A 288,358-nucleotide genomic window follows, 5' to 3' on the forward strand; every position below is an offset into this window, starting at 1 on the left:
GCTTCCCTCTCCTCACCAGTCCATAAGAACCAGGATTGTCCCCTTTCTGGGCTACTTGTGTTCTTCTACTGTGGCAGGGTTGCTCCCACTGCAAGTATCCAGGGAGTCTGAGCTTTCTTTCCCTGGCCAGCTGTTTGTAAATCCGGTTTGGAGGGGCCTCAGCACTTTTGGCTACAAAGTCTATTAGCACACTCTTATTGCAAGTGTCCTCTTAATTGGGTTGGTACCCAGTGTAGCTGGTTGCTAGGCTCAGGGGCATACAGTTGTGATAGGCCTGAGGCCAACAAGGCTGATGTCAGTTCTCTTAGGAGTGCAGCTGAGTGGGGCGAGCCCTTGGCATGGAGGCACTCAGTTGTTTCAGGCTTTGGAACGTGGGGCTGATCCTTTTTATGGCTATTTGTGAAGCACAAGTCTTCTGCCGCTGATAAGCCTCACCCCCCTCTGGACCACATACACTGTCAGCACAGTCCTGGTCCATGCACACTTCTCAACCCCCTGGAGCGTACCCCACCACCACACTGCAGAGGCCCCCACCTCTGCCCCAATGCCCCCCACAGTTCACCTGGTCCTCACACAAGCCCTGCCTCACAGAGGCAGACACCCTTGCCTGCCTGTAGAGGATCAAGGCACTCAGTCAATGCAGGCCGAAAAGTAGTCTGAGGGCTTGCTGTTAGGTGGGGCCGGTCCCTAGGTTGCCTGCCCTGGCTGAGCTGGATTAAATCTGTGCTCTAGTGGGTGTGGCAGACCCCTGGGCTAACAGCCCATTGGACGCACCTCAATGGCCCCCACCGGTGTCCGTATCAGCAGGCCTGGACCAGCTCAGAACAACCGCCCCCACCAATGTCTCAGTGTCCGGAGAGTCTCCTCCTCTCACCAAGATGCCCCCAGAGCCCACCAGGTGAGTCTCGTTTCACCAAAGGACAGTCAGCCTTCTCTCTGGTGATTTTAGGTTGCTGCAATGAGTGAGTTTGTGTGTGGGCCCTTTAAGACCTGGATCTTTTCGGCTTTCGGCTGATAGCTTTTCTGGGGTGTCCTCGCTGCAGTTATTAGCCTGCAATGCCAGACAGTAAGACTCCCGTCTCAGCTGGGCTGAGTCCGAAGGATGGTTATAGTAGTATTGTCCCCGCTCCGGACCTCACTCCTCCAGGGAGGGCTCGTACCTTAGGGTGGCTCCTGCCTGGCCAGCTGAGAAGCTCCGCTGCTCCCAAAGGTGGCTTTTTCCTCTCCGGCCAGAGTTACTTCCTCTTCTGCTTCCGTCAGGACTGTCCCTTGTCGTGGGGGTTCTTTTTATCCAGTTTTCAGTTTTCAATCCAGGGTGATTCTTCCAAAAATTATGGTAACCTGGTTGTGTTCGTGGGAGGAGGCGAGTTCAACGTCTGCTCACAGCGCCATCTTGACGAGAACTCTCCAATCCTGGAACATTTATAAAGGGTTTCAGAAGTGCTCGCCCATACCCCTGTGAAAAAATTAAATGTCCCAACTGGAGTACAGTATTTGTACAGAATTCTTCTTGTCTTTAGCTGAGTAAGGACTACGTGCTGCTTTCCAAAGCCACTTGGCTTAGCTCCTTTCTTCCACTCCCCTCTGGTGTACTTCCGTTATTAATTTGTTGTACAGTTGGGTTCGTGTTTATTATTCGTGTTCCTTTGGGGATGTCCTCACATCCTGGTTGATTTGAACTTTTTAAATTTATTTGGGGAAATGCTAAACATACCTAAGAGTCACAGCTGTATATTAAAGAATATGCTCGAGAAGCGTCGCGCCCCCATCCCTGCTGCTCCTTTCCTGCTGCCCTTTCTTTCCATCCTGCTCCATCCACCCCTCTCACCAGCTCATTCCATTAGTGTCTAGTTTTGCCTTTCTGTGGCTCTGCTGGACGGGATGAGCAGACACCTATATATTTTCTTGTATTTCCCTCTTTCTTCCGTGAAGAGTAACATGCTATAAATACTCTTTACACTTTTCGTGTTTTCATTCGACAGCATATCCCAGAAATGACTCCAACTCTTTTTTTCACAGTTACACAGCACTCCATTGAGCGAATGTGCCGTGGTTTACCCAACCACTCTCCTACATGTGAGCATTTAAGTTCTGTCTAATACTTTGCAATTGCAATCAACGCTGAAATGAATAACCCTGTGTACATGTATTCACATATGTTAGACGTATATCTTCAAGATAGATTCCTAGCAGTGAAATTGCTGGGTCAAAAAGTATGTAGATTTGTTAGGCATTGCCAAGTTATCCTCAAGAATGGTGGCATTCCCATCAGCAGGGTATAAGAAAGCTCGTTTCTCCATAGTCTTGTCAAAGAATGAATATCTGCTGGTTAATTTTCAGCAATCTAATAGATGAGAAAAGGAATGTAAGTTGAGTGTTGGTTTAATTTGCATTTCTTTAAAAATGGAGCATTTGAACAATTTTTTGTATGGTTAAGGACCATTTTCTGTCTTTTTTGTGAATTGTCTGTTCATGTCTTTTTTTCATTTTTTTTTATCATACTTTGGTCCTTTATCCCTCAATATTTTTTTGTTTATTTTTTTGGTGAGGAAGAGTAGCCCTGAGATAAAATCTATGCCTATCTTCTTCTGTTTTATATGTGGGATGTCTGCCACAGCATGGCTTGACAAGTGGTGTGTAGGTCCACACCTGGGATCCGAACCCGAGAACCCTGGGCCGCTGAAGTGAAGCAGAGCGCACGAACTTACCCACTATGCCACTGGGCAGGCCCCATGCCTCAATTTTTTCAGACTTCTTTGTGTTCTTAAATGGATTAGTCTTTTTGGGCATATGTTGCTACTTTTTTTTCCAAGTTGTGGGTTATTTTTTGACCTTTATAAAAAGTGTTTCTTGCCCTGCAAAATGTTTAAATTTTATGTAGTCAAATTTATCAATCTTTACTTTTTGCCTCTAAACTTTAGTACTGTATATATTTTTAAACATCTGCCTGCCCCATACCTGAACGACTTAGGCACTGCTTCAGCGCGAAGGAAAGTAAGAACTTCCCCTGGGATATCTGAACCCGAGAGAGAGCCGGGAAGTGGAAAACGCCGGGCTCTGTAGTCAGGTGGATTCTGACCCTGTCTGGTTCACATCACCTTTTTAGCTGTGAGACTGTTGGCAAAGTAACCTCCCGGAGCCTGGATTTCTCATCTGTAAAATGGGACAGCACAACCCGCATGTGCTGCTATGCGGACTTGACATGCTTATTCCACTGCTTGGCACTGAGGATACATTATTATGATCATATTCATAATACATCTAATTCTAAGCGATAATTTATGAAAACCTCAAAGATGTTTCTGATGTTTTGTTCTCAATATTATTTCATCAAGATTCCACCACTTCTACAAGAGCGAAGCATCTAAGAGATTTCACCCATTCACCTGTATGTGCATCAAAGTTGCACCCTCTTTGCCTTCTGAAATGCTTTATTTTCTGAAATGCTGTCACGGCTCTCTTCTACAACGAGATCAGAGGAACGTCATGAGGACGAAGGGGTTCACGTCTGTAAGGCACGAGGAGCTGGCAGATAGAAGCATCAAAATGAGTTTCAGAAAGGACTCTAATTAACCCAATTTATTATTACCTTATCTCTCCAAAGCCCTTTCTTGCCCCCCAGCCCCAAGTTCAAAGTTTTGTGGTCATTCCTGAAGGATGCACATTCGTAGAGCCAGGAATCTCCACCTGACGCTGGTTCTCGTCAGCCCCACAAAGGTCCTGGAATTCCTGTTGTCAAATGCGCTCCTCTCTTAACAGGCAATTCCCTCTCAGTTTTCCTGTGAAACGAAGCAGATGCCCATGGGGAAGTCTCACGTCGCCTTTGTTTTCAATACCTTTCAAAGCAAACACAACCAAGACTATTCCCCTAATCCTTTGGCAGCTGCCTCTAAATTATTTGAACATGATGAAGTTCCCATCTACCAATAAGTTAATTAGGTGGATGTGTGTCCTTACAGAGTGCAGATGTCTCACAGAGCAAAAGAACGTCTAAGGGCCCCGTGGGCAGGAATGGGTTCTCTTTTAGTTACCTGTTTATTTTTCTCGCTGCTGCATCCCTCACGGGGTGATTGGGACGTGGTTGTCCTCCAGCCCTTCGCAACTCCTCAGTGCCTCAGGGCACACGCAACTATGGGACAGGGACAGCAGACGGAAGTGACAAATGGAAGGCACCTCCCTGGGACTGTCCCTCTAATGTGGGCACTGCACCAGCTACTTAGAGATAGATTATTTCAGCGGTTCTTAATCAAGGGGATGCACGCCCACGTGCATTTGGAAAACCTGTGCAGCCACTTTTTGTTGTCATAATAATTGAAGAGCACTAGCGACATTTATGGGGCGGGGTGGTATAATAAAAAATAAAGATTTGTTCTTTGTCCGAGTTTCCAGGCACAGAGCACCTGAGACCCCTGGAATCTCCTGAGTGACAGGAGTGTCCTTTGTTCTGAAGAGGTCACTCCTAGGCAGGGAGTCAGGGAGGAAATGGGGGTGTGGAGACCCCAGATAGCTTCAGGAGGCGGGTGGTCTCTAGAAAGACTGGCGATGATTAGACGGTTGGAACTTTCAGCCCCAACCCCACCCCACCCCCACCTCTGGGGAGGGCAGAGGGGCTGGAGATTGAGGTCAGTCACCAATGGCCAATGATTAAATTAATGTAATGGAACCTCCATAAAAACCACTCAGCGATGGGGTTTGGAGAGCTTCGGCGTGGGTGAACACATCTCCAGCCTAGAGGGTGGCATACCTGGAGAGGGCATGGGGACTCTGTGCCTCCCGGACCCCAGACCTTGTCCCATGCATCTCCTCCATTTGGCTGCTCCTAAGTTTCATCCTTTATAAGAAATCTATAGTAGTAAGTATAGCACTTTCCTGAGTTCTGGGAGTCATTCTAGTAAATTATGGAACCTGAGGTGGGGAGATGGTGGCAACTCCCAAATCTGTAGTCCAGTAGGGCAGAAGCTTAGATGGTTCGGGCACTCCATGTGCGACTGTCATCTGAAGAGGGGGCAGTCTCGTGGGACTGAGCCCTTAACCTGCGGGATCTGCACTAACCCTGGATAGTTAGTGTCAGAATGGAACTGAATTGTTGGACACCCCGTTGGTGCTGCAGAATTGGTTGTTGGGTGCTGGAAAAAACAACACAGGTGGGGACAAGATGCATTGAGCTAGATGTCCTGCAATGCATGGGACAGTCCTGCAGAAGGAAGAATTGTACCGCATGCCACACGACTTTCAGAGGGCTCGCTAGTGAAAGCCTGCTCATCATTAGCTGAGCCGAGGACCTGACTTCATTTTATTGACGGCATACGTTCTGCGTAGTTCTTAGATGCACACAACTTTCCAGAAAGGCAGTGGTTATGTACACTGAGGGAAGAGTGCACTTTATTTTGTGCTCTGTGGTACCCGAGTTGCTAACACAACATGCCTGTATGGTCTCCATTTGTACCTGTCACATACATGGGGAAAAATGTAGGCGCAAACATCGGACCACTTCGTGATGATGTCTGACGTCACTCTGCCATTTGCAGCATTTGTCCTAGGAGGATTGAGACCCACTCTAGCATTTCACCAACTCCTCGCAAGGATTTTGAGAGGATCTCTTATTAGCTCCATCTTATAGATGCAGGAATTGGAGACCAGAGTGGTTAAGCCTCTTGCCCAAAGTCGCACAGCCAGGATTCAAATCGTTTCTGTCTGGTTCCGAAGCCCCGGATTTATTGGAAATCAGAGGACAGAGGTCAGAAGGCTAGATTAAGAAAGAAGGATAGGGAAAGCGAAAAAGAGAAAACAAAAAGTATGGAGGAGAAAAAAGATGCAAATCAATTTTCATTTCAATTGTCAAACTCTGTTGAGTAAATATATGTCAGAGGTTCTCATTGATAAATATTGCTTGATGTCTGCTATCCATAATGTATATGAAAAAACGCTGAGAATACAAAAGGAATTCTTTAAGTGTGTGACACAACTCTGTCCCTGGGAAGCTTATAGTTGAGAAGATAGAATGTGTTCATGTGGAATAAGCCAGCAAACGGCACAGTCCAGCGTCTGGCAGGTGCCTAAGAGAGACAGCAGCATCCACTCCTGTCAGTGAGGGCCTGGCTCCCGGCAGCCTCTCCTTTCTCAGGCCACCCAAGGAACCCGAGGCTGGGGGTGAGTGCTGGGTGAAAAGGTCAAGCAAATATTCCTCGTAAAGAAAGCTGACTCGGATCTCAGCATGATCCTGGCTCACCGTTCCTCCAGTTTTCCCTTCTCATAGCTCACACCTTAGGGCTATGCGGATTTCTACTGGAAGAAAACAGCACAGCCCCAAAAGCGAAGATCAGTGGGGTTGCCCGTAACTGCTTCAAGCTTTGTCCCACGTCCAGAAGCCCCAGCCACGACAGGGTGGATGATGGCCCACCTCCTGATCCTGTCTGACGCTCTGGTTTTCGGCCGTCCCACTCCCCTCTGGGCCCTGGGACCCATCTTATGGGAAGCATTGTGTCCCAGCCGCGTCCTTTCCCTCTGAGGACTCACAGGCAGAGGCAGACTTCTGTGAGGCTCACGAAACTTAAGACTGAGGTCCTGACTTGCACAGGCCCCTCCTATGACCTCGGGCGGGCCGACAATATGTTCACATGGTTATGAATTTTAGGAACATTAGCAAAAGCAAGATGCTGTAACTGCAGTTGGTCAAGGCTGCCGTGTCTTCCCTTTGGCGCTCCCCTCCCTCCAGGCCCCTGCGGGTCAGGGGCGCTGGCCAGGCTGCAGGTATTTCCAGCTCCAGCTCAGGAGAACTCGGGATGGGGACACATTTAGTTTGGGTTTGGTGGGATATATTTCTGTGGTTCGCACTCACTTTTGCACGCAGTTAATTACGGCAAGCTGTCCTGAGATAAATACTCCTTTCCCGGACCGTGTGGGCTCACCCATCATCGAGCATGTCATGAAGATGCAGGGCAGGGGCTGGGTGGCACTATCAAATTGTCACACAGTGCCTGGCATAGATGTTTATAGGTATGGAGAGAAGCAAGGTGTGAAATGTTTACAGCCAGCAGTTGGTCTGTGGAAAATTCCTCCAAATCTTAGACCTCAAATATAAAAGAACCTTATGGAGGCTTTCCCCAATTTGACCATAATTCTAAAACTTTATTGATGTTACTCGTCACAACTGGTGTAGCTAAAGAAAACTTTTCTAATCTATCAAAAATAAATGACAAATTTTGATGATAAAGGAAAGATTGGATTTATCTTTCTCCTCTTCCCTCAGAACATATTACAAAATCCTTGTCAAATAAAGAGTTATTCAGAATACTGACCAAAAAAAAGTGTAAGAAATGAGAAAGTATTAGAGAGATGTGTTGGGCAATCAATTAATAAAGCTATGTTCTTTTTCTGGGTTTTGTGACGTTTGGATCATTGTCAGCTTTTTAAAAATGTGAAATTTGTTGTGATTCATTTTCTTATTCAGAATAAATATTTACTTGTATACCTACCTCTGTATTAGCAACATTGTATCATTTTCCTCTAAGAGGGCCTCTCACTGGAGAACCCAGGTCTCACGGACTCCGACTCCTCTGGCGGCCGGGTCAGCTGTGCTCAAAGTGCTGTTCTGCAGAGATGGTTTGTGTCACACGGTGCACAGGCTGGAGCCGGAATTAATGGTGGCAGTGATGGGAGGGCACATGTCAGGTCAATTTAAGAAAAATATTTTAACATTCAGAGCCTTCCAAAGATGGAGAGGGAAGCTAGGAGGAGCAGTGAGTTGCATGGCACTGGAGCTATTTAAGTAAAACCTGCCTGGCCTCTGTCATGGGCCCACGCCTGGAGGGCTGGTTGGGCGTCATAGGTCAGATACACGTTGACGCCAGGAGCCTCTGCTTCTCCTGTCTGCGGTGCCCTCAGACCCCTCCTTGGGTCCCCAACGCTGCTCTCACGGAAGAATCTCAGGAGGGGCTGAGCCAGGCTGGAGGAGCGAGGGCACAAGCGAGGAACACGGCCGGCTGCCAGGAAGAGGGGCTGCGGGTTCAGCGGCGAGGTTCACGGCGTGGCACGTTTGGGAGCCGAGAGGGAATCTGCAGCAGCACTTTCTAGAAACACCTTCTACCAGCTTCCAAAGACCTCAGCAGTCCTAAGGGAAAGGCCCAGCTTCTCAGGACCCTGGAGGCAGCTGCTTCTCCATTAACCTTTTCAAGGGTCCCTTCCGCACCCCAGCCCAGCACGCCACCCGGAACGTCAGCTTGCATTTCCTCTTGCTTAACTGTCTCAAACGTCTTGAACTGCATTTCTCCGCCAGGCTTAATTTTATGGATTGTGGACCACATTTACTGCTCAGCACTTCTCACCAAGCCCCGGACAACGGCAGACCTGCCGAGTCGTTAACCCACACGGTCAGCACTCGTGTCTGAGACTAGTTATACCAAACGACCGTGGCGGAGCGCCCTTAACCCCCGGCCCGGGAGCATCCGTGAAATCAGCACTTCGGCTGTTCTCTTCACCCAGCAAAAGCCCGGGGCGAAGGCCCCGTGATGACTCGGCTTAACTGCGCTTGTCTCCCAAAGGGTTCGAATTCCTACCCCAGTCTTATGAGCTGTCTTATCTTGGAAAAGTGCGTTTGAAAGCTGTGGCGTGGCTGCTTTTCCCCTCTCCCAGGCGAGTTACAGAACGCCAGAGGAAAGCTGTGCCTTCTTCATGGTCACACACAAGTCACGAGGCTGTCCCCGCTCCGTCTTTTTCTCCACTAGCCCAAGTCACTTGGTTAGGAGAAACCCAAAAAGTTGCTGTGGAAGCTACAAAAAGCTTTAAAATCATAGAATCTTAACATTGAAAGGGACTTATAAAGTGTTTTGTTATTTGCACCCACGCCTCAAACGTCTTCTCAAAGAAACGTGACGAGAAGCTGCCGTGTGTCTGACCCCGGGCCGAAGCTGCCTTCTCTGCTGACCAGGATGAAAACACTATCGCTGTGGGAGGAGTGACCCCAGGAGGGTGAAGCCTGTGAGTGTGACTGGTCTCCCAAGGGCCCTCGAGATCATTCCTGAAGGGTTCCCAGTTCAGTGCTGGTGACTCTGTCCTCGTTCCAGGTCCTTTCTCACCTTGTCAGCCCCATCGGTGCAGACTGTTGTGTGGCAGGCTGACACGCGGCAGGGGCTCGGGTGAAGAGCGTCAGCAATTCTGTTGTGGAGGATGGTCTGCGGCTGGTGGGAGTGGGGGAAATGCTCAAAAGGCCCCTCCACTGCTCCTCCCACCGCTCCCGTGGAAGGGAAGTTGACAAATTCCCGACATCAAAACCAGCTGTCAGAACAACACAGGGTAATAGCTGTCCTTGTCAAATGCACCGATTAATTCACCTGACTGTCGATGCCCGGATAATTGATAGACTCCTAAATCCGGCTGAGTAATGAGAGTCGAAGCCATCTCCAAGTCCATTTCACCTCCTAACGGGTCTGGTCATGGAAGTGGGGCTGTCAGAGCTGGACAATGTCAATACACCTCTGCAGAAATTAAAGCTTGATCTTTAAAAGTATGTGTGTAGGTGGGCGGCAGGGGGAGGCTCCCGAATCAACTGTCACTGTTGCTGTGTGACCAGTTCCCAAGAAAAGTACCAGAAAATGCTCAAAGAGCATGTCGGAGTAGTGACATGCTACTGGTGCACGCTGAGGTTCAGTTGCACGTAGACACCTCACTCCCTGGGGACGCCACGGAAGATGGCGGCAGCCTGGACCTTTCTGCACGGCTTACTCCCTCGGCCAGAAGCAGAAAGTAGAGATCTGGAACAACAGAAGGCTGGCCAAAAGATCTGGGAGGAAATCTTCCTTATTCCCATGACAGGATAATCCAGTGACGACCACACACTGAGAACCCCCTCGTGGCCACGATGATGCAAGGGAAACGCGGTGGAGTTCTAGGTGACAGGCACAATCAGATAGCTCTGGCAGGGGAGCCAGGGAGTTAAAGGTCTGGCAGACTCCCTAGGAAAACAAACGGTCGTTTCCGGGGAGGTCCGCTAAGAACAGGCAGGTCCAGGCGGGCGAGATGTTGGATATTGAGGTCATATATCCGGAACAAGGTTGAACTCTGGTCTGGGCATTCTAACTTCGCTACGTGTTTCTGACACTAATTTATACCATTTGTGGGACTTGTACCATCCTCAGCCCAAAGATGACAGTAATAACAGTGATGCAACTTATTGAGCACTCACTGTGTCCAGACACTTTGCTTAGATTTTATATACATTATCTCATTTAATCCTCACAACAGCCTCATGAGGTAGAGCTAAGAAAGCAGCCGTTTTTAATGCTCACAGACTTCTAGCCCAACAGAAAGACACCTGCGATCTCCATCTCAATTTCCCCCGAATCCGCCCTCCCACAGAGGAAGGATTCTGCCTTGCTGGTAGAGGGCTCCCCACTGATCTGATTAATAAGATCTAACTAACAGGGGGGGTGGGGGGGGCGAGCGCCTTGTTGATGGTGACGGGGTGGGGTTCCGTTTACAGGAGTGTTGGAGGGGAGAGGCTTGGCACAGCTGGAGGGAGTAAATTCAGTGGCTGGGAGAGGATGAAGATGCAATTGATATTGCTGTGAACCAGGTATTTCAATCCTCCATGACGTCCTTTGAGTGAGGCCAGCAAAACCTGGAATATCTGTCCACCTATTTTTGGGCTGTTGAAATTAGTGCTTATTACACGTGACATTACTCAGAGTTAGAAGTACGTGATCTCTGAGTTCACGAGGATTAGGATGGAAATATCACCCATTGAAAGACAAGGATACTGGAACTCAGAGAAATTACAGAATTCATCCCAAGCTGTCAGTACTTTTGAGAAACTGTGATTTAGCGGCACAGATGGAACTCCTCCTCTTTGCAAGCCTACCTACATCGTGTGGAACGGTCCCATGTTCAAGGACTCTCCTTGGCCAATTACAACAACTTCCCTCAAAGCCTCAACTCAGAATTTACTGCTTTTCTCTCAGTAGGAATAAAACTTTCAAACGTGGAGTGCTTACTGCGTGACGGGCTATACCAAGCACTTGGCGTGCCTCTCTCGGCTTGTCCCCCCATAGTCCCCGGAGTCAGGCAGCATAGGCTCCAGCACACAGGAAACTGAGGCTTCAGAAGAGAACTTGAAAACACAAAGGCATAAAGATACCTGCACCCCTATGCTCATTGCAACATTATTCACAATAGCCAAGACATGGAAGCAACCTAGGTGCCCATCAAGGGACGAATGGATAAAGATGTGGTATTTATACATCATGGACTACTACTCAGCCATAAGAAATGATAGAATCCGGCCATTTGTGACAACATGGATGGACCTTGAGGGTATTACGCTGAGTGAAATAAGTCAGAGGGAGAAAGTCAAATATCGTATGATCTCACTCATAAGTAGAAGATAAAAATGACGACAAACACATAGCAACGGAGATTGGATCGGTGGTTACCATGGGGGAAGGCGGGGGCAAAAGGGGTGATTAGGCACACATGTGAGGGGATGGACTATAATTAGTTTTTGGGTCGTGAACATGATGTAATCTACACAGAATTCGAAATATATTACGATGTACATCTGAAAGCTATATAATGTTATAATCCAATGTTGCTGCAATGAAAAAAAAGAAAACGGAGGCTTCAGAGAGGAAGCAGCAGGGCAAGGCTGCACAGCGACCGTCTAGCCGAGTCCGAAGCTGCACCCAGCTGAGCCCAACCACAAACCCCTGCCCGCTCTGTTTCTTCAGGACCCCTCGACGCTCCAGGTGAAAGCAGATTGTTACCACTGGCAGCTGGAGGGTCTTGGGTATTGCTCAGAAACACTCAGGCATCCTTCTCACCTTGGCCTGTTTTCTGTCTGTTTGGGCTGCCTGTTGGTTGAAAAGGGCCACACCATGTGAAGAACCTGTGTGCTCAGAGGAGAGAGATGTCAGGCGAGTGAGCGGTGCTGCTGGCAGCCCGGGGCGCAGGGGCCGCCCGGGGTTGGCCTCCTAGGAACAGCCTGATCGATTAGTGGGGATTTGTCCAGGCGGGCGGGCTTCAATTTGGATTTGCCAGGATCAGGAGATTCGTTTTCTTCTGTAGTAGCGTGAGGCTGGGGTGAGTCCAGAGAAATGTGTGCTCCCCTTGACTATGACCTTTAGAATCACGACTGTGTTCCCCAAGCCACCCACCTAAGTAAACACGGGCATAGGTTTGTGTAGTGTCTTCCAAGGGAAGGAGTTTCTCTTGAAAAGTAAAACATGTTCCTTCCTTTCTATACTTCATCCTGAGTGAAGTTATTTAATGAAAAAAAAAAAAATTACAAAGAAAGGAAGAAAAGGAAGAAAAAGGAAGGTTGGTCATGTCCTGAGTTTTGCCCCAAGGATCATGGTATGAGCTCTCCTAACTGGACCATGGTCCTGTGTCAGTGAAAATAGCATTTGGTGCCCAGGAAAGTCACCCCTCCTCTTCTCCCCCGTCACCCCAATTCGGGAGACTTTCCTTTCCTTTCATTTTTACGTCGGCCAACTGAAGCTGTCATGTTCAGGCCGCAGTGTGCTGTCCTGCGTGGGCATCGCATCCATCAACGGCCATTTCTGCCTTCTGTGCTGAAGGAATTATCTCTGAGTTCATCGTGGTGAACTTTCCTCTCCACCTCATCACCCAGCAAGAGACAACAGAGACTTTTCACGCGACCATCTCACACGTCTGGTTCTCATGAATGCACACATGCCTATTTATAGAGGCCCGTGAACATCCCATTGACTATTTCTGCCTTAAAAACACTTGAATTACAACAGCCATACAAATCCCTTATAAAATAAAGTCAAACATTATAGAAGTGTTTTTTAAAAAGAGAAAGCCCTTGAGTAGAATTTCTTTTCAATGCACAATCGAGTCAAATCACACTCTATGTATACATTTCTGAGATTTGATCTTTTCGCTTTTTTCCCAATCTGAATACATCATAAGATGGGCACTAAAACTGACGGTTTTCTTTATACCTTTATTACTAATAAAATTCTCACATGTTTAGAGCGCATTTAACTTTTATAGCACATTTACCTTTAATTCCTTAATTGCTCCTCAGATGGACCCATGACGTTTTATTAGGAGAGACCCTCAGTCGCTGAGATTCCTGGGGCAAATTCCTTATATATTTCTCTGTTTATTTGCTTGTCTTCTGGCTTTTTGGGTGGGATTAAGACTTCCTGAGGGCGAGGGGCCTGTCTGTTTACGTCATCCAGTTTCTCCCAGTATACAGCAGGTAGTCCATAAATATTTGTGTACAAATAAACAATAACTTATTCCAAATAGTTCTATTTTTGGGTAATTGACAGTTTGGAGTTTTAAAAATCTAAGCAAATTTATTGCTGAGATGTATAAAAGCGTATTAAAATAAAGAACATTGCCCATAATCTAGCTATTTTCTTGGGGTTGCGAGGTCATCATTGAGTCATCGCCAATGACTTTGTTGTGTACTTGACCACCAGGATTTTAGGGCTCCAGGTATATCAGGCTCTTTGCCTCTGCCCCAACTGACTGACACATTTATTTAATTCTGTTTGAATCCTTGAGCTGACTTAAAAAAAAAAATCAGTGACAACTGATAGTATCAATTTTATTTCAGCAAGTGTCCAGATTGAATGCGTATTATATGCTAGATTTCATGATTATGAAGAATAAAGATACACTCCTAATGCTCAGAGACCATATTTCCCTGATGTCAGTGCCCAGGAATCCTTCTCATTCTGGATCCGCTTCTGGTCTGTATGATATTTACATAGTGAGTTTAGGAATCAAGAACCAAGTGTCTTAACCATGTGTATAAAGTATGAGAAAGCAGGTACAGAAAAAAAGATGTCTCCTGTTTGTACTATTAGGAAATTTTATATGTGGTTTGGATAATATCTAGCCTGGTGTTTAGGGAAGATTTTTAAAAAATTGCTTCTGATTCTCAGCCATGTTTGGGAGACCCAAGTCCTTTTCAGAGGAGGTATTTCTCGAGACCCCTCTGATAGAAATGAAACTGAGACCTGAAAGAATAAAGACCTGGTCTCAGTTTGTATTGCTGTCAGAGGCAGAGCTGGAACCAAGTGTCACCCTTCTTGATTGCTGAGTCTGTGTGCTTCCTACCAGACCACAGACTCACAGGGATTTGTCAGGGACTGACGAGGCACGCAGGTCAGCCTCGGCTCACCTGTGCAATGCTTCCAGTAGTTTTCCGAAATAGGAGATGAGAGCCACCTACCTTTTTCCCTAGTAAGCTGGTATCTTGTGTGAATCTGTTCATACCAAATCATATAAGAGTAAAGAGGTGAGGCAAAGTTTTGCAATGTGTGTGTAAAGGATGGGGACTTAGGGAAAACAGCAACAGACATGGCAGCCATTTCAAAAGACAGTCAGATACTACTCTCACATCTTCAGTTTTCACAGTTGCCCGGCTCTTGGTTTAGGGGGAGCAAGAGGGCCGAACCGGAGAGAAGGCAACGTCGGCACAGCGTCCCCTCGTGAACTTGTCCTCCACGCACGCTTTTCCTGGGCTGTTTATGTCAGCCTCCAGCCTGGGTCTTTTGTGGCTCAGGCCTCCCATTGTCCGGGCTTTCTGGGTTTTCGAGACAGGTGGCGGCATCTGTGTTGACTGACGCTGTGATGGCTCTTCCCGCAGGCGCACTGTTACTGAACACGCAGCGGGAGGACCGCCCCCACACAGAAATCAGATCACGTCCCTCGACTACGTAAAGCCTCCCACCTTCTTCCTATGGCAATTAGAAGGAAATTCTAAATGGAAATTTGCTGAGAGCAGAACTTAAGTGTGCTCACCAGTATAGACAGACAGAAATATGTGAGGTGACGGATGTGTTTATCAACTAGACGGTGGGAACCTTTCACAGTGTAAACGTGTATCAAATCATCACAACATATGCTTTAAATATCTTACAATTTTATTCATCAATTATACCTCAATAAAGCTGGAAAAAAAAAAAGAAAGGACGTCCCAGCTCTTACCAGGGCCTGCAGGGACCCTGGTGACTTGGCACCCGCCCCCCTCCTCCGCTGTCCTCACGCACGGTGCTCCGTCCGGCCACACAGGCCTTGCTTTCTGCTCTCTCTTCACAGGTTCTGCGCTTGCTGTGTCCTCTGCCTGAACGCCTCCCTCCCACATCCTTGTCCTCATTACTTAGGTCTTCACGCACATGTTTTCTCACCATCAGGCACCTCTTCTCGTCTGACTGAGGGCTAGATTTTGAGTCGGGCATTCTGCCCACACTCAGTCCAGCAGGATCATTACAGGGGCCGCACTAACAGAGGGGTTTACAGCTCACGCACGATGACAGCAAGGGCAATAATAATACCAACAACAACACTGAGCGAGCACGTGCTGGACATGGGACGCTCCCCTCCTCTCACGTGTGTTTCTAACCCTCCGCACTCCTGCAGGGTAAGTGATGGAGTCCACGTCTGCAGAGTGGGAGGACAAGGCCACACGCTCACCACGTCTCAAACATATCCGCAGACTCCCGTATTCCTCTCCGCATGCTTATCAGTGCTTATTAATAAACGCCTACTCGGAGCAGATTTTCTGCCAGGGACTGAGGACAAAAGAGGCTCTCAGAGAGGGACAGGAAATGAGGGTGGCCTCAGTGCTGCTGACCACACGGGGCTGGAGAGACAGTCCCCAGGCTCTGCTCCAGCCAGCAAAGGGACTGAACAATGGGACGGGGGCGGGGGTGGGAACAACCCCAAGACAACCAAGGGTTAACTAACTTCCTGTTTGGGGAAAACACCCAGGAGCTTGCTGAGCACATTAGCTTCTTTGGGAATCTGGGAGCACAGTCCTCTCCCCTTTCCTGTTGATAGTGAGCGGCTCAGCTGAGCCCATGTGCAACAGAAATTTCCACGGTGCCCCTGCCATTCTCGACAGCCCTCCACGCCACTGCACCTCACCCCGTGGCAGCGACAGTGACGGCCCTAATAGCAAGTAAACACCCAGACCCGGCCCTTTCAGAGTTCAGAGGTGGGGACCAGCGGGGGGAGGGCAGCCCAGTGGGTCCTTGGCAGATGCAGACATGGAAGGGGAGGGCTGTGTGGGAGGAAGGTGGGAGCTGGGGTGTGCCCAGCTGGAAGCCGCCGCAATTTAACACTCGCAGATGGGGACGGAGGGTGATACGATAGCCCCAGCTGTCTGCCACTGCGCCTCCGAGGCCCCCCTCGGCTGCCTGGGACTCAGGATGCCTTGGGAAGGGCCCCGTGCGGGTGGGGGCGGCCTCATGAAGCAGCTGGTCTATTAGAAGATAAGCTTTGTGGAGAATCACACAATCGTTCCGAATCCCCTAATCCCAAACTTTATTGCCCTAGATAATAAGCTTTGGTGGCGACGCTCCATTGAAATATGGAATTGTCTGCAGGCTGGAGGCACCTGCTGTGTCACTCAGCTCTCGGCCAGCAACTGCCGCGCAGGATTCAGAGGCAGGTGCACCGCCGCCCTGGCTCCCGGAGGGAAGGGGGAGCCGAGGGGCCGTCCACGCTCCCACGGACGCCTCCACATGCTCTGTGCCCAGGGGGCCCAGCTTAGGCCTGAGAATGTTCTCCCTGTGGCCTGTGCAGTAAGCTGTTGTGGGGACTTGGGGAAGAAGGAGCAGGAGGGAGCATTTGTCTGTTGGGGACGTGAGGCTTAGAGAACGGACCAGCTCTGCCTGCCGACCTCGGTGGTCAGCGGCAGATCGGTCTCTCCTTTCTGCCTGCAACTCCTCCTTACAGCTGCCCAGGCCCCCTTGGCACAGGCGGCTTCTTCTTCCGGCAGAGTCCTCCCCTGCTCCTTACCTGCATGTCTGCCTGGGAGCTTCCCGGTCCCCTCTTCCAGGATGCCTTCTGTGCCCCCACCTAGCAGATTTGTGTGTCTTTCTAGTTCCTGGTTCATGTCAGGATGGCAGCCCCCACAACATGAATCAATCAAGTCACCAATCCATTGCTGCTACGCCTGGCCCCCCCCACTAGACTCGCAAGTCTTTGAGGACACACCTGAGTCATCTTTTTGTCCGCGGTATCTCAGAGATGCTCAAAAGATTTACCAAAAAAACAGAGACTAGAAGCAACCTGAACGCACATAAAATGGAATCCACGTGGCAGATCTACACAGCCTCAGAAGGACTGAGGGCCAAGCACGCTGTTGAGTGAAAACGACGCGAGATGCCAAACTGTCAAGACTGTCGTCTCATGTTAAAAAAACGGACAGCGCTGGTCATGGCTGGAAAGGGTCCTGAGGGGGGAAGGGAGGCTTGGTCCACACTGTAAAGCCCTTTAGAACTGAAATCCTTAGCCTGTGTGAACACTACCTTCTGAGAAGGTGGAGACTATGAGAAAGAGCTCTGTAGATGCAGGAATAAACACGGCGCACTCTCAGGTTGGCGCTCCTGTTCTTTTTCACGGCCCACACATGATCTGGAACAACGGAGGTGTCCGCCCGGAGGTCTTTGCAGCAGATGAAGGGGGGATGTTTTGGGCTGGAACGGGGACTCCTCAGTCGCCGTCAGTGACAGACGCTGTGGGTGGAAGCTTGGAAGGTGCAGTGTAGGATCAGCCCGGCCCCAGAGTCTTTGGGAAGGCCTGAAGCTGCCTGCTCCAGAAGGCACAACCGGGGGGAAGAAACCAAAGCAGCGTTTAATGAGCCTCTGTGTGAGGAATAAGAAATCTGGCCAGAAAAGTCTTTAAAGAAAAATGTTGGCTTTTCCTCATTGTTCTGATTAGTACAAACAGGTTCAAATCCCCCTTATTAGCATATTCTTTCTCCCTTCCTCCTCCCTCCCTCCACCACATTATAGACGCCCTTTCTAGAAGGTCTGCCCTCGCACAGATGAACGTGACCTAAGTTATTGGGCGCCCTCCCTGATGGCGTATCGATTACCTCCCCACTCCCATAAACAACCCCTCGCGCCTCTCCAGGGCACGGGCTGCACTCGATTAAATTAAGAGCGATCTTGGCTTGTAACAGGGCCCCTCCACCAGGCAGTGGCCTTGCAGGAGGCACTCATGGGTTTGGTTTATGGTCCTCTCGGCCTGCAGGAGGCTGACCCCTTCCTCCAACACAGCCTTTTCGCTTCAGAGACTGGATTTGAGGAAGCTTGGTTATGATTGGGTTTATTCCCCAGTACCGGAGACAGAGCAAGACAAGGACAGACGGTGCGGGGTCGACCACAGAACCACTGAGCGACCCCCTCAGGCTGAACGGCTCATCCTCGCCCTTGACAATGGCATCCTAAGGACCGTCTATTCTCTGGGGTGAATGTGGCAATGAGAGTGCTCTGCGGCCCCTGCTAAGTGCTCCACCAACTTTTGCTTCTGTTTTCACGAAATGAGGGCTGTGGTCATGACTCAACAGGCAGAAATGCGGGCACTCCCTGCTTCCTCTCCTCGGATGGGATGTAGGTTTAACTCAGTCCTCAGTTAGATAAGAATTCCATAACCCTTAATGGCTTTATTCATGTACCCCGTCCAGCATTGTGCCCCCACAGCCCTGTTTCTCTAGAAAACACCCCATTGCCATTCAGGGGCCTCTGCTGACTTGAGTCGCCGTGACCTGCCTCGAGCAGCCGCAGGAAGGCTGAGGCAGAGGTGCCTTTTCAGTGCCTGAGCTGGTCGATGGGAACTCACAGCTAGTGTCCGGTGAACACTGCTTCAGTTAGTCTGTGCTGGGGAACAAACCACCCCAAGATGTGGCTTCAAACGATGACTTATGATTCCATGGATGGGCCCCAACTCCTCTGCCAGTTCTGCTGGGTCCACTCAGGCAGCTGCCTTCAGCGGGAAGGCCGGCTGGGCTCAAAGGTCTAGATGGTGGCCCTTCGAGTGTGGGGTAGTGGGTGCTGGCTGCTGGCTGGGGTGCCCCGCTCTGTCCTACCTGACCTCTCACCTCCTGGAGGCTGCTCCGCTTCTTGTATGGTGCCTCAGGGCAGCACTCCAAGAGGGTGGAAGTGGACTGGTCAGAGCAAGTCATGGCACCAGCCCAGATGCAAGGGGGTGGAGAAGCAGACTCTGCCCATGGTGGGGAGGGCGCAAAGCTATAGTGCCCCGGGCCCTGGAAGGGAAGGAATCCAACATCACACCATTACAGCACACCCCAGCCACGCCACAGGCGGACTGCAGGTCCCAGAGGCAAGGGAAAGGGACCATCTAGAACCTTCTGAGAAGCTGGGGCACTGGGTCTAAAGGCATGCCTGTGGCTTCGGGCCCCACTCCCTTTCTAAGGCGGCTTTCCTTCAGAGGGCAGCTGAGCAGGAGGGCATGAGAGACAACGGCTGAAGAGGCACGTGCCTCCCACACGGTCGCTGCGTCCTTCTCGGGCACCGCTCGTCCCCTCTGTAGTGCAGCTGCAGGTCAGCCCCTGGCCTCCTGGCCGGGGAATCTGGGGCACTGCTCAGCTTTCTCCGTCAAGGAGGAAAGAAAAGTCGCAGGCAGGGAACGAAACAGCAGCGAGAGCAGGCTCTCGAATAGTACACCTGGCTCTGAATCCAGCTGTGCCACACGCTGGCTGCCACATGCGAACTGGAGACACAGACTCTCTGAGCCCCAACTTGCAACTCTGTTAAATGGGGCGATTACCGTGTGTTCTCAAATGTCTCGTCTGTGTGTGTGTGTTGTGTACGTATTCGATGAGATTAATGTCATTTTGCTCCAATATCTGGCATTGTTAGGTCTTAAATATTAGTTCTCATTATTTTCCAAAGACACAGAAGTCAAACTGAAAAGAGTCGTCTGAGATGAATATCGTAATACAGATTTATAGAATCTAGTAGCAACATAAGGAGAATAAAGAAAAATGCAACCTCACAGTTACCCTGACATTTGAAGCCGCATGGTATGCTTCCCCGTGGGCTGGGCAGTCGGGTGACGAGTCCGCCGTTGTGGTCAAACCGACCTGTGTTCTAATCCCGGCTCTGCCAGGTACTGACTGTGGAACCCAGAGCAAGATACGGCCTTTTGAGTTTCCGTTTCCTCATCTGCGAAGTACAGGTGGTAACAGCCCACAGACACGGGCAAGGAGTCAATGTGGGAACGGAGGTCACTCGTGTGAAACACCTGGCGCACAGTAGGTATTAAAACATACTACTCTCTGCCCTCTGCTTCTTGAATTTCTAATTTCCTACTTGGGTTCAAATAACAAATCTATCGATATCCTTTGAGCACTGGGGAGAAGATGAGAACTCACTCGATCTAACAGTTTTTGGTTTGTTTGATTTGGGGCCAGAAACCACAAAAATAGACCTCCCCCTCCTGAAATGTAAAGGATGTGTTTTGTCCCCCTTGACTGCTCCCATTGTTCTGTCTTTTTAAGGAAAAGACCCTGACCAGGCTGCTCCCCCCATTAATGCTAAAGGCTTCAAGTTCTTCAGCTCTGCTGAACTCTGCATGACCCCGCAGACAATAATTGCTTTAACATAGGGTTAGGCAACAGCCACGAGCTTGTCTGAAAGTAAGCCAGGGCTTAAAATACAACTTAACCTGGGAGATTTAAGCAGGTAAAGAAGATGGCTTCTCTCCGGAATTGCTTCTTGATTAATCACCCCATCTGAGGCTGCTGGAAAAATGACAGTTTTCAAACAGGGCTTTAAACGTCTTCTGCTTGCCTTTTCCTCCCTGGCAGGAAGCCAGTTGTTGCAGCCCCTGGCTCTTAAAGGGGACGGGTTCCCCGGGAGTCTCCTGAGCTGCCCTCGGAAGGGTGGGGGACAGAAACAGACGCACTGATGGGAGGGAGTTTTCACGCCCCGCACTCAAGGTTTGCCCATCTTCAAGACAAACTCAGGGAGCAGCCACTGAGTCTGGAGACAAGAGGCAGGATCTGGGGAAAAGTGTGTGTTTCCAGCTCTGCTCAGGGCTTCGGGCAAACAGGCTTCAACATGTCCACTAGCTTCTTTCCGGGCAGGCTGTCCAACACCTTGCCATCAACCCGTGGGTCTCAGCATTTTATTGACTTGGCCTCAGTCTGCCGTCTGTCCTTCCTGCTGGCCTCTGTCAACCCTCGGGTTCTTCTCTGAACGCCCGTGCCCTGCGTGTGGGAACCTTCCATTTGTGAGCGACCTGGACACCACCTCCCGTTTACAGTTGCTTCTCCTTCTCAAATCAATGATCAGCAGTCTGGGCTCGAGGCTTGCCTTGCTGCTGCCCTGCTGGGCACCCACAGCATCACCGAAGATACCAGCGGCCAGTCTCCTCCCCCAGGTGTCCCTGCCAATGGACAAGCTGATTTCTGCTCTCCCCACATCCTTGGTCTCTGGTCTTCAGGTCCTAGGCCTAAAGCACGCCTCCAATGGATGGGATTTTTAGACGAGAATTCCATCCTGGCCTTGGGTAAGAGATTTTTCTTACCCAAGAGAGGTTTTTTTCTTGACCTCAGACCAAACAAGTTCTGTACGAGATGGGTTGGCTTAGCGGTTTTCACATCGTGTTCCTCATCCACACCCTAGGCTTCTGGAAGGGTTCTCTGGGGATCTTCCATGTGGTCTCAATGAGGGTGGTCCCCTCCGACCAGTCTTGCGTCCTGTAGTGGAGTTCCATCGAAGCTCGTGCCTTCTGTCCGCAGCATCCATCCCCAAGATATGTGCTCAGTGTGCTCCTTCCCTTCCTTTGTGTCTGTTTCAGCTGTTCTCCACAACCACCCTACACAAGACGACAACACTACTCCCCCAGTCCCTAGTCCCCCTACCATAGTATTTACTCCACCCCATGCGCTAAGTTATCATTCATGGTGAGCCAAGCTTCCAGAGGTTTTCTCATGCTTAGTACTTCAGTCCCTACACCCAAGCAACGTGGACACACAGGAAGTACTCAATAAACACTGTGCAACAGATGAGCAAATGGTACTTACAGAAAGAGTCCTAGAGTTCCAGGGTGTTATATCTTGTTTATCTTAAGTCAGAATGATTCTTGGTGGAATCGTTTTCTTTTTATTTTATTCTATTTAAAAAATTAACATACAATTTGACTTTTTTTGGCATGTGGTTCTGTGAGTTCTAACACGTGTATGGATTTGTGTAACCACCACCACCACAGTCAGGGCACAAAACAGTCCCGTCATCCCCAAAAAATCTCCCCCATGCTGCCCCTTTGGAGTCACATATTCCCCCAACCCCTAAACCCCGGCAATCACTGGTCACTGTCGTGCTGTCTTTTGGAGAATGTCAGACAAATGGAATCATACTGAATGTGACCATTGAGACTATCTTCTTTCACTCAGTATAATTCCCTGGAGATCCATCCAAGCTTTGTGTGTATTAACAGTTTGTTCCTTTTTATTGCCAAGTGGTATTCCATTGTATGGATGTACCACAGTGAGGTTATCCATTCCCTTGCTGAAGGATATTTGACTTGTTTCCAGTTTTTGGTGATTATGAAAAGAGATGCTATAAACATTTGTGTATGGGTTTTCATGTAACTGGTTATCACTGGTCTAGGGTAAATCCAAGGACTGGGATTGCTGGGCATATGGTAAACATATGTTTAAGTTCCCAAGAAACAACCTGTTTTCCAGGTGGCTGTACCATTTTGCATTCCTATCAGTAATGCAAAAGAGTTCTAGTTGCTCTGCATCCTTGTCAGCACTTGGTATTGTCGGATTTTTTTTTTTTTGGCTTTTGTTTTGGTTTTTAGCCATTCTAATAGCCATGTGTAGTATCTCATTGTGGTTTTAACTTGCTGCATTTCCCTAGGGGCTAATGATGTTGAACATCTTTTCTCGTGGTTATTAGTATCCATATATCCTCTCTGGTAAAGTGTCTATTCAAATCTTTTACTCATTTTTAATTTGACTGAATTTTAAGACTTTTAAAAAATATATTCTAGCTATAAGACACAATATGACTTAAATATTTTCTCCTAGTTTGTACCTTGTCTTTTCACTTTCCAAATAGTGTCTTTGCCAGAGCCAAAGTTTTTAATTTCAATCAAGTCCAACTTACCAATTTTTTCTTTCATAGGTTGTGCTTTCGGTGTCATATCTAAGAACTCTTTCCCTAATTCCAGGTTATAAATATTTTCATTTGAAAGTTTTATAGATTTATGTTTAACATTTAGATCAATGACCCGTTTTGAATTCACTTTTGTGTAAGGTATGAGGTCTAGGTCAAAGTTTATTTCTGTTTTTGCATTTGAAGTCTAATTGTTCCAACACCACTGGGTGAAAAGACTGGCCCGTTTTCACTGAATCACGGCTGGACCTTTTAAAAAAATCAATTGGTCATACTTGTGTGCATCTATTTCTGGACATTCCATTTGAGTCCCCTGAAGTATGTATCTATCTCTTCACCAATACCACCCTCTTGAGTACTGTACCTTTATACTAATTGTTAAAATCAAATAGTGTGAGTCCTCCAGCTTTGTCCTGGAATAATTTTTTAACCGTTGTCATCCTGTGCTATAAAAGGAGAAAGTAAAGAGAAAAAACTTTATTGAGCACCATCTATGTGGTAGGCAGTAGACCATGGGAATTCATAGTATTGTTTGATTTTTTTGTTTTTGGTGAGGAAGATAGGCCCTAAGCTAACATCTGTTGCCAATCTTCCTCTTTTTGCTTGAGAAAGAATGTTGCTAACATCTGTGCCAGTCTTCCTCTATTTTCTATGTGGGATGCTGCTACAGCATGGCTGAGGAGTGGTGTAGGTCTGTGCCTGGGATCCAAACCGCAAACCCTGGGCTGCTGAAGTGTAGCGTGCAAACTTAACCCCTATGCAACTGGGCTGGCCCCCAGTATTGTTTAATTTTTAAAACAAATGCATTCCATATGGGTATTATTTTCCCATTTCTGAAGATAAGAGAACGGAACCTCCGAGAGTTTTAGTAACAGCCCCAAGGCCATACAGTTAATAGGAGGCAGAATGGGGACTTAACCCCAGGTCAGACTGCCCCTCAAGCTCACGCCCTTTCTATCGCACAATAGTTCACGTCACCTCCTCGGGATTCTGGAGGCACGGAACATGCCTGAGAACATCTTGGACGCTCTGCTGGATTTAACTTTTTAAAAATCATTTATGATGACAAAAGAAAAACCCTCTTTGGTTTCCCAAAAGTTATTTTGTTCCTACAGTTGAGATGCAAACGGTCCTATTTGTACAGTCTGAACAGAAGGTTTCGTTTGGCCTCTTGAACAACAGTGCCAGGTTAATAATCTAAGAGTAGATTGCCACACTGTCTACAGGAAGATAAGTAATCAGGGATTATAAGTCTTTAATTTAATATAACTTATTCCCATTAATTAAATGCCAATTACCTGCATGTCTTTCCTGGGAACTGGCCTTTGCAATCAATCTTTTCAGAAACGTTGTGCACACATGCTCACAGAGGTATTAATATCACTCTCAAGATTTACAGGCACTGGGCTCTCTGGCTTAAACCATCCTCAAACACTCCACGCTGTAACCGCAGATAATCGCCGTAAATTTCCTGATCTTTGCCCTAACTGGTTCTTAAATTTCCATCCCCTAACGGGCTTGAGGAGTTGGTATTTATCATATGGAGACGCTTACTTCTGAGGATCAACACGTCCCAGGAAGGCTCTAGGTTTCACATCTATGACCCATCTTCCTGCTTCGGGTTTTTGCTATCACAACAGATGAGAATCCTTGGGGACAAAGACAGTACTCTGTCCTCTGGCTCCCCTGTGCAGAGCATTCATTCACGGACAACATAACCCTGCGAAGTACCTGGAGCAACCTGACCCCTTGGAAACCTTTTGAACACCCCACCTGCACCGATTTAAGCATCAATGGCAAGGCTCATCCACTGCTGAAAATATTCCCATTCCAGCCCTTAGCAGCTGGCTGTGTGGATCTGCAATTTTTATTAAATTTCTTATCTTCTAGACTGCTTATTCCTTATGCTTGTATATAACTATATGTTTTATAGGTGCTATAAATTTAAATCTTGCAAGTGCCTGGTGGTTTGCTTTGCAGAACTGGTCTGGACTATGTGCCTTCTAATTTTGTATTTCAGCTCAACAAAACAAGGAGACAGAGGAGGAAAACAAATTTATTGAAGGAATCCCCAGGTTTACTTGCAAGCTTGGAGTCACAGCTTCCTACATCTGACCGGTTTCCACTCTTTGTTAACATTTTGACTTGAATGCCCAGAATAGAATGATTTCCATCTCAATCATTAGTAGAATGTTCTTTTTTGTCTGCTTATTTATAAACTTAAAACAGTTATGCATGCACATGCAAAGTAGAACTGAAAGAGTGCAGAAAAGTACAAAAGAGGTAAGTCATAAAACCATCACTTGCATGTATAAAAGGTCTATATAAATGGTTTGATAATGGGGGCGCACATGTGCCAGGCACCATGCGAAGCTCTCTGCATCCACTTTCTCCCTGACTTCTCTCAACCGTCCAACGGGATCAGAACTGTTATTGCTCTCAATTTAATGATGAGGGAACTGAGGCTCAAAGACATTAAGGAATTGGGTCAAAATCTCACAGCTAGCAAGTGGCAGAAGCCTGTCCTGAACCAAGTCTGTCTGACTCCAAATCCCATATTCCAAACATGACACTAAGAATGTGAGCTATTCACCAGCATTATCATCTCAGATCCACCTTTTCAACCATACACCTTGTGACCTAACTTAACCATGTAACCCCAAGTCAGTCTATTATGGGTCTTTAACGTGGGCAGGACCAAACATCTCACAAGAGATGCTTCATAGCTTAGCTTGACCAATTCATTCTTTGAGTTTGACCAATTCATTTCTCCAATTTGTAGGAAACAAAGACAAGTGGGCTGGGGATGTCTTAATGGGTCATTATCCTTACAGGTAAGCATGGTGCTACTGATTCCTATCGGTACACCAGGGGTGATGATTACTGCTGCTTTTTCCCCGTAGTAGCAGAGACAGTTGCCTCAATTCTCCAACCAATTTCCAGGGTCACACACACAGCATGAGTTATTAGTATGGGGTAGGGTTGAAACTGTCTAGGGCCTTGGACAAGAACAATGAGTAATACTTGTCCTAAACACATTGTTCTGACCTAAACTCGTCCTATTCTATTCATTCCCAAAGCGGGTAGCTCTATGTCGTACTTGACCTTGGTTACTGCTGATCAGATCAGGAGTGGACACAGGACCTAGGGTACCACATCAGTGACTAGGAAGCAGCTGATCAGATGATATTCCTGAGCATCAGCTAGAAGATCCACGAATGACTACTCCTGAGGAGCCTGGAATTCTTGGTTCCTTGCCTCCCGAGGTTTGCTGGTTTCTTGCTATTTATTAAGTCTGTATCCTATACCAAACCTGTTTTTTTGGAGAGAATTGGAATGGCTTCCGGTTCCTTGCAACCAAACATCACCTGGATAAGAAAGATGTTTCACACTTTCTTTAATATCAGAAAGAACTCTTTGGAAGTACAAATGGGTAAAGGTCCACGGGCTGAAGAGCATGAAACGATACGTGTCAGACTCGAAAGAGTTCACTTGCCCACGAAGAACTCAGGGGTGACTTCCTTCTCTTCAGTTGGGCCCAGATTAATTTTGGTTGGTTTTAAACGGTGTTTTTATTTAGGGGGCATGGGACATGTGTGATAAACGTGAGGACTATCATATGTCTTATAAAGGGCTAATTGTTTGTGAAAGACGCTCTGCTAGTGACACACACAAGTCTGATGCACAGATGCACACTGGCTACTGGCTCTTCTAGAACAATTTCATTAAACCATCAGCCCTTAAACCAGAACATAATGCGACCAAGCAGAGATTGTCTCCTTTGACCTTGGCAGGATCTGGAAACATTAAAAAAAGATCAAATACTCTTTTTTTAATAAACAACTTTATGACCTCATCAGCCTGCACAGTCAGTTCACGCACAGGACTTACAAGCCAACCACGTTCTCATTAACACTGCTGTTAATGTTTCATGCTCTATCCAATTTTCTCCATGTCTCAGACTAACCACTTACTCTAATTTATTAGCTTAAGGATTGCTGAATTACAATGGTAAGAAAAAATTTTGTTTCGCCTTTCCTCCAGCATTAGACTCGCATCCCAAGGAACTGGAATTCTTCACTCGAGGAATCAGTTCTTCCCACCCTTTACACTGGTATTTCATCAAATCTCTGGCCTCTGGACCGTCGGCAGGCATTATCCAGAGTAGAATGTAATGTACTGTTTCGTGTCTTTGTAAAAGTCACTTTGCATTTATCTTCAGAATTATTTTATCATTTTATGAACAGTTTAACATATTTACTCATGTGTAAATGGACAAAAGGTGAAGATTCGACAGGCTTCATTTGCAGGGAAGATCTCAACAGAGTCTCGAAAAAAACGATTGAACTTCCAGCTAAAGATTGTAAATTGTGGATATCAAATTATGGCCATTATCTCTAAACTTTAAGACATTGCTTTTAAACCGAATAGACAGAAAACTTCTGAAAAAAATGAATATATATATATTAAACAGGTATCTATATATTAACCAGATTTTTGAGATGTCATATCTATCTACCTATATCTATATCTACATCCATATCTCAACTTGACAAATAGAGTTCTGAAACTCAGTAGCGTACTGGAGAAATATTTAAAGACTTTGTAGCTAACGCTTTAACTGTAATTAGAGAGACATTTTTGTGGAGAGAAGCTTTTTGACTGACTGACATAGTTGGAAGAAAAGGGAGATGCCCTAAAACTGTAGGAAAGTTCAAGAGCTGCCCAAAAGCTGTAAGAGTCAAGGCACGGGCCCAGGGGAGCTATATTTCACTCTTCATTATTTGGGTGTCCATTTCAAGATCACTTTGCCGAGTCAATGTTAATATTAGCCAGAGAAGTTCTAACTCCTTCAAGAATCGAGAGTGCTCTCATTAGCCTCTTTTAAGACATATCATCCAAACAACGAAAGTTTAAAAGGCCTAAAACTTTAATTTCTGAGATTTAACATTAGCCAGACCTCTCTGGCTTATAGTCATGTACTCCCAGCTACACAGTCCAAAGGTCAATTACTTTGTATTCATCTCTTTTTCCAAGAAAACATATTTATCATCAAACATTCTTAAATAAACTTATTGATACCTTTTCCTGTTTATACATACCATGGTCAAAAAATAAGTTATGAAATAGAAACCGTGGTTGGCAAAAGTCACTTTGAAGATGGCACCTGTGTGTTACAGGACAGCAGGTGGGGCATATGGAGTAGCATCACTGATGCCACACACTCGCTTGGAGGAAAACAGGCTCATTTGCTCCGATGCAGTTGGGCTGCTGTGTTAAGACTTTGGCTGCAGCCTCTCTTTGGCTCGCTCTGGACTGAATCTCATGCTAAATCAAGCGCCTGATGCGGGGTGGCCACACAATAAACATTCCTTACCTGGTGCACGGCTGTAGGGTACAGCTTTGCACCCCTGACCTCAATCTAACAACCCCCAGGGACGTGTTTCTAGCCACCAAAAACACCTGAAAAGCTATCTGTTGGGTGTGCCATCCCACTTCCAAACCTCGTTCCTAGAATGAGACTCAAACAGAATCTCTATGACTTCAGGTGAGGAGGAGAAACATTTTCTAACAAACTAAAAGAACCATACATAGATTCAACTGAAGAATGACAATTATAATTTTACAAAACCTTCAGGTGAAAGAGAACTACAAAAGAGAAAAAAAATGGCCAATATACAGCTCCCTCCAGAATGCCCATAGGTCAGCAATAATTACTTAGGGGGCTATGAAAGGACAATGCCTCTATTGAATTGCTTTTAACTTTGGTCCAAAGTGGTGGTGATGAAGGGGTGCTTTAAACAGCTTTGAGAATGCTGAGCTTTAAAAACAGTAGGTGACGTCCTCAGCATCCCAGCCAAGCTATTCACTGCAAACACCACCCCCAACCGCAGCACTCCTGGCATGGCTATGAACGTTCCCATCAATAACTGGGATACTGCTGAATCCACAAGAGTAGCTGGAATAGCCCGCCTATTGTCACTTCACTGGAGATCCGTAATTTACTTCTTGGGAAAAGTCTTCTCTACGAGTGACATCCTCGCGAAACAGTCCCCCATGTGCATTGACTGTGCTGGAAAAACACATCACATAGATTGTGATGAGGGGTCCAGCTCTCCTGGTCCCCCATAAAAGCCAGCGGATAGCAAAGGAAGGAAACAACTGGGCTACTCACTTGCCCCCTTTGTTCAGGGGTGTCTGGCCCTTAAAGAAGATAAATCCATCAATTCACAGTTTAGAGAAAGAAAGTGACGAAAAGATACACACAAGCGACACCTATTGGCCTGGGATATCAAAAGTTCATTCAGTTTTGGGCCTGACCTCTTGCTTTCTCTTCTTCCTAGTCACCCCCACCCCCAACTCACCTTTGTGTTGAGTCAATAAATTTCTCTGCATAAACTCTAAACTCAAATATATTTTATTGCTCTTCCTGGATGCTGTACCCACAGACCTCACCCTTCTTTGGGAAGATGATCTGTTAAGTACAAATGCAAGAGAAATGCAGTGCCCATCTACCATAGCTTCTGAATCTTCTCACAACAGATTCATAAGACGTAAAGCAACACACTGCTCCCACTGCGACTAGTGGTCTTACGGTGAGCTCCAGATTTTTTATTTTGGGTATTCAGCCCTTTAGAAAACAATGCAAGGAAAGTTCTTATCCTTCTGTACACTTTATTTCAATTCCATTGATACCCAGGAACATAGCCAGTCAAGGAAAAGAGTTAATTTGTTATATTCTGGACTAGTATTGTGGAAGCAGATACACACACACACACACACACACACTCTCTCACCAGAGACACTTTAATGCTGAAACAAAGTGTGATGAATATCATTATTTTCCTTATCTCTATAAAATTGATTTCATCAAATTTTCTTGAGTGAAACCCTCCAAGTTGTGTTTTTCAACTTTCCGGGATAAGAACCAAGAAGGTGAACATGGTACTTCAAATCTGGCCACAATCCGTTAATGCTACAGACAGGAGCAAGGTGCTTACACCCTAGGATCTCTGTACTATCTGATGCTTCACACCATTCGTCTCTACTCACCATCATCTAATAAGATAAGAACTTCGTGGAGCGGCCCCTTCTGGCGTCTGAGTCAGCATCAGACCTTCCTTAGAGAATTCCATGTTCTACCTTCTCTCAAGGAGCCTTCAACAGACAAGAATTTATCTCAATGTTCCTATTGATCTTCCATTTTTCATCTCCTGATCTATGCAAAACCTCAGAGGGGGCAGGGGCCCGACATCCTCAGCATGGGGAGATGGGGTTCAAGGAAGGAGAGAAATTGAACAAAGGAAGGGAACTGTGCTCATGGCGAGTGTGAGCCCAAGAGCTCATGGGGGAATCTCCATGCTTGTTCAAATGCCCACACACAGCAGTGAAGGCCATAGCCCTGACTTCCACACCCCGTAATCCAAGCCTCATGGTCAGACCCACAGGAATACAAGCTCTTTTATCTGAGGGTTACAGACCACAGTGGACACCTGGACCAGATCCCCAGCAATCACTGGTCAGGAGCTATGGGTGCAGCCCAGGCCAAAGTCACCCTTCAATACAAGTTCAGAGCAGCACAAAGAAACAGGTCTCAGGGCAGTATTTCTCCAGAGAGCGATTTCAGGTTCCACATAAGAGTAAGTGGTGGCCTTGGATAAATCATTCCTCTCATTTATGTGCTGAGTGGAGAAAACAAGTCAACAACTGATGCATGCAAAAGCATTTGGAGGTGAAGGATGGAGACATTATGGTGCATTTCGTCAATGGCAAGCCATTAGAGAAAACCATTTCACAGAGTAAATTAAGAAAACAAACCGGCTACGTGACCCACTTGGAATTGCCACTGGCCAGACCGGTTTTTCTGCTCCAGCAATGAAGCTGCTTGGGATGGACGTTATCATTAGCCCTTGGAAGGAGGAGGGTAGCTGCCTATGCTTGTCTGAGACTCACACCCCCAGCTCGCACTTCTGCAGCATCGCAGACCCCGATTTTGCTGCTGTCTTGAACTATTCTTTAAATCTCCTATTGCTATTTAGCGTCATGTGTCTATATCTCGTTTTCCTCACCAAGTTGTAAGGCCCTTCCTTTCTGGGCAAGAACTGAGTCTCACAAATGAGGCTTCCTAGGGCAGCGTGGGGCTGAGGGTGTTCAGTAAACATCTGTTGATTTCACCTGTGATTACTCTCGCCCCTGTTCCTCACACACCTGGCCCTTGTCTGCCAAGCACTGATTAATTCATTAAGCAAGCATTTCTTCAGACTTGGAAGCTGAGAAAGCAGAGATGGAAGACCTGGTGGCTGACCCTGGGAGCTCCTGGGCAGACAAGCAACAATCAGACCGTGGTGCAGGCAGAGGCCGGTGTGGTAGCACCACGCGAGGGTGTTCTGGGTACAGGTATGGGGCTCAGGGCAGGCGAACAGGACGTATGACTCCCTTAGACGATGAAGCAGCCGTCACCTGAGCTTACAGCCGGAGTGTAAGGGCATGTAGCACAGTCCAGGCAGGGAGCATTTGGGTTCCAAGTCATTTGCTATTTCAGGAGCTTCTACTGAAGAGCTCAACCTAATCTCAAGGTCATCCACTAAGGTTGGGGCAGAAGCGGGCTAGGAAGCCACAGGCCCTCTTCCTTGGTGAGCAGGCTGAGAGCCTGCGGATGCGCCTCGTGGTAACTGTGGCTTCATAAAATTCAGAGCTGACTGACGGGGGCCGGCTCCGCCTCCAAGCGCTCAGTCTGCCGTGCTTTCAGTACCTCTGTGGGTCTGCGGGCTAACGGAAACGCTCTTCTCCTCTCCCATTAGTTACCCAGACACAGATGCTGGGGCCTTTCACCTCAAGGCCATTGTCTTGTGATGCATCCCTAATTCAGGAAGGAAATGAGGAGTCCGAGGAACCCACCACAAAGGCCTTGGCAGGCAGTTCGCAGAGACAGGAGCTTAACGAGCTCCATTTAGTACAGTCTGGGCTTGTGGCTCCAACACCCTGACTAGGTCCAGCTCAAGAAATTCACCTCCTCTCACGAAGGGCTCTGATTAACACAGAAAAATAAGCTCAATGTTGCTTTTTTGTTTTTTGTTTTTTTTGCTTTAAGAAATTATGATTGACAGCCTAATAAAACCTTCCGTATTATAATAGCTCACTGGGCCCAGGCCCCTACTGATGTCCTCACGTCAACTCTGACAAATGCACGGTGAGGGAGGGCTTGTCCCCACTATACAGGCGTGGGGTCCGAGGCCGACAGAAGTGACGCAGGAGGTCGGAGGCTCCCAGATGGTAAATGGCGTGGCTGAGACGTGAGAACAAGCGTGTCTGATTCCATGGGCGGCGGCTCTTACGGACACCCAATGTCTCCCAGACCAACACACACACGTGTGTCAAAACGCACGACAAAGAGGTCAAAGTTCAGAGGGAGATAAGGCAGAAGCTGCGCCCTCATCTCTCAGAGGAGGAGGAAGTGGGTGCTCACCAGAGTTGTGGGTGGCCGGTCGCTGAAGGGAAAGAAAGTGAACCCTCAGGGGCACACTAGCAGGGCAGGTTCTGAGGTTTCTTTCCATAATCAGGTTTAACAATAACAAGCCAGATAAGCAGCTCGTTCTATGCTACAAAACCACAGTACGTCTGCCCAAACTGATCTACCCATCTTCTATTATTCCTGAATGTCAAGCTGAAAAAGCAGTTCGTGTTCAAAATTAAGAGTCCAGATGCCAAAGTGAAGCTATCTCTCACTGCTGTGTGACCACGGGCGTGCCACTCACCCTCTCTGAACTTCTCAGGAGCAGCACGGGCTGACTTTACATGGGCCGCAGGGACGACAGAGGCTTCTCAGAGAAGATTCTGAATCACTGTGGTTTTCTCTTCCAGGCAAAGGCAGGACAGGAGCAGCAAGGTAGGATTGACATCTTGAAAAGGCAGCTCTGAACTTCTGGGAGGCCACGCTGGAGAGCGGGCTGCCCATGGCAATCCTGCGGCTTCATCGAAAAGTAGGAGAACCAACGCTTGGCACTGAGAAGCCACCTCCGGAAGGGGGCCTGGAGCCTTAGGTGAGGCCACCTGTCAAGCCTGCCCAGTCCTGGACCGCCACATCCTCCTGCCCCGCGCCCAGCACGGTTTCCAGATGCCCCAGCTCACAGCCAAATTCTCAAAACAAAGCAGACCTTAATTCACTTCGGTTTAATAATTAAACAGAAAACACCTTAAAACTTTTAGGGAAGTGGGAACAGGGCATGAACAGATACCGGGAAACCAAAATAATGCATGCATGTCGACCCTGCCATAGGAGCAAGCCCTTGCTGGGTGAGGGCTGGGGCAGGGGCGTTGCTCTGGGTGCAGCAGGTGCTTCATCTGCAGTCGACAAACCCCAAGCCCAGCTCCTGCTTCTCCCGACTTGAGACCTGGGTCACGGGGTTTATTCACTTAAGTGATGGAGATGAAGGCAGGCTTAAGGCTGGCCACCCGTCCAAGTAACAGTGACCTGCCTCTGAAGGAGATTTCAGCAACTCCCAACATCTTTACGAGACCAAAGGGGATTGGGAGGAAATGCAGAGAAAACAATCCACTAGCTGAGCCTGAAGAGACAGTGAGATGGACTGCAAAGACTCCAAGGGGAGAGAGATGCTGAGATCCTCGGGCGCCCTTTGAAGCAGGCTGGAAGAGTGCAGACCCTTCCTATTCTGAGGTTAGAAGGGACTTCACAAAATATGACACCCAGCCTGAAAAGTCAGGCCCCTTATCTGCCTCTCGCGAATGCCCTTGGGGTTCTTCACATTCTTATGAACAGAGGTTCCTTATGTTTCCAAGCAATGAAAACAAACACACTTTCCTGGACATAAAGCCACTGGTGCTCTGAGCCCACAGACAGGTCCTGCCTGGAGCGTCTCGGGCAGCAGGGGAATCTCAGTCAACAAACACCGTGCGCCACTGACTGGGCGCGAGGCCGTGATCTCTGCATGACATGACACATCACATAACAACCATGACACCTTCCTCATCGTCATGGCCCCATCTCACAGCGACGGCGAGCGCCCAGACAGAGGCACCTGTGCCGGTCGGTGCGACCGGGATGTGGGCAGGCCGCTGGCTCCAGGCTCTGTGCTCTCATCCACCCCTCCATGTGCGGGGCCTCAGGCAGAGGGGAGGGGTCCAACTTGATGCTGTCGTAAGGCCACGCTGCAGGGCCTCCAGCGGGGGGACAGGAGACGCCCCAGGCGGGCATGGTGTCTTATCAGCCCCTGACCATCAGCATTTCTCATCCAGAGGCAGTGCGATGGGCATGGCTGTGGCATCAGACCTGGCTTTGAACCTTCTGTCTTCCTGGGAAAGTTATTTAACTTTGGGAGCCCTGGTCTCTGATCTATCAAGAGGGGCTTATGTGACGTCCCCGAGGGTTTGGTGAGGATGAGAAACAAAACCTGAGACCTGCTAGCAATAGCCAGAGATGGAGGGGAGATGCGCCCCACCTGTGAGCGCCGTCTCAGATGCTTCCCTGCCCCTTGTCCTCCGCTGGGCAAAGCTGCAGGCCTCCAGACAGTCATCGGCCCCCGGGGGCAGTTCCTGCACACACAACGGAGAACAGGACCTGCGAAGGAAGCTCTGTGCATGAGCCAGCCCACCCTGCGGAGTCTGCAGGCTGCACCCTCTTGCCTCCGCACGTGGAGCCATGCTGGTAAGCGCTTGGCTTGATTACTTTGCATCCAGATGTGCTCTCGAGGGCCGCGCACACCCACCTGTCAGCAGGAGGATCCCACCCGTCTCTGGAAAGCCTGCTTTTCCGGAAGTCTGAGCCTAGCTCCTTGCAGAGTAACCAGAGGAAATTTCCAATCAGCCCTCCTCTCCCTAGGAAAGACTCTGGGGCCAACACCCGCTTCTACCACGCAGCAGGCCAGAGGAGGGCTATTAAGCTCTCACCGCACCTCCTCTGGCCTGTCTTAGCTGCTGGGCTCACGGACCACCTCTGGCACGGAAGCTCGAGCATCTGCTCGGTGAGCTCAGACCAAAGTGGCCACTGCAGGCTCAGGGCGGCAGCAGAGACCCTCAACGACTATCAGCAACTATGATGGCCCAAGACGATCACACGTGAGTCTGAGCTGGAATTCTTGCCTAGAATATTCTCTCTACTCTGCTGGTACGAAATCAAGAATTCTTTTTAGGAATTAGACCAAAGAATCCACAATGGGTAGGAAGGAAGGGAGACGTGTCAGAATACAGTCCAGTGGGCAATGGGATGCAGACCCGGGACACACCGCAGATTCACGACCATGCTGCTTTTCCTCGCCAGCTCTTCCACAGCAAAGAGAACACAGCTTCCCCATCCTACCACCTGCCGCCGCATTGCAGCGCTGGACATCGTGAGAACAGCAGTGAGGGGAGATAGCAACTGCTCCTGGGGACAACTGAGAGCGTGTGGCGGGTACTCCATCCCCCATGGGCCCGCCCTTTCACGTCCAAACACGTCCACACGCATGTGCACACCAGCGTCTCCAGCCCCACTGCACGCTTGCTCTGTTCCTGTGGAAACTACAAGAGCCAAAGACAAAGTCTCCCCCTCTGAAATCTACGGCAGGTTAGATGACACTGCGATGGACAGAAGGGAACGTACACCCAGTGCCTCCTCAATCTACCTGCTGGCCCCTGAAGGGTGGGTGATAAAAATTTATTGAAAATTAGAAAAAAAAAAGTCACTTATTCTGATTCTTCTGAAGGGGAGCCTGACGTTGCGTAGGAATAAATGCCTCCTCCCCAGGACCGAGCCGCCAGCCTCCCACTAGCCACCCCCCAAAGAGCACAGGTTTAAAAATCTTGCAAGTTTATTTGCATATAAAGGCCGCTAGATATAGAATATCACAATAAATTTAAAGAAACGACTGCTTTCCTAAATTTCATTAGCAAGATAACATAAAATAGAATAAAGCTCAACAGCATTTACAACGGGAGAACAGAAATGACTATTAGCGACAATATGTTGTGCTAGCGAAGATTGCATCGACACACAGTGCAAAATGGGGAGGAGGAAGCAAGAAGACAATCCGGGGTATTTAAATATAGAGGACAACTAAGCCTTACTTTCCTTCGCTTCCGCTGAGTCCATTCACGTCTATACACGCCTGTACTGTACCTAGATTTGACTCAAGCTCTTTAAGACCTTGAGTTCTGAGGAAACGTCAGCTCCTTGGGACCTCCGATGCCCCGCTACACAGCGTCCCTTACAGTTGTACTGTCCTTGGCAATATTCAACTCCTAACTTAGTCATAATACACAAAAAATATTTATATATATAAACCCCTATTGAAAAGGAGTCTGCACGCTCATTTTTTTTTCTTACTGCGTAAAATATCTGCTCTTGACAGATTCCATTTCCATATTTTTAAAGCTAAAATAATTTAAAAGAAACAAACAAACAATGAAGCTAACGACAGCGTGGATCTCACTAGTTAAGCATCCTTTCAGCGAGGGCCATTTCCTCCCTTGACACAGCCTTCCTTACAGGGAGTGTGGAGATGGCTCTCCCACGTCTGCTTTTGTTGCAAAGATTGCTATGAATCCGGGCCACGTCTGCAAAAAAGAAGCATTACCAAGAAAACAACAACAAAACATCAAAACATAAAATACTTCAAACAACACTCTCTAACAGCTGTGCAAATCTGGGTGGTTTTTAAAACACTGCCTACCTGTTTCTTCTTTTCGTTTTCTTCCAGCTTAAAGCGTATTAAAATTAGACTTTTGTCACCTTTTAAAAAGAAAGCTTGGCTGTCCTTTGGCGAACACTAACAATTTACAACGGCATGGCCTTTGAGAAAACAGAAGTCACTTTACAAATTCACAACGCTCCTTTGATTTCAAATGGATGCCCCATTTTAAAAAAAAAACAAGGAAGAAGCACAACCTCTAGCATCATTTGTGTTCCAGCAACTTACAAAAAGAACTCACAGGATTTGGAAATAAACGAGTAAGAGAATGTAAGTTTATAATTAGAAAAACGGCAGTTTGTAGATCTTCCCTCACATTCCAATGGGGCACGTAGAGCTTCAGGAGCCCTGCGGGTTTGGAAGGTCAAATATAATTGGAGGGTTGGTCGGCTGGAAGCTGACTGTACACGTGGAGGCATTGATGTATGTGGTGTACCCGTCGGTCATGATGCCGTAACCTGCGGAGAGACAGAGCCGCACTTACTGTCACGTATACCCATGGCGGTGACTCAGTGCAGGGCCGCCGGGCAAGGAAAACCAAGAAACCCCTGCTTGGGGGGGGGGGGGGGGGCGGATGAAACGACGCAGAGGAGCTTCCCCAGATATAACAGCTTCCAGATGCTGCCTCCCCATTTTATTCTATTTTCTTTAAAGAGAGAACCCTTTCCTTCAAATAAAACGGATTCTTTTTTCCTTATTTAAATACTAGATTTGTCAGGGAAAGGCTGCGATTTTTTCCTAGTGAGAATACAAAAGAAACTTTTTTCCCTTTTGTTAAAATCTGATTTTCGTTTCAGAGCCCTGTGTTAACCATTGAGTTCCAGGCAACAAGAGGGGTGACAGAAGACATTCCCCCAGGGCACGCCATCCGAGCCCCACGTGGGCTTCTGACAGGAGGGGCGGACGCCCTGCCCTGGGAGAGGGGAGAGGCCTGTGCAGCCTCCTTAGCTACAGAATGATCACCAAACTGCCTGGATGAGGGTTAACAACCGAGGATCCAATCTGAAGAATTGTGTGCCTTCCATGCTGAGACCATGTCATTCAAGAGCCAAGTCTTCACAGGTCCCGGCGAGGTGGAGAAACATCACCAGAGGACGCTGCCTCCTAAGCTACCTGGACTCTGGACCAAGCAAAAATGCCCCCCATGTGCCACGCAAATCTCTGTGACCTATTGGAAAAAAGCTACGAACGTTTCCCTGGGTCTCTGGGATGTATGTTCCTTTCATAATTTTTAATTTGTTGAAATTTTCAGCATGTTTGCAAATCTGCACAACATCTCTCTGGACATCTTATATTTGCCTTATAGTCTCAGCAATTAAGTCGGTCATTCTACATGGTTATCTTGCTCTTACGGCATAGAGAAATACGTCTGTGAAAAAACAAAATCACCAGGACTTACAGAAACAACTGATGAGGGCCGGGTTTTTTTCCATTTGCTAAAATTTCTCTGAGTAAGCCTGTGGAAAGCTTAATGAGGGTCAATGGAAAAATCTCTTAAGAAAAGAAAAGAGACATTTAAAACGTGCACTGTTTAGTTCTGGGGTCATAAAGTCTTGTTATCTCTCTCCATCAAGAGGCTGGTATTTGCCCTCTCTCTGCCCTCTTCAGCTGTCTGAAGCGAATAAAAGCGAGACAAGTTTATTTGAATATGATCTCCTCCCTTTTAAGCAAGTTTATTATTTTGGGACTTCAGTGGAATTCCCCAATTGTCTGGCTAGTTTAAAGCTAATTAATGATTGGAAAAAAAAAGGAAGAAATGCAAACTGAGAGGCATGTTGCAGGAACCCACCCTGAGACCTGCCCCAGAAATGCTGTGTGGATGTGAGCTCTGATCCCCCGGGGGCATCATGCCTTAGAGACGAACCCTCCTTGTCAGGGGGTACAGCTCAAGTCAGGGCAGGACGACACCCCTGTTGGGGGCTGCACCCGGCTCCCACCCCCTCAGCGTGCCTGCCCTGGGAGCGAGCTGAGTCTTCTCTGGACTAGGGGAGATTTCAGTGAGCTTTTCATTCCACACCTGAGCAGGAGGCCAGTGGGGGTGCAGGCTTTGAAAAGCAAATTTTGTTTTTTGCTCCATCAGGCACAGAGGCCCACACCCCTCACCTGCAGATTCACGGGAGTGACTCCAGAGAGGGGGGAAGTCAGCCCACTGTGCCCAGGCCTGTGCCGTGGGCGGAGCAGGTCCTGGTCACCCCCGGTCTGAAGGAGGATGGCCATGAAACCCAGCGCCCCAGGGCTCCTGCGAGGCTCCCGGCCCTGGCACTCGACGCCAGCTTAGCCCGAAAGGCAGTCACAGTGCAGGGTTAGTCACTTTCCCCCTCAGTGCGGCCAACAGGCCGGTGGCCTCTGAGAAGCCGCACGTTTCCCGAGGTCGGTAAGGACGGCCCACTGGCAGATGTGCAGGCTCCCGCCAGTTCTCCTCTCGGTCTTTCCCCACGTGCAAGTTATTTTGCAGACGATGTCCTGTCTGCCTCCTGGGGCCTGAGTGCATCCCGCACGAGGCAGCATCTACAGGCGGGAGGAGGCCGCAGAAGCTATTCAGTTCACTCTCCAGGCCACCTCTCTTAACGCCCTTAAAGGGACAATCTGCCAGCCCTACCTCAGGGTTGCTCTGTGAGGCGGTTACCAAGACCCCTCCTCAGAGTCTGAGCTTCCAGAGCTGCCCGGGGGCCTGCGGGGCTCCCCCGCAATGTGGGCCCCACCTGGCTCCCGCTCGGCCGCTCAGCAGAGAGCAGCGGCCACACCACGCATGGGATGCTCCTCCCAAGTCACCCTGTGCTGGGGCCACCGGCAAAGCAGTCGGAGCGCCATGCTCCCTTGTTCCCAGCTCAGCCAAGGCCCCCGGGGGAGACCATAGGCAGGTCCACGCCGCGGGCGCCCCCCTTCTGGTCTTACCTTCGTGGATGCCGCCGAACACGTGGAGCTTGGGCCGGACGCGCCGCTGCACGGTGTTCAAGAGCTCCACGCAGCCCACCCTCTGCAGCTCCTTCGGCACCCAGTCTCGAAAACCTAAGGGCAATGCAATCAATACTCTTAATTCCCCTCTTCAGGTAAGCCTTCATTGAGACTTTCCGGAAGCCGTAACTCACACGAGGTTTATTACGTTATCTGTAATCCCAGCCTCGCCATTAAAGCTCACGATGGCTTTTAAGGGACTTTTCACTTGTCACTTTGTCTTCTTCAGGTTCTTGAAATTTTTTTTTTTGGTTTCCATTTTTTTTCTTCCTGTTAATTAACATTTTTTTTTTCTTTTTTCTGTAAGGGATTTGATTTATTCAGCCATGGGTTTCAAATCTTCTTCATGGGCCCAATGACATTTATTCCCAGCAGTTCCCTAATATCTCTTTCTCTCTCAACTCAGTCACTTTCTCTTTTTTAATTATATCTTTCTTATAGCAGTTTCCTTGCAAGGTGGTTCAAAGAAGAAGGGTGCGGAGGGGCTGCCCGTAAACTGGCCACAGGATCCCTCGCTCTCCTGAGGTGCATCAGCCCTCACTGGGGTGGTTCGTGAGGACCACAGCAGGGGAACACCAGGTTCCTGCCCCAGGCTGCTCCCTAGCGACGTGCAAGAATGTGACCTCGTGGTGGCATCCAGCAAGCCGGGACTAATTGACTACCTTTAAAGTAAAAGCCACTTAGTTCTACGCTTAATGCAGAAAATCCATAAAAACTGACATGAATTATAGCAAAATTCAGCTATCTGGATGATTATGGTCCGAAATGGAATCCCTACGCCTCCCAGGATGGGATGGAAAGAGGCAGGTGAGACGAAAGGCTAAACCGTGGTCAGTGGGAATCCGTCCCATGGCTCCGTCAGATGATTCTGCTATTTAGGAACGAGATTGGGCAGAAAGGGACAGACAAGCTTCTTCCACTCTCTCTGCGAAACTGGAGAAATGAAGATTTAGCATCTCTGTAAAGACATGTGAGCTGGGGTGTGGGGAGTGGCCAGAAAGTCTGGAAGAACAGCAGAGGAAAGAGAGGGCCCTATAAAAAATCCAACCAGTGGTTTTAAAACTCTGTTAATTAGAGGAAAAAATGGTTAATCCACGGGTGACTGGCATATTCTCTCATGAACGTGTTTTCCTGGAAGGGGGAAATATTTCACATACAGTCACCTAAGAAAGCATCTCCCTCATACCATCACAGCAAAGTCCCACGTGGGGGGGGGGGGGCTTCCCTTCCCAGTAGGAGAGACTCCCCACGCCCCCAACCCCCGCCCCTCCCCCCAGCACTGTTACAAGAATCCCAACATCTTCGCAGACTAAGGTCCAGCTGGGCCTTGGGAACACGGTGCCTGCCCTCACTCTGGAACTCCACGATGTGGTCCTTGCTCTGCCTTGTGCACAGCCATTCTCTGGGCTGCCCCATCTCTCCTGCGCAGCCTCCCTATTAAGAGCCCCTGGAATGTCTGATTTCTTTGGAGGCTAGAATTCAGACTTCCTATTACTGCCACTTGCCTCTGTACCAAAATTAATGACTTGACAAGTCTGTGCATCAGCTGTTCTGTTCAAAGTTACATCCAAGCAACGCTTGAGTCCTGTCAATGCTTCCGTGCTGGGGACGTCCAGGTCCCACAGTGAGCAGCCTCAGGGGACTCATGCGTGCACCTGTGAGGCTGCGCAGGGAGGACCAAGCTGGCCAGGATGCTGTCTGCAGGGTCCTGCTGGGTGACGCCTGCTGATCAGAATGTTCAGCTAGCAATTAATGACTCAGTTAGTCTCTAATGATTGTGAAACAGGGAAATTAACTAATTGTGACCTGATAAAGGTTGTTGATAAGTATAGTCTTTTGAAACATGGGATGGGGTGGGATGGAGTTGGGAAAAAAGCTGGAGGTGCTGACTTCGAAGTGTTGGAAAAACCAGGAAGTGCTGATCTTGTGCAAATGTGTATAATTTCCATGTCTGCAACAGAACTGGTCCTCCTTCTCCGGCTTCCTCCATCACTAAAATGTGCCACCGCAGCTCAGCCCCGGCTCTCCCCTCCGCTGTTTCCATGAGCACACAGAGCACGCCACTCATTGGGGATGGAGAGCAGCCCTGAGTGGCTTGGAGGGAAAATATCTACAAAGACTACATTCATATTAGGGATGCAAGCTAGATTTTGCATTTTTCAGGCTGACAGAGGAGGGAAGTGACAAGGATAACAACCCCAACCCAGGAAAACACCATGACAATCATTTATTTTTGTATTAAGCATCTCCTCTGTCTCCAAACCAAGAGGCTCCAAAACTCTTTGCTAGTGCTGTACATTCAAAATTTTCTTAAGAGTAGATTTTGGGTTGTGTGCTTTTTCCTGCATTAAAAAAAAAGAGAAAATTCTCCTGCTAAGAGTGAGGCGTCTGAATTTCCTGTGTGCACCTTCGCTGGACAGGAAGGGCCGTGGCACCAGGAATTCCCAGGGGACGGGCGTCCAGGCGCAGTCCTGCTGAAAAACGTTCCGTGGCCAAGCCAGACAGACAGCAAGCCCGTGGAAAATCAGGAGATAATCATGTAAGTCAAACAGTCACCATGGGGCAGCCCGGCAGTGCACGGGCCATCTAACCCCGCACGCAGGCCCAGCGCGTCTGTGGGATGAGTGTCTGTGACTTTACGTCCTTACCTAACGCTTTAGCTTAAAAAAAAGAAAAAGGGTTTCTTCTCCTATAATCAGCTCAAACGTTAAACTTTAAAGATCTCCCAGGTCTCACCACTATATAGGCAGGAAAATGAGCTCCTTTGAACAAGAGTTTCCATCGTCTCATTGCCATTCGAAAGCCCCAGGCCTGGGGGGTCTACGCGTCCCTCCCATTCCCCACCCCCACCCCACACCCAAGTGAACACAGTTCTTAATATAAATTATCAAGCTCAAAAGACTGGGGCGCTCCACACTCATTTGATTTTCCCTGACTCAACTAAATCAAAAAATTTAATTTCAAGAACACCTGTAAGCCCAGCAGAACTGCTGAGTTTAATTATCATACTGGTTTCTTTAAAGACATTGACTTCTCTTTTTGTATTCGCTTTTTTTTTGGAGGGAAATGATGATGTCCCTGAAGCATTACTCATTATCTCATTAAGCTTCGGAGGAAAGGGTTCTCTGTGACCTAGGACCCCTCTGCTCACTTACCTAGCGGAGGCCCGTGCGTCATGAGGATGTCGACGCCCTCTGGGATGAGGTTCCACTTGTCCAGCAGAGACTGCCCTCTGGGGAGGTTGAAGCCCCATCCATTGAACCACGGGGTCCTTCAGGGGAGACAAGGCACACGGAGTCAGGCCCGCAGAGCCACACGTCCGCTCTGCAATATCTCTCTCGCGTGCATTCCCCCACAGTTTGCGATGCTCTCTCTTCCCTTTGTGACAGTTGGCCCTGGCAGCAGGATGCTTTTTTATTGACTGCTTCAAAACCAAAGCGTCTGAAAGCAAGCGTGCAGCCTGCAAACTGTTCAGCTAGAAAGGGGCAGGAGAGCCTGGACGGCGGAGGCCTCCCCAGCAGAGCTCTGTCAAATCCTAACAATGCTTTCTCTTCCCCAAATCTCAGTGCTTCCTAAGACGCCCAGCCCAGATCCAGGCCATCTCTACCCTTCCTGCAGTGCCTCAGAGCTAAGAAGCCCCTCAGCCTCCTTCCTTCCCTCTGTCACCGGGGAACCGCTTGCCCAGGGGGAGTCTCACTCAAGTCCTTGGAGAGAAGGATGAGGGCTCCGTAGGCAGAAACCTCTGCCCTTGGGGATGCTCTGAGACCCTGGACTGAGAAGGCCGCAAAAATCCAGGGGTTCCGAGAGAGGTGGAGGGGCACAGGGAATGGAGAGCAAATGCGGGCTTCTCCTCCCGTCACCAAAGGGACGACCAGGGGTGGCCCTGGTCACTCTGGAGCCCACTCTCCTGACAGTGAACCTGAGCATTCCTCTCTCACTGCAGCTTCTACTCCAGGAACGGGTTTCTGAGCTCCGTGCAGCATGTAGAAGGAATGGGGTCTTCGTCCAAGCAACAATTAGAGCGTTTCTAATTGGAGCTGAAAATGTCCCTACTATTTATGATAAGGGGAGAATGATCAATTTTTCTCTGCAAATACCACAGGGTAAGTCATATCAGAACAAAGCAGTTCCCAGAGCCGTCCTACTCCCAAACATCTAGATACAACCATTATTTTTTTGCGACTGACTCTCTTTTGTTCTGTAGAAAAATTCCAATTTGCTGGGCACACAGGTCAAGAACAAGGTGGTCAACTCCCCCTTGAACTGCAGCTGCCCCTCCCCAAGCCCACTGACCAAGGTCGCTGACGGGCGCAGCTAACGAGCGGGTGTGCTGTCACTTACAGCCCAGCTCTCAAGTCTCTGGCCTCAGGAACAGCGACCCCATGTTTCCTTGGGGGTGGACACGTACGTCGAGGCCAGAGGTGAGAGGATGTCCACTGAAAACCCCATGAAAAATCCACCTTACAGGTGAGAACCTCAGGTCCCACTGAGGTGGCTGAGAGAGAACGTTCCAGAGATAAGAGACGGCGTGCCCCCAGCTAGAAAAAGACACAAATGAAAGTACTGACTGGTTCCCAACCACCTTCCAGGTCCCTGAGCCATCCTCTGGGGCTTCCTTAGCGACACCAACCATCGTCAAAGCGATCAGGCAGTGAGTGCTCAGTCGGCATTGAGGACCATCCTACACTTTATTTGTATCAACACAACAAACACACGAGGTGGGGACTGCTGCCAACCCCATTTTACAGAGGAGGAAACTGAGGCACAGAGAGGTCAAGTAAACACCACCAACAACCTGGATATGACTCGAGCAGTCTGGTTCACACACCCATGCTCCCGACCACCACGCAGCCCCTCTTCTCAGAGACAGGCTTCCTGAGTTGTCTGACCATCTGCTCTGGCTGAGCCTCTCCTGTTCTCTTTCAAGTCTGAGTGTCTCGTTGCCTGAAGCCAAATGAGCTCTGAACAGGATAACGTATCAGCTGCGTGGTTCTGAAATCCAGCAACAAGAGGGTGGGGTGGACCCCAGGGGTTTGGCTGGCCTGGCTCCTCCCCCTTCTGAATTTCCTCTGGAGAGCCTCTCCCTCCCCACTCGGTGCACAGGGCTCTGCGAAGGCCGACTCCTCCTGTTCTAGTATCTCCCTGAACAGGGACTGGTCCAGGGATGTGCATGCGACCCAAGCAATGCTCAGGATTTTGCTGGTGCTCTCCAAAAAGACGTCATGGATCCCTCTCTGGGATCCTGGGTCTGGAGGACTCTGTAAGCGTCGAGTGCCTGGGAGCTGTCCCAGCCACCGTGCAGACAGCCGGTGCCTGGGAACCAAACCAGCACAAAGAAAGCTGAGCAGAGAAACGGAGGGCCCTGATGACCTTGTCGGACACCTGGATCCAGCTCTGCCTGAAGCCAACTGCACTTTTCTTTCCAAGTATATAAGCCAATAAAATCCTTTTCTTTTTATTAGCTTGAGTTAGACCCTGTTTCTGCAACTGAGTCAAAATTATTTAGTGTGAAAATGACCTCTGTATTTATGATAGACAATAATGTGTCCCCTCCCCCAAAGATGTCCCTGTCCTAATCCTGGAACATATATTATCTTATGTGGCAAAGGGGAACCAAGGATGCAGACATAGCTCAGGAGGTAACCAGCTGACCTTAAAACAGGGAGATTATCCTGGATTATCCAGGTGGGCCCAACATAATCACATGGGTCCCCAGGAGGCGGGGGGGGGGGGCAGAAGAGGAGATGGCCGTGACGCCATGTGGGAAGGACTCAATCTGCTGTTGCCGGCTTTGAAAGTGAAGGAAGAGGAGCACGAGCCAAGGAATGCGGGCTGCCTTGAGCAGCTGGAAAAGGGAAGGAGAGAAAGTGAAATCTCTCATGGACCCTCCAGAAAGGAATGCGGCCCTGCCAACACCTGGATCTTAGCCAGGTGAGACCAAGTTGGGCTTCTGACCAACACGTTGTAAGGTAATAAAGATGTGTTGTTTTAAGCCACTAAATTTGTGGTGTTCGGTTACAGCAGCAATAGAAATTAATTCAGCAGCTAAGACGTCTGTGCTGGCTATAAAACTCAGGGCCTGTGAGTGGCCTGGGCCTTGCTTGGTACACGGCACCCGTGCCATCGACACAGCCCTTCCACGGCCACACAGCTGGCTTCTCAGCAGCCTGTGGGGGGCACCAGGCATGGCAGGCCTGGGAAAATGCCAGGCAGACTCCCGCAGACTCCTTCGTCCCTCCTCCTCATTCCTGCCCACTCCAGGACTCCCTGCCTTCAGGTTCTTAGACATTTTCATTCGAGTCTAAAATAGGGCTTTCCTAGTCTGGGATGCCCGTCCTGCCCCCTCATTTTACAATGACTATTTTTCCAAGACTTGTCTTAAAAGTAAAAAGAAAAAAAAAAATTGGCTCAGAACCCATGAAAAGTCAGTGAGCTTTCTGGCGTGAGGGAGAGAAAAATAAGCAAAAACATCTGTTTTCCTAGATTTTGAAAACAAGCTTCTGGGCCTATGGTTTCTGTCTGAACGTCGAATAAAGGACGGTTTGAGAGTCGGAGCACACCCAGGGAGCCGGGACAATGAGGGGTCTGACTGCACTGCCAGAGTCTGTCCGGGCCGTCGTCTCCCAAGGCCCAGGACATCCCAGGGGCTTCCAGAGTCAAAGCCACAGGACTTAATTCTTTCAGCCTGTCCAGTTCCCCTCACAGAGTTTTCTCTGGGAACCCACAGTCCTATTCCCCCAGGAAATGCTCAGTTTTATAAGTGCTCTGCGAAAGATTAAGACAGGCCCATGGTCTACAGGCATCACGAATTTAATTTGGTTAATGTTAAGCTTGTGACGAAATCCAGAAGTTTGCAAGCTATGGGTAAACTTTAAAAATGTTTGGTTTCTTATTTTGACTCAAACCTGCATGTGTATGAGAGCAAGAGAGAGGTTGAGTTATAGGAAAAGGGACCTTTGTCAAGTCCTTGATAAGCTTTACATAGGGTTCTACACAGACTATAACACTTAATTCCTCAAGACAGTCTTGCATTAGATACCATCAGCTCTATTTTCAGATAAAAAGCCTGAAGTCAGTGCTATTGACCAGCTTGTTCATGCTCCCAGGACTGGTAAGTGGTGGAACCAAGATCTGAACCCAGATCGGCCGGCTTCAAAGCCTGTGTTCTTCCTCTGCATGACGCTGAACTAAAGCCTCTGGCCCAGTTTTGGTTTTGGCTTTCATACACCTAAGTGGAAACCAGGGCTACAGTCTCTCAGGCTGTGCACTGCACAGCTTCAGAGGGGGCTGCGGCATTGCGTAATCAAGCTGGCCCTTGGTAAAAACGGAGAGTGACCTCGACAATGCTGTTAGGGCTTTTCTGGGATGCTTTCTGCCCCTCTCGATCCTCCAGGTCAATCCTTTTCCATGAGACAGTGGCCAGGCAAGGGGAAAGGCAGCCCACTGATGGGTTCCAGAATCATCCCAGCATGTGTAATAAATGGGGCACAGGGAAGTGGGGAGACCCGTGTGCTAACTCACCCTGGCATCAACTCACTGACTCACATGGACCTTAGATAAGAGAAGGACCCTCAGTGGGGCAGTTTCTTCACCCGATAAACGAATGAGGGGATGGACTCCATCACTGGATTTCCAGATTGCTTTTGGGGTCACAGAAATCTCACGCAGAGGCTCCATGCCCAAAGCAGGAGCACGCAGGGGCGCTCTCACCCGGGGACGGGGAGGAGGGCTCGGAACCAGCTTGCTCGCTCAGCTGCTCCTTCTTTCTGACCCACGCTTCTGAGCACAGCTGGCAAAACCTGGCCCTTGATGATGTCTCTGTGATCTGGAAATCCTAGCATTCTGCAATTCCGCACAGACTATCAATGTGCTGAGTAAATGCTGTGAATTGCTCTCGATGAATTACCTAAATGGCCTGTAAGGGACCCGGTCCAGTGTGGGAGAGGGAAGTGCACAGAGCAGAGACCGAGCATGTCAGCATCAACGAATAACGCTTTATCCAGTTGAGTTTCAGCCCGAAACACGAAACCCCAGCACTGAGCCCATCAGGGGTTCCCTGGAAAATTTGTGTTCAGCCAACCCCCAGCGCCCACAATGGGTTCTGTTCTGTAGCCGTGGGGGGTGAGGGGAAGAAAGAAGGCAGGATCCAAGGGAACAATGTCTGCTGCCACCACCAAGGACTTAATAATTAGCTGTGACCAACAAACACCACATGGGAACCAACTTGGCAGAAACTGTTCCGCAAAGCACCCTATCACACACAGTGGGCTGGTTGGGGCCGTGACCCACCCCTCAACGGGGGAGTAGAGACCCAGGAAGGTGGGGGGACTTGAGCCGCCTGGAGCCACAGCTGGGTGGAAGCGGGGCTGCTTTCAAGAGCCTGCCCGTGGTGTAGGGATGACAGGCCCTCGGCCTCTCTGGGAAGAAGGTCCGGGGGCAGGCGTTCTGGGAGCCAACACAGGCAGGATGTGTTCCAGACAGTTGGTGCAAACAGGTTGTCTCCGTGGAAGCAGGCTGAGACGGAATGGCTGCAAAGGTCACCTGTGTTTGCAGCACACGGCACCGGGCACAGGCAGAAGGGAGCTGCCGGCCCTGAATCGAGGGCTGGGCAGGGCAAGGCTGTGCCCCTGCCGACCACAGCGGGGGCTGGGCATGCCCCAGGGAGGCGGGATCTGAAAAGCGAAGTTGGCACTTGTTCTCTTCCGGTGGCTCCTCAGGTCCATGGCCTAGCGCTGGTCAGGGTCCACACTCTCCTGGGACACACGGTCCTGGGCAGGCCGCACCGCGAAGACTCAGGATTCTTATGGATGGTCTTCTGGGCACCTCCTGCGAAGAGGAAGGCTGGGAAGCAAGTGGGCTCCCCTGGGATTCCGCACGGGCGCTGAGAAGGGGCTGGGCGAAGGGCTCAGAGCCGGGGTGGCCACTAGGCCACTCAGAGCAGTGAGACCCTGGGGCTGTGTGTGTAAATGCTGGCCAGTCTTGTTCTGGAGGCAGTCGCGCCAGCATGGGTGAGAGAGTCAAACAGACCCATGTTGGTTCCAGCCCCAGGTCTGCTAGTCACTCACAAGCTTCTCCGACCCTCAGTTTCCTCATCTCTCAAGCAGAAACAGAGTATCTGCCTGTGTGGATACAGCGCGATCATTGATGTAAAACTTCGGCAGAGTACTGGTACAGTGAACGTGTAGCTTTTTCTTTTTTTTGAGGAAGATCAGCCCTGAGCTAACATCTGTGCCCATCTTCCTCTACTTTATATGTGGGACACCTGTCACAGCATGGCTTGTCAAGCGGTGCCATGTCCGCTCCTGGGATCCAAACCGGCGAACCCCGGGCTGCCAAAGTGGAACGTGCGCACTTAAGCACTGCGCCACCACGCAGGCCCCAACGTGTAGCTTTTAAATGATATATCTTAGCATATATACATGTATGTATCATAGACGCTCCTGCTCCAGACCCTGGAAAAGTTTCCAGAGAACAGGCAGCATCAAGAGATGGCTAGGTGGAGCCTGACGTCCTCGGCTGATCACTGATCAAACGGCACCTCCCCCACTCACTCCTGAGTGGAAGTTTTTCAGGAAGGACTGTGTGTGCCAACTCCGGGAAGGAGGGACACAGGACCTCACGGGAGTCAGGGCCACTCAGCAGCCAGCACAGGTGCTTGGACTCAGACAGGCTCTTTACTGGAAGGAGGTCAACGGAGGAGGGTACTTTGGGTCCTGGGAATATTGATAATACAGGGCTCAGAGAGGCTCACGGGAGGGATGGACAAGCTGCTAATCAACGCCATCCCAGCCGCGGGTACCTTCATTAAACAAAACTCAGAAACTGGGCCCCTTCCACAGGCGCTGTCTCTTCTCAGTGGTGATGCATCAGAAGGGCACCCTTGCTCCCAGCCAGCAAGGCCCTCACCTCTCTGCCCACGTCACCCTGGGTCCACGAGGGGCTAACTTACCCACGGCTGGGGAAAGCCACCCACCCTTCACAGCGTGTCCCTGTGCCATGAAGCTGCCACGATGCCTGCTTCTCAGCTCCCCTGATAGCTCGGCCCTCCCCTTACCGCACCAGCTCCCCTGCAGCAGCCTTGTCATCCTCAGCACCCAGACGGAAGGCAGACACCTGCCCGCTCCCCTCCTCGCCTCCCCGCCTCTTCTTAGCTCTGGAGTTTGCTGAAGATGCCTTCTGCCCCAGGACCCTCCGCCGGGCAGCCTGGAAGTCACTCTTGCGCACAATTAAAAGACGTCTTGCGTTAGCCCACGGAGGAACATCACAGCTCGGGCAGCGAAGTGACACTCACACCAACTGACCTCATGAGTAGAGGGAGGGATAGTTTAACTTCAGGGCAGCATGTGCCCGGTGCAGCCGCGGGGGAGCCGCCCGGCGAGCCAGCCCCGCTGCCCGGAAGGGCGAGCCGGCTGCTCGGTGCAGCTGCCCAAGCCTGACTCTCACCGTGACTCTGGTCTGGGTCTCCTGTGACGAGGTCCTCGGGGTGAAGAGAGACCCTGTTCCGATGAAGGGCACGTCTGGGTGAATCATGTGGTCTGGGTGCAGTGGACAGGACACGAACCAGTCAGACCGAGGTGGTCACCCGAGGCCAGGAGCTGTGAACGGGGCTGCGTGCGAGGGCAGCAGACCCTGCCGTCTGTACAAACTCGCCAACCGCGGCCCTTTTTGTCACTACTTAGGAAGGCGCGTCAGAACGAAGCCTCTCCTACCCATTTTCCTTTCCCCTGATAGAAAGGACGTGGTGGAAGCGGAGTCTGCTTTACGGACTGAGGGAAAAAATCACTACGCCCTGTTTTTGAGCTTTATGTGCCCTGTATTATTACAAATAAGTGTCTGCCTCGCCCTCCCAAGCACACCTGCCTTTAATCTCAACAATTTCACAGCAGGAGGAGGGCGAGCTCCACCCCGTTCCCTTCCCGTGGGGGCTGTGAGGGGGATGATGCCCATCCATCACGTGGGCAGCATGACGGGCGGAGGAAAGACCGTGGTGGGACTTCTGCCTTGGAAGGCAGGTGACGCACCTTTGGGACACGCCCTGGTGCTCCTGAAGCCGCCCTTTGTTTTGTGGCCGAGGAAATCAGAGGACTGGGTAGCAGGGAGCCCTGACCAGAGTACGAGGCCTGCACTGACGTGAACCCCAGCAGGGAGAACTCCTCAGGGAGGGGCACCACAGCACCTCGTCCGGGGGGACAGGAACAGGAGGCCCAGTGGACAGAGAGAAGCAGAAAAGAAAAGCAGCGTCCATCCTTTTGTCCTTGGCGGTATTTTTTATTGTGGTAAACGATCTCGTTGTTAGCGCAGTTGAGTGGATTCCGACTACTAGCGCCCCGTGCACAGCACAGGAACCCTGCCCAGTCCCTCTGCTCCATCCTCTCGCCTCCCGGAGCTGTATCAGACAACGCTCCGCTGCTATTCATATGGTTTTTGTGGCCAATTTTTCCAAAGTTGGGCCAGGTCCTTCTTCCTAGTCTGTCTTAGTCTAGAAGCTCTGCTGAAACCTGTCCACCATGAGTGGGAAACCATATACAACATGAAATTTACCATTTTAGCCATTTCTAAAGGGTATAATTCAGTGGCATTAAGTACAGTCACAATGTCGTGCAAACATCACCACTTTCCAGCCCCAGAACTTGTTCATAAGCCCAAACAGAAGCTCTGCACCCACTAAACAACAGCTCCCACCCCCCGCCCCCTGTCACCACCATTCTACCGTCTATTTCTATGGCCGTGACTGCTCCAGGTGACTCGCTAAGTGGACTCACGCCGTACACGTTGTTTTTGGGCTGGCTTATTTCATTTAGCATAATGTGTTCAAGGTTCATGCGTACTGTACATGTGTCAGAAATCCATTCCTTTTTATGGCTGAATAATAGTCCATCGTATGGGTGTACAGCACTCATCTTTTCATCAAGGTTTCCGAAAGTCTAGGATGTGCCAAGAGCTAAGCCTGGTCACAGGGAGACGTGGATGATAAGTCTGAGCACAGTTACTGGCTTGAGAGCCCCGTGCGGACAGGCTCAGTGTGTACTTCTGGGCATTTACTCATTCAACAGACGACCTGGATGCCTGTTATGAGCCAAGTTCTGGCAAGGCAGGTGCTGGGAAAGCAAGCCTGAACACAGTTTCCAGGGTGAACCCACAGCTCACCATTTCATAGGGAAAGCTTAAACTCTGGCCTCTAACTAACCTAATTCTGAGGAACTTGGGGAACATCAGGATGATCTGAGAATTAATCCAGCAATTCCAGGGGAAGCCCGACCCTCAGGCCAGGAGGTGAGCTGGGGTGTTCCTGGCAGGACTTTTAGGGGGAGGTGTCCTTCTATTTCCTCCTGCATGCTCCTTAATAGGGCTCTGCAGCTAAAACCAGGCACGCAAAACACAAAACCACATCCTCCCAGAGATGGAGCCTGCGACGGCCGCGTGCGTCACATGCCTGGCTGGCTCCAGCATAGGACCAACAGGACGGGGTGGGGGTGGGGCAGGAAGGGTGCCAAGTTGTCAGGCAGCCCCACAGAGCACCTGCACGGCCCTCGCCCCCTCCTGCCCTGCAGACACGGCACAGAAACTCAGCACTGGAGAGTGTCTTTCCAACTCGGATTTCCCAAAGGTGCAGGAAAAAGGGGGAAAGTGGGCGCAGAATCAGCTAGATTTTGTTTTGTTACATAGTGAACTCTTAAGAATTGATGTTACCCAGGGATGGACCGACGAAATCTCCACCCCCAAAGAGAGGATAATCCAATATTTTATTATGTTTAGTTTGGAATGCGTCCGTGTGAGTGTCCTGTTGCACATTTACGTTGCTAATGTCGGTTTCCTTTTCTACTATTTCATGTTCTAGGGCGTCAGAGGGACAGAACTGGGAGGACGGGGCTGGTCAAAGAGGTGCCACCCGAAAAATTGACCCAAAGTGGACAAGAAAATACCCCGCAGCCATTCGCGAAACATAGCAAGGAAGAGTGGGAGCTCGATGACCTCAGGCTCATTCACCACTGTGTCCGCAGTGCCTGGCACAGAGCAGACGCTTAAGTATTTGTCAACTGAGTCAAGAATGAGTCTGTAACTTCATGAGAACATGCGTATTCCCTGATGGTCAGTGGAAGGCAAAGTATTAGTTTGCAGATCAGTATGAATTCAAGCGGGTAAAACATGCTGAGGAAAAAGAGACAGACCAAGACGCTGAGTGGTTATCTCGGGGGGTGGGGGGGAAGAAGATTGGGGATGATTTTTTTTCCTTCTTTCTATTTGTCTATTATTTTCTACTTTTTCTATACTGCCTGTATATCATTTGGGAAGAAAAAGTTCTCCAGTGTAAACACCTCCATACAGCCACATGCCAGCTGAGGGCAGATGGAGAGAGGCGGGAATCCGGGATCTGCTGACACTGCTGTGTGCCTGTAGGGCAGCTCCTGCCAGGGGCTGCAGACCCCGGTTCTGCGGCACTTGGGCTCAGGAAGCTGATGGAGAGCTTGCCTTCTCTCTCTCCTCTCCCATCACCATTCGTGCGGATGGAAAGGCGTCTTCAGCAGCAGGAGTCTTTAATCAGTGGAGGAACACGACATTCACTGTGCCTTCCACACGCGTTCGCTGAAGCATCTACTGTGTGCCGGGCGCGAGCGCCGTGGTGGCGGCTCAGCTTCCGTTTCACGGGATAATTTCAGTTTGTGTAGATAATGTTATCTAACTGCGGAGTACTCTCCTTATTACAGATCATTCTCATGTTTATTCGCTCATAATACCCCGAGTAGGGGGCAAGGTACTAATTTTAGAGAAAACGCTGTACAAAAATAGGAATTTTAATAACTTCCCCAAAGTCCCACAGCTGAGGGGGCATGGACCCAACTTCCTAGTCCAGCGGTTAGGTACACAGGGTTAAAACTTAGGTTTGGGTTCAAATTCCCACTGCTCTCCACTCAGCAATGGGACCTTGGGCGAGTCCATCTTCTGATCTCAGTTTTCTCATCTATAAATTGCAGATAACGACACCAACCACCCAGGTTTGCTGTGAGGACTGAAGGGGAGCAGGAGAGCGTCTGCCTTGTATTAAGAAGTTATTAAGAATTAGATGTCACTCTTGTCATCGTCATCATGGATGTTAATATCATTTTAAATATCAACATCACCAACCCATTGGTTTTTGTTCCCTAATTTATCTTCTTTGCATCCCCACAAAGTGCACTTCTCTCCGTTTCTCAGATTTAGAAGGTAGATACAAAGAACCGAGCAGATCTCTCTTGAAGCAATGAGCAATGGCTTAAGATCCAGGTGGACCAGCTTCGGAAACAGGAAGGCCTGACTGGGAGTCAGAAGACCCGACGCCCACTGACATGCTACATAACCTGGGCAAGTAAGCTCTCGGCTCTCCTGCTCCCTTAGCTGTGCGGCCGGGACGGCAACGCCCATGAAGCTCGAAGGCTGCCAACCAGATGCCCGTCTGAGTGAGTGGAAACCAAAGGGAAGCGCCCTCTGACCAAGTGTCTTCTCATCCCCATGTCACCGGCCTGCTGGTGCTGTTTGAAAAGCTCAGAGGAACTGGAATAAGTGAGGAATAGGTCAGATCTAAGTTAAAGTGTTGGTCCCCGTTTATCTACCATTTTGGCTCTACACGGCTAGTTTCTGTCCAGACCGATTTAGTAAAGAGAGAAAACTGAGACTTCACACTGGCAGTGCACACAATCCAAGGAAGGAGGGAACAGTTAAGCTGCCCCTTCCACGCAGAGGCTGGAGCGAGCACAGACCCTGGGGTCTCCCTCACTGTGGGCCAGCCAACCACATGTTAGCGATTGGGATCCAGGGCAAGGCCCACCAGCCCGCCCGCCGTCTGCCTGGGACAACGAGACGGTCACAGGCAAACTGTTCTCTCCTCTCTCTCTGCCCACTAAAAGTGCTCCGGGCTCTGAAGGCTCAACCCACATATTCCCCAAGAAGCCGCCCCCATCCCCTGAGCACGGCATTTAACTGTCACTTGTGGCATTTCCCACACTCCGCACTGTCACTGGATTGTATGTGTTTTTACTTATTTCCCACCTCATCCCAACAAGCATGTGAGTCAAACCTGTGTTATGGGAATGTCTGTTTCCCCCAGCTGACTGTGAGCCACGTCCTATTTATACTGGGGTCCCCAAGATCTAGCACAGTGCCTGATACATAACAGATGTCAAGAAAACATTCTTAACAATGAAAACAGTGGGAGAGTCTAGAGTGAGTGCCCCGGGGGGCAATCCAGGTGGTGCGTGAGCCTAGGGGTTAGAGCGGCCCAGACAGGCCAAGGTGTGGGTTTTTACACAGCAAAGCCCACTTAAAACACTGGAGTGAGTGCCTCACAGGCCTGTGCTGCCAAATAGGAATCACTGCGTGGTCTGGAGCACCCGACACCTGGCTGCCTGCGCTGAGACACATCAACAACCTGGAACACACACCGTATTTTGGATACTTCCTACAAAAAAAGAACGTGAAAATATCTTCATTTTTATATTGATTACATGTTTGAATGATAGTGTTTTGGACGTATTGGGTTAAATAAAATATATTATTAAAATGAATTTTAAGTTTTTTCACCTTTTAATGAGGCACACTTAAAATCACAATGCAGTTCACGTTACACTCAGATGGATGAACCGTCGCAGGCAGACAAGTGTTTGGCCCGTATTCAGAAATCCCTCTGTAGGGATTCTGTCCTAATGAAATAATCCACAAGTAAGTAAAAATGCCACCCATAAAGTTGTTCACTCCAGTGTTATTTATAAGAGCAACATATTGGAAACAAGTATCTCCTAAACTCTGCATAAAAATAAGAATGGTTAAGAAAATCACCATTATTGGAATATCCAATCAAATGTGCATCATGCAAGTACTACTTATCAAGACTAGGCAGCAACACACAAAATCCTTAAGACACAACATTGCCTGAAAGAGTCGGCTCACAGCGCACAGAGTCTGAGCAGGGGCATTCTCTCATCCACTCATTACACTCCTGCTGAAAGACTATACACAGCAGGGTCTGTATTACAGGGAGATCAGAACTGGAAATGAAAAGAGATGGAGAGACAGCCAGCTGTGTGTGCAAATGGAAATCTACGCCAGGTGAGAGGGCCATCTGACGGAGGTCACACCTAAGCTTTTCTGGGATGAGCAATGACTGGGAAAAACGTGACAAAAACCAAGAAAGTTATTCTTTTGGTCAGGGGCCATATGGGCTTTTCCTTGGATTCCCAAGCTTTCTTGGAATTTTACTGTAAAAAGCAGAGTGGAGGCCAGCAGCTGACTCCAGGGCTCACGGCAAGCCTCTGGCACTGAGCAGGTGTGCGCTGTCGGCTCAGAGAGCACTGGGCGTTTTAACAGCCGACTCTGGAATGAGGCCTGTGTCTGGACCAGCGCTAACAGCTCCTGCTGCACCTCTCGGTCTCGGTGTGCCCATCAGTCAAACGGGGATAATCACAGCAGCCACTCCATCGGGACATTGTTGAGAAAATTAAATGAAATAATCCACGCAAAGTTCTTGGCAGGGTTCTTTGCACTTTATAAGCCTTAAATAAATGTTGACTTTATTATTACGATTGTGAAGATTAGAGAAACAGTATTATATCTAATTGATCAGGAAGACACAGCAGAGGGGGGACCCCCCTGCTCCCAACACCACATTCTAGATGTGCTGGTTCACCCGCTTCGGTTTCTAGATCTATCCCAGCCACTGAACTTACTCAACCAAGGTTTCTTCTTCGTTTTTATTGCCTTGAAGAATGATGAAATAATAAATGTGCTGAAATTATAAGTGTTCTGTATAACATGATAGTGAAGGAATTTAACCAGAGAAGTATTTAGGTCTGCTGTCTCTCACTCAGCAGCATAATTCCTATAAAAGCCAGACTCTGCTCTCTTCCACTTCCACTGCCCGCCCCCCCCCAGCAGGTTACACATTTGGTTCCAATCTACTCAGTGAGAATATTAAGCACAATTTATCAATCTCCAGGTGACCTTTCATTAGTCAAAAGCAAAAGCAGGTCAATTGTTTTGTTGTTTCTTAAAGAGTTGCTGATGAATTCAAGAAATTTTGAGAAAGAAACATTTTATTTTTCTGATACTCAGTCCTGTTCTTTCTCTAACAGGAGACTAAGCAAGTTTGCCTGAAAACAGACTCTTTGTTCTATAAATAGAACATTATTCAAGGTTTTTTAGAGGTGTCTGCTAAAAATAGAGAGGCTTACAGTTTACTTCTTTATAGCTTTCAAAACAAAACAAAACGGCCAGAGCTCAACTAAACGTGTTATATTTCTATTTTCAAAGGTATCTTTGTGTGAGCCAGAAATGAAATTCCCCAGAAATTAGGTTTTCTCTGTTTAGACAAGGTGTGCCTACATAATGACACCATCACTGGGTTTTTTTGACACTGGAGTGTTTTATTTTGTTTTTTCAAACACATGCCCCAGAATGAACTGGATTTTCTCCTTCCCTCCCGCAAAGCACTCACACAGCCCCTCTTGGCAAACCGCTGACGCTGAGGAAGGCAACAACCATTTCGATGCAGAAGTGCTGGCTGTTTGCTCACAAATTAACAGCATTACTTTGAAGCTGAATTCACTGGTCCCCGAATTGTGACCTGTCTGTTCCAAACCGTTCCTGATTGGCACCCGTCAAGTGTCGCGGTGTAGAAACAGTGCCAGGTTCCCAGGGAAGTCCCCACAGCCAGGCAGATTCATGTGACGACTAACACACGACGACAACGACGGCACCAGAGCGCCACACCGCCCAGAACAACAGGAACTTGGAAACAGGCCTGGTTTTCAGCTCGGGACGCCGGGGACCCATTGCTCTCTGCCTCAGTGGGATGGAGGCCCCCGGCCTCCAGGTCAGTGGTGGTTCTGGGGCCACGGGCGGAGACTGCGAGTTGGACAGGAGTGAAGGAAGGCTCCTGTGTGACTCGGCAGGGCCGTGTTTCCCCTCCTGTGTCCAACCGTCGATCTGCTGAGACCAGATCACAACGGGCTCCACAGTTACATGAGTCTGAGAGACGCTACTCCACCTCCCCCCACACTGGGGGGTCAGTGAACACCACCACTGATGTCAAGGCCCTGAGCAGCCCCCAGAAGAGAAGTGTTTCAGCTGATACAGCTGAACAGGCTCCCAACGCGAGGCCCCCAGGCACCTGCCACTTTCCTCTGCAAAGCCCGCTGGCCACAGCTCACGCGGGGCGGGCACTGTTCTGAGTACTTTCCACACATGAAATCATTTAACGCCCACACCTCCCTCTGAGGTGGAGGCTGAGATGAACCTTGATTTATGGGTGTGGAAACTGAGGCAGAGAGCAATGAGAGGTTTGCAAAGTCACACGGAGACCCGTGTTTACGCATGAACCCTGCAAACCCATCCCTGGAAAGTCCTGCAGGAAGCTGTTCTGTGGTCCAGCAGGAGGCCCAGGCCCGGAGGGCCCTGCCCTGCCTCGCGGTAGTCCCACTCCCGCGTCCCAGCCCGGGTCTGCAGTAGCTGGATCCGGATATTTGCTAGGGTTACAAGTCTCCCTCTCTCGCAGCAAAGACAAGGTCTAATGCTGGGTCTTCACTCAGACACCTGAGGACAGAGCCCTCCGCTCGCAGAGGGCCCAGCTCACACCGTCCCAGTGCACCCATCTCCTCCAGCACTCTAACGGGTTATGGCAAACGCAGCACCTTAAAACAATGTGGATTTATTCTCCTGCAGTTCTGGAAGCCAGAAGTCCACATCCGTCTCCTGTGATGGGAGTCAAGGTATCGGCAGGGCCGAGCTCTTTCGGAAACTCTAGGGGGAATCCATCTCTTCGCCTTCTCCAGCTTCTGGTGGCCGCCCACAGCCCTTGGCTGCTGGCCCTTCATCCCTCTGCGTCTTCTTTCAGCTCGAGCTCCTGCCCCTTTCTCCTTAGGACCCTGTGATTACACTGGGCCCACAGGGAAGATCCAGGATAACCTCCCCACCTCAAGGGCCTCAGTATAATCACACCTGCAAAATCAGTTCTGCTGTGGAAGGTAACCCCACAGGCTCTGATGAGGGGTTGTGACGAGGACATCTCTGGGGGCCATTATTCTGCTGACCACAGCGGTGCTGCGCTGATGGAGGCCTGAAGAGTAAATCGGGGGCCTGCAGTCAGCAGGGATGGGAGCGGGGAGATGGAGATTCCCGGGGGCCCCCAGCTCCACCGCCGGGGAGGGGAAGAGACAAGGTCCTGAGGCTTTTCCCTGCCCCGTCAGCCCCCTTGATCATTGCCAGCTCAGCAACAGGGCCCTGGCTAGGGGAGACGAACGCAGAAGGCAGGGCTGTATTCTCGAACGGGTGTGTGCTCGTCCCCGGGGACATGTCCTACGCTGGGAACACCCGAATCCACAGATCATCCTGATTTATCACTCCTGAGCAACAATTTTCCTTAAAGATGCTGAGATTTTTTTTAAAACTGAAAACAGGATTTTCGTAATATCACAAGCCCAGGTATATTTCTCGTTCTGCTTAAAAACAATACTTTCTAAGTCTTCCTGTTGTCAGGGTGTATGGAGATTACAAAACCCACCTGTATCGCTGACAGCGACATGTAAATAAATAAAGCCTGAGAGACGCGAGGTCCAGGCCTGGCCCACAGGCAGTGTTCAGTGAGTGTTAGAATTCGATTGGGTTGTCGTTTCTCCACCATGACCAGAACAATTACAGGGTCACATGCCAGGTGCTTTCCATACACCAGCCCGTCAGCCTCCCAACCACCCTGTGAGGTGGAGCCGGTGTTCCTCCGTTTACAGGTGATGGAGTGAGGGCTACAGCGTTTAGCCACTGGATCAGGGTCATGCATCAGACTGTCAAAGTCGGGACCCAGACTGTTGGCCTCCAGAACCCCAGCTTCAGTATCTCCACTTCTCCTTCGGGGCTGCTGCCTGGGCCTCTGTGGGCCAGCAACACGTCACACCACAGGTTAGTCAGCTGGCAGAACTTCAGGGCGAGTTTCAAGGGGCTCTTGTTGAAAGGCTTTCTGAGCTTCCAATTCTGCAAAGAACAGTTTTCTGCTTACTTCCTGGTTGGTGCTGGCGTTTCAGAGAGTGAGGGAACCAGAACCTGCGTCCCCCACTTGCCTGCAGCCACCTCCCTCTCTGTCTGATGACACACCGTCTCCTGTGTGGACTGGCCACCGCCTGTAGCCAATCCTTTACCTTCTTCTCAAAGCCTTTTAAGGAACAGAATCAAAAGTGGCACTGTGTGGCTTTTTCAACAATTGGAAATTTCTGGGAGTCAGATTTTTGCTGGTCTCTCCCTAAAACAGAAAACTCTGAACCAGCAGAACAGTGACATCCAATGACAATGACTCTGCATTTGGAAGAAGACCTAATGTTGCACATGAACTTTGTGGCGCTTCTGAGGATTCTGGCTCAGTGCGCCACACAGAAAGACAGGACACAGGTGCTGAAACCTCATGAGGGTGGAGGCCAGAAGCTCTGCGCATCCCATGAGGTTGGGGGCCCACCCTCCTCTCTTCCCTGGACTGCCTCCCTCGGGTCTGCGAGCTGGGAGTAGCTGGGGTGGATTTCCACCTCCGCCTCCACCAACGACTTGTCAGCCCCCGCGTGCACCCACGCAAGATCCACTGAGAGCGAGAGCAGGGACTGGGGCTCAGGCCGCTGTGTAGAAACCCCACGGTTTCCCCCGACAAGACAGAACAAAGGGCTCAGGAACGTGTGCCCAGCAGCACATGGGACAAAGACACAGTGGTCAGGCACCATGAGGCTGGCTTGTAAGCCTGCTTGGAATGACCACAGTTGTGTCCCCTACAGTAGGTCCCAGGCCCCTTTATCGGTGTCCCTTCCTCTGCCATCAGCAGGCCTAGGGCTGAGGCTCCACACGTCTGTTGCTACCTGACGCCATCATCCGCTGACCGAAATAATGTGCAAGTCCACTTACGAGTCCCTGAACTCCAGCGTCTGTCTTGCTCTCCAAGCTTGAGCTCCTCGAGGGGTGGCGTTCTCGTTGTGGCTGGATCTCCAATGCCTGCCTGATCAGACACTTGGTAAGTATTTGTGGAATGCAAGGACGATTCTGGGACAGCGCAGTGGTCCTCAGACTTTGCAGGGCAACAGCATCATCCGCAGGGCCCCCTCCACAGTCTGGCAGGTCCAGGGTGGGGCCTGAGAATGTGCATTTTCTAAGCAGGTCCCTGGTGCTGCTGGTGGGGCAGGTCCTGGGACCAGAGTTTGAGGAGCCGGACGGTGCTGGCTCCGATTCCGGTTGTCAGCTCACGTCACCTCTCTGGGCACCACTTTCCTCGTCTGTAAAAGTGTAGATCCACGGAAACCTGCCTCACAGATTCCTGTACGTGAAACGCATCCGACAGGGCCTGGGCCGTCCTGAATCATGGGGCTGCTACTATTATTGAGAGATTTTCAGTCTGTCTGTATGAGTTCTTTCAACGACAAAATGAGTCTGTATGATCTGGAAATCCTGCATCTCACCTCGAGAGTTACTCTCACGCTGGGCTCACGTTTTCCTCATTAAGGTCCGTGTGGGTTTCGGCCTCTGCTGAGAAACTGAGAGAGATCTCTCACTTCATAAGTCAATGCACCTTTAGACTTTTAAGGTGAGCACTGTATTTTCCAAATCAGGCAACATCTGGGTTCCAGCGATAAATAAAGATGTCACATCCTGCCTAGAGATGGGCCATGACGGTCATCTCTGGATGGTCAAGGCTGTGATGGATGTCACCTCTCTGTGACTGCCCGGGGCCGGCCGTGAGAGGTACAGGGAGCTTCCTCTATTTAAGCAGAAGGAAATTAGCAGTGAAACAAATGAAAACAACCACCAGATGAAGTGGCCTCTATCAGGAAATTAACTTTACTGGATACTGTCATCCGCAGGCCCACCTCAGAGTCGCTGGGCTCCCAGCATCGGGATGCAGGAAACATGAGGGCCAAGGCACGGAGTCGCCGCCCACGACGAGAAGCGATTTTCTGTTTACCGCCTCGTGTCTGCTTTGCTTTGGTCCTCTCCCTGCTCATCAAGCTTTTCTGAGACTCCACCAACCTGATCGCACACCTTCGCAGACGATTACGCTCCTTACTCACCCGAGACAGACGCTCAAACGAGGCCTGGGAAATGCAGTCCCATTTTGTCACTTTCTCTTATGTGACATCCGAAAGCTTCTCTTTTCTCCATCAAATTCCAACCCTAGAACGGCGAGTGGCCTGGGAAGGGTCTGCCCTGCTTCCGAGGAAGTCCCTTCATCGCAGGAGAATAAGGAGCTGCCTTGTTACCCGCGCGTGGACACACGATCGGCGGCTCCTCTGCATCAGTGCTCACTTGAACTCTGCACTGAGTCTAGTCTCCAGCTGACCTGGGAGCCACTTCCTTCTTCATTCAGAACAACTCTGAGAGCCTGCACTCAGTTCACGCCTGGGGCTCAGCCGCCATCTGGACCTGCACCTCAGGACCAAGAGGTCAACAGCAGTGCAAGGGAGGCAGGGAGAGGGAACCTGACCTCGTGGGGGGATCCTCTGACTTGTTCACGAAAGGACCCTCTGGGCCAAGCAGCAGGAATCTTGGGGAAAACAGAGCTGGTGGGCCTGGCCACTCAGTCCACCTGATAAGGAAGAGCATAGACTCTGGAGCCAGACAACTGGGCTCGAATCCTTGTTCCACCACTTACCAGCTAGCCAAACTCTGGGAAACTCCCCTGTGCCTCAGTTTCCCCACCTGTATAATTGGAATAATAGTTTTTCTACTTCAAGGGTCTATCATGGAGCTTAGGTAAAGTATGTAAAACACAGAATGGTGCCTGACACACTTGAAGGGCGAGGTGTTTGTTAAATGAATAAAGATACTGGGCCCTGCCGTGGGTCAGAGACAAACAAGAACGGCTGATGCTCAAGAGGTTGTGGTCTCGAAGGAGACAGACTGGAGAAGCAGGCAGTTGTGAGTGTGTGTGGAGTGAGCTCTAGCTAGACGATAATTATAGCAGCTTCCACCTACTAAACACCTGGGAGGTACTTTCCACGTTTGTCCTCTATTTGATCCCTGTGAGAGTCTGCAAGGAGGGGACTACACTCAAGTTCCCCCGTGAAGGAGACGACTAGGAAAGGTTAAATTCCTGACCTGAGTCACAGCCAAGAGCTGGGATGTGGAGGCATAGCCGCCCGACTTCCGAGTTCACGTTCCTTTTCCTGACAGGATTAAAGGCGGGGACGCTTCGGAAACCACGTGCTGTGCGTCCAGTACACACAGCTGGGGCCAGAGGGCAGGCGCTGGACGGTTTTGGCCACAGACAACGGCTCCAGCTCCAGCCCCCAGAGCACAAGAGCCTGAACTCAACGATCTGCGCCCCATCTTCTGAGCATCACCCTGCGGTCCCGTCTCCTCACCCAGACTGGAAGCTCCGGGGCACAGGGACAACAGCCCCATCCCCTCGGCTCGTCCTCCTGCAGCCTCGTGCCAGTATTAGACACAGAGGGGGAGCACACCAAACGGCTTTCTCCCAAAAGGGAGAAAGACGCAAGCAGAAAATGACAAAATGTGTCTGAGGAAGTCACAGAAGGACACGAGGTTTGTAGAAGAAATGCGGTGGGCCTGAATGAATGAGACGGGATGGAACGCGGTCTGGCTTGAGATGCCGCAGGTCCAGATAAACTCAGGTTAGGCCCTTGTTCTTCCGGATTCAGAAGAGAGAGAACCCTCGAAACCTCTGAAGGTTTGCCAATCGCTAATTATATGGCAATTATTCTATTTTGGGCTTTGCTAATGAGATCTGGGAAGTGCCTTAATTACCCAAAATTATGAAAATAATTTCCAACTTGACTCTAGGGCTAGTCTTACTCCACTTAGGAAGAGAGACATAAATGAATGTACACGGGGTTATTTTTTATTAAGAAACAGTCTGGAAGCCTGGGCCGCCACCCCCTATCGACGGCACCCCGGCACTCTCACATCTGGGGTTACAGGCTCATCTGCAGTGTCACCTTCATGTTTGATGGACTGTGGGCGGATTTTGGTCATTTCCAGAAAAAGCTGATCTCTTGGACTGTGCTGCCCTAGAAATTCTAGTCATTGCCGAAGGAGGAGAGGTGGGTAGCACTCTGCTCCAGGCGCGGCGGGAGGCGGTGCATAAGCGCAGGTGGAGGGGCAGGGGAGGATGGAAGCTGAGTATATAATGCGTGCTTTTCCTCCTGAACCGCCCCCTGCAGCCCAAGAAAGAGGGAGGCTCCTCAGGTAACACTCATCCTGCCTGTGTCTGCCCTTGTCACTGATGACCTGTTTTTGCAGTGTCATAGGGAAGGGAGTTTGGGATGGTGGTTACAGCACTATTCTCCGTCCTCCTTATTGACCAGACTGCCCTAAGCAAGCTGCTCAGCATCTCTGTGCCTCGGTTTCCTCAGGTAGAAATCGAGGTGTTACCTGCACTGCCCACGGGGTTAAACAGAGGTGAAACACGTAAAGCCCTCAACAAACCCAAGACCAGGGGTCAGCACACGGTGGCCTGTGGGCCCAGTCGGGCTTGGTGACTGTTTTTGCAAGAAAAACGTCTGGGGGACACGGCCCACCTATTCACTGACATGTGGCCTGTGGCTGCCTCGGTGCTGCAGTGGCAGAGATCTCACAGCCGGGAAAGCCTGAGACGTTAAGCCAGCGGCCCTTACAGAAGACGTGTGCCCACCTGTTCCGGACCCCAGACCGCAGGTGGGTGGGGCCGTCACGGCACTCAGAGACCCAAGGGCCCCACCTTGGGACAATCCCCATGAGCAGCAGCAGCTAGGGCGTGGCGCGCCAGGACCAGGCCCCGCCACCTGGCTTGAAGTCCCGTGTTTTTCTCATTCTTCTCCTCTGACACACTCTTTTCACTCAACAGTCAGTGCCGAGCTGGCGCCTTGATTTCTGTGCAAGGTACACCTGCTTGTAAGGCCAGTCAGCTCAGAGTCCCCACAAGGATATATCCACAGATGCTGAGAAATCCCGCCACAGCGGCATTTTCCGAGGGGTGTTCTGTGGGATGGTAACGTGGCACCGCGAGTCACACACTTTGTGAAAAGCTGAGTTAGAGATTTCTCTACTGCGGGACTTCTCAGGGCCTTGAGTGTGTCAGCACACATGGCGAATCTCCAAGAGGACAGAGCTGGCAGCACTTGCCGATCGACCCCTCCCTCCCCACCATCCCACGAGCTACCCAGCAGGACCGGTGGTCTTCAGAAATACTTTGAGAAATACTGCTTTTTCGTCTCAGAAATAGTGTTTTCCCGTTTCCAGGGAGGGACTATACCTCCCCAGACCCAGATGACATATTTTTTAATTAATTAAAAGAAATTAAAACCAAGGAAATGCCCTTTTAATTACAACTGAAGCATTTACTGACCAAATAGTTCCCAGGAGTTATTACTAGAAACACATGCACTCCACCACTGCCGGGAGAAGATGTAAGTAGCACTTTGCGCTCCTTCTCATCTTCCCAGACCTTCGTAATGCTGAGCCGACCGTGAGACACTCGAGGTCATCTGTTCCACGTGCAAAATCAGAAATGGAACAAGGGGGAGATGGTATTTTTATACATTCGCCACAGTCCCCGCCTATGAGGCCAATCGCTCCAGAAACGTCTCTAAGGTCTGAAATACCACCAACTACAATCTTGTGGTAATGGCTTAATGATGCCTCCAAAAATGCCCGCTCACCCTGGGAGCCTGGCAGCAGATCTCTGATTCCGTGGTCCAGACTTGAATTTCTCCCCCACTTTGTTCTCTAATTCAATCCCAGCTGTGACAGAGGGAACACTTCTGAGGCTGAGCCCACAGGCTGTCCCAGCACCCTGCTGCATCTCCTCGGTCCTGCTCCTCTTGGGCATGTGGGTCCCGACTGGGAGGCCGGACAGGACAAGTGTTGGGCCCCCAATCTCAGAGCCCACCCTCGAGCAGGCTACCCCAGGCTCCCATCCCCACTGACCCCCGGAACAGTCACCATCCCCGAACCGATCCTCTCCTGGAGCCTGAGTCCCAGGGGGCAGGACTGGCTTCCCGGTGGACCCTCGCGCCCAGCCCAGCGCTGGCACCTCCTTGGTGTGAAATAAACAGTGCTCCTTGTTGCTCTCTGGTGCCCTGGAATAAGTGGTTCAAAGAGGGCAAGAGGGGAGCATTTCATCGATGTTCAAGATGCCCGGTCTAAGGAGAAAGGTAAGAACTGGGCAAAGTTGTGGAAGGAGACGGGAACAATCTGGAGAAGAGCAGAGAAGATCCCTCAAGCACGGCCGTTCGAGAAGGAAATCCTGAGGCTTGGGAAGGAGAAAAAGAGAGCAGAGTGGTCTCCAGACAGAAATACTGAAGGAGTGTTTGAGAGAAGAGAGACGGAGCCCAGCTCATCCAGATCTGTGATGTGGGTCCTCAGTCCAACAGAAGCCGTGTCTGGAGAATTGTCTCTGACAGGAAAAGAGTCTACAAACCCACAGAGAAACACTGCTGACTGCTCACTACGCAAAGACTCATGTCAGGGCCGCAGGATGGGGAAGAGACTCGGCTTGGGATCCCGCCCACTTTACGGGCTGATAAGGGAACCAGATGTGAAAATATTCAGAAAATGTGCTGTCATCCATTCAGACACACAATGAAAGTTACTGAGTGCTCACTCTGGGCAGAGTGACCTGGGAAAGTTCTGGAACATCACATGCAAGCTGACATTTCAGCTGACTATCCACTGGGCCTCCTTTTTTTTTTTTTAGTTATCACTGTGAAGCTTTGATTCTAGTCTTCTTGGGATCCATCACACAAGAAGTTCCTCAGATGCAGTATTAATATCTCTCTCTGCTCACAGAGGCACGGACTCCTGAGCCTGATCCTGCTCCCCAGTCACCCTGCCCAGGACCTGGTAGGAAATGACACACTTAAAAAAAAAGTCATAAAGGGGCCGGCCCCGGGGCCAAGCGGTTAAGTTCCCAGGCTCCCCATCAGCGGCCCAGGGTTTCGCCGGTTTGGATCCTGGGCACAGACATGGCACCGCTCATCAGGCCACGCTGAGGCGGCATCCCACATGGAAGAAGTAGAAGGACCCGCAACCAGAATATACAACTATCTACTGGAGGGCTTTGGAGAGAAGAAAGAGGAAAAAAAAATAAGATTGGTAACAGATGTTAGCTCAGGTGCCAATCTTTAAAAAATAAATAAAAAAGTCATAAAATAGGAACAGCATTTATGATGAGAAGATGGTAAAAATAATAACAGCTACAGCAAGAGCAGCCTCCCCCGTGTCAGACACTAGGCAGAGCGCTTTATACGCTGGGGCTCACGTTACTACAGAAGTATCAGCATTGTCTCTGCTGTCAGCTGTGAAGCTGAGACTTAGGCAAGTCAAATAACTTGTCCAAGGTCACCCAAGGTCACCCAGCACAGGCTGCAGTCTGCCTGACTTCAGGGTCAGCGTCCTTTCTCACTGAGCTCCTCTCACTGGTGGGAGGGGAGGTCGGGGGGAGAGAATGAAAGCACGGTGAGAGAGGGGATGAACACATCCTTGTTGGTGCATCGAGTGGATTCCGACTCCTGCCACCCTGGGACAGCAGAGTGGAACCCTGCAGGTCCTCCCACGCCATCCTCTCGCCTTAGGGTGCTGCGACAGGGCTCCACTGCCATACTGGTGGCACGGGTTTCAGCATCAAGGCAACACGCACCTGCCACAGGGTGATAACCTACAGACCAGTCACGTGGTGCCCTAACAGGTCAACCAACCCGGGCCATGGATGTGACAGCACCAGATCTTAACCACCGGGGCACCAGGGCGGGCTAAAGGCCATGTGGTCAAGTGGAAAGCACCCAGACTCGGCAGTCAGCCAGATCCAGGTTCAACCTTGGGCCTGCAGAACAAGCCCAGGCAAGGCTTGGGGCGCAGCTGGCGTAAGAGATAGCAGCCAGTTCCTCCAGCACCTTCTGCCTCAAGAGAATGACCAGTAACTAGTGTTCTGGAGTTCTGTCTACCCGACACAGTGTGACCCAGTGGCACTTCTCACCAAAAGCAAGGCTGCCTAAGGAAACCGACCTCCAGTCAGCAGGGAGGAGCTCCCTGAGGCGTCTGGCCGCCCCGCAGAGCTCTCAAGCTGCACTTGGTAAATGCAGGAATGCAGATTGCTAAGGGACACAAGATGTTCTGGAAAAGCACTACTTTCAAAGCAGAATAAATGTCTTTTTGTGTTCTTGCATCTCGTGAGAGTTAAAGCAAAAGCAATTATTTTGAAAGGAAGTGGATTAAAGCTTTTTGTAATGAGTTCGATAACAAGTAAAAAAAACAAACGGCTATGCACTGGGAGAGGCACAGAGACCAAACAGGATGGAGTCCTGGAGTTCAGGGAAAAGTCTGCCCTCAAGGCACAGGAAGGTGGAAGAGGGGAACTGGGCGAGGCAGGATTTGCATTCCACCTGCAAGTGAAGTGACGAAAATAAACCCTGAGCTTGGGGCAGGGCTGTCACTTTCAATTGCTCCCAGCTGCTTCGCTTGTCTCACAAAGTGCTTCAGACACATGGAAGGCACCCGCCTTTCTGACGATGCAGTCCATAACAAGACTAGGATTAACATGGTTTCTGAACTACTCTCAAACACACAGAACGTCTTTTTTTATTTTTAGACGGGACACATTTTTCCAAAATGATCTAACGCCATGATGGCTAATTCCATTTAAAATAAACATGCCAGATAAACTCACCTTGGGCTGAAACAAGAAATAAAATGCACACCTACTGTGATCCCAAATAACGTTACAAGTGAAGAGTTTTAAAAAAGAAGAAATAAATTGACTTACTATTAAAAAAAGACATTTACTGTAATCTTGCTCCATTCTACTTTTCTTTTGGTTTTATATCCGTACTTTCTGGCTGTGCTAGTTTGTTGGGGTTTTCCCCACTTGCTTAATTTATTCTAGTTAAGAAATGTTAAATCATTCAGTAATGCACCAAAACATTAAAAAAATCTTAGATGCACTCATAACAGCATTCATTTCTTGAACGCCCATGACTCTGGGGTGACATGGGACCAGCCCCTGCACTGCCTTAATTAAATAAATCACAGCATGTCCTCCGACTTTATTTGTCAGGATTTCTGGGAGTCGGTGATCACTCACACGGGGTTGGAAGAACAGGACCCACAGCAATTTCTTAACAGCAACCCCATTAATGTTTTTCCTCTTTGGGAATTGTGAAATTAAGTTTGGGGGAGATGAACGGTCCCTTTAAAGCTTCGGTCTTCTCGTTCTCTCTTCTTCCCCGACAATGCCTAGTCTAGGCATGCAGTCAGTGCCTCAACGACCTGTGACGGGGGGAAAGTGCAGAGAGCAGAAACCAGGTTGCCTCCTACACGGTCCAGTGGGAGGACCGGGCAGAGGAGCGAGGGCTCTGCTGGAAGGAGACTCAACCCGCCCGACCACAGGGAGGACTCAAGGCTCAAAGGGCTGATGTGATTTGTTAGAAGACCCTGGATTTATATGTAAGGGAGCGGAATTTGCTACCTCAAGGTGTGCCTCTTTGGCATGAGGATGACTTGGGGCTGGTTACTTTTAAGAACTGCAAACACAGGAGAAGCTCTGAAAAGTAGAAGTTACTCTTCATAAAAGACATTTCCATTTGTCAGGGAAATCTCCATCTGTAAAGGTGTCTCCCTCTCTGCACCAGGAAGAAGGGGGATGACCTTATTTCTAGAAACTCATCAGTGCAGGAGGCAAGGACTTAGATCTGCAGAATAACCTTACTCTTGTTTACTGTGCTTTTCTGGTAATCTCCCATAACTGACTCCCCCACCCCCAACACCCTCCTTTGTCTTTAGCTGAAGATGGAATTTAAGGTGGCGACCTCAGCCATTCTGGTGAGTTTCTGTTTTCCTCGGTTTCTCCCATGTATATGTGTTATAAAGCTTTGTTTGATTTTCTCCTGTTATTCCGTCTCATGTCGATTTAATTCTTAGCCCAGCCAGAAGGACCCAGAGGGCAGAGGAACTGTCTTCCTCTCCTAGAAATACATGGACTTAGATTTCACACTCTCTGACTCCTGGACCAAAGATCTTTCCATTCCAGTACTGGACTGGCACTCAAGGGACCTGAGTTCCAGTCCAATCTGTCACTAGTTAATGTAACCTTTTTAAATTGTGGTATAATATACCTAACATACAATTTACCATTTTTAAGCATACAGTTGGGTGGTATTAAGTACACTGACACTCTTGTGCAACCATTACCACCTTCCATCTCCAGAACTTCTTCCTCTTCTTTTTCATCTTCCCAATGGAAGCTTTGTCCCCATTAGACACTACTCCCCAACCCCCCTCCCCCAGCCCCTGCAACCACCATTCTACTTTCCTTCTCTATGAATTTGACTACTGTCGGTTCTTTGTATAAACAGAATCGTACAATCTCTGTCCTTTTGTGTCTGGCTTGTTTCACTTAGCATAATGTTTTCCAAGTTCGTCTATGCTGTAGCATGTGTCAGAATGTCCTTCCTTTCTAAGGCTGGATAACATTCCACTGTGTGGACATAGAGTTTGTTTATCCATTCCTCTGTTGATCGACACGGCTGCTTGCACCTTTTGGCTCTTGTGAACAATGCTGCTATGAACATGGTGTACGGATATCTGCCTGAGTTAGTGTACCCCTTAATCAAGCAGTTTCTCCCTTCCCAGCGCCACTGTTATCATCTCTAAAATGATAACAGTGGGCGTGTAACTTCTTGAGGATCCCATTTTCCACTGGTGCCATCATTACTCCATGGACTGTCCAGTACTTCAGTAAGCTGCTAACCCAGCCCACATTGAGACTGATACAAAACGAAGAGCTTTGCACTCAAGGTCAAAGGTTGCGAGTTCCTTCCTGGCCCTGAGCATTCCAACTGTGTACAGACAACAGCATGCGCTCAAGGAGACCGGCAAGTTCCCTCTCCGCCTCTCTCCTCCTGGAGTTTCACCTGGTGGGAATTCACCCCGTGAATCAGAAAACCATGGACTGAGCACGGAGCAAGCACTGGGCTCTGTGCTCGGTACTCACTGGCTTGATCTCAGCATCGCTAAGACTATTTCTCTTTGGAAGATCAGTGATGGAATGGCACATTTCTAAAAGGGCTGGCCGTTACACGGTGTGCTTTAAAAGAGTAAACTAACTTACTGCAAAGGAAAAAAAGCCAGTGTAAGTAAGCAGAAGAGACACGGATCTTCCAGCTCCTGGCACCTCTGTCCCTGTTTGCTGGCCTGCTGCAGCCCCCACACTGCCAGGCTGTTCCCTTCTTCCTTGTAGGCAGCATCTCAAATATCTACGGAGCCTGCTCGGCCAAGCAATTAGAGAGCCCTGTATACTCCAATCTGGCTAATGGCTTCCCGAGCCAGCCCTCCCAAAGCCACGCTGGAAGCAAGAGGCAGCCCTCGCCCCACGCCCCACTGCAATGGAAAGCAAGCAGCCCCAGCCGTTTGCCAAGAGTGCGGGAGCCCCCGGACGCCGAGTTCCAACCCAAAATGGCTTTTTTTATGTCCAAGTTACTGATTTCCCTGTAAATAGCGACTGATAATGGAAATGCAGACATTTAACTTAGTGCTGTTTGCAATGCTTTTGCACAAGTGTTCTGAGGGCAGAACAGCCACAAAGTTAACAGATCGTGCTTTCTGATAACATTAAAAGAGCATTAGATTTGCCCTGGATGGACTGGGCTGCACCAGCTACAGGTCATTCCGGGCAGCTGGGCCATGGTTTGTCAGGTGGGATCTCCCTGCCTGGGAGCACCTGGCATCAAGTCCTTTCTGAATATGACAGAGCCCAGAAGCCGTCCCCCTGGGCTGCCACACGCCATGGAATTTCATATAAGTTCGGAACTTCTGACAGTCTGATTTGATAAAAATCCCAGGCCCACAGTAGCCCATTATGTGGGCAAACTATTCATTTTATATTCACCTTCTTGTCGTGTTAGTGCAGAGGTCATCTAAAGAGGACGCCTAATTAATCAAACTGTCAGAGGCAATGAGGAGGAGCATGTTAATAGGACTTTTATTTCACCCAGGAAGGCGGCGGCCTGACAGCGACCAGAAAATATGGCCTTGGTGTTGCTGTTTATTAGCGATGCTGAGATCAGTGGTAATAGGAGCCAAGCAGTGTGTGGTTGATAAAGTGTGGGGTGTCAAGAAGCAGCGGCAACTCGAAATTAGACTGACAAGAGCCAGCCCTCGGCGGATATTGATCGCTGATGAATAGGAAGCCCGGAGCACAGGAGCACATCAAAGAGGGTGGCATGGCCCAGAGGGGTGTGTGTAGCTAGGCGGGGCAAGCGAGGGAGGAGGCAGGCTTCGTTTCTGTCCTGTGCTGAGAGCTGAAACGGTTTGCTTCAAAATGAGTCTCCGCTTCATGCAACCAGTCTTTCTGCAAAGGCTCCTCTGCCCGGTCCCCAGACTAGGTGCTGGGACACAAAGATGCTCGAAAGGCCACCCCTACCAGCGAGGGCTGCGCTTACCATTCTGGGGAGCAGGCTCCCTCAAGAATGAGAAGAAGGCTATCAAAAGAGAAAGTTCACACTTATGCCAAAGACAGGAAATTAACAGAAGATTTCAGGGGGTCACAGAATTGAAGCCCAGTGGGGAACACTTTCAGAGGGGACCCTGGCTAAGAGCGCCTCATCCGGCGGTCGCCATCGGCTCCTGAGGGGTGTTTTTCAGAGGTGAATGAGCATCATTTTGCAGGAGAATGAGACAAATTGCACAGGCACCGTTTTCATAACAGGATTTCCACACAGGACCCGAGGATGTCATCACGTCACTCACACTGAACCCCGTATTATGCTTGAAGCAGCGACCTCCCCGAGGAGGGTGCCATGATGTTCAGAGGATGCAGCCAGCAAAGCGGTCACCGGCACCTGGAGGGAGTGGGGCGCCCAGACCTGAGGGCGCAGCAGGAGCAGAGACGAGCCTCACAGATCCAGCCCGAGGCCAGGTGCCCAAGGTGGCAGAGCCTCCTTCTCTACCTCCAGGCTGAGGCCCCACTCCTGGCTGTTCCATGGACGCCACCGAAGATGACCACGTGCACTAAAGTTTCACAGCTTCGTCACACGGAGTCTTACCACAGCCTGTCCGGGGCTACGGCCGTGTGTCCACGCTGATTCACGAGGAAATGGACTGAGCCACTTGAGACGACTTTCGTCCAGCAGGACGACATGCACAGCTGACTCTGTGTTCAAAGGCACTCCCTGACAGCCCAGAGCAGCACCTCCCTGCTTTTCTAACCCGCCTCTCTGTTGCCTTCACAGCAGTTATTCTAAATCGTACCTGGATTTATTTGTTTCGCTTGCATTTCTTCAGTCTCCCTACTAGATTTTAAGGTTACACAGCAGGAGCTGTGTCTGCTTCATGCCTAACATCCATCTATTGCCCAGTACAGAGCCTGGCACATAGGGTGCTCAATAAACGTTTGTGGAATGAATGAATGAGTGAATGTCCCTAAGTACAGCTGAAAATGAAATTAATCAGAATACCATGAATCGTAAAGTTCTGCCGTGTTTGAATATGATTTCATTACTTCACGCTAACATATTAATTAAGCATCTATTACTGCCAGGCCTCATCAGACCTGGGGATTCAGTTAACAAAAGAGCCCTGACCTGCCCTCACGGGGTCCTGCGGTCTCACTCCTTGTCTAGATCAGAATAAATAACGAATATAATGACTGAAACAACATTAGTGATCACAGGCGTGTTAAACTGTTCCCATATTTCATGCTGCACAAAGTAATCTGCACGCATTACTTCTTGATGCTCCAACTATCTTCTAACTTAAATGCCGCCACTGGTCCCATTTTACAGATGAGGGTCTGAGCTGGGGGAGGTGAGGTGACCTGCCGATGCCAGCAGGGGGCAGCTGGGGGAGCGGGGACGTCACCAAAGCCGGGTCTGAGTGCGAAGCCTGGACTCGTGGGGTCAGCAGGAAGGTCACACCAGGTGTTCCTAAAACGCCCAAAACACAGACACAGAAAACTAACAGCTACATATGTGAGCTTCCTTAGACCCTATTCTGCACCCAGGCCTTGCAGCCAACAGTTTAACAGCACGTGTCCCAGTGGGGTTTCTCAATCTGCAAAGAATTTCCACATAAAATGGCACATTTCACCCTCAGAGAAACTGCCAGAGGGAAGGGTGGGTGTCAGCCCCCTTTTTGAGAGGCGACAGGCTCAGAGAAGGCCTGGCTCAGGGCCACACGGCTGGCAGGCAGCAGAGATGAGTCCTGACCCTGGTCTTGCAGGCCCCCTGGCTTCCCAGATCATTTTAATTTCTGCACGTAAAGGATCCATCACTGTCCCAGCGTATCCCTGGTAAACGACGTGTGGGCGGCACAGCAGGCCCAGCAAACAGGGGCGCTGCAGCCCGGCCTGGCTTCTCCGTCCCAGCCTCGCCTCTAAGGAGCTGTGGGGTCTGAGCCCTCCCCTTTCCCTTCCCCGGATGCTCCTCCTCCGGGAAAGATGGGGAGGGGACCTCGTCTGCACAGCTATGCGCGACTTTCCAGCTCTGAACCACAGAGAGCAGCTGCGTCTCACCCCATGTCCTCCTCCTTTTTGGCTTCCTTTCTTCACCTTTTGGCTGCTGTGCTGACATTCGGGAACGAGATGTGACAAAGCTCGGCCCCTCATGACGAAGGACCTTGCTGTCAGGTCCCAGAAACACAGCTCCGGCTGCTGACTGACCACGTGTGGCATGGAGCGGGGTCGGGGCACTGGAGTGGCCTCTGCCGGCGGGCAGCGCTCCTGCGACGGACGATGGATGGAGATGCCCAAGGCCTGGTGTCCTCGGATTTGTCATTTAAACCGGCCCATTCAGGGGCTTTGCTGCTGAGGCATCTCTACGGCAGGGCCACAGATTGGGTCTACATAGAATCTTATCAGGAACCACCCCCTCCCCCAATCGCACAGTGGGAGATGCTATTTTAACGTTAAAAGAAGCCTGTTTCCATAAAGGTCCACTTCACTTTCACCATTTTCCTGTGCGTTCCAACAAAGTTAGAGGAACTTTCGGAAAAATACAAAGCTTTGGGCATGGGCCTCATTATGGCAGAGTTTAAAGGGGCAGGGGTGGGGTATTTTCTGCATCTCCCTGACCAACAGGCTGCAGGGCGATCACGGGGGACGCGGAGGCAGCCTGTGCCCCGGGCCTCACTCTCCACGTGACCGGACGCAGTCATGGCCAAGACACTGAACCCTGATTTCTTAAACTGAGAATCACACCAACTGAGCCCGTCTCAGGATGTGCGGAGGAGGGAGCGTGGCCGCGGTCCCTGGTTCCCGCCTCTCCTCATCTGCCCTCTGCCCCTTTAACGCTGCCTACAGCCACGACTGACTGGGCACCAGAGAATAAGAGCAGAAATCTGATCACTTCACTTCTCTGTTTAAACATCTGCATGGCTTTCCACTGCCTAAGAATGGCCTCCGTTTCTGAGCTGCTACAGGTCCCCGCCTGCACTGCGCCTCTGCGCCCTGTAACCTCTGCCTCAGTCTCCCGATCGATCCTGAACTTCCTGTTCTGCAGGCCTTCCCGCTCTAGCACTGCCACGAGGCCACGGCCAGGTCATCCTTCGAGACCTGGACCTGCCCTGGGCCGTGCTCCCAAAGGAAGAGCTCCTGCTCCTCCAGCCCTCCACGCCACCTCCACGCCCGCGCTGCCCACAGTACCGAAACCAAGGGGCGTCTGCGTCCTCCCCTCACCACGTCGGTATTTCTCCCACGGTCCCTGCATCAGAATCACCTGCGGTGCTGGAGAGAAAGGAAGACTCTCGGGTCCCCTCCAACTCACCGATGGCCCGGTCTGGAGGTGGGGGCGTTTGCCCCTGGGAGTCCCCAGGCTGGGGAGGCCCTGACGCATGGGAATCGCGCTGGCTCCTCTGAGCTCTCCGGGGCCTCCTTAGCACAGAGCCAGGCACAGAGCAGCACCACCAGACCTTCGGACGAACACACAGCCTACGCCCTCAGGACACAGGCGAGTGGAGCGCTTGTCTCGAGGGTGACTGGAAGACAGTGCCCCCAAGATGTCTGCAGAAACACATTTTGTCTACAGTGGGGCGACACGGCCGGCTGAGGGGAGGAAAGAGCCGGGAGAGCCTGCTTTGTTTCTTTGCCCACTTTATTCTACATGGCTCTGTACAAAGGACGGTGGGACCTACGACAGGCATGGGGTGTGGGCAGGAAGGGCCTTGGGGGGTAGAAGATGGAGACGTGGCAGGAGAGGCCGTCCTGGCTGAGGACGCCCAGCAGCGCGGCACCTGATCCAAACAGGGGTCCAGGGAAAGTCAGAGGTGCTCCCTGAAGGAGGCGCAGTCCCTGAAGGAGCTGTGGGCACTGAAGGGAAACGCTGCCCTTTCAACCTTTTTTCTACTCAGACCTTTAAATAAATATAAAAGGCGAAACCACCAGCAGCAAAAATCAAGCCTCTGGGGACCACCAAACTAGAAGCAATGGATTCCCCAGGACCATTCCACTGAGAAGGGAATCTGGGGCTTGAGCCGGGAGGGGTGAGCTGCTACGGCAAGCTGCAGCCCCACACCCTCAGGCCCCCAGGAGCCGAAGGGCCAGCGCACCTGCCGGGGGACGCGCTGCCCCGTGCTGTCTGCCGGCCTGAGGCATCCTTGAAGGTTAGTCTTCCTCAGTACCATCTCTTTGAATTGGGGCTTTGCAGGGGCCTCAGCAAAATGAAGATGGAGATCACTTTATTTTATTTCTGAGACAATCAAATTTCTCCCCAATAGGGCAATTTCAAGACTGGCTATTTCTGTAAATAGAGCAGTGCAGCCCCCAGAGCAACACGGCACCCCACACACCCACTCCTGGCGGCGGATGGTGCCATTCTCACTGCATCCGTCTCCTTAGACATTAAGAAAATAACCGATTTTCCCTTCCCATGGGGAAAATTGAGTGCACCAAAATTTCTGGTCATTTTCTACAGTTTGTGCTGTGATTTCAAAATGGCAGATTTCATCGGGCACTGATAAGAAAGACCAAGCAAAGACGGCTTCTGTTCCTCTGAGCTTCCCCACGCGGCTGCATGGGGCACCTGCCCTCCCGCTGGGTCTGACTTGCTTACTCCCTTGACAGGCCGGCCAGGGATCTGAGACGTGGTCCTTCTGGGGCCGGCTCTGCCCTCCCTGAGAGGGACTGGGACAGCACTGGAATCGCACCTGCACGCTGTGGGGTCAACAAGGAAACTTCTGGTGCTCTCCTGCTGCTTTATACACAAGACAAGCCAGGGAGTGTCTGCTTTCCCAGAGGTCACCTCCATGCTCCCTCGGTGCCACACACCTTGGCTTCACGCATTCTTTTGAGCAAGAAATAACTTCTTCAAAAAATTCCTTTAAAAGGGAAGGGGGGCTTCTTTTTATCTTGGCAAGGAGACTGTTGTTGCTTGAAAACAAAAGGGACCTGCACCTTCATCTTGATGACATTGCTATAGGAACCTTATTTACAGTATGACAAAGGCCCGTTCCATTCTTAGAGCCTCATTAAATCTAAGCCTCATTTAACTAGTAGGACATTTTTACAATGGGTTTACTGGCGTACCGTGATAAATGGCTGTCTAACATCCTCCAACAATGGCCGGGCTGCAGCCATAACCATGATGTGTATAAACACAGCCCCGGTTTAACAATGCGCAGTGCTGAATGGCAGGAAGTGAGGGAAACATTCTCCCTGAGCATTTTTGTGTGTGTGGGGAAAAAAAAAGGAAAAACTCACCAGAGGGGAAATTTATAAACATTTTTTACAAGTTTAATGTTTCTGCTGAGGACAGTAAAGTTGACCTTTGAAACTCATGACCTAGTTAAAGAGAAAAAGTTTTCCTGAAACTTGATAATTTGATCCCTGAAAGATCAAAAGGGTTGGCAAGAGGATGAAAATGACCCTGTTCTCCCTCCTTTTTAAAAACCCTGTATCTGAAAAATAAAATAAAGAGAGTGTCTTGTAAGTCTACGCAGGGCACCCTTCTACAAGCTGACGTCTTGCTTCCCCGAGAACATGGGTCAGGGTGTCGGGCAAATCACGGCAGGGCCAGGCTGGATTCTGAAGCCTTGTGTTTTTAACCAGAGGGTCTACAAGTCTGCATTTTTCTCTGTGACGGACCATCTCAGCATCATTGATCCTGTTCAGGATGGCTGGGGCCTCTTCCAGGCACCTGTGGGTGCCAAACGGGTAGAAGCACAAGGCTTCTGGAACGAGGGAGAAACTTCAGCGGACTCAGCACACGAGATCCGACCCGGATTTTCACCAGCCTCTGGCTTCACTTCACTCCGAATGCTGTTGCGTAACTGGACAGAGCAAAGCCGCTGGTATTTACTCTGGAGACGACGGCCTGACACTCTGTCTAAACGAGCTTTCCCAGTTGTCCCAGGCAGTTTTTACCTTGTTTCCATTCTGGCAGTCAGCAGTGTCACTACGTACGTATTGCTGCAACGACAGGTGAGCAAAAGCTGGGCCGGCGCCCAGTGCACACGGGCCTGGAACCCACCCAGTGCCCTCGGCCTGGTCTCGGGGTGCAGGCCCAGCTCTCTCCCCCTGAGCAGCACCGCCACTGGGGCCCAAAAGCCCCGCCACAACCCTCTCAGAAGGCTAATGAGGAGGGGCTGTGGACAGCCAGCACTGGAAAGACAGCACACTCTCTGCCTCCCTCTCTCCACGCTTTAAGAATAAAAGACTGCCTTCTGGAGCGAGTTTGGGCATAGCTCAATTTTTATTATTAGAATACACATTTAAAATAAAAAACCGCTTTTCCATAAAACTAGTTTTCACAGTGTTAAAAAAATTAAAAAGCTAAGGATATATCCTTAGGTTACCCCAGTCTTGCTTTTCCTTCTTCTTTTTAATACCAAAAGGCAGGTTGACTAGCCCACGCCTTCTTCCCCACATGGGATGGGAGGCCATCAGAAGGTGGGCTGTGCTTCATCAATGCTGTTAGTCAATCCATTAAGCATCGCCTTCCCCCAGGAAGCCCTCCCCGCACATCAGCCTGGCTCCACGCTATGAGATACGGGAGCTCCCCGCTCACAAAGGTAAAGATGCCCCAGCTGGACGGTCCTGCTGAGATAAGAAGGGCCTATGGGCATACCCAGAACTCGGTAACCTGTCCGCCATTTCTGCTCTCCGGGAGACTGACATACTGATGCTCCACCCAAGGGGCTCTGTGACTCAGTTTCCCCACTCTGACAACACACTGGCCTGGGTGACGTTTCATCACATCCTGAATTCAAAGCCCGTGTGTCTTACTTTTGAGGGGAGCATAATTTGTAAGAATTTAAAACCCTGCCAAGACACGACTTTAGTGGTTCTCTAGAAACACCGTTTCTCTAGAGAAAGCCTGAACTGGTCTGAATAACAGGGGAAAACTTTACGTTGCTGGTCATTCCCCATAATGAGGGGCAAATGCAGACTCTGGGGAAAATTCTCCTGGGGAAGGGACAACTAAGGAAAACACCGGATTCCCTCCGAATCCCTGAGGAGCTGTCTGACATGTGACCGAGGCTCTGATGGCCGTGGGGTCAACCTGAGGCGGCCCAGGAGAATGGGAACGGTCCTCAGCTGAGAGGAACAAAGGCACAGCAGAGCCAGAGGAAGGGATGCTAACCAGCACCCAACCAGCAAATCAGTGCCGATCAACCCTGCCATGCGGGGTAGCAGTGTCCCGGCCACACGCCACGTGGGCGGTCAAGCTGAGGGTGGAGGGAGTCGCTCACTCTCAGTCTCTCTCTGGTGTGTGTGAATGCACATGCATGTGTGTGCGTGTGTGTGCAGGAAAGGACTGTTGCTGAGGTGCTGGATGGCTAGATACACTTGAAGGAATGCTGCCACCTGGAGAGCCTATAATCCTAAAACTCAAATAGAGGAATGAGAAGAAATGGCCTAGCCTCCGCTTTTTTTTTCTTGCCCACTTTTTCTCATAGGCACAGTGTATTTATTTGGGGTCTTTCCAATCTCTGAAACACTGCCATAACGATTCATGTCTAAGACTCTGGACCCAGAGCTTCGGCTCTTAAGGCTCCAGGTGAGAACCAGCCATTCGTGCAGCCGCACAGCCAGTCACATGAGCACAAGTGTTCAGACTGACACGGACGCAGCGACAGGAACTAACGCACGTGGGGAGAAGCATCCGCACCCTGTAAAGCCTAATGCCTCACTGAGAGGAGTAAGCTGTGGAGAGAAAACTCAGGTCCTGGCGGGGGGGGTCAGTCTCCTTCCTAGTCTTTGATAAATTTTGTTCTGTGTCCTGCCACTCACATGGTTTCCGTCTGTCTGTGAAAGAGGCTCACCAGCGTTTGTGGGCTCGACCGCAGCGTCCTGACAGCACCTCCAGCACTGCACCCGGCCGTGCTCTGGAGGGATGCGGGGACAAGGAAACAGGGCAGTTTTCCAGCCCGGTCTGGGATGGGGTTCTCATAGGCCCACAACCCGAATGACGACATGGACCCACAAAAGGAAGCTCCGAGGAGTTGCTCATTCATATGTGAGTCTGGCATTGGGACCTTCTAATCTGTCTGAGTCCTTTCTATTCCAGTTGCTGAAAGCTGACAGCCTCCTCAAGTCACATGAGAATGACTTCAAATTGTTGACAAGTGCCCCAAGTTTGTCAAGTTTTAGACTCCAGTAACGCCAAAAAGTAAATAAAGGTACATGAAAGGAAGGTGGCACAGACCCAGCACCCACCAAACTCCAGGAACCTTTATAGACGTGATCGCATTCACTCCGCAAACCAGCTGTTTCACAACCTTCACGTTGATGAGGCTGAGAGAGGTAACATCACTTGCTCAGGGTCCCACAATTAGCAAACACTGAACCAGCGTTGAGGTCAAACACAGCCGTGCATCCAAATCCATGCTCCTTCCAATACACCAGAGGATTGCGATCAAGTGACGTGCTGCATAATGACGTTGTGGTCAGCGAGGAACCAAACACACAACGTGGTCACAGAAGATTATAATGGAGCTGAAAATTCCTGTCACCTAGTGCATCTGGAAGAAGACACTCAAGAGGTTCGTCCATGACTTCACAGGATTTGCGGAGGATGAGAACGTTGCAAAAATCAACGAGTCTGTGGTTGAGACAGCAAACAACTCTACCCTGGGTGTGGGTGAGGACGACACTGAGGGGCTCCCAGAGGTGGTTCCCAAGGAACTGACTCATGAGGAGTTGTTGCAACTGGAACAAGAACGCAAAGCTGAAGAAGAGGCAAGAGAAACGGAAACTGCAGGAGAAGAAGAAGATGAACCCCCAAGGAATTCACAGTGGGGGGTTGAGCAGAAGCTTTTCAGACCTCAACAAGCTCCTTAAAAAGCTTGAAAACATGCATCCCAACACCAAAAGGTTTTCATTAACAGAGAGGAGTGTTCATGGTCCATTATCTGCTTATAAGCAAATCTATAATGAAAAAAGAAACAAACCAAGCAAACCACCATGGACATATTTCTGAAGAGTGACACCTCCTCCAGAAGAGCCTCGGGCAGGTCCTTCAGGAGGTGTTCCAGAAGAAGGCATTGTTTTCCTAGGAGATGACAGCTCCTTGTGTGTTATTGCCCATGAAGACCTTCCAGTGGGATGAAATGTGGAGGGGAAGACAGTGATATTGATGATCCTGAGCCTGTGTAGGCCTAGGCTGATGTGTGTGTTTGTGTCTTAGTTTTTAACAAAAAAGTTTGAAAAGTAAAACATTTTAAAAATAGAAAAAAGCTTACAGATAAGGACATAAGAAAATATTTTCGAACAGCTGATAATGTGTGTTTCAAGCTGTTACTACAAAAAGAGTCAAAAAGTTAAAAAAATTAAAAAGTTTATAAAGTAAGAAAGTTACTGTAAGCCGAGGTTAATTTATTATTGAAGAAAGAAAAATCTGTTTGTATAAATTTCGCGTATCCTAAGCGTGCAGTCTTTAAAAGTCTGCCGCAGTGCACAGTGACGTCCCAGGCCTTCACGGTCACTCACCGCTCGCTCACTGACTCACCCAGGGCAACTTCCGTCCTGCAGCCCCATCATGGTAAGTGCCCTCTGCAGGCGCACCATCTCTTATCTTTTATACCGTATTATACTGTACCTCTTCTAAGTTTGGCTATGTTTAGATACACAGATACCGTGTGTTACAGTTGCCTACAGTGGTCAGCACATTACCATGCCGTGCAGGTTTGCAGCCCAGGAGCAACAGGCTCTCCCACCCAGCCCGATGCGCCATAGGCTTGCACCAGCTAGGTTTACGATGTTCGCACAATGACGACATCGCCTAACAATGCGTTTCTCAGAACGTGTCCCCTCGCCATGCAACACAAGGCTTTATATGCCCTCCTGGTAATCGAGAGTCAGTGACAAGAGTCAACCGGGGTTTACCTGTGGACTGCCATTCATATTTGGGTCTCAATTCATTTTTGAGTCTTCCTAGGATCTATGTTCTCAGAGTGAAGATATGGTTTGATGACACAAATGAACTAATCTGCATTAAATTCCTAATTTCCAACTGTCCAGGGCAACCTCCGATCCTGCAGCCCCTCATGCATGTGGGGTATCCCTGGAACACAAGAAGCGGGGCCCTCCCCGGGACATGCAGCTCAGGGCACAGTGGGAGGAGCCCTAACGCGAGGGCTGTGGCCGGGCTCTCGTTCTGGCTCTGCTAAAGCCGCTCCTCCCGTCTGCTTCTCGGTCTGTTTTCTCCAGGGCTAATGCGAGAGGAAGACTGAACCATCTCAAAGGGCCTCTCCAGCTCCACCCACGAGAAAATGTTTTGACGTTGGGAGAGAAAAAGTTAAAATATAAAGTAAGGAACCAGGAAACATTGGAGATGGAAAGAAACTCAGAGATCAATTATTACAACACTTTCATTTGATACACAAAGAAAGTGAGGGCCAAAGGGACAAGGTGACACCCAAAATTGCACGAGGAGGAGGTGAACCATGTGTGTAACTGCCAGCCCTCCTCTACACCACTGAGCAGAATGAGCTTGAAATGAAACTCATAATTAAGGGGGAAATAATAAAAATCAGTAAAAATCACAGTTATCCATATCCCCACCAGCCCAGATCCTGAATTAACTGGCTTTTTATTTATTCAGCCCTCCTTTCGCAAGAAAAAGGCAGAAGGATGTCTCGTCAGGAATCAATTTACAAGGAGCAATTCTAGGAATAAGTACACAGCCAACTCTGACACCTATAACTTCAAAGCCAGCTGCTCTCAGATTTTAGTGGGCATGGAAATCACCCTGGGCGCTAAACTACACACTTCCTGTGCCACCGCTGAGGCTCCGATTCACGTCCAGGCAGGCCCAGCAAGGATTAACAAGGCCTGAGGTCAGAGACCTGTGTTCCGGAGCCACGCGTTCTAAAGCTGGACGAGTGGGGCTAGTAAGATTTTGCTAATTATAGTCCCCTTGAGACACTAGGAGACACACCCGCCCCCCCTTAAAATTCCAAGGGCAATTTTGAACAGTAATTAAAATAAGAATTTTTGTTTAATTATCAGAAACTTAAACTTACCCCCAAACCTCATCTACCAAAGATGCCCGTTTATCAGTGTTGTGCCACCTATTTACTGTGCACAATGAAAGTACATTCATACATAAACCCCATTTCCTACAGCAGACTTTCATAGGCCCATGGAACATACCTGGTGTGAAACAAAGCCACTATGACAACTCTGATTGTAGGATAAGAAAACCCACAGACATCCCAGCAGAGAAAGTGAACGCTAAACTCTAGCTCTTGAAAGGCTGCATCTCTTGAGGTTCCTCTGCAGGGGGATGTTCAAGCCTTCCTAAGAAAGAAGTTGTCCCAGCACCTTCGACTCACATTATAAACGAGCAGGGGCCTTGACCAGATCACGGAATATTCAGGATGGCAGTTTCAGATCCACGACGGTTCACGTGGCAGTGCATTCTTGGGGTCGTGTTATTCCAGGATGCACGGGGGTTAACAGTCGTATGAGGTCGGGAGTCAGGTTCTGCCGCCCCGCCTCGTCACCAAATCTGCCATCCGTGCAGTCAGCCTGGATTCACACAGACCAGCAGCAAACAGTTTTCTCTTTGGAAATCCCGAGCAGAACACGTGTATTGTGACAACAAATTTGCCCAAGGCTGGCAACTGTCTTCAGACAGCCAAACTGACACTGTCTTTTTCCAGAAATGAAAGGATGTGGTGTGAACTCTGGAGCAACAGCAGCAAGGAATCCTTCCTCAAGAGTCGCCTGGCGTCTGTCCCATGTTATAGCCACACGGACACCTGCACGGGAGCAGCAAGTCCACAGAGCGCTGTGTACTTGGCACAAGCAAGGCCAGGTGGCCCTAAAAGAAAGCAGCGACTGACAGCCGAGAGACTCACGTCCTGCTTACGGCACCTTCTGTCTAATCCCAGAGGGTCCCGTGTGCTCTGTGGAAGCTGGCTTTTCTTCTCTGCATTTGTTACGTCACAGCTTTGGCTATTTCTTCTTCTCTTTTTTTATACATTTCTGCTTCCCTGGGCCACCATAGAAATGTGGAACCCCTCCCCAAAAATGGAGGAAAGCCTTTCCCGACAAGAACAGGAGACCACCAGTCCCATATTTTGGGGGGCAGGGTGGGGTGGGAATGGTGTCTGCTAAAAAGAACCTGAGAGATTGCCAGCAGAAATGTAAACTGACACAGGTGCCGTGGAATGGTGTGGTAATTCCTCAAAAACTAAACACAGAATTACCGTATAGTGCAGCAATGCCACCTCTAGCTACACACCCCAGAGAAGTGAAAGCAGGGACTCAAGGAGATATCTGTACACCCACGTTCACAGCAGCATTACTCACAGCAGTTGACAGGTGGGAGCAACCCGAGTGTCCACGGACGGATGACTGGATAAACAAAATATGCATATCTAGATGACGGAATGATATTCAGCCTTAAAAGGAAAGAAAATTCTGACACACACCAGAACGTGGATGAACCTTGAGGATACTGTCATGTGAAATAAGCCAGTCATGAAAGGACACATAGTGCATGATTCCACTTACGTGAGGTCCCTAGAGTGGTCAGATTCATAGAGACAGAAGGTAGAATGGGGGTCGCCAGGGGCTGGTGGGAGGGGGGAAGCGGGAGCTGTTATTTTGTGGATATGAGGAGAAAGTTCTGGAGATAGTGGTGCTGATGGTTATACAACAACACAAATGGAGTTAATGCCACTGAATTGTACACTTAAAAATGGTTAAAATGGTAAATTTTATGTTATGTATATTTTACCACAATAAAAAAAAAATCTGATGGGAAAATGATGATGTTGCCCTAGAGATGACACTGACGGGGACCCGGTTAGCATTTCATCTGTGCCGCAGCAAAGGTGAGAGCCAGCGAGTCTGTCCCTGCAGGAGTGGACAGGATGCTCGACCTTCTGGACTCACACCAACATCCGGATCATGAAAGAAGCCCCAAAGACTGGCAGGGTTGCTACAGGATAAAGAGATGGATACACGTGGCCCTAAAGGATGAAGTCCAGCCCCATGAGGCCAGCAGATGATGAAAAGGACCTTAGAGAAGAGAAAATGTTCCCTGGAAGCTGACGACAATGGCTAAATCTTCTTTATGAAGAGTAAAGGTTCTTTTGGCCTTTCTGTTTTCAAGCGAAAATCATCTTGACAATTTAATCTCTAGAATTTTTTCCCATGTCTTATTTCAGATTCTGAAGGTAAGCACCATATATTTCCCATCACAAATGGAAAGCTTGCTATGCTTCGGGAGATCATCCCGTGTAAACATTCAGGCAGAGAGGCTGCACACTCGCTGTCTTACAAAAATTCATCCGACCCACTCATCAGTTGTAACTCAACAAGTCCGTACGTCTCATCCAGTCCTGCGGGCGCTGAGGGAGACCGGGGACACACCGCAGTTTCCAGCACAGCCATCAGCACGAAAGGACCCGGCGCGCTTTGTGCTGGCGCTGGGCACGATTTGAGAACATAACTGGAAGCTCACCTTCAATACCTGCTCCTCGTTACCCACTGCTTTCCGGGTAAAGAGGTCCTCCTTACTAGGGAGCAATCCAAGATAGAAACATCCCTCTACCTCAACAAGAAACCGAAAACAGCAAAAAGCAGAACGTAAACAAAAACTCGACCAGCAGTGACCCCCAGTGTGAACTCGTCATGTGATTCTGCGACCCGTCTGCCAAGAGGAAGGTCACCCACAGCCTGCAGACTCCACTTGGGCATCAAGGAAGAACACGACCTCAATATACGCTCCGCACAGAGATTGCTGCATAAACAAGGCAAGTAATTTAAAATAATGGAAAGACACCAAGAGTCTTTTAAAAAGTATGTTCAGAAATAGTCTTAAAAAAGAGACAGGAAATTAGCTTCTTTTAAGTATTATTTTAAACAATGACTTCCTTCATTTAGGGAAAAAAAAAAAAAAACCACCCTGTTTCTATTTCTGGCCCTCAATCTATTTTCCTGGACTGGCTCTCCAAGAGAAGTTTACTGAGGTCCAAGGGCCTGCAGACGAGGAGTCCATCATGCCAGTTCCCATCCACTCTAATTTCCACACAACTGATTAAATAAAAAGCCACTGTAGGATGCTTAATTGATGGAAACTGAAATAAATAGATGTATTTATTACCCACATGGCGAAAAGTATGGAAAAGGGCACAGTCCCTATCATCTGGTATTTATTTGATGGATGGAAAGTTTAATAAGAAATCCAAAAAGGCACATATGAAGAGATTTTAAATTTGGAAAGAAAAGGGTTGTACAGAAGGGGAGCCGGTTGGGGAAAAGAGTTTTAACTGTTGGAGGGAAGAAAGAAGGACTTCCCTAAGGAAACTGTGGCTTACAAAAATAAGGAAATATAGTAGCTAAAACTAGTTTAGTGACTTTGGAACTGAATCTGTCAATTTTTACCCTAATAGAAGAGGTAAAACATCCCTAACACCTTTTCTTGGTACACACTTATGTCACTCAGAAGGGTTTCTCTGCCATCTATTCAGGCCAATTCTGAGTTTTCTTTCCGTTTTTTTTGCATGAGGAAGATTGGCCCTGAGCTAACATCTGTTGCAGTCTTCCTCTTTTTGCTTGAGGAATATTGTCACTGAGCTAACATCTGTGCCAATCTTCCTCTATTTTGTGTGTAGGACACTGCCACAGTGTGGCTGATGAGCAGTATGTAGGTCCACGCCCGGGATCTGAATCTGTGAACCCCAGGCCACTGAAACAGAGTGAATGAACTTAACCACTATGCAACCAGGCCAGTCCCCAGGCCAATTCTGAAATATCAGTTACAAGATCATACCGAGAACCAGTGAAGAAAATAAACACCAAATAATTGTGATCACGTAAAGGAAACGAGCTTCAAGGGGGAGCTGTCTGCTCCCTGCCCCCAGTGAACAGCCCAGAGTGGACATTTGTCAGTCACTCTCCCAGGCTCATTCCTCCTTTTCTTCCCCCACAGCCTGACTTCTGTCTGGCGTCCATAGTGAGCTGACCGCACTACAGGCCTGGTGAGGCGAGCTGGCAGCCCAGGCCAAGGCCATGAGTGCATTCCACCCCTTCAGCTCTGGCAACTGGGCACAGGACCCAAGTCAGCCAGCAGGATCCACTTCAGGATGTTACTGCATCTGCCTTGCCCTACATACAGGCTCTTCCTCCACTGAGCCCCCCAAAGACACTGGCAGCCTCTTGGAAACATGAGACAGTAGGCCTGAGAATGGAGCCAACCCACAAGAAATGGAAAGGGAGAAACAGTGTCCCGATGCCATGTTTGAGGCCGCTTTAAAAGCCATGTCTACCTTTGAGTTTTTCAAATACGTGAGCCAATACATTCCAGTTGTTCAAGCCAGTTTGGATAGTCTTCTGTCGGTTGCAACATAACATTCCTCACTGATCCAATGTTACGCCTAGACTGTTACAAAATATCTTTTTTTGTTCTTTTTTTTGGTGAGGAAGATTCACCCTGAGCTGACAATCTCCATGTGTTTTTCTTTTTGCTTGAGGAAGACCAGCCCTGAGCTAACATCTGTGCCAATCCTCCCCTATTTTGTACGTGGGACGCTGCCACAGCATGGCTGACGGACGAGTGGAGCAGGTCCACGCCTGGGATCCGAACCTGCCAACCCAGGCCACTGATTCGGCAGACAGCACAGAGTTTTAGCCATTCAGCCATGAGGCTGTCCCCCTACAAAATATTTTTAACACAGTAAAACACCATTCATTTGAACCCCATACCAGTGAATTTTAGACAAGGTAGGTCAGGGAAGGGCTACACTGAAACTTGGCCACCCAGTGTCTAAAGAAACAAGATTCAGAGGACAAGCAACCTGTTGGACCATAAGCAGTATACAGTGAGCATTCAAAGAACTTGATGAATTATATTGATATATACTTAAGATATCTTAACAAGCATGCAAACAACTTATACAAATGAGTGAAATGATATACACACTAGCCTCTTTGATTTGATCTTTTTTTTTTTTTTTTTTTTTTTTTTTTTTTTAAAGATTTTATTTTTTCCTTTTTCTCCCCAAAGCCCCCCGGTACATAGTTGTATCTTCTTCGTTGTGGGTCCTAGTTGTGGCATGTGGGACGCCGCGTCAGCGTGGTCTGATGAGCAGTGCCATGTCCGCGCCCAGGATTCGAACCAACGAAACACTGGGCCGCCTGCAGCGGAGCGCGCGAACTTAACCACTCGGCCACGGGGCCAGCCCCTGATTTGATCTTTTATCAGAGCCAGAGCAGACCAGCCTTTCGGAACTCAGGGACTAGGAAAATTTCAAGGAATGTTTCAAATGCTCACAAGTGGTTACTTTTTATTCTACCATGAAAGGATGTGTAAACACAAACACACACACCACACTTGGCTACCATCTATGACACTCGTTAAAAAAAATTTAAAGCCAAAAATTTAAGATTAACATAATTTCAGAATAAAGGACAGTTCTTCCCAAGAAAAGATGTTGGTAACATACAATGAAACCACAACACACACCCCCAGACCCACCCTCCCCCACACACAGTCTTTCTTTCTCACGTCATCATGACAACAAGGTCAAAATTTACCTCCAGTTTCTTGATCTGCTTCACTGTAATAAACCACTTTGAAATTTAGGCTTCTCGCTAATTCAGACTGGCTATTTCTCAATCACCTGGACAAACAATTAGCATATCACGTGTCTGTTTTGTGCCACTGGGCAGAAACGTGCTAATTCGAGGCTATTTTGCCTATAAGAAGAGTGTCTGATCAAGCTCAGAGAAAAATCTAGAAATAGTCAAAGCTGTGGTTTGTTGCTCATCTTCAATCAATTCAATTTATGGTTTATAATTGTATAAGATTTTAATTTTCTAATTTACTTTATGTCTTAGTTTCTACTGTGCGGGTGCAAGGATTTAGATGGGGAACCGTGTGGAACTTGTGGGGTTGGGAATCCAGTGCTAACACGGGGGACGCCTGACTGCCCCAGGTGCTCTGGTCCGGTCCAGCTCAGCTAAGAGCTCAGCTTTCTACAGAGCAGACTGAGTCTGAACTCCTGTTTCCACCACTCACCAGCCGTACGATTTTAGGCACATCACCTGTGGGCCCCGGTCCGGGGTGTGTCAAGGAGGGTTAGTAATACTTCCTCCCAAGGTGGTGAAGATGAAGTAAAGTTCTCAGTCAAGCAGGGAGAGTGACACTGTGCAAATCAGAAGGTTCTCGGTGGCTCAGGAGGAAGTGCCTTTAGAGTCGGTGCAGGTATGTTAACAGGTGAAGCGGGAGTGTTGAAGCGACTGGAAACACGGATGGGTCTGGCACAGGGGAGCACGTACGACCTGTGAGCTCATCTGTTTATTACTTACTTGTTTAAACAACATACTGTACATGGAAAACCACACATTTGGGGTCCAAATGTGGCCCTAATTCCTCGTTTAGGGCCTTTGGCAGAAGGTTCCGGGGAATGGGGCACCCTTGAAGCTGCACCCAAACTGGCGGTCATGTTAACACCTTCCCCAAAGCAGCCGCTGGCTGACGCGTCACTATTTCATTCCCGTCGCACAGCACTCATCGCTGCCGGGCAGTCTGCTTTTACATCATTTTTATTTCTGCTCTGCCCATTTCTTGCCAGAATGGAAACTCCATGAGAGCGCAGACTTTGTTCCCAGGCCTGGCAGAAGAAGGGGTTCCATAAATGCTTGCTGAGTGACTGAATGGAACGTGTTAGGATTTGCTCCTCAGGATTTCTGAAGGGAATCTCTCCTTTCGAACCAGGAATTTTAGATTCTGAAATGTAACAGATTTCTCTCCCCCTGGAATGCGGACCCATCTAGGGGAGCAATGTGTGACAGCCAGGTGATTCAACAGAGGGATTAATATCAACGTGGAGAATTCCTTTCAAAGGCGTCGAAGAGGAGCTTGGATTTCACAAGTGCAGGACGCCAGTGCCCATCATGGGGCGGAAGTGAAAGAGGGAGTGGGTGCCTTGCTGGAGGCCAGGACCACTCGGAGGTCTGGGACCATATCGGCCTGCCGAGCAGAAGCTGGGCTCACCAAGGAAAGGGGAGTTGGCCGCATCCCCGAGATGCAGAGAGGAGCGGGCAGGGTGGGAACGGGTAAAGCCAGCCCGAGTTCTGAGGCATTAACACGGGAGGGGCAACTCTGTGGGGATGGAGCCAGAGGCCCGGGCTGGGGGCTCTCTGCTACCCTCGCCACTTTCAGTGCTTCAGGAATTCAACTGACACAGTGCTTTTTGGCCCCAAATACCTATTGAACGTTTGGATAAAACACATTTAAAAGAGATCATTAAAGCCTACACACCCGTGACATTCTGATTTTTACTCCTGAGCTGCTGGATTTGTTAAGAATGGGAAACGAGGTCTAACACTATCCCTATTTGAACACACTTCTGTGCCTCTGACTCAAAAGCATGCAATATTCTAACAAATACTTTAAACATCCACACACATTTCAAAGGTTTACTTTCACACGCAGGACAGAACAGTTAACAGGAATATTAATCTCTGTTTTCCTCTGCTTTTTCCAAGAAGGTCTCCGTGTTCCTTTGCCTCAGGGGTGTTTGGATATCATGGTTTAAGCAGAAGTTGCCAGAAACACCCCTGACCCCGCCCTTCCTGGCTTTTGTTTTCACTGAGGGCAAGAAGCTAGGTCAAGGCTCTCGGAGGGGAGGGCTGAGTGCCCTGGGGACGGGCTGGGGGAGGCTAGATAAACAGAGGGACTTCCTCTAAGTGAAGCAGGGCTGTCTGGGTGGTGAGGACTCAGCTGGAATTGCTGGCACGGGGCAGGGTAGGGGGTGATGGGTCCTCGGCTGGACAGCTGGGTGATGCCCCTCAGGAGGCTGGTCGTGCCCTCACTCCAGCTTGGGCAGAGACCCCAGCCTATGTCAGAGAAAACAGAGCCTGTTTCAAGAGACCGTGCACTGGACCAAAGGCCAGAGGGCCCTTCAGAACAGGCTGGATCTCTCGAGGGCCCCAGGTCGGGAGCCTCGGTCATGAGGGAGATGTAATTTCTTCTGTGCTGAGGAATAAGGGCCCCGATGTAGGTTATTTCAACTCCAAAAGCAAACAAACAAACGAGATGACGTGAAATTTCTTGCATCTGTGGATCATCGTGGAAGGACATGCACACCTGCTAGACATGTTTCTGTGTTTCAGACTCAAGTTGCTGGTGCAGAGTTAGGGCTCACGCCTCCGGCTTTCATCAGCAGATGCAGCTGTGGAACTGCTGAGGGAGGTTGTTGGTTCTGTGCAGAATCCTCACCCCAGAGACAGACTCACTGACAGCATGACAGACCCACTGTAGGACGGCATGATGTCCCTTAGAGATCGCTTGGGGTGGGCCAATCCCACATTCTACAGAACGGGCAAGAGAGCTCCTCAGAGGCCCCAGAGTCCAATAAAAGAAGCCAGAAGTTACCCAGGTGGTGCCCAGCTTCAGCCCTAGTGCACTAGGGCCACGATTCACTGGCCACAATTCATTGGCCACATCTGCCTACCACCTGTACTAATATTTACCAAATATTTCTCTACATACAGACTCATTTTATTACTTAAATAAATTAATCCTCACCCTAAACAACAATATCCATGAAATCACGGTGCTGCAGATATACTCACACACACACACTTTCAGCATGCATGCAGTAAATACAGAACAATGACAGACACCGTGCTCCTCTGTGCACTGCCTGGGAGGATGGCACACTTCATTAAGTGGTATAACTTAGGCCCACACACATTTCTGTAAGAACCACGGTGGTTCTGACGGCATTGTCTCTTCCCTTGATCCCAGTGTCCAGACTTTGATAACCTCTGATGGGATGGTCTGAATATAAAATGGTACTGGGAGAGGGTGAGGGGTGGAGGGAAGAATGGAGGGGCGGAGGAGGAGGAAGAGATGAAACAATAATGGGAGAAGCAGAAAGAAGAAAGCAGAGGGAAGGAGGAGAAAGAAGAGATGCCTGGACAGGTGATCCAAACTATCCGCTATCAGCCATGACCAGCACAGGCAGCTCTGACGTGCGTACGGGTGTGAGTGACAGGATCGTGCAGGAAGTGTGTTTATCACAACCACGCTTACTCGTGAAGGGGCAGTACTGTCCTAAACACCCACAGCGCTGGTCCCAAGCATGAACCTGAAGACAGGACGCATTTGTGCGCCAATCCTGCGGGTTCCTCAGTGCCCCTGGAGGTCCCCCGGTAAGGAGCCTCAGGCTGCACAGCCAGCCCCCTCTGCACCTTCCGCATGCACCTTCCTTATCAATCAGCTCAGGAAGAAATTTCTGCACAACTCTTCCTCTGGTCACTGACATCCCTGGGAACCAAATCCATTAAGATATTTTTGATCCTTACTCATGCTATTTTGAATGTCTGGTGCACAGGAAGGAACCGATAAAAATAGAATTACAATGCCCTTACCGCCAAAGCAGCCGAGGGGCTGATGAAGATTGATGTCTGAATAAATACACAACAGCAGGCCCTACATTTTAATAGCCTCTGACGGGAGCAGAAAAGGAGCGCATTTTCATGGAGTGTGTGCACATTTCTCCTCCCTCACCATGGACTTTTTTCTTAACGTATGGCCCCTCTTTTCTTAAAATTATTAAAAGTCACAGAGAATTATTGATAATATATAAAATAATGGCTAATATCCATTGAGCACTCACTGGATGGCAGGCACGGTTCTAGGAAGTTTCCATGAACAACCTCGTCCCATCCCCACCACAAACGACAACCTCACCAGGATGCATAGATACTGTTACCCTTTTATAGATGAGGAAACTCTGAAGCAGAGATGTTGCAAGAGCACAGCAGGGGGATCCCAGCCTAGTCGTGCTTCTCCAGGTAAGTGTATCAGCCGGGCAGTGAGTTACAATCTCCTCATCCCAGCCTCTGCTGGAGTCAGGTGCCTAGGATGCAGGTTGCTATGAGGACTAAGCGGGAGGTATGTAAAGTCCCTCAGAGGGGGCCAGCCACAGACTAAGCCCTCACACACAATGCATCTTTATCACCATCTTCATCATCATCATCACTATCACCATCAATCTTCCTTCCATCGCCTCCACTGATTAGGAGGAAAATTCTCTCCCTTTCCCTCTTTCCCTCTCTGTACCTGTGAATCTGACGATATAAAATAAGTAAATTTCATGGAAGGCACATGGCGCAATCCCCACAAACTCTCCAAGGAAAGGAGTAAGGGCTGGCTGTCCCTGTGTCCTGGAAGATACCCAGTGGACTCCATGGGGATTGCCTTCAGCCCGACCTGAACACACTCAGCTCATGGTCTGCAGTTCCTTCGACTCAGAGAGCCTGGCTTGTGAGTGGTTATGGTTGGTGCACAGTGACTGAACTCTAGCTGTCCGTTACAATTATTCTTCCACTTTTAGTTTAGCATGTTCTTTTACGTAGTTTTATTATTTAATTTCATTTAACATTTTACTTTTCAGGTATAAATAGGATGGTCCATCAGGAAGTGGACAGCTGGGTGGACAGTTCATGACTCAAATACTAGACGGTTTGACAATGTCACTTATGCTCTGCCTGACTGGTCCAGCACGGGCCCTTGAGCACACAGGCCCCACAAGCAGCAGCAGACACTGCTGAAAAGCAGACTGACCACATCTTCACATCGCCGATGGGCTGGTTTAAAGCATCTGTGCCCTGAGCTACTTGCATCTGTACTCCTAAGGGCCCCCACTCCTGCTGAGGACCTGGTGGCTTATTTCTACTTAAAGACTCATCTGCTACCCTTTAGCCCAACCCTTGTGCCCAATGTCGGCTTCAGTGGCTGCTTCTCTCCTTGCTGCTTCTCCCCTCATCTGCCCCAGGACATCTTCTACGAGTTTCCAGCCTCTAAGACTCTGCAAGAACATGGCTCCAAGGATAACGAAAGAAGGAAGCTCGTGGGATGTGCTCTGTAGGAAGGGTGCCCGACTATCTCCCAGGCACAGAATCAAACATCTCTCATTTGGAGGACTCCTTGGAAGGAGCTCCTTGGAAAAGACTCCGTTACTGTTAAGGGCCCATTGTCAGGTTACTGGAACTATTCAATACTAGTCAGCAAGCTAGAAATCAACTCTTGACTCCCCCATTACCCTGAGCCCATCAGTACTAAATCTTTCAATTCCCTCTTCTCAACATATCTTGAGTCTTTCTCCCCTCTTCATCTCCCCTGACAATGTTTTAAGAAAGGCTCTCAACATCTTGTAACTGGACAATTACCACAACATTTCTGATTACAGTTCCTTCCCCACTCTCCCAAACCCTTCATTTTGGTCTACATTGTGGCTGGAGTTCTTTCCAAGAGATAAATATAGCCAGATAATCCTCCTGCTTCAAACCTTTCCATGGCTCACCAAAACCAGAGGATAAAGTCTCAGCTCTAACCTGGCACCTCGGGTCCTTACGGCCGCCTCATCCTTCCCCACCCTGCATTCCAGGGCAGCAGAACCACCTGCAGATCCTAAATCCCTGATTGCTTCCATTCCTTGTACTTGTGGCTCTTTCGGCCTGAGACGTCCTCCTCCAGATTCTCCTGGGCCTTCCCGAAGCTTTCCTTATCCACCCAAGCGGACTGCGGAGCTCGCCATGTCTGTCTCAAAGTAATCTTACAAAATTAGCTGTAGCACTTGCGACAAGCTGTTGAATGACCTGCTTGTCCTCTCTTTAGTAAGAGACCTGGGAGGTCCTGTAGCGTCAGTATTTCTTTCATTCACCGTGACGTTCCCAGCACCCCACTAGTTGGAGACAGCCTTTTCATATTTTGCATACAGCTTTTTGGCTCCGCCACTAAATTGGGATCTTGACTTTTTTCATTAAGCATTAAAAGAATAGTTTTTTTTCCAACTGAGGACGGCACCTCATTAGCAGGTCATGAAAGGAATTTAGTGACCAGCATTTAGAAAATGAAATACACGATGAAATACTACTTCACATTTGTCTGGATGGTTATCATGAAAAAAACAAGTGTTGGCAAGAATATGGAGAAACTGGAATTCTTGGACTTGTCAGTGGGAATGTAAAATGGTGAAGCCGCTGTGGAAAATGGTAAGGCAATTCCTCAAAAAACTGAACAAAGCATAATCCTGCAGTTCCAATTCTGGCTGCATCCTGAGAAGATGTGAAAGCAGGGACTTCAACAGACATCTGTACACCTGTGCTCACAGCAGCATTACTCACAGCAGCCCAAAGCTGGAAGCAACCCACACGTCCTGTGACCGATGAACAGAACAGATAAACCAAATGTGGTATATATCTACAAAGGAATATTACTCAGCCTTAAAAAGGAAGGGATTCTGACACACGCTACAATACTGAACCTTGAAGATATTATACTGAGATAAGCCGGTCACAAAAGGACAAATATTGTATGTATTGTACGATTCCATTTATAGGAGGTACCAGAAACAGTAAAGTTCATAGAGACATAAGTAGAATGGTGGATGCCAGAGCTGAGAAAAGCGGAAATGGGAGTTAATGTCTAATGGACACAGAGTTTCAACTGAGAAAGACGTTCTGGAGATGGATAGAAGTGATGATTGCACAAAAATCTGAATGTACTCAATGCCACTCAACTGTACATTAAAAAAGGTTAAAATGGTAAACTGTGTGTTACGTAGATTTTAGCACAATTTTAAAAAATGAAATAGAGTAAAAAATATCAAAGTGCTTCTTATGTACAAAGGATAAGAACACTCTACGAAATTTTTATTTCAATTATAAGTTTGTGTATACTTATTTTTGGTGTAAAACAGATTTCTTACTGTGAGTTATGGTAAAAAAAATTTAAAAACCACTGTTCCAAAAATTTATTTTTAATAGCTATATAATATCCTACCATAATTTTCTATCAATAAATGTATATACTGCAAATTTTACGCTAGTTTTCAGACATTCAAATCATTTTCTTTTTTCTTTCATTCTTTCTTTTTTTTTTTGCCAGTTCTCTGTAATGATTATTCTAAAATAAAACTCTTTGGATGTATCTGTTTCACCTCTTGTTATGTGACTATTTTTTCAGCTTGTGGCTGTTAATGATTTTTTTTGGTGAAGAAGATTGGCCCTCAGCTAACATCTGTTGCCAATCCTCCTCTCTTTCCTTCAGCAAGATTGTCGCCGAGCTAACATCTGTGCCAATCTTCCTCCACCTAGTATGTGGGATGCGGCCACAGCATGGCTTGATGAGCTGTGTGTAGGTCCGTGCCCGGGATCTGAACCCATGAACCCCAGGCCACTGAAGCAGAGCATACAAACTTAACCATTACGCCACTGGGCCTGCCCCAGGGTAACGGTTTTTTGTACAGCACAGTCCAACTCTCCAACAGTTTCAGCTTGGCCTTCTTATCTGATTTGCATTTCTAACCATGACCCTACAGCCCCCTCCTGCCACAGCTCTCACAGGACTGCTGGAACTCCCTCCATCTGCTTCATGCACCAGGCCACCATCGACGCTCCCAACAGAAAACTTCAATGCAAGGGCGATGGGCAAATTCTTTCCCCTGCAGACCCTGCCACTGTCACAGCAATGCACAGCTTCTGAGATGCTCCCAACCAGCCTGGCACCCATGCCCATGGGTCATCCTGCCCCCTTGGGTGAGGGTAGGGGGCTGGCCCATGACTTGTTTCGAACAACAAGAACATGGCAAAAGTGACAGGATGTCACTTCTGAGATTAGGTTACCAATGAGCCTGGCTTCCATCCTGCGGGCTCTCTTTTGTTCTCTCACTTGCTCACTCTGGTTCCAACCAGTTGCCATGTTGTGAGTTGCCCTGTGGAGAGGCCCACATGGCAAGGAACTGAGGAAGGCCACTGACTGACAGGCAACAAGAAACTGTGAGAAGTTGAGGCTCTCGGTCCAACCACCTGCAAGGAACTGAACCTACCGACAACCACCTGCATGACCGTGGAGGCGGCTTCCACCCAAGCAGACGCCACAGCTCTGGACGACACCCGGACCCTGCAGTCGCATCCGAACCCTCAGCCAGAGGACGCAGCTAAGCTGTGCCCCCCGATCCCTCACCCACAGAAACTGTAAGATAACAAAGGTTTCTTGGTTTAGCAGCTGCATGTCGTGGTGATTCTCTACACAGCCGTGATGTCAGAATCTCCGCCCGCCGGGCCTAACAAAAACAAAGGTATTTACCACCCCAGAATTTTCAAACCTTCGTCACCACTGCCCAGTGCTGAGTGTTTCTAGCTTCCAGGGCCAGAGGCAAAGATAGTGGGATGAACAAACAACCGTGGTTGTTGAAAAGAGAGGCTGGAAGATGAGTGACACCAGAAGCTTAAAACATTTTACCAGTGGCGAGAGTCCTCTTCTTACCCACATCCCGTGTCTTAAGCGTCCACGGTCGGAGGAGGGGACAACTATTCCTGTCGTCTGTGGAACCTCAATCCACCTTCTTCTGGAAACAGCACCGCAATCTTCCTTTGAAAACTCACCTCTCGGCCGCTGTTGACTCAAGTGGCCCGGGTGGGGCCGACGAGCCCTGCCTGCCCCAGGAAGGAGCGGACGACCAGGCCCAGCCAATGCGAGCGCTTCATGTGCCTTCCCACACTGACGGGTTCTGGGCAGGACGTGTAAATCACGCTGAGGTGATCACTCTCCCAACTGGATGTAAAGCTGAAACTGCCAGCAGCCACCACGAGGGGCGAGTCTGTCTACAGATGAAGCAACACCTAGAGACCAGCCAAGAGAGACCGACTCTGCCGATAACGTACGGGTGTGCCTATCAAGCCACAGGCGAGTCCACTATCCCCTAAGTTACAGGAGCCAGTAATTCCCATTTTCGCCTGAGTCATTTTGAATGGATTTAACTAGGACCCCCATCCTGCTTTGCTGCTCCAATATTTAAAAAAAAAAAAAAGCGACGTAACTTGACAAAGAATGTTGCTGATAGAAATTGAAATTTTTCCCGATTGCTAAAAGCAATAATAGCCTTGAACTGTGGGTAATGGTAAGCTTGTTTCTAGAAAGGTCACTCTCTTATATCTAAGAGGATAGATACGAAATCTAGAATTTGGATTGCTTTGTTTAGGAAGACTTGAAGTCCTTTCCATCTTTTTTTTCTCTCCTATGAAAAAAACGACTGAGAAATATACCTCATTAACTCCTCCTTCTTCCCTTCTTTCCCCTCATTTGATTAAACACACCGATAAATGTGGAATAAAATAAGAAAGCCCCAGAAGACTACATTCAGCCTAACATCCTTTTAAAAGTCGAATTTATTGGGATAAAATTTACGTACACTAAGCTGTGTCCAATTCAAGCGTGCAACGGGAGGGAACTTCTCAGATGTGCACACACCCGTAATAGGAAACACGGCCGCAATCAGGACACAAGCATTTCCACCCCAAATACTCCTCATTCTCTTCCAGTGAGCCCTCCCCTCTGCCCAGTCCAAGCAACACTGGTCTTCTTTCTGTCAACTTAGACGAGGCTGTGTTTTCTGGGATTTCATACAAATGGAATCATATTTCATGTGCTCGTTCACGTCTGGCTCCCTTCACTCCATACAGTGACTGAGATTCCTCCATGGCGCTGCACGTATCAATAGTTTATTCCCTTTTTTGTTGCTGAGTAGTATTCCAATGTACAGATGCATCATGCTTGTATATCCAGTCATCTGTTGATGGATATCTGGGTTGTTTCCTGGTTTCAGTCATTGGGCAAAAAGCTGCTATGAACATCCGTGTACAAATCTTTGTGTGGACATATATTTTCACTTATTTGGGGTAAATATCTAGGAGCAGAATGGCCAGGTCGTGTGGTAAGTGTGGGTTAACTTGTTAAGAAACAGCTAAAAAGTTTTCCCAAAGGGTTGTACCGTCTGATGTTCACACCCGCAGTATGTAAGAACTCCATCTGTCCCTCCATGCTTGTAGCTCCTGCTATCATTAGTTTTTCAAGTTCTAGTCCTTCTAAAGGGTGGGTAATGGCATCTCACTGTGGCTTTAGTTTGCACGCAGGACGTGATTAATTATGTAGAACATCTTTCTGTACGCTTAACGGCCATTCGTTTATATCCCTTTATGAACAGTCAATTCAAACTTCCAACCATTTTTTATTGTGTTCGTCTTCTTCTTATTGATTGTAAGTCCTTTGGATATTCTGGACAGACATTTACATAACGGTCAGATGCAGATATCAAGAATTTGTTCTCCTGGATTGCAGACAGCCTTTTTATTTTTGTAACGGTGTCTTCTGATGAGGAAAAGTTTTTAATTTAGATAAAGTCCAATTTGTCATTGTTTTCCTGCTATGGTTCACACTTTTTGTGCATCCTATCTAAGAAATCTTTGCCTATGCCAAGATGGCAAAGATTTTTCTCCTAAGTTTTCTTCTAGAAGTTCTATAGAATTAGTTTTATATTTCCGTGTAAGATCCATTTTGTATTTATTTTTGTAGATGGTGTGAGGTGCGGATCAAGGTTTTCCATACTAACATTTATTTGTCCAAGACCCATTTATGGAAGATACTGTCTCCCCTTTAAAATGCCGTGGCCCTGCGTCAGAATTCATTGACCGCATACGTGTGGGTTTGCCTCTGGATGTGGCCTTCTCTTCCATTGATCTACACGTCTGCCTTTCACAACCACCACACTGTTTTGATGACCGAAAGCTTTATAGGAAATCCGGAAGCCAGAAAAAGTAAGTCCACCAACTTTTATTTTCTAAGTTGCTTTTAGCTACTCTAGATCTTTTTCATTTTCAAATAACTCTTACAATCAGCTTGTTTATTTCCAAATACCAAAAGTGTACTGAGATTCTGACTCAGTCCACAGACTAAGTTGAATCTACACATCAATTTGGGGAGAACTGAACAGTCTACAAACATATATGTCTTCCTTTGTTTAAATCACCTTTAGTTTCTTTCAGCAATATTGTTAAATTTTCAGTGAAGAGATACTCCATATTTTTTGTTATATTTACCCTTAGGATTTTATATTTTTGGTGCTACTGTAATTAACATTCAAAAACTTCATTTTCAATTTTATGCTGCTTGTATGCAAATACACAGTTGATTTCTGTACATTAGCCCTGTACCCAGTAACCTTGCTAAATTCTCTTCTTAATTCTAGATTCTTAGAGGATTCCTTACAATTTTGCTGTTTTGTAGATTCCCTAGAATTTTCTAAATTAACAACCATGTCACACACAAAGAGAGACTATTTTATTTTTTTCCTTGACAATCTTCATTTCCAATATTTCTTTTTGTGTGTGTTTTAGGCCTCCAAAAAATTGTGAATAGAAGTGTGAGCCCAGGAATCCTGACGTTGCTCTGATCTTGGTGTGAAAGCACTCAATCGTGACCATTAACTAGGATGCTAACTGTAGGCTATGGCCCTGTGTCAGACTGATGGGTTTCCCATCTGCTCCTAGTTGCTGAGAGTTTGTATTATGAATGAGTGTTGAATTCATTCAAATGCTCTTTCTGTATCTACTGAAAGAATCACACAGTTTTCCTCCTTTATTCTGTTATTAGGGTGAATTACATTGATTTTTTTTATGTTAAACCCATCTTGAATTCTTGGGATAAATCCAAATTGGCTATAATATAGTGACCTTTCTAATTGTTGTTGGGTTTGATTTGCTAAACTTTGTCATATGTTTTTGTGCCTGTTCATGAGGCATATTTTCATGTAATTTTTGTTTTTTGGTAATGTCTTTGTTAGATTTTGGCACTAATGTTATGATGGCCATAACACGAGTTGGGAAGTATTCCTTCTTCTAACTTCAGAATGAGTTTGTGCAAGAGTTTGATATTTCTTCTTTGAATGTTAGATAAAATTCATAAGTAAAGCCATCTGGGCCTGGAGTTTACTTGTTGAGAAGGTTTTGGAAAATAAATTCAATTTCATTGTTGTATATAGGACTATTCAAATTTTATGTTTTATCTTGTGTCTTTTTTAGTAAATTGTATTTATTTTAACTTGTCCATTTCATTTACGTTTATTGGTGTAAAGTTGCTCATCATATTCGCTTATTATGTTTATGTTTCTATAAGATCTGTAGTGATAGCTCCTAGTTCACTCTTGATATTGGTGATTTATATCTTCTCTCTTCTCGATCATTAGGGAGAGGTTTATGAATTTTGCTGATCTTTCCAAAGAATGAGTTTTAGCTTTGTTACCTTGTTTTCTAGCCCACTGATTTCTGCTCTTAACTTTGGGAACTCCTTCATCCTACTCAGGCTGGAGTTGTTTCTGCTGTCTTTTCCTAGGCTCCTGAGATGGAGCCTGCAGTAACTGGCTGGAGGTCTTTATTCTTTTCTAATATAAACATTAAAGCTAGAAATTCCCTCGACCCCATGCTTTATCTGTATTCTAAAAGTTGCAACACGTTGTATTTTCATTACTATTCAATTGGAAATCATTTCTAAATTTGGGGAGCTCTTCTTTGACTCATGTGAAACTTGTTGCTTAATTTCCAAATATTTGGAGTTTTCAAATACATCTTCTTGTTAACTTCTAACTAAATTCCATTGTGTTGAGGGAATATACTCTGTAATTTCAATCCTTTTAGATTAACTGAAATTTGGGGTTTGGTCCGGCATACGGTCCACCTTGGTGCAAGTACCATGTGCACTTGAAAAGAATGTACCTCCCGTCACTGTTGGGTGAAGTGCTTGCTCCAGAATAACAACTGGGTCTAGGTAGGTAGCAATGCTGTTCAGATCCTCTGTGCTTTACTGATTTTTTTTTGGTCTAGTTTTACAATTAATTAAGGAGAGAGATGTGTTAATATCTATTATGATCATGGAATTGTCTATTTTTTCCCTTTAACACTATTAATATTTGCTTCACATATTTCCAAGGTCCAAAGCTAAGCACATACACATTTGTGACTGTTACTGATGAACTGATCCTTTTATCATTAGGAATGTCCTTCTTTATTTATGGTAATTCTGTTCTTAAAGTCTATTTTATCTGATATTAATAGAGTGTTCCAGCCTTCCTGTGCCTTCCATTTGCCTGCTACATTCCTTCCCATCCATTTACATCAACTTATTTGTTTATATTTAAAGTGAGTCCTTCTATTTAAAGTGTGTCTTTCTATTTAAAAGGTATTTTGTAAACAGCACACAGCTGTTTTCTCATCTGGTCAGATAAGCTCTGCCTTTTAAGTTCATTTAATGTAATTATTCACATGAGTAGATGCAGGTCACCTCTTATTTGTTTTCTGTCTGTCCTCTTTGTTTTTTGTTCCTTTGTTCACCCTTCCTGGCTTCTTTGATATTATTTAACATTGTCTTTAGAATTCCATCTGATAGGTGGCTTTTAAGCTACACCTCTGTATATTATGTGTTCCGGGGTTGTTCTGGGATTCCATTCTACAGCCCACTCAGAGTCAACATGCACCTCTTCACATAAAATGTAGACGTCTTGCAGCCGTGGCTCTCCTCACCGTGCTGTGACATAGGTGTCACATGTGTTACATCTATAAATGTTATAAGCACAAGATATCTAACGTTTGCTTTAAACAGCCACGGTGTTTTTGAAAAAAATCAGTGGGGAAAGATATGTTTTTACGCTCACTGAGATATGAGCCATTTCTGATGCTCTTCATTCCTTCTTGAAGATGCACGTTCCCCTCCAGTATCACTTCCCTTCAGCCTAAGAACCTCCTTTAGTGTTTCTCGTGTTGTGGGTTTGGTGGCAATAAATTTTCTTTGATTTCCTTTACCTGAAAAATGCTGCTATTTTGCTTTTATTCTTGAAGGATGTTTTCCTTGGCTGTAGAATTCTGGGTTCACGTTTTTTTTCTTTCAGCTTTTTAAAGAAGTTCTTCTCATGTTTTCTGACCTTGACCGTTTCTCATGAGAAACCTGATGCCTTTTAAATCCTTGTTCTCCTATATGTAATATGTTGTTTTTCATCTCAGCCTTAACAGTTTTCTCATTTTCTTCAGTTTTCAGCAATCTATGATATTTCTAGGCACCGCATGCTTGATATTTTCCCTGTTTGGGGAAATCTTCCTAATCCGTAAGTTTACGTCTTTCACCAAATTTGAGTACTTTGGAGCATTATTCTTCAGATAACATTTTGTCTCTCTTCTCTGGAATCCTCTCCTACAGGTCTCAAATTACGTGCATATTAGATCTTTGATACTGTCCTACAGATGCCTGAGGCTGTTAACTTTTTCCATAATTTTTCATGCTTTTCTTTAGACTGTATAATTTCTATTAATCTACCATCAGGTCCACTCACTCTTTTCTCTGTCAGTCCATCTGCTTTAAGCCCACGTAGTGAACGATGAATTTAGGCATTACATTTTTTCAGTTCCAAAATTTCTATCTGGTTCATTATTTTTCATTTCACTTCTGAGGTTTCCTAACTTTTCATTCATTTTCCTTTCAGAATAATTATAACAGTTGTTTTCAAATCCTTGTCGGATCCTTCTGATAGCAGAGTCATCTCAAGGTGGGCCTCTGTGACTGCTTCTCCCTAGACAACAGGTCACCTTACGCTGGCTCTTCACACGTCAAGCAATAGCAGAGATTTTGAATGTTATATGGTGGAGACTCTGGATTCCGTTAGATTTCTCAGAAGAGTGTTGGTGATTTCTTGGAGCAGGCAATTAACTTGGTTAGACTCCAACTCTAAACTGTCACGCTTGTGGTCGGCAGTAGCTCAGACCTCAGTGCAGGCTGCCTACAGTCTGCCCACGACGCCCGGCTCCGGAATCGGCCAGAGACTCAGGCAGAGGTTAGACGCAAAATTTGCTGTTCCTCTTAATTGACTCTATTTTTTCCAGGATTTCCCCCTCACTCTCTGTGGTTCTAATTACTCTGAACTCCTCCACATGGCTCCTCCTGCCAGGAGAACGCTGGCTCTCTGCTGGAGTTTCAGCCACCCCCCTATGCCATAACTTGACCCACCTGTGGCTGCCCTCAGGGCAAAACCACAGAAATGGAAAATTCATGCTATGCCAGTCGCTTCCGCCAAGTTTCAACTCCTCTCCAAAAACCTATCTGTTTGTGTTTATTCTCCAAAGCCCTTAGGTAGTTATTTTTTGCTTTTGCAGAGTTTACAGGTATTTGTGGGAGTTTCAATCTGTTAGGAGCTTATTTCTCCATAACGAAAGCAGAAACCCATAATATCTTTCCTATAAAGTTTAAAACCAATAACCATATATTGTTTAGATGTGTGTGTGTGTATGTGTGTGAAGACAAATCTTTTAAGTAAGCAAAAGAATGATAAAGACAAAATTCAAATTAACGTATCCCCAGAAAAGGATGGCAGAGCGATAAGAGAGGGGACATCACAGAGACAAATACAGATTTTTGTCAGTGTTCTAGTTCTCTGGCTGTGGAGTGGGTTAATGGATGCTCACTACATTACTCATAAGTGGACAAATAACATGATAATAAGGGCTATGCACAGACCAGTGATGACAGTGTGTCATGAACCAAGGACTCTGAGTAATTTAATTCTGTCCATCAAAAAACAAATGTTCACAGAGTCCTCATCTTGTCCGTAGACTCCTGAGAAGTCTCAATCCCGACAAGACTCTGAGAAGCTCTCGTCACAGGGTCTATGAAATGACAGTGGGTTTATGAGATTCATTTATAGGTAAAATTTATGGACCATTCAAATTTAGGCACCTCTTAGACACACGGTTAATAATGAGAAAACCCCCTAAATAATGTCGTTTTGAATGAGAAGGATAAAAAACAAAATCACACATGTGTGTATTGTTTCTCAGTTGACAATACGCACAAGCTGTTTGACGGAGACAGGAAAAGTTCCTGAGGGTTTAGAAGCAAGGACTAAGGAGAAAAGAGACTGAACTGAGAAGCTGCAGTACTCTTGGAGGAGGAGGAAACCTCAGCTCGAATGCCTAGAAGCATTTCCACACGGCAAGGACCGTGGGACGTTTTCCCAGAGGGGCCTGGACAAGAAGCCTCTCTGGTCTTGGTATCCTTAAACGAGGCTGAATGGAACTCCAGGGAACATGCTCGAGGGATGGACATGACACTGGCCCAAGGGGTGGAAAAAGTGACGCAGTCAGAGAGCTCTTTCCCATCTCTAATTTTATGAGTCTCTGAAAAAAGGAAGAACTCAAACCCCTTCAAAATAAGATCACTGGAGGCCTGGCTTGGAAGATCGGACCAATGAAAAAGAAGTTCAGAAAGATTTACTTTCCTGGCTGATAATCACACACCGAGGCAGAAGACAGGGCCACCTGACCACTGCTTCAGAGCAAAGATGGGGGATGTTACAACCAACGCAGAGTAATTCCCCTGGGAACTGAGAACAGTAGAGGGAGAAGCTACAAACAAGATCACTGGAAAAAAAAGGCTTTCCTTCCCCACAGCCAAAAGCTTGACAAATCAAGCCAGCGTTTTTGTTCTCAGGATATTTAACAGAGCACGAGCAAGCTCCCTTCCACCTGCCCACCGTCTGGCTGACTCCCAAAGACGAACCCCCAGAGCGAAAAATACCGTTAGATTCTTTTTTTCTTATTTGACACTGTCAATAATAAATTGTGTGTATCTTCCTTTCCCACGTCAAGGAAAAAAACCCTTTTCGTTGCTTTCACTGAACCAGACAGAAAAACACATTTTAAAAGCTATGCCTTACAAAAGGACATTTTAAAAAAAAAAAGGGACAGAGAAATTTGCTAATTGCTCTAAAATTCCAATCTCCAATCAAGGGAACACGCCTATGGGTGTGAGGAAAGAGGGCCTCTCTGGGGACGGTAATCCTAATAATGCAGCCTGCTAGAGAGGCACCCAAGTTTCTATCAGCAGCAGACTCTGATAAGATACGCACCAAAGGAGTCAGGTCTGGACCCTTCCAACCGGGAGGGTGTTGGTGTAATATTGATATTTAGCTGTGATCCAGGGGCCAGCAAAGGTCGGGCTGGACAAAGCAGAGTCTAATGAAGCTGCCAGTGTCTGGGGTAAAAGAGCCACAAAGCCTTTCAAATTAGCAGCTGAATCCTGACACTCATTAGCGGTTATCTACGCGGGGGCTGCAACCTTCGCCCCATCCAGGAAAACAGCCTAGCTGCTCAGGCACACACAAAGGGAAGGAAGGATATGCAGAAAGAAAGAGCTAGAACCATTAAATGTCTTCCCTTTCACACTGTGACATTTTTCTTTCTTTATACATTAATGACAGGACTGCAGTGTGCTTACCTTCCAATTTAGTACTAAAATAATTACCACCCAACTAAAGTGAGACTTCATTTTTTTTTAATCAAGGAAGGTCTAGTCAGAAATTGCTTCTGTTAAGTTCTGCACGAGACATAATATACTCTTGTTAACAAAACCAATAAATCAAGCTGAAGCACTTAGTAAAGTATCTTACAACACTAAATTTATCACTGACGACAAATTTAATTTGGGACTCTGACAGTTTGCTCCTTGCACAGTCTTCAACAGATTTTTGGGGGGGGGGCGGGGTGGTGAGGTTTTCACAAGTAATGAATGCTGAAATTTACTAGAGAATTTTAGAGATGCAAAGGACAACTTCCGATAGAAAACTGTTTTTCCCACCGTGTCGCTGTCACTGGGAAAAGTTATGTGTTAAAATTCTTTTCCAGCCATTCTCTCCTTGGCACATTAGAGTTAGCAGAAGTTTTGAAACGGTGATAATGAGCATTTTCCGAAGCAATTTATAATCATCAGTCAGTTAACCCACGCTCTGTCTCCACAGTTAGGTCAGGGCTGGTCCCCGGAAAACAAAGATAAGAAAATTGAGATTCAGAGTCTTCCCAACCTCACAGGTGGAATAATTTTAATCTCGGGCAGGTGAAATGTAAGGAAATTCACAAAATTGTGTTGTCTTCTTAGAATTACTCAATACTGTAGCTAAAAGGATGACATTGCCACTTTAAGTATCAAAAGAGAATCACATTTCAAACACACGGGAAATTATTGTTAACAGGCAGCCTGTGCTTGACACCACACTCCCAGACCCTGTCATGCGAACACTGCCTTCTCTTCTGGTCCCTACACTACGCAGTTTACTGTGCAACTCATCCAGGCGACACGAGTGATATTTTCTATAAACTTTTCCTCCTTCCTAAACACAGCTCTACAAGCTGACATTAGCATTTCCTTGTTGTCTTTTCAAACGGCATTTTCTTTCTAGACAATGCAGTCAGCATATAAAAACCGAATTCCACCCTCCACCCTCCTCCCCCCACCATCCCGGTTCAGGCAAAGGAGCAGCCCTCGGCAGCCTGGTGAGGAGAGGAGAGGGCGTTGAGCGATGCACAAAGGCGACCACGTCGACCTGTTCTGCAGACTGATTAGCAGAAATGAGCTGCGAGGGCTAATCACAAATTGAGCCCTGTTTTGCAGATTAACAGAACAAAGACCCAGGAGAGGAGGGGAGGGTACCGCACTGGAATACGAATAAGCGAAGGTAGCCGCCAGGCTTCCCGAAGGCCAGACCCACAGCCCCGGCCCAGGAAGCCACATGGGGTGAGTCACGATACAGCACCAGAGGCTGGGGCACCCTCAGTCAGCCCAGAGCCCAAACAAGCTTCAAGGTCCCACCTTCTTAGGAGATGCTGATTTCAAGGAGGAAATGAAATTTTCAGCAGAACGACACAGGGCTCCAGGGCTCACTCTCAGGGAACCTCCATCTTGGCAGGGCAAACCTCAGCACTTGTGGATGAGGACAGACACCCCCCTGCCATATTCTGCAGTGGCCTGTCACACGGGGGCCCTGAGAAGTGTGTGCACATGTGCAGGTCCACAAATACACAAGGACCTCACACACAACGACAGCCAGCAGTTAGAAAGAGAGGGCCAATGTCCACTCACCCATTCCCATTTTACAACTAGAGAATGGGGCCTTTCTCCTCCACCATAAAAATAAGGTTTACCCACTGTAAGAACATAGCAAACCCCAGGAAACTAGAGTGAGAAAGAAAGAGCATTCCTAAGTGAAAATCGCTGCCATACGTGGCGTGTTACCTCTCAGTTTTCATTTTCTCTGTGCACTTATATACTTTTTTTTATTATGTTATGATCTCTCTGTACATTTTTGGTGGGGATATGGCTTTTGAAATGCTTGCTGCAAAATATAAGAAGAAAAACATACCATTGCTGTCTGACGACCAATGCTGCTTTTGAATGCCTAAAACCAGGTGAAGGCGTGAATTTTCACTGGAATCGTAAAATCCGCATCTACGTGAGCACCTGGGTGACTGAGGAGAGTCCACACAGCCTGGCAAACAGACTCTCTAGGAACTGAGAAGTCTACCTTTTGCACGACTTCTATACTTGATGATTTTCTGCAGTAACTATTTTCCTTTTTTTTTTTTTGTACTCTTACTTGTAGAAACCCAGGAAAACAAAGCTCCTCGTCTCATTCAGAAGAAGAGAATTTGATTCAAAAGACAAAGAGAATGGATCTTCTCTGGCATATCTGTACTCTGCCTTAGCAATAATCTGTTTATTCTGTTTATTGCAACAATCAACAAGTAAAAACAAACTTATAACGGAAATCACAAATAGCACAGTTACAAAATCTCACAGAGACGTCAGGGCACAGTTAAGACGGAGGTTCACAGGCCAGCCAAACTTCAACATTTCCATGGAAGTGACCTTTCTTCTCGGCAGCTGTCAGAGTGGAGTTCAAGCTCCACATAAGCTAAGTCCTATGGCAACAACCTTAAAAACTGATACCTCTTGGTCTGTGACTTCCCTTTACTAGCAATCCTGAAGGGCACACTCCGCCTGTCTGAATGCAGGAAGGCGCTCAGTACCTGATAAGGCCCTGGCCCCTCCGTGTGCGTCTGGAGCTGCAGCCGCCAGCACAGGAACGGCCCCTGGGGAGGGCTGTTCACAAGCTCGGAGTCAGGGCCAGCACTGCGCACACGTTTAGGATTCTCCCAGTTCCCACTCATCCTGCTGGTCCTACAGGTTAAGTACTTCTCCTTACAGGATTAGAGCTGCTTAAGGGAGACGCTGAATTTGGATAAAAGAAGGAACTAATCTTTGCCATTTCATCTGAAAAAGCAGGAAGCACTAAAGAATATTTAGTAACAGAGACAGAAGCCTAAAATCCTCATTCTCAAACGCTTGCAACGTATTTTTATTTAAATAATATGACCCACAAACTGAGTTTCTTAAATTTCTTTTCCACAACTTTTTTTCTTAAGCCCTAACACCAAAGGAGAAGAAAAAGGACGGGGAGGCGGCTAATGATTCCCAACAGCATCCATCCGGTGAGTTTTGCCATCAGCAATTTCTCATTAGGTTTTACAGCAGCATCTTGTATTTTGTTCTGGGGAGATCAAAGCAAGAAGGTTTTTTCTGTTGGTTCCTGATTCACAATAAAAGTAGAGGCCCACGGATGCCTAGTCATTTGAGGGTTGGACTTCTAAATCATTAAAACAATAAAAACCATGTTTTTCTAGCTTCTGTCTTCGATAATCGTCTCTCTAGAAACACAGCACTCCAATTCACTTTCCATTGCTCTCGAGCCTTGTGCGGCACGGAGAGTCAGGACCGCTCACGGGATTCAGTGGGAAAATTGACAGGTCCCATAATTCCAATACATACGGCAGCTCGAAAGGTCGTGAGAAAAACGGGAATCCCCACGTATGGAGCCAGGCAGCATCAGAGGCGCTCAGTTTTATGTGCAGTCATTTTGTACATAATATGTAAAAGAAGGGCATAGGCAATTTTAGGAAAGAGTGGAAAATCAGCGTGTCGACTGTGACCTTTCTGTTCTTTTACAAACACAGCGCTGGTTTTACTTGGTCCCCGATGTTGATTTGCTGAAGGTTCATATGAAACGTTAACCCCACTTTTTATTGAATGAGATCCATCCCAAACCCACCAGGCCCGACATGAGGCCAGCAAGCGTCCAAATTACCCAGGAATACCACCGGCACCTTCAGACGCTGTCTTGGGGAATTTCACCCTGGGAAGAGTCTTAGTCGGGCCTGTCCTTCCCCCTTCCTCTAACGCCCTTTAGTAGATGAGGTGCTTCTCTTTGTTGCCTTTTCCTTTTTTGCTGCAAACTTCATACCTGAACAGTATTAGTCATAGCGACTGTATTTGTGCTTTCAAGAAGCCGATCTCTGCTAATACTTGAGGAAACCGTCCTTCTATATCCTCTCTTGCATTAATGCAGACTTGCTCCCATCTTTTCTGTCCTTCGCAGAACGCAGACACACTCTGCCAACCCAGAGGATTTCAGATTTCCCACCAGCTTCCCGTCTGAGCAGCCCTCGCGAACATTCCATACCCAGTTTACAGTCCCCATCCAAGGTACCTTCCTTCTCCTGGGTGAAAACACTACCAAGCGCTACCCACACATTTAAAATGATGCTCCACGTTAAAGTGACCTTAACGTCTCCGTTTAACAGACATCTATTCACTCCTCCACATCTCTGGACCACACGCAGCCCGCAGATGGGCTCCCTTCCTAAGCGGTTTCCGTGCATCCAGATCATAAGCACCTTGCCAGTGCAAAGACACTGTACAATATTTGCTTTGGAAAATTCCCTCTCTCACACACACACACGCAGACACACAGACGTGCACAGACACACACGCACACAGGGTTGACCATTTCCCTAGGCCAAGTTTCCTCTTCACCTCATTTCAGCCCCTTTTAGCTTCTCTTCCACTCTGGTATATACACCATCGTCAAAAAAAAAAAAAAACCCAAAAAATAATAGCCATTACAAAGCCACGCAATTGCTACCTTTTGGGGAAGACAATAACATTTACTGAGCATTTACTAAGTGCCAGGACCTTAACGTACCTGATGATCACATTTTGATCCCATGAAGCACGTGGAGGTCTCCCCCACTCTCCAAAAGTTCGCTTTACACAGCTTGGCTTTCATGCAAGACCCACGTGAGCACCCGGTTTCACTAACTGGAGGATTTTCACTCGTGTGGAAAGCACCTCAGTGTCCAGCCACCACAGCTCTGAACTGCGTCCGTGCTTTCTCTCAGCTTATTCTGCCAGGTTAATTTTTTGAGCCTGGGAACGCTCAAAACTTTCTCCCGTATACGTGAATGGCAGTTGCCTCTTTTTTTTTTTTTTTTTTTTTTCCTTTTTCTCCCCAAAGCCCCCCGGTACATAGTTGTGTATTCTTCGTTGTGGGTTCTTCTAGTTGTGGCATGTGGGACGCTGCCTCAGCGTGGTTTGATGAGCAGTGCCATGTCCGCGCCCAGGATTCGAACTAACGAAACACTGGGCCGCCTGCAGCGGAGCGCGCGAACTTAACCACTCGGCCACGGGGCCAGCCCCGGCAGTTGCCTCTTTACACCATTTCAGCTACAGAAGGTTTCACAGGAATGCCCTACTTTTGGATACGGGGGCAACCTGTACTGAGCAGTGAAAAACAGAAAGGCTTTGCGTTGACCTCCAGGTCCTCTAGTCAGGAAAAGAGTGTCCTCGCACCCAAGTTATTTAACTTCTCCAACCTTCAATTTTACCATCTCCCAAATGAGGGTAATATTACTTTCTTTGTAGGGTTGTCGTGAGGCTTAAGAACACATTACACGATGCACCTATATTAGGGCGACGCTCAATAAATAGCACCTATTACCACTTGAAACCCATTTGACAGATGAAATGCATCTCAGAGAGATGAAATCATCGTTAACGAGGTAAATGAGTTCTAAGTGATACGAGCTGAGGCTCAAGCTCGCTGGGGACGGCTGTTTCCGAAGGCCCGAGCCTGGGGCCGCTACACCCCACAGCCTCCCGTGGTCAGCGGGCAGGCTGGGGGGCAACTGCGTGCGCCATGTCCAGCCTGGGAGTCACAGCCTTCAGGGCATCTTCCTGCTGGGGGTCCTGCCATGCGTCTGTCAACCTGAGCAACTGATAGCTTAGGGAAAGGAATCGGCGCTCAGTCAGTCTCAACAAGGCCTTCACTGTCGCAGGAACGTCCCCGAGCTCACGGGGGCTCAGCCTGTCCCCAACAAGCCTCCCATGGGCTCAGAGGCGAATTCTGGAGAGGGCAAGGGCGGTGAGGAAAGGACAATAAAGAGCCTAAAAGTACAGTGGGAGCTTCTTTGACAACTCTCTCCACCTTCGAGTCAGGGGTGAACCACCACCCCCACCCCTCACTCTACTAACCACCACCTCTGTGTCGAGTGTTGGGGAGGGACGGGGACAGGTCCACGATGCACTCGGACACAGTTCAGGGCTGCGTTTGGGTCCGTTTGGCTTTGCCATCTTGAGTCCTGCTGCAGACTCATGGCTACACCTGACCTTGATTAGAGACATTTTCTTTCCTTTTACAACCCGGGGTCGGTGGTGGGGTCTCATCTGTGCAGACCTTCAGTTCATCAGCCACGGACACATCTCTGCCACCACCACCCTTGTTCATTCATTCAGCAGATACGGACTGAGCCCCCACCATATGCCAGGCTCTGGGCTCGCCCAGGGTCTGCACAGAGAACAAGGACAACAGGGTCCCCGCCCTCACGGAGCTGACACACACTTAGAATCTCCTTCCACCCACCAGCAGCAACGTCAAGTTGAAAGGAAGGAGTGTCAGTGTAACGTGAGACAAGGAGAGAACACCCGGCCTGGAGCGGCCTAGCGGCTGGGTCTTGATGTGAAGGCTGGGAGCTTCTCTGGAGCACGTGGGCCCGCGCCAGGCCTGACGTCAGAGGGGTGCACCGCCAGCACTTCCTCCCTGGTGCTCATGCCCTGGGCTGCTGTCTCCCAGCTGCTGCTCGGTGCGTCGGAGGGAAGAGCCACATGCAAGGGACACCTGCCCCCTGACGTGTGAACAAAGGAAGGGGACATCATCTCCAGGGAGCAGAACAGGAGCTGATGCCTGGTTATGACACCCCGAGGGGTAGATTGTTCCTTTTTAAAACCCTAGGCTCTGGAGCACACCTGCCAAAGATCCTGGATCATTGTTTGTTCTGTCCACTAGACATTCCTGCTTTTCCCCTACAGGCACCTTCGCACAGAGGCCAACAGCCCCGGGGGTGCTGGCCTGGATTTCTGCCTCTTTTGCAACCAGATGGAAACAGCCAAGTCTTCAAGTGGCCACTTCCTGAGTTGCCTCAGGTCAAGGAGTAGAGGGACACCGGAGGTCACCAGGATATCCTGTTTTAGTGTAAAGAAGTCGGCAAAGGAACTCTGGATTGTAGGCCTGGTTCTCCTCCAGACCAGCTCTGTGACTCTGGGCAAGTCACCTTCTCTGCCAGAAATTCCATCTTGGCCTCCTCTGTCTACCTGGAGCAGCACATGATACCCAAGCCCTTGCAAACCTGGCTATTACTAATTCTTATTGATACATGCTCTGCCTATTCTAATTGCTTAGAATTGTTTCTTTAATTTAAGTTTTAACTATTTTAGTTTAACTTAAATTTTATTTATTTAGAGTTGCTGTGAAGCCCAAATGAGATAAGGGAGGTGACAGCTCTCTGAGGGGGACACAGCATCCAAATGGGATTCTCACTGTTGTCTGCTAGCTGAGTCTGTCCCTCAGAATGTGGAGGAGAATTTAAACTATGCCCACGGCTGACGGGAAGGCTCAGGGACACCTCGACATGCCCGTCCATGTCCTTCTGCACAGCCTGCCCCAGCACACCAGAGAGAGGCACCCGGACAGGCGTGGGGACGGAGCTGGAGGAGGTCCAGCCGCGTGAGCTCTGCAGACGCTGCTGTGGAAGCGGGGTTTGCTGATGCGGCTATCGATGGCAGGGGGAAAGCAAAGCCATCGGTTTTGCTTTCTCCTTTTTCAAATAAACAGGGCAGTTGTTAAACCAGAAGTGAATCTGATCCCGTGCGGCTTTAAGGGCAGTCAGCTGCATTATGAAACAGGCAAAAACGTAAACACAGCCCGAAACTCGAGAGCCGCGGAGCAGCCGCCCGTCTCAGAACGGGGGAGCCGAGGCGGGCCCCGCGCCAAGAAAAATGAAACGCCAGCCCGGCAGCAGGGCGCATGTTTGCTTAACACACACACAACACCTTTTCCTGGGCCAGTACCTTCCTGAACCCTAAAAGCCGAGATCCCCGAAAATGTGGTGCAGAACCAGGACTGTCGGTGCAGCCTGGTTCTGCAGCGTGAAAGGACTTCCCTGCTGAACGCGGAGATGCTTCCTTCCTTCTTTCTTTTTTTTCTCCCAAGTTAATTACCAAGTATGACTGTGAAAATAAAATAAAGGAACCCATTCTGCCCACCCCCAAATCTGAGTTCTGTTGCATGAGCTGCCAATTGGTTTTCTCATCCTCTCTTCCATATCTGCTGGTAATTCATTCGCTATTTCAAGAACTTAAGACTGTCAGCAAAATGCAGGATGCATTACAAAACTTCTAATTGGAAACAAAAACATCTGAAGCTTCCCTCACGGCATAAACTCGAAGCACCATCGCACTGAGAACAAGGAGGCGTGAGCAACCTCATAGCGACGTGCATGCAAACACAATTATAAATGCTGCGGGAGACCAGAATCAACACTTAGCTCCCACTTTGAAAAGCGCTGAGAAAATTACATCTAAACGAATGAATGAACTCAACGTGTTTATGATGGAAATGAGGGGAAGGAAGGAGGGAAAACATACCAGGCTCACGCTTCCCTTGAAAACACAGCTCCACGGGCTTCCTCTTGCTGTTTCTGCCATCTTAGCATCGTGCTGCCCAGGCCCGAGCTAACGCTGCTGCTGAAGTTGAGGCCGCTCCTGCACAGCTACTAAATCTGCTGAATTACACCTGGATCTGCTCTAACGTGCAGACGTGCGCTCTCTGTTCCTGGCCCCTTAGTCAGCGTGGAGATCGAATTCCTGGACATCAGAAAAGCCCCATTCACATTCACTGAAAGCCGTGGAAGCCCAGCTCTGCGTGTCTATCCCAGAGGGAAGAATGCAGGCCTCGGCTGAACCACACGACCGCTCTGCTCAGGCCAAGTAAGGTGGACTTCTGACCTCGTACAGCTGAGCCCTTCCTTACTACCTGCATGTTTTTCGACACAGCACCTTAGTATCAAAAGAGCAACTGATATCAGAAAAGAGAACGGGCCAGTAGACTTTAAATGCCAAGGCCCACGAGTGAGTTTACCGAAACCCACTCGCACTGAAGTGCTGGCTACAGACGCAGTAACCAAAAATGCAAAGACGATTTCAAACCCCCAGCCCCGCCTCCACCCGCCAGACAAGCAGTCAGCACAGCGGCTAAGATCTGACAGAGCAGAGTTCTGTCTCTCTCTAACGGCACTCAGCCTTTGGAAACGACATTGTAGAGCCAAGAGTGATCACAAGAGGAAATCAGGCAGCATCTCGGTGGCAGACAATCCAAGCAAGGGATGTCAAAAATGCACGAGCTTTCCTGTTGTGACAGCGAAGTCCTGGGCAGACCCAGCTGCCTGACAACACAAGACTCTCTTCTCCTGTCCCCAAAGAGGGAGAAAAACAGAAGGAGTTAAGACAAAGTTGTGACTGAACTGTGACTCCGAAGATGACAACATGTCATGCCTGATTCCTTTCTTCAAGATTCTTGGAAGAATGAGATGGTGAAGGAATGTATACAGAAGCCACAGAATCTGCCATGGGCCTCCTGGGTGGGGGCCCCCAGGACGTCGTCAGTTCCTGTCCCCTTCCAAGGGAGCACCTTTCTCCCAGGACAAGGCACCCCACTTTCAACTCTTTCAGTGGAGACCGCTGAGTTTTCTGAGACCCATCACCCCACACCCCAGTCCCCTTCCTTGGCGATCTTGTGTACCCCGCATCGCACTCCAGCTGCAAACACGCTAGTGCGCAGGAGGACTGGAAGTTATTCTCCACACACAAATTCCTGCTAAGTTGTAAATTAGGAGACACGGCTGGAATTCTCCCTGGTCTTTAGGAAGCCTTCAGCTGTGCTACGAGTTTTAAATGCGTGCTGAATATGGACTAATATTCCTCTTCGAGAGCGAAACCAAGTCACAGTCTGCCTTTTTTAAGGACCTGAGTTAGAGTTCTCTTCCTGGTCGGACAGCAATTACTTTTGAGAAACCTACGACAGGACGGAAATCCTTAGCATCAAGGTTCTCATTCTGATTTCTGTTTTTAAATTAAAACCAGTAGCAATCTCAGCAAATCAGAACTTAATATTTCCTCCAGAAAAGTCATTGGAAGAGCATGGAAATCACGTTAAATCAGTTCACATTATTTGGGGCTGGAGTATCTCATGGGTTCCCAGGCAGGTTCACCTGTGGGTGAAACACAGGGAGGGAGAAACCTGACTCCTAAAGAGAGGAAAGTGGGAATTCTGGAAGAAATCTCCCAAACTTTGCTTGTAAGTCAAATTCTCAATAGGGAAAGAGGTTAAAAATTGTACGAGATACCAAAATAATCAAGCATGCCAGCAAACAGGTGTACTCTGAAGATTCTGACTGTGACCATTTAAGTGGGTGGCCTACGAGAGAGGCGAGGGCAGGCCTCATGGCCTATGTTTAGGCACAGGGACACTAAGTGACTTGCCCAATGTCCCACAGTCAGCGGAGGCTGAACGCAGGCTGGAACCACCGCATCGACCCTCCTCCCCGTGCACAGTCTTCTCGTGAGGGTGGACAAAAGTTTAAAGTGGATTGAACCCCAGCCCCACCACATCCGAAAGAGCGGACACTGTCAAGTGCTGGCTCCGCGTACCACAGATGCTCTGACTCATTTGTCCCCATCACGAGCACGAGAGGGAAGAAACGTCGCTGTCTCCCCCTCTAGAGACGAGAAGACAGCGGGGCGGAGGGAGATGTCGAGAAACCTGCCCGAGGCTCCAGGGCTGAGCAAGCGGTGAAGCTGGCAGAACTTGCCCTCCCAGCCAGAAATGCGCACGTGGGCATTCCTGAGTCTGCTCTGGTTATCAGCAGTCTGGGAATATTAATTTTCACAACATATCTTCCCAGTGCGATCCCAACTACTGATGCCTCCAAAATATATCATGAAACTGGAAGTTCCTCGTCATCAACTTCTATCTTCTTGGTCAAAAGACAACCACCACCAAGGCCTAGGGATGAGCCAAAAATCCCTTTCAAGACCTCCCTCATTGCAGAGAGGGGCTGGCGGGAAAGAGTTCAAATTTTGCGGAAGTCCCAACAAATTATGCGTAAAGACAACTTCAGGATAACATTTCGGAAGACTAATGCTGCCTATTTTTCTTAACATAAAATACTAAATATTAAAATAGGAAATTTTTGAATGGTATCAATTCAGCTCAGACATAAAGTTTGTACCACCACCAAAAACAGGTTAGCCCCGTCCCATCACATATTTGAATTACTACGTCTTTTTATTTCTTGAGATGCTGCAAGATCTGCCTCAGGACCCAAAATCGCCCCCTCACGCATCACGGCCGTCTTCTGGTTTAGCTAAACCCTGTCCTAAGCAGAGCTGACCCTGAGCAGAGAAGGGAAGAGGCTGGTTGCTGTCAGCGTCTCAGCAAGCATCCGACCATCTCTGACCGTCCTGCCCGTTCAGGAAGGGCCCGAAATGTGCTGTGCCCTTCAAGGATTTTTCAAAAATCATCTTAAGTTACTAACAAAGTAACCTTGACTCCACGTGGAGCTTCTCTGCCCATCAGAGTCATCCTCAACTAGCGCACCGTCATTATGAAGTGAGCTGTGACGCTGGAAAAGCTCTCTCTCCCATCCTTTACAGAAAAGCTGACACAGTCTCCCCTCTCATCCGCGGTTTCAGTTACGCGTGGTCAACCGTGGTCTGCAAACAACGCTCGTCACAAGGCCTGGGTCCTTCACTCACTCCACCCCATCGTGTCGTACAATGAGAGGACAGTACAGGAGGGGGGCAGTGCGGGAAGATCGAGAGAGAGAGAGTCACAGAACTTCTACACGGCATATTGGTATAATTTTTGTTTTATTATTAGAGACGTTGTTAACCTCTTACTGCCTAGTTTATAAATTAGACTTCATCAGAGGTACGTATGTGTAGGAGAAACGCAGTCTCTGTAGGGTTCCGTGCTATCCGTGGTTCCAGGCGTGCACGGGGAGTCGTGGAACATGCCCCCCGTGGTTAAGGGGGGACGACTGTATCGACATCCTACATTACCCCGGGATCAGTTCTCAGACTCCTGTTTGACAGGACTGATTTCTGCTGTTTATTCCCCTGCCCTGACCACCATCTCACATATAAAAGAATGAGTTGAGGAACATTAATAAAGTGGATTAACCACTGCAGACTGTAGCCACCACCACCTGTCAACCCCACCAGGTCCCCTGCACTCAACTCCAATTAGGACGCCACCACTTAGCCTCTGTGTGACTCCCGAGCAGTGACTTAACCTTTCTGTGCCTTAGTTTTCTCATCTGCCAAGTGGGAATCATAAGAGTGCCCATCTCTTAAAGGTATTTTGAAGAAAATGAGATAGATAGAAAGGACTTAGAACAGTGCCTGGCATATATTAAGCACTCAAGAGTTCATAATTGTTGCCAGGTTGATTTTAAACAGAAATATACTTCCTGGACAACTCATCAGTCCTTCTGGATACTAACCAGTGAAGATGAAAAAAAGTTATAGAAAATATCTCAACTTTCTATTCTACAGAGGACAAGCCACACTGCTGGGTGGGCTGGCCAGGCTGCACTCCCTGTCTGTCCTCTGCCAGCAATTCCTGGGGCAGGTCTGGGACCCTTTCCCAGGGTGGGTGAGCAAAGGCTGGCTCTGCTCTATATACACAGAGCCCTCGAAAAGTCAATCAATCAACCCATCCAAGACTCCTCTGCTATTGATCTTCTCCTCTAACACTCCCACGCTAAAGATGGGAAAACTGGCCTGGGGGCTAAGGGACTCGTCATGTTCACAGAAACCCTGAGCGGCAGAGCCAGGGCCAAAGACAAGAGTCCCGGTCCTCAGCAAACCGCCAGCCCTCTCCTCAGTCCACTGCAAACGTCACTAGTTGAACCCTCCACATTTACTAGCCCTCTAAAGTAGGGATTACTTTCGTCATCTTAGGCAGAAACCGAAGCTCATCCTCTTCAAAACCAGACAACCAACAACTGGTAGAGCCAAGAGCAAAAAGCTGCCTGTCTGGCCCCAAAGAATAGGCACCTGCCTCAACTCTCCCAGAACTCAGCACGGAGAATCCTCCCGAGCTCTCGCCCGCTGACTTCCACACGGTCTGCACCTCAGGCTCGTCTGAATGAATGAAAGTTACCATTACAAACACGCAGCGCTGGCCTCCACCCCAGAAGCAGAGCCACAGTCTCAGGGAGTATGGCTTCAAACTCTGTGTCCCCTCAGGGCTGGTCAAGCAGTTCTGATGCGTAACAATATTTGAGGAACCCTAATCGAAGCAAGATACGTCATCACTGCTGCCATGGAAATGGGAGGGAACCGAGTGACCAGGGCCAATGCGATGTTCAGAGCAGCCGAGTCTGCATGAGGGTAACGTGGTGACCTGCCCCAAATCCTTCTGTGTCCCAGGCACGCTTGCAGCCGTGTCACATGAACAGCCTCCCCACCACAGCCCTGCTCCCGCTGAGCTCCCCTCAAGAAATCAGCATCTCAACGAACACAGCACACCCCCGTGCTTTTCAGCCGGGCCAGATGTGGGTTATGTTGGAAATACAGCAACCAGGCTCCTCCCACCCTTCTCCTTTCACTGCAAACCCCCCAGTCTGCTCAGCCTTCTTAGTGCTGAGCTAGAAAGAGGAGGGAAGCGGTGGGACGAGCACTTACCATGGAGCACCGTATATCCTGAACCCCTTCACCGTCACCTCCGAGTCTTGTAGGTAAATACTGTTTGTCAGGAGGGACTGCACGTTGTCAAAGTCCTCTGGTTTCAACTTGGATACGGAGGGGAACCGGTAGTAGTCCTGTTTCACGAGGTCCGCCATGAATTCCTTATCAAACGTCAGTTCATGATTCCCAGCAATCACTATTTTATATTCATACGGCAGGTTTCCTGAAATAGGAAAAAAGAGCACCAATTAGCATGCTCATTTCCCATCATGAACTCCCGCCTCGGATCCCGTGTGATGAGCAGACAGAGCACCAAACGGGACAGCAAGTGCATCCCTCCGTATTTCCATGGGAACCAAAATGTACGACTACTCCTTTATGCTCACAAAAATGAGGATAAACAGGACATAGGAAGCTGCTAAGAAGCTAAAAAGCTACTCATACATTGTTTTCTTTATCCATTTCCCTCATCAGACTCACTGTGATGAATCCATACTTTATAATTATCCAGCAAAAAGCACTTTAATCATAATGCCCAAAAAAGATCGGGACTTGGTGTGGTCCAAAAAAATAAGCCCACCAACTATTCTTAACAACTCAGATAACGGAGACATTTTTAGTAAATCCTTCGTACAAAAGAAGTAGCAGAGCCAACGTTCCACAATTTACATGCAGTAAATGAAAGGAGTGACATGGTACAATTTCACACCGCAAGTTCAAGTTTACCTTTTGGCTTGCGAATAAAAAGCACATTAATAATGGCCCTCTGATTAGAAGGCTAGCTTTCCTCCCGTTGGGATGCGAGAAGAAACTGTAAAGCTTAACCCCCTTTTAATATTTATGGTATGGAAATGTGAGTTCTCCGTGTGTGCTTTTTATGCAAAAGTTTCCCGATCAAAATGAGATAATTCTGGAAAGAAGAATGAAAGCGATAAAGGAAAACCCAAACACCAGACTTCTGCATAGATTTATAATGTTTGAATAAAGTACAGATCATACATATTAATAACTCACCGTGATGCTGGAGGAACCCAAATCCAAAGGGAGACAGTGCAGGGCAGCTGTCCCCATCCTGAAATTAATGCCCTTTCTCTTGTTTGTCATTACCCACCCCTCAAGCCTCACCACTGGGCTGCTGCTCATTTCATTTCATTTTATTTTGAGGGGGAAAAGGGTGGGATGATGGTGCCTATAATTCCAGCTCCCTGAGACTCCTGGGTCCAATGCAAAATTAATGTTTCCTGCTATTCCAGGAAGAATGAAAGTTACCATTAGCAGGAAATCAGAGACACTTGTAAAAATTGGTCCTTACCAGCAAGCCAGAGTCAATGATTTAATTAATGAAGCTGAGTGGGGAAGAGAATTACATCTAACTTGGCGGGGGTGGCAAATTTGGTCATAGGTCCACCTGGATTTCAGCAATGCAAGCTGCAGAGATTACACTGTGAGCCCACAACCCCAGAAGCACCCTGAAACATATCTGCTGATACTGAAGCGATATTTTTTTTTTTAAGATTTTATTTTTCCTTTTTCTCCCAAAGCACCCAGTACATAGTTGCATACTTTTAGTTGTGGGTCCTTCTAGCTGTGGCACGTGGGACGCTGCCTCAGTGTGGCCTGATGAGCGGTGCCACGTCTGTACCCAGGATTCGAACCGGTGAAACCCTGGGCCTCCCAAGCAGAGAGCGCGAACTTAACCACTCAGCCACGGGGCCAGCCCCTGAAGTGATTTTTAAGATCACCAGAATATGCTTTGTAATGCCACTGATTTTTCTTTAGCTTTCAATCTTTAGGTTTCTAACAGTAATGAAACTGCATATTTAGCACGAGGGTTAATGCGGAGGCTTAGGAGAGAGATGAAAGCAGTCAGAAAAGAACACTTGGGGAAGATAAAACCAAGAACACTGTGGGCAAGCATCAATGGCCATCCTTGGCTACTGGCCCACAATGCTGCGTGACAAGCCTCTGGCCTCGGTTATTCACAAGGCTGGGGAAAGAGCTCACAGCAAACAGGAGGCTTCTCTCGAATGCATGTTTATGTGAGTTTATAATCTGCTCCAGCATAAAGCAATAAGGAGTATGATGTATGTTGCAAGCTACTTGGATAGAATGATGATATTTAAGGAGTGATGAGATTTCCTGCACTTACAACACAGATGACAGATGTAATAGGCTGAAAATTCCCAGCACTGCAGACGCTGGAAATCTGCAAGACACCCCACAACTCTGACATCACGGCCCTGTGGCCCCCGTGGCCTGACGCCGCACCCCCAGAATCTGCTGTGCCCCCAGGGGTGGAATGTTTTCCCAGACGGCAGGGTGACCCACAGCAGGTCTCACCTACATGGAGCTCAGAGCACGCTGCCTGCACAAGCCACGCGGTAGCTGCTGGGCTCCCCATCATTCATGACGATGCACCCCAGCTCCTGCGTGAGGACTCGGCACCCCACTTTTTCCATTTAGAGCTTTGGTTTGGGGTGGCCTGGGTGAGACTGGGAAATAGGGGAAAGGAGGCACATTTCCCCTTCAGATCGCTCTTTAAAAAAAAAAGGTACAACTGCTTCCAGGTCAATCCTCCTCAGGAAGACAGGCCTTTCGGTGGCTTGTCAATCAAATTTTGGAGACACAGCACAAAGCAGCAGCCACAGAAATGCGATGATATTTGCACTTTGCCACCCAGCGCCTCTCCTTCCAGGGCTCCGAGAGGCATCTCCAACTTCCATCCTCCGTTCCCATGTCCCGAGACTGTCGGGCATGTTTTCTTTTCTGCTGAACTGACCTTTCATGTATAATCTGCACACCTTTATGCTTTATATGAACAGTGCGAGCAGGGCAGCTGACACATCTCCTGTTCCTTGCCAGTGTTTTAGTTGTTTTCCAGACTAGATTAATTTGGAAGGCTCTGCAGTCAAGCTCCAAACTTCTTGGTATTCCAATAGCATCACTTTAAAATTGTCAGACAAAGAGGTGCCTGCCTTTATCCATTTTATTCAGGATCAGGCCACCAAAGCTGACCTGTTTGAGTAAAAGACCAAGGCCATGCAGAATTATTCCAACATGGAAAAATTCTTGCTTTGAATGACCTGAAGAACTCTACCAAGTAACCAGCTCCATCTTTCCCAACACATGGTGTATGCTCCACTGGTGACAGACAAGATTACTGTAGGTGGAATGGAGATGAACTTTTAACAAAATGTCAAACAAGTTTTGTATGTTTTAAAAGTGCACATTTGGGGGCCGGCTCCATGGCCGAGTGGTTGAGTTCGCGTGCTCCGCTGCGGCGGCCCAGGGTTCGGATCCTGGGCGCGGACATGGCACCGCTCGTCAGGCCACGTTGAAGCGGCGTCCCACATCCCACAACTGGAAGGACTTGCGACTAAGATATACAACTATGTATGGGGGGTGGAGATAAAGCAGAAAAAAAAAAGATTGGCAACAGTTGTTAGCTCAGGTGCCAATCTTTAAAAAAAAATGCATATTTGGAAAAATAAAATATAACAGTACAAGGAATGATATATGGCTTCATTCTTCTATCTTTCATTTGTTTTCCTATTTTTATATATAAAATAAGAGATGGTTAAAAAGAACTATTGAGCTAATAATACTACAGATAATCCACAGATGCGGCAAAGTGACGAGTGTAGCAAGTAAATGAATTAAATGTGGGAAACGAGCCCACCAGCTCAGGTTAGAGCCAGAGACCACAGCGAGACCATGGGCCCTTGGAGGCAGCAGCTGAGTCTTATTCTAATCCGTGTTTTCTAGTGCATTTGCGTCACCTGGTCATATCACAAACACAGATGCTCCCTTGATAAGTGAAGGATAAGGAAAGTCAGCTGGGTGCTGCTGGTCCTCCACAGTTCTAATCACCCCACACTCTTGCCACTGCCCTAAGAAGCCATCACAAAACTTTTCCAGGTCCCTCTCTGGCTCCCAGGCTCCTTTTGACACCCCACTTGGCAGACAGCATGTCCTCGAACCTGAAGGTGGGCTCCCTTCACGCCTTCCCTTCACTGTCCTATCACTCCATCTGTTTGCATCTTCTCTTCTTTCTATAATCGGCCTCTTTATCCCATTCTTCCCACTCTCGCTGGCACTGTCCTTTGCCAGATAGCTCTCTGATATTTTCGGCCTCTCTCTCTCTCTCTCTCCAGTGAATCCTCCTCCTTAGTGAGTTTGTTACAATCCCAAACATCCCAACCCTGCTGCTTCTTTGAGATGCTTCTCATTTCACACCTGACCTTCTGGAAAGAGGATTCCAGAACATCCTAGCTAGTAGGCCCAAGTCAGCGCACAGATGTGCGAGAGTTAGCCCTCAACTGTATTTTATTAAAAAAAAAAATTGAACTAATATTTAGAGATCAGGAGACATCACACAGAGAATTCTGAATTTCTAGCTTCTTTTGGAAAATCAGAGGACCAGGCAACACTGGCCTCCAGCCTGCCACAGACCTCCCCACGCCCTGCTGCTTCTCACACCTGGCCCCCTCAGCATGCCTGTGCTGCCTGACGGGCCACTCTGTTATTAGAATTCGCAACCTCAAGACAAATGGTTACTCAGAATTTACCTGGTGCAGTCTGGCTTCTGCTTGTGTTCTCTTCCGAAAACTTCCCTGGAATGTTGATAGCCTCCTAAGAGCCAAAGCTTTTCTGAATTCTCATCCCCACTGACCACGTGCAGTGACATCCTGGTCCCTGGGCACGTCTGGTCCCCTGATCACTGATGCTGCGCTCTCTGCTCTCCGCCCCCCGTCTGACGGTTCCTCCCTCTCCCTCCGCCGCAGCTCCTTCTCACTCTCAGCCGACTCCGTCACACTCTGCCTCTGCTCCTTCTAGGCACACGAGTTACTGTCTTCTTACTGTGCATCTCACATTCCTGTTCTTCAGGATTCAGTCTTTAAGCTGCTGCAATTTAAACAGTGGATGCGGCGTGGGGTTGAGAGTGGGGACTCCGTGGCTTTGCCGCGTGTCAGCTGCGACCTGGGACAGAGTCCTCACGTCTCTAAAGTACGCTGGCAAATGGGGACGATTCCCGCACCTGTCTCAGAGGCCGTGGCCGAGCCACGGTGAGACGGAGCTGCTGCGGGCCGGGCAGCGGGTGGAGGAAACGAGGAAGCGTTCTCACCCGTCTAGTCCTGCTTTTTGCGTGTGACTTTTCCTCCGGACTGTGAGGCCCCTGGAGGCAGAGACCCAGGCTTGTGGTTTCTTGTTTCACCCCAAGTGCCCAGGTTGGTACCTTCCAAATGGCAGGCACACAGCCAGGATTTACCGAACCCGAGGAGGAACAGACGACCCTCACAAGATGCACCAGGAGCGTCTTCAGGGGAATTCCAGGAACGGAGCAGCTGTCTTGGGCTCTGAGGAGCTTTAACCAGGGTCACATGTCCCTCCAAGGACGCCCCCCGGAGGTGTCCCGTTCTCTGGCCCCCATCTGGTCCAGAAATATAGTCTACACAAACTGGTTTTAAACTGCAGTTTCCTCAAGTACAAGAGGGGGAAAATACTACCACCACCCCCACGGTCTGGTGGGCACTAAACGAGACGGCTTGTGTAAAGAAGCCCCATGATCTAACCCTCATGCTCACCCCACAGCACTAGCTGTGTTCTGATAATCATTACAGTGATTACCCTTGGCAGTCGTCATCCAAGAAAATATTAATTTATCCACAAACTGGATCACTCCCTGGTCACAACGGCACAATGGCACTACTCTCAAAGGAAAGCATGTGAAGATGGAAAAGAAACTTCGATTTTCCAAAGGCAGAAACCGGCGTGGTCCAAGGTGCCCTTCAAGGTCACAAAAGTGTCAATACGGCGCCTGGATGTAGAGCAATGGTGGGCGGGCCCTCGAGCCTTCAGCCTGACACACCGCAACCCAGCGCGTCTGCTGAGGGGATTCCAACCCTGCAAATGTGTGAATCGAACACGTCACTTCTTTCCTCCACCCATTGTCCAGTGACCCATCTCTTCTACCATTTACTCAACACGAAATAATGCGCCAGGACCAGCCTCTCATTCACGAATGCGCAGAGTAACCTGTGATGGACAACGTCCAGATTCCACCTCTCTCAGGAGTGACTGCTCACTTGGAATATCCCCAATATCTTGGTAGAATCAGATGGGGCACTCTTCTATGAGAGTGTAGAGAGGAACAGAGTATCTAGAAAAGTGCAAGATCTTCAGCCATGCCCACGTCTGATAAACCCGTAACAACTCTGAAGCAGATGCAGTGGGCTGTGTCAAGGTCAGCCTCCCTTCCTTACCAAACTCTGGACATTTAATGTGTCACTTAAAGAGACGCCCATGAATCAGAGCACAGGAACCCAGCAGGATCCTGAGAGATGGCAGCCTGATCTGGGATTTGAAAGCCGTGCTCCGGAGCCTCCCCGGGGCTGGCGCAGGGCACAGAGGCCAGAGGAAGGGCCGAGGGGAAGGACCTACTCCCACCTTCACACCCAGCACTCCTGGCCGTTATTTTACAAATTGGGGAAAAATTTCGTTTAAAGGAAGTTACCCTTGGCTTAAAAATATTAAAAAGAAACGACTGGTCTATCTAATCACATTTTGCTGATGAAGAAACTGGGTGCCGGTGAGTGGCTGCCACCTGCCAGGCAAAGTCACAGCCCACGCTGGTGGCACGAGTGGGACAAGAACAGCTCTTCTGCCTCTCGGATGAGAGGTGAGCCGGCATCTCTAACAGCCTCACAAAGTCTGGCTCCAGACCCACCTCTCCCCTGAGTGCTCCTCACCCCTCTCTCCATCTACGCTGATCTTCTCTCTAGTCGAGGTGGCCACGGCCCTTTGTGTTTGTGTCACGAAACAGAACTCCCTGTTTCGACGCTTTTTGGGCTACATCATGGACTTCTCCTCCAGGGGTCACGAAGCAGGGTCAGCCTCACTCTGTGACAACACACATCCTGGCTCAGTGAAGGCATTCCCCAAATGCTACTGCAGCGGTGGGTGCAATTTCTTCGCCACCAGCTCCCAGAAGAACGTGGGAGCCTACCCAAGAAACGGAAGGTCACAGACTTGGGGAGAAGAAGGAAAAAATCTCCTCCACCCAACTTTCTGCAGAATCTCAGAATTTAAAGACATGTTGTCGATACTACGAGAACCAAGAAGAGACTTTGACAGGAGAACACAAGTTGAAGGTAACAAACCCAAACGCCTACAGGGACCAGAGAGGTAAAACAAAGATGTGAGCTGGAGTAGGCAGGAGCGATGGAGAGCAGGCGGGACACAGGTGCACCACCACCGAAAACACACCGAGAGGCTGTGCCCTGGACAAACAGCATTCCTTGCCAGCTTGCTCCCCCAGCAATAAAAGTTAATGTACCTCTAAATTAAGTATCAGACAACCATAACTTCTATTTCTGCTACAAATCATGGTAGAATGTATTCGTATTCCTCTGGAAAACTCAAGTTCAGATCAAATCAAAATCCAAGGTCAATTCCAGAATAGTCACTTTTCTGGGAAATCTGCCTGCCACCTGCTGGAAGATGGCTTCTGCCCCATTCTCTTCACTCCCCACCAATGGGGCAACCAAAACGCCATGGGGTTGGGGCTAATGTCAAATGCCGCCTTCCCCACGCTCCGTCTTTACCAAGGATGTGATAGGCAAGGCTACTTGACTGCTATCTCCTATTTGTTTCTGCCAAAACTAAGGGAAAAAACCTAGAGAGCAGCAGTAGTCCTTTGTGAAGGAGAGCACCCAAAAGCAAACACGGCTTTCTGGGTTTCCTGGGTAAGAGAAAACCTAGTTACATAACGGTGACAGATCTTAAGATCTCCCACCCCTATGCTCATTTCCCTCCATCCTCCTAAATTATAGACTTTGAAAATATATGAGGAAACCTAGAGTGTTTATGGCATCACACTCATATAAAATAAAGCTCACTGTGGATCAAGAAGGAAACAACACAGAAGGAGAACCTGCTATGGCTGCCAGGTGCCCAGAAATCAAACACACGCACACCTCCAGGCTTGCTCTCCCTTGCCAACATGAGAGAAAAAACTAGCTTTCTGAGATTGAAAGGAACAAAACAGATATACAGTCAGACTTGCTATCATGGGACTGTTTCTAAGCAAAAGAGATCTGTTCAATTCCACCTCATTTCTGAAACCCTCGGCCTGCGTGGGCAGTGCCAGGGGCCGGTTTGGAAACACTGCTCCCCGATGCCGTGTGATAAAGGGACCTGGTTATACCCCCAAGGTGGATAAAAGAAGGCGATTTTTTTCTGCTTAAAATTATTATGATATTTTTAATATCATGACTCCAGCAGAGAGGGAAAATGTTCGAACTCTGGAAGTCTCTCTTATTCCACTGAGGACTGAATAAGAATAACTTGGGCTTGAAAATTGGCCACGCAGAAAATTCTGCAGGAGGATGAAAGGAAAAAAAATCCTACCAATGGCGGCAAGAGTAGAAGAACTATGAGCCTTTGGGACGGACTAAGGAGCCGTGTCATCTAAAGTCCTTCCCTGAGGATTACCGGGAGCTAATGGCAGAGAAGGGCTGCATCCAGCTTGAGGCAGGGAGAGGGCGTTGGCCTGAGCGGCAGGCTCACCTCCCCTGCTGCACAGCCAGCACTACAGAGATGCCTGGCACTTGGTGGTGCCCACCGCCCACCCTTTAAATGGAGGGAACAGACCTCCGGTGAGACCTCTGGGCACTATGGTTCACACTCACTTGCTTTGGCTGCAAAGCCACCAAAACATTCAACGGGGCAAGCTCGGTCTCTGACCTCAGTCTGTCCCCCATCAGGCTCCATTAATTTCCACAAGTCCTGACAGCTCTAACGTTAATACTCACACTGGCTGACGGTACTCACAGCAGGTTCAGACTGCTGCCTTCTCCTCTGAAACTCATGCATTAGGGTTTCTTCCATGCTTGCAATGGGAAACCAAGTCTAAGAAATATTAAACACAGAAAACTATATTACAATAAAGTCAGGGCTGAGCCAGAAACCCAGGAGAAGGTAAGGAACGCTGAGGGAAACCCGGTGGTCCACCACAGAAGTGAGGCGAGCCTCAGAAGCCACAGCTGAAACGCCCCCTGCTCTTCTTCAGCCTCCTCCGTAAAAAGAATCCCAAGGCACCTGGAGCTGTTATAAGCCTTAATCCACACAAAGGAGACAAAAGTCTATCCCCCACTCAGGAAAGCAGACCCCCTCTGGACCTGAGCAGCCACCAGTATGTGACACTGATGGCAGGTGACATAAAGGGACATGTAGCTTAGAAGGGAGCATGCCGATGGCACCGTAATTATCAGGGACCTGAAAAGAGCTCAGGGATGGGGTTGCAGCTCCTCGTGGTTATACGCATTCCTGTCTCAACCACAACCTTATTCCAACCTAACTCTTTGTGACTTACACACACGCACACACACATATGCTCACACACTCATTCACACTCACACATTTTAAAAGGCAACCACAACGTGGTAAAAAAGAATGACAATATCCTCTTTGCTTCCCAACTGAGTATCTCTCCACTGCCACCCAGACCCACACGCACGTTCCACAGGTGAAGCCGTGGTGGTAACTGGCCACCGAAGCGCGGCTCCAGTCTTACTGGGGCGTTGCCATCTGGCTGGACAACTGGAACCACAGGCAGCCTCTTCCCTATTCATTTCGTCCAACCTCTTCCTTGCAAATGAGGGCCTCGGCTCGCCAAGAAAGATTTATACCCCATAAAACAAATTCGATCTGAGCAACAGGACTGTCTCCTCAAGACCCTTCGATCTACTTCCTCGAGCTTCAGAAAACTGGATCCAAATCAGGCCTCCACCGAGAGCCACAAGAATCGGCAAAGACGCTGCCAGGCCTCATCTCGACCAGCTGCGCGCATGTTTCCATCACTGGACGCGCTGGGGTGCAGGGTGTACGGCCTGACGGAGATCACAGGCTTTGCAGTAAGACGATTTGGGACCAAGTTTCCAGTTCTGTCACTTATTACCTGTGAAACTCAAACTCAAAGTTAACTGCATGTTACTCATCAGAAAAATGAGGGTAGCTGGACCACCACACTGCAGGGTGGATGTGGAGACGGGGTGAGATCAATAAAGGACCTCGTACAGACCCAGCACAGAAGGCTGATGAGGATCATCATCATTTTTATCCTGCCCTCTGTCTTGCATTGTACTCATTCAGGACACGGGGCTCACCGCCTACTTCCTACCACCTCAAAAGAGTATCCAGTAAATACTTCTAATAAACTAGTTGTGCTGACTGACAAAGTCTATGTGAGCTGAAGAATAATATGTTACTGTTTTTTCCCCACGAAGCCTTTAAAAAGCAACTGAGAAAAAGGTGTTCCTTCCAGCAATAATTATAGAACAAGTGGCAATTATTCTACTGAATAATTAGAGGAACAAATGCAAATCCTATGTGTTTGCATTTTACACCATTAAGTACGGTGAAAATCAAATTAAATAAAAGCAACACAGGCATAAAGGCCAGATTCTGTAAAAGAAATAATTTTAGAGGCTTTTTAGATTCCCTCCCCACCTTAACCCCATAACTAGTAATAAAAAACCTTTTTGTAATCACTACTATTATTTTTGCAAGCTGAAATAATGTCCGAGCAGACGAATGCAGGATTTCAGCGTGTGGTGATTCCAAGGGGCTGGTCCACAGAAGCCAGAACAGAGGGTTGACAGTGGAAATAAAATCTCTGCCTTAACAGTGCCACTGGGGCTGGATGAAAATGGTCTTCTAGAACTTGATTAAAACTAAATTGAAAAAGAACATATTTGGCTAATATTACATTAGACTAAAATATAGAAATGAACCCTAATACTCTCGAAATCTAATAAGAAAAAGCCATCTCAATTTCCAAACTTTCAAAGCATCTTCTTTAAATGCATCACAGATCAATTTACATGGTACTTTTGCCAATAAGCAAAACCAAATCACAGGTTCCAATTGGCTTATATTGGAAAGTGTGAGAGCAAATGCTGGAAAATGCAATTACTGCAAACAAACTCCATTTTCTCCCCTCTGAAGGGAATTTCAGAGAATATTTTATTGCCATCAAATAATATTTCTGAAGGCATCAATACACAATTCTATTTTCTTCTCAGAGGCCCCACTCACTGTATAATCTAATCCACTCTACAGAATATCTTGAAATTTAGAGAAGAGCCTACGACACGGGATATTACCTTGCACACACATCCTGCGTCAATTCTAGTAATTTGCACTCCGGACTGGAAGCCACACAGAGCAAAGTTTAGGATCCAATAAAATTGACTTTTCCCATTTTATAACTCAAAATTCTAATGAAGCATTTCAAGGATAAAATTTTAAAAGACCTCTCTCAGGGAAGGTTATTTTGATCCGTAGTGACAGCAACGAGACAGAGGGAATGGAGACCACATTCATTTCCTCTTCCATTTTTGCTTCTCCTTCAGCCCTCAACTGGCAAAACTTTCTATTAATAAGAACCCCAGATAATCAGAAGCTACAGAGGAGACTTCCTGGGGTGTGAAATCACGAGGTCCCCTCCTGATATGGCTCGGGTTTCAGTGAAACCCCAGTTCTACCAGTCCCGGACCCCTTTCCTTAGGAACAGCTTTGTCATCGCCTAATGCCACAGCCTCCGCTCTGGGGTGAAGTGGTACAAGGTATGCAGGATAATTCCTCAGGAAGAAAGGATTTCTGGAAAGTCCATCATGGCCACGGGGGCCCGAGGTTCCAGGAAGTGGAGATGGACTTTCTCCATTTCTACTCCTTACCCATATGTTATTGTCTGAATGCTCGTGTCCCCTCCAAGTTCATATGTTGAAATCCTAGTCCCCACTGGGATGGTACTTGGAGGCAGGGCCTTTGGGAGGTGATTAGGTCGTGAGGGTGGAGCCCCCACGGATGGGATTAGTGTCCTTTAAATGAGACCCCACAGAGCTCCCCAGCCCCTTCCACCACGTGAGGACACAGTGAGAAGACACCATCTACGAAGCAGGAAGAGGGTCCCCACCAGGACGGCACCATGCTGGCTCCTTGATCTTGGGCTTCCCAGCCTCCCAAGCTGGGAGCAGCACATTTCTGTTGTGTACAAGACGCTCGGCCTGTGGTACTTTGTTACATCAACCTGAATGGACCAGGACATCACAGTTTTCTGGATTCTGGAGCCCTAGCGTCCAGCATCTTACAGCCACATTTCAAGAGACAGACTTTCACTGTGTCTTCCTAAATCCAGGTTTTCTCTAAGCATTATTCTTAAAGCATAAGGTGTCCTTTAAAGCTCTCCATTAAATAATTCAAGTAAATATTTTAAGGAATCTGGGTCATCAGGCCACAGTCGGAGGGCACTGCTGTCTGCCGAACACTCTTCCCAGCAAATAGGGAAACGATAAAAAGAGTGGAGGTGGTCTTGTCTGTGAGGGTCCCCGTGCCTGAACATCTTAAGTCAGGGGAATACACGTGGCGTTAGCCTTAAATTGTCCGCTAAAATCCAGGTCCAGTTCTCTCCCTCCTCATACACATCCCTGCCGTCTGACAAGCGTGGATTTCCTCTACCTGTGGGTTCGCTGCTTTTAGGGGCTGAATCGCATCCTCCTAAAATCCACGTGTTGAAGTCCTCACCCCAGTACCTCAAGAACATGACCGTATTTGGAGACAGGGCCTTTAGGGAGGTAAGTTAAAATGAGGCCATAAGGATGGGTCCTAAACCAGCCTAAATGGTGTCCTCCTAAGAAGAAAAACTATGGACTCACAGAGACACCAGGAGGAAAGACTGTGTGACGACACAGGGAGAAGGCGGCCATCGGCAAGCCAAGGAGAGAGGCCTCAGGAGAAACCAAACCTGCTGACACCCTGACCTTGGCCTTTCAGCTTCCAGAGCTGTGAGAAAATGAATTCCATTGTTCCAGCCCCCCAGTCGTGGTATTTTGTCGTGTTAGCCCAAGATGTCTAGCACACCTTCCTACAAGGCAGACGGTGCTTAGTCATCCTTCACACTAAAGCTGAGGCAAAATGAGGAGAATTCAGATCTGACGGTGTTTACTCCCTGCAGACACTCACACGCGCCCCCACTTTAAGATCCTCCTGGATCCCTCTTAGTGCCTACAGACCACAGAGCAGACCCCGGGTGGTGTGCACAGCTCTGCGGCCTGGCCGGGGGCAGCCACTCCTCCACTCGATCTTGGCTCCCAGCTCACCAAGTGCCCGCAGTTCACAGAGGAGTGTGTCTGCAGGGCCTTCTCCCACTGACTGTGGACCTCAGCAAGCTCACACTAGATTCTGCTCACGTTTGCAGGCTTCAGGAATTACTTATCAAGTGAATGAATGAATGAATGGAGAAATCATTTTACCCTGGCTAAGACTCATGCGGAGATGAGGACTTAGTACTCTCATTCTGGCTTCCACATGGCCTTCAAGAGTTACAGATCCTATTTTTATTTTATCCTTGGAGATCGCCAATTATACACATCACAAGGTATACTATTCATTTGTAATTGAGAAACTAAATCTGATTTAAAAACTCTGTTACACCAGGGACCTTTTTGCTGGGGAAGCAGAGGGGGGCAAAGAGATTGGCCAGCACACAAGAAGGACTCAATTTCGCTGAATGAGCGAAGAAATGAATGGACAAGAAATGAATGAATCAGCTATACACATCAAACAAATAATGTGACGCAATTTCGAGAGAAGGGAATTACTATGGTTGTACCATTAATATTACTCATTTAAAGACTTTCCAGCCTTTGTTCCCAGGGTCCCGTGGCTCAGAGGAGATAATCAATAGAGAAGTGAATGGAATAGCCATTCGTTATCTGCATCTCTTCTTCGTTGTGTCCCTTCACCTGAAAGTTTTCACGCCTAGGCTGCTCAGGCAAATCGCTCTGTTTTGACAGCTGGCTCCACAGAGGCCACTCTGCACAAATGTGCCTGCAGCCCAGCCGACAGGACATTCGCGCGCATCTTCTCAGGCCCCAAGGCACCGGGTCAAAGGAAAGAACGCACGCTAGCACATGTGCAGGCCCAGCTTCTTCCTGTGCGTCCAGCAGAAGACCCAGACGCAGCTGGTGCTGCTGACCGCTCCTCCTCTGATCCCAGGCTCGCTGAAGTTCCAGCCTGGGAGAGTTCTCAGAGACTGGGATCACTCCTTCCGTGGAACCGCAAGCTGAGACGCGGCAGGGCTAAATGGCTGCTCTGGGGTCCCCCAGGAGCCGGCTGTGAGGTGGACGCCTGCTTTTGCAGACCAGTCCCTGGCCCTCTCCAACAGTCTGCCACACAATCAGAGTCAGTTTTCCAGTCGGAGGTAGTTTACGTGATTTGCTTTACAGACCAGGAAATTTAGGTTTGCAGAAACGGAGGGGCTTTTCCAAGACTGTGCCTACGAGCATTAATCCTGACTCCCAAAATCAATCTGTCACTACCTTCAGGAGCCATCCAACAACACCCGGGGCACATGGCCACCGTCTTCTCACCTCACAGACCCTCAAGACCGCTCCAAGTGCACTGGCGGGATAGTCTTCCCTCTTCCTTTTCAAACCTTTACCATTTTCGTTTAACACCATTTTCTTTCACGTGACCCTTGGAAGGCATCTGTTTAGCCACCTTAGCTGTGAGCTTAAGTCAGAGAGTAACTTAAGATGATAGGAACACACTCTGGATCTCTCCGCTGTCCTTTCAAACTTTTCTTCTGCCTCTGACACTGTTACTGAGGCGCCTTTGAGGAAACCCAATGGTAAAGCTCCTCTATGGGGCCAACATCCCAATTTTCACTTATTTTTTTCCATCAGTAGCAAAGGGACCACATTCGCTCCTCTCAGCCAACATGGCACCCCTTTTTCATAGCAAACGCCAAGGTGGCTTCTCAAGGGTCCAAGCCAGAGATTTTCTAGACCGGTATCTTCTTAGAATACATCTTGACCACATGGTATTTCATTTCTGCACATCTCTGAAATACCAGCGTTCATTTTTTGCTAGGATTATTCTCCTCAGAGTAGGAGGTAAGGCCAGGATCACTGATTCCTTTTTTTCTTTTTAATCTATTTTTTATTGAGTTAATGATAGGTTACAATCTTGTGAAATTTCAGTTGTACATTATTGTCTGTCAGTCGTGTTGTAGGTGCACCCCTTCACCCTTTGTGCCCACCCCCCACCCCACCTTTCCCCTGGTAGCCACTAATCTGTTCTCTTTGTCCACATTTTTAAATTCCTCATATGAGTGGAGTCATACAGAGATTGTCCTTCTCTATCTGGCTTATTTCACTTAACATAATTCCCTCAGGGTCCATCCATGTTCTTGCAAATGGGATGATTTTGTTCTGTTTTACGGCTGAGTAGTATTCCATTGTATATACATACCATATCTTCTTTATCCAATCATCTGTTGACGGGCACTTAGGTTGCTTCCATGTCTTGGCTATTGTAAATAATGCTGCAGTGAACATTGGGGTGCATGGGACTTTTGGAATTGCTGACTTCAAGCTCTCTGGATAGATACCCAGTAGTGGAATGGCTGGATCGTATGGTAGTTCTATTTTTAATTTTTTGAAGAATCTCCATGCTGTTTTCCATAGTGGCTGCACCAGTTTGCATTCCCACCAGCGGTGTATGAGGGCTCCTTTTTCTCCACAACCTCTCCAACATTTGTTACTATTTGTTTTAGTTATTTTTGTCATTCTAATGGGTATAAGGTGATATCTTAGTGTAGTTTTGATTTGCATTTCCCTGATGATCAGTGATAATGAGGTTCTTTTCATGTGCCTATTGGCCATCCGTATATCTTCTTTGGAGAAATGTCTGTTCATGTCTCCTGCCCATTTTTTGATCGGGTTGTTTGATTTTTCTTGTTGAGTTGTGTGAGTTCTTTATCTATTATGGATATTAAACCTTTGTCTGCTATATGACTTGCAAATATTTTTTCCCAGTTAGTGGGTTGTTTTTTTGTTTCAATCCTGTTTTCCCTTGCCTTGAAGAAGCTCTTTAGTCTGATGAAGTCCCATTTGTTTATTCTTTCTATTGTTTCCCTTCTCTGAGAAGACACGGTGTCCCAAAAGATCCTTTTGATACTGACGTCGAAGAGTGTACTGCCTATATTTTCTTCTAGAAGCGTTATGGTTTCAGGTCTTACCCTTTAGGTCTTTGATCCATTTTATTTTGGTGAATGGTGAAAAAGAATGGTCAATTTTCATTCTTCTACACGTGGCTTTCCAGTTTGCCCAGCACCATTTGTTGAAAAGACTTTCTTTTCTCCATTGTAAGCCCTCAGCTCCTCTCTCGAAGATGAGCTGTCCATAGCAGAATTACTGATTCTTAAACGCTGAAAATGGAGGTCAAACTTTTATGAAAAAGGCTTCTTTTATTTATTTATTTTTAAAATAAATTCCTTTGGAATGTTCTGGCCAGAAACTGGAGATGAGACACACTCGAAGGAAAAGAAGGTATTTCTGCAGGGTCTAACAATTTTCCATGACTGAGAACTCCAACCACCTCTACCCAAACCCGCCCAGAGCTTGCTCAGCTGACTCCCTGCAGGAGGGTCCGGCGGGGGCTCAGTGCTCTGGGTTACACGGTTCTAACCTTACCACCCTCACGCAACATTTCACTTTCCACGCCACACTCTCAGATGCACCCTCTTTGTGGTTTCCTGTCCCTTCTGGCTCATTTCAAAGCTCTTACAAAGTTGGGTCACAACCTAACTTTCTAATCCAGCAGCCTCGGGGAAAAGAAATCCTATTAGATCCTCATTAAATCTCATTAGATTCCTGACCCTCTCAAAAGTCAGGGTGAGATCTGCTAACAAAATAGGGTCTCAGAATGCCCGTGGAATGGTCACAGTCTTCCTACAACATCTAACAGCTACCCCTGGGGTCCCAGGGTGATGGGCAGTATGTTTGGTGCTGGCTGGGAATACAATGGTGCACAAAACCCTTATGGAGCTATACTCAGCTGGGAGCAACAGACAAGAAAGAAGTAGGTACCTGCCGACATAGCTCAGAGTATGGTGAGTGCTGGGAAGGGAGTCAGCAGGTGCTACGGAAGAGAGCAGCAGAGGAAATCCACTGAGACATGGCAATCGAGGAAGGTGTCTTTGAGGGGGAATCAGTTAACACTGTCAGTCTCCCCAGCCCTTTATCAATAATCAGTTAAGATACACGAGAAACAGACGTCCCTGATGGTGTGTAACATAACGCAAGGAGGCAGTAAGCAAATCCGTGTGTGTGCGTGCACACACGCACACACACACGCACCCCAGAGATGCTGAGAACGGCACAGCCAGCGCACAGCTCCTTTCAAGTCTCAGTTCTCATGAGAACACTCAGATACTGTCATCTTCTATTGCTGATTAGCTGAAAATTAACTAGAGAATGTTTTTCCAAAACCTACCCTTGTGACTGAACATCTTTCTAAAATGTGCTTGTTCACCTTCCTGCCTCAGCCAGACTAACACACTAAGGGTCTCACGGTGAAGCAGCCGTGCAGGAGGCAAAAATGCGGAGATGGGGCTGCAAGCGTGCACGCCCTGAGAGCTGCTGCTGTCTGGAGCAGGTCAACAGAGCTGAGGTAGCTGCTTATTTTCTTAATTTCTTAAAAATCTTCCTTATTATAGGGAACTAGGGACTGGGCTGTTGGGTTTGCCCTAGCACAATGGTGTCACTGAGGGGATGTCAAACAGGAGGTGACAGAAGTGCTGTGAGGGGACCCTGGGGACCGAGGGGAGAGGATGACCTCAGGACGGGCTCTGCTCCTGGCTCCAGGGTTCCCTCCATGGTCACTCCACTCGGCACTACTGACTTTCCACGTTCCGTTCACAGAACCTCAGACATTCAGGGGCCTTCACAGGGCTTCCCTCAGCTCTCCAAAGATGGCACGGATGACAACTTACAGGAAGTCATGCTACCCTGCTTCTCGGCCCAGAAGCAGATGGTTGGTTTGTGTGGCGGGGCAAGCAGAGTGAAGGGAAACTTGTTCAAAGAAAATCTCATGGAGAGGCTTTTATTAAAGAAAAAGACTGAACGTGTGTCTGCTGTGGTTGAAGAGAGGTTGGGGTGGGGGCGAGGGGGGAGCTCTGCCCCTTGGTGCCCCTTTCCTCACCCCTCAGGGCCCTTGCATCACAGTGGAAAATCACCGCCCTAGAGGTTAGCGGGTACAAAGCCCTGAATTATTATACGGCCTGAGACAGTGCCCCGGGCCAGTGGTTCTCGCACCTGTCTGATCTTCTGAATTACATAGGGAGTTAAAAAACAGTCATATTCAAGCTCCATCCTGGGAGATTCTAGGTCTGAGTATGTCGTGTGTTAAGGGAAAAAATTCTCTTTTGCACTTCCACTATTTCTTTGCATCTTCTAGCAATTAGGCAAGATCTCAGTGGCCAACATCATCTTAGCAAGAAGGGGCAGTGTGGCCTCTTGCCCACGTCCATTCTATCCAGGGGTAGGGGGGTCCTCAGTCCACCACTGTTCAGGCAAATTCATCTATGAAGGGAGTTAGGCTCAAAACCACTAGAATTGCACACGGTGTCCTTTATTTTCACTCGTTCTTGTTCTGTTCTTGTTCTTGGCAGCCCTGCCCACTGTGCCTGTCTCTTTTGGAGGGTTTAGGAGGAGATCCTCGCTGCCCTTCATCAGGGGGTCAAGTTCTCACTAAGTATCTTTCCATCTCTTGATGACCCACTGACGGAGACAACTAATTAATCTGGATTGTGAGTAGGATACCTCCTATGCTCTTGCAGAATCTCGACATGCCAACTCTAGATGGAAGAGAGAAAGAAGACGAAGCCACTCTGAAGAGACAGCCTACAAACAGAATACAGAATCATGGGGTCAGCCTCGCATGGTTTTGGAATCTGACTGCATGACAGAAATCTGTAAGCTTCTCTCTTGACATCATTTCTGCTGGAAAGGGACATAAGTGAGTAGTGGATCCTGTCTAACATATGGGGCCTGGTGGTTGCTCTATGGGAAGGGCAAGAGACGAAACAGAAGAAAGAAAGAAAAGGGAAAAAGGATCAAAGGAAGAGAGACAAGCGAAAAATTACAAGATGAAAACAGGAAGCAGGCGATGAGCACAGTATCTGGAAGTGCCACCCACGGCCATCTCAGTCCCTGGCCAAGCCACGGCACAGCAGCCATCTCCTGAGCTGCACAGGTCACACCAAATGAACTCCACTGGGGGAAACAGCAGGCTGCTCTAAGGTGCCACCAAAGATGCCTCGTCCCCAGACTCACACAGCAGACACCGTTGAGGGCCCACTCGAATCTTCACCCCAGCTTCCAAGACAGCAGAGCCCCCAGGTAATTCCTTATGCATCCCCCTGGGAAGCTGTGTGCTCAAGAAAGGTAGGCCGACTCTCAGAGCCAGGTGACAGGGTCGTGATGAGTAATTCTATTTCCCCTGCCAGTGACAAAGAGGTGCATGTCACCCAGTCCTGGACAATGGGACACGAGCGGCAGTCTGCTGAGCAGCTTCTGGGAAACGGTCGCCACGTACACAAAGGGACAATACAACCAGGGAATGGCCCCCTTTTCCGCTGAACACTATTGTGCCTTCACGCTATGCCTGGAACTTCAACGTCACACTCCAACCCTGGTGGCAAGGCTAATGACATGTGAGAGTAGGAGAAGGGGCAGCGACAGAACCAGGGCCCCGAAGGACAGACCCTGAGAAAGGCTTGACCCCCAGCTTTCCTGTTACAGGAAATAATAAACCCCTTGTCATCTAAGCCACTTTGTCTTCTGCAGCCAACCTGCTAGCCGATTTGCCTCGCTCTGTTCATACATCCACACGCTCCATCAGTAATGCTTCTCCAAACAAGGCAGTGTGTCCACCCTGTGCTCCTCCTCACCCAGCCGGTTGGAGCTCCTGATCCCTGATTGGGGCCTCTGACAAGGAGACTCAGAGACCCTGCAAACAGAATCAAACCATGATGACAACTACGAGGTTCAGAACCAACACGCGTACCCCTGAGCCTCTGCTGGGCTCCGTCCTGCAAAACTTGACCTGCTCACCGACTTCGTCCTCACAACAACCACACGAAGTAAGAACGGCTGTCGCCTTTTACAGACGAGCAACTGAAACACGCAGAGCTCACAACGGAGAAGAAGGGCCTGCTGTGAAGGGTGACGCAAGCCTGCAGAGTCCACCCCTGAACTGGACAGTCGATACCATCACAAGCAAGCATGGTGGCAGGGCACCGGCAGGAGAGCCACAGAAGAGCTCGTCCAAGCCCCCGTGTGAGGATTCCCCAGCAGGGAATCTGACTCAACAGGCCTGAGCCCGACTCCAGGAATCTGAATTGGTAACCACCTGCCCGGGGCCTTCGGACAAGCAGTCAGTTCTAGGAAAGACACAGGAAGCTGAAAGCAGAGAAAACTGAGCTGTCCATGACTCGGGGGACGTGACAGGGTAAACTGAGTCGATCTATTAACGCCTCTTCAGGAAGCTATGCAAAGAGCTTCAAAAGGTAAAAGGGTGGTGAGACAGCCCTAATTCTTTATAGACCAGGGTCATAAATCAAAGTTAATTCGCTTCCTAAACCTTACCGGACACAAACGGCGGTGTGTGTTTTCTCGTCTTCTTGATTGCCTGATTCACATAGTGGACCCAACTTGCCTCCCAGATACACCAAGAGCCTCCGGGGACAGACATGGAATGGCCCTCAACCTGAAGGGAACAGAAATCCCACAGAGGCCAGGCCACAGCGTTTCAGGAACTTTCTGGAGCACACACCTGACAGTCTGGACTGCCTATAAGGAGTTCAAATCCAGCAGGCCTACATGTCCACTGTGGCAGTCTGCTGTCTACCACGGTCAGAGAGCACCAACGTGACCGACAACGAGTGACATGGAAGCAGGAACTGCAAACGCAGGGAATGTGTGTGACCACCTCCCCATCCGGCAACATGGCAGACCCTGCTGACCAATGAGTGTGGACGCAGTGTGAAGATCCTCCTCAACAAAGCACTTCATGGGGAAGCTCCCCAAGAACAGGGATAAAGATTAGGATCTCTCACTACGAGAGGACAAAAAAAAAAAAAGGGAAAACAGTTTGTGCTCACGTCCCAGACATTGTTCTGGTGCATCTAATCTCATTATTATTATTTCTACAGCTCCTTGTTTCTTGTTCATCAAGAGCACTTGGATAAATGCTTCCTGAATTTGATTTGGTTTCTTTCTACTACTCTGGCCAGAGGATTCAGCATTTCCCTAACATGAATATTAATCTCAGCAGAGCCCATAAAGGACTGGAACCAAAACAGTTAATTAGCAAGTCACCAACACGGGAGCAAGAAGCAGGGGGCACGGCTGAGGAGCTGCCCATCTTTCTTGTAATAAAGAAAATAAAGACAGCAATTCTAAGAACATTTATTAACCCCCCAGTATGGGTAATTGCCATCAGATGTGGGTCTGTCACTCTTGCATTAACACAAGCTACTGCCTCTTGGTTTTCAACGGCACGGTAATGCCCGGGACGCTGCAGAGAAGTGCTAACGCTGGAGTTTTGAGAACCAAGCCCTGAGTCTGGCAAAGGCTTGTAAAGAATTTCACCCTCAATGGTTGCTTGCCCAGAAGAAATTCATTTTATGTTAAAAAAAAAAAGGAGAAAGAAAGAAAATAAGGAGGCATTCAATTGAGCAAGCATTTTCTTAACTCATTTTCAGATAATCTCTCGCATTCGCCAACAATTCCTCCACTGGGTGGGAGCTCAGACAGAGACCTTGTGCGATCTGGCTGCATGCTCCACTCGATATGGGTGCACCAACTAAAATAATAGAACAGCGATAAAACAAAAAAGAAAGGCTTTATAACAGTCAGGACACGCCGACCAATTTTAAATTGAATTACACAGCCTGCTAATCTTTATGATGGGATAAAATTTATTTCAACATTATGCATTACACTAAAATTTGTGCACTTCCCCCCCCCCAATTCCTGAGCTGAGAGCCCCCCTACACCACCTCCCCCCAGATAAAGCTCCTCTTAGACCCCCAAAGCATTGTCCCTGCTGACGGGGAAGCAGGGCACAGCTTGTGCAGGACGCCCTCACTGTTGTTGGCTGGTGTGCATCTGTATTTCACACCAGGGATACACAAACACCGGGCATATTTTCCTCACCCCACCAGCACACGTTTTTAAAAAGGAGAGATTCAAACGTACACATATGGCAAAAGAGATTTTTAATACCGACAATATTGAGCAGCTTTGTTCAATTTTACAAACAGCTGTGTGGAACACGCACCCCGCCTGTGTGACAAGGCAGACACGCTTCAGAAACCACACCATCCGGGTCGAGAAGAGTCGAGACCCCGCAGAGCCCGCGCCGCCCGTCTGGGTGTGGGAGGGGGTTCCCACGTTTGCCTCCTGAGCCCACGTCTGCAACAGTCTAGGAGACAGGAGCCCCCCGAGAACACGCTCCTTGCAGGCACCTTACAGAATCTCACCCTGTGATGCATTTCGGCTTATTCATAATGAAAATGAAAGACACACCCGCAGACACTGATTGTGAACTAATTCCTGTTTCCTATCTGAGCAATATCTATGACTGTTTTTTGACATTTGCCAGGCAGGCAGAGGGACCATGCACCAGAATAAAACCTTCCGTCTGAGAACCACTGAAGGAGCTACAGACCATCTACCCAAAACCACATCGTTTCTGTTTTAGATCTTTCTAGAAACCCTAGATGCTCCAACTGACACTCTCTGGTCCCTCTGAGATGAACACTGACTGCTGTCCACAGTGCACTGACTGTCACAGTGACTCCTGGTGACACCATGCACGTCTGCCCCCAGGTACGGTGTCCCAGGGCCACTGGCCTTTATGCCCAAACTAGTTTATGCCAGTTGTTCCTTTCACCAGAATTATCTAACGTAAGTATACACTACTTAAAATGACTAAATATGAGCGTTGAAAGACTGCATATTTTGCTGTTTCATAAGGAGTAAATGACACCACTTGAAAAAGTCAACGAAAGAGAATCCTAAAAATCTAGAACTCTGCACTCAGACTGTTTCAAGCATCTTTACGTACTTACTCGCCAATAAATAAACTAAAACGAAAACATGAAAACGATAGATTTTAGATGAAGACGATAAACTACACGTGCATTTACCCAAGAAAGGCCGTGCTGATCTGTAATCACTGTGTCCACGTTCCCAGAGGGGCTTGGCCGCTCTCTCAGGTGACTGGCCAACATCTGCGCGCTTCCAGTGAAACACAAATACGCGGCTACAGCTGACGGGTGCTGGCGACTCTGGTTACCTGGACACGCTCGGGTCCCTGTTGCGCTGGACCAGAGGGAGCGGGAGCTGCGTGCGCAGGCACACACGGAGGCGGAGGACACGGCTCTCCCCACCCAACCCTCACGGGCCTTTTCAAAGAATGAAACATCCAGAAGCAAAAGCTACATCTGACCACAAAAGGCACCCCCAGATTTGACAGGAGAATCCCAAGTTTCCTCACTTTCTCTGTGCTGAATACACAAGTTTAAAGGTTCATCTGTCAATTCAACTATGAGCCGTTTTTAGGCTTTGCGGTTACATTGCTTTCTGAATCCACGCTTTCAATGAAGAAATGAGTCACAGAAAATGACGAATATGAAAATATCAGTTTGGTTTGCTAAATCCTCAAGAAACACACAAATCACAGCTACTGATCCAGCGTTGCGGCTAGTGGCACCAGTCCTGTCACCCCCACTCAGACTAGTCCTAGATGTTCCTGTTGGTTGTCAATGCGAAACCCAGGTGACACAGGGAGATGATGCATAGGGGTCGGGTCTGCTGCCAGCACTGAATGGCAGACGGCTATGTAAAGCGAAATAACTGAGAGGCCACCGACCTCATTCTCAACACTCACAGAGAAGCAGAGGCTCGGAGTGTGTGCTGAACGGCCAGACATCCTCGCAGGCAGGTGGAGTCCCCTCAAAATAAGAAGAGAGCGTGCCCCCAACCTCGTCTCAACGAAAAGGGAAGACGACGGAGCAGAGGGTCAGCGAGACGCACACAGACGGCGGCGAGGAGAGAGACGACAGCCGAACTGTGCAACTCTACCCCGAGATCAGAATTAAAAATGTGCTACTCTTTCCTGCTCCCGAAATTTCAACGAAATTTAAGAAACATGGTGGAAAAAAGTCTCTCTCAGTTCCCTAATGCACACATAACGCAATACCATCTGCATTTGGCAGACCAGTAGCGCATGCTACAGTTAGCTGCTTAATTCTTCATTTTGGATGTACCAAATAGGGCTTTAAAACAAATTCCAGATGCGAAAAAAGCCAGGAAACACAGGAAGTGTAATCAAAAATAAAAGTCACTTTTTCCCACAATGTAGTTCTTTTCTGGAACATCATAAAAATCTCCTCCAGTTTTCAAAATTAGATTTGATTAAGAACTTTATTATTTTACAATTACACGTGTTTTATGGACTATTATAAATGCTAAAATCAATGCCCTAAACATTCCATTTCAAAATACTGTACATACAAGTGGCATATTCCACAAAATCAAAAAGTCACAAGGTGACAAAGAGAAGTAAATCCTAGCATAAGAACGTTAACGAAAGATACATAGGAAAAAAATGAAAAAAGCAAACAAAAAGAATGTTCATTTGGGGGAGAAATCAAAACAGAAGACTAACTGAAGTTTGCTGTATATGGTTGCAAAGGTTGTTGACTGCACAAGAGCAGCAGCCAAAGGGATGAGTGAGAGTTGAGTGCCTTTCAACAAGCATGTACCCACCGGCTCCAGGGGAAACCTCTTTACACTCTCTATAAAAGCAACTTACAGACAGGCAGGAGCCCTGATGAGGAATAACATCCAGGCCCGCCTCAGAGACACTGCAGGTTCGGGTCCAGATCACCACTCGTAAAGCGAGTCACACGAATTTATGGGTTTCGCAGTGCGTATAAAAGTCATGTTTACACTATACTGTAGTCTATTAAGTGTGAAATACCATTATATCTAAAGAAACAATGTATATACTTTCATTAGAAAATACTTTATTGCTAGTAATGCTGACCATCATCTGAGCCTTCAGCGAGTGGTCATAATCTTTTCGCAGGTGGAGGGTCTTGTAAAAAACGCAACATCTTCGAAGTGCAACAAAACGAGTATGTCTGTATTGGAGAAACTGAAAAGGTTTTAAAGGAAAATGCAAAACCTCTCCCATTTCCTTCCCCAAGTAATAAAACAGAAAAATGACAAGAAGCAGCAGCAGCATAAATAAAACCAAGTGGAGGGACCAGACTGAGTTTCTAAATGAACCCCGCTTCTGGGCTCAATTATGGACGCCTCCTAAGTGCCTGTCTTTGCAGGAGCCCTTCCATCCACAGCTCCGGAAAGTGCCAGCCAGTCTCCGTGAGGACGGACTCGGCCGGGCCAGGAACTCGCGGAGAGTCTGAGTGGGCCAGTGCCCAGAGCTGCCGGCAGGGCAGCCAGGCTCTCTGACCTCGCTACTAGGCACGTGCTGGCCAGCAGCCTAGCAGCCTTCCATCAAACAAACCTAGTTTAGGTGACATTCATTAATAATTTCCCTAATTTTTAAAACTAATTAAAATACCAAGCAGTACCTCTTGTAGCAAAACAATGGTTAATTCTCCAAGGCAAATATATTTTTTGGTCTTTGTCAGTACCATGAAAAAACTAGAAAGGAAAGAAACATACCATCACTCAAGCCCCCATCGCCACAAGTCTCTAGGACCCTGAGTCCCAGCCTTGCTGTGTGCCACGGAGCACGCAGGGCACAGAGCACACACACAGCCTGTGGGGACATGTGCCATGGAGCACGCAGGGCACAGAGCACACACACTGCCTGTGGGGACATGTGCCACGGAGCACGCAGGGCACAGAGCACACACACAGCCTGTGGGGACGTGCGCCATGGAGCACGCAGGGCACAGAGCACACACACTGCCTGTGGGGACATGTGCCATGGAGCACGCAGGGCACAGAGCACACACACTGCCTGTGGGGACATGTGCCATGGAGCACGCAGGGCACAGAGCACACACACTGCCTGTGGGGACACGTGCCACGGAGCACGCAGGGCACAGAGCACACACAGCCTGTGGGGACGTGCGCCATGGAGCACGCAGGGCACAGAGCACACACACTGCCTGTGGGGACGTGCGCCACGGAGCACGCAGGATGCAGAGCACACACACTGCCTGTGGGGACGTGCGCCATGGGAGCACGCAGGGCACAGAGCACACACACTGCCTGTGGGGACACGTGCCACGGAGCACGCAGGGCACAGAGCACACACAGCCTGTGGGGACATGCGCCAATGGAGCACGCAGGGCACAGAGCACACACACAGCCTGTGGGGACGTGCGCCATGGAGCACGCAGGGCACAGAGCACACACACTGCCTGTGGGGACATGTGACTTGGGCCACGGTCGGGCAGCGTCCCAGCTTCAGATCAGGAATCACCCCTTTGTGTGCTGGCTCGAAGGACTGAAGGAGCTAATAAACGTGTTCGCAAAGCACCATGGAGTACCTTGTCACTTGACACACAGCTCTTCTCTTAATTATAACTTAGAAATGTAGGTATAAATACCCTAACTTTACAGGATTACGTTTCCATTACAAGCCCTCACTCCTTAAGGGTAAGAAAAGGAGAAACAGTATTTTAATTTAGCTTGATTTGGTGTGATTTTAAAACTGACTGCAACCCATGATTCTGGATTGGATTCTAGAATATAAAAAAAACTGCACTAAAGGACATTATTAGGTCAATTCTCAAAATCTGAAAAAAGTCTGTAGATTAAATAATAGAACTGTATAATTTACATGTGATTTTGAAGATTGTAGTGGGTTAATGTAAACGAATATCCATGTTATTAGGAAAGAGACATTGAAATATTCACGGTAAAGGGGCATGATGGCCGTGGCTTACTCTCAAATGCTTCAGAAAAAAAATATAGACAGATGGACAGACAGATAAAGAGGAGGGGAGAGAGAGAATGATAAAGCAAAACATTCAGGACTGAGGAATCTGCACACAGGGTATATGGGGATACACAGTATTCTTGCAACTTTTCTGAAACCTGAAATTAGACTCAAAATAAGGAGCATAGAAATGTTAATGAGAAATGGTTAGCAGAGGGGCCGCCTCGGGCACAGGAGTTGCTCCCCACACGTCCACAGCCCCCCTCTGCCTGCCTCGGCCCCTGCGCCGCCCGGCAGCCCGGCGAGCGCTGCCCAGCTGTGGGAACGGCCGTCCTGGGGGCGAGGACAGCGCTGTAATCATGTCCTCTTCTCTCTCACCCTCCTCACGACCCCAGTGAGCATGTGCAGGGGGAGCTAACGCTCTGCCCGCATCTGTAGTGAGCACTGCATTACTTGCATCATAATATTTTCACTTCCTCCCCCTGCACATAATGCCACGCTGACAGCAAGGTCAGTTAAGTTACTATAAGGGATTTTCAATAAAAACAATTATAAATTCAAAATAACTGTGTTTAAAGCATGTAACAGTCACTCGGGTCAAGTGATTACAGCAGTTACAAGCCCCCTGGGACGTGTTCACACCAAACAAAGTGAATAAATTACCTCGCGGGTGCCCGTAATCACTGAGTGACCACAGGGGTCAGGCAGAGCAGACCCTGAAGACGTTCACACAAAACCAATAATGAAAATTTATCAGTCCAGGGGGGAGGGGAACGTCCAGAATTAGCAAGTCCCGCAGCAGACCGGAAGCAGGACTGACTCTCCACGAGCTTGAAGGGCCAGGAAAATGACACTCACAAACCCAGGGGACAGCCGGAAAAAGGCTGCAGGGAACAGTATGCAGGCGGGTGACGGGGACGGGGAGCGAACACGGCAGTGTCTATGCGGTCCAGCAGGTTCGCAGCCAAGCCCAGGGCCACTCTGATACAAGGAAACCTGTGGGGGGTTCTGGAAACGCCTTGGGAGGTCGCAGGTGTGAGAGGACGGGGGAGGTGACGTCCACAATAAAATGCTCGTGTCTAACATTACATGGTACCTAACATCTCCTGAGGCTCTGCCTCAAACCTCACTCTGGTGACCTGTGACTACGAGTCCCTGTTGCAGAGAGGAGGGGTCGAGGGCCAGGGAAGCCACACATTTTGTTCATGGAAGTGCAAGCAGGAGGGGAAGGAAACCCAACATTTATTCAAGTCCCTATTTGCTGGACACTCCGCTGGCAGCGCGCTCTCAGGAGACTCATAATTGAAAGGGGAGACAGAAGCCCTGCAAGTAACCCATGCTAAGGGTCTGGACACAGGACGCATGGAGGAAGGGGTGCCAATCAACTAAAAGACAGGGCCCCTTCCTCCACAGGGGTAACCTTTGAATGGGGCCTTAAAGGATGAATGAAAGTGCACAGAAGAAAGAGAACAAGATTGGCAGGCAGGCAGTGACCCCAGCAGGAGCAAATACCACTTATTCAGGAAAAACTGATTCAGTGCTTAGTACCCAACAGCACTGTGCTTGTGCCTTCATCGTGAGAGGGAGCAGGAGAGACACCCCTGTTCTCCTGGAGCCTGCTTCCATGCTCCATACACTCATTCACCCCTGTTCTCCTGGAGCCTGCTTCCATGCTCCATACACTCATTCACCCCTGTTCTCCTGGAGCCTGCTTCCATGCTCCATACACTCACTCACCCCTGTTCTCCTGGAGCCTGCTTCCATCCATCTACACACTCACTCACCCCTGTTCTCCTGGAGCCTGCCTCCATCCATCTACACACTCACTCACCCCTGTTCTCCTGGAGCCTGCTTCCATCCATCTACCCATTCACTCACCCCTGTTCTGGCAGAGCCTACTTCCATTCATGTATCCACTCGCTGGGTGTACATGTTTTGAGCAGTTCCTGTGCATCAGGCAATGTTGCAGGCAGAGGGGATACATGGTAAGCAGGACCAGTCCACACCCCCATGGAGCTTGCTTTCAGTAGACGGAACTGACAATAAATAAGAAGATACACAAGTAGGAAAAATAAGATCTCACCAAGGAGGCAGCGGTTAAGGAGAGACCAACAGACCAAGGAAACGGATAAGTACAAAGGTTCAAGGTGGGACAACCTTGGAGCAGAATGTTCTGTAGTTGGAGGAGAAGGAACAAGGGGGAAAACGGTAAGACGTGAGCCCAGAGAGCTAAGGACGGGAGTATGGTGGGGATGAAGCTGGACAGACAGGCTGGACCAGCTCATGAGGAGCCCTGAATGCCACAGCAGAGTATTCCATCAGTAAATGGTTCCTAAAAGGTATTGCACACAATCAGTCCAACAGGATGCTCCGTGGACACAGAGCCCTCGCCTCCTTCCTGCGTCTGTGAAAATGGCGACCGCGTGAGGCTGCCCTGACGGTGGAGAACATCGAGGAGTCAGTTCTCGTGAAGGGCCAGGCAGCAGGAAGTGACAGGCTCAGGAAGTGACAATTTTTACTAAAGGATTCCAGGAAAGGCAACAGCTGGCTGGGTGGTGGCAGTTTCTTTAGGTGCAACAGAGGCCTAAAGACAGCCTGGAAGTAAAACTGATGGATCACAGTCATAGTCAGACAAGGAGGTTTAGGTGCTGGGGTTCAAGGTCATGTGGAGCAGAAGGGGAGCTCGGGAGAACGAGCAGTATGTGGGAGTGATATTAATTCAGCCTGAGGTACATTGGTTTTATCTACCATCTATGGCGAAATGCCTAGTCTACAGGTACTGGCAAGCACCCGGAGAGACAGAGATTAAGATAAAATCAGTACTCCATTCTACAAACAAAACCTCAAAGAATGAGAATAATCTCCCAGGTTTTGCTATGCAGAATTAGCACAGGGTGAGAAATGGCATCCCCCTCAGGCAGAAGATACAGCCCTCCCTCCCGGCCCCGCACTAGCAAATCTGTGCAAAATGGGCCCGACCTTCCAACTGTCTGAGCTCTAGTTGCCTAATTTATAAAACGGGGGAAATGACAGAGTTGTGCCCCACCTAACAACGTTCCAGTTAAAGATGTGCCACGTATATGACAGAGGTCCCATAAGATTAGTTCCATGTGGCCCAGGTGTGCACCGCGCTGTGCCTCGCAGGTTGTGGAAGTACACACAGTCTACGATGTTTGCACAATGACAAAACCCCCTAATGACCATCTTTCAGAACGTTTTCCGTCGTTAAGCGACGCGGGGCTGTACTGACACTCGGAGGCTGGATGCTAGACGCAGTGATATGCTCTCTCATTCCTTCTGCACTCCCAGTGTCCACCACAAAGCAGGACCTGGCCCTTAGAAGACACTGAGATCACGTGCAAATAATCTCATGCGGATGAAGTCCCTATGTGCTCTGGGATACAAAGATCCTGCTCCAGGATTTAGGATTATATAGTTTGGGAGCAACGATTTTTCCTCTTGGGCCAGATAGTTTGGAAGAGTTGGGAACTCTTCTGTTTCCAAAGAACTCCTTTATTATTTTATTTATCCACTTGTAATAGTGATACAATTTTCGTAGAATAAAATGCAAAAAGATCCACCCTTTTCAGGAAAGGGTTGGCCTGGCTTTTCCTGTCCAGCTGAAGTCCGGGGTCTTGCCCATGTCTATTTTGCCTCAGGAGATGGGGATATCCAGCAAACAAGAAGGCAAGAAGCTTTAGAATTGGAGGATGGAAGAGTGAAGACAATGTCCAGTGACTTTAGCTCCTGTCCTAGCTCTTGTGCTGGCTCACAATATGACCCCCGTCTGTCCTTCCACTTCCTGGACCTCCATCCATCCATCAGCAAGACAGGCATAATGCTGTCTGCCCACATCAACTTCCTGGACCATTATAAGCACTAATGATCTAATATCCGCAAAGGTACTGTGAGTCCTTTGGAGGAAAGATGTCCTATAAATTAGAGGCATTATAATTAATGTAATTTAAGAAAATGGCTGGCCATCACAAAGAGTATTAGGTTCAGAGGGATCACCAACGACCTAGTCACCATGTCCTCAGGTCACTAGCGATTCTTTCTAACAAAAGCCAATCTTACTTATTTGAGCATATTCAACTATTCTGTATTTGGGTTTTTTTTTTTTCCAAGTACTTAATTCTATATCAAAATTGAACTATACTTTAAAGTTAATTTTGCGCTCATTGGGAAAATGTATTTATATGTGAATTAGACTGTGAAATAATTCTCTTTAGGATAAAAGATTCTTCAGTGTAAAGAAGGACAAGCAGGGGCCGGCCCCATGGGGGAGTGGTTAAGTTCACGTGCTCCACTTCAGCAGCCCAGGGTTTCACTGATTCGGATCCCGGGAGCAGACATGGAACCGCTCATCAGACCATGCTGAGGTGGCGTCCCGCACAGCACAACCAGAGGCACTCACCGCTAAAATATATAGCTATAAACTGGGGGGCTCTGGGGAGAAGAAGAAGGAAAAGAAAGAAGACTGGTCACAGATGTTAGCTCAGGTGCCAATCTTTAAAGAAAAAAAAAAAGGACAAGAAAATAATAAGCATGAGCCAAGTGTTCCTGGGATTAAGCAAATACTCGTCCTATACCATTACAGACAAGAGAAGATGTTTGTATCCACATGACAGAATATATAGGCAACTCATAGGCACTTTTTGAAATTCTAGGATCTCATACTAAGAAAAAAAACCCTAAGTAAATTGCTTGAAAGAGAAGCTATTAAATAAATTATAACTCTAGGATGGTAACTGGGAAAATCAAACTACGAACCCCAAACTGAAAAGTACAGCATGTCAGATACTGTTTTTGTGAGCAAGCTAAAGACAAAGACGGTCCTTTGATGTGATACCCTAGTAATAGGAACCAGAGCATCTAGGCTCGAAGGAACTCTGGCACAGTCCCTCTGGGAGTCACAGGAAAGCCCTCTCGTCTGCCCTTCTTAAAGGCTCCCACCTTGGCCCCTCTCTTAGATACGACTGCTAAGTGGTCGTAAAGTTAGGTCACCATGAGCATTCCCAGGAGGAGCCCCTGCTCATATCATTTCTGAAACTTTTCTCTGGGAACCACAGGGCACCCCACAGGAGAGTAGCTGCCACTATGTCACATCACTGCTTTTTATCCAAAATGGTACATCTCCACTTGCCCACTTCACAAACTCCAGTTCCTAATGATTTTGCACTGTTCCAAAAAATCAGAAGCCTTAACCCTGTAAGCCGTGCCTGGAAAGCAGTCTGTGGGTGAGGGTTTAAAACAATAAACTGAAATCTGGCTAAAGCCTGGGGTGCCGAAGTTCGTACAGCAGCTAGTCAGCAAGGATGGTTTCCAGCAGGAGAGGCGGTGACACTGGAGGGGAGAGCGAGTGGGCCACACAAAAGATTGGGGACAGGGGGAGATGACAAGAGGCTGAAGAGGGGGACCTGAGGGGGTGGGCCGGCCCCCTCAGGTGTGTGCTTCGGAGGCTTATTATAATCCAAGGCGATGTCTAGGGCGTTGAGTCTGGGATGCCTGGAAAGGGGACAGCGCCAGGCGACTGACGGCAGGGCCATGGTGCTCACACTTCCCTCTGCTCCACAGGCAGAGTGGGCCATGGGGTCACTGTGGCACAAAAGACTGTAAGGCCACATTCCCTAAAGTTGTACCCTCCCAGGGAGTAAGAGAAACTCACTAAGGTAGGAAGGACGAGTCCTGGCCGCTGGGATAACGCAACAGCACCAGGGAGCACTGACTGCCCATCCACCACCTGTGCACACTGGGTACCAGATCTTATCTGGCCTCACAACAGTCTTTGTAGGTTACATGGGCTGAGCGTTAATAATTCTCCTTTTACAGCGGAATAAAGTACAGATCCCAGAATTAACAATGTTGAAACAAGGACTTAAACATAAAATCCAGTACTCATGCTCTTGACCTTATACAACACTGTTTTATTCATGCGCATGCACAGGTGCATTTACACACACACAACAGGATGCATACCAGCTGCTAACAGTCATTATCTGTGAATTGTAGGATATACTGGTGATCTTAATTATTTTTTCTGTACCATTCTTTACATTTTTTCCACAAAGAGCATGTAAGCTTTCACAATTAGAAAAAGAGTTTCTAGTCGTTTTTAAGAAGTCCTTACAGGGCTTCTGAAGATTTTCTGCCACTGAGGACATTGAAAACTATGTAACACAAAGTCTCAAATATTACTGAGACTATTAGGGAGAAATTACAATCTTTATGGGGGAAATTTGACAATACATAATAAAACGTTTCTTTAAAAAGCAGATATCATTTGGAGCAACAATTCTACTTCTAGGAAGACACCCTGGGAACAGATCTAAAAATGTTTGCAAAGCGAGAGCAAGAGGGATGTTCATCACCCCAGCGCAGATAATAGTAAAAGCATGAAAACACCTTAGGTGTCCAGTAACAGAGGTCTGGGAGGTAAACCAGATGTACCTTACAGCAGAACACTGTGCTGACACAAGGCGCGGCGTGTCAGGTTCTTTAAAATTACAGAATAGGCACAGCTCTATTAATTTTTAAAAATTGGTATTAAAAATCCCTTAAGGGGTGAAGATCGCTATTGAGGATACTCAAAATAGAAGCGGAAAGGAGAAAAGTTTCCTAAATGCTATATATACACCAAACAGTAATTACTCTGGAAATAGGAATATAGAGGAATGTATATTTTCTACTTTGTCCATGTCAAACACTTGAATTTTTCTAATGTATGTGTACCTTATTTATATTGAAAATATTCTTTTCAGGGAAAAAGTGTTTTAGCCATATTTATTGATGTAGAAAGTTGTTCACAGTATACCGTTAAGTCAAAAGCAGACTATAAAATGGTCTTAAGATCTGAATTTTGGTAAAATGCGTGTGAGCGTACATACGCATCAACAGACGACACTCTATAAAGATTCACACTAAAAAGCTGACGGTGGTTACCTCTGGCCGTGGGTAGTTTTGTTTTCTTCTGTCACTTAGCTCTCCTTTCTAAGTTCTCAGGAATGAACATGCATTGCACCTATTATAAGAATAAAATAAACAGCTCAGGCTGTGAATGCTTTCCCTAAAGCCCAGCTCCAAAACTTTGGGCCACTAGCAAGATCGATGGGAAGAACTTGGCCTCCTGATGCGATGATTCTGAAAGGGGCAGAACGGATTTGCAGTGTACGACCTGGCGTGTTGTTACCGTCACACTCCGTTACAGCCACGCCTGACATGACGCTCCTCCACACAGGAAGAACTCTTTTCCCGAGATGTCCTTGGAAGCATTTTCATTCTTTCTTCTAGGCTTGGAGAAACTGAAGCTCAGGGCTATTCAACAACTGAGACCACAGAAAAGCCACAGTGAAAAGGGTGCTATGTTAAAAGGGACTTCGACTGACGGGATTGTTAGAAATAAACCCTCAGCTGAAAGATCAGGCACCCAAGATTTAATATGAATTATAACGTAGGAAACAAAACAACCACCACCACAATAAACTCCATTTAAGTTTTTTTGCACAGTGCACAGGAATTACAAACAAGAGCCAACTGGATACAACAAACACTGAGGAGAAAAGCAATGGAAGGAGGATAGGAGATTTTAGATACGGTCCTACATGATCTTAAAGTTGGGGCCAAAAGTGTAGCCAGAAAAAAGCCCCGTACCTCTGTATCCACGCACTCATTCACGATTTGACAGCGCACTGTGCACACTGACTCCGGCCAGGCCGGGCCACACTCAGGACCGGGTGCATGCAGGCGCCTGCGAGGCACACGTGCTGTCAGTGACAAGTGAACGATCACGCCACAACCAGCCTCTCTGACAGAGTCAGTCACGGAGGACGAGCGAGCTCTCCTGGACGAGGGGGCATTCCAAGAAGTGGGAGCAGGGTTTGCGAAGAAGAGAGGGCATGGGCATTTGGGGAGCGGGAAGAAATGTGCTGTGGAAAGAAGGTGGACGTGTGATCAAATGAGAGGGTTTCCTCCTGCTCGTCCGTGCAGCCCCCGTGCCCACATGCAGTATTCAAGAAGAATGCTTCGAGAAATATGCCAAGATGAGAGAGCAGGATGAGAAGGAGCGAACAGAACACACTACCAGGAGGCAGAGGTCACAAGAACACAGGGGTAAAGTGAGGGAGACCGCACCGGGCCCAGGGCCTGCCACGACATACCGCAGGCACATCAGTGGGGCCAGGAAGCACCCATGCTCAGAATTTACTAAAAAAGCAATAAAAATAATCACATTTTAACTGGCAAGTACTCTATAGTGGCTAAGTTTATTTTTAAGCCAAGTCTGATTGGGATGCATTTTCGCCAAGATAAAAACGAAAATATTGTCACCGTTCAGGTGTTAGGAACCCAGCTCAGTTCCCCAACGCCCGTTCGATACATACTTGTAGCATACCGGAGCCAACAAATTAACAGGGCCATGGGATTTAACTACCACTCCAAAAAGTGCTTCTTTGGGGAAGATTCTTCTGTGCCTCTTTCCCACAACCCTGCAGTCTCTGGCCATAAGAGGCCGTGGGTCTCTCTGGCCCCAGGCTGGTTCCTTTGAAGACCGTGGAGAGGTGAAAAAAACAAGAATTCCGGGGGCTCCCCCAGGGTGGCAGAGATGGAGATTTAAAGGTTCATTCCCCAACCCAAGGCAGACATTTCGGAGGAAAGGGGCCACTGAGGGCCCTAGCACAGCGGCTGGAATAGACTGGCTATTAGCAATTCAAGGGCTCTACGTGGGAGAGACCTGCCTCCGGAAGACCAGACGTTCAGCCTCCGTCAGCGGCTCTTCATTTCAAGGGTTGAACTGAGTGCAGAAACGCCCGCCTCACAGGGTAACTTACACGGCCCCTCGCAGCTTCTGGGACTGGCTCTGTTTTCAGCGTTCTTTGCGGATACGTCCTTTGGTAATTCATTGCCATTGGGGTGGCCCACACCAAATGGTAAGATGGCTTCCCCACCTTAGGACGCCCTCCCGTGGGCCAACTCACAGGTGGAGGCAGTGCCGCAAAACAGCTTTAGCACGAGGCGAACCACCCTCAGGCCTGAGCGCACGAACGAGTGTCGGCGTGTGTCAGGGACGCTGTTACTCAAAGAACCACTGTCTTACCTGGAATGTGGCCCCCGCCTGGCAGGGATCCCAGGCCCCAGACTGAAACTAGAGAAAGACAGGAGAACACACTTAGGAAGTGGAGTCTGATGGACCCAAGTTCAAATCCCGGGGTCACCTCCCAGTTGTGTGATCTTGGTGACTTATCATCACTGAGGCTCCATCTCCTCAGAAGCAAAAGAGAAGGTAGTACCTCCTTCACCAGGTACTGAGGACCGCAGGAAACGATCCAGGCAACGGGGGTGGGGAAGGGGTGCAATGTCTACACGCTACTACCCAAAGATGATACACGTCACTTCAACCCCCTCCCCATCCAAGGTCCAGCCCAACACGGCTGTCATCTGAGGAGCCCTGGGCAAGTCATTCAGTCTCCCCAGGCTTAGTTTCCCCTTCTATCAAGGCAGGAGGTGGCACTCCACGGCCCCTTGGAGCCCCATTCTGTCAGCCAGTATAACTGCTAAGGGGCGGCTTGCCTTCAGCCTCACTCTCACACCTGCTCCCTCTCACGCGCTGTCTCTCTTTAAACTCACAGCGCAGCCCCTCCCTGTTCTCCCTGTTGGATTCTGAGATGCTGGCTCATCCTCTCCTCCACTATTTGTGGAAAGCAGCCTACATGCCAGGGCTGTGTTAACAAGGGTACAAGCTTTATCACGGAGTAATCCTCACAACCACTGTGGGGGCTTTATTATTATCACGCCCGTTTTACAAATGAGGAAATCAAGGCTCAGGTTAAGCAACTCAGCAAAGATAGGAAACTGAAGCTGCCCTTCCAGCTGCTGGCAATCATTACAGGCTGCACCACCAGGCCAGGCTCTGACTGTGTCTAGTTGGAGCTCTCTCTTCTTACGACCTGGGGCTGTGCTGCCTCATCTCATAAATGACTTTGCATTAATAACTTGATGTGTCACACCTGCCAGAGGGCACATGCACGCATTAACCAGAACCCATCACCTCTGAACCAACAGGCAACTCACGGTGGGATTTGCAGGCCCTGCAGCTGGTGGGTGAGGGTGAGATTGAGGACGGGCAGGGCTTACACATCTCTTTCAAATAACAGCACGTGGTCAAACAGCTACTCAACCTCCACAGGAAGCTGCCAGAAGCCGCTGCATTTGAGTTCAGGCCTAAAACCTGCGTGCTTCCCAGCTGCCATCAGCCCACTCAGAACACCACAGAACGGTTAGGACAAGGGCTCACACTGTGGGCAGGACAGCCCAGGTGAACCAGTCCAGTGAGCTCGGGTGGATTACTCAGGACAGCCCAGGTTAACTAGTCCAGTGAACCCGGGTGGATTACTTAAGACAACCCAGGTACTAGTTCAGTGAACCCAGGTGGACTACTTAAGACAAGCCAGGTTTATTAGTCCAGTGAATTCAGGTGGACTTCTTGGCCTCTTTGAGCTTCTCCTCTGCTAAATGACCTTGGGTAAGTTAACCCAACCAGCTTCAGGTCCCTCACCTGGCAAAGGGGATAACACAAGCACCCTCAAAGGGCCGGCACAGGGCTGGGAGTGCCTGGCGTGTAGCAGAAACAGATGAGCCCACTGGGAGGGCAGAGGAGCTTGGGGGATGGTCAGGCGATTTCCCATCATCAGCACAGCCTGGACCAGAGGAGAAAGATGGAACTGAAGCAGAGGTTCACCAGAATCGAAGGGCCTGCCAACCCGTGGGGACCCATGCCAGTGAGAGCTGGACACCCTATTATGGAAAAACCCTAGACTGATCTGACCCCAGACTCCACTCTGCCCGGCCAGCTGGAAGCTGCTGCTGGAAGCACCTCTGTCAGGTGAGAGGCCTGGACTGTGTCACGGGGTCCAGTGTGGCCACCCACCTGTCACCCTCAGGGCGCCAGGAGGTTGCCGGGGTAACGGAGCTATTCTGGGCACTCCTGAGGGATCCTGACTCCTCTGTCCACGTCCCTCAGGCTCCCTTCAGCCTCTCATTCTGCATGCCTGCTGAGACCTCGTCCTCCTGCCTCACGAGAGCAGGGGGAAATGGGAAGAGAAATGGGAACTGACCGTGCAACTGGACCCGAGCATTTTATTTCCTTATCATTTATTTCCTTAGTTACGGCACATTTCCATTCATGGAGGCCCTTCCCTTATAAAGGCTCTCAGTGTTTACTTCCAATCCGCTAAATAATTCCTCTGACCTCTTCTTGTCTTTACCCTTTAAATATCTGTTGATGGTTCATTCACCACATTCCCCATTCAGTTATTAATGGCCCACAAAAACATACTAGCAGTAATCATTTACTGATTAATCTCACAACAGCCCAGAAAGGCAGGTAGGATTAATCCTTGGTTCTGCAGAGGGAAGCCAAGGGGAAAAGAGAGGTTAACTCAGCCGGCCAAGGTCAGTGGCTAAACAAGATTACAACCAGGACCCATCCTGGCTTGTGTCTGTGTAAACGCCTGCCACAGGGTTATTCCCTTTCCTTGCAAATCAAGATTGTCAGCGCAGCTGGAGGACTTCTGTGTAGAGATTCAGCCATCACAGAACAGTTTCAAACTGTCAAAATTCAACCCAAAATAATTTGGCCTGCTAATAGTTCATAAAGAAAAGCTGCTAAAATGAAGAGATAATAGTACTTGAAGGTAAATTTACAGACGCCAAAGAGAAATGAAAAGATCTGGATTACAGACCCGGCTCTACCACAAGGAGACTCTGAGAAAGGCACTTAGTTTCTCTGCTTCTCTGAGTCATCTGTAAAAATGAGATGACGCTGAACAAGATTTCAGAAATTTAAGACATCTTGCTGTTTGAAATGAGATACTGAATACCTTCTAAAACAGCCCCAATACAAAGCTGCAGGGTCCAGCGCTGCAAAATCAGCATACGCACGTGCCGTCCCGGCCACACGGCCACGGTCCCCTCGGAAAGCGAGATGCCAACGCCCAGCAAGAACCATAAAGCTTTCCATCTCCTTTGACTCAGCACTTTAACTCACAGTATTTTACCCTAAGAAACAAGTCAACGGAAGCAAAAAGACATATACAAAGGAAAACGCACATTTCAGGGCTAAAGATCAGAGGAAAAACTGTTATCCATTTAAACGTTCATTTTTAGAAGGATGTCTCATTAAATACAAGCATAGAACAGTATGAATGTCATGTTGTTATTAAAAAGGATAAATATGAAAATTAGGCAAAATCATTTAAAATCTTACCAACGCTATTAAACAAAAATAGCCAAAAGTAAAAGAGCAGATACGGACTCTGACGTCAACTATGTAAAATAGATGGGCAAGGTCACAGGAAAACACAAAACCGTTATGCTATTAGTTAGGCTTATTGTTTATTTTTTTTATATATTTTAACTGTTTTCAGTGAATACTGTTTTTCCATTAACACATACATCTTATCATCTAACCAATTATGTAAAAATTTCTCAACTTGGTTTGATGCAACTCAATTTTAGTTTGCTGGAAAATGAATTTTAAAGTTTCTGCCTAAACCTCCTGAGAATTTTTGTTGGCTGACACACTATTCATGACATTCCTCTTCCGGAGTGATCTCTGCTCTTCACTATGCAATTCTTCAGTGTCTAGAGACTCTGAAATCTCGGAACCTTGCACTTCTTTCCCTCACCTACGAGGACTCTTAAAGATCTGTCACCTCGTCTAGTTAGGAATAACCCCATCATTGCCTTGTCATGCTAATATCTGGCAACTGCCTGACCCAGGAGCCAACATTTTTCCCATAACTGGACCTGTGTGTCCATCTACAGTGACCATAAAGCTGTCACTACCCTTTTCTCAGTATGGAGGGTGGTTTCATATTCCAAGTTCTGGGGGCTTCACAGCACGACATCTTATCTTTCCAGAGGCCTTAGGCCCCCCCACCCCAGGTTCACTGAGGAAAGCGGCTCCCGCAGCATCGTGCTGGGCCATCCCTTCACACAAGGACTCTTACGTCCTCCTTCATTTCTTAGAAATGTTCTCTTACTGGTAGGTCATTTGTACATTTTGCTCATAATATCTGGGAAAGACTGCAGAGCCAATGAATTAAAAATATGATTCTAGGTCTCATGTGTGCCAATGAATGCCCTCATTAAAGCAGAATGAGTGAGATGAGACCGGTTTCAAAGCTTTCCATCCCTTTGCCCCAGAGCCGCCGAGGCCAGGCACTAAAAGGATGCACAGTAAAATTAAATATCTAAAAATTCATCTTTAATTAACAGAATTGGATTAAAGCTGGACACACCGCACATCACAGGAGAAGTGGCTGAGCTGGCTTCCAAGCGCTCTAATTCAATTAGGACGCAGTGAGTGACACCCGGACAGGAAGGTTAATTGGGGGCGCCAGAACGCAATCATTCCTTACCTAACCAGTCATTAAACTTCTTAACCTCTGAGGGCAGTCCCAGCTCGGTGAAATCGCCTGTGTGGAGAAGGATGTCCCCATAAGGCATCTGGATACCATCTGTTCTGGAGTGTGTGTCTGAGATGCAGACAAACCGCGTGTGGCCCGCTGGTTTTGGAGTGTCATATGGGATGGGGTCGACCCTAAAGTAGACATAACAGATCCCATAACAGTGAAATACGTTAGAACCCTCATAATTGTCATCACACATACATATCGATATTTATCCGTGAACGCACCCAGACAAACTGACGCAAAGCCAGAGGGGCCCACTGTAACAAGGGACACTTCTGGGTGCACAGGAGGCAGCCCCGCCCATCTACAACCCCACTGGGCCAATTCAACAAGTCTTACTTACCTGGCAGGAAAATTAAAAGCAAAGAATATCTTACATGTAGAGTCGGAAATAACCCAGGAAACTGATAGAGTGATTAATGGTGAAGTTGAGGGATACTGAGCCCCAACTGGGGAAGCAAAATTATGCTATTTTCTCTCTCATCATGCTCCAATTGATCCCACTACTCATTAGGAAACGGATAACTAATTTATTCCTTCTTAAACATGCATAACTTAAGCAATGAGCTAATTTACAGAGAACATTCTGCACATGCTCTGCCACTGAGAGGTAGAGAGACAGACAGAGCATTTCTATTTAATTTCTTTCCACAATCATTCAACACTCTTATCTTCTTGTTTTTGCTAAGAGATTCACAGATCCAGCTGTGGGGGGGGAAGGTGACGCCAAAATAACAGGACTTCAACAAAAACATCAGATGTTAAAAGAACTTGTTCCAGCTCCTTCCTCACCACAGTGAGTTGCCCGCAGTCCCAGTGACACCTCAGGTTGCTTGGGGTGTTCGAATGCTCTGGGCAGAGGCTACTCAGCACAGTGAGCCTGCTAATGGGATGTGCGGATCCACACGTGCATTAATATATGTGTAGTTTCAGAGACCTAAGCACTGTGAAATTACACTAGGGCATAAGAATCAAAATGATCAACCCGAAGCAAAGAAAATGAAACAGAACATTCTCATTTAATTGAGTGTAACAAAGTGTGCTAAATAAACTTGGTAAAGAAATGCAAATCTGACTCTCCCAGCATACAGCTTTAATTATTTAGGAGGTGTGCAGCCGAGTTAAGGATGCTTTCACCATATTAACTCTACACTGACAGCTTCCTTTAATTTCTCTGTAGGAATGGACACTTATTTTGGATTCTCGGTGAAAAGCAGCAGCTATAAATGCAAAGAGAGGGTCACAGAGACACAAACATGGAATGCAGAGAGCAAAGCACCAAACAAGGCGGCTCCCCACCACAGTCCTCGAGGGGCCACGAGCACAGACACTCCGACTCCGCGTGCTGCCTCCTCCGGCTTTGTTCAATTTCTCTTTCTTTTTTACACCTTCTTAAAAAAAACAATGTGTTTTAACAATGGCAATTTCAGTGAGGGAAATAAGACATGGTATACAGCTTGGATAGTCTTGCATTTCTTTAATGGTTACTCTTTTCATTTCATCTTTGTCAGAGAAGGAGGAAGGAAAGCAACAAGAGAGGAGAGATAGAAAAAGGGAGAAAGGAGGTCGAGGGAGGGAGGGACTGCACACTGGTGGGTCTAATTGGAAACCCAAAAAGAAAGTTTAACTTCTGCAAAAAATTAATGGATTTTTCCTGTAAAGGTTAGAAATACCGCTGTTACCATGGAGAAAATTCACTAATCCACTGAGCTCTCCTGAGTAACCTGGAAACCCTCCTGGTTATATCCAATGATGATTTTTTTTTTAAATATATATTGTTGCACATGTATTCAAGCAGTTCTATAGTATAAAGTCCAAGATGTGGAGTTTGGGGAGCAAAGGATATGGACACATTTTTAAATGCACAAGGGGGTACAATTTACTTTTTTAAAATTATTTATTTATCTTTTTGCAGGGGAAGATTTGCCCTAAGGTAACATGTGTTGCCAATCTTCCTCCTTTTTTCTTTTTCATTTTCCCTTCCCCTTGCCCCCATAAAGCCCCAGTCCATAGTTGTGGACAGCGGTAAGTCCCCCTGGTTCTCCTATGTGAGCCACCACAGCACGGCTACTGACCGACGAGGGGCGTGGTTCCACGCCTGGGAACCAAACCCAGGCCGCCAAAGGGGAGCGCGCCCAACTTTAACAGCTAGGCCATCAGGGCTGGCTCCCAATGTTGATTTTTTTTTTAATATAAAAATGTTTGGTGTCCTCCTTTCCATTCCTGAGACTATTACACTCGGCCTCAGTGGTTCTAACCTTGTCAATGTCTTCTGTCTTCTAAAAGTGGTTATCCCAGAAGACGAAGGCCTGTTCCCTGCTGCGGCAGGCTGTGGGAACGATGGGTTATGTTCTGTCTACACCTAAAGTCAAGACGCTCACCAGAACGGGACCATGCACAGTTATACGGAATCCACCAACATGTGGATCAGCCACTGGACTTTAAATTCTTGAACAAATTCAGTCATGTATATCTATATATCTCTATCTTCCAGTTCTCATGTCGATGGCAATGTACAGACACAGGCCCCGTTTCTTCCTCTCTTTAACTCAGATAAGCTACGGGCACAAGCACTGCATCAAAGTCCTTTACGAGTCCATCGAAAGTATCAGAGGAACATCATGGTCATTTTTGTTTTTTTACTAAATTTACTAAAGAGAAAGTAGCAGAGATATGAACCTCTCTCTGTGAATAGGCCCCTATTCCACTAACCTACTCAGCCTAGAGAAGGGACCATCACATGGTACAGAATCTGCTCCCCGTCTTAGCTGGAGACTGGGCAATAACTTTCTAAGACTATTGGAACAGCAGTCAATTTCTGAATGGTTTCGACTCTTTTCTCACCCTCCCTCCTCCTCCAGAGAAACGGTTAAATGTCCAACCAAAGAAACAGTGAAATAAAGGCCAAGGAATAGGAAAACAGGGGGGACGGGAAAGAGGGAGAAGAAGTGTCTTCTCAGCTCCGAGCTGAAATGAAGTGACGAGTCGGAAGCACACAGGAAGGCTGGCAGAGAGGGCTCGCCCAGCAGCACTGCCGTGATGCCGTCAGAGAGCATCAGCGAGCAGCCCTGGGGAGAGATTCAGAGGATGGCTCAAGGTTGAGGAGCAGGGCGGGCGAGGCATGAAGACACAAATGCAGAATTTATATACATCCCTGGACCCCGAGACACTGACGGCCTTTGTACCCACAGGACCAAGTACAAGAAGACGGGACAGTGCAGCACGGGAGGGCCAGCTGCAGGACACCAGGATGAATGTCACCCGGGGTCATGGGAAGGAAGACAGTTCCACCCAGAGACATTCAGGGCTGAAAATAAGACGCCTCGTAGAGGAGGCAAGTGCTGTGGATACAGCCAAAGTCGAGACAACGCTAGGAACACTGCTGTTTCCAAACTGGGCATCTGGAGAGCACCTGAACAGTCAAGACAGCAGACATTTCACTATGGAGCCTGTTTAGGGGAGATCCGCCTGCTGCAGGGAGGTCCACCTGCTCACGCAGTGCGAGGACCCTCATGCACATCTTCCCTCTTACGCGACAACTTCACCGCTCACGCTGCCGACTTCTCAAATGACCTGACGTTCCCTGAGGCGCCATGTCAACTATCCCAGCAAGTGAGTATGGAACCAAGGCATCGACCCCCCCAGAGCCGGGTTCCCACATCAGAGTGGGATCTGCACGTCCGTTTGAGTGCACCGGGGGAAAGGAGAGGACATGAAGACGAGAAGAAACACGGAACCATCAAGTCCCAGAGTGGGACAGAACCTCTGGGGCCCTGGGGTCAAAGCTTTACAGGACGCTTGACTCCCTCTTGCCCTCCCTCCCTACCTGACAAACTTCTTTCCAGGCTTTCCAGGGAGGGGGAGCCCCTGAGACCCCTCCCCTCCCTCAGAGGAGCCCATCCTGGTTTCTGATCCAGAGCCTGAACCCCTGAGAGAGCCGAGCAGGGTCCAAACAGACTCAGCCTGCAGCCTGAAGACGCAGAAACAACTCTGGCTGAGTCGTCCGCTTCGGGCACGTTATTTCATTCTTTCGGGCTTCCTCTTTTTCTCATCTGTAGAATGGGAATGGTAACGCCTAACCCAGCTGTGTTCCCACAAGGACCTACAGCGTCCAGTCCTGGTCTGGCACCGAGCGCCCACTCAGAGAGCAGAGGCGCAGAACGCATAAGGGTGACGCATGTTGGCTACCCAGCCAGACCGTCCGGCTCTGGATTCCACTCCACATCCATTAACAAGGTGGCACCGAGCACCATACAAGACTGTGAGAACTAAAGAGGTCACGACGCAACACCCAGCACACTGGGCACGTGATCCACAGTCAGTAAACACACTTATTTCCTTCCTGCGGCTTCCTTCTTAACCCTAGTCTGCACTCGGAAAGAACGGAGAATAAGAACTCAGTCCCTTCTCCGTCCGACAGTTCTTCAAATGTTTGAGGACGTGCATTACAATCCCCCCAAATCTTCTCCACTCTGGGTGAGTAGCCACAGTTTCTTCAACTCTTCCTCGTGCAACAGGATTTCAACGCCCTCGGAATCCTGGAGGCAGAACTCCTCCTCCTTGGTACAATCCAATTGGTCAGAATGCCCCCATCTGTGTTGTCGGAATTCACGGGCCGTGTGAATTCACGGACCCATGAGCTGTTCATCAAAGACAAACGCCAGCACAGGCGACGGAGCCGACGGTGCTGGATGCGATGGTGGACTCTCCCAGAGGCCCCAGCCCTCATCTCAAACCGTTTTCTAGTTAAGTCTCCAAGGTTTGTGCCCAGCCTCCCACCTCGTTCTTGAAGCTTGGCTGTCAAATGTTTACCCAGTTCACCGCATGTTCAAACACACTGCTCCCGTTTATTCAGTCCTGACACATTAGAGTTTTATACTCATAAAAAAAATAATATGAGAGTATTATTGCTTTCATTATGGATTCCTCTTCCCGGCATATCTGTTATCGTTCCAATAATGAATCCATACAGTGTGGTGAGCGCCATTGATAGATCTTCAGAAAAGCTGTTATCATGTAGTTCGTTATGACATGGATTTCTTCTTCAGGCCATGTGTGCAGCGAAAGCTTTGTGTACACAATTAGCCTAGAATTCAGTGTCAGAACAGAACACAACCCTTATAAAGCATTTTGCCAGGATTTCAATGTATCTACCATCCCCCATTCCACCTGAAAATCCTGATGTTGTGCTGATGCAATCCGCTGACTTAAGCCCTAAAAAGTTTTCCAACGTGACATTAGAGCTTTCATTTTCACCCAGAAAAGTGAGCTGGCAGGAAAGCTAAAATTATGTTTGTCATGTTACACCATGCATCCTAGACACACTGTTTGATAAAGATATGCGAAACCCACTAGCAAAACAAAGAATAAATAAACACCAGGCTTCAGTTAGGAAATCACAGAATCCTTAGATTGGTGGGGACCTTAGAGACTATGTCACTCTGTGCTTCACTTCTCTGAACGTCGCCTTCGTGGCTTTCTTCTTATCCATGTGTACTATTAATTTTGTTAAGTATCTTACAGTTTTTAAACAATTTTTTTCAGTTTGCCCTAAACAATGTCATCTATGAAGTCATGGATTGGATACACTTGTTGTATTTTTCAACTGCACGTTAAAATAAATATAGAACTATGAAAATTTTGTTTAAGATTTGCCCACTCTAAAGAATTAGAACTCAAGTTTTCTAGCTTTCAGTTCACTCCTCTTTCCACCCACTCAATTTTGGAAGCTACAGATATTCCTGAATATTTGTAGAATAAAAATGATAAAAAAAGGATGAAATGCTGGAAAATCAATCACCTAAACTCTTATAGCCATTAATAGCTAGAGAGACTGCTCAAAATTACAGGAATTCATGATCAAAAACATCCGAGTTTTAGTGCTCTGATCATTGACCCCTCAGCTCTCACGTATGTTATCCAGTCGAATGGAGTCTCTTAAAACCTCAAAAAACTACATATTGCAGTTCATTGCAGGGGGGCAAGCAATACAAGTTTGACTTTTAGAATATTGGTGAAGATAAAAAGTGCTCCTCATTCTCAGGGACATCAGGTCACACGATTGTGGGTGTCTCCAAATACAGGCGTCTTCAGAGGGATGAGGTCAATTGACAGGAAAGCCTTGTCACAGAGAGCACTGGTCGTGGAGTCCAGGGCCTTCCTGACGCTCACCACGTTGGTCATCAACGAGCTATGTGACCCTGGACAAGCCACGTCCCCACCTGTGGCCTCCGTCCCTCAGTGTGAAAAGAGGGTGGGACCAAGGGCCCCCAGAGGATCAACATGGTTTCCACCCACGATTAACCTGTGTGAGACTTAAGTAGCTTAAAACACGCTCTTCCTCTTGGCGATTTTACCTTCTGCTTCCCAGACAGTGCAAAGATCAACGCAGTGCAGATCCACCCAAATGTGATCAGAACTAGCGAGACTTTACACATAAAGAGAAGGGAAGCTGCAAGTTAGAACTATGGAGAGAGCTTCCGGGTAGAAAAGAGAAGCAGGCATAAGAGACAACAGAGAACCTGCACTGCAGGGACCACAACCAAACACAAACTAGAGGACGTGTGGTTTAACCAGTTGCTTCAAGGGCTGTTCTCACTGTTCTGAAGTGTGAGCTGGTGAAACCCAGTCAGCCGTCACGCCCCAGAACAGGAACGGCACTGAGACACAGACGTCAGCATCGCGGAACCAGATGGACAGACATCTTCACCTTTGTACCACGAGCACTGCCCTGCTTCATCCACTGGACCGCTGCATCCACGCCGTCCTCTCGCCGGCACATTACAGCTGACAGAGGCCCCCACGAGCGTCGTGTCAGTGTGTCCCCGTACAAAAGTACAGTGCTGACGTCAAAGAACGTCAAGCGGTCACAACTTAGTTCCCAAGCACGCGCACCATGGAACTCGTGGTCCTCCCGCTGGTCTGGTTGGAGGTGTCCCGGGGCCCAGCAGGCTCTGACTGCGTGAGCCGCTGAAGCCTCTCAGATGGCATGTCATCAGGTCCTAAATCTCCCACTGGAGATGGACTGTCATTAATCATCATTAAGTGTCTCCCACTCTTTGAACCTAACAACCAAGTTAATCAGCTGACATTTCTGGGTTCCGGCCTTGCATTTGAGAAAAGCAGGCTCATGACACTGTACTGGTGCCTAGTGTTCCATACAGGCAGTCAGGCAGTCAGTCAACAACTATTTCTTAAGCACCTACCTTTGTGCCAAGTACCATGGTAGGTTCTGGGAGGACCAAGAAGCCACAAGGTGGTTCCTTCAGGGATTCTGCAGCTGACCTGTCAATTCATTACTCAACAAACGCTTACTGGCATGCCTGGTTTTCGCTCGGTCATTTAGTCATTTCACAAGCATTTATTAAGCACCTTCTCTGGACCACAGATTGTGCCAGGTGCTGGGGAGACGGCTAGAACCAAGCCCGAGGGCCCCTGTGATATGTAAACAGGTGATTTATGAAACAACATTAAGGTGTTATACTCCAGGATGTGCGAGGTGCTGTGGGGTGAACCAGAAAACACGTGGCCCTGCCTGAGGCTGGGAGGAAGGATGGGGACATCAGAGGGGGCACAGAACACAAGGGGGCATGTTGGTGTCAAACGCCTGGGACAAGGGATCTCAGGCTCAGAGAGAAGAGGCTCGAGAGTGGCCTGAACTGGACCCTGAACTGGGATTAAACAAGCACAGGACTCGAGCAATCAAGCAGAAAGGAAGGGCTGTCCTGGGAACAGGAGGAGCCGCACGGGAGCACTGGGCGTCTTTAGGGACCTGTGTGTGGCAGCCAGCAGTGGAGGTTTGAAAGGCTGCCGGGACTGGGGGCCGGACCACAGAGAGCAGGCCGTGGGGCCTGAGCACACCTGGAGGCCACGGAAAACCCCCGCCTTCCTCACCCCTGAAAGGGCACAAATAAAGCTGGTCAGGTGGCTTGGGGCAGGGTGGGAGCGGGTGCGTGGGGGCGCTAAAGAAAGGAGGCCAGCTCGCAAACATCTAGCCTATGAGGGTAAAGCCAAGCCTGGTCAGGATGAAACCAGATAGAAAAGGGAGGACAGAACCTGTGACGATGACGTTACAGACACGGGCACCAGGAGTGGACGGTGCACAGGGAGGGGAGGAGCAGTCAGAACGGAGGACGACACCCTCCCCCAGCCCGTCTCCTGTAGCCCATCCCAACCCCCTTTTATCACCCATCTGGGGCTACAGACTGAAGGTGTGTATCCCCCCCAAGATTCATATGTTGAAACCTGACCCCCAGTGAGAAGGTGTTAGGAGGTGGGCCTTCAGGGGTGATGAGGTCATGAGGGTGAAGCCCCATGAGTGGGATTAGTGGCCTTATACAAGGAGACAGGAGAAAGATGAGGTGTCTAAGCCACGTGGGGACAGAGCATGAAACAGCTGCCTACAGGCCAGGAAGGGGCCACCCCAGGGGCCAAACAGGCTGGCACCCTGATCATGCACGGCCTGGCCTGCAGAACTGTGAGAAGTAAATGTCTGTGGCTGAAGCCCCAAGGCTACGGCATTTGTTACAGCAGCCCAAGCTGACTGAGACATCTGGATCCTGGGGTAGAATATTTTTGCAGAAAAGAACAGTCTCGACAGGGAGCAACAATGTTGGTTTAGAAGCCGGGCCTGCCAGACACCTTCCACATGGGCTGTTTTCGTTCAACCCTCACCGTAGGGAGGCCATCTCACTCCCATTTTACAAACGATGGAGTGGAGACCCTAAAAGACCAACCACTTGGCAAGGGCGCAGGGCTGGTGGGTGGCTCTGCCCCCAGCTGACTGCCGGGCATCTGCTGTCTGCCATCCTCCAGCCACACACCTCCTCTTCCACACATGGCACACCCAGACGCAGCAGCTGATTCTGCCCTAAAACGGGGCACGCAGCTTTTTAAATCAATAAACACAATTACAACTTCAAGAGCAAGTGTGGGTCATTTGCAAACACAGTTCCACCAGAAAACACCTCTTCGTCTGGCTCAGTCCAGGAGAAAGAGCCCTAAGGAAATCAAAATCACAAGCATTTAATTTCTGAAGAGTTGGGGGGGTATTCACCAGGAGTGTTGGGTCTACATGATTACACAAAATTTTTTTTTTTATTAAAACTCTGCCAAAGGAGAAGGAATTCCTCTGTCCCTCTCTACCTTTCAACTCATCAAAGCCAAGCTTTCCAAGGATGGATGTCTCACCAGCGGTTGCTAACGGCTTCAGTGTTTGGTTAACTGTGCTCATCAGAAGTGCAGGTAACTTGATATTTGCATGGCTAATGGGCCTTCCTTAAAGTGTGTGGCCATTTCAGTTGGGTTTTAATGGTCTGTAACATTTTTTCCAATTCTGGATTGAGTTGACTGACTGACTTTTAAAAAATCAGTCACCCCTAAGGCAAAAAAGACCATTTTTAGCTACATATGGGACATCAAGTAAGTGCATTTCAAGACAAATGCTTGTTTGTAAGGCCACTTAACGTGAGGCCAACATTTAACAACCTTTCAAAATTAGTCCAATACAATAATTTTCAGACTTAACGTATGTTACTCTGGAGGCCTGTTCCATGATGAGAGAGAACTGTTTTGCCCTCCATCTTTATCCCCTGCTGAAAGAGCTAACCATAAAAACTACGTAGCTCCACCCAGCAGAAGAACCCACGGAGACCACTTTCTTCTCTCTCTGGGAGTGAGCACCCACCACCTTAGCAGAGTATTTCATACTATACCTTTCTCCCTGACTATCACAGGCTTGGTGTCCCCAAGGTCCAGTCGCCCACGCTCACCCAGCTAGTATGTGTCTGAAAGAGATTCAAATCTAGGTCTGACAGCAATGCCAGTGGTCGGCGCGTTGTGACCGTCACAAGGGGACACACCCTATCCTACACCACAGCTGCTGATCGGCCCTGGCCAACCCTGCCCAGATTCCCCGGCGAGCGACACTGGCGAGGCCTACCCGAGGTGTGCTGAGAAGTCAGCCCTCCACCCCAAACCTGTGAATGGGCCATTGTAATCATCCGGTCCAGGGGTCAGCAAACCACAGTCAATAGGCCAAACCCGGCCCAATGCATGTTTTCAGAAAGAAAGTTTTACTGGACACAACCACATGCGATTGTTCAGTTATTGTCTACGGCTGCTTTCCAGCCACAACAGCAGTTTCATAGCTGTGACAGATGCCATGTGGCCTACAGAGCCTAGAATATTTACCATCTGGAACTTTATAAGAAAACGTTTGTCCATCCCTGATTTTGTCACTCAACAAACACTTATTAAGAAACGATGATATGTTAGACACTTGATTACTAATAATAATACCCGATATTCAGCAGTATCGATTCTGTGCAGGGGCTCTTCCTGCACTGTTACATTTAATCCTCTCAAGATCTCTGCACGGTGCGTGTGTGTGTGTGTGTGTGCGTGCGTGCACTTTTTTGTATTCTTCTCTAAATTTTACTGAAGATCACACAGTAAGCTTGGATCTTAGGGTTTGGAGCCTGTCTATACCATGAGCTTCTGCCCTTGGTAATGCAATGCTGTTTCTCAGAAGTGTAGGAAAAAACTGAAGACCCTGGAATGAGCATCCTTTTAATGAACGCTGAAGTCGCTGGGCAGTATCTGATGCCACAGGGACACAGGCCTTAGTCTCTGGGCTACTTTGTAACTTTGTGACTTGTAGATGAGTGACAGCATTGCAAAGAACTCTTATCTACAGATGAAAATAAATTCTGTGCAGCGGAGGTTCAACCAACTCCCCTCCAGTTTTGCATCCATTTGTAAATTCACTTCAACATTCTTTTATTCCATAAAAGTTCGTGGTCCTCCTATGAACCCATTATAACAAATTTCTTGGTTCCCTTCTTTATCAAGGGGTTAAATAAGATTGTTGACAAGTGTTCACGAATCTGTATGAGATTCAAGATTTTTAAGAATTGTTCTTTTACAAGGGGTCACCAAGATGTCATTTTCACCATCTTGAACCGCACAGTTTTGCCTGAGACGGCACAGATACCAAACTGTAACCCACGTGACCATAAATTATACACACCTACAGGGGTGTGGGAGGAAGGAGAACAGAGGGAACAGGGTGGCCTCGAGGCCACTTCAGGGGTCATTTATGTCATTCAGAGCGTCAGCAAGAGCTGGGTTTGGACCTCTGGGACCCTGGACAGATGGCTCCTTTCTCCAAGCCTCAGTTACCTCACCTGTGAACTGGGGATGGTAACATCAGTTGCCTGCAGTGGATACAAAGATTAAGTAACTATCACTTATAAGGGCCTGGTGCATGTTAAGTGCTCTGTAACCGTCAGCCATCATTATGGAGATTCTTCTGCGGACATACTGGTGAGAGGCATTAGCTCTGTCTGAGGGTGGGGAGGTCTTCTCAAGATGGGTATGTTTCATCTACGCCTTGAAGGGGCAGCGGGAGTTCACCAAGCAGAGAGCAAGGTGAATGTTTCAACATAAAAGGAACAGCATTAAAAAAAAATACACAGTATGAAGGTGAGAGGGTGAGTCAGAGCCAGTTTCACAGGTCATTCCCTGGTGGACACTGCGTCTGTAAGGTGACCTGAATTTTCCCAAAGTCACTAAAGCTCATGGTTCTGCCTCATAGCTGCGTGAGGACTACTAACACCAGGCAGGAATGTGCCATGCAGACTCCAACGCTCATGAAATCCGGACCCCAGGTCATCATGACGAGTCATGACTCCTCCCTCGGTTCAGGTACCATCAGGAACAAGGGGTTATTTTAGTTCAAACGTCATGAAAACAACAAAAAGTATTCACCAAGAAAGACTGAGCCCCAGGTACAGACCACACTGTGTACGGGCCAAACTCTGCACAACGCACTTCCACAGTTCACTTACATTCAGCACACACACAGCCTCTCCTACACACCCACGAAAATAACACACAAATCCAATTATAGCCTGCTTCTCAGCCCGGCCAGATCCAATTTCTCTCAGTGCCTGGTTATATGTCATTCCTACATTCTTTTATTAGTCTCATGATGGTTCACATATAAAATTACCCTGTTCTATTTCAAACCAGTGACTTTCCTGCAGACTTTGGGTAAGGGGAATAAACTTCAGATGATTCTCAGGTCGGTGGTGGCAACACTTGCTCCAAGTTGACTAGAAAGTCTGCGTCCACTGCCTTTGCATCCTTCCACCCTCCTCCCCTCCTGCACTCAGCCTGTGAGCGCACCCCTGAGAGGGTCCTCAACCTGCCCAGCATTCTGTCCCGCCCATGGGTCACCAAGCCTTGGCCCAAGCCTTGGCCTGTCGGCTGTCCCCTTCTGCTGTAGCAGCGATGGGGAGGATGGAAAGGAGGTGGGACCACTTCAGTTTTTTGGCAGGAGGGTAACGTCCTTAAAAAGCCTTCTCCTCTTAAAAAAGGCAGAACAAAGCCCGTACAGGTGCTCCCCGAGCTGCACTGTCACAGTACCCGCATACCACTCTGAGGCTGTGCTGGTGACGGCTTCAAGCTCGCTTCCTCCCCAGGACGCGACACGTGACCACCCGTCCACACAGGCTGAAGTGAGTGTCCGCAGCTAAAGGGCCCTACAGTAACCTTTCTCCTCCACATGGGGAAGTTTGCCTTGAAAACTCTCCCCTCGCTGCCCGTTTGTAAATCATCTTTTAGGGAGGGGGCCAAGGGGTGTGCTAGGTTCCAGCCCGTCCCCTCCTCGCTCCCCACCACCTGCTCTTTAAAACCACCACCAAAAACTGGTGGCCCCCACAAGCCCTCAGCCTCGCCTTCAGGGCAGCGCCAAGGCCAGGCCGCACTCGCAGCGGTCTCATGGGGTCCCCTGGGGGAGCGGGCCGCTGGCCGGCTCTGAGCAGCCAGCCAGACTCCTCCTGGAGGCCGGGGTACAGTGGCCTGAGAAAGTCTCTGGACAGGTGTGTGGCCCCAACCACAAAGCAGCTTCTGACTCCAAAGACAGGACGGTGTCATTCCCAGCGTGCCGTAGCGCGTCACCAGACAGGGCATGCGTGTGAACCACGAGCGCATTTCACTAAGCACAGCGGGACTCGGACATAATTCCTCTGTCTGTCCTGACTCCCAAGCGCCTGCCCCAAGGCCCAGGGCCAGCAGCCTTCCCATTCTGGTCCTGCAGAGGGACATGGGAACAGCCAGGGACGTCCGCGTGAGTTTGCAAACACTGGTGGCAATTTAGGCCACAGATCAACTTCATCAGCACGTGGCCTGGGGGGCGTGGACAGGCTCACACACGTCCACACTGCATGCTCCACGCTTGCAGGGCTGAAGAGACAGGCTCCATTGTCCCTCTTGGCACTCCGAGTGGGAGGGGAGGCCCCTGATGACCAAGGGCACAGCCCTCGCCCGAGAAGAGGAGCAATGAGCCCTCCTTTCCTGACGAGGAGGCCATGAATCAGGCGAGTCAGTGCTGGTTAACTGGGTTAACGCTCTCGTCCACAGGAGACTGAGTATGACGCACTCCACTTGCTCCCCGCGAGCTGGACTCCTGTGGGAAAGTTCCAGATACGGCCCAACTCAAGCTGAGTCCACTCCTCTGCCCTCTGACCTGCTGCCCCCTTTGTCTTCCACTTGTACTGGGTACAGCCCCGTGCACCTCCCCAAAAGCTGCTTCCTGTCGAATCTGACGCACCCTCACCTTATGGGTAAAAAGCGCAGCGTCATCACTGCCCCTGGGGTCTCAGATCCAGCTGGGCTGAGGGACCTGCTCGCAGCCAACGTTAGCAACAGAGCAGCGGCCAGCCTCCACGCTTCCAAACCCCAGTGACAGAAGGAAGGGCCCCCCCCAGCGAGTGCTGTTTCCCACGCACAGGCACTGGGCCAAGCACCTTATGAACTTCACCTCATCCATCTTTGCGAGAACCTGTGAGATGAGTGTTATCAATCCCATTTTACAGATGAGAAATACTGGGCTTATGAGGTTAAATAATTTCCCCAAGGTCAGAGACGCCACAGATGGTGACACCCCATTTCCAAGGGGAGTCCATCTGACTCCTGCTCATTCGCTATGACACTCCTCTCAGTTCAGGACTTTTTCCTACACAAATCCCAGGTTAAACTGAAGAAATACAAGTTTTCTCCAGATCTGAGGATTTCAAATATTAGGTGTTACTTTTAAACACCTGATAAACTTTTGAAATTCTAGTCTTGTCCACTTTGATACAGTCCAAAAGAAAACCCTCAAAGAAGTATACAGTGCTATCTTTCGTCACGTGTTTTCCAAATGTCAGCTGCTTCCATCTCTTAGTTCATTTAAAAGAAAAACAGGGGCCGGCGCGATGGCGCAGCAGTTAAGTTCACACGCTCCGCTTCGGCAGCCTGGGGTTCGTCAGTTTGGATCCCAGGTGCAGACATGGCACCACTTGGCAAAGGCCGTGCTGTGGTAGGCGTCCCACATATAAAGTAGGATAAGGTGAGCATGGATGTTAGCTCAGGGCCAATCTTCCTCAGCAAAAAGAGGAGGATTGGCAGCAGATATTACCTCAGGGCTAATCTTGCTCAAAAAAAAGGAAAAGAAAAACAGATGGTTCAATATAAATGCTTGCACGAAACTTACTAGGATCCCCCGAAAACTCTATGAACATAATAAGTTCTTGAGACAAACAGTGTGGATTCAAACCCCAAACACACAAGCTGACAAGCTCCAGAACGTGGGCAAGTTACTGAGCCTCAAGTTCAGTTTTCTCACGTCAACTTTCGGGTGAAAACACTTACTCCCGGCGATGGTGTGAGGAGGTAATGAGGATCACTGAGCACAGCGTGAATGACCAACAACTGTCATAATTACTACTGTTTTGTCGTCATTTCTGCCTCTGCGACATCTCTCAGGACTGCCCTAATTTCACTAGGTTGACACGGCCTGAATACTCTGCCTAAAGAAGTTCCCACACTCTCTTAGGGATGGATGACAGAGCCCCCGGCACCCCAGCCAGGCAAGAACACACCGTGCGTAACTTGCAATTCAACTACCCCTCCTAAAATTATTATCCACCTGGTTCTATCAAAACTGCCAAGTTCTCTAGGTCATCTCAGTACGCGTGTCAAATGCACGTCATTTTACACAAAGTAATGTGTTAATTCAAGTAAGAGTCACCTGAGAAACCAGGATCACAAAGGGCACGTCAATTTCCCCGATCCACAAAGGTGAGCATCCCCAAACTATGAGAAATTATTTTACTGTGAAAAAAAGCTTTTTTCGTCCTAATTATAAAATATGTGCTTACTAAAGATACGGATAATTAACTTTAGTAAAATTAAGAATATGTGCATAAAAAGCAAAGAAAGATGAGCCCATATCCATCTACCCAGAGTTAACTACTAGCCACGTTTTGGTACCTTTCCATTTCGTCTTTTCACTACACATTTTAAAACATAATTGGGATCATTCTGCATTCAAAATGTTATATTCTGGGATTCTTCTGCTCCACTTAAACCATTATAATGTCAGCATTTTCAATGCTGCTGCAGACTCTCTGTAAACGTTTTCACTGGCTGCAGGATATTTCCTGGGTTAGTTTTGTCATAATTTTCTTAACTGTTTCCCATTGCTGAACTCCCCCAGAAGGCTTTTAAGCTGTCAAGCCCAGACAAGATTTCCAGACACACAGCCCTGACAGCGGGGCTGCCCGTGGTCGTGAAGAGGCCATTTTGGGGACGAGCTACATAACTTCTCACCACAAGTGGGTCCTGCTCTTCAAATGCCAGCAGACCAGCAGCTCAGTGATGTGTGAGCCCCAAATGCCAGCGGTTCTGGGCAACAATTACGGCCCCTCCTCTAAGATAAACACAGTACTGTTCTCCCCGGTCCTGGCCGCCCCCCGAGAGCACGGCACAGCTCCCGCTCGGCGGGCAGGCGCCCATGCAAACACGGCACAGCACGGCTTCTCTCCTCCTATTTGCCATCACGGTTTATTTCCCAAGTCACTGTTCCATCGCCACTCAACACCATTTGCCACCAACTGCCCCATAAAGCCTACTTTCTAAAGTAATGTATCATGTTCACTATATTTTCTTTCAGAAAAAAAAGAGAGATCTTAAAAGTTGTCATCACAAGAAAAAAAGATTTGTAACTATGTGTGGTGATGGATGTTAACCAAACTTACTACAGTGATCGTTTCACTGTATGTCAAATCACTAGGGTTTTATACATATAAAACTAATATAATATTATATGTCACATATCTCAATTTAATAAATGAATAAATAAGTAAAATATTTCCCAAGAGAAAAAGAAAGGGGCTGGGACAGACAGGTGGGCAGGGGTTATGTAGAAAGAACAAGGTAGATGTTGCCTATAGTCACAGAAAGCAACACTGAAGCCAGACAATGTGATGCCAGTGCTCACTCGCCACCTTGACGCTCATGCAGGACCAGCATCTTAACATCCCAAATCCAGCGCCACACCCTTCGAGTCAGGAAGGGCAGTGTGGTCTCAGAAACAACCTGCATCCCCACAGTGAAAACCAGACACACCAGGCTGTCGGCTTTCAGCAGTTAAAGCAAAGAGAAGACGCATTTGTGAATTTCTGGGCACAGTAGCTGGAATTCTGAATGTCTTCACTGTTCCTGTTAAAAAAAAGATTGAGAAACAGGAAAGAAATCACTTCAGGCCGAAATTCAGGATGGCCTAGTGGAAAAGCACGGGCTTTGTCACGAGGAGAGTTGGGCCTGAACTCATTCAACCTCAGGAAGGAGGGAGGGACAGCCACTCTAGCCAGTGGCTCTCGGAGTGTTAAACATGACGTGTGTCTGCAACTCCAAGCACAGCATGTCTTAGGCTGCAAGGATTTCAGTACTTTTATCAACAAGAGAAGCCCACACTGCAAGAAGGACGCTGTCAGTAGTCTGACAATTTATGAGTGTCAGTAACCATAAACACAAGGTCAAGGACCCAGAGATTAAGAAACTGAGGACTTCTTCTTTTTAACCTTATGAAGCAAACTAAGAACCAGGGAGCAAAAGCACCCCGTTCCTCACCTCCCCGGCTGGTCTCGGGGCCGCTCGCCCAGCGCAGGGTCCTCCGGGCGCCTCGTGAATGTCCCAACAGCCCCAGCACAGGCTCCCTGCCCCACGTTCTCCCCGGATCTGAGGCAGCTCCGTGCCCCCTGCTCAACTCAGCCCCAGGCCAGGCTGCTGACCGCAGACGGCACCTGGGAAACCCCGTCTCTGCCTTGAGCAGCTCAGGGACCAGGCGAGCCGACGCCTCCCTCTGCTCCGCCTGTCACTGCAGTTCTACCACCTCCTTCGCGTCACCAGCCTCTGCAGCCTACCATGGTTCCAGGGGCTGCAATCAATCCACTCTTCCCTGTTCCTCTAAGACTAGGCTCCTAGTTAACATTTCTGCCCCCAAACTCGAGAATATCCACTAGAGGCCTGCCACCTGCTGCCACATCTCTGTGGGTCAGAAGATCCCCCACATTCGCCTGTGCTTAGGCCTGACACCACGCGCTGGCCCCCCGACATCAGTCCACTGTACACGGCTCCACACAGCCTGGCAGCTCACACGAACCCCGAATGCACCTCATCTCCTGGACTCCACAGCACTGCTGGGCTGGACGCCGCCCCTCCCCCACTTCCTAGCTGCCACCGTGCATGACAGCAGAACCATCACCACCCATTGGACTCGCCCCAGGAGACAAACTTCTCATTCGACTGTACGTGATTTTTCGATGCTGGACTTGCCTTCTTCCTCCCTGCAGGAATGGCCTGAGTCCAGGCCCTCTGAATTGGTCCTTCAGCCATCACTCACGTCCCTTGAGAGCCCCGTCACTCCAACAGCACCCCAATATCATTACTCTCTTGCTTTCGTGATTTCAAAAGATACACAGACTCACAAATTTGGGGCACCAGAAAGCGGTTTTGGGGACCTACTTTGCATCGTACAGATAAGAAGATGAGGCTCAGGTCTTGAGAGACTTGTCCGACACCCGAGTGTGGGTCGTGGCAATTCTGAAACTACAGGTCCAACACCTAGATCGCTCAGGCCGCTGACGTCTTCTTAGGAATCCGTCCATGAACTAGTGAAGGCAACATCCTTGACGCGTTTCTCCGGAATCTCAAATTCTTCACTCCAGTTTTGGGTGTTGAGCTGATGCTTAAGGGTCTTGAGTGCTCCCTCTGGCATTCCACAACGCGTGCATGCGGTATTTCCATTTGTAACTCTCTCCTGTGTGATCATCCAAGCCCAGGGGCCTTGGAGAGGAAAGTCCAGGAACTAATACAAGGAATTCTGAGCAACTCTGGCCCAAAGGTTTAGAATGCTGGAAATGCGAGGACTCTTGGAGACCGACCATCTGCTCTAACCAGTATTACCTCCATTTTACAGATGAGGGAACTGAGGCCTATGCCATTTGATTCTCAACCCAAAACGCTTTTCTCCATGGATCTACCAGCCTCCTAATAACGAATTCCTCCACGTTTGTGTTTCTATCTGAGCGAAAAAGTCATCCTGGGTCGTGCTTCTCCGCAGAGCCTCAATCAGTGGAACTATTCCAAAAACATGTGAGGATCTGGACTGTATTTACTTCGTCTTCTTCATGACTTCAGTGCCACATGGTTTTATCACGAGCATTGTTTTGGAAAAGAAAACAGTCAAAATCCAAACCTTTCATCCATGGGTCTGTCACTGCCTCCTTGACAGACAAGTACGATCCACAGACTCAGGGAGACTTACGTTTCACTGACCAACCGAGAAACGGGTCACCCTGGGCAGCCTCTTTTAGCCTTGGTTTACTCATCTGCAAAATGGGACTCACAGGACCTGCCTCCAAGGGTTACGGTGGGAATTAAATACAACAGTGTCCCAAGGCAGCTAGCACTCAGCTGGGAACCCAGCGAGCACTCAATGGACGGCAGCCACTATTTTATTATTATTATCATCATCATCATTATTACAAAATCTCCTTGGTCTAACTTAGGCTGTATGCCCTGCAGTCCAGAAGATCTAAGACGCCCTGAAGGAGAGAGAAGGGGTTCCCCAAAGAACCATTTAACCAAGGGAAGACAATAAAACAAGGAAAAAGCCATCGGAATGGAAAAATAATCAAAACAATAAAGGTTAGTTTCATACTGTGGGCCGTGACAAATTTTATATCCAGGCTGGTAGAGATCATCAGTGGGCATGACACTGAGGCATCTTCCCCCATAACAAATTCACGAGATCACCATGTCAGTTTGTTAGACAGTCTCAGACTCGGGCAGTTTGCTTGTCTGGAACGAGCAGGAATTCAATAAATATTTGAATTAGTGAATGAATAAAAGAATGACACTGCCAAATAAGCAAATACACATCAAAACTCTGAGATGGCTATATGTGCCACTCTATTCATAAGGCTAAGTAAGTTTTAGGAAATTTCTATCTCAACTAGAGGTATCAATCCAAATTTTTTGTTGAAGACAATGTATCATTGTGTATAATCAAAACAGAAGAATTCAAATATATTTTTGGAAATTTATGTATATTTTCACTTATTCATGACTCCTGATAGCCCACAAGCAGCTATAACGTCAAGACAAATTATTAGCTTTCATAATAAGTATAAACAGAGCCTTAATTCATGTTCGTTTGGAAACATTCTTCCCTAGTTTTTGTGGGATTTAACACACATACATAGCCAGATAATCTATTGTGATTGTTAGTTTCCTTTAAAAAAAAAAAAAAAGAATGCCTCCTTGTTAAGTAACCAATCAGTAAACATCTCTAATCAGCTACATTGGTCACCTAACAGCAGAATGTGCGACTCTCTCCGTCTCTAAGTCGAAAGACCATATTTCCCATTTATATAGGATCATTTGGCTCGACTGTGCAGCATCAGTCCAAGACCTCTGTGGAAAAGCAGGAAGTCGCTGTAGCACAATGTGGATGAGGACTCTTTGTGGCAATGACCATGAGGGGTCCCACCAGAGAAGACACTCAGCCTCAGCCTGGTGAGTCCACAGAGCCTGTGGTCAGAGTGAGAACATCGAAGGTGGGAACTCACCACTGGGCTTCTTGCTGGGGCATGCTGAACAGGCCCAGAAGGGCCCCGCCAGGAAGGTACCAGGGAGTACCAGTGAAGTCGACTCCTGCCACTGGAAAATACAGAAGATTCTCTCCTTACGCACCCCTGAACTGGCTCCAAAGACAAGCCCTAAAGAGAGGGCTCCAGAACTGCTCTCAGCAGTGTGAGGACTGCAGGAACAGGAGGCAACACCAAACAGAACACACGCAGGTGCCCGTGGATGTACGTGTTTTATTATTATTCTATGTATTCTGGTGAATTTATTAAAAAGAAACGAAACACCTGGGTCAGCAGTTTATAGTCAGACTTCAAGCCCCATGGTCCTTCTCAGGCTGAACCTTTGGGGTCGTCCCTTTCCTCTCTCTTTCCCCAAAGCTGGAGCTCAGCTATTCCCAGGCAACAGCTGCCTGGCTTACAGGTACTTCATAAACTGCTCTCCCTTCTTTCCCTTTCTCTCCTTTCCTTCCTTCTTCCCTCCCTCCCTCCCTCCTTCTTTGTTTCTTTTCTTCTTCTTTTTTTCCCCGAGCTGGGAACACACCAAAACTTGAAGAGAAAAAATTGAAAGCATAAAAATGCTTTACAGTCACAACCAATTCATTTCAAATAGTCAGCAAACCTGGTCCTCCTCATTTGGACAATTACAACCAAGAGAAGGATCTAGTTTCAAAGTGCAGCTGCTCATTTGAAGTGGGATAGGCATGGTTAATTTTTTCAATGAGAAAATGGTGATGAATGGAATAGAAAATAAAGATATCTTTAAAGCTAGACTGGAAAAAAAATTATTTTAACTCAAGAAGGTCATCAACTTGGAAATATTATCCAGAGAATTTTCAAGTCACAGAGAGGAGGGTTCAGGAAATCTTAAGTGACTACAAATGAAAAGTATGCCTTGGAGACCAGCTTAAATAAAACGTCACAGTAGTCACATACGCAGCTCCAAACCCTGCAGCATCCAGCTGCAGAAGAATCCTAGGGAGGCCACCGGGATCCCAATGCACGCAATTATCTTCTTTGTAAACCTCATGGCCAGAGCAGAAAGGTCTCTACGATTTTTACTAATAAAAGTTTATTGCAGATTGCATAATATTTAAATCCTTGTGACTTTGGCAGACCAAAATAAATGATCTTTAAAACTACTCGTCACACAAGGATGTTCGCTTCGTGAAAATTCACTGAGTCAAATACAGTTAATTTGTACACTTCTCTGTATGTTAGGCTTCAATTAAAAGTTTGCTAATTAAAAAAGGTTGCATTCAATCTTCTCCCATATGAAATGCTTTTTCTAGATACACTTTTTAAAATAATATGAGAACACAAAACCACACGTCTCCTTCAGGGTCTTATTGAAAACACTTCTCAGTTATCTTAGAAAGTCAGTTGTTCTTCTCGGTATCCTTTAGTCTCCTCTTTTGATAGAAAGAAATCTACTCTCCTATATTTTAATTCCCATTCCCCACATTTAATTCTTCCCATTTCTCTGCTGATACCTGTCCAAACAGCCAGAGATCGCCACTCGGCGTCAAGCCCTTCACCCCGCAGGGGCGTCTCTGGAAGTGGCCTTCCTTCAGAAAGGTCTTCACGCCTAACACGGGCTCAGTCAGCACCGCCCGCTGCCCCGTGAAGTTATCAATAACACAGTAAACAGGTTTTGTGGGCAACCACATTCTGTCACAGGTCACCTCAGAACTCAGACCTTCCCTTCACGTCCACCTAAAAAATTCGTGAATTAACAAAACTTCAGTGGAGGGAGGAGGTGATGATTTGTGAAATAGGGTATTTCTCATTTGTGGCTGAACTTACTGACTTTTGAAGTCAGTGATTATCATGGTTGCGTTAAATTATTTATTTTCAAGGAAATAAGCGAGGGAACCTCAAAATGACTTTTGTGTCATCTGCCTTAAGGATACCTTTTAAAGAGCCAATTAAGATAGGTATTTTATACTGGTCACTAAAAAAACGGTGGCAACTGAAGTTTCTGTTTCACGTAAACCATTTTCTGCAGCTGACTGCCTGAAAAGCTCTCCACTTCCAACCAGCAGTGCCTGGCACTTCCTCGTGGTGAGCAGAAGTTGTCACAACCGGCGGAAAGTGATTAGCAATCACTGGCTGCGAGACACGAGATAGTCTTAAAACTCCCATTTACCCCCCACTGAACCAATATCTTAGCTCATTCTAGAGAATGTGCATGAGAATCTCTCCAGCAACTAACATAAGTGAAAATACGCACCCTGGCTCGGCAGAATGCAACAAATTTGGTCACAAAGGAAAATGAAAGCAAGCACCCTAATACTAACTCAAGACACTTTAGTTGGAGAGAAACAGCCTGCATCTCATAACATTTTATGATACCAAATGAGATGCAGGCAATGTAATTTCACTTATGTGATTCACTTACAAGCAATGCAAATGCAATCTTGCTGATTACATTTAAAACAAAAGCCTGAATCTGCTTATTTATAGAGCAGACCCACAGTCATGCAAAAATCATGCTACCCCCAACAGGCGTGGAACAAAAAGAAAACAATCTGGCTGAAGACCTTTTCATCTCCACAGAAAGAAAAATGATGTTAGCATGAACCCTGGGTTGACCCAATATGCTTAATAATGTGGCTTTTTGGTGCTCTCAATAGAAAACAAGGTCAACCATGTGAAGAACCGTAAGCTGAGGTGTTCAACCACATGCAAACCATGCCCAATGCTTTATTTGTTTTTTAGATAGTCAAAAGAAGTGTTCAGCAAGCACCTGCATCTGTGTTTCATTTTAAAGCTTCATTTATCTGTGGGTGTGTGTGCAAGTGTGTACACACACGTGTTCGTAGAGAGACAATAGAGACGCATAATTTCTTCAGTGAAATGTAGACTGCCACAACCAATATATTCAGGATCTGGACTCCTCATGATGCATATTTTATGAACTTCGCTGCCTAGTGTGTTGGGGTCTTGAGCATTCCAGGACTACTAATTTTAATCATCACCAAAACTAGAGCTTTTATGAGGTAATTTTCCTATCATGAAGTTCAACAGTTAGAACTCAATGTGAAAGCTGCTGCCAGATGCCATCTCTGAACTTCCCAGGAAAGCAAGGAGTTGCAAAAATTCTCCTACTTTCTCTCACGCTCAGTCCTTCAACTCTAACAGGTACTTCTGGCTCACCACCAGCAACCAAACCAGGGCCCAGCTGCCAGCCACAGCACCAACATCCAAGGCATTTGGCTACAGTCTTACTGACAGCTAGGTCTGCAGCACCCTGAGCAAAGAGGATCACTGCCAGAGCCAGCCTGGGCCCAGCTGCAGCTTTAACATAAAGAAGTTTAATGTGATCCCTCACACCTGCCACAGAGCATTTTCCAAGAGGGAAATGCATGTGACTGGAAAGGCTCCTTGTGGAGTGACTTGTGGCCACAGGGTTTCTCAATCTTAATGAAGAAGACACACTCCAGTGGTCTACCAAGTGATGCCAACACCAATTACGGATAACAGAGCAATTTTCTGTGCGATAACACCGCTTCTCCTCACAGAGACCTCATCCCCAAACAGCAACTTCTGAGAACTTCTCAGAAACGGAGGTGCCTTTGAAGTCACCCTTGATATTCAGCCAGAGTCAGGTCTCGAAACTCCCCTCAAATTGGACTTTGTACAACATGCTGTGTCGAAAGCAGCCAAACTTCCACCTTCATGTCTCCAAATGGAAAAGACCTCGAAGCACATGGGTTTGCTCGTTTCCACACGGCGCAAGCAGTGGGCCAGAAACCACCGGACTTGTTTGCAATGTGAGCCATTATGGAAGCCTAAGGCACAGACTTGCACACGGCTCGACTCCACACCCCAGCAAAAATGCAACTGCTGTCCAAGTGTGCACAGTCTCTGAGCGGGAAACGGCGGAGGTTTCTGGAGCCCTGGATGCTCCAGGCTCGAGAGGAAGCAGGGGGCACATTAGTGATAAGAACGGGAGGAAATCTCATGAAATGAAAGCCAAGAGTGACCCTCCAGGGCAGCAACAGCTGCTCCTGTGTCATTTACAACACTTTCCATCGCAGGCTGCCTCCTACAAGGAGACACCTTCTTTCATGCCTGGGACCAGAATCAGACCTGAAGACACCCTGGCCATGCGGGGGCATGTCTACCGGGGGAAATTAGGATATAAACTTGGAAAGCAACTTAACGGAATTAAGTCAGATACCCGAAAGAGGCTCATTTCTACATGTTCTTGAAGAAATTCTCCCTCGCTTCTCCTACCTGGTTAGAATTTATTATCTGCTCCAAACTGCAAGTTCCTTAAGCACTTTCTACTCACCAAGGATCATAAAGAGGCACAGCGTACTGCAAACCAGCAGCCCTGTGTGACCTTGATCAGGTCGCTCAACCTCTCTGGGCCGCCAATCGGCCAAAGGTAAACTCCTCTACACGTGTTTACCCCACAGTGAACACAGCACACAACAAGCAGGCAAAACTGCACTTGATAGTCTACTAATAATAATGCACACAGTTGTTTTATCAAATATTCTTTAGTTCAGGTGCATTTGATTGTCTCCCTAAATAGGCCAGACACCCCCAGCAGACAAGGGCAGGTGGTTTACAGGGCTACGCTATCCTGACCCAAGAAGACATTCAAGCATTCGTGTCTTCAGCAGCAGCTCTCTCTGTCGTAGACTGTGCTATGCTCTGGGACAAAATGGGAGGTGAACCAGCCACAGTCCCTGCCCCGGCCACTGCCACCACAGACTGACTGACTCACTGGCTGAAACACGCTCAATGACACCCAGCTCCCCTCAAAGCCCCGCTCTGCGTGCCCATCTCCTCCCAGTACTGCATGTGATGCCGAGATGCCCACCAAGCCAAACAACGCCTTCCCTTGTTGGAATATGTCAGCGGTTCTCACGTCCAGGGAGTAAAGTTTTAGAGGACGGGAGAATCGGGAAGGAGGCCTGAGCCACTTAATGCCGACCCATGAGAGCTGCCAGGGGACCCTCCTTCAGACGCGGATGCGTGAGCGCCAGGAGGGGCAGCCACGTGTCCAGCTGACTGTAAGGGGGAGCCTGGAGCACACACGCAAGGTGGCGGTACCCGGCGCTTGGGGAAGCACACTCCGGGCAGGGACGGCTCTCAAAGGGGATGCGAAGGTTTTAAGTTCAGAGAGAATTTACCGTGAGGACAAAACGACAGGAGAAATACACACTGAAGACTGTGTATCAGCACGCTGAAGCTGTGCGGAGTCACGGAGCCCACGGGCACTGCAGAGGCCCAGGACCAGGCAGCGTCAGCCCCGCCCCCAGGGCTTCCAGTCCAGGAAGGGACGCTCTGAGACCCGGGGCCTTTCCCTTATATTTGCAAATGTGAATTCAGCGTGGAGGTACGGGGTGCTAGCACTGGAGTGTTTGTGGATTTAAGTCACGTGACACCGTGGACGGCGGCTGCTTTTTCTTTCCGCCATATGCTTCTTGTTCTGGGACTAGACTCTGAGACACAAACGGGAAAAGGAGATGTACAGACACTGTCCACTGCTCTGGCGAGAGGAAAGCTACCTGTCTTGCTGGTTCTTAACCTTTCCCCAAGATCTCATGGTTATTTGCCCCGGTGAGGTGAACCCAAAAGACACACATCTACAAAGTCTTCCATATTTTTAATGGTTTCTCCCAATCGACCCCGAGGTCACTGTTCCCTGACACTGCCTCCCCTCAGGCCTCATGTGTAATGTCCACTCGGTCCCCGGGTGTGCCGGCCTCGTCACCCCAGCTGCGCTGGAAGGTCTTCCACTCTGATGACAATGACAATAACACCAATGTGAGCAAACGCTCCGACAGGACTCACCGAGTCCCGGGCAATGTTCTAGGTACTATGCACAAACCAACCCATTTAACCCTCACCCCAGACCTAGGAGGCAGGAACTAATTTTTTCCCACATTTACAGATGAGAACACAGTGGGGTTAAGTAACTTGCCAAAGTCACACGGCTAGTGAGAGCCAGACCAAGACTTGGCCTTGGCAATGTGGTTCTAGAGTCTGTTTCTTCAACACCACACTGGATTGCTTCTCTATCTCTGTCTCGCACAGTGAAGCTCAGGAATGCATTCCAGACCCTTAGGCATTTACTCCATAACCATCTATTAAAGCCTTGTATGTTAAACCGGACTGCATTTTCTTACTCTCCTGAGTGCTCACATTTATTTTTAAAATCTAACCGAGAGACCAAAGACTGGAAACAAAGGCACCCAATTCTACGTTCAGACAACACATTTGTGGCCCTAATCTGACTCCATATGAGAGCAAACAAGACACATTAATCTGAGTAGACTGGTTGTTCATATAAACAATTCAGACCCTATCACGCCTCTTGGAACTGGCTCCGATTCATCAAAAATGTAGCAGCAGGTTATATATGGCACCGTCCATTAACTGTAACACAACGATAAATTTCCAAAATGTAGGACTCAGCACCAAAAATATATATATGGGTGGAGAAACCCCGCATATCCTGCGGAACTCCACGCAGCTCGTGTCTCCTCCAAGCAGTCTGGATCATGCATAATGCAACAGCGCAACTGTGAACAGCAGGCACGCACCAGATAATTTACACTTGTTTTTATGGACACGAGGTACTGATCTTTGAAGCTGTCCCTAATGAGATTCCGCTTGGCCCTAACAGCATCCTGAGAGAGTGTTCCGGTTTTCTACTTGGCATCCGGTACATATTTATAATGCAGAATACAAGCTCATTTAAATTGCACATGTGGATTTTGGTGTCTTCCCTATTTTAAAGAAAGATTATCATACTCTAAGGAGCACTGACGCCTCAGTACCAAACCATGATACACTAAACAATGTCACAGCCAGTCACCACAGGCACTTATCAAAGGACACGTCCATCCAAGGGCTTGCACCTGCCGGGCAAGAAGGTCCCCCAATTCAGGCCAGTGCCCAAGGCCAGGAACTCCAATAAGGTCCTCCGCCAAAGAGCATCCCCAGAAAGCCTGATTACAGCTCACCTTCCATAGCAGACACAGCCTCGGGGACAGTTGGGGGAAACCCGAGGTCAGTCATCTAACTTAAAAACTTCCTGCCACAAAGGGCTGGCAATGCAAACCTCTCTTTCTTATTATCTGCCCTCTTGTAAGTTCTGCTCCCTATAAAATTCTTTCTTAAGCTTGGCACTTTATACAAGGTTTTTATTTTATTTTATTTTATTATTTTAATTTTTTATTTTGAGGAAGATTAGCCCTGAGCTAACTACTGCCAATCCTCCTCTTTTTGCTGAGGAAGACTGGCCCTGAGCTAACATCCGTGCCCATCTTCCTCTAATTTATATATGGGATGTGTACCACAGCATGGCTTTTGCCAAGCGGTGCTATGTCCACACCCGGGATCCGAACCGGTCAACCCCGGGCTGCCAAGAAGCGGAACGTGCACCACCAGACTGGCCCCTATACAGGGTTTTTAAATCATTTTGTTTTCAAGAGATTTATAGTTTGGCCACCCATAATTAGAACCCCATTATGTACATACTTTGAATTTCATTTATCTTATTTTAAATGAAATTTTTAAAATTTTCGATTGCTATATAACACCAATGTTGCTATAACGTGTTATCTGCACTTAACCCAAATCACAGAGATTTGTGTCAGAATAGTTATTCTACAAGAACTTGAAGAGTTTACTATTTCAAAAAAATTAAGTTGTTAGAAAACATCAAGTACAGAATAAAATTGGTCTGCCCGATGAAAAATGCAAGATTTCCGTGATGACAGATGACCTGCTGTCATGGTCTTCGTTTCAGGTAAACGCCACATATGATGGGCAGCTGTCAGTCACACTCCTGGGAATCGGGCTGAAATATACCCCAATCAATTTCACGCTTCTAACCAATAATTGTTGACTCCAAAAGGGACCAAACACGACCACTTTATAAGGAGCTAAAACAATAGACTTTCGAATGCCTCAGTTTTTGTTAGAGAAGAATATAGGAAACCCAAATCTTGAGGGTCAAGTTGAAAGTGAAACTTTGATGCTTTTCCTGGGTTAGCAATGAGAGTTTAGCAGGACAGATTATAGCATTAACGTAGGAGTATCAGAAACTCTCACTCTGAGCTTCATCCAGCTCCATCCTGAGAAAAACACGGGAGACACGTAAGTTACCTTGTAAAGCTGAATGCACCATCAAGTCTAACCACACTCTCAGAAGGAACGATGGTTCCAGGGGCACAAACTCCTCAGGGCAGCACAGCGTGAGAAAATGTTAAACCCTTGCAAATTCAACCTTCATCCACTCGTTCATTCATTCATTCATTCTACAGGGATCCGGAGAGTGCCTGGAACCGGGCTAGCACTGTGACAGTGGCTGCAGACAGAGGCGGGCAAAAAAATTAAAAAACCCATAAAGGTAACAGTTGCTGCCTTCAGAGAGCTTACAACCTAGTGGAAGACGATCATTTCACAAACAATCAGAAAATATACTCATGGTAAGCAGGACCGAGAGACAGCACTGCTCGTAGGTGCTGTGAGTACCTATGCGGGTTCACCTGATCCACAGAGGGGTGGGGGCGCCCTCAGAGAAGTGGCAGGGGCAGGAGTGTTTACGGAGGAGGGCCGGAGCATCCTTCGGAGCCTCCAAGTTTCGGGCAGCAGGCCAGTCCGCCGCCATCCCCACACCTCCCAGGAACCCTCCGCTTGCCAAAATTAAAAATGAAGACTCCAGGAGGCGTGCCTGGAGAGCGGGATTCACAGTGCGTCCTCCCTTCTGTGTCAGCGCCGAACGCAGGCAGGACGGAAGAGCTGGGAAACGCACGCGCACAGCAGCAAAGGTGGCCTTGCGGTGCCGGGTGTGGGGCTGGCACCGGTGTGCGGGTTCCACCAGCCGTGGAAACCTCCTGCCTGCTGCTCCTCTCAAAGGAAAGCGTTTTCCCATCCATAGTGCGGCTTACCCAGGGGCCAGTCTCAGGCGCAGGCCTTGAATTTTGAGCTTAACTCAACTGGTTCGGGGCAAGAGACTCCCGTTTCAGATGCGCAGCCAGGTAATCTGATCCCACCAGAGTTTTAATGGCTGTAAAAACCCCCAGCGTTAGATACTCCTCCCAGCCTCCCCAGAGCAGTCTGAGGGTGCTCTCCCAACGCCACCCTCCTCCCTGGCTCCTCCTCTCACACCCACACTGCCTCGAAGTCTGAGCCTCGATCAACCTCACTCCTCAACCCTGAGGTCAGACTGCAACCCGTGTCCTAAAGCAGGGCACCAGCACCTGCAGAGACGGAACCGAGGGACAGGGGGAGAGAACGGGCAGAAGGTGCTGTGTTTCAGGGACAGCACTCCCGTCCTGACCCCTCCTGGGCCTGGGAAGAGCACTTTCTGGTTCTGCAGAAACCAGAGGCCCAGGACAAGCGTCTGCGGCTCCAGGAAGGCCCCTCCCTGGGGGAGCTGAAAGGGTGTTTATGGAGCCTGTGCCCCGGCTCTCTGCAGGTTAACAGAGACTCAAGCCCCCTCCCAGGGTGGGACTCCCTTGGGAGACAGCACAACCCTAAGGACTTTGAAAGCAGGAGGAAACAAAGAAAAACTCTCAACAAGTGTAAAACAGACAGCAAATTTAATGGTAACAGAAAAAGTTATGGTGATGACGGGCCACGTGCCAATGTTAAAACGCTGCAGATGCTCAGGTATTAATGTCAGCGATGCCGTCCTGATAACCAATATTAACACTAATAACAGCCACCACGCACTGAGCACTGAGCACCGAGCACCAAGCACCACCTCACACAACCTCCACCAGCACCCACTGCAGCATGTGCAACAGTCCCGGGGTATGGGTGGGACACAAGGAGTGGAGGATGTAAGTGAATGCATGCAGGGGACATGAAGGTGGACAGACAGACTGGACTCTGGATACACCTTTTTGGGGGGAACTTTTGAAAGATTTTACTTTTTGTATTTTTAAATGTGCTAGATTTCCGCTTAGCAACAACCACTCGACTCCAGAACTCTCCTCTCAAAATGCACGCATTCCTTCTTCTTCTCTCATGTCCATCTGCGGACCCCTTTACTATTAGGGCATTAAGTCCAGCAGTGGCTCCCGCAGCCCCTGGGACAGCAGCTCGCAGAACAGCGCTGTTTGTTTATAAGGTGACACGACCTTCCCTGTGGAGCGTGGGGACAGGACTGAAACCCACTAATGGCCAGAAGGCTCATTTTAATGCTGCACTCGACAAAATAAACACCTCATAAAGGCAGGTAAGCAGAAGCCACTTTTCACCCCGGACTGCTCTGTCTTAATAACCTGTGAAGGGAGGAACCGGCCGAGGGGACCACGCTCTGCTCACACCGAACACAATTACAGCACAAGGAGACTGCGATAAAAGCAACAGCCTCATGTAAAGTTCAATTATTTTTTTCCTCGAAAGGGGGTCCCTCTCACCAATACAGACCATCGCTGAGTTGCAAACGTTCCTTCACTGCAAATTCTGGCCGCAGGAGCGAGATCTAACCCAGCCCCTGAAAAAACCAGGGCATCTGATTTTCCCAAAACCCATTCCCAAAAGAGCAGGGGTTTTGCTTTTTTTTTTTTTTTCCTCTTTTGTCCACAGAAAATGAAGCTCCACTCACATGATGGAGGAAATATTTCAAAACAGTCCCTTTTTTCTCAAAGTGCAGAATTTATGGCAACAGATAATTAACAACAAATGACAAACAATCTGAGCAGTAAAGGTCCAGTTTGGTTGCCAAGATGATGGTGTCACATTCCAAGATAAACAGTGGAGCGTGTGGCCGTGAGAACGCGGTGGAGGGGCCGCGACACAGAGACGCAGAGATCCAGGGCAGATGAGCCTCCGCCAAGAGGGGCCCGGGTGGGGCGGACGGCCTCCGGGGTGGTGGGCTCCCTCGGCCTTCTCCAGAGTGTCGGGTCAGGCACGCTCCTCGTGCTGAATGGGAGACCGGCTTTGCATCCCACACCGCAGCCTCCGACCCTTCCCTGGACCACGTGGTGAGGACCCGAGAACTAACGTCCTTCAGGAGTTACACCTCCTCCCTGGTCTGCGTGTCCTTCCCAAAGACGCGCCCCCATTCTTCTTCCTCTGAGTTTCTTCAGTCAAAGTCAGCTTCAATGCTGCCAGCTGTGCCCAAACCATGAGGGCTAAGAACTAGTTAACCTGTAAAAGAATGTGAGCACAACAACCGTGTAGCGAGTCTCTCAGGCACTAAGAGAGGGCGAACCTCGGGAAAGCAAAATTTCAGATGCCCTTACGTTTCTCAAAAGCCAGTTCATAGCTCACTATTTGTCAGATGGATTTTTTTTTCAAATAATGAAACACAAACCCAAAGTTCTGAATTACCTAAGAAGGCCGAACAAATTGTTCCTTCTCAGAGACCAAACGGGGCCACGCACCACCAACGGCCACCCCGAGCCTTTCGGATGCTGCATTCGCGGGGCTGCGGGGCCGGTGCGCAAACCAGACGGCGGAGGTGCAGTGGGTCTCACCTCCTTGTCGACTGATGTTCCAGGATCCCGAGTTCCCCTGACCTTGGAGTCAAGCCCAAGGCCGGGGACATCGTAACTGCAAGCAAGACTTATGATCCAGCAACATGTCTGCAGCCTGTCTCTCCTCCACACGGACCCCCACTTCTCCTCTTCTCCATGAAACACGCATCTCCACGTCACACTCACTGCCTACCCAGGCAGCACCGGGAGGTCCAAGGCGGCAAGTTTTTAAAAAACGGAATATATCAAACATGAGGTGAAACCGAGTGCAGTGGGCATGATGTTTGTGGTTTCAAGAAAACATCTAATCCAGTCTGATGGGCTTCTGAGCTTACCTCTGAAGTCTGAAGGCAAAGCAAAGTGAAACAAAAGGGAGAGGAATTTTCCAAAACTAGGGACTAAAATAGAGCTGGTGAAACGTCTGTGTCACAGAGAAAGGCAAAATCTTTGAGGAAGTCGGGGAAACGTGCTGGGGTCCCGTCGCTGGGAGAGACTTCGTTTTTCTCTTGATTTTAGTTTTGAGTCTTTGTGCTAAAAGCGTTTTAAACTAAGTGCGCAATATGTAAACGGTTTGAAACTTGGTCTGTGGCCCAAATACCTAAGACCAAACACCATGAGGAAGCCGCTTTCCTTAGCCAATCAGTGTAACAGCCAAAATAGCCCACTGCAAGGTAGGAAAAGATATTTTCCAAGCCAGGAATTACCGAGTCTTTGAGCTGAAGGATTCAGGGACCGTCTGCACAAAGAAATAACTGGGGCCAAGTCCATGCTGTGGTGCGGGGCCTGCCATCTCTGAAAGAAGCCACGACCCACAGGGCCACTGCATGAACGGCTTCATCCTCACCAGGAATTTCAAAGCTCAGGATCACCGAGCACCGAAAAGTTACCTGTTTGCTTTATTGAATGGGCTAGTTCTTCTCTTTCTTTCAACTAGCGTCAAGAGCTTTACTACTTAATATAAAACTGCACGAAAATTTAAACCAACTACAGGGGCCTATATCCTGGATTTGTGGTAAAGAAGAAAAAATGAAAAGCCTGCAAAATAAATTTTCTTATTTGCATACATTTTACCCTTCTACAGGGACAGAAATGGAAGGAAAAAAATCTTCAAAGCAAAACAGAACAAAAATATGCAGACGCAAATACTGCACGGGCCAATAAATCCAGCAGAATTTCCTTTCTGCAGAGTTCGTGTTTCTACACAGACAAAGCCTCCGAGTGTACTTTTTACAGTAAAAAAAAAAAAGGCCGACTAACACGGTGGTCTGTGAAAATGAGGCAGTCTGTCGTCCTGATATTGAAATCGTAGCCTAATCACGTAATCACGCAGGGCTGGCGGCCGGAGCACCCAGTCCGCCATGAGAGCCTGAAAGGGAAGAAGGCCGGGAGGAGAGAGCCGAGGACGCTGGGAGGAAGGGAGGCAAGCTGGCGAGGCTCTCCCAGGCTCCCGGAGCGCTCCCTCCTGCTCGGGAGCAGTTCAGAACCACCTAGGGTTTGCTGCAGAAGACGGGGTGGATTCAGTGCATTGGCTTTGTTTTCATATCTTAAAATCTACATCTTCATAAGCTCTAAAATCTCAGAATTAAAATTAAATACGTCTCAAGTACAGACTCCCTCTTACACTACTTCCTGTTTAGCTCGCTTGCCATTTTGTATATTTTTATCAAACCACCTCCATGAAAGTTTTTTTAAAAACAAAAAACACAAAAACCCCTGTATTTAGAGCAGGAGATACATTTAATCTGTAAAGGCAGGTGAAGGGCAGTTTCTCAGTTTCAGGATATGGTTATCCATTGACGGCGGCCACACTTTCCCTCGGCATCTTTATCTCTACAAATGTAGGTAAGTTTTTCAGAATTTGAAATCCAGGTACAAAATAGTAGTCAGGATCTGCTTTATCTGTTCAAAATTCTTTACCCTCCAGAGAGTCAAGTAACCAAAAAACAAACAAACAAAAAAGACTACCAGGTTAGGTGCACATAGCTAGAGTTCTAAGAGAACAAATCCATATGGACAAAAAAAAAAGCCCATCTAATTTTAGGTTGCCTTTCTAATGCTTGAACGCAAACAAAGAAATCTACAGAATAGCAAAGAAGTCGAACTGTCACGGACCACGAGATCGGTGCCCTCAGGGAGTGGATAGGAAAAAGAACTTATTTTAAAAAAGAAATGAGAGAGGAAAAGAAAAATACCCTGTGTTTCTATGTGAGTGCAAACTAAAAGGGCCATTCAGCATCTCCACGACAAATTTCAGATTGAAAACATTAACAAAAATTATGGCCATGCTAATGTGCAAGCCAGTGATAAATTTGTAATGAGAATGAGAAAGTGGCTTACCAAGAGAAAAATGTTTAGAATGTTTTTTCAAACAGCTAATGCAGCCCGGCTCTGTAGCAAAGGACGAATTCTACCTTGTCAGTACAGCGCCATTTTACAGAGCCCCGGACATCCATCCATCTGTTGACAGGACTCTTCCTCTGTGGGAGGGTTAAGGGGCCCTCCTCCTCTCCCTCCACCAGATCCCCAGGTGTCACTGTCATGTCCTTTCCCTCCAGAATATCAATAAGGAGGACGGATTTGGGTTCTTAATTTCAAATAGACTAAAGATGAGAAGCAGGAGAAATCCTAGACCGCCAGAGTAGGAAGGAGTGATGCCAAAGGCCGTCAAGTGCCACAGCTGGTGAGGAACCTGAAATTCAGACAGGCCCAGCTTGCTAAGGACCACAGACTTGATTAGAGGCCAAGACAGGACTAGAACCAGGTTCTCGGAAACACTGACAGGTTAGTACAGCGAGTACTCACTGACTGGTCCTGGACACTCTGCTGGCTTCCAACATGAATCTGAAAACACTTCTTTAAAGATTTCCCTACAGGGACAGGACTAAGGAGCGGGCGGCACCCTGGCTCTGTGCTTATCTTCCCCCACACAGGGGCAAGTCGAATTACACCGAACCAGGGAAGAGCTTTCCGTCTATTCCTTGATTATAACATAAAACAGAAGAAGGTGCCACCGAAGGAAGCCAGGCCCAAAGAAAGTGGAAGATTTCCATCAGAGTGAGCCTTTAACGCAAACCTTGCAGGCAAAGCAGCAGGACTTGTGGGCAAATCACATTTTTACTATTCTTTAAAAAATGTTTTTATCATAAAAGGATTACAAAGTTGCTAGAAAACTAAAGTTACATGAAAGTATAAAATTGAAAGGTCTTTATCCAGCACTCTCTCCCCCCAATTCATTCCCAAATGTATTCCCCAAATAATCACAAGTAATGTTGGTATTTCTCTCTCCATACAATTTTATATATTTTTTTAACCAAATGACACTGTTCTATAACACTTTTCTGTAACTTTATTTTTGCACCTAAGGAAAACTAATACAGGTCCAAAATAAACATTTACTTCCTGTCTCATGAGAATGAACTTCAGATCAAACAAACAAAATCCTCTAAGAATTTGGCACGGAATGATTCACCCAGATACCCTAAAAGCGTCGGCCATGTCTGATTAGCGAGGCCCAAGCAAACACTGCCAGCGGCTACACGGCACAACAAGCAAGAACGCAAGTCGGACTTGTCAGGCTTTACACAACCAAGCAGTTCAGAAAGCAAGGTGTTAACACTCATCTCACACTCACCAGCTAGTGGCAGAGACCGTAAACATTCCCACAGCACCTATTTATCAAGAGCTATCTTTCAGGCACCCTATGTCATATACATTATCTTCTTTCACGCTCATGACCATCTTAAAGGGTCATTAAGCCCACTGTACAGATGGGAACACTGAGGCCCATCCATCTTTGCCCAATCAAGCCAGTCACTGGAGAGATCAGCATCTGCGCAGAGACCTCTGATTACAGACCGTGTCCTCAGTTACCATGAGAATGCTGTCCTCATCCCCCAGCCCAAGCTGCGCCCTTTGCAGTCAGTCCTGGTGAGTTATGGTTAACACGTGATGCTTCTGTTTTAACCAGAGCCAGAGGTGGGGAGCCTAGGACACTGACGGGGCAAGAAGGGCCTGAGACCGGCCCAAGAGGAGGACAGCCACTGTGATCCCGCAGCGAATAACCCGGCAACATTCAGCTCTGAGGACTCCTCCCACCTGGGTCTGTCCCTCCCATGGAGTCACTGGAGGTGGGCGAGACGCTCCTCGGCTGTTTACGGCCTTGACCAGCACTACGAAGTCAGCACACCTGCCAGCCCTGACGGCCAAAATCCACCCAGAAAAGCACGCTGGTAACGACTCCTTGAGGAAGACAGGACAAAACTGACCAGTGATGATTTTCTTATTTATTCATTTCCTTATACGCCACTGATTTTCAACATGGATTGAGACAGCTTAGAATAAAAAACGGACAATCAATAAGACAGTCACTAATGATAACAGCTAACATAGTCTATGGGTATAGACTATGATAGGTAACGCTTATGGGGTATAGACTATGATAACTAACACATTGAGTACAGACTACGATAACAGCAAACGCTTATTGAGTATAGACTACGATAACAGCTAACATTTATTGGGTATAGACTACAATAACAGCTAACGCCTGAGTATAGACTATGATAACAGCAAACACTGATTGAGTCTAGACTCTGTAACAAGCACTCCTCTACAAACTTCACAGGTAATACTGTGTTAACCTTCACAATCACCTTTCAGGATAGGCACTACTTCTATAGTCCACATTTTACAAATGGAAAAAGAAACACAGAGAAGTCAGTACATTTCTCCATGGTTGGTTACACAGCTAGTAAGTGGTGCAACCAGGTTTTAAATCCAACGATCAGATTCCACTGGAGATGCTGACCACTACACTACACCACCACCCAAAACCAAGCATAAAAGAGCAGAGCTAAGGAAGATGCCAGCGGTGCTGACAACCCAAGACACAGACAAGTAAGGTGCCTACAACTGAAAATAAAATCGGATCTGAGCTTCCCAGCCACCAACCTTACAGCAAGAGGTGAGGAATTCACCTGAGTGGGGTGACCGGCCATGTGGGTTAGCGCAGGACTGAGGCTCTCCCAGAACACGGGGCTTTCAGTGCAAAAACTGAGATGGTCGAACACCCTAAGAGAGACGCTTATAATATTTTATTAGGCTTCAGATAATTGAAAACACACAAAGTCTTTATGGTGTTTTCAGACCTTACTGGCTCCTTCAGCACCTCCTCCCATCATCATTAAAATTACTAAACAACGTTCTCAACACTCTGCTTGGGAAAGATGAAGGGGTTGGAGAAAAATGAAGCCTGCTGATTGCTGGTTTCCAGCCATCCCGCATCAGTATGGGTAAGAGGGGCTCACCAATCCCGGTCAATCCTGCCCTGACAACTCCAGCTGAGCCTTCGTTCTTTCCCAAGGTCATACAGGACTGCTTTCTTTAAAAGATATCTTCCCTACATCACAGGCAGAGATGCAGCCAGTGGTTCTAGAAAGCTCCGCAGCAGCCTCCTTGGAACTCCCAGGTGAAACCAAACCAAGACAAGGTTGCAAACCTCTTAAAGCCAAGCGAAACGCCAGCCCTGAAATCAATGTCGTGCTTCGTGCAGATGGGGACTAGGTCTCACGTGTCTGCGTTCCCCCCACAGCAACACCTGGCAAATAAACGTTGTCTTGATTGTGACCTTAATCTTAGTACCTTCAGAGCTAAAACAAACCCAGAACTCTCATTTGGTGCAAATGTTTACAGTTGGGCAGACTGAGGCCTGGAGAAGGGAGGGAGCTTGCCCAAGGTGGGTCTCGAAGCCGAGATGAGACCGGCTGAATTTAACGGGATGTGAGCTGTTCCTTAACTCGGGTGAGAAAACCCCACTAGGCTGTAAGAAAGAAAACAGTGTCTGTCATGTGAGGGACCAGGACTGTGTCTTCGGGCCAGGTGACCCGTCACGGGCCTCCACAGACCTCAGTCGTAAGTGGAAAAGGAAAGCAGATGTTTCAAGCATCCCATGCAAAATAAATGAGCAGCTATTCAAGTGGAAAAGACAAAATATCTTTAGGGAGAGGAGCAAAGCTCTGCCACGACATGCTGAAAATCTCAGAAAAAGTGAAGAAATTTCAGACTAAATATTTTATGGGTATTTTCCAGTCAATTTAAGTTTCTATTTAGACTAAGGGCAATCTTTTTTTTTAAACACAACACGATCATGTCTAACCGAGACACTTGAATGCCTAGCACAGGCGGGTCACTGCACCAGGGCGGGAAGCACAGAAAAGAAACCCAGGAAAAGGCAGGCCAGCATCCTGACAACGCGTACGCACCTTCAGACAAACGCCCCAAACATAGGGACAGGACAGAAAAATTCCAGCAAAAACCTCCAACTCTCAACCACAATTTCCCATCTCAGGGCACAATCAAACCAATGGCTCAATCAATCAATCAATATTTCGGAGCGCCTGTTACCTGCTCAACCTCTGCCTTAAGAACCAAGTGATGGGGGCCGGCCCAGTGGTACAGCGGTTAAGTTTGCGCACTCCGCTTTGGAGGCCCAGGGGTTCCCAGGTTCAGATCCTGGGAGCAGACCTGCATATCTCTCATCAAGCCATGCTGTGGCGGCATCCTACATACAAAATAGAGGGAGAGTGGCACAGATGTTAGCTCAGGGACAATCTTCTTCAAGCAAAAAAAAAAAAAAAACAGGAGGATTGGCAACGGATGATAGCTCAAGGCCAAACTTCCTCCAGAGAGAGAGAGAGAATAATGGAGGTGGTGTGGTTTGAAGTGAACGCCAAGTGGCAGGGAATCGTGTTGGGGGGTGGGCACAGTCAGTGTGGACGAGGGGACAGAAAGGGTTTCACAGACCTAGAGGGGCCTGGCTCTGAGGCCTCTGATGAGCACCAAAGTGAGCGTCTCAGCGGTGAGAAACAATGAGGGCACCAAGATGGGAAAGCTCAGGTGTGCACAGGTGATAGGGAGCCAAGGGTTCCAGCGGGAGGCCCTCAGTGGGTGAGGGAGGTGAACAGACCAGCTGGACCCGGACCGCGGGAGCACCCTCCACCCCGGGGGGGATGTCTGGCAAGGGGGCTGCGCAGCTGTCCAGGCTGCCACTGCAAACCCCATTTTTCAAGCCTCTTTGTCAAAAAAGGTATAATCTGATCCTTTGAATTTTTCGTGGCTAGACTGAGGCAGATCAGTTCGAGGTGACACAATTTTAAAACGTCTCTGCGTACTCTCAGGTCACCAGTGGAATCTCACGGTCACAGACACGTGAATACTGAGCTGCGATTCCCTATCAGTGGTTTTCCTGGGAATCTGGGGCAAAATAAACTTTCTCGTGCCTGAAAGGAAACAGAATCCACAAAGTTCTTTGCGATTCTTTAATACAAAACACCACACCAGCAAAACAGAGAGAAAGGCACCCTAAGTCCAGCCTGCACAAATTCTACAACTATTTCAAGAAAAAGAGATTATGACAAGCAGAAGGACAAAGGGAATATTTGAAATGAACACAGAGTTATTGTCCAGAAAAGTCCTTTTAACAAAGAAAAATCTTATTCACCTTAAAAACTTTTCCTTAAAATCAAGTTAGCAATCCTTCGTAACTGTGAATATATTGTGATTTAGAGAAAGTCTAAAAATTCTTAGAAATAGTTTAACACTGTTTGCAAAGATTTCTTTCCCTTTTTCCTTTCGTTTTGCTTGTTTGTTTGTTTTTGCAGAAATTCCACCACAGGTAGCTGAGTGGCTGTGCAGAACATACTTCCAAAGTAACATCCTGCTATTTACGCTAATACCCAGGCAGTCAAGAGAAGGATCTTTTCGTCTAGTTAGTGTTTCCAAATTTGGGGGGGGTTGTGTGTGTGCTGGGGGAGGTGGTCCTTCTATTTCTTTAATTGCCTAAATAAAACAATTACTTAAAAAAAGAGCTTGTGACTCAGACATGCCCCGAGTTCGACTGGCCCAGGGACGGCAGCGACAGTCAACAGAGTCCTGCCTCCTCTCCTTCTGACCATACAATGGTTTTCAAAGAGGTTTAATCCTACTAGGAAACTCGGGTGTTAGACCCTGGAGGCGTGGAATGGAGAATGAGCACCAGGCCTTGAATAAACGGGGGACACGGCGACCTCGTGCCCCTCTGCACAAAGCTCAGCAGAAAAAAGCTGGTGCGCACCCGCAGAACCCCTGCCTCTGGGCGTCTCCCACACTTTGTTCCTTAAACAGTTTAAAGAGCAACACAGCTTCCACAGTATTAGGGAGTGAGAGAAAAGTACAGCTCCTGGAACCAACTGTTCCCCTGCCCCTTAACCCTTTGTTCCCTACATTGTTTGCGTCCTGCAGCATGCAGCCCACATTCCACGAGCAACAGGCAAGACAATGGACTTAGCAGTGGCTAGACAATTAGTCCCAATTAGGCCTATTTCCCAGCTGAATGTAAAGGCGTAGTGGGGTGAGGTGTGGGGGAAAAAATACAGACATTTTAAAGAAATATTTCATCCTGGAGTCAAGCAACACAATGGAAAGCAAACTGAACTAGAGGTCAGGAGACTGCCAAAATTCACTGTGTGACATTAGGCAAATACTTAACCTCTCTGTTGTTATCCACAAAATGTGGGAATCCTACCACGGCCCCTCAGAAGCTCTGAAGATCTAACGTCAAACTGTGGTTGAAAGAACTCTGCAAATTTGCAATGTTCCGCAGATGTGGGGACTTCTCTGAGCTGCATGTGGAAGAACATACACCCATCTGTTTTGAGAATCATGTACCTTTCACTCTCCCTGACAGAACTCATTACTGGCTCCTTATCTTACTTCTATTTTCTTGATCGTTAATCTTTTAAGTTCACGAGCGATACTTACATATGTACATGTGGCGGCTGGAACCTGCTCTGGTTGATGTTGTAATGCGTGAACGCCTGGGTGGGGTTGGAGCTGTACTCGTCCACCGTGATGGTAACTTTGCCTTGAGAAGGGATCCCATGTGCCATCCTTCCTCTCTGTAGGCCTGAGCGACTCACAACTCTCCGGAGCAAAGGAGGGAAGCGGGCATGGTGCGTCTCAGCCAACCTCCGTCCCCAAGGATCTACTCGTCAATACTGCTGTGCGTTTCTGAAAAAAAAATCATCAAATGAGAACAAAGAACAAGAGGGTGCTCTGAGAGAAGTCAAATGTGACACTTGGACATGAAATGGGTTCAGGAAAAAACTTAATATGTGCTGTCGACTCGTGGATAGAACCTCTCCCAACTCTCACCCTGAGTGGCCTTCCGAGGGGACACACGATACCATGTGACCCTGCTGGCCGCTAGCAAGTCAATTCAATGGCGTGCAAACTAAGACTTCCTCTTTAATTATAATTATGGCACTTAACATGAATTACGGAAGGGGCATAGCCACAGTTGCCATGGTGTCTAACTATAAATGGCTTGTACTCCAAGTGCAGAGTCTTCCAAACCTTCTCTGCTAATTGGAATGTTTGGTGTGTACAAAGTTGGTGTCATATAATAATCTGAAATCTCAAGGCTTAACGCAGCCATGGAACACAATGACAAATGTAAATTTAAAATGCTGTGCTCCTAACAGACACCCGTGTGCAACTACAAGACACATATAACGTATACACGCATTACATGTAATTTTTTCTTTCACAAGCAGCTCCCAAAATACACAGGTCCTCAATGCCTGGCGTACAAACACATTCCACTCCAACCGAGAGAACTTTATGGAAAAGCAAATCCTTCTTGCTAAATGGGACATGATTTCTTTAAACACTCCAGTCACTGGGGGAAAATCAAACACCCCCAGGCTTGGACTACCTCTTTGGATGCACGCATCGCTGCCCCTCTCTGAGCCTGAGGGAGCGGTGAAGGAGGCAATATGTCCACCACCCCCATCCTCCTTGGTGTGGCATAATGCTCAGTAGTTGGCTTCATACTTTTTAAAATTTTCCATTAGTTTTGATTCTTTTTATAAATGTCAATACATTTTTTGCTGCCCTGGGTTCAGAAATGAGGGTGTATATTTTCATAGCAGGTGTGGAGAGACTGAGGAAGGCAAATCCTGGCATCGAAACTGTTGCAACTGATCAGAGCCTGGAGAGAGGCCGGGAGCACTCTCCCGGTAACCCTGGGGGTCACCCTCGCTCTCCCTTCAGGGCTCCACACACAGAATACGTTCGCCCGTGCACCATTAGGCTCCAGGAATCTTAGCTGCTATCTCAAATAAAAATATTTAGAATAATAAGATTAGATTTAAATTTGGCATGAAACACCTTAAATATCAAGCAAAGGCAGATGGCCTGCCATAGGCCATTTATTTTATTATTTTACAACCCGGGGCTTGTGTACTCCTCCATATGCTAGCTGGGCTAAGAAATTCCACAGTGTTCTACGCAAATCATTGCTTCTTCATAGCTTCCTAGGAGCAAAGCAAGCCAGGTAACACCCACCTGCCTGTGTTCCACTGCACAAGGGCACTGCCGGGACATGAGTCCCTGGGCTCCGGCGTTTTACACAAAGTGTCACTCTGGGTTCTCTTTCTTCTTCCTGACTTCGTGGGAGGTATGAGTCCCTTAAGCACTAGTTGACAGACAACCAGGCCAGTAGGATTAACTAAATTAAAATCTTTCCCAGCGCCTCTGATGTAAGATATCTATAAGAACCGCTTACAAATCATAATGTAGCAGTTTTCATACCAAGTTTGCAGCTGTTTCCTTAATTTCCCCCACAATTATATTTTACTGTTATTTTGCATAACAGTAAAACACAACACCTGCTTCAAATTGCAGTCCTGTTCTAAGTACTGTAATTCTCTTTTGAGACACAAAGTACCGAGACACGAGTGAAGCGCAAAACTGCATAATTGCGCCAGGCTGAAAAGTAAATACAAATGAAAACATCTTCCTGTTATAGAAATGACTGTCATTAAAAAGAATGTTAGCCATCAAAGCACAGAGGGAAAAAATACACATGTTCAGACTTCGAGAACTTAGTGTTTGCATAAATTAGAGAGGGGTGCAAAAATTACATGGCAATTCTTATGCTCCTGCCATCACTGTCTATTGTGTGAAAGGCAGAACATTAACAAGCAAAGGAAAAAAAATTCATGTCTACACCACTGTGACCTCTCAGGAACAATCTCTGCACCCGGTGCCAGGAAGAGTTTAAATGTTTCTGGAGCCAGCTCACTAATTAAACTAAGCAAAACGGCCTAGAAATGAAATATACGTACCTACTACGTAAATCTCTTTGCAGCAACTTAAAGCGGTTGTTTTAGACCCTCCCATGTGAAGCCAGAAGGAGACGGACAGGCATCCTAAAGGCCCACTTCATCCCTCAGTAAAGGCAGGACTGCCTTTTCTATCCAGTGGACGTGAGTGCCTCTTCGCACCTTCGCCCCAGCAAGACAAACAGAACATCTTTTCCTCAGCAAGCCCAGGCCCCTAGAAGTCTGAAGGGCTAAGTGGGTGGCTGGCACCTCATTGGAATTCATCTTTGCCATGTTCTCTTTCAAATGTTTTATCGAAACAGTGCACCTGCAGCGTCTATCTTCTTTAATCTGCAGTCCTTTGAAGAAAATGTCAGACTGAGGCAGAGAGCTTCAAAACTTTCACAGGATCCTTCACAGACAACTCAAGAAAAGGCTTATTTTTTTTAAATGCTGTGTTCACTCCCACTCACATCACAAAATGAACATAACCTAAGAATGTTAAACACCAACACAAGGAAAGATGGGGGGGTAAACTCTCAGAGACAGCGGCAATGCTCCCCTCCCCTATCCCAAGGAATCTGGAAAAAGCTTGAAACAAGACGGAATGGTCCGCTGCCTAAAACCATGAAGAAGCTGCCTCACCTGCTCACATCTTTAGGCTGTAAAACCTTCCAAACGACCAGATTCTGGAGCAGGGCATCCTCGCCACAGTTACACTACTTTCTAAATAGAATATTTAAAGAGACCAACATCCTTTTTTAAAATTTTCCTTTTATACTTCAACACATTTGCTCCACAAAACAAAGGAACCCAGTAGTAAATGCCAGGAATCCTAAAGAAAAACCTAAAAGGGACTGACATTGCCAGACATTCATGCTGGTGCTAGTTTGATTTTCTCTTAAAAAAAAAAAAACAACCATGTGAGCACATTTTGCATTTCCTAGACAGCAACCACATCTCCTGTCCCTTAAGCTGTGTGACTTGCACTGTTCTTTTTCAGGAATCTAGTTGGAAAACCTTTTAAAGTCGGCTGGCAACGAAAGGATGAAAAGCTGAGGAATTAAATAACTGTCTCCACCTCCGACACACCACAAGTCCAACTGACCAAAAGTTTCAAAGCAACAGCTCACGACCTCTCTACCCGAGCACCGCACGGCACAGCCCAGCAGCCAGGAGCCGAGCTCTCCTCCTCCAACAAGGATGCTCGCCGCCTGCGCTCGCCCTGAGACGCCGCCCGCCCGCCGGGCCGGACTCGGGAGCTCGCCTGCTCCGACGCCGCCGAATTTCGCGCTCTGCTCCCTCCGCTGCGCAGATCCGGCGCTTTCTCAACCCACGCCCCTCCTCCGTCATGCCCACCTCCGGTCACTCATCCCTGCATCCCGGAGGGATGCCCACACCTCCCGGCGGCCGCTCCGCCCGGGTTTTGGAGGGACGCACGAGGGCACGTGCGTGTGCCCGGAGCGCCGCCGCACTTACACCTGCACTCGTCTCCAGCACTGCGGACACCCGGCCGGCGCATCCTCGCCCAGGGCTGGGGCAGGACTCCTCTCCCGCGCCGCTGGCACCGCGTGGAGTCTATATACGGTGGGGCGGGGGGCGCGGAGCCCTCTACTTTGGATTGGTTTGTTTGTTTTAAATCCAGGGTGGGCACTTGGGGGGGGGGCAGCATCAGCAAGTACACAGACACACATTCACACACATGCACCCTCCCGCGCCCTGACCCCGGCTCCGCTCCCCTCCTTCCCCCAGCAGCAGCTCGCCTGACCCGCTCAGCCCCCGCGGTCACCGCCGTCGTCGCCGCTGCTGGCGCTGCTGTCCGTCTTTCTCTCCCTCTGCCCGGCCCCCGCCTGCTCGATGACCACCGGCGGCCGGCGCTCTGACAGCGCCCTCCGCGCCGGAGCATCCTTGCCCCACGCCCCGACGTCGGCCCCGGGCGCTGGGTCCCCGAACCCCGGAGCGGAGCCCCGCCGCCTGCCCGCTGTCCCCGAGCCGCCGGCTGCGTCCCTGGAGCGGCGGCAGGGGTGGAGGCCGCGAATCCCCCCTCCTTGGATAGCTCTCCTTTCACTTAAAGTTTTGTTTGTTTTTTCCCACCCTGACCTGTGTGTGTGTTTGCAGCATCTCAAATCAATTACACATTTTCCATGACCCGCATTTGCACTTCATCTGGCGTGTGCGGAGGGAGGGGGAAGGTAAATGTGCTACAAATCCACCCCACGGGGGCATCCTTAATTTCTTTCCTTGCTGGTGGATCCTAGCCTCCTCCCCAAGCTCCAGAAAAATGCCCCCTTCACCTCCTAGGCCGCAAAACCCCGGAATTCCACGGCCCTCCGAAGGTTTCCGTGTTACGTGTAAATAGCGAAGAAACTCCCGCCTCTCCCGAGGAGCCATCGGCCGCACGGCTACTTTTTCCGCCGTGCCCGCCCGCGGGTGGCCGGCTCGGGGCAGGCTGCGCGCGTGGGCCGCGGGGACGGGCGCGGGGCCGGCGGCGGGCACGGCCGGAGCACAAAGCTGACGGCGCCTCCCCGGCCCGCACCGCGCTCGGCCGACACAATGCACCGGGCCTAGGCCGGCGGCCGGGGCGCGGAGCCCGGACCCGCGGCGGCAGCTCGCCGCGCCCGCGTCCCCACCCCCGGCCCCGCCGCCCGCTCGGCCGCTGCCCCCGCGACACCCGGCGGAGGAGGGGGCGGGAGGTGGGACCCGCGAGGTCGGGGCCGAGGGCGGGGAAGGGGGAAGGGGGAAGGGCAGAGGGGCGCGATGGGGAGCCGGGAGACGGCTCCGAAAGAGGAATCGCCCTCGCCCGGGGCGGAAAACGAGCCCCGCTCGGGTCCCGAACTGCCCGGGGAGCGCCCGCCCGCGCCAACGCCGGGGCCGGGGCAGCCGCGGTCCGCAGCCCCGCGCCCGCACGCGCCTCGGCCGGGCACCTCTCCGGCTGCGCTTTGTGTGCGCCTCTCTCCCCTCCTCCGCGCGCGGCACCGGGCGCCCGGCCGCTCCCCCTCCCCCGCCCCGCGCCTCCCTTCCCGGGCGGATTACCTTTCCGGGCTGCGCTCCGGTCCGGGGATGCCTTCAGCGCCCGGCGAGCAGGCGATCCATCGCCGAGCGGCCCGAGCCGGCGGCAGGGGCGCGGGGGCGGAGGGGGCGCGGGCGGGCCAGAACCTTCGACCCTGGAGGTCCCGCGGCGGGCCGGGGCGGGGGGCCGGGGGCGCGGCGCGAGAGGGAGGCGGGGGAGAAAGGACGGGAGAGCCTCGATCTGGGCAGAGAGCGAGCGAGGGGGCGAGGAGAGGGAGCGAGGGCGCGGCGAGCCGGAGGGAGCGCGAGCGGTGCAGTGACAGGGACTGCCACTGGGGTCAAAGGAGCACAGCTCCAGGAAGCGGGGCGGCCGAGGCGCCGCTCCGTGCGCGCTCCCCGGCGGGACCCCGCGCCCCCGCGCGCCCCTGCTGCAGCCCAGGCCGCAGGAACCCCCGCCGGCGCCCCGAGGCCGCGGGGTTGCGAGAGGAGGCGGGAGCTGAGGGCGAGGCCGGCAGCCTGCTGGTGCTCCCGGGTCAAGCAGGAGGCAGGAAGCTGAGCTGCAAGTTCATCACCATGAGTGCGATCAGCGTAAAAATGATAGGGGGCCGGGGAGGTGGGGGCTACGGCGTCCCAGGAAAATAAAGGGAGTTTTCCCTCCAAATGGGCGTCTTCTGCGAAGAGAACACCCAGGCCCCCCACCCTCCGACCTGCCAGGCGCTGTCTGGAGTCCTGGCACGGCTCCAGGGCGCAGAGCTCGCCGCGGGGGCAAAGGGAGCGGCTCCGGCACTGGGCTCAGACCAAGGAAGGCGACCCTGGGTCCCCTCCCATCTTCGAGCTGAGGCTTCCTTGGGGGAGAGCTGTGCTCCCTTTTCTGAAGCCTTTCAACGTGCCAGAGACACACACACATACACACACCCCTTTCTCTCTGCAACGTTGTGCCTGAGAAAGAAAAGGCCAACCTAGCTGATAATTCTTTTCACCTCCATGAATTAAGGCAGGTTCAGGATAGAGAGGTGAGGAGTCGGTGAAGACTAATTTGTTTTCATTTTTGTCTTTGGGGCACCTTTTCCCCCAAAGATAAGCACTTCAAAACCGTTTTAAAAATCAAAGTTGGTCCCCTTTTCTCTGCTACTTTGGATAATGGAAGAAAAGGTTTTCAGAATTGTATGCAAACCACAGAAGGAAAGGAAGAGCGCAGAAACGCTAGAACACAGAAGACAAGGGAGAGAAGGCTTTTAGAACAGTTGCTTGGTGGGGCTGCCTGTGAAGGATGAGGTGGCCCTGTGATGTTATGCCATTGTCAGGACTGAAGGATTTGGATGACGACCAGATCTAATTCCTTTCCAGGAGTCAGACTCAAAGATCTAGTCATTCTCCAAAGGGAAATCCAGTGGATGTGTGAGAGGGAGAAGTGTGCTAAGTATACTGTGTGGCAACTGAGTAGACATCCCGGCTCAAATTATAACCCCTAAAAATAAAAACGAGCCGTTTCAACCTGGTCTGTGGCCTCTGTGCTGAGACGAATTGGTTTCCAGGGTCTGAGAGGAAGGGAGAGAGGCTGGTAGGAGTCCCTATAAAAAAAGATCAAAGGGAATTCACTTGAAAATATTTCCCTTTTAAAATGGGCTTTCCTGCACTTGAATTTTAAGTAACCTATCTCTTATGCCTGGGCTGACATGAAGGGTGAAATGGTCTTGCTAATGTATTTATTTTGTTGTGAGGCATGCCCAGAGTGCTGCTACTTGTCACATGTGCTGGGATCAAGAGGACAGGAACTCCTGGCCCAGCACAGATCACAGCAAGCGGCACTGACATTAAAGATGACAAAGATGGGGTGGGGGCAGCTTTTCATTTTGTTTTTGTTTTCCAGCCCAGCAGCGAATACTGATGAGAGTCATGGTTTTGAAGACATGTGGTTTTGTTTCCCTTATTCTGGGTTAGCAGTACACTCCTCTTATCTAAATGGTTTGAATTTTTAGACTGATATGGGCTGATTTAATCAGTCCACAAGAAAAAAAAATCAGCATGAGCCAAATTATTTCTGTGATTTTCTTCCTTTAAAAAAAAACAACTGGTAGTGAATCAAAACACCCAAACTAGTTTGTCCATGATCTTGAATCTAAATATTTGCACACAGACAATAAATAATAATGTGCTCCACTTTAGTGACATATTTTGCAGGATGTTTAATGCTATAAAAAAATCAAGTGAGCGATCCTTTACAAAGTTGGTGAAAATTTGCATATCATCTTACTGAGTGAGGAAAAATTGAGGCAAGAAACCCTAAAATTGTAGCTTATAGTGTAGGAAAAAGTCAATCTCTACTGTATCCGTACTAACCAATTATTCACTGAGAGTAGTGACCAAGTATGTTAGGGTTATGAGTTTTTATTTCCATTAAGCTACCGAAATAAGGAAGCTGGAGAAATGTAGTAAATTTAAGTAATGAATCAAGAACAAAAGGAACCCACTTTTCAAATAATTGCTTGGATTTGAACACATTGCATTTTATTAAATGCTATTCACCACCAGTGTAGCTACCTACACTAAAAGCTTGTTTAAAAAGCACTGAATGTGAACCATGTCTGTCCCCTGACATCAGCTTTGAAACTTCCAGCCTCATTATACCAAATTTTAAATGCTGTCGGCTGGGTTTATGGTGTTTTTTTGTTTTTTTTTTTTTAAGATAAGTGAGCCTATGAGCTCCATTTTTTGTTGTTTTTGTTAGGTTCAATTTTTATTGTTTATAATGGCGAACAAAAGAAGAATAAAAATCAAATGCCAAGTTTATGGTTGTCTCTATGCAAATATTACAATTTTTTTCCTTTAATGGACTATAAATCTGGACCCTTTCTCCGGCAGTTTCATCAGGAAACTGGCAGATACGTTCCTGATAGCCTGCTGCAATGTCCTCTGAAACCTCTTTCAGAATGCGTCTGGGGGGACGTGAGGGAGGCGTGGGGGAGGACTGTGGGTGGAGGCTAGCAACGTGAAAGCTCCTTCCCTGGAAAGCTCAACACTTTACTTGGAGCGGCTTCCATTCTCCCTCGGAGAACAGGATTTCCAATACTTCAGAGATGGTTGGGTGTAACTCAAAACTGGTCCAGTCCTGTGGTTCTTCTTTAGAAAAATGTTCGTTGAAGCTGTTGCGTTTCACTGAAAATTCCATTGAAACTATAGACACTAATCTAGCTAGAAACCAGCAGCTACTCTTTTACCCCGTTTTAAAAAAATTGTCTGCATTTTTATCATTTTCCAGCAAAAGCTAAGATATGTATTATCAGAAATCAGAGTCTGTTAATAGGACTACTATTATGATGCCATTAGAGAAAAATCTGGCAACAAATGCCTTTATTCTAAATCTTACAGTTTTTACATTTGTTTTGACCTATTTCAGATGTTTTCATTGTAACCCCCTCAAGTTTAAGAACTGTGCCCTGTATTCCTTTGTGCTCTTCATTCTTATGCACCATGCACATAATAGAAACTTGGAAATATTTGTTAAACGGGTCAATAGATAAGAAAGTGAGTAAGAGAATGCATGAATGAAGGAGGCAGCTACACAATGAAGGAAAATGCTCCCAGATCTGCAGGATGGGAAGTGATGTCAGGAGGCCAGGGTCAGGATGAGAGGGAAGGACTGCCCGTGGGGTTCAAATAGCACGTTTAAAGGGGTTTGCTAATGTCTTTAGAAACATGAAGAAACATAAGACTGTTTCAGAAATTGATTTTATCATAGAGAAACTGAAGATTGTTATGTATCATATCTGCTTAAAGGCAGTCTTCTTTTTAAATACAGTAGGATGCCAAAAAAAAAAAAAAAAGAATCCAGACTAAAATTTGTACCTTAAAATTTACAGACTTAATGTACCAGGATCTAGTCTCAAAAGAAACTTAAGGGTTAAGCTAATTCTCTGATAGATCCTCTTCGAAGTCCTCAAAATATGCATATAAATTTCTTTTTGTCCTTTGTATTTAAAATTTCCTTTTGGTTAACCAATAAAAATGTTTATGGCTAAGCAAGATTCAGGAAACACTAGAACTGATGCAATTTTTTTTTTCTTGAGGAAGATTAGCCCTGAGCTAAGATCTGTGCAAGCCTTATTCTATTTTTTTTGTATGTGGGTCGCCACCACAGCGTTGCTGGTGAGTGGAATAGGTCCCCACCCAGGATCTGAACCTGCCAACCCAGCCGCTGAAGCAGAGCACACAGAACTTTAACCACTCAGCCACAGGGCCAGGTCCAAAAACAGATGAAATTTTATTTCATAAAATAAATTTTGCATGCATTATCTTAGAAAGGCAAAATTTGATCCAGCTTGGCCGGCAGCTTCAATAATAAACATGGAGGTAAGTGGAAATCTCAAAATTTTGCAAAACACTCGCTAATTCTTACCACACTTACTAGCCACTATCTAGCATGTATGAACAAATCAGAAAAGTATTAGTTATGCTATAATGATTTTGATCATTTAAAAAATCTGAACAAGCTCCTGATCACGTGTTAGCACATTTTCCATCCTAGCAGACTCACGTGATCTCTGCTGCAGATTAGTGTTCTCTGAGTCTATCAGGATGGCGTGGGCCCAGTTCTGAAATGGTGGTAGAATTAAGTGGTACTTGAGATAGGCTGGCCATGGCGGAAGAGGGTTTTCACTGAAGCGAAAGTCCCAGCCACCTCTTGTGAGAGATGGGCAGTGTGGGAAACCCATGATAACCTGATTAGAGAAATGTGTGCGGGGGTTTTCAAGTTTAATAATTCAATCTGCCAAGTTAGTATAAGATATATCAATATTTTGAGTAAGAAATATATAATGTAATTTTCCTTCTCCGCAAAAATAAATGAACGAATATATTTTTTAAAAATTGAGTTTGAGAGAACAGCAGAGTCTAAAACCCATTTCTGTCTGTATTATTATTAATGTATGGTTCGATTAGTCAACAAATATTTTTTAAGCTCTGCCTTGTGCCAGGCAGAGCACTTAAACCACGGTGATAGACCAATGATGCAAAAAGCAGAGCTTTCTCCCACATTATGAATTATGTAATCTCATGGACCCGGAGAGAGACTGATTTTAGGAAGTCACACAAATAAATACAAATTATACCTGTGCAAAGGAGAGGCATCTGGTGAAAAGAAAACACAAACCAGGGAGACTTCTCCTCTGAGGTTGAGTGAAGACGTCCCTGGTGGAGGAAAGGACTACAAGGATGTCACAGGAGGGAGAGGAGCAGTGTGGCTGGCACTGAGGGAGGAATTTTGGGGTGCCAGCAAGAGGGTTCAGGATCCAGATCTGTATGCAGAGGCCAAAACTGAAGGGCCACCATAAGACATGGAGGGTCACAGCTGAGGCCCTGTTCAAGATGTCTGGCAGCGTCCTGAGGGCGCCTGGAAGCTGTCTGAGGATCCTAAGCAGAAAGGTTAACAGGATCAGATTTGTGTGTGGAAAGGTCACTCTTCCCCCAGCATGGAGAAAGGATTTTCGGGGCTGGAGTGACCACAGGGAGGCCATGTGGGGCGACCGCAGTCATGGGGCTGGAGCTGATGGTCACCTTCAGCAGGACAGTTTGGAGGAGATGAGACATGGAGAAACATGAATGGACTGGAGAGATTTGAATGATTTTTACTAATAAAAACAAAGATTACCAGAATCTTGAAATACTGGCTGCAGGTATGATAGTACCTGGCGCGAGGGCCTGGGAGCCGCCCGAACCTAAGACTCCCCGTATGCAAGCCCTCCTTCCACCCACGGGCACCTCCCCGGGGCTCCAGGCCACTCTATGCACACCTTTCAGAATCCCATCTTGTCGTGAAGAACTGCAGCCCTAAATGTAAAGCTGGCAGAATATGTCACTAATCTCACTTTTTTCAAACCTGCAGATCCTAAAACTTTATCCGCTCGTTCAATGTCCCACACCTCTTTTTGGCCCACATATGGGCTTGTTCTTATTTCGTATGAAATACAAATGCGGGAGACATATGTATTTCTGTTCTCCCTTAAAGTTTTTAGATGCTACATCAATTCCATGTCTGTCCTCATCCGAACTGGTTCACTTATATTTAATATTCCAAATAATAATAAGGAATTCATCACAAGTGGTTGTTTCTTAAGTGAAATCTTCAAAGAAACAGATATGCTCTCAGAGGAAATACAAAGACACCAACTACAAGTAGTGCTATTGTTCTTTCGGTGCAGGATTATTCCGTGTGGACCCAATCAGCCCTCACAAACCCATTGCAAGGAAGATATTCTACTTGCTGGGCTCCTTATTGGCACAGGCTAAGTCACTCTGGCCCCACTTAGCAACTCAGACTGCCAAGAAAAGATGTGACGGAAATATATACAAACATTTTGGGACTTCTATAATGGTAACTGTGTTTTCTAACTTTACCCCTTTTGGCATTTCTACATTTTGAAAGTTCCATCGGTTTCTTCTATTCTCATAATTCCCCATAGTGACCGTCTATAAACAAAATAAAATCTACACACAAGAGAACAGTTGAATAGCCAAGATCCAGGGCACGTGTTTTTGTGAGATGCTAAAATAAAAGGAAGGTTTACTGGAGGGTAGTTAAAAAGAATGACAGTGCTATATTAAAATCCTCATTTCATGGTTAGTACAGAAGGAACTTTAAAAAGATTGGCTTTTTCCTTTTCAATTTTTTTCCTTTTTCATCTCATTGTTTTGTGGAAAATGAAAAATGCAGACAAGCAGAAAGAAAAAATTAAAAATTAGCCATAACTTCATCATTCAGAAATATCTACTGTTAACATTTTGTTATATAGTTTTTCAGTCAAAAGTATTTTACAATAATGGAATAAAATTGGGAATGTGGTCCAGAGAATAATGTAGTTGCGAGAGCAAAGCAGGGTTGGAATCCATCTTTCCCTCTTGCCACCTGCGTGGCCTTTGGTAAGGTGCTTAAACTCTCCATGTCTTGGTTTCCTCATTTGTGAAAAGGAGATATTAAAAGTATCTACTTCAGGGGCCAGCCCGGTGGTGCAGGGGTTAAGTGTGAATGTGCCGCTTTGGTGGCCAGGGATTCGCCGGTTTGGATCCCGGGTGTGGACCTACACACTGCTCATCAAGCCATACTGTGGCAGGCGTCCCACATGTAAAGTAGAGGAAGATGGACACGGATGTTAGCTCAGGGCCGGTCTTCCTCAGCAGAAACAGGATTGGCAGCAGATGTTAGCTCAGGGCTAATCTTCCTCAAAAAAAAAAAGTGCCTACTTCATAGAGTGGCTATAAGGATTAAATAAGTTAATATTTTTCAAAGATTAGAATAATGACTGATACGTATCGAGCAATTATTATACAATTTTATAATCTACTTTTGAGTCTTTTTAATACAAAATTAATACACAGTCATTGTAAATAAATTAAATACAGAAGTACATTAAAAAGAAAAAGTTCCCCCTATCTCACTCCTATCCCATCACCTATATAACCTATTCTTTCAACGGGGTAGACGACTGTGAACACCTTTCCACGTCACTAGACATCTTTCTACAGGTCTACAGACCAGAACTTTCTTTAAAAGAAGTACGATGCATGTTATAAGTTCAGAATACCCAGCAGCCTATATTCCCTTTCAAGATACTCACACATGTTGTAGTCACAGAAATTACTTTAAAAGACGGTCCCTTAAGGAGTCAGTAGTCCTAAAACATATTGAGAAAATCCTTCTGATACTTATATTTATGGGAATAATTGAACTGATCTTTGAAAGACCAAAAGATTTGCATTTGGTTTATTATCAGTTCATTAATTCCCTTTTTTCTGAGGCAGGAGCAATATTCTAAAAACCAAATTAAGGACTTTATGTTTTGCTAGCTGCAGTCAGCTTTTGGTTATTTATGCTGTTTAAATTCATAAGCAAAACAAGTCAGGTGATAGCTTGTTGAGAAGCGATGACTAATTGATATTTGAACTTTCCCACCACTTGTCGATATAATGCTTATTTGCATACCTCAGAGTGGTCCAGAATATCCAGTGGGCCCTAATCTGTAGCGCTCACTTGACAACAGAAGGTTTGAGATGTGATGGCAAGAACACGGGAAAGCTGTGGAGTTTAAGGGAGGGAGGATTTAAGAGTTCTTTGGGACTTGGCAGTTCTCTGGCAAATTGTATGGCTGCTGCTTTTCCACCAGCTGAGATACGAAGTGTGCAGAGGTGTGTATGGCCGGGGTTAATCTTGTCATAAGATTTCCACATCAAAATTAAATAGTCTGTGGTAATCCTCAATCTTCACTACACACACAGTCTAATCGAGTTAGACAGACAGTAGTGGGTTTGAGCGTCAAGGGGTTGGCCTGGTGGATTCTAAGGTTTTCCTTTCAGAAAAGGCTGTACCAAGAGAAAGCTGTGTTCTGCAGCAGCTATTATCCTGTATCTGAATTTGCTGCTGGCAACCCAGCCCCGCACGTTGTTGAGGCATATGGAAATTGATGATGAGAGTGTCTAGCGTAACTAGAAATATAATTTGATGAAAACTGAAGCAGTGAACTGTGAGAAACTGTTAAACCAGAGTCATCAAACAGTGCTTCAAAAATAATGAAACAGAACTACTAGCCTTTTATGAGTAATATGGGGTAAAAATGAGAAAAGCACATGGTATGTACAAAAAGTTTAAATATATGAGGTAATGCCCTTTTAATTACTATTATTGCAAAGACCACTCCAGAAGTCTACACCCAGACTCCGTTCCATTTATCTCTAAGTAGACGATGACATCACGTCTCCTCCGAATCATTCAGACTCGGGATGGAGCTGGCTTGTTCACTAGGGAATGCCGCGTCCGGGGTTGGCACGGTGCTTACAGCCTCGCTCCACATTATCCCCACGCTGAAAGGCACACGTGGTGGTGGCCAAATGACTAAAAACGTTCCCTGTGGACTTTAAGCACTCAGAAAATCATGAAGAACAAAGATAGAAGTGCACCGTAAGGTACGGTCACGAAACATCGCAGAAGGGACAAACCTAAAGCGTGGAAGCCCTCCAGTCCTCCGAAGGCTGGCAGCTCACGGAGTCATTAGAAGTCATCCCACACGGGCTGAGTCGGAGGAAAAGTCAGAGGTTGCTTTGTTCTTGACTCTGAGTGGAATGAAGACCTGCACAGACGCTACACACAGGCAATGGAGGTCTGCCTTTTTCTTGCTCGGTGTATGGCACTAACACACGTAAATGCCTTATGTTCAGAAAAGTCTGTGATTCTGCTTGTATTAATCCGTGTCTCAGGCTGGCGGACTGCCTAGGCACAGTCAAAGAGGGGGGCAAGCCGGCCTTCTCAAACAGGCTAGAAAACTTGTACCAAAAGATCACAGGGCGACAGAGACAGCTGGAAAAGTTGGAGCCGCGGCTCTGATTTTTGTGCCAGTGTTCCACCTAATGCAAAGGGAATGCAGAGGATAGATTGAGAGTTCTGTATGTTGTTTAGTTCCGCGGCTCTGTACTTATGCGGAGGGAAAATGTCACATTTTAAAAGTAATAATCATACTATAACATAAAAAACTTGCTGCCTCCCAAAGTTAATGCATCTGAATCCAGCAACTAGTTGATAATAAATAAGACAAATACACATAAGAATAACAGGTGAAGCGATGGCTCCAAAATTAGTCAGTAGGAAGGTGTTTCACTAACGTCCCTTAAGAATCATTTCTTTGGAAAAATAGTCCTAACAGGTATTTTCACACACATAGAATTTTTTGCAAGCTGGCTTAAAATGCTTGGGCCACAGGGGTTTCAAATCAAAGGTTTTAGGACATTTGTGCTTCTAAAAGGAACATGTATGATTTTTCTTGGGTTTTAGTAGTGGTTTTATTCATGACAGAGAATGGAAAGCAAGGTGTTTGGTGTAATTCTGTGTAACATCTCTCTGGACCGATCTTTTCATCCAGGGTGCTATTCAGTGTCACATTCTTCAAAAGAAATGTGTCATCCACCAGTGAAACACCGTGTGTAAGAGGACGACCACTGCAACTTCTACAGAGACGTGTTGAGAGCCTCTGGGCTCCTTGCTGACTCAAGCTGTTTTCAGACTCCGTGGCCTTTGACAGGCATGAAGAAAAGCAGGACCAAACAGTTCTCCTGACACAGCCGGTGGAGACAAAGGACAGCCCACAGAGACGTCTGTCACAGAGAGGAGTGGCCTCTGGAAGAGAACCGAGAGAGGAAAAGGGGTGGAAATGGAATGCGCCTGAGAGAGATTGAGAGGAGACGAAAATGTAATATTTCAACACTAAAAGGTAAAAACGAGACCCTGAAAACATCAGTGGCTGGAATCACAGGCATATTTTCCTTTTATCTCCAACAGCTTCATTAAGAGTTTGAAAGTATATGTGGTCAATCACACAACTGCATTAAAAAAACCTTCCAGAACCTTTTGGCGTCTTAGGGAAATTGACTAATAAATTCCAGAACAAGGGACGGAATTTTCCTAGAAAGAACAAACTTAATCTCTGACTTCATTGTTTATTTTCACACTTTCGTCTTTAGTAAGGCATCACATTCTACAGATTAATTATATCTTTTGCTATTTTTCCAACCCGATTTTTTTGACATTCCTGTGCTCATATGTTAAAATTCTGTTCTTTTTAGGATGATATTTTGATAATTGAGTGATAATGTTTATTGGAACATACATTTTTATTTAAAATGTGTACACATGGCCCAAAGCTCTCTAAAAAAGGATTAAATTACTTTAAATACGTAGATACATGAGCTCATGCACCCCTAATATGTAAATTCTTCAAATAAGCCTGGTTAAGATAAAATCATAAGCTAATATGTAGCTAGGCTTCCACCCTGCCGTTCTCTCACCACTTTTTTTTTTTTCCTGAATTTCCAAATAAACAGCAGGCCTTAGGGCTCTTTGAACTCACTAGAGTGGTTAGCGCCAGCAGTTGCTGGTTCATGTAGCTTATCTTTTCCTGGTATTTCTATGTGATTTAATAGGTCCAGCCTGGCCGAGGGAATGAAAACTTATGGGTCTGTTTCTGGAAGCACTGCATTCCCCATTGCCATCAGTGATAAACCAAATAACCTTTCTCTGCCTCAGCTCTTTTCTCCTGATCGGGCCTGTTTTGCAGCCGTGGCGTGAGGCTTGATAAAATCGTTGGAGCGGCTCACCGCTGGAGCAGAGCCTTCTTGCGAGCCACGCAGGTGTGTCTAGTCATTAATTCATGAATAAGTACCAACCTCTTGATGGTGATATTAATTGAATATCCAACATTAAAGTGGCATTGAATTGCCAAGGGATTAAGCAAACAGATTCTCACCCTACTGGATTGGGATTCTTTAGTTATGAGTAATAGCCTCTGACCCCGGCTAAGATCAGCGACGGGGAGTTTATCCAAAAGTAACAGGGTTACATCAATTGGAAGGTGCGGGTGGTGGAGTAAATTTTCCCAAAATGATTGCACCAATCTACATTCTATCCTGGTGTCCTTACGGCGTGATGTCGACTGCACTCTGCTGAGAGGTGGGAGGGTCTACGTTCTTTCCCCTTGGACGTGGGTGGCCTTTTACAGCACTTCCTTCAAGAGTGCAGCAGAAGTGACACCACGTGACTTTGAAGCCGGGCCCTAAAAGAGATAGGGCTTCTGCGTGGATCTTCCTTGAGGCGTGGATCTTTGGATCCCTGAGCTGCCATGTAAGCAGTCTGGCCACCCTAAACCCACCTTGCTGGAGAGACCATATAAAGACTTTGAGAGATGTCTCCAGCCCCTCCGGCCTTCCCTGACCAGGGGCCATGTGCAAGCACGACTTGAAGCCCTTGCTGTCAGCTCCCCCCCAGACAGAGTGAGCAGAAGAGAAACAGGCAGTGGCTGTGGAGGCCTGCCCAGACTGCAGAGTCTTGAGCAAAGTAGACGATGTTATCACTGTTGTTTTAAATAACTGAGTTAGGGGTGGATCCTTCACAGTCATGGTAACTGGAACTCTTGGGTAGGAAACAGGAATGGAGGAGAGAAGAGGCTGAGAGCTGGGAATCAGGAACTAGGGAAATAGCTTGCAACGTTAGGAGGGTGGTTGTGGCACTGCCACCAAGATGGCTCACCTCCAAACGTCTCTCTGATCCTGCATCACTTGCTTAAGAGTCAAAGTCCTGGAGAGCACATCCTCCCACCAAGATAGCCCAGACCCCAAGTCCGGCCCCCGCCCGTATCTGAGCGATAAGAAAGATTGGGCAGAAAGGGCGTCCGGCAGCTGCTGTGACTCCCCAGGAGGAAGGCACACACCTGGGTTTGCCACCCCACCAAGACTGTCACTTGGGAGAAGAAATTGGAGTGTTTTTCAGAAGGGCAAATGGATGAGAGAGTCAAAAAACAGTGGGACCACTCAGACCACACTTCATTCCACTTAAACAATTTTCTATATTTATAGAATCCTTGAATACAAATTAATTACAAGTAAAATGTGTGTCTTGTCTGCTAATGGTGTTACTGAGTGAAGTTATTAAAAGAGTCTTCAAGATAAAGGATTTGCTGGGGGTTGGAAGACACTAGGCTCCTCCCTCCTTCCCTCTCTCCCTCCTTTCTTTCTTTAATGATCTTTAATAATTTAGTACTCACAAACCAGTCTATGAAACATTCCAAACTTACGAGAAGAGCCTGCAGATTATAAAAATACTCAGAGTTGCCTTAAAGGTTTTTTGGAATAGGATGGAAGAATAAAAAAATACTAAAAAATTTTCCAGGGCCATTGTTTCTCAAACTATAGTCCTTTTTCGGTTGTATTTAATCTGCATCTGATGTGGTAGTTCAACACACACACAGACACCACACACACACACATGCGTGCGTGCGCACGAGCACACAATTGCCGCCATCATTTTCAATCAAATGAGCTGCTCAATTCCTTGAAAATAATAAGACTCACTGATTGTTCAACTGGACCAGAGGTTTATTTGACTGAATTGAAAGGCCATTGATCCAGTGGCCCCATGGATAAAAATGTAAAGGATAATTTTCTCTTACTGTCATGGTTCATTCAAGTTTTAGTTTGTTTTAGTTATTTAACAGGAGACATTGTTCCCTTTTAAAAGATAGTTCACGCAGGGGAAAAAATGATTCTTCGTCATTGAGATTTCTCTATGGTTTTAAAAGGAAAAATAAAGACATTCTTTAAAATAGGATGCCTTCTTTTCTGCAGAAAAAACATCTGTAGAAGACTCGCACTCTTCACGAGACTTTAAATCAGATTCCCTATGTTTAGACACAATATATGCTGAAACGATGCATCATCGCTGAGATGGTTTCTTTCATTTCCTAGTGGCTACTAGCTGCACTTCAGTCTTTTTTTCAATTGTGGTAAAATATACATAACACAAAATTTACTGTTTTAATCACTTCTAAGGATACATGTCAGTGGCATTAAGCACATTCACATTGGTGGGCAACCATCGCCAGCATCCTTCTTCAGAACTTCTTCATCTTCCCAAACTGAAACTTCCTAGCTGTTAGACTTCCCCTCAAACCTCCTTCTGTTTCCTGTCTCTGTGAATCTGACTACTCTAGGTGCCTCAGGTAAAAGAAATTACACAATATTTGTCCTTTTGTGACTAGCTTATTTCACTTAGCGTAAGGTCTTCAAGGTTATCCATGTTGTAACATGTCAGAATTTCCTTTTTAAAGCTGAATAGTATCCCATTGTATGGATACAGTGCATTTCGTTTATTCATTTGTCTGTCAATGGACCCCTGGGTTGGTTCCACCTTTTGGCTGTTGTGAATAATACTGCTGTGAACGTGGGTGTACAGATATCTATTTGAGTTTCTGTTTTCAATAACTTTGAGTATATAGACAGAAGTGAAATTGCTGAGTCAAGTGTCTCCAGACATTGTCAAATGTCCCTTCGGGGACAAAATCACCTTCAATTGAGAACCACTTGCCTAAAGGAACAAATTTCTTTGAACAATGGTATTTTCACAGAAGTTTGAAAGGGACGTCAGAACCCATCCTGTGAGTGAATCATCTCTCCTCATCCCTGAGATCTGTATGAGTCCACCATCAGTGCTTGGGAACGCAGTCACCCGGAAGGCCACCTCAAACTTGCCGCATCAGTTCTTTCCTTCATCTCTTTTAGTCCACTGGCTCCTTCCCATCATGCTGCAAACATGTTCATGTCTTTATATCCTCTGTCTTCCACCTTCTAGTCACTAGCAAACGTCTTACTAGAGTAGTCTACAAAACTTCAACTCCCATTTATTCTTTACTCAATTAACATCAGAAACTGCTTTCAATACAGTCACCTAATTGCTAGAATCAGTCACGTGCTTTCTCTTCTCTTTCTTCTGGACATAGTCATAGCAATATCCAGTTGGGCCTGACCCAACTCTCCAGTGCGCCATTTAAGTTTTCCTTGCACCTACTATGCATCACTGTGTAATAATGGATTTCACTGGCCTTCGTCTCTGGTTCCTGGAAGGTTACCTCTAACCCCTTGGAATTTCCCCAGTGATGGGTGTATTTTTATTATTCATGGTGCACCCCTCAGACCACACTTGAAAGTTTGTGCTAACGAGGAGACGCGTGGTGGGCTCCTAGATACTGTATGCTAACGAGATGAGTCAGGATTGGGGCTGAGCAGGCCAGAACCAACCATGTGATTAGACTTTGGGGCTTTGAGCCATGTGATATAAATCTGACCTCCAAGGAAGGGGATGGGCCTGGAAATTGAGTCACATGGGTTCAACCAATCCTGACTCCATAATGAAACCCTGAGAAAAACTCTGGACGCTGAAGTCCAGATGAGCTTCCTCAGTTGGCAAATACTCTATATGTTGGCACACATTGGTATGCTTAGAGGGTAATGTGCATCCTCAGGACAAGAAGCTTCACATGTGGGACGTTCTCAGACATCATCCTACGTGCCTCTCCTTTTGGCTGGTTCTGGTTTGCATCCTTTTGCTATAATAAAACTACATCATTAAGTATATTGCTTCCTCAGTTCTGTGAGTTATTCTAATGAATTATCAATCCTGAGGGGGTAGTGGGAAATTTAGAATTTGTAGCCAGCTGGTCAGAGCGAGGCCTGGGGACTCCTGAACTTGTGGCTGGTGTCTGAAGTGAGGGCAGTCTTTGTTGAACAAAGTGTTGATTCCTAGCTTCATGGAACTTAGAGTAGGGATAGAGAGAGATCAAAATATAATCAGAAAATCTAACATAGAAATTCCTCTGGGTACCAATGAGTTAAATTTCCAAAGACTATTCATGCGTCTATTTGTTCCTAAGTCCAAAGGATGCCCTACAAGTGATGAACATACGCACATCAATTAATGTTAGGTTTCACTTTGTTTCCGTCACAATCTTATGCCACTAATTAGTAGTTTTCATCATTCTCACTGCTTGTACATTCATTGGACATAATGAGATTAATAATGCTCATAAAACACCTCAAAATTAAGCACAATCATAGCCAGCACTAGAGAACTAAGAAAATGGAACAAGATGATTAAGATTAAAACTACTGTACATGACCACTTGTGTCTCCAGCCCTTGGTGAATAGAGTTGACTGGGCTTTGTTTTGAGGCAAAGCTTTGTTTGCACGAATGTCTGCGAATTTCGTAAGTTGGGCTTCACAGAGAGAGGACATACATACATACATACACATTTATGGATAAATAAGTGGCTCTTTTAGATGGAAGTTTAGGAAAATTTTCTCAATGACCTGAAAGTTGAGTAAAAATTAATCGGGCAGAGTGAGGAGACTACCATTGAAGGAAGAAGGTTTTTTTTTTTAACTTCAAGTGTGCGTCACTATACTTTAGTTTCTGTATAAACTGCATCGTGTTCACCAACAGTCCAGTTTTTATCTATCACCAGACACATGCACTACTTCATCCTTTTTGCCCTCCCCCACCCCTTTCCCCTCCGGTAACCACTAATCTGTTGAAGGAAGAAGTTTTAACAGGTACAGAGATCTTGAGGTAGGAAAGAGCTTGGCACTATGTAGGGATTGTCTGGAGTGAGGAGGCAATGAGGTGTGGGAGTCAGCTTCTGCAAGTCGGCAGCAAGGCTCAGTATCAGAGACGGTGTTGGTGATGATATGTCTGCTAGATAAGATGGCAACACTGGAAAAGATGCCAAGCCAGCCACCTCCCCTGGGATGTGAACCTCCTGGGGAATTTTGATGTGTGTGTGCTTGTGTGTATGAGTGACTTAGAGCTATAATAATTTGGGGTTAATGATAGGGAGACATCTGGCACAAGTTAAATCAGGAGCTCAGTGAATACTTTCCATGAATTATTTTGTTACTATTAACAGCAACATTGTGAGATAAGTATTATTGCCATTGATCCATTTTAAATAAGAGAAAAGAGTAAGGTTGAATGATCAGACTGGGTTGGAACTCAAGCAGTGTGGCTCCAGAGCCCTCTCAGCTCACTTGGATCTAAAACCATGCCAGCGTCGGATGTGCCACAGCGGGAGGTGTGTTCTCTGCTCCACCGCATGGGGGCCCAGTTGTGAAAATGCAAACGCTGTGAGTGGGTTTCCACATGTCCAGCCTCCACTTGGCAGTGGCTGTGAACTGGTCCCACACCAGCCCAGAGCCAGGCATCCAGCCTTGGGACTAGTAGGGTAGTGATGACATATGACACCTCTGGAGATTAGAAACACATTTGGGAAAGGAGTTTCTTTAGAAAACTGGACTTTGTGATGTCAAGTGAGGGGGATTTGGCTTATGATGGGATATTGGGATATTAACGTAAAGGGGACTAAATGCCAACTCGTGTCTGTAAAGTCTGGAATATTCTGGTTCTATGAAGTTATCCAGCTCATCATTGCTCTTAATTCCCGTAATGGTAGTGATACGGCAGTTCCCATCCTGGCCCTTCTGTGTGGGAGACGAAGCCGCTCCTCTAAACTGATCCCACTTCTTCTCAGTTTGTATTAATCCAGCATCAAAGCTGTGCAAATTGAGCCTCGCCAAACATACTCCACTGTATTTCCCAAAATTCTCCAAAGTCTTCCTATAACGCTCGTCGTGCTGATGGTCTCATCGCTCCCAAAACTCCTTGTGCCTTCCTGCTTTCATGCTTATTTGGCCAAAATAGTCTTCCCCATTTTATTCCACTTTTAAACCCATTTCTACAGCCTTCCAAGAACCTGTTCCCTGAAAGTTTCTGCCTCTCTGGATCCCCCTTGTCCGTGCAACGGTTTGTGCACATGGTTGTCTTTGTCCTTTCTCTCAGGCTCCTTTCTTTCCCCCTACATGTTCGCTGCAGAGTTCCTGAAGGGCGCAACACAAGGTCCCGGTGGGAAGAGAAGACTTTAGGTGGTTCTACGGACGTGGGGATGAATAGCGTTGTGAGGAATGGATTCCCTTTTTGATTCTTTTTCAATAATTGGAATTGGGACAAGTAAAACTATCTATTTTGTACTAGTCTGTATTTAACACCTGAACAACACACAAACCTTCTTGTATAGAAAGGGAAACCTCTTAGTATCTGAACAGACCCTAAGAAAGTATTTTGCTTTCACTGTATTTATTGTGTATAAATATAAGGCAAGTAATAGAGGTATGCCATTTACTATAGTAATATAAATTCTTAAATAAATGTTTGAATAAAAAAAGTGAGTCCATTTTAAAAACTGAGAAAATACTAGTACAGTCTGGATGTAGATATGTTACAAATCACCAAGTGATACACGATGCCCGAGGTTTGGGAAATTCTGGTTTCACAACCATCAGCACCATGTCACCCTAGGACATGTAATTCACTAAGGCTTGTAACGATATTCTTAAGAAGAAATCATGGCCAACGGCGAGAACATGGAGGCGGATATTGGGACATCTTGGTCTGGCTTTGGCAGTGGGGGCTTACAAGGACGAGTTCAGGAGTCACGTCGCCCCACTCGAGTCCTGGTTCCACCGTGTGTCGGCTGTATTCACCTAGCAGATTGCTCAGCTTCAAGGCGGCACTGTCTGAACTGATAGAACTTTCTGCAATGAGGTTCCACACTCTGTAACTTGAGATGAACATTACAGCAGCCGCTAAGGAGCCCTGGAAATCCGGCCTGTGCAACCGAGGGGCTAGATTTTAAATTTTATTTAAGTTAATTTTATTTAAATAGCAACGTGTGGCTAGTGGCTATTTATTGGACAGTGCAGCTCCAAGACTCAGTTTTCTCATCTAACACATAAACGGAATGATCATATTTGCCTCAGGGGATAGTTTGAGAATTAAATGAAACAATGCACTTAAGTATTTACCTTAGTACTTGGCACAGAAGAAGAACTGAATACTATTAGCAGTGAATTTAACTCGCTTTGTAGACGACTTGTCTCACGTCTCTGTAACTCAGCTCTTGCCTCTGTATTTTAAGGTAATGGTGTCGAAGATCATCTGAGCACCAACGGACCGGGTTCAGGTTGGCCACAGACCCAAGTGTGGGACGCACAGCAAAGGCTCAGTGGCCAGGAGCAAAAGTGGGCTCTTTGGGGTGCATTTTTGTTTTTGTCTTATTTGACCTCAGTTTCAAATTTCTTGGAGTTGTGAAAGTTTAAATGTCTAAGACAATAAAAGACAATGCAGGGTGACCAAAAGAAAGTTTGAGTAAATTAAAAATATTACTTTATGCCCCAAGCGTTCGAAGCAAGTGTGAAGGTTGGTTGAACTGATTCTGTCACCTGTTAGGGTTTCTGATATTCTGGTCTGACTGCACGGAGTGGCTCCCTCCATTGAGAACAACGAGAGTTGAATCCATGTAATTCTCAGAATTCTTTTCCAAAGCTGTCGCCATGGATGACAATTTAGTGTGTGTTTGGAGGGTTCTGCTGTGAAGGCTAGAGGAGAAATCAGCAAGATGCAGCTACAGCTTTTACAGTCCACATGTGTCGGCAATCAGCCAGAATCAGGACCAAAGTGCTTTCCTGGGATGAGCACACTCACTCCTCTTCCCCAGTCCTCCACGCCCCGTTCTTGTACCCATTTCACTGACGCATAAACCAGGGCACAGAGGGCAAACCACTCATCTGAGGTCACTGCAGTGCGGCTACGACTCGGACCCAGGCCTGTGACCCCGGCGTCCAGGCAGTCAGCTGCCGCGTGTGCTCCCTGCCTGGTCCTGCCTGAGGCTGAGCCCTGGTGGTGTTGTGCGTGTGCCCAGACCCCGGGGTTTCTCCAGCGGCTCCCTCCTCGTAACGAGAGTCTGGCTGCCTTCCTCTCATCGCTTTTCCTCGTCGGGCCTCTCCTTCTCCAAGGTGACTTTTCGTGCTGCTCAACTCCTATTCCTTTTCTCCTCTGCTTGCTTTTCCTATTGGGATGCATATGTAATATTAGGAAACGTGGCTTTTCTGCCAAAAAAGAAAAAAACCTCTTTATTGACTGGAGCAGTGAACGTTCAAAGCACCTGGAAAAGAAACAGCTCTGTGAATTCAATAAGGAATGAGGCCCAAATCTCAGCTCCTTCCTCATTTTGCCAGTGTGGTTTTGAAGAGGTAATAGAAAGAGCAGCCATGTTGTACTGAAGTGCCAATATTTTATTTTATGTAAAGAGAGTTTGGTTAAAAAAAAAAAATCTATGTAACTTTCCTCTTCTAGAAAAACTGCAGTTCTCAGGACTACAATATTTAAGTACATTAATGAGAAATATCCAAGGGGAACACTGATCACTTGAGGGGAAAAATACATTTTCTGTGTCAAGGCAAAGATATTCCTGTGTTGTAAGTGGGCCAAATTATGAGAATTATTCAGCCTTTTTTTTAACAGCACTTACCAGAGCCGTTAGGATAATTGATGCTCTCTTGCATCATTGGTGCGCTGAGGGTTTGGCAGTCAAGTATGATACATGCTAAATTGAAAATACCCACTTGTTCAAAAGAAAGAGTAAGAGAATTCTGAGTGGTTTTTCACCTGTCAGAGGTTATCGGAAGCCGTAATTCAGGAAAAAAATGAAACTAAAAGATGTAGGTTGCCCAGTAGATTAATATGACTTGGTGATCTTTCGGCCTCCTCAATGGGTTTCCATCTGACAGGCAAAGAAGTCGCACACTTTGCCGATGACAATCACGGGAATTCACTGTAAAGGCATTCAAAGGGTTTTTAGAATTTGTACAGAATACGCAAAATTTGTACAGAATATGTACAGAATATGCAAAAACCCCGGTTTATCTTAATCAATGGTTTCTTTTCTTCCGTTGCTGCCAGCCTCGACGTGATGGAACAAAATAATAGTGAGTTGGAAGCATATGCCGAACTCTATCATTTGTAAGTTTATATGAGAATTTGTATTTATTCTAGCAATGGCTCTGGGCTTGTGCTCTGAGCGTCTATAAACTGCAAGTCTCCACGTTTCTGTAACCTATGAGCTTTCATCAGGGAGAAATAGTGTAAAAATGCAATATGAATCATATTTTTATCTGACGTCAACATTACAGGATATGTGTTGATTTTAATAGGGTGAACCAGTTGAAATTATCAATATTTGACTGTTTTTGATCTACAAAATGTCGATTTTATATGGTTCAACCTAACCTAATATTTTAAGATATAAATAAACCCCAAGGCAAAAATGTTATTTGTGGATTCCAACAATAACTGGTGTTGCCCGGGAATTTGTTCCAGTTTGCAGAAGCTATGGCGATTGGAACATTTTTACTTCATGATTATATTCTGAAGTGATGGACTGAAAAATAAATAGAATAACGTGTCCTCTGACATTCTTAAATATCATAACAGATCTGTGCAACACCGCAGACACTTTCGCAATTATCGCAGACCCAAACAAATAAATCACAAATAGGTAACACAAAACATCTAGTGATTGGGCTGAGGTCTTTCTGTGTCAACCTGAATAGCAATTAAATGGCAAAGAGACGCACAGGCAGCTTTTTCCTAAGAAACTATGGCCACACAGAGGGTCCCTTGCCCATATAGTAATAACGAGGAAAATTAAAACCAGGAGAAAAAGGCCACTGCACATTAGGAGACACTTAAGACTTTGGTCCCTTGATCTAGACCCCAGGGACTCACTTTATCATTCAACCCACAGAGAGACCTCTCCAAGAGTGGCTCACTAAAATTCTCTCGACTAAAAATCGAAGGTCAGCTAGTTCCCAGAAAGAACAGTTAGAAAACTTGCAAATTATTTTCCCCCATTTTTTATTTTGAAATATTTCAAACCTGCAAAAAAGTTGCCAAACAGCACAAAAGTTATCCACACACTCACCTAGACTTGCCAGTTGTTCGACTGTTACTACTCTGTTCTCTCTCCCTCAATTGTTCTGTCTATTCTGACAGCCATAAACAAGCAGAGAGAGATTTTACGGATATTTTCAAGGTTTTTTGAATGCTCTCCACGTCAGGGTGCTTCTCTCCCCGTCTCCCAGCTTAGCCAACATTCAAGTTGATAGACAGCTTCTGTCTTGGGAAAGTACCAAGTTACCTCAGGAATTCCCTCCTAATCCCGCCACTCCAGCCCACAGAGTTCTAAAGTTCATGCCTTCCAGAAAGAGGAAGCAGGAAGGGTAACTATATCACTCACCCACAGGGCATGTAGGTGACAGCTTGGGGTGCACTTGGTCCCCTCAGTAACAAGACCAAGCTCCAACAAATCACTCATGGGGGGAGGGATTACACTGCCTTCCTCCCTTTAAGGCGAGGTCCGTCTTTCGCAGCAAAATCCTGGGCATTTACGTGCTCTTCTCACCTGATCTTGCGCTTCCTCCGGGATAACCCGCTAATTGCTGGCCCTGCCTCCAGTCTCTCCCTCCACACTCTCACTCATCCTGCACACAGCTCCCACTTTCACCGCCTGGAAATCCAACCTGGATCGCGTTATTCCCCTGGCCAGAAATTGTCAGTGCTGTCCTGTGTCCAGCAGCATGGATTTCGAATTCCTTGGTCTAAGACTGACGTTTAGCTGGTATGACCTGGTATGGCTGTATGAGTTGTTAAAATATTAAAATACTTCCATCCTGGCTGGTAAAGAGAAATACTCCACTTACTGATGCTGTAAATCACCCAACAATCCAGCCCGGTGGCAGCTCCGGCAGAGAGGGACGGGGCTTGGGAACGGAGCCGCACGGAGGTGGGCAGTCGATGGTGATTGCTGAGGGGACTCAGATAGTGCAGGTGGTGCCAGGGGTGGTGGGCTGTGCAGCTCCAGTCAGCTCCAAAGCAATATATCGTCCTTGTTTTAGGTCTTGCCTTCAGACCATATGTCCAGTCCACTAAAAATAAAGAAATAGCTAGAAAATCTGTGTGTGTCTCACCATCGGCACCGCTACAACCTAGTCCAGCCCTTCACATGGGCACAGCCCACTCCTCTGACCAGCCAGGGTGGGCTTCATGCCTACGTCAAACCAACCCAGGCACTACTTAAAACTCCCAGGGCCTTCCTTGCACATAGGAGACGAACACCCAACTTCCCGACCGTGGTCTACCAGGCCATGTGGCTCCAGCTGCTCTCTGAGCCCACCTCCCTCCACCCTTTCCTCGCCCCACTCACACTGGCCCAATTTCCGCCCCTCAGTTGTGCCAAGCTTGCAGCATCTCAGGACCTGTAGCATTTGCTCTCCCTCTCACTTGGAACAAACTTCACAAACTTTGCTGCCTTCTCCTAAGTCACGTCTCCACTCAAAGTCGTTCCTCGAAGGGGTCTTCCTCACCTTGTCTTCACAACTCTTATCTCCCCTACTCCGTTACCCCATGTTCTTTATTATATCGCAGAACATTTGAAATCATCTTATGTATCTCTTTGTTTACACATTTATTTTCTGTCTCCCCCTCCTGGACTCTAAGTTTCTAGAAGCCAGAGCCCTCTGTCTTGTCATTGCTTTATGCACATAGAATGGTGTCTGGCCTAATACACATGTGTTGGCCGACTGTCTGATTGACAAAAGCCCTGAAGACAGCGTCTGGCATATAGTTAGGACTCAATAAATGTTAGCTATTTTATCATCACAGTCTTCTATTAAGTCAGATTGTCTGTTGACTCCTCCGCTCTTCTGGCCTCGACTCTCCCACTTTTGTATCCCAGCACCGGCAACATGCTTGGCACTAAACTGATTTTGGTAAATCTGATTTTTTATTACAATAAATAATCGCTTGTTCTAGAGCTCAAACAGAGACTTCTTGGAGTTGCTTTACCCTTTTCTTTCTCTTGTTGACTTTAGGAAAAGAAAGAATCAGATTTTTTTTCAAAGATTGGTTATACATTTCTCAAGTTATGCATATTTCCTGTAAAATAAATGTCATAAGCTGGCAGCTGGGGCCATTCAACGTAGCAAGTGGATGTGATTGGTTTTGCTCAGCAGTGGACTAAAGATTTTTTGGTGTACCTTTAAAAATAAAAAGAGTTCACATTTCCACTTGGGAGAAAATTACATTTTCACTTTCTCTTAAAAAAATAGATCTGACAGGATTGAAACAAGAAAACAACCCAGTAATTGGGAAAAAATATTTGCAAGTCATATATCCAACAAAGGGTTAATCTCCATAATATAGATAGAACTCACACAACTCAACCACAAAAAATCAAACAACCCGATCAAAAGATGGGCTGGAGACACGAACAGACATTTCTCCAAAGAAGATATACGGCTGGCCAATAGGCACATGAAAAGATATTCATCACCACTGATCATCAGGGAAATGCAAATCAAAACTACACTAAAAGATCACCTTACACCCATTAGAATGGCAAAAATAACCAAAACAAAAAGTAGCAAATATTGGAGACGCTGTGGAGAAAAATGATCCCTAATACACTGCTGGTGGGAATGTAAAGTGGTGCAGCCACTATGGAAAACAGTATGGAGATTTCTCAAAAAATTAAAAATAGAAATACCATATGACCCAGCCATCCCACTACTGGGTATCTATCCAAAGAGCTTGAAGTCAGCAATTCCAAAAGTCCCATGCACCCCTATGTTCATCACAGCATTATTTACAATAGTCAAAACATGGAAGCAACCTAAGTGCCCATCAACAGATGAATGGATAAAGACGATGTGGTATATATATACAATGGAATACTGCTCAGCCATAAAAAAGAACAAAATCGTCCCATTTGCAAGAACATGGATGGACCTTGAGGGAATTATGTTAAGTGAAACAAGCCAGTTAGAGAAGGATGATCTCTGTATGACTCCACTCATATGAGGAATTTAAAAATGTGGACAAAGAGAACAGATTAGTGGCTACCAGGGGAAAGGGGGGGTGGGGGGTGGGCACAAAGGGTGAAGTGGTGCACCTACAACACGAATGACAAACATTAATGTACAACTGAAATTTCACAAGATTGTAACCTATCATAAACTCAATAAAAATTAAGTTAAAAAAATGGATCTGATATGGTGACCTCAAGTTCATGCAACAATTGACTAGAGCTGACTTCCGTTGCTCCCTTCAACCTGAGCGTGAGCCTGGGGTTGTTTCCGTCCCCACCTGTGCTTTTTCGTTCATTTGTCACTTGCCGGGATCCCTGGGAGAAGTTGAGTTTGTGATTCCTATTGTAAAGAAAGTTTTCACAGAGGAAAAAAAATTGTTTTACACCTTCCTGGATGGGATTAGAATTTCCCCAGCTCATCTGGTCCTGGGCCCTGGCTTCATTATGAACTAGGAGTTAGAGAAGGAGATTTGAGAGAGGAAGCTAACTTAGACACAAGGGGGGGGGGGGGAGCAGGTAGGAAAGGGGTAGATTCAGATTTTATGGGGCAAGACTTTTATACAACCTTTTGGATCTTCTATTTTAAAAAAGAATATACAATTATAAAATTTTTTAAATTGCTAGGATCTTCCCTAGCATTAGGGCGTTAGGAGTGGCTAGAGCAAGGGTGGGGCCCTGAGGTTTAAGATTCATTAGCTCCATTGTCAATCCGCCTCTGACTGGGGTGAGGAAGAAGACAGAGAGCTCTATAAGCAGCTATCTAGACACTGAACCTCTGTGCTTACTACGATATCAACCATGGGACCGAAGACCCGGTCAATAAGTTGGCAGAGGCCGAAGCATGGGCTTTGCGCCAAAGCTGATTTTTATTTTTTTCCTTTATTATCTACTTTATTCTGGAGGTAATCCTCTTCTTGAATCAGGATTCTTGGGTCCCCTGCAGCCTGAGTTTCCTGGGCTGCCATGGCAGCTGGCTTAGGCCAATGGGAGCCACTGGCTGGAGATGGGAGGGTGGGCAAAGGGGAGAAGCCAGGGAGTTCCTCCCCCTCCCTCTGCCTGGGTGGCACCTGCAGAAGCAGCTGTGTGTCCTCGGCGGTTCTGGCTCCCACTGGATGAACGCTTCATGGACCCAACCTTCAGCCCTGGGCTCTGATTGTGAGCCCCTCTCTTTGTCCCTCCAGCCTAGGGGTGGTGGACACTCCTGGTTGTTGCTAATCTGTGGGTCACCTCACTGGCTCCCTGAGCTTGTCTGGCTCCTCTGTCAGCCGTGTAATCAATTCCCTGAATTAAAATCCCCTTGTTTTAAATACTCAGAGTGGATTCCCTTTTTCTATTGGAGTTTGATTGATATTGGGACATTTTTGTCTAGTTTTATTACTACGTTGTACTCATGCTTAATTATATGATCTTACTATTCTCATTATAAACAGATTTTTATTTTATTTTATTTTTTTAAAATTTTTATTTTTTTCGGATGTACATCATATTTCGAATTCTGGATACATTACATCATGTTCACCACCTGAACACTAATTATAGCGCATCCCCTCACATGTGACCCTAATCACCCCTTTTGCCCTCCCCCTCCCCCCTTCCCCAATGGTAACCACCAGTCCAATCTCCAATGCTATGTGTGGTTTTTTTTTTTTGTCGTTTTTATCTTCTCCTTATGAGTGAGATCATACGGTATTTGACTTTTTCCCTCTGACTTATTTCATTCAGCATAATACCCTCAAGGGCCATACATGTTGTCACAAATGGTTGGGTTTCGTTATTTCTTATGGGTGAGTAGTATTCTATCTTGTATAAATACCACATCTTCTTTATCCATTCGTCCCTTGATGGGCACCTAGGTTGCTTCCACGTCTTGGCTATTGTGTATAATGTCACAATGAACATAGGGGTGCAAGTATCTTTATGCCTTTGTGTATAAACAGATTTTTAATATAAAATGTTCAGTTTTGCCACCATATTCTTTACATCATGAAGTTGGTTTGTTGGCTCGTTTGTTTGATTATTTGAAAATACCTTTTAATTGTCCAGCCTATGACAAACTTTGGTTGTGTAAAAGGGTGATTTTTCTTGTGCATGTGTTATTCATAGAGTAAATCTTATGAATGTGATATTGAAATACCAAAATAGGTCCCAAACATTGCTCTTATAAAGCATATTAAACGCAGTATGGATCTAAGATAAACATGCATTAGATGCTGATAGAAATTATCTTTGATTGTATAAAATATTTTTTATTATGGAAAATTTTCAGACATGTACAAAGTAAATAGAATTGTGTAATGATCCCTCCAGTTACCATCATGCAGCTTCAACAATTATCACATTCTCACATTTTTGTATCATTTATACCTCCATCCAATCCCCACTCCTCCACTGAAATATTATGCTTTTTACAGTTTTTTATGGTAAAATTTTTGTATATTAAAATGCACAAATTTTAGTCGTGCAGTTTTGACCAATGGATGCCCTTGGATAACCACATCTCTATCATAAAAGAGAATATTTCAGTCTCCCAAGAAAGTTCTCTCTTCTATCTTCCCAGTAAATGCCTGCTCCTGAAGTAACCACTTTCCTGGTATTTTTTAACCTTGTGTTAGTCTTGCCTATTCTAAGATACATGCAAGCATAAAAATATACAACACGTAAGTGGAATCGTAAGCATGTCCATGTTCGTGTCTGGCTTCATTTGTTCAGCACGACTGTGAGCTCGTTTTTGTTGTGTGCTTAGCATTCACTGTTTTTGTTTTGCATTGTATGAATATACCATCATTTCTCATAAATCACAATTTATAGATTTGAGTTGTTTTCCATTTTTGTCTTGTAGGGGAGGAAGACATTTCCTCTTCCCAAATGGGGGTTCGTCTGGCCGGAGAATGAATTAAATTCACATGAGACAGAATAGCAAGAGAAAATTAAACAAAGCTTTACAAGGAACCATGGCCTGGGGCCTTTCTTCCCGAAGGAAGAAAGGGCACTGAAGAAGTGGGGTGCACATAGTGGTTATATACCCCCAAACAGGGTGTTTCACATGTGATTGAAATGTCCCTCCCACGATAGTCACGAGGCCGTTCTGTCAGCACAGAACTCGATGGAAACGACAGATAGGTCTGCTGTCCCAGTGAACGCCGCGGGGTGGCAGGTGTGTTGCCTCGGGCTTGTGGGGGGGGGGGGGTCACAGATGAACGCAATCGGTTCCCAGCCTAAGGAAAGATGCTTAATCCTTAAGAAATGCCAAAGTTGGGAGGGGGGAGGGACGTCAGCTACAGGAGGTTACCAGACAGGCACAATAAAATGCAGATTTTAAGTCCTTGCCTTTGGTATTGATTAAGAGTTTTTAGAGAGAAAGTCATCTCCTTTCTTCTTCCTGGTATAGAGAGGGAGGCACCTTTTACAGATAGAGATTTACCTTACAAATGTAAATGTGTCCTAATGAAGGGCAAGTTCCATTCCTCAGAGCCTCCTTCCCTGTCCCAGTTTATCAAAAGCAATCAGCCTCAAATAATCCTGATGCCAAAGAGACATATCTTGCGGTGGCCAATTTCAGGTCCCCACAGTCTATTGTGATTAAAGCTTTTATAAATACTCTTATATATGTCTTTTGTGGCCACATGTGTTCATTTCTTTTGGATAAATAGCTAGGAGTGGAATTACTGGGTCAAGGACAGGTGCATGTTTAACTTTATAATAAACTGCCAAAACTTTTTGCAAGGTGAATGGGCCATTTTACGTCCCCACTATCAATGTATGAGAGCTCCAGTTGCATTACAACCTTGCAAATATTTGGTATTGTCATTCTTTTTCATTTTAGCCATTCTAGTGGGTATGAAGTGGCATCTCATTGTGATTTTAATTTGCATATCCCTGAGGACTAATGGGATTGAATACCTTTTTCATATGCTCTACTTTTTGAAGTGTCTGTTAAGTCTTTTGTCCAATTTTTAAATTAAGTTTTCCACCTTTTTATTATTGAGTTGCTGTAGGTGTTCTTTATATATTCAGAACGTGTGTTCCATGAATGCATTGTCCAAGTCTGTGGCTTGCCTATTCATTTTCAACAGTGATTTTTGAACAGTGGCAATTTTTAATTTTGATGTGGTTTAATTTATCCATACCTTCTTTTACATATATTGTTTTCTGTAGCCTGCCTAATGAACCTTTGCCTACCCCCAAGGGACAAAGATAGTCTCTTACATTTTCTTCTAAATGCTTAATAGTTAAACTTTTATATTTATGTCTATAACCCAGCTCAAATGAATTTTTGTGTATGGTGTGAGACTGTGGCTGTGGCTTATCTTTTTCATACAGATATCGATTATTCCAGAACAGTTAACAGAAAGACTTTCCTTTCTCCATTGAATTGCTTTGGAGCCTTTGTTGAAAATTAACTGACTGTAGAAGTGTGGGCCCGTTGCTGGGCTCTCTTCCGTTGATCTATTGGTCCGTCCTTCTGCCACCGTGCCAAGACTGTCCAGCCTTTATTACCGAAGTTTTGAGTCTTGAAGTCAGGTACTGTGGGTCCTCCAGCTACATTGTTCTTTTCCAAAATTGTTTTGGTTATTGTAAATCTTTTGCTTTTCCAAATAAGTTTTAGGACAAGCTTGTAAATTTCTATAAAAATGCCAGCTAGAATTATGACAAGGATTATATTGACTCTATAAATGACTTTAGGGAGAATCAGCATCTTAACACTATTGATGCTAGAAATCCATGAACATGGTATATCTCTCCACTTATTTAGGGCTCCTTTAATTTCTTAGTTTTACTGTAGAGGTTTTTATATCTTTATTAAATTGATCCTTAAATAATGTATGTATTTTATGTTGTATTTTAAAATTTCCTTTTTAAATATTTGTTGTTATAATATAGAAATTCATCTGTTTTTAAAAAATTGACCACATACCTGAGACCTTGCTAAACTCACTTATTAGTTTTAGTAAGATTTTTTTGGTTGATTCATTTTTATGTAAATAATCACGTCATCTGCCAAATAGAGGCAGTTTTATTCCTCCTTTTCTATACCTATTCCTACAACCTCCAGTATTATGTTGAGTAAAGAGTGAAGGCAGAACTTTTCCCATTTTTTCCCCCAGTCTTGGGCGAAAGCATTCAGTATGGTGTTGGCTGCAGATTTTTCATAGATGTCCTGTATCCGATTGAGGAAGTTCCTTCTATTCTTTATTTTGCTGAGAGTTCTTATCACAAATGGGTGAGGAATTCTGTCAAATATTTTTCTGCAACTATTGAAATGATGAGAAGCCTTTTTAAAATTTATTTGGTTCATATGTTGTATTATATTGATTAATTTTCAGACATTAAGTCCATCTTTCATTCCTAGGATAATCTCCACTTCACTTTATTCATTACCCTTTTATATATTTCTGTGTTTGATTTCCTAATATTTTGTTAAGGATTTTTTTCATGTATTTTTGTGAGATATTGGCCTGCAATTTTTATTATCTTTCCTTCTTTTCCTTTTTTATAGTGTTCTTTTAAAATTTGAACATCAGGATTACAATTACTCCATAAAATAAACTGAGAAATGTTCCTTCTTTCTCTATTTTCCAAAAGAGTTTGTATAAAATTGGCATTATTTCTTCATTAAATATTTGATAAAATTTATCATTGAAACTATTTGAACCTGAAAGTTTTTGTTTTGTTTTGTTTTTTGTTTTTTTGTGGGGATATTTCGATAACAGATTTATTTTCTTAATAGAAATAGGATTGTTAAAATATTCTGTGTTATCCTGTGTTCATTTCTAAATTGTATTTTTCAAATAATTGTTCCACTTTATCTAAATTATCTAATGCATTGGCATAATATTGTTTCTATTATCCTCCTTTTTTGTGTATGTGAAGAAGATTGGCCCTCAGCTAACATCTGTGTCAATCTTCCTCTATTTCGTATGTGGGATATTGCCACAGCATGGCTTGATGAGCAGTGTGTAGGTCTGTGCCCAGGATCTGAACTTATGAACCCTGGGCCCCCGAAACAGAGTATGTGAACTTAACCACTATGCCACCAGACTGGCCCCTCTAATTTCCTTTTGATGGCTGCAGGATCTATAGTGAAATTTTTTCTTTTATTACTGATAGTGGTATTTTGTATTTATTCTCTTTTTTCATAATCAGTCTTTCTAGAGTTAAATTTTTTATTAACATTTTCAAAGAACTAAATTTCTAACTTTATTAATTTTATCTATTTGTTTTCAATTTCACTGATTTCTGTACTTTATCATTTCCTTTCTTATACTTCATTTGGACTAAATTTGCTTTTCTTTTTTTTTAACCTCTTAATATTGAAAACAGATTAATGATTTAAGCATGCCTTTTTTTCCTAACACAGGCTTTTAAAACTATACACTTTCCTGTAAGCATTGTTTTAGTTGCGTCTCACAAATTTTGATATGTTTAATATCACTATAATTTAAGTAGAAGTATTTTCAAATGTCCCTTTGATTTCCTTGATCCATGGATTATTCAGAAGTGAGCTAATTTCCAAATATTTGGAGATCTCCATATATCTTGTTATTAATTACATTAAGTTTAGAGAATCATATTCTGTAAATCTCAATCATTTGAAATTTATTGAAACTTGCTTTATGGCCAGTATATGTTCTATCTTGGTAACATTCCACATGCACTTGAAAATCATGTGTACTGTACAATTTTGGGGTGTAGTGTTCCGTAAGAGTCAGTCAGGTGAAGGTGGTTTATATTGGCATTGAGATCCTCTGCATTCTTATAAATATATATTATTTAATCTAATTGTGCTATGAGCTATTGACAGAGGGGTGTGAATACCTCAACTATGATCATCAGGTTAGATTTGAAGCTATATTAGGAGGAGCATAAACATTTGTAGTTGCATCTTCCTACAGCATTGACACTTTCATCAGTTATGGGGTGTCCTCTTTATGTCAAGTAACACTCCCTGTCATCAGGTTATTTTGTCTGGACTTAATCCTTCAGTCTTGCTGTATTATGCTTATTGTTTGTATGGTATTTTTTCCTTTGACTTTCAACCTATTAGTATAATTGTAGTTAAAGTTCTTTAAACATCTTTATTTGCTAATTGCAATATCTAGGTAATCTTGGGCTGGATTTCTATTGACTGCTTCTTCCTTGACTATGAATCACATTTTCCAGTTCTTTTCATGTCTACTGATTTTTGATTGGATACTTGGCAATGTAAATGATATGTAAGAGATTATGGATTCTGTTACATTACTCTAAAGAGTGGGTTTTATTCCAGTAGTAGTTGAGACGGCTGGACTCAAAGCCAAAATTATGCCACCCTTGTGGTTGGCAGCAACTGGGATCTCTGCTCATTTCTTCAAGCTTCTACTAAGTCTCCCCCCTCATTGTTTTTAACGTTTTTTAAATAGAAGGGGATAAAAAAAAGTGCTTAGAAAACTTTCTGTATTAAATTTCCCTCCTTCAGTGTTTTAGTTGATGAACTGAGAGACCACAACATATGCAGTGACGAATTCAATGCTGAAGCGTAACTTCATTCATATTTTTACTTAGTAAGTATTGAATCCACTATGTGCCAGGTACTCTGCAAAGTTCTAGGGAGAGAAGAGTGAATAAGATTTCCACGGACCTCACAGTCTAGAGAGAGGGACAACCGTTTTACACATAAGTACAATGTAACATGACAAGTGTTATAATGGAGAGACCTTAGAGCTCTTGTGGGAGCACACTGGACAGCCGTCCAAGCCAGCCTGGCAGTATTTAAGTAGGAAGTTTATTATAAGAAAGTATACCCTAAGCAAACACATAGAGGTATTTAAGACACGAAAGGAGTGAATGAAAAATTATCAATTCACTTCGAGAGTTTCTGTAAGGTATTTAATTTCATTTCATCTCAGCCAGAATTTGTGAAACGCTTATTGTGTGTCTTGTATTGTTACAAACACAGAGGAATTAAATAAATTCTCATGAAGCAGCTCATAACATACCCAAGGAAAAAGGAGGAAAAATGGGCATTCTTTGAGGGTCCACACTCTATTAGACCTTTTTTCACAAAAACTGTCTTCATTAATTCTCACCAGGACTCTTTGAAATATTTTTTTCCAATTTTCAGGTGAGAAAACTGAATCTCAGAAAAATAAAATAACCCATATAAAGTCATATAGATACTAAGTAGAAGAATCAAGACCAAAAACCAAATCTATCTACTCCAAAATCCATGTTATGTCCGTCAATTTTGTAAGAAGATATTAAGAAAAATTCTTACTTAGTTTATTTTCTATTTCATTTTTTAGGAAATAAAAATCAATATATCACATTATAAAGTTGAAAAAGTCAAATAATTATATGACACTTCCAATAAATAAAAATCTTTAAGAAAAAGAGTCCTCAACCACAGAGGAGCATTTAAAATGGAGAATTACATTCCAAAGCACAATTTGTATGGGTACTTATCTAATATTATTATAGTATTATGATTGAAAAAGGACAAAACATACTGAGTGTATATAAAACACTACATAAATCTGAGTTTAAGCCACCTGTCACGCGCCTTTAACTGTATTCTCAGAGTTTGCGTCAAGATTTTACTAGTCGATAATGTTCTATAATGAAGTTAAAAACAACAAAAGAACAGAAAACAGAGGTTCTAGGTCAGATAACATGACAAGATATGGGGCTAGCATTATTTCAAAGAATTCCTGAAGACACATCTCAAATTCTGGGAAATCATCACAAGCAAACTAGTATCATTCATCCTTGCTTCAAGACAGAACGCCTCAAAGAGCGTCGGTTGACTTGAAAGGCTGAAATCCCACTACTGGGCTCACAAGACGAGGTATGCAAGATGCCACAGGTGTCACTGTAGCTGCCAGCTGAGTTCTGCGACGTGAAAAGTAAGTTTGGATTGTATGACACACTCAAGACACCAGAAAATCTTTCCCTGTTGTGTCTCAAAAGGAAAGATGATGTTTCAGATCCTAAGAATAACCTAGTTATGTTCTTGGGTAAAAACAAAACAAACATGTTCCAATAAGGGAATAGCAAGAAATATAATGAAACATAGAGGGAAAGCAAAAGACGACCACACAGTCAGAAGTGCAGCGGCCACTACTTTGAGCACGGCTAGAGTTCCAGCACACCTAACAGTACCGACACTTCCTAACAAAAGCTTGTGCTTCAGAAATTTGTTTCTAGGGCAAATTTGTGTAATCAGAAATAGCTTTCCTAATTTCATAAAGTTATGAGCGGTATTTGAGTTCTAAGTTTAAGCCAGAGAAACCCATTTAGTAGTTAGCAACTTGATAACATAATCTTACTGTACAATGTAATCACTGTTGATAACATTCTTTTCAAGAAAACATATCCTCTTTTCCTTAGAAATCTAGAAATACATTTTCCTTAATTGAGAAAGTGGCTTTAACATCTTCTAGGGTTAGGGAGATATGCAGGACAGGTCTCAAATTAGGAGAACAGAGGGAAGTAGAGACAGCGGACGTTGCAGAGGTAAGACTCTGGTAGGGGCAGTAGACGTTGCAACCATGGGTGTGAATAAATGTATTGAGTGGTTTCCAGAAAAGCTTTTTACAGGCAGATAACTCAGCTGAGAGGGACACTCTCTTCACTCTTCTGCTTCGTTTTTCCTGCCCAGAGTGCAGACATGATGGCTGGAGCTGCAAGGGCCTCATTGCAGTCCTGAGCTGACTTTAAGCATAGAAGTCATGCACTAAAGATGAAGAGGAAGAAAGATAGAGTGACCCTGGGAAATGACGAAAGTGGGAGCTACTTTAGAAGCCTGAGTCTGCCTGACTTCACACTTCATTTACGTGAGATAAAGCGAACATGAATCTTACTGAAGTTGCTCATATTTTGGGTCTTTGTTCCCACTAACTAAATATGATCTGTAAGTGATACAAGGGACACAGTGAAAGCTTATTGAGAAACTTCTCTTTGCCAGATACTGTTCCAAGGATGATAAATGGAAGATGTTACCCTTACTTTCGAAGTTCTTGGTCTATAGCAAGGGAACAGATGACTGTGATGATGTGTGATTCGAGTGTTGGGAGAGCACTCAGGAGGGACCCTCAACCTCATGTGGGGGCATTCTTTAATTAAAAATAAACTCCTTTTTTTTGGTCATGATGCTGATTTAGCTAAAGAATTTCAGTATATTTCAGCTGCATAATACTGGTAGGGTTAGATTCTCACCTCGCATCCATCCTTCTCCAGTTTTCCTCATCCAGTGAATGACACCCCTCCCCCAGTGCAGACATTCATTTGGCTTTTGGTGATGTGTCTGGCTGTGAAGTATTTTCATTTATCCTCTTAGAATCAGAGAGGCTCTTTGAATCGGTGGGTTGATATCTTTCACCAGATTTGAAAAATTCTTAGCCATTTTCTCTTCAAATATTGCTTCTGCTTATTACCTTTTTCCTGTTCTCTGACTGCAGGTAAATGGGTATTAACCTTCCCCGTCCTGTCTACTTAGTCACTTAGGCTCTTCTGCACTTTCTGTCCTTTCGTCTTCCCCTGCCTCATGGATGTTTTCTTCTGGTTCAGTAATTGTTCCTTCGGCTTCGTCAATCATCTACTGAATTCTTAATTTTGGTGATGTAGTTTTCAGTTATCAAATTTCTGTTTGGTTTCTTCTCCAGTCTGTTTTGTCACCTTTTGAGTTTCTGATTCCCTACTTGAGACGGTTGAGACTAAATTCTACCTCTTCGAATATGTTTGGTTTACAGTCTGTGAGTGGAAATTCCAGGATGGAGAGCGTTGGCTGTTCTATTCCCACTGGCTTTTACGTCTGCCGGTCTTGTATTCTCATGTATCTAATCAGATCTGATTTGAAACAGCATTTGCTGAAAAATTTGTGGAGGACATTATCTGTCTCTAGAGAGGATTTTCCTTTGTCTTAGACAGGCTCAGGTGCATTAGCTATTGAAGATCATCCCAACCCGGTTTCCATGCCTGAAGTTTTTCTGGGTCCCCCAGATGACTGGAAACTGGCACCACCTGTGCGAGGGCTGATTTGTTCCCAGCTCACCTAACTCTCATGATGCAGCCCTTTGGGGTCCCAGGCCGAGGGGACCTGGGCCTGAGCAATGGCTCAGCAGAGTTCCCACTCTTGCCAAACTTTGGACTCTGACTTTTATTCTCTAAGCCTCTTGAGGTAGTAAAAGAACCATCAAATCTCTGGACCTTCTCTCCTCGTTTGGCAAATACAGCACAAAAGTAACCTCAAATATGGGACTCATGTCTCTGGATTTCCATCCTCTTTTGATCTTAGTCTATTGATTTCTTACTTAATTGTTAGTTGTTTGATTATCTTTAAAAGATTTTAAAAAACATGCATTCCACCTTTACTAATAGTCTTCAGTAATGATTCGAATGATCTAATCTGCCATTACCAAAAGTAGAAGGCTAGTTCCATTAGTTTCTCTCTAAATATCTGGAATCCATCCAATTCTCTCCATTTCACCACCAACGTCCTAGAGTAAACACCATCATTTTTTACCTGAGCACTGACATAGTGACTTAATTTCCACATATCCCTAGATGCCTATTAGGTTGAATCCAAGGTTTGTCAACCTGAGCACGATGGACATTTTAGGCGGGATAATTCTTTGCTGTGGCTTGGGAGGTGGGGTGGGGAGGAGCTGTCCTGTGCATCACAAGGAGTTTAGCGGCATCCCTGGCCTCCGCCCACTAGATGCCAGCAGCACCCTCCCCAGTTGTGACAACCAAAAATGCCTGTAGACATTGCCAAGTGTCCCCTGGGGACAAAATCATCCTGGATTGAGAACCACTGCTCTGATCCATCTATTACACAGAGACAAGGCAAACTCAAAAAGCATACAAGTTGTAGCCTCCATCGCTGAATGTCCTTTAACGATTCTAAGGAAACTATTCAGACTCCTTGGAAAACCTTTAAAAAGGCCTTCCGTGCAAGGGTTTCTGTTTGTATTCCTAACCACACCTCAGGCCAATTTTCTGCTCAGACTTTATGCTGCAGCCGCATTGATCTTTTTCGGCCGAGAGGGCCCTTGCAGACGATTAGCTCCCTTCGCCTGGAATGCTTGTGCTCTCGTCTCTCATCCTGTACATCTCAGCTTGACTGCCATGTCCTCAGATAGGCATTTTGTTGAGTGAATGAATGAATGAATAAAGCAATTTTAATTCTAGGTTTGGTACTATCTCAAACGAGACACCTTATTCAAGATCTTCTTAACAAAACGAGACAAGCCCAGGCAAACCCAGACCTAAACCTACCACCCACTCTTGCCCTCTCTATCAAGGCAACTTAGGATTTTCTCCCTGTTTGCTGAGTCCCAGGAAGCAAAGGTCCAGAAATCGCCACTGGTCAGTCCTCGGCACCTTTTCTGCTCATCCTTTTTCCCTGATACCATCCCTCACACAGTTTCGTGACCCTATGTTTTATGACCAGACTAACGGTTTCTGAGGGGATTAAAAACAAGCCAAGCTCCTTTTTCTGTCTTGTCCTTCCTCAACCTTTCCTCCACGTTCCTACAAACTGAAATTTTGAAGCACACACTGAAATTACACAGATCATGTTTTTCAAAGGGAATTATATCAAATGTGTTTTACTTCTTTTTTTTTAATAAAAATACTAATTCAACTTCAAATTTCTTTCTTTCGTGTTTAGGTCTGGAAGGACGTTAAGTGACAGGATTTCTATTTGGCCAATTATCTCAAGTTTCAGCATAATCATGCCTCTGCCTCAAGGTAGAGGTTGGTTTAATTCTTCAAGTCTCAGTTGAAAGCATCCTGGAGAACACGATCCAAATCGCCAGACACTGACATTAGCTAACTTCCTGATGCGGGATAAACAGTCTGCAGACGCTGAATGCGGAAGGTAGGGAATAACGCTCATTCACGATATTTTTCCACTATTCCTGCTGCAACTGAGATGATAAGAGATAGAATGTTAACTCTAATAAAAGAGAGTTTGAAGTGACAAGACTTGTGGTAGAAAATATTCTGAAACAGTATACTGTCTCTTCATATGTACAGTTTATCATCATTATTTATATCAGACTATGAGAAACAGATGTACGATGTCTGTAGTTTTCTCTAGGGAGAAATAAGTACTACTAATGAAATACAGATTATGCTTAAACAGATAATCAAGAAATTAAAATTTATGATACTGAACAACTCTTGGCATGGAAACGATCTACTTGACGCTTCTGAGGACAACGTGCACCTGAGAAGAAATAGCAGATACTCTGAAAAGAGAAAAAGAGCCCTTGAACTGTACACTCCTGAAATATTAAGATGCGGCCTTAGGAAAATCCTGGAGTACAGATGACTCTAATCCTCATTTTCTCAGCATGAATAATACACACAGCATGAATCAGGAGGTAACTAGAGGGACGTTTGGGAAATTCTGATCCACTTATGAAAGAGTAAGTCAGATTCTGCAAAGGAGACGGCGCATGACAAACAAACATTTTATCTATTTTTTTGCAGGATAAGAAACAAAAATAAAAACTGACAGAAGAATGGAGCCTGCTGTAATGGGTGAGATACAGGAGCTCCAGCTTCAAATATTTGCTCTGGCTCTGTGACCTTGGATGAGTTATTTACCTTTCTCCTCCTAAAGTAATAAAGTTTATTTTTTAGTGCAATTTTAGGTTCACAACAAAATTGAGCAGAAAGCACTCAGTTCCCATATACTCGCTCTTACCACTGTCAACATCCAGCGCCAGACTGGTGCGTTTGTTACAATGAGGAACTTTCACACCTCATCACCCGACATCTTGACGTTGAAGTTGACTTCTGATGTTGTGCATTCCATGGGTTTTGATGTAATGACGCGCATCCATCACTGTAGTATAGTATAGACTAATTGCACTGCTCTAAAAATCCTCTGTGCTCTGCCTGTCCATCCCTCCTTCCTAACTCCTGACAACAGTGAATCTTTCCTTGTCTCCCTAGTTTTGCCTTTTCCAGAAAGTTACACAGTTGGAATCATGTGGTATATAGCCTATTCAGATTGGCTTCCCTCGCTTAGTAATATATATTTGAGTTCCTCCCATGTCTTTTCATAGTGTGATAGTTCATTTTTTTTTAGTGCTGAATAACGTTCCGTTGTCTGGAATGTTATTTATCTGTTTACCTTCTGAAGGACATCCTGGTTGCTTCCAAGTTTTGACAAATAGGCATAAAGCTGTTAAAAACATCTATGTGCAGTTTTTGTATGGATGTACGTTTTCAACTCCTTTGGATAAATACCAAGGAGCATGATTACTGGATTGAGTGTTTATTAACAATTGATTCAGTTTCTTTAATAGATATAGGATAATTCAGATTGTCCGTTTCTTCTTGTACGAGCTTCTGCAGATTGTGCCTTTCAAGGAATTGGTCCATTTCATCTAGGTTATCAAATTTGTGGGCATAGGGTTATTCATAATATGCCTTTTTTATCCTTTTAATGTCCATGGGTTCTGTATTAACGTTCCTTCTTCCATTTCTGATATTAGTAATTTTCATCCTCTCTTCTTCTTTCTCAGTTAGCCTGCCTAGACGCTTACCCATTTCATTGATTGTTTCAAAGAACCAGCATTTGGTTTCGTTGTTTTCCTCTATTGATCTCCATTTTTCAACTGATTTGTGCTTTATTTTTTATCATTTCTTTTTTTCTGCTTATTTTGGATTTAATTTGCTCTTCTTTTTCTAGTTTCCTATGATGAAGACTTAGATTATTGCTTTTAGATCTTTCTGCCTTTCTAATATGGAGATTTACTATTATAAATTTCCCTTTAAGGCCCGCATCCCACATTACTTTGATAAGTTGCATTTTTCATTTTCATTTAGCTAAAAATATTTTTAAATATCTCTTGAGATTTCTTCTTTGATCCATGCGTTATTACAAGTGTATTGTTTAATCTCCAAATATTTTGGAATTCTCCAGCTATCTTTCTGTTACTGATTCTAGTTTAATTCTATTGCTGTCTAAGAGCAGACGTTGTATGATTTCTCTTCCTTTAAGTTTGTTAAGATATGTTTTGTGGCCCAGAATGTGGTCTATCTTGGTGAATGTTCCATGGAGCTTGAGAAGAATCTGTATTCTGCTGTTGTGGGAAGAAGTGGTCTGGAGATGTCAATATGTCCAGGTGATTGATGATGCTGTTGAGTTTAGCTGTGTCCTTACGGATTCTCTGCTGTTGGATGGGTCCATTCCTGATAGAGGATGTTGCAGTTTCCAACTGTAATCGTGCATTCACCTATTCTCTTTGCAATTTTATCAATTTTTGCCTCGTGTATTTCGATGCTGTGTTGTTAGGCACATACACGTTAAGAATTGTTACGTGTTCTTAGAGTATTGATCTCTTTTTTTTTAAAGTTTTTATTTTTTCCTTTTTCTCTCCAAAGCCCCCCAGTACATAGTTGCATATTCTTCGTTGTGGGTCCTTCTAGTTGTAGCATGTGGGACGCTGCCTCAGCGTGGTCTGATGAGCAGTGCCATGTCCGTGCCCAGGATTCGAACCAACGAAACACTGGGCCGCCTGCAGCGGAGCGCACAGACTTAACCACTCGGCCACGGGGCCAGCCCCGAGTATTGATCTCTTTATCAATATGTAATGCCCCTCTTTGTCCTCGATAACTTTCCTAACTCTGAAGTCTTCTGTCTGAAATTAATCTAGCTACTCCTGCTTTCTTTTGATTAGTGTTAGCTTAATTGTATCTTTCTCTATCCCTTTACTGTTAATATATGTGTGTCTTCATATTTAAAGGGAATTTTTTTAGACAACATGTAGTTGGGTGTTGTTTTCTGATCTCCCTTGACAATCTTTTAATTGGTGTATTTAGACAATTGCCATTTAAGGTGATTATTGACAGAGGTGGATTAATATCTACCATATTTGCTGCTCATTTTTTATTTGTTGCCATTGTTCCTTATTCATATTTTTGTCTTCCTCTGCTTTTTCTTCCTTTTATGGTTTTAAGCGAACATTTTATATGATTGCATTTTCTTTCCTTTCTTGGCATATCTATTGTATCTCTTCTTTAACTTTTTTAGTGGTTGCACTCGGGTTTGCAGTGTACTGTACAACTAAACAAGTCCACTTTCGAAGGACAGTATATTGCTTCACTGGCAGTGTAAGTACTTTATAATAACAAAAAGTTCCTAATTCCTCCTTCCTGTTCCTTGTAGCGTTGCTGACATTCATTTCACTTATATGAAAGCGTACAAAAGCATACAAAATCAAATATGTCGTTGCTATTGTTATTTTGAACAAATGGTTATCTGATAGACGAACTAAGAATAAGAAAAATAGAAGTTTTCTTTTACCTTTGCTTATTCATTCTCCAGCGTTCTTCCTTTATTTGTGTAGATTCTAGTTTCTTACCTGTATCATTTTCATTTTCTCTGAAGAACTTCTTTTAACATTTCTTTCATGGCAGGTCTACTGGCAACAAATTCCCTCAATTTTCATTTGTTTGAAAAAGGCTTTATTTCTCCTTTATTTTTGAAGGATAATTTTGCAGGGTACAGAATTCTAGGTTGGTATTTTTCACTCTCAATGTTTTAAATGTTCCACTCACTCTCTCTTCCCGCTTTCATGGTTTCTGAGGAGAAGTCAGATGTGATTGTTCTCCTTGCTGTGTTATAGGTTAGGTGCTTTCTTCCTCTGGTTTGTTTCAAAATTTTTTCTTTGTCTTTGATTTTTGAAGTTTTAATGTGACATGCCTAGCTGTAGTTTTTTTTTTTTTAGCATTTATCCTGTTTGGTGTTCTCTGAGCTTCCTAGGTCTTTGGTTCAGTGTCTGACATTAATTTGGGGAAATTCTCAGTTATTGTTGCTTCAAATATTTCTTCTGTTCTTTCCTCGCTTTCTTTTCCTCCTGGGATTCCAGTTCTAAATATTGTTACACCTTTTGTAGATGTCCCACAGTTCTTGGACATTATGTTCTTTTTATTTCAATCTTTTTTCTCTTTATTTTTCAGTTTTAGTAGTTCTAATGTCATATTCTCAAACTCAGAGATTCCTCAGCTATGTCCATGCTACTGATGAGCCCATCAAAGGTGTTCTTCATTTCTGCTGTAGTGATTTGACCTCCAACACTTGATTCTTTCTTAGAATTTCCATCTCTTTGTTTATATAATCCATCTGTTCTTGCATATTGTCTACTTTCTCCATTAAAGCCCTTAGGATATTAATCATAGTTTTAAAGAAATTCCTGGCCTGATAACTCCAATACTCTTGTGTCTTTTTTTTTTTTTTTTTTTTTTTGCTGAGGAAGATTAGCCCTGAGATAACATCTATGCCAATCTTCCTCTACTTTATATGTGAGTAGCTGCCACAGCATGGCTTGGTGAGTGGTGTAGGTCCACGCCTGGGATTCCAACCCGCCAAAGTGGAGCACGCTGAACTTAACCACTATGCCATGGGCTGGCCCCGTCCCTGCCATTTTTGACTCTAGTTTTAATGCTTGTTCAGTCTCCTTAAACTGTGATTTTTTTTTTCGCTTTTGCCTTTTAGTAAGCCTTGTAAATTTTGGTTGCAAGGCAGGCATGATGTACTGGGTAGCAGGAAGTGTAGTCACTGGGCCCTCAGTGAGGTAGTGGTGAGGCATGGGGAGGGACCCTTCCATGGCCCTGTGGTGGGGTCTCAGTGCTTTGCTGAGCCTGTGGGCCAGGACCCTGAGCAGGGCTCCCCAGTCTCCTGCCTCAGGCGGGGCAGGACAGTTGGAGTGGGCCAGAACTGCATGTCTCCCTCCCGCTGTGTGGAGGGCTACAAGGGGCTGGATGTGGGTATTCCCCTCGTCTCCCAGGCATCTGACACACCCCAGCAGTTCGCGTTCTGGTGAAATAGTTTCTTCTGAGGACAGACCTTGTTCTGAAGAAAAGAGTCCTGGGGCATATCTCAGAACAGTCCCGTTCTCCCTTCCCTGATATGCACGTGAAGACCTGCCAGGGCTCCTGGAAGTGAAACTCAAGGAAGCGTGGGGCCTCCCGTGACTGGGTCCCCCTCAGGCTCGTCCACACCGAGCCTCCAGCAGGCTGCACTACTGTTCAGGTTTCCCCACACTGAGCACGGTTCCCGTGTGTGTTTCTGCTTGTCGGTTTCCACTCTGCTAAGCTATGATTCTCTGTATCTGCCTGTCTGTCTCTCCAATTCTGGGGCAGTGGTTTGCCCTGTCACCCTACTTCTCCGACAGATCTAAGGAGATCTGTTGATTTTTCTATTTGCTTGCTGTCTTTATTTGGTGTTAGGATGAAGATTTTTACCTTCTGTGCCAGATCAGAAGCCAGAAATCAAGTCATTCACCTTCCAGAGGTTCAGTTTCATCGAATGTAGATGAGTGAGTCTGCACCCACAACGGTAATCAACTTTTTGTTAAGTAAAAGAACCATTCAGAAAAAAATCATGTTAAAAGACATATTTGTTTTTCATTCAAAATGAAAATTATTTTGTTGCATCTCATGAAAAATGTAAACATTCATAATTTAAACTGAATATTCTAAAAAGCAGCACTTTTCTAATCCTTCCTCCTGAATATAGATCTTAGAGCCTATGGAGAAGCTGAGCAAGACTCATCCTCTGAGATCCATAGTTGCTCATCAAAGGACTATACTCATTTTAGGTCTAAAATTACATAAATGCTAAAATCCTATGTGGTCCTGCCACCCATTATAAGATATTTAAAGTTCCGGGAGACAAAATGTTGGTGCTATTTCAGGGAATGGAAAAATTATATAGTTAATTCTATAGTAAGTTTCAAAGAGAGATCCCCAGGAAACACAGAGAACTGATGTAGTAGTTCACTTTTTTTTTAACCCTTTCATCAGTTTCTGAAAAATATGAACTTGCCCATCAGCAAAAAAAAACTGAAGTGAGACATGAATATAGGAAAGCTCCAAAGATCTGTGGAAACCGCAGAGCCCCTTGGTCGCTCATCAGAAAGCTGAGACTATTTCAGACCTTCCCCGGAGCCTCCTGTGAGTTTGAGGGAGTGGATTGGGGCATGAATGGTTGCTGGGCTTTTAAAAGAGGGACCTCATAGGGTTGAGATTCAGTCTGTGTCGAGTGGAGCAAAGGGACAAGGAAGAAAATAATGATCTCGCTAGGGAAGAAGAACTAAAAGGATTTCCTGAAGATCAGGGGTCAAGAGAATGAAATAGATAGGAGAGTTTTTGGACTTATATCGGCATCAGCTGCTGAAAAGTTTGCATTTCACATATTGCTTAAATGGACCCAAGTTTGCAGAGGTGACAGGTTGTCCTGCTAATCTAATGCATCTCCTAGCTTCGGAAGACAAGGGAATAATACACCTAATTATCATGTAGGAGAAAACAGGTGGAGATGATGTGGACACCACATTCAAGTGATGGGGTTGCTGGATCTTTGAGCAGAAATCCTTTATTCTCCCCCAGCACATCGAGTGTCCGTTCCCTTCTCAAAGGAACTGCCTGGCTTTCTTCCCACTATTTTCCTAGTTATTTGGGAAGAGAAACAAACTATCCCCATAGATTGCACTATGTTCTCCACGATTTCAACTCCTCAAGGAAAACCTTCTGTTGGCAAACCCAGATAGAATCAGGGTTCCTCTTCTATCTCCCCAAATGCTTGTGCTCATCTGGGCCATAGCCCTTATCACTCTGTATAGCAGTGGGTTTCAACTTTTGGGTTTTGAGCATAGAATTTTAGCAGAATGTTTGAAGGCATTAGCTCATATCTATTAATATAAATTTGTGCTCACAGGGTGGCACTTCAGCCTCGTGTTGCTATTTGAGAGGGATGTTTAACTTGCTGATTTATACACTCAAGGAGCAAACTCCTGAAGTTTTTCAGTAAATGCACAGCTTCTCAATAGCAGCAGCTCAGTATCGCGTCCCTTACTCCTCACGGTCTTCATCCTGCAGCACACCACATTGCAGGGGCTCTTTAGTTCCTCATCTGATGTCATTGCGTAGATCCTCCTTCGTAATGAAGTCTCTTCCTAGCGGCGGAGAGCTGGTGCTGTATCAAGACAGCCTACCTATTGTGGTTAAATGAACAAGTGATTTGAACTGAGCGTAAGATACTATACATAATAAGTCTATATATTACACATGGAGGAATTTAAGGGATTTTGAAAATACATACCATGCTCTAAAATTTGGGTATATAGTTTTTTAAATCCAATAATTCTTTGACCTAAACCACCACTAATTTTCAGAACCTTCATGGAAAGATTTTGCAAACATGGTTGCTCCTTCTGCTTTCATCCCGCTCTCTTCTTTGTCTTTTGCTTGGCACAAACATCCCTTGGCTTGTCGCTAAAATTTCAGTACAACTCAAAAGTTACATAAATGGAGGTGAGAAACTTCAAAACAACCCCTTTTTTTCAAAAGCTGAGGAATGTATTTTATGGGGTCTGCCCAGGAGAGTTCATTATTGCAAAGCCAGTTGTGGCACCTAAATAATTAACCTATAACCAACATATGTGTGAAATTACTGCCTCGAGCTCGCCTTGGTGACTGTTTGCCATGAAATTAGTTGGATAAATAATTTACGCCAAAATGCAGGCCTGAGATAACACCATTAAAACTGATAGGACTTGTTCATTAATTGTAAGAAATGAGGTGAGACACAGTTCCCCCTGTGCAAGCTCTCCCGTGGCGTAAACGGTGTGTTAGCTCTGTCGTCGCAGAGGAATAGATGAAGGCCCCAGAATTGCTCAGCTGATGCAATATCTAATTGAGTCAGGTGTGGTAAAGCATTATGCTAGATAGACGTGGAAGAAAGGGCGAAAGTCTGTGTAAGCCTTTGAAGTGATTAGAAACGAGCAAATGAGAACATAAAATTTCTTGCGGAGAAAAAATAGAACTATTTATTTTTGTTTTCAGTTCATGGCAACGATTCTTGAAATTTTGTTGGTCTAAAATCATCAGGTGTACTATCCCCAAGGAAAATCTAATTCAGTGGGTATAGGGTGGGGCCAAGAACATTCCTTTTAGCCAAGCACTGCAGGTCATTCTGACGCAAGTGTTTGGGGGACCAAGTTTTAAGAAGCACAGGTCTGTGCAGCTGGATGGTTTGCCCACCTCGTCAGCGAGGTCCCTGTGTTGTGTGCTTGGACCGCTCCAGCACTTAGCTCTGTGCCTTTCCTCAAGAAATATCACTTCTCCAAAGGGTACTTTGAGCCTGTCTCTGTGTAGAGGGGCCAATAGGCAGATGGAGCTTTGACTTTCGGGTAATGGGAGTGGTTTCGACACCTCACCTCTTAGCACATCCTCCTAGCACATTCTCTCAAAGGGGCTCCTTTGCAACAATTTTAAGATAATATATTCACATGCTGGTGGGGACTATGATAAAAAGATGTCAAAGAAAGTACTTGAAACCAAGAGTTAGATCTTCGATACACAGTGGAAACATCAGTGCTCACACAAGTGAGTGTCTTAGTCCATTCGGGCTGCTAAAACAAGACACCACAGACTGGGTGATTTATGAACAAGAGACATTTATCTCTTACAGTTCTGGAGGCTGGAGGTCCGGGATCATGGCACCAGCTTGGTTTCGTTCTGGTGAGGGCCTTCTTCCTGGTTCATAATGGGTGCCTTCCTGACGTGTCTTCACATGGCAGAACGGGGGATAAACTCACTTCTCCAGTTTCTCCTTTACTCTCACACTCACTGCACGACTGATACCAGATATGTGGGATTTTCCCCACAACAAGCAATCCTCTGCGACACCAGCTGGGTGTCCTACAATTCAATTCAGTTCTGACGCTAATTGGAGCTAGCGCAGACTCCATAGGTTAAGGCCCACAAACTGCCCTCCGCTTCAGATGCAGATTGTAAATAGTAGGTCCCCAGGTCACACACAACTTCTATCCGACTTGGCTACACATCAGACATTCTCATGACCCCCTCCTTAGATTGGATTATCTGCTAGAACAGCTCACAGAACTCAGGGACATGCTGGTCCCTCACTTATGTTTACCAGTTTATTATATAAGAAAGGAGGTGATAAAGGATACAGAGGAACAGCCAGAAGAAGACATACATAGGGCAAGGTCCAGGAGGGCCCCAGTGCAGGAGGTCTGTCCCCACGGAATTGGGGTGAGCCACCCTCCTGAGACACGGATGTGCTCCCTAACCTGAAAGTTCCCCAGACCCTGTGCTTCTGAGATTTTTATGGAGGCTTCATCACCTAGGTGCGATCAACCATTGCTTCAATTTCCAGCGCCTCTCCCCTTCCGGAGGGTAGGGGTAGGCGGAAAATTCCAAGCTTCTAATCATGGCTTGTTCTTTCTGGTGACCAGCCTCCGTCCTGAAGCCCACCACAAGTCACCCCGTTAGCACAAAGGATGCTCCTGTCACCCAGGAGATTGCAAGGCCTTTAGGAGCTGTGTGCCGGGGAAAGGGTCAAAGACCAAATATGAGAACAAAACATGCTCCTTATCTTCTGAGCACTCAGGAAATTACGAGGGTTTTAGAGTTCTGTGCTGGGAACCGGGGGCAGAGACCAATACTAATATTTTCTCTGACCTCGAAAGGGGCTCCCCAGCTCTCTGGGGCCTGTTTTACGAAAGCACTGATCCCATTCACGGGGCGCCACCCTTGTGACCTAGGTCCCTCCCGAAGACCCCACCTCCTAATATCATCACGTGAGACATCAGGATTTCAACCTGTGAACTGGGTGACAGAAACATTCAACCCATAGCAATGCGATGGACAGCAAAGAGTTGTGTTGCCTTCTGTTTGCTTCCCCAGAAGCCCGCAGGGCTGACTTCACTTCCCAGCCTGGAGCTTCCCTGAGGGAGTTCTCCGTTGTTGCAACCAGGGGTACCCCAGCCTGGTGGAGAATACAGCGTCCAAGGCAGTTTCGGTCTGAGGTATTACATAAAAGAGCTAAGTGAGCTTGTAATGTGGGTTGCTCACCTAGTCTGAGCTGGTCGGGGGAACCTGGGCTAGGAATTGCTGTTTAGGTTGAGAATTGAAAGGTCAGTGGAATTTAGCTAAAGCCACGAGCGTGAGAGGGAGGATGGGTGAGGGAGATGTTCATGGAAAGCAACCCGAATGTTGTTGAATGGGGTGACTTAGGAAGAAAGCCTAATTAGTAACGAAAGCTGAAAAACCAGTAAGGCTGGATCCCCAGAGAGTGATGGGAGATGGGCTGAGAAGATAAGCAGGGTTAGACCAAGGAGACTTTGCAAGTCACTGGAGATCTGAACAGAGTGACAAGGAACTTAATGAATATTGTGATTGCATATCACAGCAATCTCAAGGTTGAGAAATAGTCTCAAAGTTCATACAGGTCCTTGAACTTTGGAGTGGCAGACCTTACTTACATGCTAACAGAGCTCCAGCTTGTTTGAGGCCAGCGACCTCCCCAGGCCCAGGGCAGGAATCAAAATAGGTCTAATGCAATCATGTCCATTTTCTTCCCGTCTGCTGGCCACTTGTCATCCAGCCTCCCTTGTGCCGAGGAATGGCCTCTGCACGGGCCGTGTCTGGTGAATGGGAGATGATGGGAAGTGTGCTGAGGCTGGTACAGTTTCCTACAGCTGCTGTAACAAATTCCTACCAGCCAAGCGCCTTAACACGCAAACGTGTTCCCTTAAAGGTCTGGGGGCCTGAAGTCCAAAGGCAGCCTCACTGGGCTAAGGCCAAGGCTGAGGTCTCAGCAGGGCTGTTCATTCCAGCAGCTCAAGGCGAGAATCCCTCCCCTGCCTTCTCCAGCTTCTGCAGGCCAGCTGCATTCTCGGCTGGCAATTCCTTTCTCACATCTCTCCAACTGCCTGCTGGTCGTATGTCACCAACTTCTCTTCTGTGTCAAATCTCCCTCTGCTGCCCTCTCTAAGGAAACTTGTGGTCACATTTAGGGCCCACTCGGGTAATCCAGAATAATCTCCCATCTCAAGATCCTTACCCTAATCACATCTGCAGAGTCTGTTTGCCGTACAAGTTACCATTCACAGGGTCCAGGGACTAAGACGTGGATACGGTGGCATCATTCAGCCTACCACAAGTCCTCTGGGTATGTCTTTACTTCCCGGTAATTGAAGAGCCTTCTTTTTTCAGTATCCTTCTTCCTTGCTGGGAATTTTTAGGAGCCATTTTTTTTTTGTAGCCACGGTTTTTTGTTTATTTGTTTTTAGTGAGGAAGATTGTCGCTGAGCTAACATCCATGCCAATCTTCCTCTATTTGTATGTGGGATGCTGCCACACATGGCTTGATGAACTGTGTACAGGTCCATGCCAGGGATCTGAACCTGCGAACCCCGGGCCGCCGAAGCAGAGCACAACCGGGCCAGCCCCAGGCATGGTTTTTATTTAAAAAATGTTTAAGAATATATTTTTTCCAGCTTTATTGAGGTATGTTGGACAAAAGAAAATTGTATATATTTAGGTTATACAGTGTGATGTTGTTTTTTTAAGGTGTACAATGTGATGATTTAATATAAATACACATTGTGAAATGATTACCACCATCAAGTTAATTAACACCTCCATCATCTCACAGTCACGTTTTAGTGAGTGTGTGTGTGTGTGTATGTGTGCTGAGAACACTTAAGACCTACTCTCTTAGCAAATTAAGTATACACTGCAGTTGTATTAACTATAGTCAACAGCACTTAACCATCTTATAACTGGAAATGTGCATCCTTTGAGCAACATCTCTCCAGGCCCTCCATTCCCTAGCCACTGGCAACTGCCATTCAACTCTATGGTTCTTTGTGGCTTTTTTGGAGTCTACGTGTCAGAGAGCTCATACAGTACGTTTCTCTCTGCTGGCTTATTTCACTCAGCATAATGTCCTCCAGATTCATCCTTGTCGAGGCTTTGATGCTTGGAGCTGCTGCAGCCATTTTATAACCAGCAAATGACATCAAAGGATGAAAATCCCACACACTAGGACAGAAAGAGCCTGGGTTCTTGATAGCAGCGTTGAGCTGCTGCACAGAACTTTGAACAATATGCCTCAAAATTTCTGTTTTGGTAAGATAGTTAGTTGTCTTTTCTGTTTATGCCGCAGTGAGCTGGTGATGTACCCACTGCTCTATTTGACAAATGAAGTTTGGTGCCGTTTGCAGCCAGGAAAATGTCATAGTCGAGACTTCAATATTAATATAGAAACGGAGACCTCAGGGATGGAAGAGAGCGAAGGGAACTTTGAGTTCAGCCTCTTTAGGTTAAGGATTACTAATTTGAGGTGCAGAGAGGTGACAGATTTCTGCAAAGTTAACAACCAAAACTAGTTCACGGCTGGGATTACAATTTCATCTCCTGGCTCCTGGTTCAATAACATTTTCCCAGCCCATGAAGTCTTGGAACAATTGAAATGACAGCTCTGAGGAGAAAAAAGAGAAAATGCAAAGAACAAACATGTTACACTTTCCCTGGGACTCAGCCTATAACCAGGTTTCAAGTTCTTCTAACATAGTATAATTTAATGAGGAGAGCTCTTGACATTAAGAGGCAAAATTTATATTTAAAAGGCTAGGATCGTGACTCATGAAAGCACTTTAAGGATGTTGGCATCGAATGCCAAGAGTAACTGATGGTTGTTATTATACGAGAACAAAGACGTTGATTCTCTGGAATTAAAGGTGTTTCAGCGTCACGGCTGCTCGTGGGGCGGAGCAGACACCTGGATTTCTTTTCTCCTCAGGACAGCTTTCTCCAAATAAAACACGGTGTGTCTCATCCCGCATAATGGAGGGCGCCCGTCACTCCTCAAACACCATCATGTGGTTGGTGGCCGGTGGATAATGGAGCACTGAGTGTCAAGGTGACTGGCTTTCAATGCACACAAAACTAAAAATTATAGACCTGTCATTCCAGAGGCAGGCCACAATTAGCTGTCTATGCAACTTGAAATTTCCATTTTGCCAGCTGAGTAATCAGTTCACTAGAGTTTCTCATTTTGGATGCATTTCTAAGCCTTTTCTGCGCTGGTTTTTAAAAATGTGGATTCTAAAGTAAATACACAGTACACTTAGTCAGATGTATTCTTCTTAGAAACGCTCCTTACCAAACATATAGGCAAACCCCAATATTTTTATGATAGTAACAACAACAATGTGACAAAACAATTTAAGCCTTGGGTATTTTGTTTAGAGAGAGTAAAAATTCAAGCCCCAAAATAAGAATCATGCCTCAATATCTGGGAGACCAGAGTTCAGAAAGAGAAACAGAGGTTTTGGCAGTCAGGTAAATTGATAAGATCACTGAGCAAGGAGTAAAATCAGTCTTAGAAGTCAAAACTTGGGGATTTTAGTTTTGGAAACACTCACTGACTGAAAACCACCCGCTGGCCTGTTTTCTACGTAGATTTGGGTTCTACTTCAATGTCTGAGTTCTGTGTTTTCTGCATCCTAATCTTTCAGAGATAGAGAAAATGAGCTAACATAGGGTCGACCGGAAAACTGCATGGCGATTTCCCTTCAGTAGCTCTAAGGGAGCAAACTCCAGGACTGACAGCCTCCGATCAGGTTCTAGACTGTTCAGTTGAACCTGGATCTCTCTATCCCCTTGTCCCTGGCCCAGTCCACACACTGTCTCCTTCACTTGGTTGATCCCTGTCAAAATTTAAATTGCCAAGCCACCAGCACACACATGAAGTTCACAATTAATACAAATTAAGGAAAAGATCAGAAGTCTTTGGGTGAAATTCTCTCTACAAGTCTTGGAAATCTCATGATTTTCTTTACCTTTCCATCATAGTTTTGATTATTGGGAATGTTAGGCAAGGTTACATGGAATAAAAGAGATTTGCCCTGCACAGTAAAAGAGCTGGATTTGTATTGTATTGAAATAGGTCCTAACTAGACTGTTGATGGTGAAATATTGACTATTCTATTGTTTTGAATGACTGAGTGTCGTACTTTCCTGGGAATTGATTTCTGAGCCCCAGTCAAGGAGTGATTGAATTTGCAATTAGAGTCACTCTGTTGTGTAACTCAGATTATGCAAAGATTATTCTGAAATAGTAGCTGAGATATACCCAGGATTTGGTGCATGGCTTCTCTTTAATTTCTCACTTTTTGCGTGTATATTCAGTGTTTAAAAGACCCAAAGACTTCTTTTCATCTCTCTAGAAAAAAAAAAAAAAAGGAACATAATCTAGGATTACAGGAGGCCTAACTATTTGTTTTATAAGAATCTAAACCTAGCAATTGGTTAATATTCTATCTCCCATTTAGAAAAATGGTAAGGTTTGTCATTGATTCCTAATGATTAGCACAAAAAGGGAAAGACTTTTCAAAACCAAGATAGAATCTCTTTAATTCCAAAAGTGTCCATTTAAGAAATACAAGCTGTGGAGATAAGCAAAGGCTGTTTTCTCTCAAGAAAAGCATTTTCAAATGAACAGAACAAGCAAATGTGGGCTTAATTAGGCAGAGTCACATGGGCATTAATTATACACCTTTCCAGGGCGAGGATGGCATTGCTGCTAAAGAAATGAACTAAGGCAGGCCATTGGCTTCTTTCCTTTCTGTTGCTGCTGCTCTGATCTGAACTGGCTGAAGATGTGGCAGCAAGAGGACAGAAGAAAATTTGCCCTTTCCTTAGCAGCTGGGGGTAGATCGTCTTTGGAAAGCGTTGTATCCTCCATCAAAGAAAGTTTAGTGCCTATCTGCTTGGATATATAATAAACCTTCATATGTTTAGAATATACACACACTCATCTGTTATACTCTCTTTATACTTTAAAAACAGCTAAATAAAGTTTGTCCTAATTTTCAGAGTTCCATATATTCTGAACTTGGGGAAAGTGGCTAAAGTGGCCCATGATTCTAATTGATGACAGTCACATGGGGACCATGTCTGTTTCCTTTTGTGCAGTCTCTTTTCGAAGCACTTGCTAAGCATCTGCTTCCGTAGCCAGGCAGGAGGACACGATGCATATGGCGTCTACCAATGAAATGTACTTCAAACCAGCCCAGTGAAAGATCAGCACTTACCCAAGTACCAAAGCCTGTTAGTTCCAAGGGGCAAAAAATGGAGTGAGAAAGAATCCAGGATGAGATTTACAAAATTCGGGTTCTAGTCCTGCTACTGATGGTGACTACTTGTTGTCTGCCTCTCACTGTTGGTCAAAATCTTCGTCAGGGTGTGTGCGTGTGTGTGTGTGTGTCAGGTGGTGGTCAGAGTGTGTGACCACCGGAGGGAGCAGAGGCAGAGAGAAACTCATCAACTCTGAACAGTGTTTCCCAGAAGCAGGCTGACTCTGTTATCATGTCTGCATTCTAATTACACGAGTATTCTACACACTCTTAATTCTTTAGGTGACCTCACGTTAACTGCCTTTTATAGCTGAGGAAACCAATACCTATGAAGACAAAGTGACTTGGCCCAAATTGGACAGCTTGTCAATAGAAAGCTGGAACCAGACTCAAGCCTCTGATTTCCTGTGTAAGATACGTTTGCCTAAATGAGTTGTTTGAACCATAGGCCTCTGAAAATAACCACTTTCCAAACCAGCACCTCATCCCTGTAGCTTGCTTCAAATAGCTCTTTTAAAAGTTGAAATAACGATATCATTTTAACGAGCTCATTATAAATTTCGATCCAGTATAGAAAATATGATTTACTTATATGTAAATTAAACTAGCTTTTAAATTCCATGACCACAAAGAGAAAGAATTGCAGATATTTAGGATAGGATTCCATTCTTTATTTAAAAACACATCTTTTTGAGGGAGAGACATGCAAAGCACAAGAGTAAAAACACTGACTCAAATTGTGCGATGGCCTTTTAGGTATAATTTCTTGGTGAAGCTGGAAAATGCTCAAAGAAACATGCATTTGTAGACACATGGCAGAAATTTGCCTTAAACTTGAATCAGTTGATATTATTTTTTGAAGTAATATTCCTTTGGTAAAGTCTGGAGTCATGTAACAAAGTGTCCCTTTCTTTTGAGAGGAGATAAATTAGACCACAGTTTTCTTAAAAGATTTATGAAAAATATGGTGAATGACAATTGGTATACATTCTATTTCTACTAAATATAATAGACTTTTAGTCTTTAAGAAAAATTCCAATACACCTCTGTAAATATATTTTTTCACATTAGTTGCTACATCTGTAAAAAGGTAGGTGAGTCAGAAACAAAATCAAACTATGGGGAAGATTATTTATAGACAAATGTAATGAATAAAATAAACTCCAAATTAGAGCAGCCCGAATAACGAGTTCCACCTCTCTTCCCAGTCTCAGATTTTTACTATTTTGTAACCGACTTTCTGCATATTACAACTCACTGAGGCCATGGCGTTTTTCTGGGGAAAAGCACCCTTTTGCAAAGAAATAGACATTAACCAAATTTTACAGTTTCGTTAAACTATTTTCTGCAGATCACCAGAATTATGCCATTGCTACAAATTGTCTAGAAAATTATATGTGCATAAAGATTGGCCACTTAATGAATGTATTATTCTTTAAGATTACAGGTGGCCTTCTATTCCACACTGAAGTGCTCATAAATAATACGGTGACTACTGGCATCTTAGACACCAGCACTCTCAGTCCTGCAGTTAAAAGAAAAACCACCAAAATGTCATGCAGCGCAGCTTACCCCTCCCCAACCCCCATTCTCTGGCTAAGTTTTGTGGGGCTTTCTCTTTTCCTGAGAAATATGCTGTCACATCCTGTGCGCGTAACTGTCGCTGGATCTGAAGGGCACTTGAATTACACCCCAAGGTATTACCCCCCGGATGAGCGCGGACGCCGCCCGCCACCGCGCTCCAGCCTGCGCCAGGCCCGGGCCTGCACCGCGCGCGCCCACAGCCTCCGCAGCGACGCCGGGCCCCCGCGGCCCCGCTGTCCCCCCAGCGCCGCGCCCTCGCCCTCCTCGCTCCCCCCGCTCCCCCCGGCTCCCCCCCACGCCCGCGGACGGCGCTGACGTCAGCGGCCAGGCCGATTCCACCAATCAGCGCCGACTCCGCAAGGTCATCGCGGAGAGCCGGCTCGCGATTGGCTGCGCGGCGCGCCCGCCCGCGGCTGGGCTGGTGGCGGGGTCCGCGGGACTGGATGGGGGCTCGGGAGGGCATGGGGGCCTTCGGCTGGGGATCCCGGGTGGGGATGGGGGCCGTCGGCCGGTGTCCCGGGAGAGATGGGGGCTCGGGAGGAGATGGGGGCCGTCGGCTGGGGATCCCTGGAGGGAATGGGGGCCCGGAAGGGGATGGGGGCCGTCGGCCGGTGTCCCGGGAGAGATGGGGGCCGTCGGCTGGGGATCCCTGGAGGGAATGGGGGCCCGGAAGGGGATGGGGGCAGTCGGCTGGGTTCCCGGGAGGGAATAGGGTTCCGGGAGGGGATGGGGGCCGTCGGCTGGGGTCCCGGGAGAGATGGGGGCTCGGGAGGGGATGGGGGCCGTTGGCCGGGGGTCTCGGGAGGGGATGGGGCTCGTTGGCTGGGAATCCCGGGAGGGGATGGGGTCCCAGGAGGGATGGGGACAGTAGGCCAGGGGTCTCGGGAAGGATGGGGGCCTGGGAGGCATGGGGTCCGTCGGCCGGGGGCCCGGGAGGGAGGGGGTCCTGGGAGGGATGGGTTCTCGGGAGGGGATGGGGCTCGTCGGCTGGGGATCCCGGGAGGGGATGGGGTCCCGGGAGGTAATAGGGGCCGTCGGCTGGGGGTCCCAGGAAGGCCCGGGAGGGATGGGGTCCCGGGAGGGGATGGGGTCCATCGGCCCGGTGGGGGCGGGGGGTCGGGGAGGGAGGGCGTCCCGGGAGGGCATGGGGTCCGTCAGCGGGGGGGGAGGGGGGGAGAGGGGAGGAGTGCCTGGAGGGATGGGGTCCCGTGAGGGGATGGGGGCCGTCGGGCTGGGGTCCCAGGAGGTTGGGAGGCCCATATGGGGCGCTCCCCGTGGCGGCGGCCGGCTCTGTGCATGGGGCCCAGCGCTCGTCGATGGCGCGGCCTCGGCGGCGGCCCAGCACCACAACTCGGAGGTCCCTCCTCGTCGTCGAGGATGACGGGGCGCCACGCACTGCAGCCCGCGGCCAGGACGGAGCCTCCATCACGGGGATCGGCCCGGGGCGGGCGGGAACCAGCGCCCTGAGCGCGGACGCCCCGCCGGCACGGCCGCCCGACCATGGGGATCCTCCGGGGTCCAGGGCCGCCGCGCCCCCTCGGGGACCCGGCGTCTGAAGACACGCTCCGCTCCGCGGCTCAGTCCAGCCTCCCCACCCGCCGTAAAAGTCTAGAGTTACATTTTTAAACAGCGGCCTGGAAGTAACAGAAAGAAGGGAGGGGTGTCTTTGTGGCTGGGAAGGGACAGCGAGGACAAGCCCGTAGGCGCGCGGTTGCCCATGTGTACGGAGGAGTCTTGAGTGTTGTTCTCTGGGTGATTTCTCTTCAGCTGTTAGTAAATCAGCTTTGCCATGTGGTTTTTGCCCAAGAACCCAGCACTGAAAACCGCTCTCCAGATTCCGAACAGTATCAGTTGTTCTCAGTAGTGTTAATCTGTTTAGCAAGAAGCATCTTTGCTCCATTAGGAAGGGACGTCGTGAAGTTTCATATCCTCCCACTACTGGCTCTAACAGAGTCTGTGAAATATTGCACTCGGTAAATGTCAGCCTTCCCAGATGGGTAGCCTTGATTCCAACCTTTGTGCTTTGTGAGCCTGGGTATTATTTTTGCAAGAATAAGATGTTCAAAACACCATTAAAACAATTTCTGTGTTGTTGCTCATGAAACAGTTGAACCACCAGGGTTTCTCCCAAGGGAACAGTTAACTTTCCTCTAATCTTGGCTGTTTTCTTTGTTTCTAAAACACCATATCCCTTAATATGCCTGATTTTATTTGTTTTGTTGAAACATAAACAGATGCTTTAAGCAAAACATCATTTAAAAACAGTAGTCCCTGCTACTAGTCCATTAATCAGGATGAGGTATCAGGCTGGGAAAGAAATGGGTAGGAAAAGATGTTTGTAATGATGAAACAGCTTTGGACACTGGTCACCTGGATTTTAAAAAGTCTCAAATCCATATGTGCACACACAACTGTGAAAATGATGTTTAACTCATCCCATATTGCGTTTTTGGAACGTCAAAGGTTTTATCAACTTCCCTAATAAAGATAAAATAGAGATGCATATAGAAGCACACTGCTCACAAATCTGGCAGCATGTTTTTAGATCATCAGAACTAAGGTCCGCTGCTCTGACAGAACTCTTTAATCAGTGACAACTCTCTTTCGTTTTTGAGCTAGAGGGTTTATTTTTATTTGACCAATTATTGTATATTATTGTACAGTTAGATTCTTTGGTTTGGTTTTGTACTGAAGTAGCTGTTTTAATGATGACACCTCTTCTGAAAGAAATCTTTATCTGTGATTAAAAGAAACTTTTTGTAAGTAAAATAAAAGGAAAAAAATTTGAAATGTTTTCCCTTAATAATTAAGATCAGTGCTCCTAAAAGAGAAAAAGAATGAAAAAAGAAAGACTACATCACATGTGCCTAGATTACCGGAGTCCTCTGTCCTCAAGGAATCCGCTCTTCCTTGCCCCAGCTGCATCCTTCAAGCTCCTCACTGGGTTGTGAGCTACTTGGGGCAGGATGGTGTCCTGCTCCATCTGGTATACCCAGGAAACCAATAAATCGAAGCCTGCATCACTCCACAGACCTTGGTAGGACACCCATATGGGCCTCTGTGACACAAGACCACTCCCAAATTGAGATCCTGGAAATCATTGTAACTATATAGTAACATAGTTTAATCAGAGACAGGGATTGACTAAAATGTCCTATTGGGGAGTGGACCCTGATCTGACAGCTGTTACCTGTGCCAAAGTGTTTAATTTGAGCTCTAAATAAAGATTGGAGCTTCTTTATGCTAGTACTTAATTCTGTTACTGTTCAAGCACCAATCATCAGAACTACCTTAACGAAAAATAAAGTCTAAAACATCTAGATTAATATCTATAATTAGAATTATAAAAGTGGGCTGTCTGCATGATGTGTCTCAAAGATTTGTAAACAGAACTCTCCAGGGGACTTTATGTTGTGTTCAACATTAAAATGTATCTCAAAATTTACAATGTTTATGCACAACATAGAAGCGAATTCACATTTGTCTCCTTACGCTCAGTTGCTTTGGTCAGCATTCTTGGAAAGAGAGGCTTTGCCTTTTAATTGGTCTCTTCCAGATTTCTGGTGAGATTCCTACCACCGCTGACTGAGAAGTACAGCCCAAACAAAGCCCGTTGGGGTCCATTTTCAGGATGGCGCATATGGGAACAATAATTTATGAACAGTAATAGGAGCTGGGTATGCAATTCCAGGCCCAACACCAGAATAAGTGTACCCCACTGATTACTGAGTGCACTGAAGATACTTGAGTAAGTAAGAGCCGTCTGCAATTCTCCTTGTTTGTAAGTTGAAGTTCCTCAAAAGCAATTGAAGAAAAAAAGAATGACATGAAAATCACTATTAAGCGATATGTGCTAAGAACTGTATATTTTTTAAAAGGGGGCTTGGCAGTGAAAAATTAGCTGCGCCTTGCCACATAGGGAATGAAAAAATTAACTTCCACTGTTGTGTGATGTTGCTGTGAATTTGCTGTGTTGCAAGCTGCATGTTCACCCCTCAAGGGATCTGAAAACTTATCAGATTTTATTAATTTATTGGCTCTGCGCTGAGGTGTATTGTAAACCAATTGTAAGTACTTCATTTTGGTATTTATTCACTGCTTGCTAAAAGAAGCAGCCTTTCCTACAAACCCTAAGGGCTTCCATAAGCAGTTGTATTGTGGTTTTCCTCAACCCAAGTATATGAAGTCTAGATACACTTAAATATTTGATGTTTATTAATAGGTGTTGCCTTCATTCCTGATTTGCAAAATTGGGGGCCTGTTCTTTCAGCAGCAGCATCGAAGTGGGGTTGGAGGGGGTGACTGACGAAGTTTCCTCTTTTCCTATTTGTAGTAGATGCCAATTTTACCCCCTTCTTCTGGAGACAATAATCTGGAAACGTAGGTGGTTGAGTAGAAATGCTAATTTTAGAATGAAGGTGGCATTGGCTGGCAGGGTCCAAGAATGGTGGGAGGAGCGGGGAGCCACAGTTTGGCCCCTGGAGATCTGAAGGCCAGGCAAGGGGAATGAAGAAAAGACAGGACTTTTGAAGGAGGAATGTGCTGGGAGGGAGGGGCGGGAGGGGTGGAAGGGCAGGGATAAAAAGCAAACCTCGTTGGTAAGTGGAGGGGTGAGGGGACCCGACTGGGAGTCGCAGGGCTTGGTTCCAGGTAGGGCTCTGTGCTAATTAGCCCCCAGGAATGTTGGCCCTGATCAGTCCTGCTCAGCATCTGCTCCATTTCCTCCCCTCTCCCCAGGGTTGCCGGATAAAATACAGGACCCTCAGTTAAACCTGAATGTCAGACAAATAATGAATAATGTTTCATACAAACATGTCCCAAGCATTGCATGGGACATACTTATACTACAAAATTGTCAACGTTTATGTGCAATTCAAATTTTATTGGACATCTTGTATCTTCTTTGATAAATATGGCGACTCTACCACTCGTCCAGGCCTGGTGCAGGCAGACGTAGAGCTCCTCCAAACGTGGGGCCAATGTCAGCATCATATGAAGGTAGCCCTTGATCAAACTTCTGCTAAGAACTTTGAGGTTAGTTTATTTCTTGCCTCTCACCCCTGTCATTCTTAGATACCACTGCAAATATTTTCTCTTTGATGGTCTAATATCTAAACTCCTATGTCCATCCACTGTCCCCAATTAGTCATTCCCGTCCTTTCCTTTCCCAGCTCCTTGCCCTCATCCCCAGGAGTCCACAGTCCGTCACTCACAAAGTCCTCTTAGTCTAAAGGTTTGAGGCTCCTCCTCCCCACTCTTCCCTGAGGTCTGACTTCCTCTCTCTGGAGTGGAGGCCACACGCTGTGAGATGCTCCAAGAACTATGGAGCAGGCAAGTGGGAGATATTCTCACTGTCACTTCCAAAGCCCGTGGGAAATCCTTGTTCTTGAGAGCCTGTCTGTGCGTCCTCCTCCCCTTCACTGGCGACTTCTCATCTCCTGTTCACTCTCCACAGTGAGAAAGCCTTTGTCACCTGTCTCACTTCCTTCCATATATACGTGTATATATATATATATATAATTTCCATCATTATCCATGGGAATGTCAACATCCCCATACAAGGTCTACAGACGTCCTCGCTTACTTGCTGTGGTCCATCACAAATGGCCACCAAGTTTTTGCAGCTTCTGTCTTCAAGAGGTGGAGGCCATTTCCCCCTCTTTAAATTTGGGCTGGGCTTGTGCCTTTTTTGTCCATTCAAATGGGGCAGAAAGGACATCAAGCTACTTCTGAGCCAGGAGCTTAAGAAGACTTGCGGCTTTCTCCCTGTCTTTGTCTCTGTCTCTGTCTCTCTCCCAGAACACTTCTCCCTCGTGAGCAGGCTGAGTGCAGCTGATGGGCGATGGGAACCACATGGAGCAGAAACAAGTGGACCAACTGAGATCCAACTAGCAGGGAAGTGAGAGAGACCATTCTAGACCATCCAGCCCCAGCAGAGCCAGCTGCAGAGGTCAGCTGTTTCCACCTCGACCAGAAGAGCCGCCCCTGCCATCCAGCCAACTCACAGAACATGAGCTAAATAATAAGCATTTGTGGTTTTCAGCCTCTAAGTTGTGGGCATCACCTTTTTCTTTTTATATATGAATTCTATCACTATCCTTGAGAATTTCAGCGTCCATATAGAGATTTTGCTGACATCTTCCCTCGTATGATTTGGCTTCTTCATCTTTCAAGTTCCCCTTCATCTTAAAAAAGTACAGCTAGCATTAGTGGTTAGGATATGGAGAAAAAGGTGGAAGAGGATCAAGGAGAGTGAGACCAGGTCTCCAGGTTCTGATCCAACGAGGTGAAGTCCTTTCTGGATTGACAGCAGGTCTGATGGCGGGAAGGACAACCTTCTGTTAGAGGAGAATGGAGTCCAGGCAATTTAATCAAATTTTTCTGTCTTAAAAATATCTTCCCCCAAATCTGCCCTGGGCCGTACTTCCTCAAATAAATACCTGAGTGCAAAAGCTGGACAATTTCAGCCAAGGTTTAGTCCAAATGGGTTGTAATTAAAGATTTCTATAATTATGGGGTCTCGAAGAATCTAACAATTGTGTGAAAAGAGTGCATTTTTTTTTCTTGTTAAATAATTGATACCTTGAAGTCTGAAGAGATGAGATAACAACAAATACATTTCAATGGCTTCCAAGGATTAGAAGGGAGAGATGAGTCCCAGTGTTGGTAGGTGTGAAAAGTAAGGAGTAGCGTGAGGATGATGGAAAAGTGGAGATAAATTCTGCGAGCAATGAACCTGATGAAGAGGAGGCGGTGCTGGCAAGGAAGATGCTGAAGGAGAATGGGCGCTGCTGGGCACTTTGTTCATCTTGTGAAACGGCAAATTCAACTCTCTGGGCCTCCTTTTTCTCCATTGTAAAGTTAGCGGGTTGGAGTAAAGCTGGGACAGCAAATTTTTCACATGCTGACCACCACTTTCCCTTTCGCTGGCCAGCCAGACTCTGATAATCAATTACATCCCATTGTCCTGGTCAGAGTGGATGTGGCTTCTGAACCTCTTTCAGTCGAGCAATCCAGGCAACTCAACGAATGCGTGAGAGGCGACATATGCGATGAAAACCTATTCCTTTACCCTGGACTAGACGATCTCAAACAACTTTTTCAGTATTAAAGTTCTTTCATGCTTGATGTGGAAAAGTCTTCATACTTCCTTCCGTCTCTGCTTTAGGAGATGATACAGACTGTGGCATATCTTAACCTGAGCGCTTCCCTCAAACTACCTCAAGTTCCAGAAAAAAAGTTGATACAGACGTTTGTTCTCTTTAATCTATTCTCTTAAATTCTGAACATAGAAAACCAAAAAAGACATTTAAATTTAATTTTATCAAGATGAAGGGGAAAAGTGATTTTTGATGTTCCTAACCACCACGGTGTCAGATATACAGATTTCAAGGAACCCACATTCAATTTTGTGAGCTTTTTTCCTCTCCCATATATGTCATATAGTAAATCTGTTTTGAAGATACAATGACAGTTTTTTGTTGCTGTTGTTTCGTTGGATTTTTCTTAAAGCAGAACCCGAATCTAGCTTTAAAAACAAAAGTCTTCTCAAAACGCAAAACCAACCTTTCTCTCAAAGATCATCTGCATTCCTCCTCTTTGTTCTGACAGAAAGTGGCGCTTCCCAAATTACCCATCGTCTTGGAAAATTGTAGAGCAGGGGTGACACCCAGTTTTTAAAAAAAGCTTATTAACATATCTTGAATAACCTCACCCTCTGCCTATGACACAGTTTGCATAAATGTAGGATAAGTTGAGTTTTGAATTTTATTCCACCAAATAATCTTGAATAAAGCCAATCTTGAGTATATATTGAATATATAGTTGAATTCTATCAAAAAGACTGTTTTCCTAAACTCATACTTTTTTTGGTCATTTTGCACCTTTAAAAATATGTTTTGTTTTCTCCACAAGTATAATCAATACTCAGTGTGGAAAACACAGAAACACGACGGGAAACAATTACTCATATGTCTCCCACCCGAAAGTCACCATGGTTATCCTTCTTTCATATCCCTCAGCCTGCCTGCCATCCCTCCCTCCTTCCTGCCTCTCTCCCTCCCAACCCCCTGTCCCTCCCTCCCTTCTTTCCTCCCTTCCTTCCTTCTCTCCTTCCTTCCTTCTCTCCTTCCTTCCTTCCCTCCAGCATCATGAAGCATCTATTGTTTTCTGTTTTCACAGTTTTACCTTTAACAATATACTATAAAAATGCTTCCACATAAATGTACATTCTTTCTCAATGATTTTTTCTTGAGGTAAATCTCACATACAGTGAAATGCACTGTACTGTTTGATGATTTTACAAATGGTACAAAACGTGTACCCATCACAGTCTGGATATAGAACTATTCCATTTTCCCGTCAGTTCCCAACACTAGCTCTAAGATAACTAACATTTAGTTTTGCCTGTCCTTGAACATATGGAAATAGAATCACACGGTATGTGGGCTTTTGGATTTGGCTTATTTTGCAAAACATAATGCTTTTGAGATTTGTTCATGTTCTTGCACTCAGTAGTTCAATCTTTTTCTGTCACTGAGTAGAATTTCACTGTAGAAATTTACCCGATTTGGTTAGGTCGTCCATTCTCCTGTTGATGAACATCTGAGTTACTTCAAGTTTTTGGCTATTTTGAGTAAAGCTGCTAGAATCATTCGTAGCCAAGTGTTTTTGGACGTCTACTTCATTTTCAGCGGTTGTATAGTGTACTATTGAGTGTCTATACTATGTATGCTTTAACTCCACCCCTAATGCTGGTCAGTAAGTTATTTCCTGTTTTCACTATCATAAAGGATGCTATGGTATATGGGGCTGGCCCGGTGATGTATTGGTTAAGTTCACGTGCTCTCCTTCGGTGGCCCGGGGTTTGCCAGTTTGGATCCCAGATGTGGACCTACACACCACTCATCAAGCCATGCTGTGTAGGCGTCCCATATATAAAGTAGAGGAAGATGGTCACGGATGTTAGCTCAGGGCCAGTCTTCCTCAAGAAGAAAAAGAGAATACTATACTATAAATCTTTTTGTGTGTTTTTGCTCCCTTTTTTTGTTATGGTAAGATATACATAATATAAAATTTATCACTTATCCATTTTTAAGGGTACACTTCTGTGGCATTAAGTACGTTTTCACTGTTGTGCAGCCATCAGCATGATCCATCTCTGTGAATTTTTCTTCATCTCAAACTGAAACCACACCCTTTAAACAGTAACTCCCAATTCATGCCCCACCCCCCACCCAGACCCTCATAACCACTATTCTACTTTCTATGAATTGGACTATTCTAGAGATCTCGTATACATGGGCTCATACAATATTTTTTCTTTTGATCTGTCTTATTTCACTTAGCATACATAATATTTTCAAGGTTCATCCATGTTATATCATGTATCAGAATTTAATTCTTTTTCAAAGCTGAATAGTGGTCCACTATACACACAAACACACACACACACACACACACCACATTTTTTTTATCCCTTCATCCTCTGATGGACATTTGGGTTGTTCCCCTTTTTGGCTGTGGTGAATAATGCTGCTCTGAATACTGCTGTACAAATATCTGCTCAGGCCTCTGCTTTCAATTACTTTGGGTGTCCACTGGGAAGTGGAGTTGTTGGATCATATGGTAATTCTATGTTTAGCTTTTTGAGGAAGTTCTATACTATTTTCAATAGTGGTTAGCTCACTTTACTTTTCCACTCCGGAAAATGCACGAGTGTTCTGATTTCCCTACACTTCTGCCAATTCTTATTATTTTCTATTATTTTATTTTTCAATAATAGCCATCCTGATGGGTGTGAAGGAGCATCTCATTGTGATTTTGACTTCGTGCGTTTTTGTACATAACTTTGTGAGTATCCTTGATCATGTGTTTGGGTGAAGTTTCTAAAAGCGTGATTCCTGTATACAAAGTAATGTCCTTTCTGGAGTCCCCTAATCTGCAGAGCCACATGTCATTCTAGAAAGGTTATTCTAACTTATTCTATCAGCGATGATATGAATCCTTTTTAGTTTGGTTTTTTATTTCCTTTAAGAAAGTCTAAATTGTTCTAAATCATTCACTTGATGGTTTCCAAATCTGAGTATTTTGCCATCGTTGGGCAGTTGCTCAGTTATTCGGAAATATGTTCACATTTTGCATATTGGTGATCATATTGACGTTAATGGCCGCTGATTGACTGTTATCCATCAGTGACTTGAACTGGCATCAGCTAACTGTTATTCATCCATATTTTGTAGACTGTGAGTTGCTTCTCCTAGTCTCCATGGAATGCTTTGTCTTCTTAAGGGACCTTGGTCAGTAGTAGTAACAATAATTATTCCTCGTCTTTGCCTAGAACTTTAGCTACTTAAGCTCTTTCGCACGTCATCTTCCTAGAGCATCATAGCAGCCCTTCCAGGCAGGTGGTAGGAAACACAGTCTTATTCAAATTGTTGTAGGTGAGGAAACGGATGCCGAGAAGTTCGCTGTGAGGCTGGTGAGCTGGTGAGTGGCACAGGTAGGGCAGACACTGAGTTTCCCAGTTCCTATTCAGAGCTCTTTCTTCAACGCTGCAAAACCTTCCATAAATATAGAAAAACAGTCTTCTTAAAAAACACCATATGTGTAACATTTAATGTAAAAAAGTGAACTCAAATAGAATTTGCCACCTTGTCAGGCTCAATACTTATAATTTTGATACGATGCCAGGGTCTAATGAGGATAGGCATGTAATTTCATTATTGCATTGAAAATAGACATTTCAAAGCAGTCACAGTGGAGAAATTAACTCATCATGGACAGATGATAGCTATTTTCAATTACTTCTTGAGTTCTTTTCTCTATAATATTGTACAGCTGCAACTGTCTGTTGCTTGGTGTCCTGTAAGACATTTGAGCTCTAGAACAGAAAAAAAAATCTTTATGATGCTTTCTTAGTCATAAAAAAACATATTAATATGAAAGTTGTTGTGCCTTTAAAATTAAAGTAGGAAGTGAAAAAAATAGAATCCAAATTTTTAAATTAATACTCTCACGATATGAGCTAAAGGCAAGAGTTTTCCGCACTCTGAGTCTCGCTCCTTTCTGAGGAATGACATCCCTGCACAGGGGTCTGCTGACTCGGTTTTGGCTTTAGACTCAGAAACCCTGCAGAGGTAAAGAGATTCCTAGCTCACGGCTGTCAAACATAGGAAACTATGCCTCAAAAAGAAGTCTTTATGGAATTCCAGTATACGGAATAGAGAAACACGGAACAGCCATGGTTAAAGGAGGGACAAGGAGGCTGAATCCCTACGCGCAACAAGACAATCACATTCGTTCACCGTTCTTGAACATCTGCTATGCTTGGTGATGGGGACCCTGGGTGGCAAAAAGAAACAAGGTCCCTGCCTTCATGAAGCTCGCGGTCTAGTAGAAGAGACAGATACCAATTAGATGTGCCATCGAGTGTGGAAGCACAGTTCTGACTGTAAGACACAGAAGATGTACATGGAGCTGACGAATTACAACGGGCGACATGGTCTAGTCAAGGATGTCAGCGATGCCTCTAAGGGAGTGACGCTTGGGCTTGGATCTGAACGATGAGTAGAAATTTACTAAGAAAAGAGGAGAATAAAGAGTACGCCAGGAAGAGGGAAAAGTATGTGCAAAGGTCTGTGCCCAGAGGTGAGTAAGAGGAACTGAAAATAAAAAAGTGGTCCTAGATCAGGGACAAGAGAGGGATGTACAGAATGAGATGAGGCTAGAGGGGCATGGAGAGGCCAAACCTTGTAGGGGATGGCTGGCTGTGTTCAGGAATTGTGTGGTGGCCATAAGAACAAAGGGATGTCACCGAGTGTAAGTGGCGTGGCTCCATCTGTATTTTGAGATGATCACTCTGTCGTGGTGTGTAGTGCACTTTGGGAAGGGGCCCACGGGGAATGTCAGCAGACAAGTCAGTAGACCTGCCGTGATCCAGGCAGAGGAGGACATGAGGAACGGCAGAGAAATGCGGGAGCAGCTGTGCAGGACGTTAAATTTGCAGGACTGAGAGGACATTGCTGGGAGGTGGGAGGGGAGGAAGATGCTGAGAGCAGGTTTCTGGTTGGTGTGATAGCTAATGCCACTGATGGGGGGGGCGGTCATTCCTTTAGAGCAGAGGTCAGCAAACTATGGCCCAGGGGGCCAAATCCTGCCTGTTGCCTGTTTTGAAAGTTCCCTGGAACACAGCCACGCTCATTGTGTATGTATCATGTATGGCTGCTTTTGTGCTATAAATGCAGAGTTGAGTAGTGGTGACCAAGACTGGCAGGCGAAGCCTAAAATGTTTATTCTCTGGGCTTTTACAGAAAATGTTTCCTGATCCTGGCTTTGGATAGGGAATACTGGATAAAAATGTGGGATTGGGAGGAAGATAATGGGTTTGATTTGGCACATGTGTTTGAAGTGCTTTGACAAAGCAAAGAGATGAAGTAAGAAGTTACACACGGGCCCAGAGCGGGTCCAAACAGCGATCAACCATATGGAGAAGGTGGTCATGGAAGTCATGACCGGGGATGAGGTCAGTGGGGGGAAGGTTAGAATGACAAAAGGAAGATGCCTAGGACAGAGCCTGGAGAAACTCCCTCATTTTAAGGGCCAGGCAGAGTAGTGGTTAGAGAGTGTTTGCTGCCAAGAACGTGGCATTGCAGAAGCGGGTATGTTAGCCTCCTGAGGCTGCTGCAACAACATTCCACAACTGGGGGGGGGGGTGCCTAAAACACCAGAATTTTCTCTCTCACAGGTCGGGAGGCCAGAAGTCTGAAATCGAGTGTCGGCAGGGCTGGTTGCTTCCTGGGGGCTCAGAGAGACAGTCTGTTCATGCCTGTTTCTTCGCTTGTGGTGTTGCCGGCAATCGTTGGCGGTCCTTGGTTTGCAGACCCACCAGTCCTGACTCTACCTCTATTGTCACGTGGAATTCTCCCCACATGCCTCTGTCTCTTTTTATAGGGACACCAGTCATTCTGGATTAAGGACCCATCCCACTCCATTATACCCTCACCTTAACTAATTGCATCTGCAATGACCCTATTCCAAAACAAGGTCACGTGCCAAGGTTGGGGTGTATGTGAATTTTAGGGGGACACTCTCCAACCCAGTATACCAGGGGAAAAGATGAGTCCAAAAGCAGGCGGGGTCAACAGCATAGGATGATGCAGAGAGGTCCAGAGGGCGGTTTCAAACTTGTCCCACTTTATGGGAAGTGGAGACCCACAGACAGAATTCGAGTAGATTATACCTAAACCTGAATGTGCACGTTCCCTTCGTATTTCCAGTCATCCTGGAGTTTTGTTGATGGCTGCACTGGAGTGTCTGTCTTATCTTTGAGAGGTGGCCCAGTCGGTGTCCCTCGTGTGGTGCAGGGGTCCTGGCTCTGGAGCGATGGAGAGCACAGATGTCACTTTTGGAATTTCTCTTTTTGATCTCCACAACTACATGATTCCTCTTGGAGATCTTTCCTTAAGTAATATCCAAGCTCTCTCCTATTTAGAGTGCGCAAGGCTAATGGGATCACTAGCTGAGGTGAAATGGTTACAGATGGTAATGTGAAGACTAATTTATTTTCAGAGGCTTTTAGGAATTCATGTGCTTTTAATATCGCTTACTATAACCACAAATCCCTCATTTTCATTCTTTAAAGGGAGAGGATATTGCCCGTTATTAACAACAGAGGAAGATAGAGTCGGCAGCTAATTGACCCAGCAAAGCTGACACAATTGTGGTGGGGTTATGAAAACTGAAGAGTTTTACTATGCTCCTAGGACTTTTGTCTCATTTTTATATCGACTTTTTTGACCTCTTTGAGCGCCATTTTCACCTGTTCATCTCTCTTCCTCAGGCAGGCTTCCATCTGGCAGCCCACAGTGAGGTCGGTTTTCTATGATCCTTTTTTTCATCAAAAAGCTGATGTTGCCTTCTGTCCCCACCAATGGGATGGCACTTCTTCTTGGAGAGGACAAAGATGAGCGGGAGTACTTCCTGTCCGTCATTCTGCTCTGGGATCCTATTCTCTGCTGCTTCTTAGGCCAAGGGGTGGGGATGACATGTCGGCTGTCACTAGTCTGGTGGGGAGAAGGAGGGAAAATAGGGGTTGGATAGGAATGGAAAGTCATATATATTTTTTTGATCTTGACATGGAAGAAATGTAAAGTCTTCCCTAGCCACAAATCATTAATTTCGGGAGGGAAAATGTTGGTCCTTCCCTGGCCCTTTGCGCCAGCTGGACTTGGTTATACCACAGACCCATCATCCGTGAAGGCCCGAGGCCCCGAGATGCTGCTCAGCAAGGCCGGAGCTCTCGTTTGCTGTGAGCTGCTCCTCCTCCCACCACCGACTCCACCGAGGGTGGACTCTGGTCCTGCCACCCAGATTTAGTCTCTGCCTCTGGTGAGTGGCAGGTTTATTGTCAGTCCTTCCAGGTCTTGAAGTTTGGGTTTTTCCAAGGGTTCTCACAAACGGTGCACTTCTGGCTCTCAGGAGCCCCGTTTCATCCTCGGCTCTGCTCTGCTTCGCACTCCACCCATCCCAGCTGGGAAGGCCCAGATCTCTGGCCCCCAGGACCGCAGCCTGGTTCCGAGATCCAGAAGGATGTCTTCGTGGTTCAGGAAGCAGCACATGATTATTGTTATTATTATATTTTTAAAGATTGGCACATGAACTAACATCTGTTGTCAATCTTTTTTTCTTCCTTCTTCTCCCCAAAGCCCCCCAGTACATAGTTGTGTATTTTCAGTTGTGGGTCCTTCTAGCTGTGGCATGTGGGATGCCGCCTCAGCATGGCTTGATGAGCGGTGCTAGGTCCACGTCCAGGATCCTAATACGTGAAACCCTGGGCTGCCGAAGTGGAGCGAGCGAACTTAACCACTCAGCCACGGGGCCGAACCCCATCCGTGATTATTAATAATGAGAAAAAGGGGGTTTTGAAGTCAGGCCCACCAGAGATTGAATGTCAGGCTCTGACCACTTTTATTTTTACTTTCTGAAAAAAATTCCAGTAAGTACATTCTGAAGACAACACAGCAATGTTTATATCTAAAATATAACTGTAAAAACACGGACTGAAGCCTATGTACACAGTGCTTGATCCTTATTGCTCTGAAGTGAGTCTGGGAACCAGGGAGTCCTAGAGAGGGAACAAAGGAAGTTTTAGGGTTATCAGTAAATGGCTTAGGTCTTTTATATTTAAAAAACTCTGAGGCTACTATGACAAAGTTTAGGATTTTAAAATTTCTTGTGGTGGGTTATATTATTCTACCTATTTTTTTACATTAAGCATCTTTTTATAAGTTTATTTGCAATTTTTATTTCATCTCGTCTATTCATAATTGTTCCTGTTTCTCCATTGGGTTATCTTTTCCATATTCCTTTGAAGTGATATATATATTCTGCTATCCATTCTTGGTGAGTTATGTGCATTGTGAGTATCTTCTCCCTGTCTGTGGTTTATCATTTCTTTTTGTTTTTGGCATTTTTGACAGACAGTAAGTGACAGAAGTTGACATCAAACTTTTCCTTTATGCCTTGATCTTTTTGGTGTATTGCCTGAAAAAGTCCTTCTTTACCTCAAATTCATAAAGTTAGTTAGTTTCATATATTTTCTTCTAATAGACATAGTTTTATTTTCTTTCGTAGGTCTCTAATCAATATGGAATTAATTTTTTTGACATTGGTAATTCACAGATTTAGTTTAATTTTTTTCTATATGGAAGTCCAATTGTCCAAAACTATTTAATGTTTGGTTACTGGAATGCTGTGGATTTTTTCTATCCAGAAAACTTGCTGCATTATCATACATTTTAATAATTGTAGATTTTATTCAATTTTCTATGTAAACAAATCCATATTATTTCAAATAATCACTTTTTTGTATATTCTTTTCTAAGTCTTATACATCCTATTTCTTTTTTTTGCCTTATTGTAGTGTCAGAGTCTCCAGTGCAAAGTTGAATAGCAGTGAAGATAGTGGGTGTCCTTATCTCACTCTTGACATCAATGAGGATGCTTTCAACCTTTACTGTTAAGTAGGAAGTTTGCTATAGGCTTTTATTAGCTATTCCTTCATCAGTTTAAGAAAGTTCCCTTTTATTTCTGGTTGGCCACAAATACGTTTTTTAAATCGCAAATCAAATGGGACATTTAGTTACTGCTCTCTTGTGTAACAGTTACCGTGTGAATGGTTCAAACTGGGGTTGAACACTGTCCCTCAAGGTCATCTAGGGGCCCAGGCAACTGCTCTGCCTGTCCTTAGGCCATTGTTCTCATTGTGGGAACAGAGAAGAAAGGGGAGGGGGATGCCCAAGATCTTAAGACCCAGGACCCATAGTGCCATACATAGATACCACACTCATCACATCAGGGAGAAATTAGCCACAGGGCTACACAAAACCGCAAGGGAAGCCAGAAGTTGTGGCAGGCAGGAGTCTCTGCCCAGAGATCGAGATGATGTGTTTTAAAATCTCTATTTCTAGTTATCTTATTAACATTGTTTTTTGTGCAATTTTTTTCCTGATCAATTATTGAAGTTTTTTTTCTATTTTATTAGTTTTTTTTCCTTTAAGAAACTCAAAATGACATTAGTGGAAAAAAACTGGCAAAATCCAATAAAGTCTGGATTTTATGTAATCGTAATGCACCAATGTGGTGCCTGCTACCCAGGATGATACAGAGGGTATGAAGACACAGTAGAAGTAGTCAACATTTGTGAGCGTTACTATGCGCCAGCCTTCCTTCTAAATCATCTTAATCCTCAAAATAGCACCAGGAGGTGGTCACTGCCAGTACTCATCCTGTTTTATAGACGAGGAAGCTGAGCTGCGGAAAAGTCAAGGCATCGGTTCAAGATCACATGTTCGGTAAGTGGTGGAGCCATGACTGCAGCCCAGGCGTTTGGACTGCCACACCAGCACTCGCAACCGTCGTGCTCCAAATGATCTGGCGTTGTAGTTACGCAACAACTTTGTAGCCAGTTTCAAAAGGTGACTGTATCAGGCAGAGTTCCAGCAGGAAATGGATGACGTACTCAGAACTGGCTACTGAGGAATGTTTAATCAAGGACTGATACACAGTTTCGGGAGACCCACCAAGAAAGGTGCAATCCTCTCGGGCTGGTAACAGTGGGGAATTCCCACCACCCTACACCTAACATGGGCGAGGGGAGGGCATGGCTACTAGAATCTGGAGACTGGATACAGCTCAAACTGAGGGCTTCAGGTAAAATCTGCGGCATCTGGTTGAGGAATGCAGCCAACCTGCCCTGACCGCAGAGTGATGGACAGAGCCAGAAGAAACACTTCCCTCTCATCTGCCTCCCATCCACCCATCCGCTGCTGCTCTCTCCTGTTGGCTAAACCCAGTGGAACACAGCTGACACGGTCCGTAAAGCTTCACCTCCCAGGATCTAGAGTGGGATGGCGAGTATCTTGGAGAGGTAACAGGAAATATCCAGCAGTGAGTTCCTCTCTTGAGGAAATGTTTTTGCTCCCGGAATCGTTTTGCACAAAACTGAAATCCAAAGTAAAATTAGTGTATTCAATAAGGTGTTGAAAAGATTTCTTTTTCCTTTTCTTTCTTGTTATTGATTTTGGAAAGGAGCTGAGCTTTTGTCAATGCCCCCGCATATTGTTTTCCTAGTTAAATCTCTGTGACAAAAATGTTCATATGTCTTTGCATATGTAGCTATAACTCAGTGGATAGAAGCCACATTTTGTTACCAGTTATCAGCTCAGGAGTGGAGGGAGATTCACCTTTAGGCTCTTGTGTACGGTCATCGTGGTACGCAAATGAATGCTATAGGCTAGACTGACTTAAAGCTGTTCACCTCTCCAATGCTAGAGATCGGGTTCCTCCAACCACAGAAGGCTTAACAGACATCTGGAAGTTAATGAATCCTTTAGATTTCCTGGTTTAACTTCCTGCTCATTGAAGGAATGCTCTCTATAAGAAATCCTGAAAGATCATTTTCCAATCTATGAATCCATAAACCAAAGAAAGAGAACTTCCTTGGTCCTGTGACATTACCAATCTGTGATTCTCACCTTTTCCAGAATGGACTTTTCCCTCTTCCATTATTATTTCAGCAGTACCCTACTTTATGCCAACCACACAGCTATCTTCAATTCTTGAAAATATTGCTTCAAGTTATCTAATTTTGTAAATGAACTGAAGCAATGCAGAATGGAACACGGAATGAAAGCTCGGCTCACCTGTCTAAGCATTTCTTGGGGAGGGAGGAAAAAAGTTTAGGTGCTGTGCTTGGTTCAAGCTGGCATATTCACCTGGATGGGCCATGCACGTGAGCATGTATCAAGTATTGTGCATCTCACGTTTCATTTGATCCATACAACAAGGTAGGTACTAACATTATACCCATTTTACAGATATGGAAACCAATTCATTTCCTGTGAATAGAGAGATAGAACCAAAATTCTGTCCTAGTTCTGTCATCTTTCAATCAGTGTTTCTCAAGAGAGTGGGAGGAGAGAGGAGGACAAATGTCCCCAGAGGGGGTGCTTGGAAATGCATGTGGGCGTTTCCTTGTTGTTTCGGATTGTCACGATGGTTGGGGCGTGCCATTGGTGGCCATAGGCGCCAACACGACAATGCCCAATTAAGAAACATTGACCTGTCCCACCCTGAAGTAAGTGTTTATGTTTTAGAAGTGACAAATAGAATATCCACACTTTTATTATTTTATGGATTTTGATTATGTACATATGTCTTTTGCTTTTTAAAAAAAAAATGTGGTGGGGGAAGAAGTTAGATTTTTATAAAGGAATCTTATGGATCTGGATGAAGGAAGTGGAAGCCTAAAGAAAATTGTCATCCTCCAAACAAGCAGAGGGCCACGTGGCTGCAAGGCCTGGGGAATCCTGGAAGCCCCGTTTGCATCATGGTTAGAGTCGGTGTGAGGAGGTAAAGCTGGGTTGTACGGATTGCCCGAGTTTACTAGTGTTTCAGGCAGTGCTTTTTAAGCAGCTGAACTGCTGCTTGAAAGACGTTTCTGGGACGCCCCAGTGTAAAGCTTGGTTCCTTTCTGACTGTGGCTCAGTTGTAGCCCAGCCACCGGCTCAGATGCTCTCCCGTTCACGGCAGGGCCTGCGAACTGCCCGGGGGGAGGAGCGAACATCGTGAACTTGCTAACAGTCTTTCTTTTGCTCTGATTTGAGAAATGCAGACAAGGAGAAGCATCTTCTGGGATGATTTGGTCTCTGGATTAACCATCCCATTTCCAGGCCCTGACTAGTTTATTCCCTTCTCCAAACACCAGGAGTTCTCTACCACACTGGCTTTTAATTCGTGCTCAGTGGTTGCACAGCATTTTCATGGAGGGAGAGAGGTGGGATCAGGGTGGAAGGGGGTGAGAGTTGGTGTGGGCTCCAGGAAGTCTAACTCCAGAGAACATGCTCCTAGCGGCTGCAGTGTAGACCAGGTTCAACCCCAGCTCTAGCCCTTATTAGCTTCGTCACCTTGAGCAGGTGACTTAGCCTCATGTGTAAAATAGGGGGAAATAATAGCACTCATGGGGTTGCTGTGAAAGGTAAATGGAACGATGGGATTAAAAGTAGCTGGTCCATAGCAAGCAGCCGATAAACGCCAACTGCTGTTACTATCGTCATCTGGCTCCACGCTGTCTCCCAGCCTCTACCGTGACACGTCCATGCCGTGTTCTCCGGGTCCATCAGACTAACCAGTCGGCATTTCCAAACCACCTTCCTGCTGGGCTCACAGGCCTCACTGCTTCTGTGAGTCACCGCCCTTCGACTCTGCGGGGCACAATCGCACTCTCCTTCCAGGTCCAGCTAAAATGTCCACCTATTCACTCACCAGGACGAAGTGCACCCTCTCTTGGCTTCCGGCAGACACAGCCAAGAACCAGTCCCTAGCTCCTCTTTGCTAACACAGCCCGGACTTTGTTTCAGGCAGCACTATGCCAAGCCCCAGGGGAGGTGACGGTAGCTCGAAGCCTATCTCAATGTTGTTCCCCGCTTTCCCGAATCTCGGTGTATCTGGGAGCAGTCATGGGACGCATTTCTGACCAGTGGGACATGAGAGCAAGTCTGCTGGGGGAGCTTTTGGGGAAACCTTTGCTTTTCTGACAATGGGACCGCTCTGCTGTTCCACCTCCTTTCCTCTTTCCTTCAGTGAGGAGGTTAGACCCGTGGCAGCAGCAGCCGTCTGTGACAGTGGGCTGCAAACACAGGGAAAGTCAAGAGAACTGACTGGAAGTTGACTGTAACATAACTGAGTTGCTAAACCAATGCCTGAAGTCATCTAAACTCTTACTATGTGAGAGAACAGCCTTTATTTTTTGAGCCTTTGAAAGTCAAATTTTCTATTATTGCAGCTAGAGAGAGGCAAAAATTACTTGAAAAATCAACATCTCAGATATTTTTCTTTTAATAAATATTATATACTGTCATTGCAGAAAATTTGGAAAGTACAGAAGGGCCTGTGGTGGACTACTTTAGTTTCCTGAATATTTGGGGCCTCTCCTCGCAGGGGGCAGGTAGCTCTTCCCCCGTGAGCATAAGGCATGGTCGTGTGGCTTCCTTAAGCCAAAGAAAGGTGACGGGGGTGACATGTGCATGTGCCACTTAAAACAAAATATTTGTTTTGACCCCTGTCCTGAGACTGCAGTGTCCCAAAGAGAGGCTTCTCCTTCAGCCGGGGACCGAAGGAAGAGAACGTGGAGCAGAGCTGTCCTGACCCCAAGGTGGACGTGAAAACGAGGCAAAGAAGACTTGAGGATCATTTCTTCTGGAAGTATAGCTGAGCCCAAGGTGATTGATTTAGAGCAATAGGAAGGAGAAAACGAGTTGTAATTCTACCAACGGAAGCAAATACTGTTGGTAATTTCCTTCGGTAAAAATTCCCATTAGTAATTGTCAATGCATATTTTTAATATTTGAGAGATGTCATATCTTCTCAAAAACTGTTATAGTATAATTATTTCTCCTGCTATTAAAAATCTATCGATTTTTCTTAATGATTACATAATGTCCCGTTGTTCAAACACTTCTTACAAACCACAAAGAGGGCGTTGGTGTCATCATCATGAGTGTGTACTCCCAGGACCCTCCTTAGAGTTCCTAAGCATTTGTGGAGCCAAGCCCCAAGCACGGCATCTGGTATATAAGTTCTCAAAAGCTTTTCTTCAAGAGAATGAAGAGGAGAAGAAGAGAAGGACAAGGTAAGTACAGCGGCCGACAGAGTAGGACGCATGGGCCAAACGTCAGCCACCTCGGCCGCATTGGTCTGGCTCCCCGTTTCTTTCTGGAGCTGATCATTATTAGCTTCTCTGTCTGTATCCCATTTCTCACCAGCTGACTGACATTGACCAGAGGATTCCAGAGAACTGTGTCCTGAAAGGTGACTGCTTTTTGTCACCTATTTAATTGACTAATTTATTTATATTTTTATGATGTGCCAGGTCATGTTCTAGGCCCAGTAGGTACAACAATGAAATGATAGAAAAGACTTTCCTGTATGGTACTCGACGTTCTTGCTAGTCACAGAGGGGAGGCAGAAAACAAAGAAGTCCAATAAATGGACAAATGATGTTGTACAGAGATGTGTTATGCAGAAGGTAAAATGAGTCAAGTAGAGAGCAAACGGGGAAGTGCAGAAAGGGGGGATGGCCGTAGCCTGGTGATGAAGAAAGGTCTCTCTCAGAAGGTGACCTTTGAGCTAATGGCCTAGATGAAAAGAAGTACAGATGGTCCTTGACTTACGATTTATGGTTTTCTTTTTTTTTTCTTTTCTGCTTTTTCTCCCCAAATCCGCCCCCCACCCCAGTACACAGCTGTATATTTTAGTTGTGGGTCCTTGTAGTTGTGGCACGCGGGATGCCACCTCATCGTGGCCCGATGAGTGGTGCCATGTCTGCGCCCAAGATCCGAACCAGCGAAACCCTGGGCCACCACAGCAGAGTGCGCAAACTTAACCACTAGGCCACAGGGCCGACCCCGATGGTTTTCTGACTTTACGATGGTGCAAAAGCAATATCCACTCAGTGGAAACCATACTCCGAGTTTTGAATCGTGCTCTTTTCCCAGGCTAGCGATATGCCCCGCCATCCTCTCTTGTGATGCTGGGCAGCAGGCACGAGCGCAGCTCCCAGTCAGCCCCGCAATCCTGAGGGTGAACAGTCGATACACATACAACCCCCTGTAAGCATCCCACCATTCTGTGTCTCACTCTCAGGACAGTATTCAACCAACTGTGTGAAACATTCAACACTTTCTTATAAAATAGGCTTTGTGTTCGATGATCCTGCCCAACCGTAGACGAATACCAGTGTTCTGAGCATGCTTGAGGGAGGCGGGGCTAAGCAGTCACACTCAGTAGGTTGGGTGGATTAAATGCATTTTTGACTTATATTTTCAACTTACGATGGGTTTATTGGGATGTAACCACATTGTAAGTCGAGGGAGATCTGGGCTCATCGATGTGAACGTGTGAGGCATGAGTGTACGAAGCAGAAGGAACAGCAGGTGCAAAGCCCTAAGGGGAGAACGAGCTTGATGTACTTGAGGAAGGAAGGGAAGGACAATGTGATGAGTGAGAAGGAGACTAGGAGATGAGATATGGAGGTCGACAGAGCCCGGACTACACGCAGTTCAAAAGACTTTGGACTTATTCTAAGGGGGATGGAGAAGCCAGTGGAGGGCTTCACGCACTGGAGCAAAATCGGAGCAAAGAATATTATATTCTAAAATATTCACTTGGCTGTGGTGTGGCGCACAGCTTGTTGAAGGGTAAGAAGGGAAGCAGAGAAACTAGATGCAATCTAATGCGGTCCTCTGGACAAGAGATGATGGTGGCTTAGACTGTGGTGATGTCGGTGGAGATGGGGAAACGTGAGTGCACCAGGCCCACCAGTAGAGCCGGCGGGACTCGTCAGGGGCCTGTACAGTGCTGGGTCTCCCTTGTGTTTTGTGCAGAGTTACCAGTGGGCTCTGGTGTCAAAATGTCTTTCTTGGAATCCTGGTACCCCCGCTTAACCAGCCGTGTGGATTGGGTAGGTTATTAGGTTTCCGTACTTCCATTTCTGCCTGTGTCGATAACTCACAGGGATGAATAAATGAGCTAGTGCGTGTGAAATGCTTAGCACAATACTTGGCTCATAGGCAGCATTTGAATAAATTTTACCTATTGTTATTATTGTTATAACTATGCAACCTATAGCGTTTTGTCCAAAGACGTGTCCTTAAGCTGCTTGACTTGAAGTGGGTGGTGAAAAGAAGCTGTGGGGCAGTAACGCTGGAGGTTTAGCTCAGGAGCGTGTCTGCCAGAGGGAGAGCTCCTGATCTGGCTCTGGACGGAGCGGCTGGCGCCGTGCGCTCCCCTGTCGGTGAGAATTCAGTGCAGGACATCAAAGCTGTGCGGGAAGAAGACTAATACTTTTTTCATCCTTGGTAATTCCCCCGAAGATCCTCGTCTTTATTCCAGCACATTATTCATCTGTAATATGAAGTAGATAATGTGGAAATTAAAGTGCTAATTTCAGCTGCGGTGGGACTCGGGCCACAGTGTGGGGATTAAGACACAAAAGAACAGGAAAAACCTTCCAGCCAGGTTGCTCTGAGCCTGTGGATTTTCACGAACAATTTGCCCAGCGTTGAACAGAAAATGCCCCGTTTATTGGTAAATTTCTGAACGCTGTAGGTTTAGGGGCCTCAGGGTAATTCACGGTTCTGTACACGGGTTACAAGTGTTTCTTAACTGAAGGACTGTGAGAAGTTTTGAAGGCAAGGTGCACAGGCTGCCCTGTTGTCAGATTTGTGTTCACTCCTGGTGGAAGCTGCTGTTTATTGAGCGTCAACCAGGTACCAGGCACTGATTCTGACACACTCTGTCTCATTTAGTTCTCACTACTGTGGTGACCCTATAACATAGGGATTGTCATCTCCGGTTCAGAGAAGATAAAACTGAGGCTCAAAGAGGTGAAGTAACCGGCTTGGGGTTCCCCTTAACAGAAAGTGGGAGAGGTGGGGTTTGAACCAGATCCATCGCTAAATCCTGCGCCTCTAACCACTATGACACCCACATCTGCCGAATGTCTTATTGGGCCTTTATCTAAAGATAAATTTCACATGTGCCTTTATGTAAAATATCAACTCACGAAAATAAAAAATACAGCTTTTTATAGGAGTAAAGTCAAACAAATTTACATGTTATAATTCAAGTGGAACAGGAGAGCTCGTTTATAACTCAGTTTTAGAATTGCTATCTTAAGTCTTTCACTGTGTGGTGTAAGCTTAAAAGTGTAAAACTTTCTTTCTTTTTTTCTAAGTTAAAAATGACCTGTCTTGCAGTTTAAAGACAAGTGAACAGGGGAAATAAACCCTGAAATATTAGATTCGTGTATGGCTTGGTTTTGTCTTCGAATTACTGTTCTAATCACTTCTGGCCATGAACCTTTTCAATTTGACATTTTGTTTATTTCAGAAAGAAATAATATAGAGCCAAGTCATAATGTCAGGAGAGTGTATAGACATCCTCCCCATGCCATCGCATGCCGAGGGAAAGTGCGACGGTATTGCCTTTCACAGATTAACTCCTTCGGTTTATAGCAGAAAAATGCCCTGGAGCTCCACCATTCAGTTGGTAAGTCTAGCCACACGTGGCTGGTGAACACTTGAATACAGCCAGTCTGAACTGACACAGGATTGTAAGTGTGAAATGCACACCACATTTTGAAGATTTAGTATGACAGAAAAAAAAAGAATACAAAATACCTCAACAATCATTTTTATTGATTATGTGTTGAAATAGTAATACTTGGAAAACAGTGGGTTAAAAAGATAGATTCTGAAAAATAATTTCTTTTGTTTCTTTTTTCATTTTTTTATGTGGCTACTAAAAACTTTTAGATTGCACGTGTGGCTCACGTTATTTTTCTGCTTGATAGTGCTGTTCTAGAGTCCTATATTTATTTTCAAACCAGTTTTGGAGGTTAATGGGGGAAGAATTCATGCCCTGAGATGCACAAAGAGTGAGTGTGTGTGTAACGTTCCACTTCTGATACAGTGTAAAATCGATACCTGATCCTCAACTAATTGCCAAGGGCAATAAACTCAGGCTTAAGTTCCACAGAGCCAGACGTCTTCTTGGGAACTCGTCTGAGTTATGGCGGGCACTCAGACCTCGCGGTCATGCAGGCTTCGAGTAGCTGTGTGACCTTGAGTATTACTTCCCCTGTGTGTCCTTTCACGTCCTCCCAGCCCCGCCCCTTGTGCAGCCACTGCTGTCCTGATTGCTTCTACACGGCCTTCAACCAGCTGAGCGCAAGTGGCGTAGGACAGCGCTGGGCACACTCCACCCATAGCTCTAGCGTCCTGCCTCAGGGCTTACGTGTGGGGCACCCACGGGAACATTCTTGGCATTCTACCTGCAAAACTGGAAGGGCAAACGAGTTGGCACTTGCGGGGTCCCCTTGGCAGTTGGGGTAGAAGATCAAAGACAAATTCTCCTTGCTCTCCTAACCCAGGGTCACAGTGCTGTGACACTTCACCAGCCTCCTGGGGAGAGCCTGGTGGGGTCCAGCTCTGTCCCCTTCCGAGATGGCCAACTTTACAATGCACCCTCGCTTGGCTTTTCCTTCTTTCCTGTCCCCCTCAGTCCTGCTCCCAGCTCACTTCCCAAATAAACTACCTGCACGCTTTGTGTCAGGCTCTGCATTTGGGGGGACCTCGGCGAAGGCACCTTGAGAAAGTGAGGTGCCTTCATGGATCTCGATTTCCTCGTAGGTGAATTAGGAATGATGGGATCCAAGTGGATTTCAGGTTGCTCCAGGGCAGGGACCGTGTTGTGCGTGACTCCCTCTCCTTGGCACTTACTGCCTTCAGTGAGAGCTGCCATCTGTTGAGCACAAGCTACGTGCCAGGCACGGTTCTACTGTTCTGGTGGTCTTACCCTCTCTTTCCAGATAAGGAAAACGAAGCGCACGGAAGAAAAGCGACTTGCTCCAGGCCTTGCAGCCGGACTCAGAATTTCAGTCTAAGTTTCTCTGGTTCTAGAGCCAACCATCGTTCTACTCAGTTTCGCTGCCTCCACGTGTGGTGGGGGGTGGTGGTGAGGAGGAATACGATGGATCAGGAGAAAGGAAAATATGGAAAGAAAAGGAAACCAAAGAAAAGCTCAGCAGGCATGTAAATTCAGTGCGTTAGAGCAGATTTCCAGCAAACACTGCTGAGGCCTCTGTCTTGGCTCCTTGGGAAACTTCATTAACAGGAGACCAGCTGTTGACACAGTGACAACAACGGGAGGGGAAGCTCCCTGGTGGGCAGGACCCCTCGCTTCACATGGTGAGGATTTCAATGTCGCGTCTTTTTTAAACCGGAAGAAGCAAAGTAATCACTCCCGAGGTCAAGGTTTTGGGCGCCAATTCTTCCTCCAATGTGTTGGACAGTGTCAGAGTCAGGCCCTGTGAAGTCCATGCAGTGGTTCCGAATTAGGAGCAATGTTCGCCATCCCAACACCAGTGTGCTCACCTCTGATGGGCTTTCCCGACGTTTCAGAGAGGAACCTGTGGTTTTGCCGTTTTTCTCTTCATGTCATGTAGCAACCAATGAGCATTTAGCCAAGTTTTCTTTCTTAGCTGTTTTCCCACCACAGCTTCAAGCGGGAATGAATTTGAACCAGGTGCTACAGTTTGTCAGTTTGAAACTTTATCTGTCTAGAAAGTGAAAAGCTACAGAAACACAGAAGAGAAAAACTTTTTTTTTTTTTTTGGTAAGGAAGATTGGCCCTGAGTTAACATCTGTGCCAATTTTCCTCTATTTTATGTGTGGCACACTGTCCCAGCTTGGTTTGATGAGCAGTGAGTAGGTCTGTGCCTGGGATCTGAACACTGCAAACCCTGGCCCCTGAAGCGGAGCACAGAAACTTAACCACTGTGCCACTGGTCAGCCACGAGAAAAACCATTTTTGCATTTGGGTAGTTTGGTGTCGTGGAAAGATTCTGAGCTGGATACAAGCACATTTGGCCTCGGATCCTCCTCTACCACGTAAAGCTGGTGTGGCCTCACGAGAGTCACTTAATTCTGTTTGCTCATCCACACGACAGTGATAAAAGTTCATACCTTTACAGGTCAGTGGTGAGGATAGGAGATTACCTATGGAAAACACTTAGCGTCATACTTACCATGTGGTAGGTGCTTAATAAACGCTGGCTTGTTGATGTTGGTATTATTGTTAGCATCTCTGAACAATGATGAAGGATTCATTGGATTCACTTGGGCCCTGAGATGGGATGAGCTTTTTATGCTGCTGAAATAGCTCGGGAAATATAAGTGTAAAATCACATTAAAATGTTTCATGCAGGGTAAAATAAGTGGTCCCCTAACTTGATTTTGCTCATTTATTTCTTCAGCAAGCGTTAAACCCTAATCAGACCCTTGGAACGGGGAACATTTCGTGGCAATTAGAGTTCACGGGCGACGATTGAGGTCTTGGGGGAAGGAGATGCCACCAACACACCAGCCCATTCTCTCTCTGCACCGAAGGCCCCTTTGTTACAATGAGCATTTCATAACACACTTTTACTGTCCTGAAATGAGACTTGTAGATAAAATAACCTATTCACAGAATTTTTTAAAAAACGTCCTAATTATAATATAAAGGAAAAATAGAAGGAAAGTAATATATAATACAATAAAAGGCTTGGGCACGACTACACTGGAGGGCTGACTGAGGTCATCAGATGCCTGTGCTTAGAAACAGAACCCTCCCGCCTGTGGTCACTACAAACACAGCCTGATGCAGGTGGCTGACCCGGCAACTCAGACACCAAGAGCTGTAAGAACAGTATTGCATCACTGACGTTATTTTTTGAAATGGAGAATGACTCTTGATAAAGTTCCAAACAAAGCAAAATACAATCTTTCCTTGATTTACACGATAATCAAATTCTTGAAAAATTCAGTTTTATTTTAAAAGTACGTTAAAACGTTTCGTATTATACGTAACGTGGGGCCAGGCTCCAGGCCAAGATAATTATAACCAAGTTTCTCATTGACGTGAATGTCAGGAGGGACATTCCAAACTTGCATAGAACTTGGGAGAATTTTCCAATTATGCAGGATTGTCCTGCCCGTTACAGAACTTAGCCATCCCTGGTGTTTTATCATTTATAGGACAGTAGTACCCACCCATCACTGGGACCAAATGAAACTCCTCCATTACTTTTCCAGAACTTCCCCTAGGGGCAGTCATGCCCCACTGGGAACACGGCTCTGGTCCTGCTAAGTCCTCGTGGTTCTCTGAACAGCCAGCTTTCGCCTCCTCTCTTCTCTCTGCATGGGATGCTCTTCCTCTATATGGCGTTGTTACTGTTTACTCATCCCTAAGACCCGCCGCGGGCGTCTCCCATCCGGGAAGTCATATGTACAACTCCAGTTAACTCTTCCTTTGTGTTCCCACAAGACCCTCTGCTTAGAACTTTCATGACTTTGATTATACTGTTTTGTTTGTTTCCCAACATCATTCTAAGAGCTCCTGAGGACAGAATCAATCAATTAATTTATCTTTCTATTTATATTTACTTATTTAACAAATGTATGTCTTTATCCTTAGTGCCTGACTCATGACTGCCACATATGAAACACAGGTGAATGGAAGGCTGTGTGAAAGGATCGGTGAATGAATGACAACGTTTCTACCAAATATTGATTACCTACTGTTTTAAGGTGCCATGATTGGCTCCGGGGAGACAAATTAAAAGTGGATCCTGCTCTCAAGATGTTTGTAGTCAAGGGGAGGCCTTAAATCACTCATGGTCATTTACTTACTTCAAAAAGTAAGGGTCAGCTATAGCATGTTAATTAGATGTGGGTTGAAAGTAATCTACATGGTGCCGTCCACTTTATTTGCAATTGGTGGAGAAAAAAAGGCTTTTGTAAAACCCCAAGTTTAGGACTCAGTGTTATTTCAGGTGGGTGAGCTAGGTTGTTAGATACGGCACAGAATGGCACAGAGTTGTTTTTCAACAGCAGTTTTCATACTTGGGCTATTTTAAAGTGCTTTACAAAGTAACGAGTTAAACAGTGGTAGTGAGAAACTATGTGTGCTAATGGAGAAAGCCATCATGCTCTTGACAGTAGCTGAAATGGGACTGTGGAAATTAGAGGCAGTTTTATTGATGTAGGCTAGGATCTGGGATTAATCCTTGCTCCTTTTGAAAATTGCCATGGGATCTTTAAATCGCACAAACAAAAAAGATTGTTTTCTGGACCTGAA

The 288,358-nt window shown here is 46.8% G+C and overlaps 2 protein-coding genes across 9 annotated transcripts; both read right to left on the reverse strand.

Moving 5' to 3' along the window:
* Positions 1-35,701: 35,701 nt before the first annotated feature.
* MPPED2 (metallophosphoesterase domain containing 2) lies at positions 35,702-206,244 on the reverse strand. 8 transcript variants are annotated; one of them, XM_044752657.2, is made up of 7 exons: positions 205,485-206,244; positions 200,107-200,355; positions 159,819-160,000; positions 119,563-119,788; positions 42,709-42,824; positions 39,494-39,607; positions 35,702-37,056 (listed from the first exon to the last, which is right to left on the reverse strand). In XM_044752657.2, the coding sequence occupies exons 2-7, from the start codon at positions 200,232-200,234 to the stop codon at positions 36,938-36,940; spliced, it is 885 nt and encodes a 294-aa protein (XP_044608592.1). In that variant the 5' UTR covers positions 200,235-200,355; positions 205,485-206,244; the 3' UTR covers positions 35,702-36,937. The 8 variants fall into 8 exon arrangements, with proteins under 8 accessions (XP_044608592.1, XP_014686922.1, XP_070347491.1 ...); XM_014831436.3 differs by lacking the exon at positions 205,485-206,244 and adding an exon at positions 204,746-205,097; XM_070491390.1 differs by lacking the exon at positions 205,485-206,244 and adding an exon at positions 204,220-204,601.
* A 53,215-nt stretch (positions 206,245-259,459) lies between these two features.
* On the reverse strand, positions 259,460-260,377 carry LOC139041247 (uncharacterized). The gene has a single exon (XM_070491528.1). The coding sequence runs from the start codon at positions 260,375-260,377 to the stop codon at positions 259,460-259,462; it is 918 nt and encodes a 305-aa protein (XP_070347629.1).
* Positions 260,378-288,358: the final 27,981 nt, after the last annotated feature.

This window comes from Equus asinus, chromosome 20 (assembly GCF_041296235.1).
Source record: "Equus asinus isolate D_3611 breed Donkey chromosome 20, EquAss-T2T_v2, whole genome shotgun sequence".
Taxonomy (NCBI): Eukaryota; Metazoa; Chordata; class Mammalia; order Perissodactyla; family Equidae; genus Equus; species Equus asinus.

Excerpts from the sequence above, each read along its gene's own strand:
- MPPED2 (XM_044752657.2), bottom strand. The coding sequence starts at position 200,234 with ATGGCACATGGGATCCCTTCTCAAGGCAAAGTTACCATCACGGTGGAC. Across the intron at positions 160,001-200,106 it reads CAGCCGCCACATGTACATAT|GGTCGACCCCATCCCATATG; the intron begins GTAAGTATCGCT and ends TGTCTACTTTAG. Across the intron at positions 39,608-42,708 it reads GACGCACGGGCCTCCGCTAG|GTTTTCGAGACTGGGTGCCG; the intron begins GTAAGTGAGCAG and ends CATTGCCCTTAG.
- LOC139041247 (XM_070491528.1), bottom strand. The coding sequence starts at position 260,377 with ATGGGCCTCCCAACCTCCTGGGACCCCAGCCCGACGGCCCCCATCCCC.